Below are 273,530 nucleotides of genomic sequence, written 5' to 3' on the forward strand. Positions count from 1 at the left end.
AGAAAGAATCAAATACAAGTTCATTCGGAACTCCGCGGCCATTATCGATCGAAAACAATGTCGGATGTCATTTGGAACTCCTCGGTTATTTTCAATCAAAAATATCCTCGGATGTATGCTAGTACATGCGTAGAAGTAGTTCCTGATTTCTCAAATGAAAGTATTAAGTAATTGTAGTGTTTTACCGTGTGTTTTGTATTACTCAGTTTAAACTGACTGCCAAGTGAAGTGTATCACTACATAAATAATTTAAGATGCACTCTTACTCCCAAATAAGATTTACCACAATTTTAAATATTGTTTTAATATTACAAAAAGAATAAATAAATGTCGAAAACAATGGCTCTTATGAGGGATACTGAGATTAATTTGAAAGAAATAGGCATAAAACACGGTATTTCTACCTTATGAGACTATAGAAGACCTCAGTAAATCTTTTAGCATTCACCAACCATTTAATATTTTATATATATTGCGTCTTCTGCTATTAAATCTTGTTATCAGTAAATTATGTTTTCTAAACATGCATTATTTAGTAAGCAGTTAATGGTTTATCAGTCAATATTTCTGATTGTTAAACATGTGTATGTATTGATTTTGCATAAGAGTGTCACTTCAAGATTTCCAAGAGTAAAAAGCAAAACTGCTACGTAATCTCCTCTCAGATGTATACCGATGCATCAGTAGAAATAGTTAGTGGTTTGTGGTATTAGTAAAAATAAATAATAGTATTAAAGGGGCTGTACTCCGTATGATAAAACAGAGAAAAAAAAGAAAATTGTCGAAAACTGACATAAACTTGTGTACAATGCATTGGAACTTACTTACTGAAGTACCACATTCATTTATTTTTCGCAGTTTTTTCGTATTTTTCCATTAAAAATATTACTAGGTATGTCTACCTAATAGAAATCATTCCTTATGCGTGATTGGCTAGTCGATGTTACCACGTGATATGGCCATGAAATTATCGCGCGATGTACTTGCAGTGTAGTTAAATGTAAAGATTTCTGACATTTTAAACCGCCCACATACATCCGAAGTTGTAACCGATTAAAAATGGCCGAAGAGTTCCGAATAATACAATTTTGGTTCATTTGTAATGAAACAAAAACTGAAAGAGAAAAATGATTGGTTTGTCACTGTAAAAAGATCGTTGTGCCATATGTACATACATTATCCAGAATATATAATGATATATCATATAGAATCAATAAATCTACCAGAAATGATCTGCGGAGACTTCGCAAATATAAATATAACTGCAGGTAAGGTTTTCAATATGCAACTTGAGTTAATCTTATGGTCATACATCATAAACTTTATTTACTCTATAAGTCAGATATAAATTACAAGTTATCCGATTAGCTACATCGTTCTTAGATCAAACCAAGACCAATATTGAATACCAGACCTGGACAAGATATTCACAAGGCATGTAACCCTAACGTTGTCTTGGTATGTCAAACACATGTGGCAAGTTATCTTAAGATCTGTCCATAGTAAGTGTGATCTTGACCTTAGAGATAGGGAAATGGGTCTTGCATGCGACACCTCATCTTGTTATGTCGAAAACATTTGGCAAGTCATTTTAAAATCTGTCCATACAAAAGCAAGTAACAGTCCGGACATGACAACCTATACTCTATGTCCTTATATATGCATCATTCCATTTCCTCTAAAATAATAGACGTGTTATACGGGATTCTTCCAATCCCTAACGTCTAAACGGGTTTATGCAAAAACCGGGGGTGTTTGAAAAATATTGAAATTATGTTAAGTGAAGTATTTTATGGTTGAAATTGATAATAAAGGTTTATATTTATATTTTTACCATGTAAGTGAAAAGTTATTTTGCACAAAACAAGCATTTAATGCATTAAAATACATTATTTACCTTTCCAATAAAACGAAAGTTGACTGACACAGACAACAATTATGCAAAGCGGAACAACTCGACCCAATCGTAATAACTCGAAAATACAATCGTAACAACTCGGCCATGGCCGAAATGTTCCGGTTAACTGAAGACTTGCAGGTGCCTTTCATGTATATATCGTTATGTTTTGACAGAATGAAACGAAGAAAACCCGTCAAACTCATAAATATTAGTTGGATATTTATTTTTTGTGTACGGAACTTATATAAAATAACATTATCTGGTAATATTTCTTGTTTTTATGATATTTTATAGACGCAATATGCTTTAACACTGAATCCCGATCGGAATAACTACCCACTTTTCGTACAAAACAATTTGTACGTGAAGGATTTGCCATATCAAAAATCGTAAAAGAAATCCGTCAACGTACAATTATTTGGACTACATTCCATTGTGAATAAAGCTTTTAAGTGTGACCATAGAGGTAGGGACACAGGTCATGCACACGACACATCCTCTTGATATGTCGAACACATGTGGCAAGTTATTTTAAAATCTGTCCACACAAGAGAAAGTTACGGCCCGGACACGACAACCTATACTCTATGTCCTTATATGCAGCATTCCATTGTGAATAAACACTAAGTGTGACCTTGACCTTAGAGGTAATGACACTGGCCTTGCATGCGACACGTCGCCTTGGTATGTCGAACACATGTGGCAAGTTATTTTAAAATATGTCCATACAAGGGAAAGTTACAGCCTGGACACGACAACCTATACTCAATGTTCTTATATGCAGCATTCCATTGTGAATAAACCCTAAGTGTGACCTTGACCTTAGAGGTAGGGACACGGGTCTTGCACACGACACATCGTCTTGGTATGTTGAACACATGTGGCAAGTTATTTTAAAATCTGTCCATTAAAAAGAAAGTTACAGCCCGGACACGATTTATTGAGCCGGACACACGGACGGACGGACGGACAGACGGTGTGATTTTAATATGCCCACCTTCGGGGGCATTAAAATGGATACCCTTACCATAACTGTATATTTACCCCGAAAAACGTAAAAAGACATCTATCGTGATTTAACGATCAAAAATGGCGCCAAAGGACAATAATTGCCCGTTCCCGCTTTAAAAAATCCTCCAAAATGGATGCAACTTTGAACGATCAATTGGTTTAAAGTGACACTCGTATTCAAAATTAATGCATACACATGTAAAACAAACATCAATTTTGAATGGTATACCTTTAACTACTTACTAAATAATGTATTTATGGAAAATATTAATTACAGATAACAAGATTGTAACCGTGTTTTAATAGTTAAAAACGGACAAATATTAAATGACTGGTCAGTGCTAAAAGATTTACAGTGATCAACTATCGTCTCATAAGGTAGAAATACTGTGTTTCCTGCACCTTTCTTTAAAATTAAAACTCGGTATTCTCATAAGAACAATTGTTTTCGATAATTGTTCACCCTTTTCAGTCAAATGATACTATTGTATTAATTGTGGTGTATCTTATTTGGGAGTAAGAGTGCATCTTTAAATCATCCAAATGAAACTCAGCGAATACAGCTTGGAAAAGGATAACTGTTGCTAGCTGTTGTACTCAGTAGAACGGGGTCATTTGTAATTTCAATTCGTTATGCAAAAGAAAAATGTTTCCACTAATATTTTAGTGAGGGTAGGTAGGTAGATAATATAAATAAGTTTATAATATAGAAAAAGTCAAATTTAGATATGTTTACTCAAGTCAATACGTTTATTAAGGAAATAACTAAAAGAGTCCACATATCAATCAAAACGCAAACAGATGTAGAATCTAGGCCATCGCCTAAGAATGTGTTGATCTAATACGCGATACTCGATAGTACGATGATGAAAACGCGAAATCACGAAACTACGATGGTGAAAACGCGACGGAACAATGATGAAAACGCGACAGTACGGACAATACGATGATGAAAACACGACAGTACGGACAATACGATGATGAAAACGCGACAGTACGGACAGTACGATGATGAAAACACGACAGTACGATACTAGGATGTTGAACACGAGATATCACGAAAGTACGATAATGAAAACGCGACAGTACAATGGTGAAAACACGATAGTTTATCGCATTATCATCATCGTACTGTCGTATTATCGCGTTTTCGTAATCGTAATGTCGCGTTTTCACCATCGCAGTTTTGTGATTTCGCGTTTTCATCATCGTACTTTCGAGTATCGTGTTTCAGATCAACACATTCACAGGCGATGGCCCTAACGGCGCTCCGTAATAAATAGGGTCAGTCGGGTAAGTAGAAACAAAGATGTATGTAATTTTACTCTTAAGACTGAATGACAATAATCTGATAAAATGATGAATCAATTTGTCATCTTTTCGTTGATTTGCTCCGATATAAAAAAATGAATAATTATAAAACGAAATGAATGTATAGCTTACGTGGTGTTATTGTTGTTGTTGTGGTGGTGGTGGTTGTGGTTGTCATTTTCATGTTCGAGGGCGGAAGGAATGAGAGAAAACCTGAAAATAATAAATAATAAATAAAGGGACTCGCTCACAAATTTTATGTTCAATGACATAGGGAATATTTGTTTGTTTTAGTGTAAGATCGTCATATATTTCACCGAGTGAGCACCAAAAGCTATATTTCACGAGCGGCGCATCCAAGAGTGAAATATTCACTTTGGAGTTCACGAGGTAAAACATATTACGATTTGACACTAAAACAAATAATTGTTCTTTTTATTTTATGCCCAAAAAGGATATAAATGTCATTTAATTGTAGTGTGTGCTTTTTTAGAAAAGCGCCAACTTGTATGCGAACGTAATGTCATTTATTGTGTCCCAACACAGTGCGCGCTGACGTTTGATTTAGAATTACCAGGGAGCTAAAATTTCAAAACAGTTAAAAAATCAAAATGTTATTTCACTTTTGAAACAGTTAATTTCGTTTTTAATTTACTTATAAATCTCTATAAACCACGGGAAAGCTTATCATTTAAAGATCCATTATTTAAACTTTGTTGAAACTGTGTTATTCACCATAGTTTTGTAAACACACACCATACTCGCAGGTTTCCACAGAATATTGTAAATGCGATTTTGAATAAATGGCAAATACATACGTTTTTCGGCAAAATAGTACGACACAATGAGCTTGAATAAGTTCTTAAACTAATCAGTACTATAGAAATACATTAATCTAGAGAGCCTCAGAAATGTCTAATAATAATTATAGCAACGAAATAAAATTCAGTCACATCGGATGTTTTAAATATCTTATGATGAATATATGCAATTTTATCAAAACAAAGTCACGTGAGGTATAGTATAGTTATAAGTATTATAATTGCAGTAATAATACAAAAAACATTCCAGAATTTTAATCAGTGTTTTGTTCATTTTTTTATTATTGTAACGCACTGCAAATGTTTGTTTTTACTTCCAAATTGTTCTTTTTGAGGTCCGTCGAACGAACGTTATTTGGTCATCAGTGTAAATTGTTTTGCGATTTATTCATTTTTAAAATAAATGTTTCTATCTCCCCTTTTTAAATAATTGTACTGTAAAAACAGAAACTTACAAAGTAGAAACACAGCCGTCAAGGAAGGAAGCTCCGTCATCTTATACTCCAAAATTCCGCAAGATCGCAAAATAAACATGCTCACTCGGTTTGTTTCACAGACTAATTGCAATATTTAAAATTGCACAAGGTATTAAACATTTCATTGTTCTAATTCTCCAACTATCACCAACGGCTTGTCAAAGTCAAATGATGGGTCATATCGTTTTAACGGCCGCAAAGCTGATTGGTTATTCTTTGTAAATCACAAATGTTCATTAATTAATAATACGTTCAAGCTATGGTTTCAACTAGTGCATTATATTTATGTCCTGTACCAGGCTTCTTTGCAGACCATTATCACTATGTGGGAACGGACACCGGATATAGCTCAAAAAGTGATAAGTAAACAGACAATTATGCAGTTGTTTTTCTTTACCAGAGGTAAGATCTTGCTGTGTTAACGCATATCTACCGTTAGCTGAATGCTAAATTTGGCCTATGGTATACTTTAAAGTGCTTACGATTCAACAGACCTCGTAAAATGTTTCTTCAAATCTGAGATGATCACTTCAAAACTTACAGAATTTCGACAAGTATTGTTATTTTTAGGAAATATATCGAATAAATAAAAAAAATCTGAATCGAAGGGTTTCACAAGCATAAGCTCAACTATTATTATTGTAAGAAATGGCAATGTAACTTTTAAAACGTTAAAGATATGCTCTTAGAAATGTTCACAGTACTGTACTGGGGATAGCCGTATTATGTACTAGGGAAAGTTTCAAAGTTGAGATATTTGTGTCCTGGTGATAACATGTAAAATGGAACAAAAATTGATAGTAACACTGTTAATATACAATATACATGTATATTTCGACCTTTCAAATAATCTGCAAAAATGAGAGTACAATTTGATAAGAAATTATTTAGCAAGCTTGAGTTAACAATGAGTTTGATCCATGCTTTCCTAAATGAACGTATATATGCAAGCTGCGTAAATATCCGGGATGGTCACAATACCTTCGTTCACACTGAATAGAACGAGCAGAGACCATTATTCTGTTCTAAGTAATACCAACATCGACCAAAGCTTAGAAAAAAGCTTTACGTGTTCCAAATTTGATCACAATATCTCATTCCCTACTGGTGACTTTCCGTGTGCAAAAACGTACCTGATTTAAAAAGCAATACTATATATATTAATAGCAAACACCACGTAAATTCTACGGCCATATTTTTTATGTTACTCAATAAATCAGATTACCGGCGTATTTCAAATATTTAGATATTGATGCTTTTGAAAACAAATCATGGTTAACTAATATGTATGAATGAAACAGTTTTAAGTGCATACAGATACAAAAAAACATCAATATGTTTTTGCTCTCATCCCTCGATATGGACAACGTCGAACCATTTCCCTCGAGCTCGCGTATAGGTAAATGGCCGTAATCATTATCACAGTCTCGTTATTCTAAATACATCGTTACTATCCTCAGTCCACTTAATAGCTATCCCCTGTGCAGTTATTTATTTGCTTCATCTATCCCCAGTACACTGCCAGGGCATCAAATGGTATGAATATCTCCGTAATAACAAAAGATATCATATTGATATTTTACACATTACTAGATTATGTAATTACAATGAAATCGCTCGATTCAGTGTTTATTCTTATTTTCAATTTGTTGATTTATGTTTGAAATCGTACCACATAAATGAACATTTGTGAGCTACCATGCAACTTTCGGCGAGAATTGGGCTATTATACAAAAGAGGAGACACATTTCCATCATAGTCGTATATTGCACAATATCAAGTAATTCAATACTCTTCGATTTTGTTAAATATATGACCATAAAATACAAAAAATGATAGAAAACTGCCCATGTGTCAAAATCAAACGCTTATCGATTTGTCACTTTTTTAGCTATATCCGGTGTCCGTTCCCACACAGTGATTATATTCTTAAAGCTGCACTCTCACAGATTTACCGTTTTTACAACTTTTTTTTGTCTTGGGAAGAGCAAATTTTTGCGGAAATATCTGCAAACCAATGATAAAAGATTGCTGACAAAAGATCAGATCGCAGATTTGCGTTCGAAAAACATGTTTATGTTTTATGTCTTAAACCGTTACTAACGGTTTAAGAAAATTGCATAAAACATTATTTTTTGAACTTAAATATAAAAATCTGCGATCTAATTTTTGTAGCAGTCTTAAATCCCTGGTTTCCATGTTTTTTTCACAAAAATTGGCTCGTTCCAAGACAAAAAATAAAAAAAGTTGTCAAAACCATCAATCTTTGAGAGTGCATCTTTAACGACAGCAAGGATATTTGATAACTATCATATCCCAAGCTTGCAAGTTACCAACACAAGACCAACTTTGTTTTATGTAACTGTTTTTATTGAAAATGCCATAAAATATATTAGTACATCAGTTGTACGAATAATATGCACGGCCGCTAAACGTCAGCTCCACCACTTAACGGTTGTGCAAAGAAAATGAACTGTCGACACTTCTGTGATGCAGCTGTACACTGTGTTTACTTCTACAAACGTGAGTGTGATTCAAATTTTATTTGATGCTTTTATAAAACGGACATATTTCGAAAATCAGAGAATGTGATCTTTATCACCTTTATACTACAGAAATATCGAGTGCTATTCCTTACAGAAATGTCGATCGATATTCCTTACAGAAATGTCGTTTAACATCCCTTACAGAAATGTCGATTGATATCCCTTACAGAAATGTCGATTGCTATTCTTTACAGAAATGTCGATTGCTATTCTTTACAGAAATGTTGAGTGCTATTCGTTACAGAAATGTGGATGATATCCCTTACCGAAATGTCGATTGATATCCCTTACAGAAATGTCGAGTGTTATTCCTTACAGAAATGTCGATTGCTATTTTTAAAATGTCGAGTGCTATCCCTTACAGAAATGTCGATTGATATCCCTTACAGAAATGTCGAGTGTTATTCCATACAGAAATGTCGATTGCTAATTTGTACAGAAATGTCGATTGCTATTCTTTACAGAAATGTCAAGTGCTATTCCTTACAGAAATGTCGATTGCTATTCCTTACAGAAATGTGGATGATATCCCTTACAGAAATTTCGATTGCTATTCCTTACAGAAATGTCGAGTGCATTTCCTTATAGAAATGTCGAGTGCTATTCCTTACAGAAATGTCGATTGATATTCCTTACAGAAATGTCGATTGTTATTCCTTACAGAAATGTCGAGTGCTTTTCCTTACAGAAATGTCGATTGATATTCCTTACAGAAACGTCGATTGTTATTCCTTACAGAAATGGCGATTGATATCCCTTACAGAAATGTCGATTGATATCCCTTGCAGAAATGGCGATTGATATCCATTACAGAAATGACGATTGATATTCCTTGCATAAATGTCGGTTGGTATTCCTTACAGAAACGTCGATCGATATTCCTTACAGAAATGTCGATTGTATCCCTTATAGAAATGGCGATTGATATCCCTTACAGAAACGTTGATTGATATCCCTTACAGAAATGTCGATTGATATCTCTTACAGAAATGGCGATTGATATCCCTTATAGAAATGGCGATTGATATCCCTTACAGAAATGTCGATTGATATCCCTTACAGAAATGTCGATTGATATCCCTTACAGAAATGGCGATTGATATCCCTTACAGAAATGTCGATTGATATCCCTTACAGAAATGGCGTTTGATATCCCTTACAGAAATGTCGATTGATATTCCTTGCAGAAATGTCGATTGATATTCCTTACAGAAATGTCAAGTGCTATTCCTTACAGAAATGTCGATTGCTATTCTTTACAGAAATATCGATTGGTATCCCTTACAGAAATGTCAAGTGCTATTCCTTACAGAAATGTCGATTGCTATTCCTTACAGAAATGTCGAGTGCTATTCCTTACAGAAATGTCGAGTGCTTTTCCGTACAGAAATGTCGATTGATATGCCTTACAGGAATGTCGATTGATATTTTTACAGATATGTCGATTGCTATTCCTTACAGAAATGTCGATTGATATTTTTTACAGAAATGTTGAGTGCTATTCGTTACAGAAATGTCGATTGATATTCCTTACACAAACGTCGATTGATATCCCTTACAGATATGTCGATTGATATTCCTTACAGAAATGTCGAGTGTTACATCTTAGAGAAATGTAAAGTGTTATATCATTTCTTTATAAGCCGTGTTGGCCGTACAACGATATGCTATTTTGATAGTTAGAACTTTTAACTGGTGAATTCTGATGTACGTGAAGTTAGCGGCCTAGCGGCCTAGCGGCCTAGCGGCCTAGCGGCGTGAAGTTAGCGGCCTAGCGGCCTAGCGGCGTGAAGTTAGCGGCCTAGCGGCCTAGTGGCCTAGCGGCGTGAAGTTAGCGGCCTAGCGGCCTAGCGGCGTGAAGTTAGCGGCCTAGCGGCCTAGCGGCGTGAAGTTAGCGGCCTAGCGGCCTAGCGGCCTAATATAGTATCTTATTTCAATGTAGGAATATATGCTTTTTCTTATAAACAATGATAAATTAAATGTTTTTGTGCACGAAATATCAATTTCAAGCGATTTTCAACAATTTTTTCAAAAAAGTTTATCAAACATTTTTCTATTTAATAGCATGCAAACATGCCTGCTCTGCTAACAAACTGATATGTTTGCTGTTTATATGCACCAATCATCACTCTGAAACGATTTTCAACATTTTTTTCAAAGAAGTCGATCAAGCGATCTAGCGGCCTAGCGGCCTAGCGGCGTGAAGTTAGCGGCCTAGCGGCCTAATATGGTATCTTATTTCAAAGTAGGAATATATGCTTTTTCTTCTAAACAATGATAAATTAAATGTTTTTGTGCACGAAATATCAATTTCAAGCGATTTTCAACATTTTTTTCAAAAAAGTTTACCAAAATTTTCTATTTTATAGCATGCAAACATGTCTGCTCTGCTAACAAACTGATATATTTGCTGTTTATATGCACCAATCATCACTCTGAAACGATTTACAACATTTTTTTCAAAGAAGTCGATCTAGCGATCTAGCGGCCTAGCGGCGTGAAGTTAGCGGCCTAGCGGCCTAGCGGCCTAATATGGTATCTTATTTCATAGTAGGAATATATGCTTTTTCTTCTAAATAATAATAAATTAAATGTTTTTGTGCACGAAATATCAATTTCAAGCGATTTTCAACATTTTTTTTCAAAAAAGTCGATCAAACTTCACGCCGCTAGGCCGCTAGGCCGCTAGATCGCTTGATCGACTTTTTTGAAAAAAAATGTTGAAAATCGCTTGAAATTGATATTTCGTGCACAAAAACATTTAATTTATCATTATTTAGAAGAAAAAAGCATATATTCCTACTTTGAAATAAGATACCATATTAGGCCGCTAGGCCGCTAGGCCGATAGGCCGCTAACTTCACGCCGCTAGGCCGCTAGGCCGCTAGATCGCTTGATCGACTTCTTTGAAAAAAATGTTGAAAATCGTTTCAGAGTGATGATTGGTGCATATAAACAGCAAATATATCGGTTTGTTAGCAGAGCAGACATGTTTGCATGCTATAAAATAGAAAAATGTTTGATAAACTTTTTTGAAAAAAATGTTGAAAATCGCTTGAAATTGATATTTCGTGCACAAAAACATTTAATTTATCATTGTTTATAAGAAAGAGCATATATTCCTACTTTGAAATAAGATACAATATTAGGCCGCTAGGCCGCTAACTTCACGCCGCTAAGCCGCTAGGCCGCTAGATCGCTTGATCGACTTTTTTGGAAAAAAAATGTTGAAAATCGCTTGAAATTGATATTTCGTGCACAAAAACATTTAATTTATCATTATTTAGAAGAAAAAGCATATATTCCTACTATGAAATAAGATATCATATTAGGCCGCTAGGCCGCTAGGCCGCTAACTTCACGCCGCTAGGCCGCTAGATCGCTAGATCGATTTCTTTGAAAAAAATGTTGTAAATCGTTTCAGAGTGATGATTGGTGCATATAAACAGCAAATATATCAGTTTGTTAGCAGAGCAGACATGTTTGCATGCTATAAAATAGAAAAATGTTTGATAAACATTTTTGAAAAAAATTGTTGAAAATCGCTTGAAATTGATATTTCGTGCACAAAAACATTTAATTTATCATTGTTTAGAAGAAAAAGCATATATTCCTACTTTGAAATAAGATACCATATTAGGCCGCTAGGCCGCTAGGCCGCTAACTTCACGCCGCTAGGCCGCTAGGCCGCTAGATCGCTTGATTTACTTCTTTGAAATAAATGTTGAAAATCGTTTCAGAGTGATGAATGGTGCATATAAACAGCAAATATATCAGTTTGTTAGCAGAGCAGACATGTTTGCATGCTATAAAATAGAAAAATGTTTGATAAACTTTTTTGAAAAAAATGTTGAAAATCGCTTGAAATTGATATTTCGTGCACAAAAACATTTAATTTATCATTGTTTAGAAGAAAAAGCATATATTCCTACTTTGAAATAAGATACTATATTAGGCCGCTAGGCCGCTAACTTCACGCCGCTAGGCCGCTAGGCCGCTAACTTCACGCCGCTAGGCCGCTAACTTCACGCCGCTAGGCCGCTAGGCCGCTAACTTCACGCCGCTAGGCCGTTAGGCCGCTAGGCCGCTAACTTCACGTACATTAAATTCTGGTGTAATTAAAACAAACCTTTCTACTATTTCGACATGAAAAATTCACTTGGCGAAGGGGAGCGTGCGCCCCCACCCGCCCCCGCTCTTCACCTTCTCTAAGCACTAAAAATCGGTATTTTCGGGTAAGACAAATGGAGTCCTTTTCACGGAAAAACACACGTACCTAACAGATGTGGTCAGCAGTTGTACCATTTACTGTTATTTATGGTACGAAATCGCCCCGATTAGTATTGATCAAATGATACACTGTTGTTGTTTTTTGTTTGTCCGTTATTCCAGAAGCTTTAAATACAGGTTGAGGATAATATTAAAGTCAACTTATATACAATAGATGTACAGACGAACCCCGTTAGCTCGAGCCAATCGAGGAAATCGAACCAAGCGAGTTCGAGCCAACGGGATTCGACTGTACTTTGTATTGAAACAATACAATGATATAGATTATTGGTGAGAGATTTATTGTAAAGAACATTTTTCGGCCTCATAAACTGTGCATACAATAGAAAGTCGACGTTTCTGTTAAATTACTAATGCAAAACAGATGAAGCTAAATTGAACATTGTTTTTATAATCTTTGATTCAGCGATGGAACAGAAATAAATAGTTTCAGTTCATACAATATGGATGCCATTCCGGCAGCAAACAGACAGATGACTTTTAGGTCCTAGTTCTCTCTTCCCCTGGGGCCCGGCGCTATACATCCTCAGTGAAAGGCTTCCAAGTTCAATTGTTCCTATTACCCTCATTTAACGTATGACTTAGCAAAAAACATGACATAAAACCTAAACTACAACAACACATGGCATGGCATCGAACAATAAAACATTCTAACCTAAGATAAGTTATGATTATTATTCAAAACTGGTATTCAGCATTAACTGTTCGTTTTTAAAAGCGATAATGTTGGGTAACCTACCTTAAAAAGATTTATTACGGCTATAGAAAACCGCAGACAACAATAGCCGGGATCAAATTGTTCGAATTCAAAAGCCTTAAATTTTCTATAGTCTGAAATAGTTTTTGGCGCAATAGATAGAACGACGCCTTTGTTATCACAAAACCAATAAACGTCAAAGTGACAACTGGTCGTAACGCCAGTCTGACCCGCCATCATCACTACAACAAAAAACACAATTGCCATCACAATGGTAAATGTCACAAAGACATAGCATCGCAACCATAATCACCACCACCACCATAAACAACGCCACCAATAACAACACCACCACCATGAACAACGCCACCTCTAACAATACCACCACCATAAACAACACCATCACTAACAACACCACGGCCAAATATCACCATCGGCGCCGCTCCCACAACATTTCTCACCAAACTAACACCCCAACAATCGCCGCTAGCACCACCACCACCACATTCAATAGCACCACCAACATAATCGCCATTACAAAAGGAAATTCGTTACCACCACCGCATACAGCAGCGGCAGCAGTTCTTACATCACAATCACCACAACCACCACCACCACCACCACCACCACAACCACCATCACCATGCCAACGAAAACAACAACCAAACTTGATAGCCCATTAACATCATCAACAACAGAACTCCCACCATCGTATTCACTAAAACAAACATCGACGCCTCCGAAAACACAGCAACCATCGCGACGACTTCAGCCGCAAACTTCATCACTTCATTCAACCACCGCCACGGCCTCTGTCGCAAACACCTTCACTACATTCAACCACCGCCACGGCCTCTGTCGCAAACACCTTCACTACATTCAACCACCGCCACGGTCTCTGTCGCAAACACCATCACTACATTCAACCACCGCCACGGCCTCTGTTGCAAACACCATCACTACATTCAACCACCGCCACGGCCTCTGTTGCAAACACCATCACTACATTCAACCACCGCCACGGCCTCTGTTGCAAACACCATCACTACATTCAACCACCGCCACGGCCTCTGTTGCAAACACCATCACTACATTCAACCACCGCCACGGCCTCTGTTGCAAACACCATCACTACATTCAACCACCGCCACGGCCTCTGTTGCAAACACCATCACTACATTCAACCACCGCCACGGCCTCTGTTGCAAACACCATCACTACATTCAACCACCGCCACGGCCTCTGTTGCAAACACCATCACTACATTCAACCACCGCGACCGCTGTAGGGCATCCCGTCTGTCTGATGTAACGAATATGCTTACGAATAATTTCCAGAGCAGTTGATATATTATGGGGCGGAAATAAACATGGCTACCTGAATTTTATTTTAACCTCTTAGTGTGACCTTGACCTCTGCGTGTTTTGTATGCCGTCTTGGTGTGGTAAAAACTTTGACCACATACATTTGTAATCCTTTATTACAATCGTAACTACTCGGCAATTTCCGGCCAGCCTTTTTCTTTGAATGGTAGCTGAGTGTTGTAGATAGCCGAGATTGATATTTTACCCCCCTAATTATAGCACTGAGTCATTAGAGGTACATGTCCGGGACATCCGGGACATCCGCTCTCCACGTCGGCCTGACGTGGTGAACAAGTTAAATTGGGTCAAACGTTATGGAGCAGATACAGAAAATGGCTGTCTGACCTTGAACCCCAAAATGGTGTCTTTATTTTGAAGATACCTAGCCTAGACTATGGACAGATCCAGGATTTAACAGTAGAGGGGGGTACCTTAGGGGCGTAACCGTTGGACTTGCGCCCCTTCCTCTGAGCCAAAATTGATTTTGTTTAGAGTGTTGGCAGGGGGGTTTGGGGTATTCCTACAAGAATATTTAAACAATTGCTACTCCGAAATAATGTATTTTCTGCGTATTTTATTACATTTTTCTCCTTTATTGAAATAAGAAGTTAACTTTGACGATATGCACGTCGTTTGGTGTGGTGAACATTTCGAAATCCTTGTATAGGATAAACAGTAATTGTTGAGAGGATCATGACATTTGACTACTTTGTGGTGAAACATTTATGGCCGACTATTTTAAAATATTGCAAGCAGTTAAGGAGTGGGTCCTTCCGGAAACATATTACAAAATAAACAATTTCTTAGTTGTAATATGTTTTAACTGTTATACACCACTGTCATTACTATATTTATTTATCTATTGTTCAAGTTCAAAGGCACACAATGTATGTACATAATCCTCGTGATTCTCGTGCCAAAAAATCGGAAATCACACCTATCGTCTCGCATGGCTAACCTCGACCGTAATTGTGATTTTCTTTATAAAAATCGATATAGAACTAGGCATAACGATGTAGTTTCAATTTTCAAGTCGATACATTGAGCAGTTTTCATATTAATGAATTTCATAAAGTGGACGTTCAGAAATTTTGTTTAGTGTATATGCATTCAATTATAATGCATTATCGTGTTTAACCTGTTTGAGTTTAATGATTAAAAATATAAGCGATGTCCAATTGGGGAATTCGTGGCCACGTGGCTATCGAAATCCCATTTATAATGCACCAGGCAACTGTAACCACGCCCCCCCCCCCCCCCTGGTCCGGGGAATAACGGGGACTTTGACTTTTGTTCCAGCCAACCCCGGCTAAAACCCACGAACAAATGGTAAAATCCCTGCTAAATGCCCCCGCGCCCCAGGGACCCTAGGTAAGGCCCATTTCCCGCTGTATTTAAAGCGAAGACAAAACCACTGCATTCACCCGGCACTGCGGGGCCACCAGAAAGGTAAAAACACGGCCCATTTCCCCGGCTATCACCGGACCTGGGAGGGGGGCGTGGTTACAATTGACTGGTGCATAATAGATTATATCTATTTTGTTTATCTGTACCTAAATCATATGCCTTTCTTTGTTGCTATCATTAAGGTCAAATGAGTTAAACATGACAATGCATTTAAATTAATTAAAAAAAATTAAATCAACCTATATTTTTGCGTTTTTAAGGTTGCAAAGTCCAGGAAAAGAGACGAAAAAAACACATTTATTTAAAATGAAGTTATGACATAAGCCTGAGTGAAATAGCAAAATGTGTTTTTCATATGCTCGAAATAGCATAACTAGGTGGCGGACAAGACGCAATATGGTCTATCCCGATTACAAATAAACTTATTATCGGAATAACCCATACATTGATTTACGTTGCAAGTGCACTCTCGCTAAGTGTCAAAAACATCTAACTATTTACTACTTTTATCATTTTACATATCTTTTGGAGACCCTGACTTATATATAGAAATACAATATATATATAAATATATATATATATATATATATATATATATAGAGAGAGAGAGAGAGAGAGAGAGAGAGAGAGAGAAAAGACAGGCCACGTCTGATTTTAAATATACAAATGGGAAAGTATTTTGGAAAATCCTTTGTACTTTCGCAATTGCTGTTCTCTCCCTTTGCTATATTCTTCGGACCTTAAATTAACTAACTCAAATAATTGTCATCTTTCAATTAAGTTAATCTTAGTCTTAAACAACCCATCAGATGCCAACCAGCAAATGTGTTAAGTAAAACTAGTTCTCTATTTTAAATTAACAAAAAGCATTACGCAATTTATTTTATATCGTAGGAAAAACACATGAATAAGTGATATTTTATATGGAATTTCCAGCGTTTAATTTCTAATCAAGGTGATACAGCGAATAGGTCTTTTAAAGCTTCTGTGTATGAATTTAAAAACATACGGACATATTTTACAATTGCAAAAAAATGTTTGACAAAATTATATATTGGGCACGAGTGTTTTGCTGTTTTAGTAACTGTTTGTTTGCTGCGCATCGAATGTTTGTTTGCGTGATATGGCTAACTTTGGTTGAAATTATTCGTTGCCATGGTAACACTGAAGTGACGGAACGCTTCCAATGTGGCCGCCATAACTTTTGTGAACGGCGAGGATATGACACGTGCATCGGCCCACCACTTGTTACGTCGATTGACGACTCCTACTGTTACCCGTGCAGAAGGCTCAAACACACGTGCGGAAAAACGGATCAACAAGATGGATGTGATATATACTGCAATGGTATGTTGATGTTGTTGTTTTTGTGTTTGAGAGTGCGTGCGTGTGGGGGGGTGCATGCGCGCGGGTGTGCGTGCGTGTGGTTGTGTGCGTGAGCGCGCGCGCGGGTGTGTGCGCGCGCGTGGTTGTGTGTGCACACGTGTGTACGGGTGTGCGTGCGTGTGGGTGTGTCCGGTTTTGCGTGCGCCCGCGCGTGTGTTTTTTAATTGAACGAAATTTGTATCGTAAGAGCTTTTCATATTTGGAGTGGGCACTAATAGTTTGTCTTCTTTCAGAACTACTGCAGCAGAATAGTTCAATGATTCCGGTGCAAAATACTGAACAAGGTAATTATGAAAACTCAATTGTCATGTTCCATTTACTGTGTTCTTCAATAAATTATTGTATGCATTAACCACTTACCCGTCCCTCCAGCAAAAAACAACAAAACAAACAATTGTAGAAGTGGACTTTTTATATTAATATTGGAGAACAGACACATGGAATGCAATATTTCAGCTTATAATGGCCAACATTTTCATGGGGGGGGGGCACCCTATACCCCACCTTCACCACATTTAATCAATATAGTTGTCGGTTCGGGAGAGGGGTGCACGCCCAAAGTCGTTCCTCCTCATAACATCAGGTATTGTATTGCAGATGGATCTTCAACCATTGTGATAGTCGTTGCCATATTAGCATCGGTAGTTGTCACAACACTTCTAGTCATCTCCGTTTGCATGTTAGTGAGGGTGTCACGGCGTCGAGATCATAAGCGTAGAAATCCAGAACCGGTTGTGAAGTACAACCCCAACCGTAACCATGACATCGTCGAAAACGAAACCGAGTATGTTTATGCAAAAAGCCATTCCAACTATTTTTAAATACTCAGTATAGCTACCTCATCATACGAATGAGAAATGTCATTTGTATTTGAAACAAACATCAATAATATAACTACCTTGCTGCGAACGTAAACTGTTATGTCCATGTACATGCATATAGCTTATAGCGATACAATCATGTATTAAACAAGTACAATATTTCAGCGAGACTATGCCGCTAAAAGTAGGAGGGAGCACAAGCGACTGTTCGGGAAATACCGTGAACATTTCCCAAACAGCACCGGACGACACGAGCGAGCATTCGGCAAATTCCGTGAACATTCGCCTAACACCGGACGAGACGAGCGAATGTTCGGCAAATTCAATGAACATTGCCCAACCGATCCAAGACCCACAGCCACCGAGACGAAACGTCGTATACGCCCTGAATAACTCTAATAAAGATGAACATCATGTCAGGAAAGAAAACTAGTAACAGATGCCTATAGTGACAATCATAGCTGGGGATGCATGGAACTTGTGCCTATGCTTTAATAGCTCATACAGTTGAATGCTGCATAATTATGCTTAACTTTTGGTTGTGATCGACTTATGCTTAGCTTTGAGAAATATTTATCGTGTGCCAATGCTTTACCTACCGTTATCAACTTATGCTGAACATATGCTTACGCTGAACGTATGCTTACACTTAACTTAAGCTGCATGTATGCTTATGATTAACTTATGGTTTCGCTTACGTTATGCTTAACTTGTGGCTATGCTTTACTGCGTTTATACTCATTACTTAATTTATGGTTTACCTATCATTATGCTTAGGTATTTTGTATGCTATTTTAAGCATAATGATAAGTTAAGCAATTTGATTAACTTGTGTATATGACTTATCAGCCCATGCTTATGCAGCATGTTTAATTAATGATTAACTTCTACTTTTTTTTTTTATATGGTTCAAGAAACCAGAATTATTATGAATTTCATGTTAGATGTAATGATTATGTAATAAAAGGGTGTTGGGTAACATGTATGTGTATTGTTAATGTCAAGACTATAACATTGCTTAATACATACTTATGAACTAAAAACACAGGACAAGTAGGTATATGTGCATTAATATGAACACTATTACAAAATACCTAGTACAGGTCAGTCAACTCAATGAGCTATGTATAAAAAGCCTCATACAAATCAAAACAATTTATTATCTATAATTCATTAAAATTCTTAACACTTACAAGTAGGTCTTCAAAACAAAAAACAAAACAGACACAATCCTAGTACCCAATCGCGAAATAAGAAAAAAAATAATAAAATGCCCCAATAAGTTTGACAAAAGCACTTCTTGCACTAGTTTAAACAGCTTGTCACGTTGATAATTGTTAGAAATCAATGTGACGGTGTTGTACAGTACTATACAGAGCTCCAATATACAAGTAAATGGTTTTCTTTCCACAGGGCTTCCGTGAAAGGAAGTTTGGAAGTATATTACTCCCTAAAAGTGTGCCAAAACTTCCAAAATTGAATACTAAGAAGTACAAAAACTTCCATTATTTTGGGGAAAACTTCCAAATGTAAAGATTAGGTAGTTAGGAATATCAAAATCTGATGTCAAAGTTACTAACTGGCCACATTTTAATAAGTTTTGGAAGTAAAATGAACTCTTTGAATACAATTTTGGGAAATTTGCAAGTTATAATTACAAATTACTGAATTAATATTTAAAGTATTAAGTTGGACAATAGTGCCAATTCTTAGAGTTTGAGATGCATCAACTGTCTTAAATCAGAGGAAAACTTCTAATATACTTCCAGTTTCAAATTCTTAACGGAAGCCCTGTTATTCCATAATAAACATTATGACACATTCGGATATAAAACATTCCTCACAGCAATACTTAAACTCCAAAATCGATCAAGGCCACAGCATTTTGCATCAGGAACAACATATTTTTTTCAAGCATCGATATCACTCGCTGTTGGAAGCTTCAGTATTTATAATAAAATCAAGCTGACGGCAATAGAACACATATTCATACAGGGTTACCAATAAAAAGTATTTTTGCAATAATAAAAATTACAATTTTTGATGCAAGCATGAGCCACCACACAATACTACTGTATCAAATAATATCTAACATTTTCTAAAAAGCCAAGGAAAATTAATATTGACATAAATGAATTTATAGATATACTAGTTCATTTGAGAGTCAAAAATTCTGAAGGCCTAAACTCCAACCTGTAAAACAGAACTTAGCTCAAAAATCAGAATTCAGAAAACTGGTCCCTTCACAGTATTGAATTCTGCTTACAAATGTTTAAAAACTTGTAAAAAATCATACAAAAAAGGGTATACAAGAAAAGTATCAAGATGTCTGTACAAAAATACATTTCTTTATGCCATTTTGGTTAAAACAAAACAAATATGGACACTTATCATAATACTTAACAAGCTGAGCAAATAATTTCTTAATTTGTCTTTTAAATTAAGTGGAATATCATTCAAATAAATGAAAAATTAACCCACATGACCAAATTTAGTAACAGTATAAGAGTATAAATGATTCAAGAAGAAAAATTCATATCAAATATTAAAGAAAAGAACAAAAATAAAGTTTATTAATACCTAAAGCAACTCATCTAGATTATCAGGAAAGTCCATGCAACCTCATCTCTTAACAATTCCTCGTACACAAAATAAAAATGCAGAACAGAGATGTGCATATAAAATGATAGTACATTGTGTACAGTCATCTTTTAATTGATTTAATCACATAGCTACAAAGAAGGGTTGTTATGGGTGTAAAATACGCTTTAAAATTCACTTATTTCTCATTCACATCTGTCCACACATCAGCACGAATAAAACTGTGTTAAGTCGGCATTTAAATAAGCGTGGATTAAAATTGATGTACAAAGACCTCTAAAGTTGGTTTAGAAAATAATGGGCCGGTTGTTAAAAACTTTGTTAAAGTTAACAACATTGTTAACTGAATCAGTGTTAACTTTCAAAACTTTACTGCTCAGAGAGCCTCTGACAGTTTAATGGATAAACAACTAAAACTAGTGATCTGCAGTAATTCAAACAGAATTGTTTAGCTTAACTCGTTAATTTTTAAATCTTCAAGTACATCATCAAAAAGTTCATGTTTAAAAGTTTACAACGATGTCATTAATCAAGACGTTAGCTTCAGACAAAGTTCTGAACAATCAACCCAATGAGTACATGTGTATTACAATGATACCTGAGTTCCAATATTTATCTTTTTTTACCCGGTTATCATAACTTGAACAAACCTTTGAATATTCAGAAAACGCTTCAGTTTACAAAAATATTTTCATAAGAAGCCGAAAATGGTCTGAGATCGCCCACAAGCACATTTAATAAACCTGTATGGTTGCTTAAGGGACTAATTAATGGTACATAAAAATATATAGAAGACTGTGGATGACTGCAGATTTTTAGTTCTGTGAAATGGTTTTTAGCAGGTTCGTTTCCATTGTCTGAAACTCCAGTACTTTACGCTACAAGAGTACATTGGGAAAAATGACTGACAAAATCTCCTTTTCATGAATATAAGTGCCAATTTGGAGGGGAAGCTCCCCTTCCAATAAACCCATCTGTTACAATGAAATATTCAACTTCAATTGACAAAACCCTCTTACAGTTTTTTTTACTAAATATACAAAAGAGCGAACAACTTATTTCATTGAATAACATTCCCAAAGAGGTCTCCGTTCCCATCAATGAAACTGCCTGATTAGTAATTCATAATGACGAGATATTCCTTTCAAAATGTCCCATCATACTCAATAAACCGAGTTTCCAGAGTTACTGACAATGGGTAGTTTCTGACAAAATAAAATCCAAATTGATATCAACGGAATAACAGCCTCATCCGGGCTGAACTTAGCAAACCAGATAAGGAAAAGAAATGGTTTAAACCAATCGTTGAAAGTTACAGCCACCAGGCATTCACAATAGCTATTCTTAATGTTAGCACTTTGAGCTCTGAAAACTTATCCCGAGTAAAATATTGTGCGAGTATTATAAACTTCCAAATCTATGACTGCTTCAAACACATACTATATTTGACAAAGAAGTAAGAAATTTGATATTATAAACAAACAAAATGTCATATACAATACAAAGGGCGTTGTTGTTTAAATTATACAACTGGATTTGTAAGTTTTTGGATAAAGCATGATAAAAAACTAAATGTATCTAAACGAAAACCATTTTTTCATCTCTGACATTTTTTCTTCTGACTTCCAACTTCCTGCAGGAACAATGAAGGTATGAAATAGAACATACAAAAAAATCCTTCGTGTCTCAATCAACTCAACTCATTAATTGCATGATACTGATATCTTAACTGCCTTCAAAGATGGTTATCATACTATTTCTATCTGTCTTAAAGACTGTTCTATAAAAACAGGTACATAAAAAAGGATGCTTTAACCTGTTACCACTTGCAAGTTTGTTTTAAAGAATATATATGCATACAAAATAAAACATGCACACTTGTGTACATCACAAAAAATCTAAATGAACATTTTCAAACATTTGTAGAACAAATCAGCTGCAAGAATTTCTAGACACTAAATGCGACATTTTCGAACAAGTTGTAGATCACAGTCGTCACATCTATAGAGTTAATATAAAGCTGTTATTTGTAGATGAGAATAATGTAGGACTGTAAACGTATTAATCTCTCAGTGTGTTGCCATGGATACTGACTGTTGTCACCATGGAAGCAGTGAAAGGCATTCTGGGTAGCTAGATGTCCATCTCAAATTGTGGGTTCTCCTCTGGACCAGCTGAAAAGTTGCAATACACTGGTTTATCTAAAATCAAAGTACTACTGTAAACTAAAAATCAAACTTATAAATATTAATATTAAAAATGGCTGAACAATAATTTGAATAAAGAAGGCATTTCTCTTTTACAGAAATCAAAATGATCATACATGTAGATAGGTTTAATATTTCAAAGTTCAATAATGGCAACAATCTCAAGTAACTTTTGTCAATACTTACAACACTTATTCTACAAAAGCTGTAAACAGTACTTGAACTAAACAAACTGCACAAGTATTAAGTTTAAACAATAGTATATTGTCCCCCTCTACCCTTGAACATGTAAGTGAGACATCCAGTTAAGGTAATTTTTGTCCGTCATAGCTTATTCTTGTCCAGTTGTATATACTGTATTGTACTATGCATAGGACGCATATTTTTACCCAGATTATAGTAAAAAAAATTGCCTGCGTCCTTTCTATGCTATTAGGATTTTATCAGTTTTTCTCAAGTCCATTTCAGGCCAAAAATTTTGGTCCAGAGACGAACGGGATAATGGTAAGTACTGGTACTGTGTCCACCGAAGAGAACAACTGACATAGGTAAAATCACGCAAGTTAACACATGCATAAATATGTTAATGTTTACTTTAAAATGATTTATTGAGAAATGAATTGAAAACAAAAAAGAGTGTTTACTTTATTCTAAAAGGGACGCTTCTCACAAAAGCTCGATGTGAGTCAAGGGCTTTAACTGGATTGAGTTATAACGGCAACAGAAAATCGGGATATAAGGTAAATATCAATTAAATGTTGTTCATGACTTTAAGGTTTCGTTATTTTACAAAATATTTTGTTGCATGTTACTGTTTTAAAATAATTATAAAGGAATGTGCATACCGCAGAGTGCAATATTGTCAAAGGTGTGAAAAACACCCGCTGTCTGTCAGTAGAAAAACATCAATAGAACAAACTATTGCGATGGTATGGTTGATTGTTCGCACTTTACCATGTGTTTTAATACCTAGCTGATGGTGTTGACATTTTGAGAACATTCACGCATACTATAAAAACTTATATCATTGTTATTTACGATACACCATCAGATGATGATGAAGGCAAATTGGAGAAAAGCGTCATCAGGATGACAGAATAAAACTGTTGTTTTTTACCTGTGCTATTATTTGTGCAACTGTTTCTTTTTGTGAACATTGTGACAAATGTATAAATTTACATGAAATAAACAAAGAAACATATAGTTTGCTATAAAATTTAATATCGCATGGTTTATATTGACCCTTGCCATTTTCACGATCCCAAAAACTAAATCGTCAAAACAAATATGGTGGATACTGGACTTACCGAAATAGGTTATATCACCGAAATATGAAGATTATTACCGAATTACACAAGAAAATTTTCTGCTCCAATTTTTCCACTGCGTCCTATCTTTTGTATTAAGGGTTTTTACCCGTTTTCTCATTATTTTTTTGTCTGCGTCCTATCTATGCTAGCGTCATATACATAGTATAATTTGGTAGATGCCCCAAGAGTGGGAAAAAGTACATGATTGAAAGAAGAAAAGACCTTAATTGACTTTAGTTTAAACATTATAGAACAATTGTTAATTAAGTTATGGTTACTTTTACTAAGTCACTCTCGTTGGCCTAAGTCACTCTCGTTGGCACAATGACGCGCAGGAAGTGTTGAGGGGGAAAATGGGAAATATGAGTTAACCACTTGTCTGGCTTGGTGACCAAACTCACATGCGCCAATGCTGGAAATCGAACCCGGGTCGCCTCATTGAGAAGCGAGTGCTTTTGATAAACTTTCCAAGGTTTAATTCCCATCCTTGGCAGCATGTCCAGTTTGATTGGTATTCAAAAAGCTTAAACAGAACATACGATGTTCTTGTAGCTTTTTATAGACCCTTATAGGAATTATAATGACCTACTTTGCAAGGACCTCTTACTATACCTTTTTCTGGTTTTGATGGCTTCTTGGACGGTTCACCATTTTCTTTTGGTACGTCTACCTCACCAGGTGATGTCACTCCAGGGATGTTGGCCATGTTTGCCGGCGGAGTTTTAGCCAGGGGAGAGCTCCTGCATTGCATCAAGAAGTTCCGCTCATAGAAGATTCTTGAACCTTAAAAAATTATAACCTAAAATACTGTAAAAATGGAAATACATCTAGATTCTAATTCATAACAAGAAACCAAGTTGTTTAAGAAATTGTCTAATGTCATGGGTCTTATCCATGTTTTTTTTACAAAGGGTGCTGTCCTTATACAGATTAGTTCATAAACAATAAACAATGTCGCCATCTTGAAAAATATGAACTTTTAGTGCGAAAAGATCCAGGTCAATAATGTTTTACAAAGTTTATAATTGATGATTACAATGATAACATCTCGAGAAAATGGATAAATCTGGTTCCAAATGCATGGATTTGAGTGAGAAGAGGTTGAAATTTCATTCAATATGCTGATATCAGCATGCAATCACGCGTTTGTCACCTCCAGGAGTCGTGGAGAAGATGGATCCTCCAGGAGTTGTCGAGTAGTCCGTCGGCAAGTTCGAAATATCAGCTATTCTCCGGTTTGGAATCTCACGTCCCCTGGGCAGGTTCTGAGGGGAAAGTTTCTCAGACATGCTGCAATAGTGAGACGGAAAATAGCATGCACACGAAACGTTAATTTAGCAAAATTTGATGAGGTAATCAGCTGTCGTTCTTTCCTTATTTACCAACACTGTCACATGGCACAGATCGTGACCCTCCGTGTTCCGAATTTACCCGGAGACAAGCTCGGCATTATTCGTATATTTCCGTAAATAAAAAGATTAAGCACGTAAAATACACAAATAGGTAGCAGACTACATATACGTTATTTGCCGTCAAATAATAATCATATGGTATGATATTTATAATACACCTGGCGTCATATGGCAGGATGTTTTTAATTACTGCACCACTCCCTTTTGAATGCTTTTAATGCTTTTGAAATAAGAAAGACACACACCCTAATCCAGGACAATTAAGGGAGACCTAAATTGTTGTTGTTGTTTTTTGGTTGTTTTTTTGTTGTTGTTGTTTTTTCTTCTTTTTCTTAATGCTGCTCGACCAAGATATTTAACCAGTTTCATCAAAATCTTTATTCACTATTAAGGTTATAAACATTATATTATTATCATATTGGTATGCTGAATACAGTTGTTGTCTTATGATCTGTCCATTTGTTTAAGAATTTCATTGATTTTATTTATTTTTCTTAATTTCTATCATGGGCCATTTGCTCGTAATTAAATATGTATATACACGCGGAAGTATTCCCTATAATGGGTATACAACAGAGAAAATATTTCAAAGTTAATGTACTTAGAAAAGTATATTGAATCATACAGATACAGTTGTTAACATTGCGATATAGATAAACCTATTTATAAATAATTAAATATGCCTCGCCATACATGTATACATAAGCTATTGTATTATGATATGTAATAATTTGATCAAGGGTCATATTGGCCTATTTCAAATATGTAGTGTGTTGTATGTTGCTTTTGAATAAACTTTCTTCTTCTTCTATGGCAGGATGTTTTTAATTTATGCACCACTCCCTTTTTAAAGCTGCACTTACACAGATTTACCGTTTTCACACCTTTTTTCTATATTTTGTCTTTGAATGAGCAAATTTTTGCGTAAATATATATGCAACCCATTGATTAAAGACCGCTAACAAAAGATCAAACTAGAGAGTGCAGCTTTAAAGGGGAAAATATATGAGCCTTTAGGTCCAATGATTCCAAAAGAGTTGTCATTTTATGTTCGTTTTCCGAATATTACATTATAAAGTACGTATAACTCGACGCTCATAAAAAAAACTACATTTACACTTATGGCTTAGCCAATCATGAAAATATGTTTCTCTATGACACTCGTGAAATAAAATTCGACCTTACACTGAAATCAAGAGATATCCTCTATATTGATATAACATTGATAAAACACCATTTATTAAAATCACCATAAAATGGTGAGAAGACACCATAACAATTGTTGTTCATGAGCTTCGACTCTTAAAGGCCTAGTTTAAGCATTCTAAAAGTCCCCCCCCCCCAATCTGTGTACAGTACACAGCCTCTGAGTATTGATCTTAATCTACTTGCCTTGATCCCTCATATCAGAACTCCGATCTGAGTATCCTGCATGTAGTTTTGGAGGTTTTATTATAGAAATGGACCCTAAATGGCCCTAAGCCAATATACGAATACACAGGAAATTGGCCCCTACTGTGACATGTCTAATAAATGTTTAGAATGACAATCCCCTGCTGTGCATCTCCTGTTTATTGCACTGGTTTCACAGTAGGGGCCATTTCTAATATATTTGTTTATTGGCTCAGGGCCATTTAGGGTTGACACTTTTCGAGTAAATAATCTCATTGTCTCACTAATAGTACATATAAACGCAATGCTATAATGTATTTATCAATTAAGCTGATTGGAAATAAATAATTAACAAATAAAAGTGATAACTTTTTTAAAAAGTTGTATAACACATATACTTAAATACATATTAAACGCATGGTCACCATTGTTTTATCCAAATTGTGAAGCACTTTTAGGGCTTTTTCTGACCATTTTGGGAAAAAGACCCTAGACATTTTGGGAAATTTTGCGTCGTGAAAATGCGGAAATTGGGAAATTTTACAGTGAAAAGAAAAAGCTGTCTAGTCTCCTGTGAATTAGGAAATGATTTAATATTAGTTTATTTTCCCTTTAAAAGACCCACAATGGCTGAAATATCAATCCTTGGGGTGTAAATATCTATTGCAATAAATCATGACAGATAATATTTTATATCCCTGAATGTGATGAAAATCAACATTTTACAAGCTCAATTACCAAAAAAACTTCACATCTCATAAATTATTAAGATGTTGCAAATGAACCAGTACAGGTAAAAAGAAATTCTAAAAAAAAAAAATTCTGAAGATTGGGAAAAATATCTTATATTTTGCTTTGGGAATGGGTCCGATATTCGGACCCGTGGGTACTATAGAAAAAGTCCTGACTTTGGTCAAATCATATTCATAACTCTTATTCTTATTCAAAGGCATTATAATAATAATAGTAATACTAATAATGATAATAAACATAATAATAATAAATACAACAACAACAACTAAAAGACAAGATGTATTGTCCATTTCTATAATAAAACTTCTATGACTTCTCAGCTGGACACTCAGATCAGAGATCTGATTAGCAGCACCAGGCAATTGAGATACAGATCAAAACCAAGAAGTTGTGTACAATACACGATTTTTTTGATTTTTTATTAATTTTTTTTTTTTTTTTTTTTTATTTTTTTATTTTTTTTTTTTTAATTTTTTTTTTTAATTTTTATTTTTTTTATTTTTTTATTTTTTATTATTATTATTATTTTTTTTTATTTATTTTTTTTTGGGGGGGGGGGGGGTCACTTATAGAAGACCTTAAAGCATTTCCTTAAAAGGTGACACCAATTCACATGTATAAAGCTATATTTTCAAATACAACAAATACAATTTATATATGTATAGAATGTTACGTATCTAAACTGATACTTTTGATCATGCTTTTTGTAAGGTATGGGTAGGTAAGATTTTTTTCGTAGACTTTCGGAGAGAGTCAAGAAAGCTTTGGATAACAAGTTTTCGTGTAAATCTGTCGGGAAAATCCAAACAAAGCTGTTATTAACTTAACTATGCATTTCGTAAATATGTTTATGCCTCCCGGCTAAGGGCCGCACATAAAAGAAATCGGACATTCTGTCCGTCCATCCGTCCCACGGTTTCCGATCAATAACAGAATAACACTGGATCCAAGGGACCTCAAACTTAGTAGACAGGTTAGTAATGTCCAGTATATTAATCCATTGCTATTGGGGTCAGTTGGTCAAGATCATGGTAACGTAATGTTGAAAATCCATTTCCGATCAATAACTGAAAACTCTTGGGCCCTTAGAAGTACAGTTGGTCATGACCAGTAGATGAACCCTTTTGATTTGAGGTCAGTATGTCGAAGTTCAAGGTCGTGGTGACCTTGAGCTGAAATCCGTTTCCGATCAATAACAGAAGAATGTTGGGGCCCGGGGCCCTAATACTTGGTACAGGTTGGTCATGACCAGAAGATGAACCCTATTGATTTTGAGGTCAGTTGGTCAAAAGTCAAGGTCATGATGACTTTGAATTGATAAACCGTATTCGATCAATAGCAGAAGAACACTTATTAATTAGGCCGAGGGATCTCAAACTTAGTAGGAAGATTGGTCACCAGCAGTAGAATAACCTTATCGATCTTGAGGTCAGTGAGATAACGGGCATGGTGACCTCATCATGAAAATCAATTTCCGATCATAAACTGAAGATAGCTGCTACAAGGGACCTCAATAGTGTAAGACAGGTTGGTCACCGCCAGTAGATGAACCCTTATAGTCGATACTAGGATACATGGTGAACATGATCAAGGCATTTACCTACATTCGTTGTTCATGTAAAAATGAACAGGTACTTGTTATGTTTTTTTTTTATTCCTTTGGGCATAGAAGTTCATTTTTTTCATATCATTTTAGGTTTTCATTAAAAACACGAATCCTGGCAAAAAAACCCTCATATTATGTTAAATATTTACGAACATACATGCTCAATAATGCCCAGCAATCGCATTTTAAAGTCAGACACTTCTTCACATCCACTCAATCTTGAATGGTTGTCTACATGTACATAACTTGCTTATTAGTGTTAACATTTTTTTTTTCAAACTTCATGCAAAGGTTGGGAAGACGAAAATTTCCTCCACCTCAGATAAGTAGATCCAAAAATTTGGTGTCTTCCTGAAACCCCCACTTTTCAAATTTTGATAAAAAAAAAGTGGGTGTTTCAGGAATTTTGCTTTTTCCAATTAACACCTTCCTACGGCCTTAGGTCAAATTATAGCTATAGTCTGTTTCTTAGGATAATTTAATAAAACAAGACAAGTTTTTTTTATACATTTATATCATCTTTTTTTGGATAATTTAATGGATTTTATTTAATATTATAATGTTAACTTATAAAAATCTTCTTTTTTTACATTAAAACAGGCAATATAATTGAACATTAATAAATTAATTATAGTTTTCTTCTTTTTTTTCAACATTTAATGGGTTTTATTTAATATTTTAATGTTAACTTATAAAAATACATTTTTTACATTAAAACAGGCTTGAAAAAGTTTATTTATTGTTTTAATGCTAACTTAAACTTAACTATAAAAATATTAACATACTTTAATAATAATTATGATTTTTTAAATATTTTACATTTATATATATTTTCTATTGTCACAAATATATACACACGTATGAACGAATGTTCAAGTCATTAAACACAGATTCATCTGCAGTACTCATCAGTCAATCAATCACTAATGATGAATCAGTCAGTCATTCACTTGAGGTGAAGAAGTTGCGATGCTGCGTCAGAGTAGCGCTCGCAGGAAGATCCTCCTCCCCTATGGCCTCTAACGCTTGAAACCAAATGTCCTCTACCTCAGCTATTGGAACTAATGGCAACACCGATGCTCATCTAACCAGTCGATGGATTGTGTCATTTTCCTTGTAAGCTGTAGAGAGTCCTAAAGCTTGAACTTTTCGCCAAACGCACTGTGTGTAATGAAAAAAGCAAGCTTTCACATTGGTGTCTGGAAAAACTCTCTGTGCGCCGTTACGGGAAGCCACCTCGTGGTCTAGAAATACAGTTTCAGGTTAAAGTTAAAAACCGTACTCCTCACATTTCTGTTTTAGTTGGCTGAAAAAATTCACGTAGACGTCAGTTGATTTTCCTGGGAGAAACGCGAATACTAGCGGATACATTTCACCGTCAATAAATCCATGTAACGTAAACAACTGGTGAAATAAACTTGGGCACGTGTAAAATGTTCCGTCGGCATAAATAGTGTTGGCTGCACACAGATGTTGTAGTCCAGTTCTAGTTGCGAAGACGAGCATTTTGTTGGTTTCGTCGATGTTGACCATGCTAGAAATTCTTATATTGCCCAAAGGCAAAGATAAGACAAGTACCCGTATGGAACTTCTTTTTTATTATCACCTCCCTTGTTGAAGACCGTCGTCTGAAGCATCATGGAAACCTTGTATTGTAGCAATATTTAGGATCCTAATTAATTATTTCTCGCTTCAAATGGCACCATAAAAAGTTTTTATGCTCTATTCAAGAAATAATGCTGCACTCTCCTCAGAATTACTTAAAGAACGATTTAACTATTATCATAACCAAAATCACTGCGTGCATATCCATAACAACCACGAATTATCACATATCTATAGGTTACAATCCACCATTGTCATTTCCTCTATAATTCAATGTGAAATGATTATTTTTAGACAACATTTAAAGGCATTTCGAGCGAATGCAGACTAAGATAAACATGTATATATTCTTAAAGTACAAGCTTTAAATTAACTTTTAAGCCAATAAAAAGGGGGGTCAAATTATTCCTAAGAAAAATCTCTCCACTTGAAAAACAAAGTCTAAAAATTGCACAGTCCGCCATGACAATTCTTCCAAAACGACCTTTCAACTATAGGGCAGCAGTTTATGCTTAAATCTCTATTCTAAATGATAAATCAAGCAATAATAGATACTCAAGGTATAAAAGTTTCAGGAATAATGATATTTTTTATTTAAAGTGTATTGAGCATGTGAAAACATGTCTATCAGTCATAAAAACATTATTTTTTATTGAGAATTTTCCACACAACGGAAGTACATATGACGCAATGGTGTAGTCATACCTATTATACATTTATTTTCACTACGCACAAAAGAGTTCCTGCGAAAAAATACATTTTTACTTCACTTTGTTTAATTGAGGTGGGAGATAAAGCATCTACCACAGCCGCTCGTGTAAGATAGGCTCATCCCATTTGCGGAGACTCGGGTTGGGGTGAACCTATCTTACACTCTTGACCATGGAAGATACTTATAATGTTCGAAACTGAAGGCAATCTGTCCATTTAAGCCGTTATGGTTAATACTAACGGCTATCTGTCCAATGGGGCTTTTGAATTTCAGGGTAGTCTGCACGTTTCTGTGACAGCTCTTGTTCTTTAGTATATTTGCATTTGCAATCGTTATTAAGGCATTATGTTTCATTACACAGAATAAAATCATGCACATGCAGTGTTTTTATGGCCCTTTTTGTGCCGAAATAAGGCCTCATTCCCCTCTTGAAAAAATATACATTTTTCCCTGCCAAGGACGGGTTGCGGGGGGGGGGGGGGGGGGGCATTGACCTAGAAACATTTCGCAATTGTAGCAATATAGTGCCATTCATGAATATGCCCAAAGGTTTGTTGAAAAAAATGTTTGAAGACAAGTTGAACACTATTTAAACTAGAGATTGCTTTTTTGAAAAAGCGCATGTCTCCCCCATTGTGTGGTCGTAGGTGAGAAATAATCAATGATGGACATGAAATTTGTACTTTTGGACTGGAGACGAACAAACATAGGGGTCATCTACTGGTCATGACCAACCTGCATACAAAGTATGAAGTTCCTGGGTCCAAGTATGAAGTTCCTGGGTCCAAGCTTTCATAAGTTATTGAGCCAAAAGAAGTGTGACGTACGTACTGGTGACAAAGAAATTGACCTTGACCTACTGACCTCAAAATCAATAGTGGTCATCTTATAATCAAGACCAACTAGCAAACCAATTATGAAGTTCCTGGGCCGAAGTTGTGTTTAGTAAATCAGCGGAAACTGTTATTTTACCTCAAGGTCACCTTCACCTTTGACCTACTGACCTGAAAATCAATACGGGTCATCTACTAGTCATGATCAACTGGCATACCAGGTATTAAGTTCCTGGGTGGAAGCATTCTTTAGTTATTGAGCGGAAACCATTTTTTACCTCACAGTATTGTGACCTTCATCTTTGACCTTCTGATCCCAAAATCAATAGGGGCCATCAACTAGTCATGACTAACTGGCATACCAAGTATGAAGTTCCTGGGTGTAAACGTTCTTGAGTTATTGAGCAGAAACCGGTTCTTCACCTCAAGGTCAGTGACCTTGACCTTTGACCAACTGATCGCAAAATCAACTAGACATCATGACCAACCTCACTTCAAAGTTTGGTGAACCTAGATCAAAGCATTCTCCTGATATTGCACGGAAATATTTTTTTACATTAGAGGTCACAGCGACGTTGACCTTTGACCTTGTGACCCCCCAAAATATAGGAGTTTTCTAAACCTCATGATCAACCTCCCTACCAAGTTTGGTGAACCTAGGTCAAACCATTCTCAAGATATTGAGCGGAAATGTTTTTTACATTGGGGGTCGCCGCGACCTTGACCTTTGACCTAGTGACCCCAAAAACAATAGGGATCTTCTACACCTCATGACCAACCTCCCTACCAAGTTTGGTGAACCTAGGTCAAACCGTTCTCAAGATTTTGAGCAGAAATGTTTTTTATATTGGGGGTCGCCGCGACCTTGACCTTTGACCTAGTGACCCCAAAAACAATAGGGATCCTCTACACCTCACGACCAACCTCCCTACCAAGTTTGGTGAACCTAGGTCAAACCGTTCTCAAGATTTTGAGCAGAAATGTTTTTTATATTGGGGGCGCCGCGACCTTGACCTTTGACCTAGTGACCCCAAAAACAATAGGGATCCTCTACACCTCACGACCAACCTCCCTACCAAGTTTGGTGATCCTAGGTCATGCGGTTTTCCAGTTATCGATCGGAAACGAAGTGTGACGTACGGACGGACTGACGGACTACCGGACAGGGCAAAAACAATATGTCTCCCCCAGAGAGGGGGAGACATAATTAATCATGGTTGAATTATTCCCCTTTTGCCAAAAAGAAGCTCTATTTCCCCTATTAAAGTGCAAAAAAAACATTGATAGAAATAAAATAAGGGTATTCAGTGCGCCTTGGCCAGCAAATTTTGAAACAAATATCCAATTTTGAGGGCTTAGTGCAGAACAGACATAAATTCTTTCATGTTTCTGTGGAGTTTCATAGGTCTAGCGTAAGCCCTCAAATTGTTCTGGAATATGTGATTAAAAAAAAAAATCAACTAAAACAAGAAAGAATTTGTATCATTTAATAGTAAGATCATAACAAACAATGAATATATAAAACTAACTACACTTACGAATTCAGAAGGGTTTGCAAGGAACGCATTTGACAGTCAAGCAGTTGTGATTATGACAACATCACACACAGTTACATAGTACAGTACATTAATGTTTCACCCTTTTTAAAGTATCAAATTTACCTCTAAAAAGATCGTCAATGAAGAATGCGTTGAAACAAAAAATAAACTCATAAATCTAAAAAGCACAATGTTTTTTTTTTACAAAAAATTACATTTAAATCCAACAAGGTGACAACAAAGTTCATTACCTATATTATCAATAAAATAATGAAAACTATTGTTCGTCTCAGCAGCTGTTTTAATTTACTCTGACCTTCAATGTTATTAAAAACCTTCTAATCTCAATATGACATTGCAGCTGCATTTAGTACAGGCAATCAGCACCATGAACAATTAATAATTAAAGGGACTAGACACCAGATTTCGCAATTCCAAAATTCTTACTTACTGGTGTGGTGTATTTATCGACATATTTATTTTATTTCAAATGCTAAATATACACTCATAATGGCTTTCCAGGACAGACAGTGAAATGAAGTGGAAAACTGCTGCAATACAATGTAGACAAAGACCCCGACAGGGAATTTTAGCTGAAACAGCTTGTTAGACAACATGATAGTGCATACTAGCCCTTATTGATAATTTTAGGCTTGTTTTGAGGAATTACTGTATTTGCCAATTTTCCAACCATCTCGTGTCTAGTCCCTTTAACACTAAAAGAGTGATAAATACATTAACCAAATTTCTCTGTTAGAAGTAGATGGTATATAATCCGTCATCTTAGTGCAAGAACTCAATATCTGCTTCTATTTACATATGCAGTTATTGTGTTATTGCATTAGAATGATGATAATCTTGTATAATCAGAGTTCCCATTATCTTGAAATATACAATAGCATACAATAAAAACAAAAGCGCTCTGAGCCAATGTCAACAGTAATGTAACTTATGTTGTTGTTTTTCAGTTGAATACATTTGTCCACACTTACTAAAGCCAGAGTTATAAGCATTGCTAAACCTGTGGGTTTTATCTCTGGCAACATGTGTGCCAAGTTCCATTTGAATATCTTGAAATTTTTAGAGTTATGGCCAAGTATTTTTGTTCTTGTTAAGTAATGAGCTCTGCCGCCAACGACGACAATGACACCAAGGCTTTGACACAATACCACAACTGTTTTTTTTCTTTGAAAAACAGACTTATTAAAAATCATTTACCAATTGGTTTTAAAAGCATTAAAGGGACTCGCTCATGTTTTTGGACCATAAGTTATTTTTCCTGGTTATGCATAAAAACACTTATTTTATAACTATTTAAACTCTTTGATACCGGAATTCTAGTCTTACCCAGGGGAGCAAACCCAATCCAGTACAGTCAAGAAAAAATATTAAACTGAAGTTTTCACCACTCTGCCACAAGGACATATATATACAATAGAGTATATTTTAACGCTTATCAAATACATTGGAAACATCATGTGATAATATCCATCAACCAATCACATTACAATCCTTTGCTGAAGAGCATTATTTACGGTATCTAAAATTGTGGTCATCAAGGATATATTTAAGGGAATATCAACATTTGTTAAAGAGTTTCAGCTTTCAGTATCTTTGTTTCGATAATGATTTGCCACACTATATTTCATTATAAAATTATTATTTTTGTAAAAAGTGCATTTTTCAAACCATGAGCAGGTCGCTTTAATAAACACTACAAAATGATACAACACTGTACTATGGACACATGTACTACTAGACACATGTTTATACTGAATTTGAATGAGCTTTCCTGAGTAGTTATCTTACTTTATGGCAAATGTTAACATACAGAACCATGATGCACCTTGAACAGTACTTTAGAAAAAGTTGAACATTATTACAAAGATTTACCATTATAGTCAAAATAACCATACCTAGATTTCAACAAAGATAGAATCAAAGCAAGAGATGGTTTCATGAGCTGAGAATAACTGAAAATATAAATATATTATCGAATGGGGGTCCAGGGGGCTCAGATAGGCCCCTTTTGGAATGCAGGGTAGCACCTTGGTGTTTTTGTTTAAGATTCAAAAAAAATAATCCAGGAACCGGAGGAAGTTTGCACCACTGAATACATCAGGCTTACAGGCAAATAACTCAATAGCATACTTAATAGCTTGGGTACCAGCTGTTTTGAGTGAACCCCGAGTTTGATTTAATGCATGTATATAAATTTAATAATTTCAGCTTAAAATTTGTGTCAGAATGATTTAGTACTTTACTGGTACATACAAATAGAAGGCAAAAAATTAAAAATCTTGCCATGTCCTTAAACCAACATTAGCTTGCGATCGTTTCGAAACATTGCCAATTCACTGCCGCTATAAATCATATCGAGTCAGTATTACCGGTAATACAAATTTGTGCCTAACTCACATTGTTTTTGTTATACACTGACTCTGACAGAACAGAACACTGAATCTGACAGAACACTGACTCCCGACAGAATTCATAGAAAATTGACTCTGACAGAACAGAACACAGCTAGACTCTGACAGAACAAAACCTTGACTCTGATTCCCACAGAACAGAACAGTAAAATAAAATAACACAGACAGAACAGAACACTGACTCCTACAGAGCAGAACACTGACTCCAACAGAACAGAACACTGACTTCCACAGAACTGAACACTAACAGAACAAGTTACACCATGGTTCATAATGAATATTCATCAATTTCAGAAAATGACACCAATAAAAGCCTTAAGAGTCCACAAACCTTATTACATGTGTGTATACAAACATTTACATGTATGTATAATGTATTCTAAAACAAGTGCTGAAACTCACACATGAAAGCGCACAACAAGGTGATATATAACAGCTCAATAAAGAACCTTGGCACTATATCAAATTATTTAAAAAAAATGATGATTTTAGTACTATTTTACAAATAAGTAACATTTGCAAATTCAAATAAGCCACGTCTGAATTACCATGCCGTCAAACAATTCTGTTTCATTGAGTACTTATGTAGTGTGAAAAAAATAGTGTACCGTGGTTGCCTGGTAAGTGACTATGGCAGTTGATATTCTCATTCAAAGGATTGACTCACAGTGTCACAGAACAACAGGATCTTATGTTAACTAAAATCAATGAGAAGTAGTCACAGATAATAACTACAAAGACAACGGTGGTTAAATTATCACATGTGTACAAGCCATGCAATGGTAGATTGCTTTCCGGACTTGCTCAAATTTTGGATTTTAAATATAAAAGCATGTTAATTAATTGGTGCCAAGCAAAATTGTAAAAACTCATCAAAACTTCAATTACACTGGTATTGACAAAATATTCAGACATGGAGACAAATATTCAGACTTGGAGACAAAACATTCAGACTTGGAGACAAAATATTCAGACTTGGAGACAAAACATTCAGACTTGGAGACAAAACATTCAGACTTGGAGATGAAACATTCAGACTTGAAGACAAAACATTCAGACTTGGAGACAAAACATTCAGACTTGAAGACAAAACATTCAGACTTGGAGACAAAATATTCAGACTTGAAGACAAAACATTCAGACTTGAAGACAAAATATTCAGACTTGGAGACAAAATATTCAGACTTGAAGACAAAACATTCAGACTAAGAGACAAAATATTGAGACAAAATATTCAGACTTGGAGACAAAACAAGCCTACATGTATACAAAAATCAAGATTATTCAAGCACCATGCATACAGAAGTCAGAAATAAAACATGCAGAAGCTCAAACTCCTGCTAAATTATATTCTGTTATAGTCACATGTCAAACAATAAAACAAATATACAACGAGACAACCTTGAATATCAAACAATGTGAATTAAAGCTGCACTCTTACAGATTTACCATTTTGACAACTTTTTTATTTTTAGTCTTGGAATGAGCCAATTTTTGCACAAATATCTGCAAACCAGTAATATAAGACTGCTGACAAATGATCAGATCGCAGTTTTTCATATTCCTATTTGAAAATTAATGTTTTATGGCTTAAACCATTACTAACGGTTTAAAAAAAATGCATAAAATATCAATTTTTGAACTTGAATATAAAAATCTGCAATCTAATTTTTTGTCAGCAGTCTTTCACAAAAATTGGCCCTTTCCAAGACAAAATAATAAAAAAAATGTCAAAAGGTTCAATCTGTGAAAGTGCAGCTTTAATACCATTTACATATAATAAAGAAATATTTTTTGAATTCGAATACTTTCATTTATTTCAATTAATTCAATACATATATGTATGTCAAATGTTTTTCATTGAAGTACATTCTAGTTACTTAAAGAGTCAGCACTGGTAGACAGTAGAACATAAAAATATTGGATATTTGCTCCTATTAAAAAAGTAACTGAAATTTGATTACGTCGTTCAAGTCCACTTATCAAATTTAGATGTAAAATATGAATGATATCTATCTATCTTAATAAAACAAGTAAAGGATAGTTATCATTCATTTTAGGAAACTGTAATGCCATTTCAGGATATAAATACAATGATAGCAATCAACTATACTGACAAAATATGAAATGATTTGCAACCAAGACTTTGATTTACAGATGATCAGTTATTATGTGTGACATCACTTCTTACTTGTACTTTATTTTACGTTTTTTTAAACTTAAGTTCAGCATATTGAATAAACTCACTGAGTTTGCAAAATCACATATTTTTCAAACAGCAGAGACTTAACTTAACTTAACTTAACTGTGACTTAAGACTGATTGTAGACATGGCCCCTGGTATTGATATTTCAAACTTTCAACCTTTCACCATTGGAAGTTTTATCCAAAATGTTGCAAGTTTCTGTTCTTTAGGAAGCTATAACCAATTTCTATGGAGTAATATACTTACAACCCATAAGGTGTTAAAAGTTTTTGTTTGTTTGCACTAATTCGACCAGCTCTATTTTTTGCTTCCAACCCTTCATTTTTTCACGCCCTAGTGTGGACTTTTCCCCCGTAATTTCCTAAAAATTGTGCATTTATTGAGTGAACATGTTAAAATTTGATAATCTTTAATTAAAATTTTCTACAATAGTGATTTATACCATGGGATGGTATTCAATATTGGCCTTAATTGGATCTAAGAACGATGTAGCTAATCTGATTACTCAATAAATTACAGACCTATACAGTGAATGAAGTCAATGATGCATAACCATAAGATGGACTTAAGTCGCTTATTGAAAACCACCCCTGATATAGGTCGGTTTGGTACAGAATCACAATTCCAATAATAGAAAAAAAAGTTACGCCTACCACCTACCCTATTTTTTTTTAGAAGTTAATGGAAACAATGAATTTTTTTTTTGGCCTTAGCAAAATCCCTTAGTATAGGTGTTACTTTAAGTGATAAACAATGTGCATAAAATGCATCTCACAGACAATTTAAGTATAGTTTTTTGTTGTGTTTAATCAATGAAATATTTTTTGAGCTAACACAAACATTAACAAAGTATCTTAAATATCATTTAGGAATACAAAAAAAAACTACAAAAAAAACGAAGAAGGATAATATTGAACACAATATCTAGTTACTGGCAGTACTGGTGATTTTCACAAAATATACACCAGGAGAATTATCTTCCAAACATTTACTGATTCATCTTGGACTAACTATGTGAAGGAAGGAAAAATTCAAGTTAATGATGGGTCAATATTCATTAATCATAACTCACCATGATAACAGATTCCAATTATACATACAGGGGTTAATGGTTAGTTTCAGTCTAAGATTGCAATATTATTTCACCAAGTGACCTGCAGAAGTAACATTTCACAAGGATTTTTCCCACCAGTGAAATATTTACTTTTAGTGTTCATCAGGTGAAATATTTTGCAATCTTACACAGTGAAAGACATTTTTTTCTTTCCTTATTTCATGCTTATAATTCAGAAAAAATACTCAATATTTAATTTGAAATTGGCGAAAACTTTAAGCCAAATGATATATCAAATCAGAAATGACATCCTTGATTTCATTCCCAGCACTTACATTTAGCGTTTTTACAGTGAAAAGGGCTTATTTAATGAAAGAAGCAGTGAAATTATATTTCGTCATTCTCACTTTTTCATACAGTGAGAGTTCATCAGCAAGCATATAATCTACCATTTGTATTGGTAAACCAGCGGAAAGCATGAAATAAATGTAAATAATCATCTTTTTAAACCCAGACGCTTTAGAAACTGGGAAAATGGTGATGCACTGTGAGTTATCTTTCTTCCTTTCGCTGTGGACTTTCAAAACACTATTATAAGGGTACAGCTCTATTCATTTTGGGATTTGTTTCTATTTGCATTCAAAACAACAGAATACAATATACAAACAATATTAAACATAGGTAAGGCCTTAAATCTTCATCATCAACAGAAATTCAAATACGGCCGATTTTAAACCCCATGAAATAAACTGTGTTTAAATAAAACTCAAAAAGTCATGACCATTTTTTTTATATCCACTAAATTAAATTCATAACTTCATAATTATGACCGTTCGACATTTCAAAAGTCATACGAGAAAGTATTAGTGTAAAATAAGTCCCCCCCATTGTTAATTTCCTCACTAAAATTCTGAACAACAAAAAAGATTTCAAGATTTCACTGAAGATCCATGTTGTAGGGTTGTTCCCGGGCTATATTGGCACATATGTTTTCACCAGTATTCATTTCTCAACACTCTCATTCCCAGATTAAAGACTGAATGTTCAGGTCCGGCTCAGCCTTTAACCAACTGTTCCATGGCCTCAAACACAGACACTGTGAAGAAACTAGACAAGCAGCATGTACCCTCACATTCGGGACCCTTTCTGTTGTAACACCTGAAAAAAAACACACACATTTATATTTGTTATATTAAAACTAGAATTCTGCAAATCAGACATGTCGTCTGTTGGGAGCACCCATATTTTTTTGTAAGTCGTGCTGAAAGTTATTGATCTGAGAAACAAGATGCGCCCAAAATAGTTTTAGTAAAGGTCCCTATGACCTTGAACATTGACCTTTTATTAATAGGAAACATCTACTAACCATGGCCAATGTAAGTGCCAAGTTTGAAGACTCAACCTCAAGTTGTTCAAAAGTTATTGATTGGAAATGAAGGTGTGACACCGGCAATAATGATGCAGACTCCATCTAACAAATAATCCCTAATATTTTGTCTGCCATGCTTTGCTCACGACACAAAAAGTGACCTAAATAGCCAACCATTTTGCTATCAATTGCTTTATAAATTATTCATAAGATTTCTTTCTCTTTATATGTCAATCAATTCAAAAGAGCACTATCACTGAAGTACATGTACCAGTATGTGATCACTGTTGAGTCCGTTTTCCCTGGTAGACTAGAGTTCCACAGGCTTGTACACATGTACATACCAAGATTGAGAACTCGACCAAAGGGGTGGCCCATGATCTCTTGTGTGACAAACAGATACATATACCAGTGAAGACATTATGCTAGACTATTGAAACATTAAAACTAAATTCATGTAAAAAATAAACATATTTTTTTCTCTTTTGATAATCAATCATAAATCCTAATGACATTTTACCACAAAAAGTGTGTCCTATACACAGCATAATACGGTATATTTGGTCATATCAGTGGTGAAAAAAGTACGTAGTATAAAATAATGAAAATGAAACTCTTACACAATCATAATAAATCTGTTGCTTATCATTATATCAATACTACCGGTACATACATCTGCCCTGTCGGTAGGTTTGGTCTCTGGTCCATTACGGCTGGTGGGGCACTCCTTCGATACAACGCATAGGAACTCAACATGATCCTCCGAACCATAGTTATACTGAGACCCGATGTTCACTAGCTGTAATGGAAACCAACATGTTTTCACTAAGTCAAATAGAAACCAACATGTTTTCACTAGCTGTAATGGAAACCAACATGTTTTCACTAGCTGTAATGGAAATCATCAACATTTTTCACCAGTCAATATTTAAACCAGCTGTAATGGAAATCAACATTTTTCACCAGCTGTAAAATGGAAATCAACATTTTTCACCAGCTGTAATGGAAATCAACATTTTCACCACTTATGAAATGGAAATCAACATTTTTCACCAGCTGTAATGGAAATCAACATTTTTCACCAGCTGTAATGGAAATCAACATTTTTCACCAGCTGTAATGGAAATCAACATTTTTCACCAGCTGTAATGGAAATCAACATTTTCACCACTTATGAAATGGAAATCAACATTTTCACCAGCTGTAATGGAAATCAACATTTTTCACCATCTGTATTGTAATGGAAATCATCATTTTCACCAGCTGTTATGTGGAAATCAACATTTTTCACCACTTGTAATGGAGATCAACATTTTTCATCAACTGTAATGAAAATCAACAGTAAGGTTTTAACCAGGGTTTTAAATAAGACATGGTGATGCAGAGGCTGAGAGTGGAATAGGTGTAATCCTCTCACCCAGGAGGTTGAGGGTTCAATCCTGACAACGTGTACCTTTATATCATGGCCTCTCAAACTGAACATCAGTATTAACTGAACTGTTGTCTACCCTGGAAACGGACTCAGGCATGATTTTTTAAGTTGTCAGCTTTCATAACATGCAAGCTAAAAGGAACTTGTTTAAACTATTAACTTTCTAACAAGATACTAAGAAATGTACTTCTGGTGTATCTAAAACCTGTTAATATTCTCTTGAGGTCATCAAATATGACCTTTCTGCTGATTAACAAGCCAAATTTCGTACACTTAAGATTTAAAACAAGCACTATATAAAATCCAGAATTTGAAAAAGTCCGGAAAGCATTGTTTATTTTTGTTGTTTTGCCCTACAAGTGCCAAATTCAACCACTGCCATTGGGGATGGGGCAGACATCTATCACAACCAGGCCAACACAGCTAAATGACTGAGCAATCCTTGTTTAAGACATTCAATTAAATACCAGCCTTCTGAAATACCTATGATTTTTATAATGATGATTGGCAGTTTTATTGCTGGAAACAAGAAATTGCAGACATAATAGCAGACATAAAATGTTCTGAATGATAACATCTAATAAATTTGATAAACCATACATGTTTGGGGGAAATTTGATATTCTTCAAATAATAAATTTGCAGACTGATAATAGGACAGCACTTAATTGTCTCCATAAACAAGGCAATAAAAGATAAGCCATGCAATATATGACTGAGAATTCTGGGTAATCAATTTGCACATGAGGACGACATTACACTCTATTCTCTCCTATCATACAGGAAAGAAATATCATCAAATATTTATTTCTAATCTATAAACCATAAACAAGAATACATTCATGGGTGTTGAAAAAAACATGTGGAAAGGCTACAACGCAGGGGCTGTCCCAGGATTTGATGCTAGAGGGGCATATTCTTTTGACTTGCGATCCACCCTCAGAGCCGTAATAAATAAGGTGTTGGCAGGGGGGTATGCCCCATGGAAAATTTGAACAATTTCTAGTTCATAGTGGTGCATAATGGGCATATTTTTTTTCCTCCTATATTGAAATAAAATGTAAACTTAGACAATTTTTGGAGGGGAAGGAAGTAGCGTGCGCGTGTGCTCCACCCCTTGATCTGCTAGTGCAAAAGTTAATCTTTATTTGGTACAATTAATTTTTAGCTTTACTGTAAAATAGCTTTAAATATTTCATCACTAACTTAATTCTGTCTTTTCACACTAAAATCAACTTCGCAGCCAAAATTGCTATTAGAGCAAGTTTAATGTTCATTTAGCATGCCCAAATGAGCAATTGCTAGCAAAAAACAAGTTTGGAAGAAAGTTAATTAACATTTTCCAATTTTGTATACATCCAAATTAAACATTTTAAACATTTTTATAGCAATTACGAGTAATAATCCTGCCAACCTCATTGGATAATTGGATAACTTGTTCAAACGAAACAAAAATCCAAATTGCATATAACAGAGCAAAGTTAACCACAACCAAAAAATGCATATATATATAGGTAACAGACCTTGTTTAAATGAAAAAAATTATACCAATGATGACTCTTAAATAACTAGACAACTAGCATCAATTTGTATTTTTAAAATCTTAAATACATAAAATTAAAACTATGGAGCATTGATTTAAGCATATATTGTATGTTTACCTTTATCATGCAGAGTTCATAAATCACTGGACGTTAACAATATAGGTTCAGCAATAATATTCAGTGTTGTTTTTTTTACCAAAAAAGGGGCCAAATCCCAAAAATAAACTTCTTTCACAAGAATTGGACCAAATTTTAATTGGTACAGTTATGTTTAAATTGTTTCCATAATTTTTATTTCAAAACTAGGATCTTAAAGGGGGCTTTCCTTTGTTTAAAATATAGTTTGGTAATTAAAAGACACAATTTTAAGCATTTTGGCACCATAATTTCACTATTTTAAGGGCTCTGGTCGCTTTCACAAAAATGCATGCAAAAACACTGGTATTGATCCTTAAGATTTCATGATAGAATGTTACTAAGCTGAAGCATCCAAACGAAGACCACAGCCACATTGGCCAGAGCTCGCGGCAAGAGATATTAATGAAAAATGTCTTAAGTAAGTAAACCAACTGTCAGAATCCTCAGCCCTGGAGAAAAACTCTTTAACTCTGGATTGATTTGGTACGATTAATTATTCAGGCACTAGCATGTTGATTAGTAATGTAGCTAATGTTTTTCCTACACCCTTGGATCATAAATCAATCCACAAGCAATGGCCATTAGACAAGAAAGATATAGCCGATGTGACAAAGTAATACCACTGCTGCAGCTTTCATATACTGTGGTTCTTATAATTACATCAGCCATAATTGTCAACCATGAAAAATAGGCGAGGGGTCTCTTTGAGGACGAGGGATTGATGCCCAAAGCAGTGTGAAGGAGCTTAGACCACTTTAAAACTTGTATTAATTTAAACATATACATTTTACAATGATTTTGAAACAAGTTATAACATTATATTAATCACTCTTTTAAGCGATAGTGAGGTCTTGTGGGGGAAACCAGAAAATCCGGGGAAAACCCAAGTATCTGGCTTGGTGACCACAAACCAAACTCACATAAACCCAAGACGGGAAACGAAGCATAAAATAATTTTTACAATTGTTCAAAAGTCTGACATTAAAAGCTATGAATCCTGTATCAGGATTAACTCTAAACTTAAAAACCCTAAATATATAACAACAAGTTATACTCAACCAAGACAAGACGATATAATTCTAGTACCATGTTCTAATTTGAATTCTTTGTATTCGTCTATAAATTTTACTCACATACTGAATTGCTAACATGAAAAAGTTATTTTTCTTTGTAAAAATACTATGACCAGGGCAAAGATGGTAAAAAATGGTATATCTGGTACAAAAAATCTCCTCGACAATCACTGAGGCACACATCTTTAGTCAAAATTATATATATTTTGTAACATTTACGAATTCAGTTTCCTCAGTCTCAGATTCGCAAACTCACGTTAGTGCATATGTACCCTAGAGTGTCAAGTTGGCATATGTTACTTGCAAAGTTCTTTCTCAGTTTAAAAATACCTTAACTCGAATCCAATTAAAATGTAATATTTATGTATATATTCACCTAACTGCCATCTCCTCAAAATTGACCTTTACATGAGAATCCTATTTCATTTGAACAAATTGCCACTGTTAGGTCAAAAACAAATTATGGTTTGGTTAGGGTAACACCCTTTTCAAAAACAGGTAGGCCTTCTTTTTTGGAGAAATAAGATATTTTGTTCAAAGTTAACAAAAACCCAAAATGCATATATAAATAACAGACCAAAGCTAACAGCAACCCAAAATGCATGTATAGATAACATTTTTTTTATATAAATCTTTATTTATGAATGTTATTGTCGTCAATTGGAAATGGCGCTAAAGTAATTTTCTGTATAAAGCTTTAAAGGGTTGAAACTACATATTGAAATACACACACTTAATCTAAATAAAAAAAATATTTTAACCAACGGTCTATTTAAACAATATGGTCAGGTAACCGGAACCGTAAGTATTTTTTGAGGCCATATTAATGTTATCAATTCCAGCCACATTATCTCTATAAATGATTGCAGATTACATTATATTATAAATCTTAGGCAGACTTCTTGTGGTGTGTAAAAATAAATGGAATACGGTAATTTTTCTCTCAAGGTGAAAACAGAATCTTAATGAGATACAGTATTTTTTTTTCTTGTATTTATCGGTGTTTTTTCTTCCATCTTTCCCAACAAATATTTCTTTAATTGAAAGAGTTAAGCTCTCACCTCACTAGGTATAATCAGGCTTAGATAAATAAATGAAACTAATGGTAATCATAATTCAATATTCTGTAAGAACCTTGTCAAGGCTAAAACCTTTGCTTTCTTGAAACATAAGTTTATGGTCATAATAAACAACGGACTGATGTTTTATGTACAAAAATAGATACATACGACCTAAAGTGACACTCTTATTCAAAATCGATACAAACACATGTAAAACAAACATAAATTTGGAGTGGTAAACCTTTTTTTACTTTTATTTCCTGAATAATGCTTTCATGGAAAACAGTAACAGTGTATTTAATAGCTGAAAACGCAAAAATATTATATGATTGGTGAGTGCTAAAATATTTACTGTGATCTACTACGGTCTCATGAGGTTGAAATACTGTGTTTTCTGCCCCTTTCATTCAAATTAAACTCGGTATTCTTCATAAGAACCATTGTTTTCGACATTTATTCGTCCTTTTTTGGGTAATCAAACAATTGTATTAATTGTTGCAAACCATATTTTGGAGTAAGCTTTTAAGCAAAGTTTTAAAAATGAAAGAGCGCTGTAGCAAAAAAAGGGGCAGGTTGCTCTTTGGTGAAAAAGACTACATAATATTAGGCTGTAAAGATATTACAAATTTTGAATTTTACAAAAAATGTTAGAAATGTGTTAAGTAAGTAAGTTTAACTTTTAAGGTTTAAACGGCCAGATATAATATTAAACATGTGTGTAATAATAATCATTTAAAAAGCTTTTAAAAAATCAAGGATTTTTTGTTGTTGTTCCAAATATTTACTAAAGTAAGAAGATGCTAAACTGACTATTGGAAGTTTTCAATGTTCCTGCAAATTTTGCTCCGACATTTATTCCACACTGACCATATAAGAAAATGATTGGATGACATTGCTTTCAGTCTCTGCCTAAAAATAATAATATATAATAAAGACAAGTAAATACATATATATAACCAGTATCTTACTGTCAAAAATGACTTATGAATTGATAATGTAGATTTATTTGTCTGCCTTAGAGATAAGTTTATACATATATAACTTGTTCCTAACCATCAAAGACATCATTCCAACATTGAGCAGACTCACCAAGTTAAAGCTGCACTTTCACAGATTGGCCATTTTGACAACTTTTTTTTATTTTTTGTCTTGGAATAAGCTGATTTTTGCGTAATGATCTAAAACTTCGTAATAAAAGACTTCTGACAGAATATCAGATTGCAGTTTTTCATGTATACGTTCGAAAATTGATGTTTTATGGCTAAAAGCATTACTAACAGTTTAAGAAAAATGAAATTTTCATCATTTTTCCAATTGAGTACTATTCTTTTTAGAGTTATCTTGTATGACTGAATTCAGGGAACTGATGCCAAAATCAGCTGATTCTGAGAAAAAAATATAATTAATTGTCATAATGTCAATCTGTGACAGTGCAGCTTTAACAGTACAGAGGAGGTATTCATAAAGAATCTTTTGTCATTTCTTAACTTAACCCATTTCTTCATGGTTACACATTTTAACACATCGATCCATAGCTTCACAGACTCCGATATTTATTCATTATCTATAGGTTCATAGATACTTATTTTTACGCACTCCTTATGTAGTGTCATTTATATTCATACATGTGTACCTGTTGCTTGTCTACATTATTGGTAGCTATTTATAATTTACAACCTTGTAGAAATTTGTAATACCCGTGACTTTTAAGTCAGTATTTTCAAAAATTATTAAAATAATTTTTTTTTTAAAGTGCATTGTATTTTTAAGTTAAAACCTTTTTAAAAAAAGCTTTTATAGCAAATAGACAAGCAACAGGTACACATGTATGAATATAAATGACCCTACCTTAGGAGTGCATAACTATATTTTATTGATCATGCATGTGACATCATTTTCTAAGGACTGCCGAGCTGTCCACTGGTATTTCTGTCACTATTAAGCACTTCAGTTGTATATAAAAAAGTACATGTAATAAAGTGATTTCATGAGCAAAATGCATCGTCGGATGCCCCCGATACACACTACAATATGCTTCGTTGTGTACCGTGGGTAATTTCATTTTGGCTAGATAAACCTCGTAACCATGAATAATTAATGAGGCAGTTACATTGATTCCGCAAAGTACCAGATGCTTTACGGTTGAAAAATATTTTGGCGATTGCCGGAGTTGAACCGGGTCCGCCTTCTCAGTACAATACTATTTGGCAGCAGTCAAGACCACACGGCCATGGACGCTACTGCCACTGTAGATTTATTTAAGAATATTTGAGTGTAACATGTGAATTCATTGGAAGAGTTGTCTCTCCTGCTCATGCATATTCATAAAATGAGATTTTGTCAGTCAATTGTCCCACGGTATGTATGAAGTGTAACTGAAGAAAGTACCATGGTTGCCGACGATTGAGCAAAATGATGGATATCCAGGGTTTGCATTTGAATCTAAACTGCTTAAGTCCTAAAGGTAATTTTCAGTAAAAGTATATGATACGTTCATTGGTCTTTATTTAATTTAAAATATTCTCAAAGAGTGCCCCACAAAGCGTGAGTCCAGGAGCTTCCAAATGTTAGGAAGTGATAACCATAGACCTCATACATAATCAGCAGTCGAAATAAGCACAAGCACAAGAGCCCTACACTTGTACAAAAACCATTCAGGCCAACTAAAATTCTTGATTCTGATAATAATGCCAAGCAATTACGTAAGAATTAGGCTTGTGAATCAGTGGTCGAAACTAGCACAAGCCTGCAAGCCCTGCACTGGTAAAATGTCTTCCGGGCTTGCTCAAATTCGAAATTTTATATTGCAGGGCTTGTTAAAAAATTTGATGCCAAGCACTAGTATAAGAATTCGGGCTTGTTCAAAAAGTCTAATTTCCATGACTGTTGAATTATTCAAAAGTCTGATTGGGAGTAACGGTTTGAAACTAGCACTATCAACTATTACCTGTTCAAACTTCCATCCGTCAGACATGGTGGAGACCATCTGAGTGAGTTCCTCTTCCGAGCATTGTAGAACACGGTAAACATTCTTCATGTATGTCTGAAAAAAGAGACCTTAGTCTTCAACATATTGCAATAAACTGATTAAATATGATACTCTTTTTGGCCAATAACAAAGTGAAATAAATGAATTCCTTTTAACTTTGAAACATATGTATATCATACTATAAATTAAAATGTGCATATATGTTCAAGCTCATGTGATTTCAAGAATTCAAAATATTTTTTTAAGAGTCCTGATGAACAAAAACCATTTAGCAGATTACAGCTGCCACATTTCTATTTAGTAAGGAAACTTACCGCAAAATTTCTATTTAGTCATTTATTGGTCTTATTAAGTGAGTTGTTTAGAAAGAGATATTTGAGAGGCATGATGCCCTAAACACCAAGAAAGTCGAAAGAAAAAATATTAGAATCAGAGCCATATTCCATTTTGACCTGCTAATATTACATAATACAAGAATTTAATTACAACTTCTACCTGATTTTGCTTGGCATCCCTTTCACGAATTTTGTCTCGCACTAAAACTATCAAGTCTGTTATGTTGTAAAATTCTGCTTCTTCTAAAATACCTGAAATGATTAAAAAAATAATATGGCATATTCAAAGGAGTTGCTTTTTTGTTTAACCATTAATGAAAGTACAATTAAAAATAACATGTACAAAGAAACAAACATCATTAATATAATTTGTTTTTAACATTTATATATATATATGGTAAAAACCAATTACAATGTTCCATAGCTTTCAATAATTCTGCATGAATTTAATTTCCAATTAATAATGTTGGGTTGAATAAATGATCTCTACAACTCATATGTACTGCCGTACAACTATAATTTTGTGGTTCCTGTACATAACATGTGAAATTGTTGAAATGTCACAGGCTAAATAGGCAGGGAAAATATTTTATTGTGTAAAATATATGTTTATACGTTTGTATCGTTTACATACAAATATGTTCTGACATTAATGTTGCCAAAAATGAAAAAAATAAAAGCAAAATGTATAACCTTGTTCATTAAATAGTTATACAGGCTTTAAATTCAAAAACAACATAATTATAAAATAAAAGAGTCAAATCTTAAAAATATTGCTGGTGAAACCATAACCCCATCATGAATTGTATTTGGCCTAAACAATATTAAAGGTACACATATCAATCTATTACCTTCCTCAGCTAAGTCTTTGTTATATACAAGTTTGCCATGACGCAGGTAATTTAACACTGGACCAAAGTAGGCCGCATCACGGTCTATAAGATAGGCACCATTCTCATCCTGAAAATGTTTGATGAAAGCTGTTTGAACAAGAAACCAATACACAGTGTGTTTATTATCACTACTCTTACAATTTCTAAAATATTTACTGTCATCCCTCAACATCATTGATGTTCTGATTTGTTTTCAGAACACAGACCGGTTCTCTGGACGTCACATGGAGCTGTTGATCCAGGTCTGCTCCACATACTCGATGACTTGATACACAGGGCCACTTACCTCTGCTGCTATCAGCTTCAGTTATTCAAATGATGGGACAATATGGTCTGTGGATAGAAAGGGTAGGGACATCATCTTGCGAATGAACACAAACATGTCCAACTTCAGGCTGAAGGGAGTCGCCAAGGTGTGGGGTTCAAACCAATGCGCCACTACCGCATCACTAGAACAGCGCTAAAACCAACTGAGCTAACCGGGTGGCTGGTGCGTAGCCGCAAATATTAAATGCTCAGGATGATCCAGGCTCTCTTGCCTTTTACTTCTAACACCAGTAAAGTAAACTTGGGACGATAAAGGATGAGGCAGGGTTCAACGCCACCACATCACTAACACCGCGCTCTGAACAACTGAGCTTACCAGGCAGCAGTTTTACCACACACTCTACATTACTATATTAAATTAGTGTGACAAACTGGGGAGCGAACAAAAACGCTGTAATTCACCTCTACCATGTCTCGTTTTCCCAATGAACCAGCTATCTGTTATAGAGTATAGTTTGCTTGATGTAAGGTTTAGGTAAAAGATTATTGGGAAAAGGCCTTAGACACAGTCTGCAGAATGGGGCAGTAAACCTGAACTGTTTACTGAACTATGTCAAAACAACAGTAATTGATAACTTGCTTAAAAATCTTCACGAGCTGTCAAACGGGCAGTGTGGCCATGCACAAACAATAACACAATAGATTCAAAGGCACAGAAACTTACACGATCGGTATTCAATTCCCCTTCTTCTTGTATTAATCTGTATAAAAATGATTTGGAGTCCTTTGACAGTGTTGTTCTAGTTGTCATAAATGTTGTTCCGCCAACATTTAATTTGATCCATTCATTTTTGCGACTGTCAACTGAATTCTGAGACGAAATCGTATGGGTAGCATTATCGTTAGTGTTTGTGTCAGCCATATTTAAAATGATATAATTATTTATACAACATTGCATCAAAACCATAAAACAGTTACTTTCTTTATCAAAGAACACCAATGTTGCATTTCATTCATAGTATCTTTCCAACCCATTGACAATATTGTTCTCGCCACAAACGAGAGGAGAGTGAGTCTATCACATATACGTTCGATTTTTATAGGAAGTTAATCGAATAAAGGTTACTTTCAACCAATACTTAATTGTTCGAATTCCACTTATTCTTAAAATGTTCTACAACAGCACATAATTAAGCTTTCTGGTGAGAAACAAAAAGATACATTCTGAACAACTGAAATCTTCTGCCGACAAAGTGCTTGTCCGTTCTCAGCTTGAATATCGCTCAGCAGTTTGGTGTCCTTTTTACCCGTACATACTAACTTAAATCCGCCAAACGCACGTAGGGCTGCCAGATGTGCCAAACATGACTATGGGGAAACTTGAAGTGAAATGTCTACGGTTTCCAGTGTGGGGGGTTTGGGGGGTGACATTAATGGAATATAACTAGATAATTGCATGCAGAAACAGATAAAATAGAATAACCATATACTAGTATTATAGATTATGAATTGTCGATATATTTTTTTTTATTATTTTTGTGTGTGCAAAATTCAGCTATCATTATGATAATGTTATATATATATATATATATATATATATATATATTTCCAATTTTGACGATGACGGAATCTTCGTTGGTATAAAGAATATTATAACCTTTGTAAAATACCTTACTTACATATTTGAATTTGACTAAACTAAACGAATAGTCATTGGCAAAATTTTGCCGCTACGTGTGGTACTTTTGGCAAATTGGACGATTTTAACATCCTATATAACAGTTTTGATACGCAACGATGATTTTTAGCGAGGTCCTTAGCTGGGACAAATCCTACTCCAAGACCTAAGCGATAATTTATCAAATCATGATAAAACACTTCTAATAATCTACCTTATAACAAGAAATACTAAACTTATGGTTAAGTTTAATTTGCGTTATGTGCACCGTGATATAAATATTAAATACATTTATAACAACCAAACGTTGGAAACTTCCATTGTATTAAGTGTGAGGATCACGTATGTGAACCCTGAATGACATGCTCACCCTGAACACAATTAATCTCACACCTTTTGTATTCTGTCAACAATTGTTTTTGTGCTCAAACAATTTTTTTTATCCTACATTGAAATTAACCAAGAAGAAAATATATATGTATGACCTGACACAGTAAGCTTCAGTTGGACAGAGGTTCATATTATCACTATATGTCCTTGACCACAGAGTCACATGTGATAATTCCTTGGGTCCATTCCGGGTCACTCGTCGTAATGTCAACGCATACTAGGGGGTCCGGATTTATTTTAAATGGGGAACGTCTGTGGTGCATTCTAGAGCATATCTGGGGCTGTTTTGGTCGTTTTTAACGTCGGGAAAATGTACCTATTTTGACTGCCAAGACGTATTTTTTACTTGACATGTTGTTTTTTTTCTGCATTTTCTTGAAAAAATAAAACCACCAGATATTTTCCCAGGCTTTAAATGAAGTGCTAACCAGGAGGATATGCAGTCTACTTTCGGTTTCATCAAAACATGAAATAAACAACTATACGGGCACCTGTTTTCCCGCGCTTCTGAGAACATGCGTTACAAAGTATTTCTTTTTTCATCACATTTAAAACGTTTGCAATTTATGACACACAATATTTTCCAGACGATCAAGAAGATTTTCCAGTCGATGAGCTTTTATCCGTTTTGAGATGCATATTATTTTGATAGAGACGTGTCTGTCACGTCAGGAGAAAGACCCGCGGTTTCTCCAGGGCGTGATATTTGTGGGTTTGAACAAGAACATCAACTGAAGGATTTCAATTTTATTGCGTTTTATAATCATACCAGCATGAATTAATAAAAATGAATAAATAATACAATAGATTTTCTATGTGTAATATGTATTTCATTCGAAGAACATACACTAACAGGACAAACTACACACTTTACAAGCCTCCGCACACATGTCTCAATTTTATTTCGTTTTATAATCATACCAACGTAAATGTATTTATGTGACTAAATAATACAGTTATACAAAATCACGAACGTGTCTTATTTTATTACAAGAACATACACTAACAACACTAGTTACACACTTTACGGGCCTCAGCACACATGTCAGACGTAATTTCCGTCTTAAAGCACGGCGTTTTGGAGTTGTACTTCAAGGACAGTAGGGCGTTTATCGCTTGCTTGTTTAGGTTGCCTCTGTCGTCCCTCTGGATTTTCTTCAGACTGCTGAAGCAGCGCTCAGGATCGGCGTTGGAGTGCGGTAGCGACAGCGCGGCGAAAGCCAGCGCAACGAGGGTGGGGAACCGAACCTTCTGTAGGGGCGTAACTACCTTCGAGATAGCTGCCCAGTATGGATCGAGTGGCATACTATTCTTGTAGGCAGGGAGTGAACTGTGCGCCATCAACTGGTAGTCTACAAACTCATCCTGTATGGCATCAACCGTCCCGACTCCGAGGCGAACGGCCTGGTCGCAGACTGCAATACATAAACATAACAGTGAACAACTAGTTTCATTGATATAAGTATGCCTAGATTATATGCCTGTTGGCCCTTGACATTCAATCCGTCAATGATAACCGCCGTACGCAAAATATGTTATTAATCTATGTGAATTTGGCACTGCCAACGTCAAAATAAATCTACTCTTGTTTGTCTCGTTTCAGGTACATATTACTCACCGGATTTAGGAGGAGTGCTGTCTCTGAGCTCCGGTCGCAGAAAGCCAAGGCTCTTGATGATAGGGTTGTTCACGGGGAACTTGCTCAACATCTTCTCCGTCATTTCCATGTAGAAGGCGCGGACCTTACTGCAATAAAAAGCACATCATGCAAACATTTCGATAAATACAATTAAAAAAATTCTAAATTTTATTGAATACAATCTGGTTGTAAAATTCTTCTTTGTAATAACTTACATTAAATAAAGTTGACTAAACGTAACGTTTCAGATTGGGAAGTGACGGTATGTACTTCTAATTCGTAACCACGTTTTAAGGGTGAGTGAAGTGGAAGGTGTGCGGTAGAAGCGGATCCTGAAGGATTTCTGCAACCTGTGCTACGCGGCTACCACGCCTCTCTGATTCGTTGTGACTCTTGAAGTAAGCTTCAAGCGCTGGCCATTGTTGAAGATAGCGATCGACGCAAGTCTGGAGGGAGAGCCACCGGGCGCTGCAGTGCCGAACCAACTTGTACGTAACGTGTCCGTGAATTCCCGGAACTCTTGTAGAATCTGTCGTCGCTTGGAGCTGTGCTGGAAGTGGGTGTACGTGTCTTGAAGAACTTCCTCGATGGGCATGGCAAGCTTCTTCACTGCATAATGTGTACATGTGCTCATTATGTGGCACACACATCCAACGTCCACGATGTTAGGTTGCTGTTCGCGGATGCGGGACATCACAGAGTTGTTGGCACCGATCATGACGGGGGCGTTGTCGCTGCTATAACCAATCATGTTCTGCCAGGGAATGTCTCTCTCAGTTGAAGACACGTAAACAGGTTCACTCCAGTGCCGATGTTACACACTGGCATGGACAAGAAATATGTCATCACTTTCAGCACAGCACTGTCGTACACTCTAACTAGTATGGCAACATATTTACTATCACTCTGGTCGTTGCTCTCGCCCATCATGATACTAAATTTGTTGTTCCGGCACAGGCGGGTGACTTTCGTGTCGGCGACGGGAGCAAGCGCCTTCGTTACTATGTTTGTCGCTTTGGTCCGTCGGCAGCGGAACTTCTTGGCGATTTCGCTGTCAGGGAACATGACTTTCATCAAGTCTGTGAAGTGGTCTGCAATGAAGAACGACAGGTTGTGCTCGGCAATGAATGTCGCGAAGTAGACTTCGGCCCTGGCCACGGGATCGTGGGATGCCGGTTTGAAGAAAGCGTTCTGGATGCTTTGCGTCGATAAAATTGCTTCGGCCTTCGCAAGGTGCGTCTTGCTGGTGAGGTGGCGTGTCAGGTCGTTTCTACCACCGCTGCCGATGGAAACGTCTGTGTTACATACTGTGCATCGGGTGTAGTCGGTTCCCTTTTTGCTGACGGTGACGCACTTTAACTCCGTTGCCCAGCTGTCTTGGTAACGGCTTGACCGTTTCGCCTTCTTGGTGCTACCGACGCAAGTCGTAGAATCTGCCGAACGTTTGGACATTATCCACACTACAATAAACAAAAGCCAATGATAATCCAAGATATGAATAATATACACAACGATAGTTCGAAAAAAAGTTCAAAACACTAAAATTCCTTATGGACGCGTAAGTTGTTTAAAGTATAACGACGTATCGACTTTGAAATTTGAATGGAATATGGGATGTTTTCCGTGTTTTAATTTTGTTTTTTAACCTATTTTGTCACTTTCTTTGAACTTATCTTCATGCTCGTTTGTCGGTAAAATGTGTGAAAAATATCAATTCGTCAGTTAAAAGCTTTCATTCATAAAACCAAACAAATCCATATGAAAACAATGAATTTGTACACAAGAACCCTCCCCGACTCGTTAAGCACAACAATAGGCCAATAGATCAATTATCGGGTGATTGACGATGACCTCGACGACACACGTACCAATTAACGGATTAGTGTCAACATGTCCTGTGTTTACGACCAGTAAAATAGCTGACCTACATTGGTAAAATTAAGATAATCGATTCCGAGATTATTTTTTTTTCGTTTTTTTATGACTTTCCGGGACAAACATGCACCCTCCATGATAGAGATACGTTTTACGGGATAATCCCGGATGTCCGGGACGTTATCACATGTATGCCACGGACGCACTGAAGTCAGAACCCAAATAAAAAGGGGCGATACTATTTCCCGGTCCCGGTCTCATCTGGTCTCTGTTTTCATTTTTTTATGGTGGCTATCGGGCGTGATCGAGGAGTGAATGATTTTTTCCGGCATTTTCTCATGATTTTCGCAAGTAACTAAACTATCGACGAACTCTGGCATTTCACATGAACAGAGTGTTTTTATTTTGAAAGTCTAAGGGATACCAGAAAACGCTGCCGATCGCGAATTTTCATTTTCTTTTGGAAGCGGATTTTTCTTTCTAGACAGCTCACTAGGTTTTCCCTCATTTCACTTACAACGAAATTGACTTTTGCATTTGCATAGCCATTCTTAAACAAAATGGAATTTGAACTAAGGTTGGCTGTCACGGTCTGGAGAATTTTTATTTGTACTCCATGATTAAATTTGAATTGTTGAAATAAAAAAAACAACAACAAAAAAACAATAGGAAAATAGGTTCACAATTAAATAACTAGTTTCTGTATTAATTACATCATTGAAACCTTAAATTTATTTTTAGGTCATTCCATGTCGGAAAATAGCATATTGAGCTAATGTTTCTTGTTAAGATATACCCGACTTTAATTTTTTTTCTTGTATCTTGTAAGTCATATTTTGTTTGTTAAATAGCCTCCCGAATAGTTCAGAAGTTATTTAATTATTATTGTACTATTATATTTTGTCAAAAACTCTTCATAAGATGTTAATGACCATACACAACAATGTCAATCCATGAAAGGTGTCAATGCATTATACAGCGCGTGGCAGAGATTAGCGCATGGCCCTCAGTAATGAAATGATAAATCGATTAGCCAGTTTTGTTACCCACTACTCGCTACTGTTCGGTTCATAGATTTAGTATTGCCTATACCTTTATTTTCTCAAATTCATGTTCAGCATAAAAAATATTGCTGTATATACATAAAGGCAATGCTGTAGAATAAATGTAATGCAAAGGCTGTAATAAAGTTTAGAAAAAATACGTTAATAACAATATTTAAAAATAAATATTATATAAGGCATCAGATTTCACAAACAATCAAAGTTCATTGCAAAGTTTGAGCTGACAAATGCAATATATTCTGCTCAAGTTGTGGTATAATGACAATGGTATTCGAATTTATTCAATGTTAGCACAAAAAACGAACAAACGAAGAATTGAAACGTAAGTGTTCCTTACTTAACTCACTCAACTCATTTCTTTTATTATACATTTAAGTTAAAAGTGACATAACATCATTTTAAAGGTGCAACTTAAATTTACTTCATACTCTAGCCGTCCTCAATATGTTATTTAAAAGAAAAACATGAACTTTTTTACTGCCATCGCATCATCCTCTACACCTTAAACAAATTGCATAAAAAATACACATATAACAAATTAAGACATAATGTTTATATATATTATATCATTTTGTTACATATAAAGCAAGTAAGATTGCAAAATTAGTTTAACAAATATCGGTAATACAATGCGTTGCATGGGCCATAAGTTATGAATAAAAAGTCACGAGATAAACCAAACCGGTTTATCATATTTTAATAAAGCAATCAACGCAATCAGATCCGACCTTGCAAGCAAACCGGTCAAGATGGCAAGACGAGTAGCTAAGCATGCAATTGACTGGGTTGCCTTGTCGAACAGGATCCCAGAAACACAGAAAGAAGCATTCAGATTATTCCGAACAACATATGACAAATATGCGCAAAAGTATGAGTTGATATTTTCTTTAAATTGAAGCTAAGTTTTCAGAAGAACACCTCTGCTCTTTTTGACCTGTGTTTCAAACTTATATTAAAAGTGAAGATTTTATGCTAAACTACGAATATGATTGAATTTCAGTCTGATCTGTTTGATTATGCTCTATTAGGTGCACTTTGCGTTTAGGTCCGGCCTTCATCTTTAAAATCATGCAGGATTCTCAATTCTTAGGCGTTTCACTTGAATTTTCATGTCTAATTTGAAGATTTTAATGAAGTTTTCCTAAATTATTGTCAGGGGCGAATCCAGGATTCCATGTAAGAGGGGGCATAACCATTTGCCCCTTCCTTAGAACCGAAATTTATATGGTTTTAAGTGTATACAGGGTGGTTTCTGGGTACTCCCTCAAGAAAAAAATAACAATTTTTAGTCCGAAATGGTGCATTTTCGGCGTATTGTATTACTTTTTTCCACTGTATTGAAAAAGAAATTAACATGGACCATTTAATGGGGGGGCTTGTGCCGGGTGCTTCCCACCCTGGATCCGCTAGTGAATGTGCAAGAGCTTGCTTCTGTAGGTGCTGTTCCATAAAGCTGGTTGTTCCCACTATTACAACTTATGAAGAACCCAAGTTCAAGCAGCCACAAGAGCAATTTATCAATATGTTATGTAATAGAATTCCAAATCATATCTGCTGTCCCCTCACTCTAGCTGATTTAGAAATAAAAGCAGTTTTTCATAATCTTTTTACACATCCCTGCAGTGAAATCTATGCAACAATGCTATTATCATTGTTATGTCATTGTATCAATGAAATGAAGGGAAGTTGAAGTGAGCTGTTTGCAACAGGCGGATGATATGGCTCAGTTAAGTACAGCCGGGCGACATTTGGATATTGGTGGATATATAGTCAAGATTTTAAGACCCAACGGCCTGTTTTTGAAGATCATCATCCAAGGTTTATTCAAAGTCCATCATCACAGATTGGGCCACAGATCCTGGGTGTATTAAGATCCAAAGGTCTTTGACATATTAGGTCAGAAAATCTGGGCCTCGAGCTTGACTACTCCCTATGGTATGCTGTGCTGAACCTGGCAGTGTAGCCTTTCACAGACAACGCGAAAACTTTTTCTTCTTCACAGGACATTGCGACAGGTAAACACTGAAAGTTTACCTGTCGCACCAAATTTTTACCTGTCGCAATGTTACAAACAGTATTCAGTTACATCAGTCTAAACCTTGATTTAAAGCCTCTTTTTAAAATAAGTTTTGTAATTCCCCATTATAACAGGTTTAGATCTTTTGGTTAGATTTGTCCTACAGTACTATAATAAATTACAAAAAAAGCTAAACATATGTAAAAAAATCAATATTCGGATCTTATGTCATAATTTTTTTCTTCCCTTGCCTCCCAAAAAAAACTCATTCGTCTATCCATGGAACAGCTAGATCTTACTCTTTTAATTCATCTTTAAATTAAAGATACAGTACGGTTATAAAATGTAACGAATTGTACTACAAGTCAAACTCAGACACAACATTTATGCAAAAACGAAAGTAGAGTTCTTGTTATTGACAATGTTAAACAGAGCGGAAAGAAAGTCAGCTCGGTATTTAAATTAACACGATTGCCAGGAACCACTTCGCCGAAAATAAATACATACGGAATTTTGTAATTTCCGAACATTTCCGTAAAATAAAAGTAGAGTACGAGCTGAAATCGGAACCTTACGCGTTTTATCAGCTTTTACGGAAACATGTCGAAACGGGATTTAAAAATAGTGATACACGGATTAACACGCTGAATAATCATGATATAATAGTTAAAAATACCTCTGAACATTTATTTAGAAACTGAAAGTAAATTTTCCGAAAATTAAACGGTGCTGACTGTATTTTTTCACCGGACATTGTGACCGACCAAAACAAAAGTTTCGTCGGTCAAAATGAAAATATACCGGACATGTCCGACTGTCCGACGGACATTCGCATTGTCTGCTTTCAATTTGGACCGTATTGTCTTTTAATCTGGGATTGTGTGCAATGGGTCATATCATCCGTATACAGTCTATTCTCTTTGTGATGTGTAACAAATAATTTTGCCACCAATTAACAACATGTCGAGGTTTAATTATAATTGGCACCTCAAGTGTATTTTATTATGAAACCATTTTACAATTGTTCTGCCACTATTTGTATACCTTACCAACACTTACATCCAAGTAGAATTTAAGTCTCTCAGATAAATACTGAATTATGCAGGGTAAGAAAAGCAATGTACAAGGTGGACCAAATGTAAACTCTAGCCTTTATTTTTTAAGATTATTGGAAAATAAAATAGACCTTTATCAATGTTTAAACTCGATTCAAACAATTTAATATGCATGTGACATATTATATGCTTTTATCAATTATGCCCTCTATTCTTGATGATTACCAAACTTTTGTTTACTATTAAAATAATTTTGTCATTGTTATGGTTGAATGCTCACTGTTTTTTCAAATGTATCATGAAAAACCTTACTGAGAAAGTTTCACTTTTAGAAGCTTGAAGATAAAATGGCATTTATCAGACAATCTTTGACTAAACATGTATGAAAATGTTTTTCAGAGTGAATGACCTGCCAGCAGAACTGCCGCAGATCAACTTTGCTGAATATGCCTCGAAAATCTCCAACAAGGCCATGCTTGACCAGTTTGAACAGATGGTAAGTCTTTTGGCCCTTCAAAGGGAGAAATCTCAAGAGCAAAGCTTTAGGTTTGTTATGACAGATATCAAATTCAAGATACAGCTGAAAATGTCAACTATGTTTGATTTTGCACAACCCCCCCATGCTGCATATATATGATGCACTCATAACATATTTGCTGGGCTTGCTCAAAATCTGACTATATTTTTGAAATCAATTAAAGTTGAACTCCGCTATTCCGAACACTGTTTAACTGAAATAATTGCTATTTCATAATTATTTTTCTGTCCCGATTTTCCTCCTTTGTTTAACTGAATTTTTAATCTTTAATCCGAAATCGCTAGTCCGAAATAATCACTATTCCGAAGTAGAAATTACGGTCCCGATTTGGTATTTCACACCTACCTATCAATTCTTATTTCGAACTTGATCATGACATAGTTTTTCACACCATACTTCGAATGCACTAGGGCTTCGGCTTGATGTGACAATGGAGCACAATTGTTAAAGAATGACATTGAGCACATCGATGTCAGAAAATTAGCGATTCATTTGGGTGATGTAGTGTGTATAATTGCTGGTTAACACAATCTCAATATCATTCGAAAATGTCTCATCAGATTCTATTGCCGCATTGCTCACTCGACACGCTACCAAACTATTTTTGGGTCCCTACGAATTCGGATTTATGGTGTTCAACTGTAATCTTAAGCGTGGAATTCCAAAAATATCTCACAACAGTAGATAGAAGGTTTCTTGACACCAAACTGGACATGTGCGTTTTCTGAGAGCACACCATTTCCCCTTACAACACAAGACCACATGTTTGCATAATATTGCAATGTTGTAATGACTTGTTTCAAAATCTTTGTAAAATAAATAAGTTGAAGCTTAACCTGTGGTTCATTATAACTTTGTTATTATTTCATCCTTCTGTTTCAGTATGGTAAGGTACAGGTGCCGTTCCCAAAGGATGTTGATAATGTCATGGAGGCTGTGAAGAAGGAGGAGCAACAGACGGTACACTTCGTGACAGCATAGATTTACTAGCTGAAAAAGAAAACCGTGCATTATACGAAAATTTCCAAAAATAACATCAAGTGTTTCAGTTTGACTGAGAGTTCAGTTTTGTAAAACACTTCTACAAACCTTATCACAAAATCACAGCCTGATGGAGCACTTTCAAAACACATTTTTGGAACCAGGTTTGTCAAAGTGTTTGAGAAAACTGATGCTAATCAAACTCTGGTATTAAAACAAAGGCAGGGCTCTTTAAGCAGCAGAGACTGCCCTTTGTTTCATTTAAAACAGTGAAGAAAAATATACGTGATACAAAGAGGTACCTCCTCAAAGCTTGTTAGTTTTCCGAATTAAGCCATCTATAAAAAAATCTCAGTTCATAGAAGAACTGGTTTATTTTTAGCATGCACAGTTTCCTTTTTCTGCTTGTATATTTTTATATTAAGACTGTTTCGATGCAAAGAGTTAGAACTTATACCAAGTTTAAGCTGTCTGATCTGCTTACCTTTGTCACTTTTTAGTAGAATAACAAATATTCATACTCTAAAGTAACAGGTTTGACTTGTATCTATATTAAGAATCAGTCAATAACAAAAACTATCATGTTTAGCGTGAGCGTGTGATTCAGGGTTCACATTCGTGATTTACACAGAAAGTCTATGTTATAACTCACATTGAGGGAAAGTTAGGTTGATATATTTGTGATTAACCCATTGGTATTGTATTGTAATGAATACCTATATATATACTTACAGAAGAGCAGAGCAGAGACATATGTGGCTGGTCAGCAGATCAAGATGAAGGAAGTTCAGGAAATTGTAAGCAGTCACTTCTCAGTTTCTTCAGGAATGATACAGTTCAGGAGCAGTATCCATTATCATTTTTATTCTCAGACATGCCTCAGTGATTCCAATCAGTCTATTGGCCAGTTATTTTAACAGTCCAATAAAAAATCTCAGATTCTACTCTTCACTTAAGTTACATCTTAGTTAGTTATTGAATATGATGACCTATGGGATTATTTTTGAAATCATAATCTTTCAATTTTAACTGTTGTACATTTACTAGATATTCGCTTTAAAAAAGCAATAAAAACTTTGAAAAGGATAAAGATGGCTTTAAAAACTGTAATATTCTTCAGAGGGATCTAAAGCCCCCTTAAACCTGCTTTGGGCCTGAATACCCCATGCTCAAAACTACTTTTTGGAGAGGGGGGGTGATTTTTAGTTTGTTATTTATTTACTGAATGAGTGTGGTTGGCTGAAAAGGGTGTCAGGCTTCAGTTTCATCAATATATATCAAAAGATTGAGATCGAGTTTTGCTATGTACATAGACATTTCTAGTGCTTCACATGACTCCATCACCCTATATATGGGGTGAAAGTTCCATTTGTGTACTAAACATTGAAGAACTTTAGGAAAAAAAAGTTACATTTCTTATAAAAGAAATTAAATTGGTTGAACATAACCACTGTGTATTTGATAAGTGACCATCATATTTGGTGTACAAGTAAAAATAAGGCAGTGAAAATGAAAACATAAAAATCTTGTGAAATTTAAAGCAACACATTTTTTTCCCTTCTACTACTTGCCATCCCTGGTCTATATGGATATGGTTGTTATTCCATTGAGCATGACTTAGCATTTATGTTTCCTGCAGCTGGACATTATTGGCACAGTGCCGCCACCGGAGAAGATGTCAATACAGATGTTTAACCATTACTTCCCCAACATGGCGAACAACCCTAACTTCCAGAACCCAGGCTACATGCCCCAGCATATACCACAGTTACAGACAGACTCAACAGAGATCGGTCGCTGGAACACGCGGGACGATAGATAGTGAGAGAAATTTAATATGCCATTATATTTGATCTTTCAGTTTTAATGGTCTATTATTTTTTAAATCATTTTCAGTAATCCTACATCAAGTAAAGATGTGGAAATGGTTTCGATTTCATCTTTTCATTTTTAAATGATAACAATATTTTTAGTCTATAAGATCCCTTTGCCTTTAAAAAGGACTGGTGGCAGGAATTTGTTTTGTTTGTTAACAGTATGTTTCTATTCATATATTTTAGTTAGATCTTTCAAACCAGGATAGCCCATAAAGATACAATGTTCTCATTCTAATGGGATTGTTAGGTTGTTGCCAAAGAGACAGCAAAGCGGAAAAGATTGCACAGCTCTCCTATTTTTCTACTTTTTCCAACCTTTTGCAAAGACCTCTATTTTCTCTAATTAGAACCTAAATTTTTTCATTCTTTTTCATGAAAAATGCTGAGGGCTAATCCAGTCAAATGTAAAACAAGCGGGACTAAGGCAATTATTTATATAGTGTCTGGGTGTGGGTTTTTTTGCTAATTTGAACCCCTAAAGAGTAAATTTGCTTCTGTAGGGGCGTGGCATAATTTAAAAGTGCTTTCCCCCTGGGAGTTATATGTTTAAATGGAATAGCTTTGAAGTTTGTTTTTATTATAATATTTGAGGAGCATTGACATTTTGCAATAAAATGCGATTTATGAATCCAGTGCCATTCATGAATGAAGGTTTGTAGAATGAAAGATTTGAAAACAAGTTGAACATTATATGAATCTTGTTAGAAATATTCCCCTTTTTGCCAAAACGCTACTAATTTTCCCCTATCAAAGGGGCCGCCATCATTTCCTTAAAAAGTGAGAAAAAAACATGGTATTAACTTAAGCTAAGTCACTCTTGTTGGCATTATGTTGTGCAAGAGTTTGGTCTTGTGTTGTTGGAGAAAACAGAGAAAACCCTCTTGGTGACCACCAACCAAATCACATGCGCCCAGGCAGGGAATTGAACCTGGGTCGCCTAGGTGAGGAACAAGTGCACTAACTGCTGCGATAACTGGACAACCCCTTGGTTCTTGGATGTGCCTAGCATAATTCTTTTCTGCGATTCTATATGTTCTCATATGTCTTTCAGTATGATTCAACTTCCTCTGGAGAAAGAGGCTGATGATGCCAAGAAATACCAGCAAATGGAAGCAGAGAAGGCCCAGGAGCTTGAGGCCGGGCAGCAGCCACCTGCCAAGAAATGAGATGCTTATGCATCTTGAGTCTGCTGGAGAGGTGGTTGTGTTTGGGACCGGATAGAATGTTCCTAAATTTTGAGTGTTTAGCCAAGAAAAAAATAATTTCTTTGATAAAAATTGCGAGAAAAATATTTCAACAATATTCAATTTGCAACACTATAACTGTAAAATGGTAATATTTTATATAGACAATAAAAAAGTTTAGACAAAATATGACTTGATGTGTGCTCTTAATGAAAATTTGACTATTGTATATAATAGTGTTTGATTAAATGATTACAAAGTGTTTCATTTTGTCTTTTGTTCAAATTTGAAGACAGAATTAGAAAGTGACATTTTACAACTGATTTTCTGTTTAATCTCTGATTATAAATATTTAAGCGCTGTCTTATGTTAGTCCAGTATTTGAAGTACCAGTAAGTGGGTGCCAGTTGTCATCAAATTAAGACAGCTAAATTAAGATGGTGGCGCCCATTTCAATACAGATCCAGTGTCAGTTTAAGATACAGGCTGTATATATTGCCTGTTGGCATCCATTTAAAAAGTGAATTGAGTGATTTATCAGGGTTTGAACGCAGTTGTGGTAAACGAACGAACGAGGGTTTATTCAATAAAAGGCCTCCAGCCCATAATACAGGTCACAATGCAAATCAAATATAACAAAATACATATATATGTAACTATAAAATAAGAGTTGTGTCTCTTGGTTCACAAAGTTAAGCGTTATAGCTAAAATGAGTTTATGAACGTAATGAGCAATGGATTTAATATGGGTAACATTTTCCGATACCATCAGATTATAGAAATGAACAATGTCAGTATTTCCACAATACCAAGAAAACGAATAATTTTCCCGGATGTCATTAAATCATGTGGTGTCCAAAGAACTCCATGCATACTTGCGTTCATATCCAAGAATGCATATTTCAAGTGATCCGAACATACCTGAAGATGTTACATTTATCGGAAAATATTCGACATTGCCAAAAGGCCATTCATTTAAGGAATGGAAGCTATGGTGATTAATTGTTAAATTTAATTAGTATGACTGTGTTTGGAACATGAAGACATGTCACATGCAAGACCAAGTCCCTTTGGGTCACTAAAAGTCGAGGCTTATCAAAATGGAAACCTGCATATATGCATATATAGCATATCTGCATATATCACATGGAGATATTTCAAGATTACCCTGCACATGTGTTTGACACATAAAGACGACGTGTTGGATGCAAGAGCCACGTCCCTACCTCTACTCTCACTCCTTCACACTTCAACCGTCATGGGAGGCCGGAATATGCTTAGTTTATGATAGCTCTTCCTGAATGTAGACATATTATTAATTACATATTTTATTGAACTGTAAGGCACTTCTGGGGCATTTGTTTCTTGTTTATGTAAAATAATCTTACTGCAATTATTTTATTTGTACAGTATTTCTGGTCCTTTCTTTTACATATTAATTAGGAATCACTTTCAAACATATCAATAATTACATGGCCCCAATTTCTCGAAACTTCTTTAGTTTTAACAGGATTAAGCTAATCTCAGTATTTTTGGTTTTCAATAAATTGTGTAATATTAACTTCTCTAAGAAATTTTATACTTTAGATAAAAATTATCTTGATGATAATCACAATTAACCATTTTTCATTTATCAAAATTGAATTTGAGTTTGTATTTTGGCTAATTAAAATAAGCTACTTAAGCCAGATAAGCTTTAGAAGTTTCGAGATTTTGGGGCATGGAGTCCAAAGGCATGATCTCCAATGCCAATGGCCCAATAAAATTACCATCTTATTTATACATCAGGTACCTTTAATTGCTCTGTTTTAATTTTATGAGGGATTATTGAGCCCTTTATCTAAATCTAGATTTGAGCCTGTTTGTTATCATGGTCCCTGGTGAGAATAGCACTTACAATGTGTGTATACCTCGTGATAAAATGCGTCATAATGGCTACGTCAGATGGCAATATTTTGCTTCGAAGGAAGACTTAAAACAAAGGTAACTTTCCTTTTTCTTCACAATTTTAACTAAAACATTTCGCATTCTACGCCCCTTACGAAGCCCCCCCCCCCCATCGGGCTTTTACCAGTTTGATTGAGAGTGTAGTTTCTTAAAACACTTTGACCAACCTCTTTATAATAGAGCCGTCTGACAGAGCACTGTCAAAACATTATTTTGGAAACCAGTTTGTCGAAGTGTTTGATGAAACTAATCACATTATCAAACTAGAGATTGCTTTTTTTAAAAAGCGCTTGTCTCTCCTATTGTGTGGTCATAGCTGAGAAAAAAAGTGATGGATATAAAATGATTAATTTTGGACTGGAGACGAACCAACAGTGAAGTTCGGTTTATTCACCCATATTAAATAGTGAACATTTACTGCATCCTTGACCTTTGACCTACTGATCTCAAAATCAATAGGGTTCATCTACTAGTCATGACCAACTAGCAAACAAAGTATGAAGTTCCTGGGTGCAAGTGTTCTGTAGTTATTGAGCATTAACCCTTTCTTCACCTCGAGGTCACGGCGACCTTGACCTTTGACCTACTGATCTCAAAATCAATAGGGTTAATCTACTAGTCATGACCAAATAGCATTACAAGTATGAAGTTCCTGGGTGCAAGCGTTCTTAAGTTATTGAGTAAAAACCATTTATAAGCTTAAGGTCACTGCCATCATTTTACCTGAAGGTAACAGCGACCTTGACCTTTGACCTACTGATCTCAAAATCAATAGGGTTAATCTACTAGTCATAACCAAGCAGCATACCATGTATGAAGTTCCTGAGTACAAGCGTTCTTTAATTATGAAGTGGAAACCGTTTCTTCACCTCAAGGTCACTGTGACCTTGACCTTTGAATAACTGATCTCAAAATCAATAGAGTTCATGAACTAGCCATGACCAACTAGCATACTAAGTATGAAGTTCCTGGATGCAAGCATTCTTAAATTACTGAGCTGAAACCGTTTCTTCATCTCAAGGTCATGGTGACCTTGACCTTTGAATAACTGATCTCAAAATCAGTAAGGGACATCTACTAGTCATGACCAACTAGCACACCAAGTATAAAGTTCCTTGTTCTTTAGTTATTGAGCAGAAACCATTTTTAAGCTTAAGCTCACTGCCAAAATATTGTTTTTTTACCTAAAGGTAACCTTGACCTTTGACCTTTCGATCTCAAAATCAGTAGGGGAAATCTAATAGTGATGAACAACTTGCATACCAAATATAAAGTTCCTGGACCCAAAGGATCTTTAGTTATTAAGCGGAAATTGTTTCTTCACCTCAAGGTCACGGCGACCTTGACCTTTGACCTAGTGATCTCAAAATCAATAGGGTATTAGTCATGACCAACTAGCATACCAAGTATGAAGTTCCTGGGTCTAAGAGTTCTATAGTTATTGAGCGGAAAATGAAGTGTGAAGGACTGATGGGCAGAGCAAAAACAATATGTCTCCCCATGAATTGGGGAGACATAACTCCGGTAATAAAACGAAGGTGTGGCTGTTCAAGAGACTAAGACTGCCCTTTGTTTCATTTAAAATGGTGTAGTAAAAGAAAAGTTATCTTAGATTTAAGTCTTCATTTTAAGCAAAATATTGCCGTTCTACGTAGCATACATGACGTAGTGGTATACACACACTAACTTATGGCTATGGCAATACCTTGTCCATGATGAACAGGTAAGGTAACAGAAGCACAAGTGGTTAGTGATATAATGTGCAAGAAAGAAGGTTGCACGGAATTCTTTCGTGAGTCAGTCTCTGACGCTAATACTACAATATCATGCACATTGGTAACTTCTTAATGATGGAACCGTCTGGTAAAAAAAAATTCTCATCAGAAAATGCACTATTCAATTGGAACAATATTGCAAATTTTAAAAAGCTTTATGAACTTTTCGAAACATGGAGTTTAGGAAGTCTTCAACTCTTGCGCGGATATTTTTAAGTAAATTCGATTACTTTTATGCCATATCCGCAGTTGTCAAGAATAGACTGGAAATCTTAACTCGTGCATGGCATCAAATGTTTGTATAGCCATGCTATTTAAAATAAAAAATACCACCAAGCCCGGAAAGCCTTTTACCAGTGCAGGGCTTGACCCCTAGATTCAATTCTTTCAAACTCATTAGCTTGAGGATATACCCAAAACATAACACAAAAACCCAACTTTCATTCTTTATTTATGGCTTGAAAAACAATCATGAACACAAACTAATGGGTATCAATGCAAATCCAATCTGGTTTATAACCAATGACAGAGCCCAATGTTCGCTTAAATTGTTATAGGGTGACAACAAATCTGAAAATTGACATATGAATCTAAATAATATTTCTTTACAAAATATAAGTAAACAAATCAGATCTTGACAAAATTATATGTATTCAGAGAAGCATGAACACGATAACTGACTAGTATAAGTTGTGTAGGGTATTTTGATAATTTAAGAAATTATTAAATGTAAATTGTTTGTCTTGGTATTTATTCATAAGTTTTATGACTTTTTTCAAAAATCAGATTAGCTGCATGGGTATATTTTGCAGTCATTTTCAACAATAGAAACAACATACCGTCACTTGAGATACGGAAGTGTGCTTAGGTTGTTATAATAATCAACTCAGATTAGTTGGGTCTTGCTTTGCTATTTCTTGTTTATATTCAAACTATGTATTAATTCTCCCCCCCCCCCCAATTTTTTTCTTACTACAACATTATGAAGGCGTAGAAGATGAACTTTTTATCCTATGTGGAAAAACATATGCTATATACATATCCATCTGAGACAAATTGTTCTATGTGCTAAAAATGTTTTTGTGTACACTGCCTAGATAGGCGTAAAAAATAATAAGTTTGTTTCCTGTTCATGGCAAAAAAAAATAGGGTATGCCATCAAGTAGGTACCTAAGGTCAGATATTTTATGATTTTTTTTTCTATAAGGCAAATTGTTTCTAAAGATTTTTGTGTTACCAACATTAAGAACATTTATACCATATACAGTATTAGCATCATTGGTATTGTTATAAGCCAATTTAAACAATTAATTTTTAACTTTCTGAAGAAAAATATCAAACAAATATTTCAGAAGATAATAAAATTGTTTAGAGTCAGAGTAAAAATTAAAGATAAGTCAGGATACATGAAACTAACAAGAGATGTTAGTGAAACATTTATGCCCCCTTGGGAGCCAAATTGTTAGTAGGATTTGGACACTTAAATAAAATATGGACAATCAGAAAACCTTTTTTCAGCTTACAGTCACACTGACCTTGACCTTTGACCCACTGACCTCAAAATCAATAGGGTTCATCTGCTGGTCATGACCAATAAGCCTACCTAGTATGAGGTCCCTGGGTCAAAGCGTTCTCAAGTTATTGATCGGAAACCGTTTTTCATGTTAAGGTCACACTGACCTTGACCTTTGACCCACTGACCTCAAAATCAATAGGGTTCATCTGCTGGTCATGACCAATACACCTACCAAGTATGAGGTTCCTGGGTCAAAGCGTTCTCAAGTTATTGATCGGAAAACGTTTTTCATGTAAAGGTCACACTGACCTTGACCTTTGACCCACTGACCTCAAAATCAATAGGGTTCATCTGCTGGTGATGACCAATACACATACCAAGTATGAGGTCCCTCGGTCAAAGCGTTCTCAAGTTATTGATCGGAAACCATTTGGTATTCCGACCGACCGACAGACAGACAGACCGACCGACCGACCGACCGACATGTGCAAAACAAAAGGGGGCATAACAAAAATATTTTTTACGCGTTACACTTACATCTTTTTATCAATATACATATTTCAATACAACATTACAGTATAAACTAATAGTTGTCCATAACAAAACTCACTCTTTTTGTAATTAACATGCAAACGTGTATGCATCCTACATCATATACATGTAATCAACGTGTGAACAGTCAACAAAAGTGTATGCATCCTACATCATATACATGTAATCAACGTGTGAACAGTCAACAAAACTACGTGCATAGAAGCTGAACAAATGTGCACATAAAAACAGTAATATGAATAATTACAAAATATCTAAATAAAAAGTCATGTACAGGTAGTTTTACAAATAAAAACGAGTCATAAAAGGATGTTTAAAAACATTATCCTTAACAAAACAACAATACAAAACTGGTCCTGCTGGGTGTTCAAAGGCCACTTTGAAGTGGGCGATAACAAATTGTTCCAAGTGAAATGATATCTGAAAATGATATAATGCATAAATCTGATTATGAACACCCTCAATAATTATTACCAACTTGGTAGAACCAAACAATATAATGGATCCCAAGTCAATTTGTTTGTTCAGGCTTACCATGAGCCCAGAAAATCTCTGGAATGGTTTCAATGTCATGTCAATTAAGACAGCCTTGTGTAATGAAAAGATTATGACAGGGTTTCTAACACAAGTATTGTTTAGACATTATTATAGTTTAGACATATAGTTTAGACATTATTATAGTTTAGACATTATTATAGTTTAGACATTATTATTGTTTAGACATTATTATAGTTTAGACATTATTATAGTTTAGACATTATTATAAAGTGAATGCAAGATTTTTTTGTTTCGATCAACAAATGATACGCTTTTTTTTTTTTTTACCAAACATGTAACAGAGCCCAGTATTTCCTCCACAAACTGTTGAAGGGATGTCGCTGATAAACTGGTGTTAAAGTAAAATTTTACGCATGAAATCACAGAAGCTTCTTCGCTTCCCAATACCAGCTAGCTGCAATTCATTTAACCTTTTGAAAACAAACCACAAGCGACAGGTTTGATTTCAATTGTTGAGTGCCAGTATTTAGCATGTTGGTGCAATTACAGCATACTGGAACTGACACCCTAAATGGACCTGGTGGTAAATACTGATGGGGTCAATGTCTATGACTAAGCACACATGTAACATTCTTTTTAAATGCCATATTTGGAAAATGATGACAAAAAAGCTTTGAATATAAACTCAGGGAGAATTACATGTAATTGCGTCAACAACCAAAACACTATAGTTCTCAATAAGAATCAACATAAAATTCTTTTCAAATTACAGCTGCCACAAAAAGCAAAACAAAACAATAACAATCGACATAAATGTAGTATGAAAACTTATTATAAACCAAAACTTATGATTGATATCGACATGGTACGCATATGCATATTAAATGCATTTATAAACCTGTCATTCCCATTTGACAATATAAACCTACCATTCACATTTGACATTATATGTATTTATACACCTATTACCTGGTATTCACATTTGACATAATATGTATTTATAAACCTACCATTTGCATTTGACATTATATTTATTTATAAACCTGACATACGCATTTGACATTATATGTATTCATAAACCTGTCATACGCATTTGACATTATATGTATTTATAAACCTGTCATTCACATTTGACATTATATGTATTCATAAACCTGTCATTCACATTTGACATTATATGTATTTATAAACCTGTCATTCACATTTGACATTATATGTATTTATAAACCTGTCATTCACATTTGACATTATATGCCACAACAATAGACAACACCGGAAATAGTTTCATGTTACAAACTCAGGTTCAATTTGTCAATTGAATAGTACTGACATACACAAAATCAATACATACATGTACCTTTCTCTTCATTTGCCACTTATTTAACTGACAACAGTTTAACTTTCCCAATAAATTGTACAAAATATGGATTAAAATACAAACTGTATAGATCAATCAACAATTAGCAATAGTGCCACAATTGATAAAAGAAATACTTCGTTAGGTATTTTCAGACTGACTCTCAAACATACCTGCAACCAATAAGTTTTTAAGCATCTACAAGTATTGGATATTTTTTCATGACTGAACTAGGGGTTAGGATGTAAAAAACTTCCCTACCTACCCACAGCTCAAAATGTAGTGAAATGCCAATTAAACATTTTATCAATTGTGGCCTCAATGATAAATTACAAGTGTCTATCTGAATTATACAGGTATCTATTATTATATTTACAGTAAACTCATGTCATACATGACAAAATGAGCATTGCAGTGAACATATTATACACATAAGGAGGCATTGAGGCAATTGTACAGAACATTTTTGCAGTTAACAACATGGTTAACGTCATTATTGTTAACTTTCAAATCGTTACTGCTCTGGAAGTTTAATCGATACACTTATAATCTGCTGTACTTCAAGCAAGATTTAAGACATTTGTTTCAGCTGGACTAGTTTATAAGTTAATGTGTGAACACATATAATATTTCACATTCAAAAGTTAACAACCATGTCCTTAATAACGCTGTTAACTTTAACAAAGTTCTGAACGATCAGCCCATTGTCGAAAATAGATGAATATATACATGTAAGGTTCTTAAATGCTGACTGCCTCATGCAAATAATGCCACAGTAGAAATCAGCATGTTCTTTACTATTTATCTAGGCAGTGTCAATTCAAATGCAGTTACAATTGGTTCTCTTCCCGAAAAAGTTATACAAAAAGACCACAAGAGGAATGCAACCCTAGCTTTGTGACTTGGAACAATAAAACAAATATTGTTCTCAGCTCCTGACAAGTCTTCTCAATACTAAAGGAGAACAAATATAATCTTCACAAAGATAATTGCTACACATTTATACAAGTTATGAACAATTTTGTAAGCATGATTTTTACTTGCGGCCAACAATAATTTACAGCATTATTCATTCCAGGATTATGCTGCCTTCAACAATTATATACATAAATAAATTGTTCATATATATTCTCGCCATCACAATAGGTGAACACACGTAATACAAAAAAATGTACAGTCATACAAATAGTAACTATTTGTTACTTGTAAACATTAATAAATAAACAATTTCTACACCAAACAAGTAATTATGCTAAATAGCACTGTATTTTGACATTCAGAGACTCAACAGAACAAATCCCAACTACATTATTAACGCAGTCCAGATTAAAACATTTACAGAAAATTCCTGCATGGTGCAAGTCTTCAGTGTTGCCAATAATTTACAAACTTGCTTTTGGTCAATGAATTCAGTTCCCTCAAAGTTGCTATTTGCTTATTAATAAGAGAGCCCCTTTAGGAAAACTGGTCTACACACAGAGTAGCCACAAAACCCATTTTGCTTAAAGGATGAACTGTTTAGAACAGAAAAAAATGTTTATGGTGAAATTTAAGATGATCATGGATGTAAAATATGCAATTCAACTAACTTGAATGTCGCAGACATTTTGGCTTTCTTTTCCAAGTGAAATCCACATTGGTATGCCAACGAAAATTAATGGCATGTACGCTGTTATATAGGTAGAGGAAAAGTCATACTAACACTTTAGCAGTACCAGTACCAAGTTGCGCAAGATTTGGAGAAGTTTTTCCATCTATGTTCTATTGTTAAGATGCTATGTGTGGCCCTACATATGATGAGATAGAAGGGATGATATAAAAACAAAGGGGATGATATAAAAACAAAGTTGTTAAGTTTTACAATATATAAACCATTTTAACCCTTGGAAACTTTTCAGATTTTTCCCTTCTTTAGGGCTGTTTTTACATAACATTTTCTCAACTTTTTCAACGTTACTGTAGTCCAAATATATTATCCTTATTTTTACTTCATAACATATTCATGGCATAACTTCTCTAAATATGGTATGACTTGGTAGTGGTTGGTAGAACTTCTCTTGTAATCCACTGAAAACCAATATAGTGTGCCTTAAACATTAGAGGAACATATATTTTTAAATCAAACTAGAGAGCATTATCAGTGAAACTCAAACTAGAGAGCACCTCCAGTTTAACTAAAAGTAGAGAGCACCTCCAGTTTAACCCAATCTAGAGAGCACCTAAATTTGCACTCAAACCTGAGTCCACAAGTCCAACCCAAACTAGGGAGCAGCATCAGTTTAACTCAAACTAGAGAGCACCACAAGTTTAAATAAAACTAGAGGACAAGTTGAACCCAAACTAGATAGCTTCATCAGTTTAACTAAAACTAGAGAGCACCTCAATTTGAACTCAAACTAGAGAGCATCATCTGTTTTACTCAAACTAGAGAGCATTATCTGTTTTACTCAAACTAGAGAGCATCATCTGTTTTACTTAAACTAGAGAGCATTATCGGTTTTACTCAAACTAGAGAGCATTATCTGTTTTACTCAAACTAGAGAGCACCTCAATTTGAACTCAAACTAGAGAGCATCATCTGTTTTACTCAAATTAGAGAGCATTATCTGTTTTACTCAAACTAGAGAGCATCATCTGTTTTACTGAAACTGGGGAGCACCTCAATTTAAACTCAAACTAGAGCGCATCATCAGTTTAACTTAAATTAGAAAGCACCATCAAAGTTTGGTGATTCGTCCACATCCAGGTAAATGCTGTGTTCCCGAGTGAGTGTGTGGTTGGAGACCTTCTCATTTTTGTTGTGTTTAACCTTAGGCTGGCTGGGTCTACAGGTCACTGGGTAGGAAACTGGAGCTGTCATATTTCCTGTAAAGAAATGTACAAGAATTTATTAAAAATAAAGGAATTGCATGATTTAATAATACCATACACTGCTTAATAATAAAACAATATCATTTCACCACAGATATTTAAAGATTCTGAAGATTGTTAGGTATTTAATTTGTTTAAAACAATACTGTTATTGTTATTTGAATCTGCGTCAATCAATAACACATATAGTAGATTTCCCCCAAAATGATCAAGGACAATAATTAAACAAAAACTTTTATTCAAGGTCCATGGTTTATTGTTTAAATACTGGAATATGAGTTCTGATCAACAATATCAACAACAACACTGAATACCTTGTATGTCTACTATTTTCTTTAATTTAAAGCTGCACTCTCACAGATTAAACGTTTTGACAACTTTTTATTTTGTTGTCTTGGAACAAGCCAATTTTTGCGAAAATCCATGGAAACCAGTTAAATAAGCCTGCTGACAAAAATCAGATAGTAGATTTTTATATCTTAGTGTAAAAATGGATGTTTTATGCATTTTTCTTAAACCTTTAGTAATGGTTCAGGCCATAAAATATTTATTTTCGAACGTAATATAAAAATCTACAATCTGATTTTTTGTCAACAATCTTGTACCATTGATTTGCAGATATTTACGCAAAAATTTGCTCTTTCCAATACAAAAAATAAAAACGTTGTAAAAATGGTAAATCTGTGAGAGTGCAGCTTAAGGAGCTTAAAACCATTAGTCAATTAATCTCTAATAATAAAATAAAATGTTTCTGCACAAATTCAATATTTAAATCAAGACTTATTACAAACAGTGCCATGTTCAGCTATTACCAATACCAGTGAGTAAAATATCCTCAAACACGAACTGTGTTTTTATCTTGATGACAGTGAAACAATAACATATTTTAGTTAACACAATCCTTAGCGCGCACGCGGCAAGCATCAAGAAAGTGCGCTTATACACATAGAATGGGAGTTTCCAATCCATGGTTTATATGTCCCTGATATAATGCTGCCAATAACAAACCCAGTTAATGTTTATTTGAAGATGAATAGTGTCAGGTATATTTGGCGATTTTTGATAAGGAAATAATTATTTTACTCATTATCTTAAGTGATCACAGTAACAAAGTTTAGTTTTAAATAGTAAGTAAAAGGTGAATATAAGTAATCTGTCAGACAGAAACACAAATAAACAGTACCGTTGATTTTGTACACTAAGTAGGAGCTTAAAAGTTATGAAAGTGTGCTCCACCCTGTCCTTTTTTGGTAACACTCTTGGAGACCTGCTTTGGGACCCTTCTGCATTCATAGAACGAGATGCTTAAGACTCTCAAATATTTCTAATACTTCTATTTAAACTTATAATAAGATTATTAATACATGTATACAAATTTTAAATATAAACAGTTGAAACCTAATATTGCTTCAATTAAACACAATTTCTGACATTTTCTGTCCAATTCATATTAATGTTAAAGTTGTTCACAGCTCGATACAATGTGCCCTTTTTACACTAAGCACCCTTTTCTACATCACCCCGTCCTTTTAAAAACCTTGCTAAAACCCTGCAAAGGCAGTCATTAAATAGAGCCTACACATTAGGCCATGCCAAGCAGTGCTGTTATACTTCAGGGATCATGCTAGACTTACACCATCTGTCGTGATCCAACAACAACAATGGAGTTTTACAACAACTATTACTTTTATTTGTCTTAAATCTTCTCCAATGTTTAAAATAGGAACAAGATTGCTGCAGAGCGAATGACAAGTGAAATCTGTTTATTTTCCAACTGTAATCTACATCTTTTCCAACTGTAATCTGTTTATTTTCCAAGTGTAATCTGTTCACCGTTACTTTTTATTAAAAAAAAGGGGTAAAGCTCCAAATTTATTAAAGCTAGAGTTATTGGCCCTGCTGTTATTTTGTATATTGTCTCTGGCAACATGTGTACAAAGTTTCATTTGAATGTCTTCTATAAGTTTTTATGACCAAGGTTAAAGTTTTTGCACGCCAATGTCAATGATGAAAATGAGACCAAGGCTATGACAATATCTCATCTCAAATTCTTTCCTTAATGAAAAACAGACAACCTTGTAATTTTAAGAAGTTTCGGAAGACTTTTTCTTACAAGACTTTCTAGTATGATCCCAAAGCAAATGAGCATATATGTAAGGGGTTTTAGCTAAATAAAAAAGGAAGGGTCACGCCTTTTTTGGTATCATCCTTCTGCCATATTCCAGGAGACCAGTATTGGTGCCCTCCTGCCTTCACAGAATAAAATGCTAACTACTCGTATATAATGAAATATTTCCTTCTGTTTGATTAAAACTTACTATATATATGATTATTAATGCATACAAATTTTAATTTTTTGGCATTTAAAATCTTTAATTAAACAGAATTCCTCACATTTTCTGTCATTCTGTCAAATTCATTATGTTTAAGTTCGTCCGTACAATACAATGTGCCATTTTCTCCCTTAGCACCCTGTCCTTTTTCTGCAGCACCCAGCCCTTTTTACACCCTGGCTTAAACTCTTATGTAGCCCTGAGTTATAATGCAGTGCAATATTAGTGCTGGTAAAACAATAATGTTACTGGAAAACAAAAGGAAAGATACAATAAACAAGAGAACCACAAGTGGTAGCTAACGCTTGTCCATTTGATCTCAGTCGATCGCTCTTGGGCAAAAATCTTCACAAATATGAAAACCAGAGTTATGGGACTTGCTACTTGTGTTTTTTGCCAATGATAATACGGGTTCAACTTTCAGTTGTGAATATACATTGATTAGGTTTTGAGTTAGAGTGTAAGACCAAGGTTAAATCTTCTACACAACCAATAAGTTAACCCCGCTGGCAAAGGTTGTGAACAAATTTTTATCTAATTTTCTTGAAAAAAATTGTGTTTACTTTTCACCAAGGTTTCAGTTAACTTGAATGACAACATCACCAAGGCTATGACAATACTCCAGAATTTTTTTTGACAACACAGAGGAGCTAAAATCATACAAGAAGAAAAAGTTTCATCACAAAAAATCTGCCCTATTCACAGATACATGTAGCACATGTATACAAATAATGGCCACAACATCAGTTACCTTCTGCCCGTATTTATACTGAAAACATAAAAGTCATGAGTAGGTACAGAGTGTGGAATCACGTGACTTCAAAGGAGTTCTCACATGGGTCACCACGGGTCACAACCGATATTAACAAACAAGTAAGTGACGTTAATTTCAAATAGTTTTTTTGACAGAAAAGGCCTAAAAAAAAAAATACATTTGGTTCGGGTTACCCGACCCTACCTACGGAATAGGCGCCGACCCTAACATTTTTATAGTCAGTTTGAAAAAAAAAAATGAAAAAAAAATGAAAAAAAAAAAAAAATCTTTTTTTTTTTGCTTTTCAATATGTAGTTTAAAACCTTAATTGCTTATATAGAAGATAACTTTAACACCATTCTCCAATGATGAAAATGACATTCTTATATAAAGCCTAATAAAAAAAAAAAAAAAAAAAATAAAAAAAAGCCACCTACCCTACCTATTTTTGAAAAGGATGTAACCCTAACCAAACAATTTTTTTTTTTAGGCCAAAGATATGGAAACATTTCTTAGCTTATAAAAGACTATGCTATTTTCTACTTCTATACAATTACATGCTACATATTTTAGAATTGCTTGTATTTTAATGATGCTATCCTTGACCAAAATTTAAACTTAACAGATTTTAGTAGAATGATGCAATGCTGAAATTTTGGCCAAGGAATGCATCATATAAATACAAGCAAATCTGAAAATCTGAAATATTTCACAATTTTCACAAAATTATCAGGCCATCCTTAAAAAATTGTATGTTTGCTGTAACGCTACCCATCATTTTTACAGTGAGTAGGTAGGTAGGGATTTTTTTTTTCCCATTGTGTGCCTTAAATTACTCAGTAAATAAGTTTCTTATCATTTCAGATTGCTTGACACTTCATTTTGGACAGACCTCATCCATTAATCCATTATCATGTAGTACTGGTGCAGAAGCTGAACACTGTTCTTCCTGTTGTGGTGTAGTTTTAATTGTGATCGTGACATACTTCAGAGTCTTGTCAAAGTCATATAAGACACTTATTTTATCGTAAGTATCTGGACTGAATTGTGTAGGATTTTCCAGATTCGAGGACACCTGCACCGACGCAATTTTCTCAAAATGTTCATCTATTTCAGGGTCAATTGCGACATTTTCAGTTAAAGCGGAAAAGACATCAAACCAGGACTCGTTTGTGCTGAATTTTCTAATGGAGTTTCGAGCATGGAATATGGTTTCAGGCCCCTTTTTCTCGATAACTGTAACCGCAAAGGTTACACGCTCGCCTTCGTCGGCCATTTTGTCGATAAAAACAAAAGTCAACCGCATGACGTAATATAAATGAGCCGAAGGAAAATAATGAGCGGAAAGAAAATATAATGAGCGGAAAGATTATTTTCCGTACGCTCGGAGATGCGAAAAAAAAATTTTCATCCTGGAGGGCCTAAAAAAAAAGTTGAGTCGCGGTAATTTCGTGAGTCGGTTGCGTTACAGCAAACATTCAATTTTTTAAGGATGGCCTCAGCTGTTAAAAATTCTGTATTCACATTTCTGCAAGTTCACACAAAACAAAGAAAAGCAAACACGAAAGCCTTAGCAAAAAGTAAAAAAAAAATGACTATACCTGCAGAGATGGTGCTTTTATGGCATACAAGGCAAGAGATGGCCCTCTCCCTGGGATGGAAGGCAGTATACACATTCACAGAGTGTTGGCCAACCCTCCTGCAGCTCATGGGCAAGAAGTCCTCCAGGGTTCCTATATCATCAACCGGCAGAAGCTCCACCACACACACACACTCATAACCCGCGTTCTCTGTGAAGAAATTGTCAAGCAACACAGACAGATAAGCCTTGAAGTTTACCAGGTTACGGTTCACCTTTCGAACAATGAGGACCTTGACAACGGCATCACTCAGAAAACTCTGCGAGATGGTCTCGAGTTTGAATTCTATTTCTTTTGCAACTATATACAGTTTTTGTGGCTTAGGATCCCTAAATGTCGCCTCTGTTGGGTACACAGAAATTTCGCAGGATTTCTGGTACAGCTGTGGTAGTAGCCAATTGAGAAGGACTTTCTTTTCAAGGCTTGGATTCAAATGCTTTAATGGGCTCTTTGAGACAAATGTAGAATCTTTCCATTTATACACATTTACCGCACTCCATACATCGTGGCTTGAGAGGTACGACCTCGGCAGGGAGAGAAGCAGGAAGAATTTGTCACTTTTAAGACGAATAAGGCGGCACACTTCACACTTAAATATAAGATTAGCTTTGTCACAGAGGTTTATCAATTGATCAACAATGTTGCTGTTTGATTCACAGGTTTTGTACAAGTCAGCCATGTTCTCGTATATTGAAGGATTAACATCTAAAAACACGTCTTCAATGCCCTCTTCTTGTTTACTGAAATAAAGAAATATATATCTTAACAAGCATCAACATTTTTAAACCACAGATATATATATATATATATATATGTAAGATACGAATTTAAAGCTGCACTCTCACAGATTGAACGTATTGACAACTTTTTTATTTTTTGTCTTGGAATGAGCCAATTTTTGCGAAAATTTATGGAAACCAGTTATATTAGACTCTTGACAAAGAATTAGATCGCAGATTTTTATATTTAAGAACAAAAAATGATGTTTAATGCATATTTCTTAAACCATTAGTAACGGTTTAAGCCATAAAACATTAATTTTCCAACAGAAATATGAATATCTGCTATCTGATCTTTTGCCAGCAATCTGTTATCATTGGTTTGCAGATATTTACATAAAAATTTACTCTTTCCAAAACAAATAAATAACAAGTAGACAAATATTCTGAGCAAGTTTCATAAAGATTTGACAAAAATTAATTAATTTTTATGGCCGTAGAATTTTTTCTCCTAAGGCAGTTACTCTGTAGTTAGTTGAAATAGAATTGCAATTCCTGTACACTGCACTCCCTCTCATTATGATCTATCACTGTATGAAGTTTTATTAAATTTCATCAAATAGTTTTCAAGTTATGCTCCTGACAAGAAAAAGGTAACAAAGGGCAATAACTCTGTAATTGGCTGAACAAGAATTGCGGTTCCTGAACATTACACTTCCTCTCATTATTATCTATCACTGTATGAAGTTTTATTAAATTCCATCCAATAGTTTTCAAGTTATGCTCCGGACAAGAAAAAAGAAACAAAGGGCAGTAACTCTGTAATTAGCTGAAATAGAATTGCGGTTCCTGTACACTACAGTCCCTCTCATTATGATCTATCACTGTATGAAGTTTTATTAAATTCCATCGAATAGATTTCAAGTTATGCTCCGGACAAGAAAAAGTAACAAAGGGCACTAACTATGTAATAAGCTGAAATAGAATTGCGGTTCCTGTACACTGCACTCCCTCTCATTATGATCTATCACTGTATGAAGTTTTATTAAATCCCATCCAATAGTTTTTAAGTTATGCTCCGGACAAGAAAAAAAGTAACAAAGGGCAGTAACTCTATAATAAGCTCAAATAGAGTTATGGTTCTTGTGCACTTCACTTCCTCTCATTGTGCTTTACCATAGTATGAAGTTTTAATAAATTCCATCTAGAAGTTTGCAAGTTAATGTCTGGAAAAAAATCTGACAGCAAAAAAACAAATAAAGGGCAATAACTCAGTAATTAGTTTAGGTAGAGTTATGGTTCTTGAACACTGCACTTCCTGTCATTGTGCTTTACCATTGTATGAAGTTCCAATGAATTCCATCCAGTACTTTTCAAGTTATACTCCGGACAAAAAAAAGTAACAAGGGGCAATAACTCAGTAATAAGCAAGAATAGAGTTATGGTTATTGTACACTGCACTTCCTCTCACTGTGCTTTACCATTGTATGAAGTTCCAATGAATTCCATCCAGTACTTTTCAAGTTATACTCCTGACAAAAAAAGTAACAAGGGGCAATAACTCAGTAATAAGCAAGAATAGAGTTATGGTTATTGTACACTGCACTTCCTCTCATTATGCTCTATCATTGTATGAAGTTTGATAACCATTGGATAAAAACTCTTGATTTTATTACATAAAATGAAAACTTTAACGCAAAATTGTTAACGCCCGCCCGCCCGGTTTTCGCCAATCTATAACCCGTAATTTTTCGATGAAAAATCTGCCTAAAGAAGTAAAAACGGTATATCTGTGAGAGTGCAGCTTTAACCTCTATAACAGCAACAATTAATACTGTAAACAGAAACTTTATAGAATACAAAAAAGTCATGTTCACACATAAATGTTTAGGCTTAAAAAAAAAAGTCATTCGGTTCAGTCAGGTTACCCAACCTTAACTAAAAAAAGGTGCCGACCCTAATGTTTTTTTGCAGTCTGTTGGTAAAAAAATAATGAACAAATAAACAAAAAAATGGTGTGTGTTGTGTTTTTATGTGTAGTTTAATCCCTTAACAGCTTTATACAGAAGATTACTCTAACACCATTCTCCAATGGTGACAATAAAATTCTTATATAAAGCCATGGACCTATTAACCATGGATTGGCAACTGCCCCATATCGGTGAAACGATAAGAAATAATAATTTACCCACAATCCTTAGCGCGCGCTCGGCAAATATCAGAAAATTCCGCCGAATCTCCGATCGGTGATTAACGGTGATCTTCGGTTATTTCCGCCAACTCTGCTAATAATGCCTTGTTCATTATAGATTTAATTATAATTAATAAATGTGATTTTAATCAGATTCAATTGGACTATTATCAACTCCAAAGAAAGTACCGTGCATTTGAGTCAATTTTAATTAATGTTTTCCTACATGTATATATTCGGCCAATGTCGGACGTCTCGAAAATGACCACACGGTAAGATCTCGGAATGAAATCCCGCTGCACGCGCGAGTTTGAGATAATCGCATTTACACAGAGGAGAGTTGCCAATCCATGGTTTATAGGTCCATGATAAAGCCTCATACAAAAATTAAATAAAACAATTAACAAGGGCAGTAATCCTGAAGTGCTTTGGGGCATTTGGCTGATTATCATACTTGACCGATTTATTTTACCAACAAATATTTCCAGCAAGTTTGGTGAAGATCAGATGATAACTGTTCAAATTAGACAGTGGACAAAGCAAAAATGGCAAATTTTGACCAATTCAAGGGCCATAATCCTGAAGAGCCTGGCTGGTTATAGAACTTTGCCAAGAATATATACCAACAAACATTTATAGTAGCAAGTTTGGTGAAATTCGGATAAAAACTGTTCAAGTTTGAAAGTAGACAAAGCTAAAATGGCCAATTTTGATAAATTCAGGGGGCCATAACTCTGGAGTGCCTAAAGTGATTAGGCTGGTTATCGAACTTGACCTAGATATTTCACCAAAAACACTTTCATGAAGTTTGGTGGAAATTGGATGAGAAATGTTCAAGTTAGAGAGCGGACAAAGCTAAAATGGACAATTTTGACAAATTCAGGGGGCCATAACTCTGGAGTGCCTTAAGCGATTTGGCTGGTTATTGAACTTGACCGAGATATTTCACCAACAAACACTTTCATGACGTTTGGTGGAAATTGGATGAGAAATGATCAAGTTAGAGAGCGGACAAAGCTAAAATGGCCAATTTTGACAAATTCAGGGGGCCATAACTCTGGAGTGCCTAAAGCGATTTGGCTGGTTATCGAACTTGACCTAGAGTGCTATTTGTTACCTGTGACAATGCCCCGCTCATGCCTGAATATAAAAAATGATCTGTTTTGCCTTATTCCCAACCTACATTTTTAAAGGTGGATTTTTTACTTACCGGGTAACCCCTAAGTTAAGCCTATTTGCTCTAGGTTTGTGAGTCAAACATACTGTTTATTAATGGTGGCCTTACAAATTAATGAACCAAGCACAGATATACTTTCAATTCTTAAATCAATTCTTAAATCTAAGCTAAAAAGCTCGAGATAAAAAGGTTTTATAAAGAAATGAGGGTCAATTTATTTTCTCCTATTTTCCTTTGTTAAATATTGGACAAGCAAGCAAAGATGATACCCGCCCAGTCATTGACAGCAATAATCAATAGGGCAGGAGACAGGGATGTGATTGACCTGGCTGTTGAAGGGCTGAAACCATATTGGCGATGGGATTGGGGGTGCCCAATGGGTGTAAAGCACCCTACTGCAGATGCGAATGCTTGTCTTAAGTTATTCCAGTCAAACAAGGGGTGCAACTGGAAAAATTCACAGAGAGCTATGGGCCCTCAGCTTTACATGTAAGTTTTGGCCTTAGCATCATGTGAATAAAGTATTATTTGAATACCAGTCATCGAAATTAGAACATTGCATGAACAAGCCTGAATCCTTTTACTAGAACATGTCATTGTTTTTTTTCAACCCTGCTAATTAAAATCGAATATTTGAACAAGCGAGCATCGCATTTTACCAGTGCAGGGCCTGTGGGCTCGCCAATGAAATACGTTGAACACTTTTCCTCATGGCCAAGGTTGAAATTTTTCATAAATGACAAAAAGGCTATGACAATTCCTTGACTTTTTTTCTTTTTCTTTTAAAACAGACGAGCAAAAAAACTATCAGAACCGAATGCAAAGACAACCCACCTAAGAATACTGGCTATACTGAACATGACAAAAGGCATGTGCTTATCAGACAGCCCGGAATGGATATAGCTCATTGGCCAGATGAGACATGATGATACGCCAGCCTTTTCGTAGGCTGACTTTGTATCTGGGTCAGTCAGCGTGCTGGGAATCAGTATTTTATACCCTACAAAACAACAACAAAACATGGCAATGGTTACAATACAGTATTAGAAATGATAAAGATGATTAAAAAAAATAGATTTTAACTACTCACTATAAAAGTCTGAATATTTCAATAAATTTATATTTTAGCATTATAATACACACACATGCAGTGATTTTTTTTTACACAACCTCGCTGCCTTTTTTAATTGCAATAAAAAATAAGCACTGTTATGTAAGTCCCAATATTGGAAAAAAAGCGTTGTAAGTCCCATAATTAGAAAAAATAGTGACCTTTAGTCCTTTAAACGGATATGGTTATTTAACTTATCAAAGATTTTCTGTTTTTTTTCTATATGTATTATGCATCTTTTAATCCCCTGCCCTCCTCATCCCAGAAATACACTTATGGGGCTTATTTTTTAATAAAAAAACAAACAACAATTTCTAGGAAAAACTGGATAATTTTTTTGCGACGGAAATGAGCCGAAACTTTTGGCAGTAAAATTAACAACAAAAAAATCACTGACATGTATGTCATTGCTTTCAAAGAAACATATAAACAGACGAATATTTCAAGAACCTTATGGTCTTCAATCATAATTTATTATGCAATCAAATATTTTAGAAATGCAGGTTGTCACGGAACTATCAGTAGTAGCCAAGGTTGAGAATTTTTGCTGGCAGCATGACAGTGCCAATAACACCAAACCACCACAATACCCCATCTGTTTTTTCTTGGAAAAAAAACCCAGACAAGTTAATTAAGAACTTTAGTCTGCCAAGAAATGTTTACATAGATTTGAAATATTAAGACTTTCACAGACAGTTAAAAACTAAATCAAAGCAGATGCATACATTGGACAAGCTGCGGTTATGACTATAAATACATGTAAGCCTGAAGCAGCTACAGTGGTTCAGCTTTTAGTGGTCTGACATTATTGCATGCTGCTGACATGGTAATACAGAAAAGATTACCAAGATCAACAAAGACCCTGTTATAAACTACTTTTAATTGTTCTTTCTTAATGAGCAATCCGAATTATAATTTTAACAGCAAATTCCAAACAATGACAACATCACTGCAAATAGTCCATGTTATCAAAATGGCAATCTAAAAGCATGCATTGTTCTATTTTGTGAGAAACCCGATATTCAAAGAGTATATTATACCTGGAATATCACATTAATCTATTAAAACAAGAAAGAGCCTACAATGTAGCAAGCATATAAGTGATACAAAAGTGCCGCAAAGAGAAGGCCAATGCTCGTCTGGGGTTTTCAATTAAAAAAAGGTGTATTCTCAATAATCAGTGAAGCCAGAGTTATGAGCCTTGCTGAGAATGGGTGTTAGGACTCTGGAAATATGTGTATCAAGTTTCATTCGAATATCTTGAATGTATTTTTTGAGCCATGGCAAAGATTACTAAAATTACTTCGGCAATGACACCAGGGCGATCACAAGACCCAGACGAAAAAATGAAGAGATTATAAGCAACTACCACAGAGAAACAAGTCTGACAGCATCCATTCAACCATGAGATCATAATAATATGTTTAAGAAATGAATTGCAATCTGTGCAATGGTCTGTTACGAAGAATAAATTTGTTTTTTTGTTTTTTTGTTAAGCAGTCAATCATCTTATGACCTCTTGGTTCATCTAGTGTAAAGGAATGACATTAAAATGTCTTCAAGAAAAACACTCTCACCATCGCTTGAATAAGCAACTGGTTCCTCGACATCCGACGAGGAGGAGGCTTCTGGATCGGGACTTGTGCTGAAGTCTTCTGTCGGGTCATCTTCATCTATTGATGGGCGGCTAGTTGCGGCAGTTTGAAATGACTCATCACCTTTATTGCTACTAGGGGGCCTTCTCCTTAAATTGACATTTTATCTTTAAATAAAATCTTTTTTATTTTTTCTGTAAATTTAATGCTTTCTTAAATCTAATAGATTTTGAGTATATGACTACTTTAAGAATTTGCTGGTATGTCATTTCCATAGATCTAGCTGGCTCGATCGAGTCTAGCATGAAATGTTTGTGAATAAATAAGCATGATACTCTTAAATGTCAGGCCTAAAAAAATACCTATGTTTAGGGCAACCTGACCCTACCTAGCAAAACCCCTCAACCTTATTTTTCTTTCAACCCCAGTCTATACAAATAATTTGCGAATTTCGGATTTTTAGTTGGTGTCGACTATTTGCATTGATTACAAAAAAAATGTAACGTTTAAAAATAAAGTATTAATTATTTAATACACAATATATTGACTTAAAAACAACAAAAGACTTACCTACCGTACCAAGCATTAAGACTGTTGCCCTAAACTCATTAGAGAATTAAGGCCTCAATTTTAATCAAAATTACCTTGGTGATGCCTTGTGTTTGGTGAGAAGTTCACTGTATTGTTCCTTGGTTTCTGATATCACCTCCTCGCTGGTCATAGTTGGGCCGGCCATCCCCGTACCTCCCTGTTCCGCCTCCCCTCCCTTCAGGCCCCTCTGTCTAGTCCCGACCCGGGGTTTCTTGGCAACGGGTTCATCGTCATCATCAGAGTCTTCGCTCGGAGATTGATGGTTCTCATCCCCGACCCCCTCATCTTCATCACTGGACTGGTTTTTACCAACTATATCCTCAGCTGAAACCAAAAACCAGTCAGCATTTATAAATTCATTGTTTAATACTTAAGGACATAACATTAATGCATATGCGGCAAAATGCCTAAAATTGTGAAATAACAAAAGTATATTCCAAACAAAGAAACAATGCAAAGGCACTGAAATATACAGAATTTGAAGAATTTTACAAGATTAGGAATGCATTTTAATATAACTGTACAAATTGACTTGGTAAAAAAGGTGAGGAAAACAAATGGGTTGTGAATTTTAAGGGTCCTTTTTTTGTGTGAAAAAAGTATACTTTTTGGGATTATAAATGAGGCCAAATCTCGGCTCATTTTCAGTCAAAATGAAACACTGAAGCATCAACATCAAGTTTGCACTGCAACTGTTTCATTTGGTAATTACGATTCCATAATAAAGACTATACCACTTAGCTGATTTTTGTACATCTGTTCATGCTTTTGACTGCAGAAGACTCTGAAATTAAAGAAAATAAAGGTTTGCATGAAAAAATTATAAATGCTTGGACACTCTTTTTTTAAAACATGCTTGACAAGTTCTTGAGTAATAAGACCAAATTGCACTACTTGCAACCAGATGAAACAAAGACCTGCAGAAGCTGGTGTCAGAAACTGCTTTAAACCAGAAATTGTCTATGGTCTTCATAAATAAGGAATACTTTTCATTCATACACAGACACAGGTTCATATGATGAAACCAGCCCCAATATCAACTTGACCTGTATCTTCTGATGTTACACCTGTGTACCAAAAATTGTTCAAATCTGTCAAGCCTTTCATGAGTTATCGTCCGCAAGCCGTTTTTCTATTTTTAGTAACAGTGACCTTGACCTTGGCCCCACCAGCCCCAATATCGAACTTGACCTGTATCTTCTGATGTTACACCTGTGTACCAAAAAATTTTCAAATCTGTCTAGCCTTTAATGAGTTATCGTCCGGAAACCATGAAAATCAACAGACCGACCGACCGACCGACAGACAGACCGACCGACAGGCTCACTCCTATATACCCCCTCAAACTTCGTTTGTGGGGGACCGGGTATAATGACTTATAATTCCAATATAAACAGGTGTAACTCCATATAACACAGCCAATGAAATTAAGACTTTTGGATGAACAAGCCCGAATTCTTATACTTTTGAAGGACGTTAACTCCATGTAGAAATTAAAGGCTGTTACTTCTTATAGAAGGACATAACTCAATGTAGAAATTGAAGGACGTAATTCCATGTTAAAAAGAAGGATGGAACACCATGTAAAACAGAAGGAAGTAGCTCCATATAAAATAGAATGACGTAACTGGTTATAACAGTGGGTGAAATTAGCACAAGCCTGCAAGCTCTGCACTGGTAAAATTTCTTCCGGGCTTGCTCAAATTCTGAAGTTTATATAGCAGGGCTTGTTCAAAAACATGATTCCATGCAATAGTATAAGAATTCGGGCTTGTTTATCCGAAAGTCTAATTTCAATGACTGTTATAAAATAGAAGGACATAATTCTATATAAAATAGATGAGTGTAACTCCCTATAAAATTGAACGATGTAACTCCATATAAAATAGAAGTACATAACTCCATATAAAATAGATGGACATAACTCAATATAAACAGTCATTAAAACTAGAGATTGCTTTTTTGAAAAAGCGCTTGTCTCCCCTATTGTGTGGTCGTAGCTGAGAAAAAATAAATGATGGACATGAAATTTGTAACTTTGGACTGGAGACAAACCAACAGTGAAGTTTGGTTTATTCGATTATATTAAATAGTGAAGAGAAGAAAGTGTTGTTGATTAATCATGGAAAATGTAAACGAAGTTTGCATTGTATGAAGTTCCTGGGCGCAAGCGTTATTCAATTATTGATCGGAAACCATTTTTCAGCTCACAGTCATCGTGACCATGACCTTTTACCTACTGATCACAACATCAATAGGGATCATCTACATAACCAACTTGCATACCAAGTATTAAGTTCTTGGGTGCAAGTGTTCTTTAGTTACTGAGCGGTAACCATTTCTTCAACTCAAGGTCATGGCAACCTTGACCTTTGACCTACTGATCTCAAAATCAATAGGGGTCATCTACTAGTCATGACCGACTAGCGTACCAAGAATGAAGTTCCTGGGTACAAGCGTTCTTAAGTTATTGAGCAGAAACCATTTTTAAGCTTAAGGTCACCGCCAACGTATCATTTTTTACCTGAAGGTAACCTTGACCTTTGACCTTTTGATCTGAAAATCAATAGGGGTCATCTTCTAGTCATGAACAACTAGCTTACCAAGTATGAAGTTCCTGAAACCAAAGGATCTTTAGTTATTGAGCGGAAACTTTTTCTTCACTTCAAGGTCATGGCAACCTTGACCTTTGACCTAGTGATCTCAAAATCAATATGGGTCATGACCAACTAGCATACCAAGTATGAAATTCCTGGTTGCAAGCGTTCTCTAGTTATTGAGCGGAAACAGTTTCTTCACCTCAAGGTCACGGTGACCTTGACCATTGACCTACTGATCTCAAAATCAATAGGAGTCATCTACTAGTCATGAACAACTATGAAGTTCCTGGGTACAAGCTTTCTTTAGTTATTGAGCAGAAACCATTTTTAAGCTTAAGGTCACTGCCAACATAACATTTTTTACCTGAAGGTAACCTTGACCTTTGACCTTTTGATCTCAAAATCAATAGGAGTCATCTAATAGTCATGAACAACTAGCATACCAAGTATGAAGTTCCTGGACCCAAAGGATCTTTAGTTATTGAGTGGAAACCATTTCTTCACCTCAAGGTCACTTTAACCCTGATCTTTGACCTAGTGACCCCAAATTCAATAGGGGTCATCTACTAGTCATGACCAACTAGCATACCAAGTATGAAGTTCCTGGGTCTAAGAGTTCTATAGTGATTGGGCGGAAACGAAGTGTGACGTACTGACTGACTGACTGACAGACTGATGGACTGACTGACGGACAGGGCAAAAACAATATGTCTCCCCATGAATGGGGGAGACATAAAGATATTACACGCAAATGATTTTTACATGGAAGGTCACCACGACCTTGACTATTGACCTTGTTACCCCCAAAACAATTGGGATCATCTAGACATCATGACCAACCTCACTTCAAAGTTTGGTGAACCTAGATCAAAGCATTCTCCTGATATTGCACGGAAATATTTTTTTACATTAGAGGTCACAGCGACGTTGACCTTTGACCTTGTGACTCCCCAAATATAGGAGTTTTCTAAACCTCATGATCAACCTCCCTACCAAGTTTGGTGAACCTAGGTCAAACCATTCTCAAGATATTGAGCGGAAATGTTTTTTACATTGGGGGTCGCCGCGACCTTGACCTTTGACCTAGTGACCCCAAAAACAATAGGGATCTTCTACACCTCATGACCAACCTCCCTACCAAGTTTGGTGAACCTAGGTCAAACCGTCCACATAAATAAGAAGGATGTAGGTCCATACATAAAATAGAAGGATGTTACGGTCCATATAAAATAGAAGGATGTAGGTCCATATAAATTAGAAGGATGTAGGTCCATATAAAATAGAATGATGCAACCCCATATAAAATAGATGGAATTGCATCTGTCTTATGCAGAAACCATGATACGTCCATTAGGTTGCAAAATGAACATGTTCTTTGCATGACTCAAGCTCCATCTTTTTAGTCCTACCTGTAGAGAATGACAACCTTGTCTCCTGCAGCAACTCTGTATCGCTTAGCAACAGTATGTGGGCTCATTGACACACACAGATAGTGAAACGTCTTCTTGCATGAGGCCAGGGCACATCCAGATGTGGCTCCAGTCTTATGCAGCTTCTTGTTTTTGTCTGCTTTACAGATGTGGCATGCCTGAAAGTATAAATATCTATACGATTAACAGATGTGGCTCGCCTGAAAGTATAAGTTTATATAAATGTCTTTTAGCGATTTAAAGATGTAGCATGCCTTAGAGTGTACATGTCTTTATATGATTTACAGATATAGCTGGTGTGAGAGTTTATACCAGGTATATCTTCATAATATTTACACATGAAGCATGCCTAAGAGTATAAATGCCTATAGACGATTTACAGATATAGCATGTCTAAGCATATAAATGTCTATATGAAATTTAAAGATGTCATAGCACACATGAGAATATAAATGTCTACACACAATTTACAAATGTAGTTCCCCTGAAGTATACTAATTCCATTTCATTTCTTTTTGGGAATATTCTATTTATTGTGCAGCAGATGTATCCTCAAGAGATTGTTAAAGCAAAATTAAACACAAATTATTACTTGATTTGATTGTTAAATGGTGACATTACAGTGGTCGAAATTAGCACAAGCCAGCAAGCCCTGCACTGGTAAAATGCATTCCGGGCTTGCTAAAAAAATTGGGTTTTATACTTGTAACAGAGCTTGTTCAAAAATTTAATGCCAAGCAGTAGTATATGAATTCAGGCTTGTTCATCCAAAAGTCTAATTTCGATGACTGCTGACAAGACAAGGTCATGATTATTTGGAACAAATGGTATTAAATAGTTAAAAGAAGAATCAAATCTTTGTATAATCATTCAAGATAAACCGAATCATGGGATGTACAAGATGATTCAGAACACAATGAAAAAAAATGCAGCAGAATAAAGGTAACAACTTATCTTACCAATTTCTTTCCTCTTTTAATTTCTTTAACAACATCTGTTTTCTTGAACCCTCCAAACCCATCTGTCTTGTACTGTACAAGCAAAGCAGAATATTGCTGAAAGAAGAAATGTACATGTATGCTTAATCACTGTATTGCGTTATATTCAGCTATCAGTGCAGTTACCCAGGAGGGGTATTGCTTTGAAAGTAGCAAAACTGCTGGTACATATAATATTAAATTAATGATTATCATCATGATAATCTTAATTTACAAGTCAATCAAACAACATTGCCAAACAACTCAAACAGATACGGGACATTCTAAAAACTTGACGCCCACAGGCGACAAGTCACTCCCATTGAAAGAGCCTTTGACACAGACATATTTTAGCTTTTGACCTTGACCTTTGAGGTACAGACCTGATTATTGTGTGCACCACATCACCTTATCTTGATGAACCATCATGGCAAGTTTTTTGAAAATCCCATAATGCATGGTGAAGATAAAGCCTGCACAATTATCATTTCAACCATTAACCTCTTAGGGAGGAGACCTTGACCTTTCGAGGTACAGACCTGGGTGGTGAACCATCATGGCAAGTCCCTTGGGAAGTAAAATGTAAAACACCTTTTCTTTCATTTATTTTTCTATCAAAGCAATTTCGGCCAGAAAGGGACTTAAAAAAAGTGTCATAGCCTAATACATTTAGATTAAATGCAGGCGTTTTTATATTCGACTTCTGGAGAAAAAAGTGTGTCCTATAGACAGTGATTTACGGTTATTGAAAATCCCATAATGCATGGACAAGGTTCGGTCCAGACGGATGCAAAACACATACACAGAACCGTGATTATGACAATTGTCTTGACACTGCATGCAGTCTTGACAATAAATTATATCCTGATATAAAGAACACATGATTTAAAATACTAAGCATGTAATTCACCAAATATTTTCATTGTATTTAAAAGTAAAACCAGTAAATTTTGTAATTTTTTGATATCATATTACATTTCTAAATATTTAGCATACAAACTTGTACCACAAAAGTGAAATAGAATTTTAATGGACGTCATTTCACCCTAACCCACTTATTATGTAAAAAAATATCATATACTATATACCATGCACTTGTGGTGGGCGCAAACCGTATTTCCCTTAAGAGTATCCCGATGCAGGGTTCCACACAAGGTGTCATTCTCTTCTCCTGTGTGGCAGAAACCACACTTAAGTGTCGCATCAACCATAATCTGAAAGATTGTTACAAGAAAATGATAAGTGTGCAACTCAATACTGCTTCGATAAGAACTAGCGTTCTCCCTCATCCAGGATTGGCAGTAAGTTCAATGGGAGCTCTTGTCAGTCTGTGCTAAAGTTCCAGCGATACTGAATTCACACACCTGAAGGGATGTGATTGACCTGGCACCTGAAGGGCTAAAACAATTTCTGCGATGGGTTAAGGGAGCGCCTTAGGCCCACAATGGGAGTGAAACACCCTACTGCAAAAGCAAAACTGGCTTAAGAGGGCAGTCTGTACGAAAGTTCGTCGGACCTCGGCTCCCGCCGGTAATAAATGGCGAGGTCCGGCAATCGCATGTATATTATCGGCCCGCATGTCCGGCAATAATTTTAGGGAAAAATCTGTTGTTTATTAATTATGTGTCAAAAGTGTTTCTTGTTAATTTAATCAACTAACCTATGTTTAAAACATAAATTCAGGGCTTTCTATTGACCCGGGTTTTGACGCACAGAAATCGTAAATGACCCGAAATTGACGCATCATTAATTTGTGCAATGCGTCAGTTTTAACCCGGGATAATTTCAGTGCAAGAGTCAGTATCATTTGAAAGGAGCAGCAAGGCAAGCTCTAAATGTTTGTTTAATCAATAAAGTCAAAAGCAATTAACTGCCGAAGTGACAAGTGATTATCAATCTGGAATCTGGAATGACGTAATTATAAACTCCGCCCATTATGCAAATTAACGGATATATTCGGCTTTTTCGCTAAGAACGATGGTTTGAAAAACAACAATGCTAAATATAAAAATAAAATTATATCTTGTCTTACATGAAATTAATGAAATTTGTGTTTGTTCTTGATGTGTAACAGAAAGGAATAAAGATTTTTCGTAGCACATGGTCTAAAAAGCGCGAGAAACAGGTGCACGCTTACTTCCTGTCAATTTTAATGAAAGTGAAAGAAGAACTGCGTAAATCGTTGTCAGTGTAAAGTTTTATAACAAAAGAGTTTTATTGTTATGCGATTAATGAAAAATAAAAAAAACAATGTTGTAATTTTGACAATAGGAACGTTGAATGTTTTTGTTTACTTCAGGAAAAAATATGAAAAACTTGAAAGTGAAACTGAAAGTACAAATATGTTGTTGCAACTATAAAACAATCGATGGTGCATATAGGAGTCTGACAAGGATGCATAGGGTTACATAACGAGTAATACATGCATAATTCCTGTTGCACTGAACATGCATTAAATAAATAATACGTTCATAGGAGTCAAAACATATTTTTCCAAGGAATTTGTTTACCACCCAAGAGACTGAGAAGGAAATAAGACAACAAGGTATTCCATAAGATTATATTTCTTATTCCTTGATTTTTTTCTAGAATTGAAAGTGGATTAATACCGCTGATCTTTATAGAAAATAGAAATTGTATTTTTTATTTATGTTTCGGAAGCTATTAAACCAAGTATATATTATCATTATTTTGCAATGCCATCTTATGACAGATAATAACTATTATTTATGAAGAACGACCAAGAATTTAGAAATAAAACGGACAATGACTCTTAAAGATATGATTTTCACTCTTGAAAATCAGACCTCATTCATCAGAGGTTTGATAATGATAAATCTAATGGTATGGTGCGCATAGCATACTCTGGTTTTATATTACGAGAATGACTAAAATGTACATAAAATTTTCGGACCTGCAAAAACTGGTCCGGTCCTGCAATGCAGACAGTATTGCAGGACCTCGTGTCCTGCAATGTGATACTGACTTTCGTACAGACTGAGAGGGCCCTCCTTACTTTAAATCTCAAGCAATCTGGAGTGCCAATAATTAAGTACAGTAACAATAAAAAGCAAAGTGTTATTGATAAAGCAAAGTGTTATTGATGTAAACATTTTTTAATTATTTAATTCATGTAAACTTTTATTTAAGCAGTTAATCTGCCGAATTCCAGCAGTTAGCGGTCGAGTCTATTCTCAAACATCAATAAGGTGGCTTGGAAAAAGTGAATTGCACTTAATTTTGGAAAATAAAGATTTATAGACTGATCTATCTATGAAAAATCAACGAACTTGTTAGCCTGTTATTTAAATCTGGTTGAATGTAACCTTCGGTTGCTTTAATAAGTCATTGTTTTTTACGAAATTAATTAGATATGCAACTACAAAGACTCAATCATTACAACATGCATTGACATAACAAGGTATTCTACATACCTATGGTGACCTATACCTTTAGGTTGATGTTATAATAATATAATCCAAAATACTTTTTTTTTAAAACATAAGGAAGGTAGCCGGCGTCAAATTAATATTTTCTTGTAAAATTTGCAAACCAATATGGCTGCGCCCTGTGGAGAATTCGTTAGAATACGTTTGTACTTCGAAAATAAATCTTTTGAGAGGTCTTGGCTTCTTATTGTTTTCAAAAAGCTTCCTTTCGTATCGGACGTGATTAATGAAATAAGGAAAAGAAATGACATTTGCAGAGAAAGTAGAATTTCACTCCGGTTGAAAGATCACGTTTTGCCTGGGATAGAAGCCAGTTTTATCCTTAAAGAAGACGACATTGTCTGTGTCAGGTACTCAGCGCTTTTTTCCATTCTGAAGGGAATGGTGGGATGGGCCCTTTTATTGGGGAAAAATTATGTTGTTTCGGCAAAAATCCGAATAATACCAACATGATTCATGTATAATGTTCAACATGTTTTCAAATCTTTTAATCAACAAACCTATGGGCATATTCATGAATGGCACTATATTACTACAATCTCATCATGTTAAATGTAAGGTCAATGATCCTTGAGGAGAAATAACATTTTTGGAATTTGGTTTATTTTGCATTGCAAGTGGAATGTAAACATATTGTACCACAAAATGTATATATCACACGGCTAATTGTTTGAAAGAAATTTATCGTTCAACTCTGGTTGCAGAAAATGTGTATTTTGCCTTTGATTTTGACTTCACCTTTTATCATCAGAATAAAAAAAGGCATAAAAATGTACGGCTGTATACATCATGGGCAGATCCAGGAAGTGAGTAAGAGGGTGTGTAACATAGGGGTGCAACCTTTGGACATGCTCCCCTTCCTCAGAACTGAATTTATTTGGTTTAAAATGTTGGCAGAGGGGTTTGGGGGTACTCCCTCAAGAACTTTGTAACAATTCAAGCCCGAAATAGTGCATTTTGAGCATATTATATTACTTTTTTTCTCAGATATTGACATAAAAAATGAATTTGGGTGATTTTAAGGGACGAGGTGAGTGCTGGGTGATCTGCTAGGTGACATGTTCCTTTTACTAGTTATTATTAATTTCAGGGTTGAAAACTCAGATTCAGCTGACAATGACATCCCGATTGCATCAAACATTGAAGACACGAGAGAGAGAAAGAAGAAAAGAAAAAGAAAACATAATGAGAGCTTAGAATTTGTCCATGGTGGTAAATTTGATATTCATACATTAGGGTTCGAATTTAGACTCGCATACTCGCAAAATGCGAGCGACATTTGCAAATTACGAGTGACTTTTATTCAATCTTGCAAAATTCTGTGAGTGGCTTTTTTTAGACCATACTATTTAAAAAAAAAAAGTAGAATAAACATGAACTTAACTCCGCTACGTAGTCAAGTGTAAACAGCCTATAAGTGGCATGTTTACACTACCAGTATAAAGAAGACAGTAAGGAGTCACGCTCTAGTGAGTTTTCAAAAATAGAACAAATACGGAAAAGGCCGAGTTTTAACTCGAATCTTTCCGGGATGCTCCGAGGTGTGCATAATACAAAGTGAATAGAAATGATGTAATCACCTAGCTCAATCATTGGCTAAATTTAGCGCTTTTGTGCAATATATGTAAACCCCATCAACCTTTGAATATATCCGCCCAACTGTCAAAGTGAATAGACTTCGATATATTTTAAAGTCCAAAGTATCCACACTACATTTACTGTTGCTTTTATTTATTTTAAATTTATATTGTTATTGTTTTTAATACTTATAGTCAATAAAATCTGTAGCATGCTCGCCGAATGAGTATTACCTGATGGCGAGGGAAAATATACCCGCCCCCCCTCAAAGTGGAAAATGTCAAACACTCAAGATTGATACTTTTTAATATTCAAGTTTGTCTTATATCTACTTTAATTAGACAATATTATAAGCAAATAAAGCAAAAAATAAAATTGCAAGTTGATTTTTCATTTTGCGAGTTGCCTCAAAAAGCACTTGCAAAATTTTGCGAGTGCTCCTCAAAGTTAAATTCGAACCCTGTACATGTATATTAAAAAAAACATGTAATAAATTTAAACAACACTTGAACTTAGTCCTAATTAACCATCAGCAAACATTGCCCGTCCCTCTCAATGCACATGCTTGTTTATTTTGACAGTATAGCATGACTTTTGCTTGGTTTTTGATGTGTTTGACAAGATAGTAGATCATTCCTAAGAAATATCTTTGTCGGTGTTTCATGAATTTCATTCATCAGCAAACTATAAGACTTCTTTTATATAATAATCATCTTTAAATATAACTTAGTATGACTACTTTCTACCTTGAATATTCGAAGAATAAGGAGAACTATACTACTTACCCTAGCATAGGTCACGGAGTCACATCTTTCATAAGATTTTATATTTAAGCACCTTTTAGTCATTATCTCAGCAAATACATCATGTGTTGCATTGAAACTTAAAATATGAGTTTTGATAACACTATTTGGAATATAAAAAGGGGATATTGTTTTGGCGTTGTCCGTTATTCCGTCCGTCAGTCCGGAATTATATCTTGGTAGGCATTGATCAGAAAATGTTCAAACTTGGTCAGAATGTTCCCCTTGAGCAAATCTCGACCACTTGTAAAAGTGGGTCACATATGGGGTCAAAAACTAAGTCACTAGGTCAAATCTTAGAAAATCGTTGGAACAAACTAGAGGCATTATACACGGTCAAATATTCATGAAACTTAATCAAAATGTTTTCCTTGATGAAACCTTGGACTTATTTAAAACTGGGTCACATGGTCACATAAGATCGAAAATTAGGTCACTAGGTCAAATCTTAGAAAAATCTTTGGAACACATTAGTGGCATTATGTATGGTCTAATATTCATGAAACGTGATCAGAATGTTTTCCTTGATAAACTCTTTGACATGTTAAAAATCGGGTCACATGTGATATAAATTTAGAAAACTGGGTCACATGTGATAAAAAATTAGGTCACTAGGTCAAATCTTACAAAAATATTGTCCGAAACTATTTCATAGTAGTGATTGGTCAGATTATTTTCATACATGTATGACTGAACACATGAAAATAATTATATGTATTTTATGATGATTTACTTCCATCAACTTCCATTATAATCGATTATGATAGGTTATAATCAATAATCACCAGCATGAAGCTCCTATGAGCTTGAAAATAACACACAGTGAACATGATCAACAGGTACCTTAAAATGTCATTTTCCACTATTTACTGTTATCACTTCAGACATATCTGAACTTACACTTCGAAATGATTCAAATTCATAAAAACTATTACAAATGTGACTCTATACACAAAACTTTTATTTCAAATAATTACAAACAAATTCAAACTTATATCCAACGTTCATAACGATCCATTTCTCTGTAGCCAGATTACATGTTAATATAGGAATATTCCACCTACTTTTCATTTCCAATCCATGAACTTTGCCTAATCTGGCGGGGATATCAAATCAACGTATTTGCTTGTTTTTCTTAAAAATTCTGGTTAAGGTTTTGCATGTAAGCAATATCTCACCTACTACTGGATGTTTTGCATTGATACAACGGTACTCAACCATCCAACTTACTAAATAATCAAGTAAGATAACTCTATTTTGCATAGAATGCAAGTTGTTGCCCTTTCTTATTCGACTTAAATATTCTGGTTAAGGTTTTGCATGTAACTACAGTTAAGGCAATATCTCAGCAAATACATCATGCATTGCATTTTAACTTGAGACATGTGTTCCCAACTATATACATGTAACCTACTTGATTAAACAAGTCAGATTTCTCTATCTTGCAAATAATTCAAATTATTGCCCTTTACTATTCAACTTAGAAATTCTGGTTAAGGTTTTGCATGTAATCTTACATAGGTTAATATCTCAGCAACCACATGTTGTATTGCATTGAGACTTAATAAAACAGTAATCAACCTACTTGAAAACTTATTTAGATAACTCTATTTTGCATATAATGCTAATTATGGTCCACTTTTATTTGACTTAAAAATTCTAGTGATGATTTTGCAGGTAACCACATTTAAGTAAATATCTCAGCAAATACATCATGTATTGCATTTTAATTAAGACATGTGTTCCAAACCATCCAACCTCTTTAATTAAATATGGTAAGTTAGATTTATATAATTTGATCATGCATATTATGCAAATAATTGTCCTTTAATATTCAACATAGAAACTCTGGTTTTAAGGTTTTGCATGTAAGCACACATAGGTTAATATCTCACCAATGCATTGATGTATTGCATTGAGACTTAATACAATGAAACATCCAACTTACTTAAATTAAAGAAGTTAGATAACTGTTATTTTTTGCATGTAATGCAAATAATTGCCTTTTATTATTCAACTAAGAAATTCTGATTAAGGTTTTGAATGTAACCCCATTTAAGTCAATATATCAGCAAATACATCATTTGTATTGCATTGAAACTTTATACAAGGGCTCCCAACTATCCAACCTTCTTAATTAATCTAGTAAGATAACTTTATCTTGCATTTAATATAAATTGCTTGTATATTTATTTGTAGATGAAATATTAATATTTTGCTTTTTCTATTCTCTTAAGACATTATCCCTCCAAAAGAACTTAAGCAAGACAAAAGAGTTGATGAATCTTCTACAGCTGATAAATCTGATAAAACACCCAAAAAGAAACCCATGTTAGAAGATTTTCAGGAGCTTCACGATCAAAACTGTATTGATGTGGGTATAAAGGCAATGGGAGAAAAAGATATTCCAATGAAGAAGGAAACACCTAAAGCCAGTGATGATGAAGCTAATGAAAGTGAACATTCAGTCAAGAAAAGAAAACGAACAAGAAAACGAAAAAGGAAAAGCAAAAAGCCTGCATTAGATGAGTCTGGCAACTGCCATGATGGACCAGCTTTTGGAAAGGACATTTCACACTGTTATGTTGGTAATGAAGTGAAAAAAGAAGATTTGTTTTATGGCAAATTACCAGATAAGCTTGAAAATCCCAAGAACTATAGAAAAGGTTATCGTAATCTAAAGCAGTACAATGCTCTTCCAAATGTTCATAAAACATTTGACTCAGATTCTGAAGTTGAAGAAGAAAACATGGAGCAATACAACTTCCTTAGCAAAGCAAACTCCGGTGATGCGATAAAAACAGCTGATGAACAAGCAAACTGGGTTGAGAAAAATGTTATCTCAAGTTTTGTTACACCAAATAACAACTCAAACAACACACAAAATGATTCAGTGCATAATATCAGTGCTAACACAGAGCCATGGCATTATACAAATATGAATAGTCGTGCACTTTATGACAGTGTAAAGAAAACACCTGACCAACCTGAAAATGACAATTTTACGAGTCAACTTACATCACCCCCTGAAAGCAGCATCAGTCCAGCTGGTCCAACGATACTGACTAAGGTCACACTGACCAGTGGTGCCTCTGTGTTTAAAAGAGTACGGACACCAGTACGATCAAAGCCAGTCAGTAAGGTGTGGGAAATGTCCAAGGACGAGCAGATCAACACCATAGCAACCAATCATTCTACCATTTTCCAGGTACATTAAACTGTTATTTTATTGCTAATATATAGGTGTTAAAAATATGTATACCCTGAATATTTCCGTTACTTTATATATATATATGGAAGTATTATTGGCAGTACTTATTTAAGAAAAAAAAAAACTAGGAATATTCTATAAGAAAATAACAAGTTTTAAATTCAATAACTATGGACTCTTTAGGTATTGGTTCACATGGAAAAGTTTTAAGATTTATACTATATGTTAATAAATAAGTGATTTGATATTGGCCCTGTTATTTGTCAGAGGGCAGTCGTATTGGCACGAGGCTAAAGGGCGAGGGACAACAGGGCCCATGTCAAATCACCTTTTTATTGACAATTTTATTAAATAACTTAATGCACTTAAAGGATTCAAAGTATGAATTAGTTTTGTGCTGAAACTGTCGACAAACCTTTTAATACTGACTTTAAAATAAAATGGCTGCCTTTCTGAATTTCCAGCTGCGAATCTATATAATTTTTTGGCCCTTTTTAATAAGCCAATCAAATTCTTTAAAATGCGGGGTTTAAATCTATATCACTTTTCGACCTGGGGACGCTAACCGATATAGATATTGGCACTATTATAGAGGAGGCCTTTGTTTTATTGGACGAGCCAAATGTTGTGTTTAAGGGCTAATAACTAATAGTTATTTAATAATAGTTATTTAATAATGTCTTATTATTTTACTCTGAATATAGACATATTCTATCAACATTTTATGTTGAATAAGTAGTATTCACTGGTCTAGCTCTACATTGTATTATTTCCAGAATTCGCCTGCAACATTTTCTACAAGTTTGAAAGCTGAGACAATAACTCCTACTCGTAAGGAACCAGATGGCCCAGTGACCAATCCAGGTAAGGGAATGTCTATATCATGGCATTTTTGTATAATTAATCTGGATTGAGACATAATAGACTTTATGCCGATGTTCAGAACTTTGTTAAAGTTAGCAACATGACCAAAGACAACTTTCAAATTTAAAATATTTGATGTACACTGCAGATCACAAGTATATCAAACAACAAAGCTTTGAAAGCAAGCAACTATGATGTTTAAAATATTGTTAACTTTAACAATGTTCTAAACTATCGGCCCAATGTAGCTAAGTGTTTGTTCTGAACTCATAGACAATACAAAGTTTCATTTCTATGAAAGTTCCTCACAGAAGTTAAATACATTTTTTTTCACGCAATGATAGTATAGATTTATTTGAACACAATACATTTATATATAAATAATACTTGAATGGTTAGATACTCAATTAAAAAAAAGCTGGAAAAGCTGACAGTTTAAAGACCTTGAAAAATACATGTATATTGACACTGAATATCTTTGTTTCATTTTGTAATCACACATATACTACTTAATCGTTAATGGCATAAAACTATACTACATTGTAAGAAACACATCTACCAAATTCCAGCTCAGAGTGGATACAATGGCCAGTCTGTAGGTCCTGGTGGCATTGATTTACAAGGCATACCAAGTGGTCTTAGTGGAGTGCAAGATGGACTCTTGAATGATCTGAGTGACCAAGTTTTGTCAAAATTGCCCCCAGTAGTTGGAATGCCAGATGTTGGGGATAAAATTGCGTACAAGGTTAGTACAGCCGAAACCTGTTGGCTCAATATCCCTTGGATCGATTTCCTCATTGGCTCTTTTACTCTTTGTAAGGATTTCCTTTTGGCTCGATATTTACAAGGATATCTTTTAATCCTGAATACAATAGTTTTTCAAGAACCAAAAACTGCCTTTTGCAGGAGAACAAGTTAGACATATTTATGCCAGTTTTAAAAACGTTTATATATATATATATATATGCATTATCTTACACTTAAGATTCTAGAGATGTCCGCTAACTGTACACCAGAAGTATCAGAGTACAAGGTATGTTTAAATTTATGAAACACATGTGATGAGGCCGAAAAAATCAATATTTAAGGATGTGTCTGAATTACATTGTCACACTCGAAAACAGCTCCATTTATTCTGGATTAACCTTCATTAGAGAGTACAGTATCAAAAAATACATTTACGTTCCTTCACTTATCAAGAAACTATTAAAAGATGTGCCCAGTAGGGATAAAACGATAATGCTCAAGAGTCTTTTGTCAGATGGCAATAAAGTATTAGGGTGGGGTGGATAAAAATCAAGGTTTGTCGGAAAACTGGAAACAAACATTTTACTTTTGCTACGCCGAAGCATAATATGCATTGTCTAAAATAGTTCTATGTCTAAGCAAATGAGAAAAATATGGACAAGTGCTGACACCCCCTGTGATCTTGTTGGTTCTCTGTTACTGCTGCTGACAATTGGTCTGCCACTTTTAAGTTTCCCTAACCCAACCCTAATGTTCAAACTTTTGTATAACATGTGATCCATAATACTTTTTTAATATGTTTATATGTATCTATATCATATTTCTCTTTTTCTATCAACATCGTTACTTTTGCTGCTGAACGCCGCTTCCTTTCTATGATTGTTAATTTATCTACTGATGGAAACGAAACACCAAAACTTTTAGATATAAAGATTTTAAAAACATAACACGTTTCTGTGATTTTTCATATGTTATCAAAAGAAATATTCAAATATCTGAGATAAACAAATGTATAGCTATGTAGGTGGCAATTTTATTTTATGCTTTTATTTTGTATAAGAGTAAAGTTGGTCTTGGTCATCACAGGTTGGAGAGGTATCCAGAGTGGACGCAGGCCAGATGCTGGAGATACACAACATCACACAACAGACAGGTACTGCTTGTATTGTTTGTGACAATGCTGGATAATGGCAATACACTTTAAATCATTTTATTATGGATGTTATGCTGTATGTGATATTCATGTTTACTACATGCACATGTTCTAAGAGTTGTGTCTGATTCATGAATTAATATCTGGGACTGTGTTCAATGTCATTAAGTTTTTTCCACGCCTAAATGATTTCATTCAGTCAATTTCTGTTTTTTTTACAGTCCAATAAAAACGCTTGGATTCTTATCTTAAAATTCAAGTGTAATCTAAGGTGGATATCTCAAAAATGAAAGAGCACACTTTGAAAATCTTACAACAGTCCAAAATTCAAAATATTTCATTTGAATTGTTTACCATCTTCCAGTCCAAATATATTTTGATATGATTATGTTTCTTTCAAAAAATTGCTTAAACCAAAATATTTGACTGCCTTTTTAGTCCCCTACCAGTTTCACTGGAGGGGACTTAAGGTTTAGCCTCCGTCCGTTTGTCCCCAAAAATCTCAGGTCTGCGAAAATTTAAAAAGGATCAAAGCTAGGTTAATGAAACTTAGTATGTGGAAAGAGGGCAATATGGAGATTATGCAAGTTAGTTGTTTTTTTCGTCAGACAAAGTAATGCAGAGTTATGGCCATTGACTTATATAGCTGTTGACTGGAAAAAATCTTGGTCCTGGGATAACCCAAAAAGTGTTAAAGATAGGTTAATGAAACTTAGTATGTGGAAAGAGGGAAATGTGGAGATTATGCACATTAGTTGATGTTTTTTTCATCAGACAAAGTAATGCAGTTATAAAACGTTTACTGTAATTGTCATAAGTTCACTATCACATGGGCTGGGGTGACTTAAACAACTTTCATTTATTAGTAGGATTTGTTTTCATGGAGATTCTCTTGAGACAGGCTCATCCTTTTCACAAGGCTTTAAACCGGTAAGGGGCTCTTGGCGCCCACTGCGCGGCGCTCTTATTGAAAAAAGCATATTTATGAACTCTGATTACAGGAATTTAGCATACCAAATTCCTGGTCATCTATTTAGTATACGCATACCTTTTGAAAACACAAATTAATGCATGACTAACATAAAATTTATTCTGTACAACTTATGACCATGTTTCAGACGTTGTTCCGAACAAGTTCCATGTGGAGATGGAATATGAAGATGAGATTCTCACAAATTCTGCCCAACCCCCTGATGTGGTCAGTATACATCTTTATGTGGGAACTGTTTGATACAAAGATAAAACATATTAAGAGAATAATATAAAACATCATTGCTTACCTGTGAATTAAACCATTGTTTTGTGATCACTAATGTCCTTTGAGAAAGGTATTTGTGTTAATGTCCTTCAAAGACAGCCCTAGCATACAGAGTTCTGTTAAGCAACATTTGATCATCACCTATCATTTTTAACTATCAAATGTTCAAAAAAACAACACTGACCTTAAATAACTCTGGTCATCAACAATGTTCTCCAAAGAAGCTCTAAAGCCATCAGCGATTTTCTTACTAAAAACACTTTGTGTCCATTGAAACATTTTAAGCATAAAATTTGTTGTTGTTAAAGCATTTTGGCCATCTGCTATGTTCTTTCAAAGAAACATCTGCATCTGATGACATCATCAGCTAAGAATTTTCAATGAAGCATTTTGACCTTCAGCAATGTTATTAAATAATCACTTTGGCCATCAGTAATGAACATTCAAAGTAACACTTTGACCATCTGTAATTTGCTTCATATTTGAACAAATATATAATACTAAGGCCATCAGCATTTTTCCTTGAAAGAAATGCTTTCACAATAAAGTTAATCAATCCAACAGCAATGCTTTTTATATAAATGCTTTGGTTTATTCGTCAAATAAACAGTTTTACTATCAATGGAACACTAAGACCATTAGCAGTGTGCAATCATAAAAACAGATTGACCATCAGTAATGTGTGATCATAAAAACAGTTAGACCATCAGCAGTACTCTTCAAAGAAAGACTTTGGAATTTGCAATGCTTTTTCCATGAAACACTTATTCTTAAAATGATACAATTTACCCATCAGCTCTACTCGCAAGGAAACATTTTGACCATGACTGATGTACTTGAGCAATGTTTTTTCAAGTACTCACTTTGGGCTTTCAAATATAGTCTTTGACTATCAGCAATATGCTTCCAAAGAAACACTTTAAACAGTCAAAGAAACCCTTTGGCCATCATTTTAACACCAGCAAACACATTGACCATGAGAAAGGTGCTTTTAAAGAAAATCTTGCCATAAGCACTTTGCTATTGATCACATACTTTGACCATCATTAATGCTTTTTCAAAGAAACATGTTTGGCCATCAGCAATTTTCTTTCAAAGAAACACATTTTCCATTAGGAATATTCTTTCAAAGAATCACTTTGTTTTTAGCACTTCTTTCTAATTAAAACATTGACCTTCAAATTTTATTTTTTTTCAAAGGAATACTCATAGGCCATTAACATTTCTTCAAAGGAACACCTTGGCCATAAGCAATATTCTTAAAGAACAACAATTTAGCCATCACAACTTTTCTTTCAAGGAAAACATATGACCATCAGCAATATTCTTTCAAACCACTTGAACATCAGCAGTGTTCTCTTAATGTAAAATGTGGTCTTCAACTCTGAATTTTCAAAGAAACAATTTGGCAACCAGCAATGTTCTTTCAAAGAAACAATTTGGCCATCAGCAATGTTCTTTCAAAGAACCAATTTGGCTATCAAAATTGTTCTTTCAAATAAACATTTGGCTATCAAAACTGTTATTTAAAGATAAAAATTTGGCTATAAAAAACGTTCTTTCAAAGAAACAATTTGGCTGTCAAAACTACTCTTTCAAAGAAACAATTTGGCTACCAACAATGTTCATTCAAAGAAACAATTTGGCTACCAACAATGTTCATTCAAAGAAACAATTTGGCAACCAGCAATGCTCTTTCAAAGAAACAATTTGGCTACCAACAATGTTCATTCAAAGAAACAATTTGGCTATCAACAATGTTCATTCAAAGAAACAATTTGGCAACCAGCAATGCTCTTTCAAAGAAACAATTTGGCTACCAACAATGTTCTTTCAAAGAAACAATTTGGCTATCAACAATGTTCATTCAAAGAAACAATTTGGCAACCAGCAATGCTCTTTCAAAGAAACAATTTGGCTATCAACAATGTTCTTTCAAAGAAACAACTTGGCTATCAACAATATTCTCAAAGAAACAATTAAGCCATCAAAACTGTTCTTAAAAGAAACAATTTTTCTATCTGCAATGTTCTTTCAAAGAAACAGTTTGACCTCCAGCAATGTTCTTTCAACAAAACGATTTGGCTATCAGCAATGTTCTTTCAAACAAACAATTTGGCTATCAGGCTCAGCAATGTTCTTGCAAAGAAACAAGTTGGCTATCAGCAGTGGTCTTTTAATAAAGCACTTAAGTCACCAGCAATGTGCTTTCAGAGAAATGCTTTGACCATCAGTTTTTTTCAAAGAGGCACTTTATAATTGGCCATCAGTATTATGCTTTAAAAGAGATCCCTTTAGATCAATGCTCCTACTGGAGTCCTCAACAATGTCCATATACTCATGATAAATCATAGATTTTCCTGAGTGTATATAATGTAAAAACACATTATCTATATGAGTATCTTAAAAACAATATTAACAAAGAACAATTGTTTAAAAATCTAGAAAATATATAAGTGTAAACAGATATTATTGTATTTCTACTTTGTATGTTGTACATAACCACATAATAGTTATTTGCTGTTTTATAATGCAAGTGAACATAATAAAATGATAACAATATTTTGCAGGCCTACCTACACCTGAGTTCCCTGCTAGACCCTCGACTGGTTCACAAGGCGGAACAAGCATAATACATCACATACATCACATACATCACATACATGGGATTGGGAGATAAATGATCAATCACAATGAAAATTAGATGACATTTATTTTTGAATTAAATCACAGTTCAATGCTCTTTTGTGCTTTTGGATAATGAAACTGTGTGTGTATTGGTTGATGAATTGCTGTATAGGAAATAAACAATGTACAATGTAGTTGTTTTGTTGCTGATTTAACTACATCAACACAGTGAAGCACTTACATGTTTAAGGTATTGCCTCAACCCTCAATGTATGAATAATCACGAAATTATGTGTATATAAATATATGACACAACAACAGTATAATTGTTTCTCTGTATGAAGTACATCATGGCAAATGCACAGCTAAGCCATACATCGGCTTCAATATAACATAACTTTTACTTAAGTCTGTCAATTATATTACTGTCGACTTTAATATTGCTGCCTACATGGAACCAATATGATTTAAAAAAAATCCGGGTCATAGCGACGGTGTAGATTAAATGAACGAGCCTACATTGTAACCAATGCAACGAAAAGGCGTACATATTTCAACGTGGCATAGGAATGTGCAAGAGTCATGAAAAGTGAATGTTTGCACACATGGTCCAAAACTTTGTAATATAATTATCCTTAGTAGTGAAGTAGTTAATATGGCAGTGACACACTGGACATAGCCTTGAGAACTTGACAATGAGTCGGCCTGCTTCACAGGTGTGAAAAGCAGTGCCCAACCCCTTGGCCTAGAATTGTGAATTTGACATCAAACTGGCTTGGTTCTTCTTCTTCTTCTTCTTCTTCTTCTTCTTCTTCTTCTTCCATATTCTGAACCATGAATTTTAATACCTTAAGGTCATTTATGTAGGCAGAAAATAGCAATGGGCCAAGAACTGTCCCCTGTGGAACGCCGGAGTGAACATATGCACTCTGATTTTTCACCGTCCTAAACAAATTGCTGGGTTCAGATGGCGCGGAACGAGTGTATCCAAGAGTTGACATTTCCCTGTACCCCATAATAGTCCAATTTGTGAAGCAGGTTTGCATGAGGATCCTTGTCGAAAGCCTTGGCAAAGTTCAGGAGTGAACCATCATCTTGCTGGGTCTCACATGAGCACCTCTTCCAAAAACTATGCTGAGTGTCTCTAATAAGGTAGTGTTGCATAACGTTACTGTGGAATAAAATAAATTTTCATTTAGTTTGAGGTTCAATATTTAGCAAGCATTATACATATGTCCGTTGCTGTAACCGTGATGTGAAGCTCCAATTCGGAGTTGAGCCAATTTTACGAAAGAAGATTTTATCAGACTTCCAATCAAAAAGCATTTACAATTTTCCGGAAATGTCTTATACAAAATGAATACTGAGTATGTTTTTGTGTCAAAACTTTCAGAAATACCCAATCAACACTGTCTTAAGGCTTTGTGGTGATTGCATCGATTTTAAAAAGATATTTGCCTTTTTTAACCAGGAATTGAATTTCATCCATTATTTTGAATTATTTTATTGAATAAGTTTCTGAATTGAAAAGATATCATCATTAACTCTGAAGATATTGTTGATTATGTAGTCTGGGGTCTTTTGGCACAAAAAGGTTACAATATCAACAGACTTTGCCGAAAAAAAAAACGTGAATGCTTTTGATCCGATATCTGATAAAACTTTCTTTTGTAAAATTTGGCCAACTCCTTACTACCCCAAAACATGTCACAAAAAAGATCATTCCTCATAACTAAATCAGACATGAACTTTTGAAACGTTTTAATTTTTGACCTTCCGCACCCACTTTTGCACCGTGGAAAGCCCTTAACCTTAAACATATGCCCAACACTTTTCGGGTTACCTTTGAAGTCTGTACTAATACAGTGTGTGTATACCACGTGATAAATTGCGTCATAAATGCTACGTCGGAAGGCAATATTTTGATTTGATAAAATACTTTAAACAAAGATAACTTCACTATTTCTTCACCATTTTACATGAAACATATCGCAGTCTACGCCGCTTACGAAGCCCTACCTTCTGTCTCTCTGCGAGTTTAGTTTCTTAAAACACTTCGACAAACCTTTTCACATTATACGGCCGTCTGACGGAGCACTGTCAAAACATTATTTTGGAAACATGTTTGTCGAAGTGTTTGATGAGACAAATGACCTCATAAAATTTCGAAAATAAAACAAATGCCGGGCTCTTTAAGCGGCATAGACGGCCCTTTGTTTCATTTAAAATGCTTTTGTAAATGAAAAGTTATCTTTGATTTAAGTCTTCATCTTAAGCAAATTTTTGCCTTCCGACGTAGCATATATGACGTAATTTATCACCTGGTATACACACACACTGTAATAACATCCGACAAGTAATTCTTGTTTGCCTACTTTGTTCTAATATATGTTCTACATTTTGCCATTATGGTGGGTACGTTATTTCATTCAATTTTAGTCATTCTATTGATGAGTGGACACGCAACTAAAGCCTTAAGTAAACTCTTGTCCTAGTATATTATTGTAATTTGACTTAGTCCTTGAATCAGACATGGGTCATGATCAGGTCGATCAGGCCAATATTCCAACCCACAAATATGTGAATTTTAGATGCCTGGTGACATTAATTTTGTGATATTTGAAAGGGTGGTGTGGGCAGAAAAAATGTTTTACACTTATTGAGAATAGAATGGCAAATGAAATGTTTTGTTTTTGTTTTAAAAGATCGCAAAATAATTATGTCGTTTATGTTCGATTTCAGTTACAATAAAGAGTAAGCTGATAAGTTAATATGTTGAACTTTCGTTCAATTATTTTACATACATGCATATTAGTAATCAGCAAGTATATGCCTTTTAAATAGTACAAACATTTTATGAGGTCATCAGACATCAACATTTATCATTAAGGTTAATGGTGCTATTAAAGAACTAGCTTATTTTGGGTGGGGTTACCTAATAGAGGGGAAGAGAAAAATGTATACATGTACAAGTACATACAAAGCTATACAAATACCTTTTACCTCATGATGTGTCTATGATAGATTTGTCTGAGTCTCGCTTTGATGAGTACAAAGTTTGGTCAATATACTGAGATATAGATGGACCGGACACAACTAACAGGCAAAACATTTGACCTTGTAACCGGACCTTGCCATTGACCCGGCGTGGTTCCAGAGTTGGTTGAGCGCGTTGCCTTGATGCGTAGAAAAGGTGAAGTAAGTTTCATGGGCATCCTTCAAGGCATGTTGGAGATTTGGACCATGCGAGGAAATGTTGTGGGCTGAAGAACAAATAAAAAATGGTCGTTTTCGAATGTCAAGGTTGTTCATCAATATTTTAGAGGTTTTTCTGTGTCTCTTCTGTTACCTTCAAAACATGGTGTATATATATATAGTCATTTCATTTATAGATTAACAAGAAAAAGGAGGCACAAATAGGATAATATTTCCTCATACCGCCCATTCATTTTCTTATTTTCTAATATATTCTAAGGATATAAAACATTAAACTTAACGAATTATACCACCTGGCATGTGTGCACCAGCTTATTTTTTACATTCTTTTATTTTCTGACACATAATGTACAAAAGCGACAAAACTATATTTCAAATACCAAATTGGTATGTGGAATGGGTTACATTTCCCCCGAGTACAACAATTCAGTGGTCTTTCATAGAAAACAGCGGTATTGTCTCACCAATCCAGCCCCCACTCGTTTTCCTCTATCTTTACCATTGGCTCTCAGAAAATTAATTAGTCATCAATAGTTTTCAATAGTAAATGTGTCATAGTTTAATGATCGATAAAATTACAGAAACTAGCTTTGAATATTTAAACTTCCGATAATATTTTATAACAGTTACAAGCATAATGTGTTCAAATTTCACATGATTATTTTTTTCGATGTTTGACCCCGTAAACCTTGAACGAGTCCCTTGTTTTTAGTTCGACTATTCGAAGAATAAGGAGGGCTATACTACTCGCCACGGCGTCGGCGTCCGGTTCAAGTTTTAGGGCAAGTTGAGATTTTCACTTACAAGTCCAATACCCTTCATTCAATTGACTATATACTTCACACAGTTGTTCAGGGCCATCACATGATGAGGTTAGATAACTCCATATTATCCTTAATACAAGTTATGGCCCCTGATTGACTTAGGTTAAAGTTTAGGGCAAGTTAAAGTTAAGGGAAAGTTGCGATTTTAATTTAAAAAAACAAGAGGCCCAAAAGGGCCTATGCTCTACAGGCATCCATGGCTCTTGTGGTCATTTTCAATCCAGAGCATGTACGTTTGAGTAATAGGCAACAAATATATAGTTCACTTTGAGTGTTTGGGTTAGCTGCACGTTCAACATCTGAGGACAGATTAGTTGCATGAACTTTTTTAATATGTGCCAAGTAAAGGTAATCTGAGGGTAAAACCTATTTGCTTTTAAAACTGTACTCATCGTCAAAATTTCATTTCTGTAGCTTTAAAAATAAGAAGTCGGTCAAAGGTCAAAGTCAAGGACATCCGAGGACAACACTAATGCTTGTTTGCAAAACTGTTCACATGGTCAAAATTTCATTACTGTAGCTTTAAAAAATAATAAGTAAGTCAAAAGGGGTGGGGCCAGCTTTTGCCCAAGGGGCATTATTTCAAATGTTTTCAATTGCATCATATGATGCTCCACAACAAATATCAAAGGTATGGGCCTTGTGGTTTGAAACGAGAAGATTTTGAAAATATTTCTTAAATAAGTCTCTAGGAAAATTGTGACACCCAGGGCAGTGCCAGTTTTGACCCAAGGGGCATAATTTGAACAACCATGGTAGTGGACCACTAAATAAAGCCTTGTTCAAAAAAGCAAGGATTTGCATAGTGGTTTAAGACAAAAAGGTTTTTAACATTTCCCAATTTAAGGGGGGTGGGGAGTCCGTCCCTCCGCCAACGTCGCCGAGGTCGTTTGCATTTGCCGCACTGGTCCCTTGCGGGACAATATCCTTGGGGGCAGAAATGACCCCAGGGGCATAATTTGAACAAACCTTCACAAGCATTTGTGACTTTACATGTAAACTTGGCTAAAAATAGACTTCGCTTATGTAGTCTTGGCTAAAAATAAACTTAGCTTAAAATAGCATTTTTTATACTTTCAAGACCCATAATCCAGGCATACATGGGCGGATCTGGCTGGTTTTCAAAGGAACCGAGTTTTAATGGATATCTAAATACTGTACAAGTTTCATCGAGATACAATCAAAACTGAAGACTGTATCATGTTCACAAGCTAGTGTTTACAGACGAACTGTTTTTTTAATACTTTCAAGGCCCATAATCTAGGCATGCATGCACCGATCTGGCTGTTTTTCGAAAGGAACCGAACTCTAATGGAGATCTAGATACTGTACAAGTTTCATCGAGATACAATAAAAACTGAAGACTGTATCGTGTTCACAAGCAATTGTTTACAGACGCACGAACGCACGGATGCACATACTACGTACACATTACCATCGTATAAGCTCTTCTGGCCTTTGGCCAGTAGAGCTAACAACAACTTCTATACCTTTCATTCAATGCACTTAATAAAATGCAAAATTATTGACGACCATCCTACAACAAGAAACATAACTCCATTTTAACCCTAAATACAAATTATGGGTCTTGAATAGTTTTATTATTTTTTTATTTTATTTTAATTTCTTTTGAAAGGCACATTTTTATATTCTTAACGACATTTTCATAAAAGGGAAAACAAGTTATTTGAATGACTTGCGTCATTGTTCGGGCGGGCTGGTGGGAGGGCAGCATCAAAGTCACCTAATGTATCGAATAATTTTGGCTAGGCTTGACATAAAGAGACCAAAATTGGTAAATTCGAAGAGTTTATAGAGATCTTTAATGGGAATGCGTTTGAGACCCCTACGATCAAGGTCAATGTTACTATTAATAGAAAAAGGGTTGGTATTGAATAACTTAAGTAAGGGTCTACATATTGTGACCAAACTTGGTATATAGGAAGAATTTATAGAGACCTTTCCTGAGATTGTGTTTTGGGCCCCGAGAGCTATGGTCTAGGTCAAGGTCACTGTTGCTAAAAAAAGTATAATTAGTACTGAATAACTCAAGTAAGGGTTGACATAGTATGACCAAACTTGGTATATAGGACAAGTTTATGCAGAGCTTTTATGGATTGCCTTTTGGGTCAAGGTCACTGTTACTAAAATAGATTACTGTTTCAGTTATGGTCTAGGTTAAGGTCACTGTTGCTAAAAAGAGAAATATGGTTTGTACTGAATAACTCGAGTAAGAGTTGACATAGTGTGACCAAACTTGGTATATAGGACAAGTTTATGCAGAACATTCATGGATTGCCTTTTGGGTCAAGGGTCAAGGTCACTGTTACTAAAATAGATTACTGTTTCAGTTATGATTGACATACTGTGACCAAACTTGATATGTAGGAAGAGTTAATGGAGGATTTTCATGGGATTGTGTTTGGGGCCCGTTGGATCAAGGTCACTGTTACAAAAAAATAGATAAAAGAAAGCAGCTGAAACTGAATCTCTTCTGCCAATCATTAAAAACCTGGTTTTGTCACATCGCGATTCTTGTTCACTTTTTAATTTGATTTTGTTTTATTGCTTTTGACAGACACATATTACATCGTTATTGTATTCACTTCTAAGTCAAAGCGGCGTAGTCGAGCGCGCTGTCTTACGACAGCTCTTATTTTTTTCCGATCTATCATTTTCTTCTTTCTCCTATGACATTTCCTTCTCTGTCCTTTCTTTCTCTCAATGCTTATGGTTTCCTCACTGTCAAATTCAACTGTCCCTTTCGTCTCCCATATACCTTCCCCTCTTCCATGGTCTCTCTTTCGATCCTTTCACCCTCTTATCTCTTCCGCTCTTTCCTTCTTCATAGCTTTTACCCCCAGCCTTTTCCTTCTCCCAACTTTCTTCTCCTTCCCTATATCATTCCCATTTCCCTTGTCTTCGCTTTTCTCTATCCATTACAGGTATGCCATTAATCTGGAAGGCTTCCCAGGGAATTTGCTCAGAACACCAGGGGATTTTGACCTTGAATTTAATTGAAATAAATTAATCACTCTGGCTTGGGCAATTGTTTCGTTTGCATGTTCTTCTTTTTATTATTAGAAACACACACATTAATTATGTGAATAATTTTATTACTCGAAAACATAATGACTTTTTGTAACTTTGTGAATGAAATTATCTCTTTTTCTGTAGAACTGCGCTATTATACTACTTTGTGTGCAACTTGAACTTTGTGAACATCAGTACACTACAATTTAAACTATCCATATCACTCTGCTGTTTATTACTGGAATAAAAAGTGGGGACAATAGTCCTACATGTTCATTTTTGCCGGATTAACGTTGTGTGGCAGACATACATGTACGCAATTTCGTGTTGCGCCGTGGGTGCGGGGCTCCCAATGCCCTGTCCCAACCTGTCACATACAGCATTGTTCAAGCAATCTAATCTACATTTTCTCCCGAAAACAAAGAAAAACCGGCCCGGTGTATATTCTACTACTGCTGGGAGACACGTTGATGGAGCAAAAATTCCGAGGATTAAATATCATTCATCATATACTGACAGGGGCAGGTAATACACGTCGAGATGAACACAATATTATTAGTTACATTTAACCACGACCGGGCGTACATGACATTTATCACGTGACAATTTGACCTCGATCTAAACACACGTGTTGTGATATCAAGAGAAAGCAGATTGGAAAATGTAAGACTTTCATTTAATTTCGTCTGATTGTATCTGTAATTTAAAACAATTATCTTATATTGTACAAGATGTGTTTGTATATGTGTTTCATTCGTCTGCGACATTGATTCTATAGTAAGATCTTAACTTGCAATGACGGCAAATGTCAAAGGAATGTCAGGGTCACACGCCAATGTAAATAAGACATTTTACACGTGCTTTTCCTTACTTTAATACGTTTTTTGGGGAGAGGGAAGGGGATGGGGTGTAATGTTGTTGCATAAATATGTCTTAATTGCTGGTATGGTTACTGGTTGAAAAAAATTACATATTTTTAAATGTAAAAATTATCAACTAGTTACCATACCAGCAATATTTACATTTATACACACACATATATACAGATTAAACTTTAAAGTAAGGGAAAACACATGCAAAATTTATGTTATTTTAAACATAAAAATGAAATAATTAAAACTTTAGCCAACCAGAAATAAATTTTAAAGGAATAAAATACAAAAATGATGGTTTTATCAATTTTTTAAGGCTCAAATGTGTGAATGGGCCAACTTTCCTCATAATCAGCAATTAAGGAAATTTTTAGCTGTCCATGTCAAATGATTTTGTTTGTCAGTCTGCCACCATGAAAGTGAAAGTAGCTAGACTGGGGTAAAAGGTAGATCAGAAGTATATTAGTCCCTCTAGATATTGGCTAAAACTTTCAAAATTGATTTCTATGAAGTACAAAAACATCTACTGGCTAAGGTCACAAATCCGAACACTTTTTGAGGTTTTTCACAATTATCTTGTTGAGTTTTTGTTGAAGTAAGTTAAAAATACGTATGAAACTTCTTTGGGTAAAGTTACAACATCTGTCAAAGTACAGATTCACGATCTCATCAATTTTATGTCGAAAATCGTTCATTTTATGGACAGTAAATCACCTTTAAATTTATGCTATGGAGGGCACAAATACCGAACACTTGAAAAACGCAAATATATGGTCATACAATTACAATTAATAAGTATGCTATATGAAATGAACACTTAATTGCAAAGTTATTTATTGTTTCCGATGTTTTTCCAAACATGCAATTCAAATGTAAAGCATGATTTCTATTTATAAATACCTTGAATGTAGGTCAACATAACTGCAAAACCTAAAGATGCGAGTACACCCTCTGACGTCATTCCCACATGTACTACATTTTGATCTTTAAGGTATAAACATTAAATGGCATTTTTTTAGAAAAATACTTGACAAAACAAGATGAAAGTTCGCAAGTGTAGTCAAGCCAAGCCTCTATATTGATCTTAATCATTGAATAATCGATCACGGTAAACAAACGCATGTTTTAGCCGGTGTTCAGGATTTGTGCCCTGTTCAGAATTGTAACGTCAACCAGTATATATTTTTCTACCCACTTAAATCATAACTTAAAGAATGCAAGTAGCATTGCAATTGAAAAAAACCCATGTTATTTGATATTCAAATGTTACACATGCCTAAAACTGTATACTAAATTTCTAGCCATTCATGCATTTTATGCTATTTTCTGCCTAGCCTTGAGACCACAAGCCCCTAGATCATCCCATAAACATTCCATATGTCAGATTTAGCATTAACAATGAATCAGCTAATGAGGTTGTATTCTAAGTCAGTTAGATGAATAAGTAATTCTACTTCATCTTATTTCATGTCATCTAACTATTACTGATAGAAAAAGTTTTTGTATCCAAAACATGGGCTGCCAGGATGCATGGATATGCCACACCCCTAAAGCCACGACCAACTCCACCATATGTAAAAGCTACATTTTTTTTTATTTCAGTGCTTGAAGTTCACTTTTTTAAATTCTCAAACCTTCCTATATCTTTGCATGCGATGATTTTTTTTCAACTTGTGTATATATTCAATAATTATTATACTACAACCATTCACCTTCTACTAGCACCTCATAATACAATTTCTGCCTTTCCATAGAAAATGGGCGTATATTGATATATGGGGAGCATCCATCACTGTTGGTGATACTCTTGATAATATTATTATTCTAGCTTTTTACTGAAGGGGACTTATGGGGTCCTCAGTATTTACCAAAGGTAGCATGTTTCAGATAAAGTATATACATTTTAAATAATTTATTATAATTCTTTATCATGAACTCAGAACTTAATAAACCTCCGGCCAGTAGTTAGATAAGAACACAAGTTAATTAATCTTTAAAGCAAAAACAAACGAGGAACCAGCTGCCATGCTTTGCCCAAATTTAAAAAAAATAGGAAGTTTAATAATTGGATCAAAATAGTTATCGGAAATCCTTTCAATAACGATCTTTCTATCTTTTTTACAGGCTTTGTTATTGTTTGGAGCAGTAAAATATCTCTAGCTTTACTTGAAGTTTCTATGTTTTAAATATATTAAGGCGGTTTAGGCAGTGTACTTAAATGTCTTGAGTAGCATGTGTGGTATGCGTTTTGTTGTCAAACAAGAAATGTCATTTTGAAATACCACATATATAACCGTGATTAAAGAGAAGAACAGACGTGCATCCTGCTTGGAAGCTGTGCATGTTTCATGAATCAAGAACATTAACATTTCATGGATATATATGAAAGAAATAAATAATGGTAGAAGGCTGATTTTTGATGCAAGCAGCAATCAATTGTTTAAAAATCTGATAAGTTTGTCTGGTTATCATTTTGGTAAGTTTGATTATTTAAAGGATTCGATTGGTCAGTTATAAATATTGGATAACTATTAACCAATCAATAAACATTTTGGCTTGCTTTGACCGTACCAAAGAATAAATCAGCAGCAATTTGTACATGTACAAGACTTGGATAAGTGTCCACAGGTTATCTTTGGATTGGTTTGCATATTTGAAGATTTTCGTTGGTTAATTGTTATTATTGGATAGATATTGACCAATCAATACATGAATCAGTTTTATACCCACATTGAATAAATTTGAAGACCTTCTAAGTTACAAATCAAAAAAGATACTTTACAATCTAGCAAAATATTTATATTTGCTAACCAGATAAGAGAGGCTGATATGAATTGATTAAGACTGGTATTATATTGGATACTGGAAAATACAATTCTTGAAATAGTGCAGACTTTTTGATACATTTACTAGCACACGAATACTAATTATAAAAGGATGTTATAACATGTTAACCATAAGCTCCAGAAAATGTGTTTGTGTACTTTCACTCCATTCATTGATTTATTTGTTTTCATGCTAAAAATTGTATGATTGTATCAATTATGCAAAAAAACATTTCGTTTCATTTGCTACAGTGTTGTACAGTTGGCTGCTTTAGCCTTTAGGCTAATTTATGGTTTGTTTTATGTGGTATTAGATTTGTGATTCTCATATCTCTTTGATGTACAATGAATAAACTATTATTTAGATCTAATCTATTCTGTCTTTGCAATAAAAAGGAATACAGGTTAAGGTGACTTCTTAAAGCTGCACTCTCACAGATTGAATGTTTTGACATCTTATTTTCTTGTCTTGGAACAAGCCAATTTTTGCGAAAATCCATTGAACCAGTTATATAAGACTGCTGACAAAAATTAGATCACAGATTGATGATTTATGCATTTTTCTTAAACCGTTAGTAAATATGAAAATCTATGATCTTTTTTGTTGTAATACAGCAATCTTATACATACAGTACACTCCACGCTGAAATACCACTTTCCTCGGTGACTCGGAGGGTTTGCAGATGTTTATGCAAAAATTTGCTCTTTCCAAGACAAAAAATAAAAAAAGTTGTAAAATTTGTAAATCTGTGAGAGTGCAGCTTTAAGCCCAGTGTTTTTATCCCCTATTTAGGCAATGGGGCCGGGGTCTTTTTTCAATGGGAAAAAATGTGTCATCAATCTGTCTTAAAGAATGAACAAAAATGCTTCAAAATTAGACAAAACAGATAAAAGTATAAAAAATATTTTGTTTCTTTAAAAAAAAAAAAACATCTTCTTCATGCAATACCAGTTTGTGAGTTCTTTTTTTACTTTAAAAAAAAAAATTTTTGGTATTAAAACATTAAATTGGGATTTTTTTTAATTTTCAAATTTGAGAAAAAAAGTGTACATTAATTTTAAGCCTTGGGAATGTGGCCGATTTTCAGCACAAAATCATTCCGAAAAACACACACTGAAGCTGCTATATTATAATCTTAAAGCCAAATAGGTTAAACAAAACATTAATTATTTCCATCATAAGACTGAATTAAAACAGTTCTAGATATTTAGATTAGTTTCTTTGCTATTTAATACAATTTATGCGGATGGAGATAAAATGTTGCAGTTGCCTAGCATGTCACACGTAAAACATGATGGCCAGCTTAAACAAAAATTTGATAATGGATTTAATACAAGCTTTTGTAAGTACCGGTAATTCTTTGATCTTTTGAGTTGCTGGTAAAAAAGGCATACATGAATTAAATGTCAGTGAGGATCAGAGCACCGAAATACTACTTTTTGAATGAAATGCTACATTATACCTTTTATATAATTACAAAATGTACTTCAAACACATGATAATTGATTCATGCTCATTTATAACCATTCATTGTTTTACGGTGTATTTTATGGTGGTTTTGTACATAAAAAATATGGTTTATTTTACAGTAGGTAAAAAGACAGGCCATTTTCTGGATGAACTGCCTGTATACAGGAAAATGACCTCAGGGGCGTCACACTGTGATAATTCTGCAGCGGAATATGGCCACACAATTAGCATGCCTGCTAATCATCTGTAAGTCTGTTTTTATTTTTAAGTATTTGCTTTGATTAATATTTTGTTTGTGCTTCCAAAGGACATTGTTTTTTAAACATTAGGTCAGACTATCCAGGTTATAGATTCGCGAAATATAAGGTCAAATATTAAGACCTAAGTTTCTTATTTTTTTAATAAATTCAACATCAATTCAACAGTGTTTATCCAATCTTCAAAAAACTTGGTCAAAATATTTTTCAACATGATATTTAGGACTTTTGTTATTATGAGTCATCTTGGGCCGGACCAGTGTGATTATGGATCAGAAGTAGTTCCTTTTTCCTCTATAAACAATCGTCCTGCTGAAAAATTGCATATTTCAAAATGAAAAATCGGGATATTATGGGGTTTCAACTTAAACCTCTCGTTTTTGAATACAATACTGCGCTATAAAGCTTGTGCCAGAGGTGTTGGCAGTGTTTAATGTATCAATTGCTATTGTTTAACTCTTCTCATACTTTGAATGTATTTGTGCAGTAAGAATAAGACATTTTTTCCATTGCTTGCTGCACAAATACATCCAAAGTTTTAGAAGAGTAGCAGAAAATGACTATTGCAGAATGAAAATTGTTTACCCGGTATGCTATATTTACTTAAAATTTCTGCCAACACAAATATCTTAAAATTCTTCAGATTTTACTGTCATATTTTACATCAATGGCATAGTTTTAATTCCGGTAGACAAGAAAGTAGCTTAATAATAAACATTTTTATGTTGTTTATATCATTTTTGGAAAACAAAATTGTAAAATTATGTTACCGAAAAATTAATTAGATTACCAATGTACTCTGTTTTTCTTGCATAAAATATCAAGCATATAATTACATTTTTTTATCAAAACAGAGAAAAGAAGTGAAACTGATGGATCCAACAACAACAAATAAATGTAATAGTGTTGATTTACATATGTAAATCATTTGGACAGCAATGATAGAAATGCACAATTAATTGCTATTTCTATTTTAGGTCTAGGATTGACCATGTGTGTTGACATGTTAATGGTGGCTGACCATGGCGGCCAGATGGTGGTGGACAATGATGGACAGCTGACCAACCTTGACCAGCTCTACTGCAACAGTGCACACAAATTACAAGGCATAGAAGGTACATTTATTAATACACCTGGCAAATCAAACCTCTGTACAAGTGATAAATCCTTCACAAAATCCAAAGAAATTTGCAGTCATATAATAAGCCAAACAATCAGTTTTAATCAAAACAGAAATGAGAATTATTAGTATGACATTTCAAGACTGTTTGCCATGCAGTACCATTTTATTATAGGTGAGGCCACAATAAATTAAATGTTTGTTTGGTGTTTTTCTACCCACCACTTTTGGTTTTCGGTAGCCTAAGGGTTTTTAACCAGGTTTTCAATGAAAACTGGGTTATTACAATGGTTTAAGCTAGTTATAGTACCAGTGACCTTAACCCTAGGGGCCCAAAACACAATCCCATGAACAGTCTCCATAAACTCTTTCTAATTACCATGTTTGTCCTCAAAAACCATGTCGCAAGTTTTTTGTGCTTTGGTCAAGAAGTGCCAAACAAATTAATCGTGACCTAAATGACAAATCTTTATGGAAATAATTCATTCGGTTTTCAGGTTCCCCTGTTCCTGGGTTCAGCCTCAGAAAGGTTCATTTGTTGATGACACCAGGACAGAGTGACCTTTCTGCTACCATGGGAACAACTGACCTGCATCTACCACCATTGACCTGTGACCTTGACCCAATCCACACATCAGCTCATCTTCCATTGGCTAAAATGCAGATGGCTGTCTCTGAGCACGCAGATAAGGGACGAAGCCATCCAGAGTTCAAGTCTTTCTTTCCAACATTCCCAAAACAATGCACTTCCCACCACCTCACTCCGCATGGTTTTCATCAAGCTATCACCATTGGTAACCACCTCAGAGTGGCTTATATGAGCAACAGGAACCACAAGAAATTACAACCACTTTATTCAGCTATACATGTAGAAAGTGTTGCCAAACATGACGCATATCAAAGTGTTCTCGGAGTTTTACATGGAATGCTACCTCAAAAGCAGTTTTCAAAAATTAAGATTCACAAATCTCACAGAAACTTCTGTGATTCGCCAGCAGTCAGTCTTCCATCTTGTCAGTGTGCTAAAACACAAGAACTGTCTCCGTTTATTAGCCAAGCTTTAGGATCGGGAAGATACGCATTCAAGAATTCATTCCCAGACGTACATATACATTCAGATATCAAATTGCAGCTATCAAATTTACAGATATACCAATTGCTTATGCAATACAAATGTAACAATATGACTCTAGCTTGTGATCAATCCAAGCTTTGTTCAACACTGAAAAAGAGTTCAACTTCAGACTTCTACAGATCGGCTGTTGATCATCAGAAAAACATTTACTCTGATCCTATGTTTAAAAGCTATTCAAGGTTAAAATCATACCCATTCCTTCAGCGTCTATTGAGTCATTCAGTTGGTGCAGCCAGAAACCAGTCTATGTTTGTTTCCATGGGTGATAAGTTTTTCCTGCAGTATGTGGCATCCAGTCTCCATCTAACAGAAGATGCACTTCAGCCCCTTGCATCAAGGTACAGTGATACACAATTAGTTTCTATGTTTGATACACATGTCAGGGTTTGACACTAAAGAGTTTCTACGTCATATATGCTACGTCGGAAGGCAACATCTTACTTGAAATGAAGACTTAAATCGCAGATAATTTTTCATTAACTACACCTTTTTAAATAAAACAAAGGGCAGTCTACGCTGCTTACAGTATACAAATAAAGGCGGGGCTCTCTAAGCGGCATAGATTGCCCTTGTTTTATTAATAAGGTGTAGTAAAAGAAAAGTTATCTGTGATTTTAGTCTTTATTTTAAGAAAGATATTGCCTTCCGACGTAGCATATATGACGTAATTAAAAATATCACGTGGTATACACACACTGTCTAAAGCGGTCATGTTTTGTTTATAAAATATTGCCTAAGTTAGCAAACTGAATCTCAGTCACCATATTCACATGGAGTGTTAACTGAGTGATTGGTATTGTATTGTATGGTGATTATATTTTTTATGTACCGTATGCTTTCAGGTTGGTATTTGAAATATTCAGCAAGAACACTGGACCCAGCTCAGGCAGTGAGCTCCTGTTTAGAGTTCTCTACAATGGAAGAGACCTGACATCAAACATTCCTGGCTGTAAGGCAGCCATGAAAGGCCCCTTGTGTCCTATAGACATACTCGTTACCATAGTAATAGATCTTCGACATCACTTCCTCCAAGAGTGTTGAGGGTTGAACTCTCATCTCTTGTGTTTTGGTGCGTGAATTCCTTCCATTAGAAGGAGTGGTTATCCCTTCAAGAGTGTTGAGGGTAGAACTCTCATTTCTTGTGTTAGGTGCATGAATTCCTTCCATTAGAAGGAGTGGTTATCCCTTCAAGAGTGTTGAGGGTAGAACTCTTGGGTTTTTGGTGCATGAATTCCTTCCATTAGAAGGAGTGGTAATCCCTTCAAGAGTGTTGAGGGTAGAACTCTCATCTCTTGGGTTTTTTGGTGCATGAATTCCTTCCATTAGAAGGAGTGGTTATCCCTTCAAGAGTGATGAGGGAAGAAATCTCTTCTCTTGTGTTTTGGTGCACGAATTCATTCCATTAGAAGGAGTGATTGTCACTTCAAGAGTGGTGAGGGTAGACCTCTTATCTCATGAATATCTTCGATCTGATGGAGTAGTAATTGCTTCAAGAGAGTAGAACTCACATCTCCTGTGTTTTGTTGCTTGAATTACTTCCATCAGAAGTAGTGGAAATATTTTATCTCATTTATATTCCTGTTGTTATGTTTACTGCCACAACTCTAAGCCACCACTATGTTCATGGTAGAATTCCTATCACAGTGTCCATTATAAGGAACATGTCAAATATGCATTGAATTTTAATGGTTTTATTGCTTTTTGGAGAAAAGTATTTAAATTATTTAGGTTGATTTTTGTTTTGACCTTTGTTGATATTCAACTGCTTTTATTTGATCTGAGGTTTTTTTCTTCATATATTTTTATTGTTTTTAGAATTATATTAAGTGCTTACTTGTACTGGTAACTTTTTGTCTCTAGCTTAATTAATAAACTCTGCTTTAGACATAAGAAATCATTGTGTTGATTTATTGGTCGTTTGATTGACATTATTTTTTATGTAAATGTATTATGTTCTAGTAATGGATATAGGTTTCACAAATAATAATTAAAATAATTATGTTTACCATTCTTAATCATATCATGTATATTATACTGTTTGTTTTTTTCGGAATGGAGATTTTATGGATTCTTTTCAGGCAGCATTTGTATTTGTTTTGTCATAATATAATTTTTAAAAAGAAAGTAAAATTTATTATTTAAATACCAGGCCCCAATATATCAGAATATCTTAAGATACATGTACAGTTATGAATAAGTGTCATATTAATTTCATTCTGGCAAATTACTTGATTTAACTTGACATTATAAACAAAAACGTCTTTTTTTGTATTAATCTTAAAGATAATTTCCTCTCAATAAAGTCTCAAAACTCATTTAAATGAACAAAGCATAAATTTTGACCAAAACAATAAATTACAAGTAAGCTTGTCTTTTTATGTTATAAAGGACTAAAAACATGTACAGAGATATTGGGGTCATCAAGGTATGATTAGGAAATTTGAGTACACCAATGATCCTTAATTCAACTATTTTTCAAGGAGAGATTTGCGAAAGGCACATTCTTTTTAAAATTAGCATAATCATTCATGTATGAAAGTGATTGGTTATCATCATTCACTTTTTGTCATCAGTGGACTGAAATTAATGTATACAAGTAGTGAAATAGATCTCGGACAGCAGTGATAATCGGAAAGTCTGCTTCTTTTTGAAAAAAATATAAATAAAGTGCCTGTTAAAAATCAATAAGGTTAAAAAGAAGCCACATGTTTTGCTGGACATAATTTTTTATTTGGCAGTTGTGAGCTTTTGATTGTCTGTAATATTCAAAAATAGAATCGAAATAATATAAGAAGATGCCATTTTCATAAAACAGAGAACTACTTCTGTAAAACTAGTAATTTAACAAATTTACAAACCAAACAAAACAAAACTATGTAATTTAATATCCATTTCTTGTGTTTGTTTATCACCAACAAAGAGCTTTAGTTTACTGTTCTAATTTTGATATCAGATATCTAAACAGGAAGGTATCATTAAAAATAAATTCAGAAAGTGTCCAAGATCCAATCTCCTACTTGAAGGTACACGGACGTTGTGATTAAAATTGTTGTATTGTTATTTAAATAGTTAAACTTTGCTATATTGTTATCATATTAGCTTGATCACTGATCATTGCTCAAATCAAGAAGGTTTAGAATGACTGTGATATATTCTGTTGACCTCGATATTGTGCTGTTTAAACATGCTCTTTAGCAAAACATGTATTATTTTGTTTCTTTAATTTTCTCATCGATTTATTGATTTATTTAAGCATTTATCACATTTTTCCTTGTGTTTATGCTGTATGAATACAGTAGGGCACATGAGCGAAGGACAAATGGCACTTCATGAATTGCCCTTTGTCCTTTGCTCGCGTGCCCTACTGAGTTCATGCAACAAAAATGGAAGAAGAAATGCAATTAATACTTATATTTACATTTTATATAATTGTTCATTATGATTAAAATTGAGCAGTATTTGTTCTTAAAAAAATGTAACTGACATTGTGCGTTTGTATAGAAATAAAGCTGATATTTGTAATGTTGTACATCATTGGTTAAATGATGATGCGCTAGTCCAATCTGAGCGCACTATTGTAATAAACAATGAAGTCATAATCCCTTGTGGATTATACAATATTATCGTCAATTTGTATGTAAGCAAAGAACCAGGCGAATATAAATATAATAGGTTATTACATGTATTTTATTCAAAGAAATTGTAACTTGCCAGCCTGTCATATATATTTTTTATATCAAGACTCTTTGTAATATTATTACTTGGAATGAATTTTACGAACAAAATTACATGTGTTTGCATTACAAATGTTATTTAAGATTCATGTATGATTACTGGGTAGTTTCTCTGTTTCATTTCTGGGGAATCTCATTGTTATTATGTGTATCTCTTTGTTACAGCACATAGCTTGTTTATTGAAATTAATTATATCTTTGATTAATTATTAAGATTAAGTGATTCTTGAATCAAATCAGAATGTATTTTGATACATGTTTATTTCATGCATGATTCAGTGATCCAAGAAATTTTGAGATCTAACCCATATATACACTGAACACTGCTGATAACTGTTGTGCTATTTAAAAAAAATTTATAGCTTGAAATGAAATTCTCTGTACTTTTTTTTGATAACTATGATATAGCAGATACTTAACAAATGTCAGTTTTTATAAAGAGACATTTTTTTTCTCAAGTTTGAATAGTGTTTCAATATGCCATTAAGAAAAGAATATTCAGTATAGCAATAGAATAAACAGAAAAAAATGCAGAATGAAATGAAGGTAAATTTGGTATTCAATGATATTCAGCCAAAAAAATGAAGAATATTCTAACGTTTTTACTCGCAATATTTGAAAATGTTCTGCTCTTCATCATGCCTCATGCTGTTCCATAGGAGATTGTCAAAATCTTGTTTTCCCTTCTTTAAGGATTAATCAAAATCTTGTTTTCATTTCTTTAAGGATTAATCATTTAAAGAGACTGTACTCCAGATTGGCACCAAAACTTTTGTTTTTCTGTAACTAATCTAAGGACAATTATTTAATAAAATGTTTTATTCTTTGATATCATAATTGTAAAAAAAGACTAAAATGAAGAAAAAATAATGTCGGGAGACCGGGTTCGAACCGGGGCTTAAATTTCAGTCCAGTGTTGTATCCACTATGCTACGAAGGCTTACCCTAAATAGTAGGAATGTTTAAGCTATATACCTAACTTGGTAATATCACGTGATAACATTGACTAGCCAATCACACATAAGGAATGAATTCTACTAGGTAGACATACATAGAAATCTTTTTTAATGGAAAAATACGAAAAAAATAAATTAATTGTAAACTATGTGGTACTTCAGTTAGTAAGTTCCAATGCAATGAACACATTGATACCAAGTTTATGTCAGTTTTCGACAATTTTCTTTTTTTTTTTGCTACTTCATCATACGGAGTACAGCCCCTTTAAGCAAACTTTTCAAGATCAAAGCAGAGCTATTTATGCTCCAGCCCGTGAACTGTAAACAATGATGTGTCGTAGGTTCGAGTCTCACCAAAACCTCAAACATTTGTCAATACAATTATTTTAACTCAATTTTGTCAAATAAATATCCCAATGTTCCTGTGTTGCGTTAACAGTAAGTATACCTTGTGAGCCAATGATGTACATGTATTTAAACTCGTGTTGTTGTTTGTGATGGTTATTTGCATAGTATTGGTTCTGGTTCAGTTTGTTGTTTATATCAATATAAAAGTGTGTTAAAGAAGGGTATGTCTTCATCATAGTTAAAAACTGTATGAAGCATCCCGTCTCAGAACTCAGGCATTGACAATTTTGTTTATGAGCGTTTTATGTTTTTCACTATAAATCTGCTTATAAAGCTCAAAAATTATACAAAATAATAAATAGGAATACTTATATCTTATGTTATTCAATATTTTGAGTTTATTCAATATTTTGAGTTTCTTTTGTTTGTTTGGCATATTACCCTTGTCAACCATTAGTATTCTGCAGCTTATTGTATAAAAATGGTAAAGTATTTTGATTGGTCAAAGTTATTCAAAGTGTTTATTGATTGGACAATATTTATCCAATAATCACTAGCAAACCCAGGGGAGCCCCCCCCCCCACCCCCCCCCCCCCCCCACCCCTCCTTAAATTTTCCAAGTTAACTTTTTATTTCAATGTCAGAAAAATGTGATAAAATATGCCCAAAATGCAGCATTTTGCACTAGAAATTGTCAAATGTTTTGTTGGGGAGTACCCCCAAACACGCCTGCAAACACATTAATACAAATATACCTGTTTAAAGAAAGGGGGGCCAGTTAAAAGGTTATACCCCTCAAATCCTGAATGCACCTCTGATGATAACTTCTTGCCAAACAATTCCTTGTCAATGTTTTATACAATTGGCCGCTGATGTCTATTTGTGAGCAGATTTTTACCATTAACTTGTCTGAAAAGGAGACTTTGAATTCGTAGCTTTTTATATATATCGGATACGACGACGTGTATAGTTGGTATTTTATCAGTTATTACAGTAACTGGGTAACATCTTTTTGAAATGTGTTTTAATTTTAAAGAGATATTGTTTGCATGTTATTTTTTGGATGAATTTTCAGAAACAAATTATATATAAAGAAGAAATAAATAACTGCAAATACATGTGCAGTGTAAATGAACATACTTTAGAATATATTTTTTTCCAAGAAAAAAAAGACAATTTATGTATCTTTAATACTGCATATTTTGTATAAAACTGGTTAATTCCATGGTTTCGTTAAATTTATCCAAATGTTCATTTATTGATCAATATTTATCCAATAATAACTGTTGACCAATCAAATTGATTTTATGTGCAAACTAAGCAAAATATAACGTGTAGATAACTTTTCCATTATATATCTTATACAATTGGCTACTGCCGGCTAGGTCTGTATTATTTTGTGAGAACATAATTATGTCAATAATTTAGTATGTAAACAATTTATGTCACTTTTACGAAGATCTTGTTTGCCAAACTTATCACATATTTTTTGTGTGAATGTATGTCATGTAGATAATTTTAGAAGTTTGTTAGTGCCAGGTACATGGTACGCTTCCCCAGTGAGGGAACGACTCAATGTGCAATATTTTATACGTTAATCGGTACATGTTTATGCATGCACTTGTATACAGGTGATGCAAAGATTCTTAATAAAAATGATACAAGACTGATGTGTTAACTTTTATCACCGACTCAATGTATTTGCATGTAATTGTCTATAATTACACCTATGACATTCAAATATCTGGTTTTCCGATTGGTCAATGTTATACAAAGTGTTTATTAATTGGTCAGTATTTATACAATAATCAGGGGGGGGGGGTCCTGTTTTAGGTTTGTAAAGTTGCTAGGACAATTTTAATTTGACTATGCCGTCTATGTGTATTGCATTATGAAAAGGTCACTGTAAAGGAGATTGCCCATTATTGGTTGACTGTGGTTGACTGTGGTGATAGATCTTGTTCAACGATTATCTCGATCAAGTCTAAGAGAAGTTGTTTGCTAATTCAAATGGATTTGTATACTCAACTGAAATCTTCATATTTTAGGACATATTTCTAGACGATCACTTTCACCAACTTCCAGATTAAGACCATAGACTTAGCATGGTAATTGTTTTTTAGAAATGAGCTAGTGCCCACAAAAAATGCTCTATCCCTAAAAGTAACGTCCTGAACACTGAGACAATAATACACATATTGCTATTCATATACCTGCAATGTTACATGAACTGCTAAGTATGGTATGCTATAAATATACAGGTGCAGTACGTCATCTGCTCAGTAGAGACGGTGTCCATCTGTATATACGGAGTGACTCGAGAGGATGGCATCAAACACCGAGACTGACGTTCGTGCTTAATCTTCGGCGCCCTAATTTTCAACGGGTAGACTCACTTGCACCTCCTATTAGCCTTTAACATGCGACACCTGGACGCACGGATTCCTGGAGCCTACGTATGTTTTGAGCATTTCACCTGCACTCACGAAATCTCCTGAGCCTGTCGTGCGCCCTGAACCTGCGACGTCTAACCAGCCCGCGTTGCTATTGGATGGTCAATAGTGTCATGGGATCGGTCGTCGTATGGGGAAGCATCTGGGCGAACGTAATCTGGTCGGTCGTCGATTGGGCAAGCGTCGATGCGAGCGTCATCAGGTCGGTCGTCGATTGGGGTAGAGTCTAAGCGAGCATCATCTGGTCGATCGTCAATTGGGGAAGCGTCTAGGCGAGCGTCATCAGGTCGGTCGTCGATTGGGGGTAGAGTCTAAGCGAGCGTCATCAGGTCGGTCGTCGATTGGGGTAGAGTCTAAGCGAGCGTCATCAGGTCGGCCGTCGGTTGGGATAGAGTCTAGGCGATCGTCATCAGGTCGGTTATTGGTTGGGGTGGAGTCTATGCTAGCTTCATCTGGTCGGTCGTCGGTTGATGTAGAGTCTAGGAGAGCGTCATCTGGTTGGTCGTCGGTTGGAGTGGAGTCTATGCTAGTGTCATCAGGTCGATTGTCGGTTGGGGTAGAGTCTAGGCGAGCGTCATCAGGTCGGTCGTCGGTTGAGGTAGAGTCTAGGTTAGCGTCATCTTGTCGGTCGTCGGTTGGGGTAGAGTCTAGGCGAGCGTCATCTTGTCGGTCGTCGGTAGGGGTAGAGTCTAGGCGAGCGTCATCAGGTCGGTCGTCGGTTGGAGTGGAGTCTAGGCGAGCGTCATCTGGTCGGTCGTCGGTTGGGGTAGAGTCTAGGCGAGCGTCATCAGGTCGGTCGTGAGTTGGGATAGAGTCTAGGCGAGCGTCATCAGGTCGGTCGTCGATTGCGGTAGAGTCTAGGCGAGCGTCATTAGGTCGGTCGTCGGTAGGGGTAGAGTCTAGGCGAGCGTCATCAGGTCGGTTGTCGACAGGGGAAGCGTTCTTGTGTCTGCGATTGTTATCGTCAGCCTGAAACCTACCATCAGTACATAATTTCAATACATGAGTTCCAGTCCGTAAGCAGCAACGACGGTTTCAATCCAGATATTCAAAGTATCCATGGTTACCCATAGTCTGCGCTCATACAAAAATAGTATAACTCCAAAGACTTGCTACACAAGGGATCGTGTGGAAGAAGAAGTTTATATCAAAGGCAAATATTATTTAAGTATTGATGAATTGACCTTTGTATGTGGTGGTAGTGTGGAGGATTTTCCTTTATGGTCAACAACTGATAAAACGATAACACCAAGTGAAGCGGCTGTTATTCTCATGCAAAACATTCCTGAGAGCATAGTATAACCTTATTATGAAACACCGTACAAGCAACAGTCAAGTAGAATATACCTAATTGACAATAATGAAAATCCCAATAAGAGTGATGACAGGCGTGTCGATGGCTATACATGACGTAATTTTGTGGAAAATAATTACGAGGTAAACGGAAAATACTTTTTTTAGATAAACGATCAGGTTACCGAAAGTGACAAATTTCAAAAACATGCATTTAATTTTGTGCTTATTAAAATGGACGGTTCACGTTGGTAATAGTGCAGCCTATCAGCCGTTGCAACATAATAGTCGTGAACGAAATAACATGGCCCACAAAATAATAAAGCCATTGGTTAAAGCAGATATTAAAGAAAGGTGACTGGTAGAAAAATCCCATGGTAGTACTCGATAAAATGGTAAGTGAACAGTCACCGAATTGTAAGCTACATGGCATCAGTGTCCAAAAAAAGAACTGCCGACCAAAATCTATGAAAATCTTCGGCACGAAAAATTTACGAAATGGAGATAATGACATGATGCACCAGTCAATTGTAACCACGGACCCCCAGGTCCGGGGGTATACCGGGGATAGCCGGGGAAAAGGGCCGTGTTTTTACTTTTCAGGTGCCCCCGCAGGGCCGGGTGACCGCGGTGGTTTTGTCACAGCGCCAAATTTAGCGGAGATTGGGCCTTATATAGAGTCTCTGGGGTGCGGGGGCATTTGGCCGGGGTTTAACCATCAGTTCGTCCCCGCAGTGCGGGGATTTTACCCGGAGTTTGCTGGACCGAAAGTCACATTCGGAACTCCTCGGCCATTTTATTGAAAACAACCTCGGATGTATTTGGATGGTTTACACACTCAAAAAGTGGTACGTTTAAGTCCGCTGCAAGTAGATCGCGTAGTAATTTTATTTAGCAGTTAAACTTTGTGACTTAACTCTTGGGATTCTTCATTATGTTTGCTATAATACAATTCAATGACAATAAATTTAAACTTAGATCAATAAATACAACTCTAAAACACTACATTTAACTAATGATATAATTCAACATTTTACGAACTACTTCAACAGATGTACCGGCATACATCCGAGGTTGTTTTCGATAAAATGGCCGAGAAGTTCCGAATGCGAAAGTCAAAGTCCCGGCTATTTCCCGGACCTGGGGGGCCGTGGTTACAATTGACTGGTGCATAACTATTAATGCGGCCCCTGGCTTAGAATTCAAAAAAAAAGTTGACAATTTAAAAACATGTGTAAGCTGAAATCTAGAGACGATGATGGTAAAAACGCGAAACGCAAAATATTCTTTATTTAATTCGACATGAACACCAAAATCTATTCTTAAAATTGATGCAACTCCAAACTCGCAGAACAAAAACACAATACAATTTGAAAAGGATTTAATTAGCAAAATCTCAAAGTTGAACCATTATCAGTGATAGATGAATGCGAGAGTTTCGTAGAATTAGAATTGGGACGAGATGAAAATGAAATAAATGTAGCCTGAAACATATGATACTAAAATGTTGATACCAAATCTGAATTTAAAAAATGAATGGCTTGCATGACATATTCAATAATAAGAATATATCTAAAATACATATGGAAGCTGTGAATATACTCTTAAGAAACAAGTAGGGAATAAAATACCAGGTCTGCAACTTACTGAGTGTGTACCCATATTCAATAATGAAGACGCGAGATGGGAAAACCACCTAAAAACAGAAGCGACATTATCACCAGCTTGCAAAAGTCAGCACACACATACTGACCATTGCGTTTGTTCAATTATGCCCAACGACAAAATTTATTTATTAGACAGTCTTGGCACAGACAGAAAAAAATACTACTCCAGATGGTTGACTTTTTGCAATTGCATTTGTTACATCTTACTGTTTAAATCATGCACTTTGTCATACGGTAACTTTATTTTGTATTAAATTGTTTTTAATCACATTTAATGTGATGCTTTAACAATTTAAAATTGACGGATTTTCTTACGACAGGATAAACAATTGGCTCTTGAAAGAAGAAATAAACTATTTAAAATAGAAGTGACAGACAATTCCTGTATATGCAATATTCCACCCTTTTATGATGATATGGTTCAATGCGACAAATGCTCAATTTGGTATCATAGTTATTGTGTTAATGCATCTAGTGATATTTCAATGGCAGACAAATAATTTCTCAGTCATACGTGTGCTGTATGAACACACTAATCACTCGTGCTGTTAGTCGTGCAGTACTACTTTTTTGTAATATTTATTAATTCTTAAATGAGTAGCCCCATAGTGTATGTGTGCATTTCACATACAGCTATATACATTGTTAAGAGTAGTATTATTTTTTTTATTTATTATAATTATAATTATTATAATATGTGTTAACTCGATTTAATATTATATATGACACTAGTAAATATAATTACAAGTAACAATACAGTTGATAATTATAATTTTATATTCAGCAGTATGTATCAATGCAAATACAACATATTCTGTTTTGCATACTAACGTACTTACATTTGCTACATAAAAATAAAAACCTGATCATTTCATTTTTCCTGACATAAAAGACATGAGCACTGGACTTTGTAAAATTGTTCTCAATATCATTTGTATCCGAAATAACACCCTCATTACTATATACATGTATCATTACTCTTACTACCAGATGTAAAGGCGATGAACTTGACTGTTTGTGCTAATAAACTATTGAACATTACTAAAAATAAATATTATCTATATTTGATAACAGAATCTCAAAGTAATATAGCATAAATAAATATAATTCCTAAAGAATTGCTTAAGGAAAGAGATATCCAATCCACATTAGTTGTTATCTTCGTAAGACAATGGCCATTTTGCCACATAGATAACTTAATTATCACAATATAAATCAGAAGATAAATGATATTTCATTAAAGATCATTAAGTCACGTTCAATCTATGAAATGTGTATTTTTTTCTTTAAAGTATTAACCCGTTTTAAATGATACCCAAAATAGCCTTTTTGACAATTTTTAAAATGTGATAAACACTTTAATGTGGTAAATATCAAAGACTATTGTACAGTATTAAGTCTGATTTCGATTTACTTTTTAGTACAACATACACTTCCAACAATATGTTCAAAGTAATAATTTCTCTATGTTGTCTGCGTTCAATACCGGCACCAATAAGGGGGTGTCCCTGTGGTTGGGGATAGAGTTGAATTAATATTAATGGTTGAATGTAACCTATGTAAAGGCCAAAGCAGTTTGTACGAACGGATTATTTTACGTTAAAAAGAGGAAAACAAAACTAGAGACAACACGTCATTTCGGGGGACATTGCTTAGTGATCAAACATCAACTATGAATACCATATCATTTATAATATTTTCAGCTACGCTGTTAAGATGCAGATCTGCTCCTACTCCACTTGAAAAGGATATTATGCCAAATTTTAAATGTTTTGAATCCCCTACACTTGTGGATACACTAATCTATTCCGCAGCCTTAGAGCTGAGGCAAACTTGTTTAAGTTCTAACTCATCAGAGTTTGTGAATAAAGTTTGTTCAAATTTAAAATCTTGGAATGTTTGTGGTCTCAAAAATACAATGTCTGACTCAGATGATTTTTTAGAAGGATTTGAAGCGTCGTTTGAAAGCAATATAATGAATATTGATTCGAAGATAAATCCTGAAGAAATGAAGGTTTTCAACCTTGTGGATGTAGAGACCCATTGTAAAAATAACATTGAACATTGTCGGTTCTATCTGGCAATTGATAAAACACTGCGAATGGAATATCAAGGTTTGTAAAATTGAATACATTTAACTTAGTCACTGAATCTCTGTTAAAATGAATTTTGTTTTTAAAAAAAGGTCAATCGATTTTGATGGATACTGTACTGGTTGAGTTTGTAAATCCGAACAGTTTTTTAACAATATCTTTGTGAGTTTTGGTTCTAGTAACTTCAAACTTGGCATTAATAATGTTTGGTTCATTGAAATATCACTAGATGCATTAACACAATAACTATGATACCAAATTGAGCCTCTGCTTAAGTACACATTCACAAAATATTTTGATTCATAAACTCAAAACGTTCATTTCAAGCACAGTTAATCACCATGGCATTCACTCGGTGAAATTGAGTTTGTAAATCCCGATCGCTTTTAAAATTATATTTTATCTAAAAATAGATTGCTTTTCCGTCATAGTTTGTTTTCATTTCTAATCAAACACACAATGGGAATGGGAATCAACTCGAACAGAATCGAATCTTAGAAAAATTGAGTTGTGTCCCTTGCTTCAAAAATCTAAGAACATTCCTTGTATTGAATTGCAATTGGGCTCTCACTTATCATATTTAAGGTATACATATTGCAGACTAGGCAGGTCATGTGAGGCTCATTCAGAGTTGGACCAGTGATACCAGGGTTCATGATGGGTGAATTTATCATTTTGTACCCATGTGAAAGCCATTAGAAGGGATGATGCATTCCTTTGCCCCGCTTGTGGTGATAAGTAACTTTAAAGTGCAGACTGTATGGCAAATATATAAACATTAAATTACTTTATAAAAAAATAAAATACTTAAAACAGTAAAAAAAAGTTATACAAATTAAATGAAAAATATTGTGCACAAAATTTTGTTGTGAAATATAGTTAAAGCCTTTAACTATACATAACAACCAAATTTTGTGCACAATATTTTTCATTTAAGAAAAGTTATGAAAAAAATGGTGAAAATTCTTGAAAAACGAGTTCCGCGACTCGCGAATCGCTATATAGGATTGCATAGGGGCAAAAATTCATAAAAGCCGCCCGAAATTGTTGACTTTAAAATGCCATAACTTTTATTTATTAAGATATTTTAAAAAATCAAAATGTTCTGTAAAGGTCTTCATAAGCTGCTTCCAATGGTGTTGCTGAATAAGCTATATTTCACTTAATAAAAAAATGGTCTGGGGTTGCTATTAAAGGTCTTGGTCGAAAACAGGTTGTATCTAGGTCAAATACAACATGTGACAACCACCATTTTGAATTCAAAATGTAAACAAGAGACGATTGAAACATACTTTTTTTTTTTTTAAAGATGAATGATTGCTTTAAATGGTACACACAAACATTTATCTTTTATTATCACTTATTGATAATTAAAATGTAAATAATCCTTAGGCGGTCGAAAACATGTTGTTCCGGGATATTATATAATCCTAGCCTACATTGTATTGATAGAATGATGTCAGAGGTCATTGTTTAAAATGATTCGTAAAATGTAGGCTGTTTTATGATGAAATATTATACAAATGAAGGCAATATGTCAATAATTCAATGTTTATTATTAACAAGTCCAGACAACATTCAATTGGCTTAAACACACCAATATACAAATACAACGCTGGTAAGAAACTTATGCAACTTGCAATGTACATAGGGATAACAAATAAGTTATGAACAAGAACATATTGTTGTTTTTTTCATCAGATGCGAAGCAGTCATAAATAAAAAAATATTGGACACAGCATTTAACAAGGAACTCTTCAGGGTTTGAATTTGACTTTGAAGAGCACTCGCAAAATTTTGCGAGTGCTTTTTGAGGCAACTCGCAAAATGAAAAATCAACTTGCCATTTTATTATTTGCTTTATTCCCTTATAAAATTGTTTAATTAAAGTAGATATGTACACCTGAGATATATTATGATTATTAAAAATGATCAATCTTGAGTGACTCGACTACTAGAACTTGTTGATGGCTTATTATTTTGGGCAGCTACAGATAACAGATTGGATGCTGGCCAATAAACAACATCATAAATTAAAAAAATAAATTAAAGCAACAGAAAATAGAGCGTCGATGCTTTGGACTATAAAATATATCGAAGTCTATTCACTTTGACAGTTGGTCGGATATATTAAAAGTTGATGGGGATTACATCATTTGTATTCACTTTGTATTGGGCACGCTTTGGAGCATCCCGGAAAAGATTCAAGAAAATACTTGGCCTTTTCCGTTTTTGTTCTATTTTTGAAAACTTACTAGAGCGTGTCTCTGTAGACATGCCGCTTATAGGCTGTTTACACTCGACTACGTAGCAGAGTAAAGTTAATGTTGTTTTTTTTCCTTTTAACATTTTGTGTTCTAGAAAAAGCCACTCACAGAATTTTGCGAGCTTGAATAAAAGTCACTCACAGTTTGCAAATGTCGCTTGCATTTTGCGAGTATGCAAGTCTAAATTCGAACCCTGACTCTTGGTGGGAGGATTTCAGTGAGGGAAATAGTTTAATTCTCAGAGAAAACCCTGTGAACATCGGTTTTATCCCTCAGAGTCTTACTCGTTTGTCCTGATATTTACACTTCTACATATATAGCCTTGGTTTGGCTGGAATAGCACTTCAAATGGACTTGCTCTTGATCAACATGGTTGTTGTGTCTATTTGCTGAACAAGAGGTCCTAGATCCATTCCCAGTTTTTTCTTTTCCTTTCATTGCAATTTCAGTCTGACATTGATTTTTGAATTAACTACATGTAGCACAAATTCTTACATGGTGCACTAGTGTTTAAACACGCTATTACATGATTTTGCCAAGTATATTATGTCATACATGTATGTGTATTGAGCATGTATATAAATGTACTTTGTAAAACGCAATTCTCTTTTAATTTGGAGCTTTTATTTTTATGGCCCCCTTCGAAGAAGAGGGGTATACTGCTTTGCACATGTCGGTCGGTCGGTCTGTCGGTAGACCAAAGCTTGTCTGAGTGATAACTCAACAATTCCTTGACGTATGGTCATCAAACTTGACATGAAGATAGGGCCTGACCAGAAGATGACCCCTATTGATTAAAGGGGTCATCGGGTCAAAGGTCAAGGTCACAGTGACCATTAATGATAAAATGTTGTCCGATTGGTAATTTGACAATGCCTACACCCATGGCCCTCAATCTTGACTTGGAGGTTGGGTCTGACCAGTAGAAGACCCCTATTGATTTTGGGGTTCATTGGGCCAAAGGTCAAGGTCACATTGACCTTGAATGATGAAAAGTTGTCTGAGTGATAATTTGACAATGCCTTCACCCATGGCCCTCAAACTTGACTTGGAGGTTCGCCTGACCAGTAGATGACCCTTTTTGATTTTGGTGGTCATCAGCCAAAGGTCAAGGTCACATTGACCTTGAATTTGACCTTGAATGATAAAAGGTTGTCCGAGTGATAACTCAACAATGCCTGCACCCATGGCCCTCAAACTTGACTTGTGGGTTGGGCCTGACCAGTTGATGATCCCTATTTATTTTGGGGGTCAAAGGTCAAGGTCACAGTGACCTTAAAGGCAAACTCGACAATTCCTTGACCTATGGTCATCAAACTTGACATGAATGTTGGGCCTGACCAGTAGATGACCCTTCTTGATTTTGGGTCAAACGTCAAGGTCACAGTGACCTTTAAAACAAAAAAGTTAACAAAGCTTCTGTCAGTGATATCTCAACAAAGCCTGGACCTATGATCATCAACCTTGACTAAGGGGTTGGGCCGGACCTGTAGATGACCCCTTTTAATTTAAGGGGTCATCAGGTCAAGGTCACAGTGACCTTGAATGCAATAAGCTTGTCTGTGTGATAACTTGACATTGCCTGCACCCATTGCCCTAAAACTTGATGTGGAGGTCCATGCATATTTCATTCAATTGTCCAAATAATCCTGATAACATGGTATCGGGGGGGGGGGGCATAATGTTTGACAAACATCTCTTGTTTTTGTTTGCTTTGAAGTTGCCTTGACAAACATCAAAATGGCAAGTGCTGACACCTCACAGACCTAGCTACTTGTACATAAAATTATACTGAAAATATTTGGTATGACTTTAATTGTGTCTTAGTTGACTTCACTATTACTGGCATATGAATCTATGTGCTACATGTACATTTGTAGTAAATTCAAGCAAATGTGATATACATGTAAAAAAACAGTAATGTCATCATACACCTTTGTTTAGAAAACTTATGATATTTTTGTGTTTAGTCCTAACTACTCTTTTTTACAATTTTAGCGGCTGTAGAAAGTGAAGGGTATAGCCAGATGGACGCCTATTTTCACAATTTAAAACACTTCATTGCGTTTCCAACGGATGCTGAACTTCATATATTGGGTGAAGATACACGCCACTGCAAAGATGATAAATCAAGTAGTAACAAAGCTGTTGGGAATGCCTGCTCTGTCCTTGCTGCAGTCTCAGTCAAGAACCAGATGGATTACGCCTCTCCTGTAGAAACCAAGGATATCTTAAGTTATCTTCACAACACAAGCATTCAACAGCCGCAGGTTCCCTGTGAGGAGCTTAAGGAATACGAGGAAATAGTTACTGTGAATGAATGTAATGAAGTATGTAATAAGAACGAAGAAAAGACGACTGCTTATATCTGCAAACTTGCTGCATTTGGTCTTCAGTACACTAGAGCCAATGGTAAGTTAATCTCAAATGTTAAAAATGTTATTGAAATCTCTTTTCTTTTAATTTCAGTTATTTTTAACCGAGATTCATTTGTAAAGAATGAACTTTGATATATCTTATTTTTATTATTTGCAATATCTTAAGGTACTCAAATGACATTTATCTGAAATGTAAATGTTTAATTTTATTCAGATGGACAAGATAGACACAAAACAATTGAAGATGATGTCCCCAACCAGAAAACAGTTGTAAGCAGTAATGCCAATACAGACCATACTGATAAAGGCGATACAGCCAATGGAGACAAAACTGATAAAGACGATACAGCCAATGGAGACAAAACTGATAAAGACGATACAGCCAATGGAGAAAAAACTGATAAAGACGATACAGCCAATACAGACAAAACTGATAAAGACGATACAACCAATGGAGACAAAACTGATAAAAGCGATACAGCCAATGGAGACAAAACTGATAAAGACGATACAGCCAAAACTGATAAAGACGATACAACCAATGGAGACAAAACTGATAAAAACAATACAGTCAATGCAGACAAAACTGATAAAGACGATACAACCAATGGAGACAAAACTGATAAAAACAATACAGTCAATGCAGACAAAACTGATAAAGGCGATACAGCCAATGGAGACAAAACTGATAAAGACGATACAGCCAATGGAGACAAAACTGATAAAGACGATACAGCCAATGGAGACAAAACTGATAAAGACGATACAGCCAATGGAGACAAAACTGATAAAGGCAAAGGCAATACTACCATTACAGACAAAACTGATCAAGGCGATACTTCCATTATTTCAGACAAAACTGGTAAAGGTGATACTTCCATTACAGACAAAACCGATAAAGGCACTACTATTAAAACAGACGAGACTGATAAAGTTGATAAAAATCAAGGAAACTTTGCTACTAGTTCAACGTTCGGGCCAATCTCTTCCTCAACTACCCCAGTGACACAGGTTGAGGAGGCAGAAAATAAAATTTCTGTGGACACAGACGACACTAGTAAGACAGATGCTGAAGCCAGCAAAGATTCAGAAGGAAGTGGTTCAGGTAGGTAGTATAATTTCATTGTATACATTAGTACCCTGTGTTAACTCACCTAATTTAAACCCAGAAAAAATATATATGTACATTTGTACATGTACATGGACTTCAGGTCAGCTTGTTTGGTGAAGGGAATATAGAAATGGTAAGCGTGCACTCTGTCTGTGCATGCAATCAAGGCATTTTGGTCCGGAGTACTATGATAAAATTCTTTGAGTGATTGACTTCAAAGTTCATGTTCATTATAATGTACAGATACATGTAGATCATTTTAAAGAGAAGTATTATTGCCCTATGTTCATTTTTGTTCTTAAATTTTGTGCTAAACATTCAAAGAGTCTTTCAGGTATTGACTTCATACTTCATTTACAGATAGTTCAACTTTTTATACGCTTTAATAGAATGGGACGTATTATAGTTTCACTTAAGGCATGTAGGCGGGGGGTTGGTTTGGGGGCAACGTAGTTTTTTTCTGATCAATTACTCCTGAAGCCTTTGTCAAATCACCAATAAAGTTGGTCAGAAATTGTAAGGGCATTATATCTTTTATATGTTCGATAACCAGCCATATAGCTCTAGTCACTCTAGAGTTATAGCCCTTTAATTATAGAAAATGCTTGAAATCGGTATTGTTGGATCAGTAACTTAAGAAGCCTTTGTCCAATTATCACTAAATTTGGTCACACTGTGTATGAGCATAACATCTTGGACAAGTTTTATAACCAGCTATATGGCTTAAGTCACTTGAAAGTAACTGGCCTTTTATTATAGAAATTTCTTAAATCAATCGTGTGTAATCAATCACTTCAAAATCCTTTGTCCAATCATGACCATATTTGGTCAGAATGTGTATGGGCATGACATCTTGGACATATTCAATAACCAGCCATATTGTCTAGTCTCTCTAGACTAGTTGATCTTTATTTCTAGAAATTACCTAAAGCCTAAAAGCTATCACTTTTAAACAATGAATTCAGCTTTAGTCCAATCAGTACCAGAATGTGTATGGGGATAACATCTTTGACAAGTTCGTCAACCAATCATAATTGCTTGAGTTATTCCAGAGTAATCACCCTTTATTTAAAGAAATTACCTTAAATTGGTTTGTCTGATGAATAACTTTGAATCCTTTGTTCAGTCATCACCAAATTTGGTCAGAATGTGTATGGCCAGAATATCTGTCATATCACCATACTATAGACTCAACTATAGTCACTCAAGAGTCATGACCTTTCTTTGGCAAATCCTATATTACCACTATTGGCTAAATGTACAACCAATTATCACCAAAGTTAAAGGTGTCCTGAAAAGACGATGGGTATTTTTTGCAATATATTTCCCTATGTGCATTTTCAAACTTTATGTTGTGCGGAGTGTAACTCCAAGAGTCTTACAGGTAATTACTTCAAATCTCACATACAGATCCTATTGAGGAGAAGTGCACATGAACCATACGTTTGGATCTGCTTTTTAGCTCTGCTGGCCAAAAGCTTATGGCATGGTGACTGTTGTCTTTACTCGCACAGATGTGATTAAATTCTTCAATACAGATGTAATTAAAAAGAAAAATACAACATATCTAAGTTTTGAACCATTTCAAGTGAATTTTTGTTAGCTATACTAAAGGTGTTTTTTTAATGGTTAGGTATTGTTTTTATCAATCCCCGGTATATTTTATACAGGAACTGGAGGGCAGCAGATGGTCAAGAGTGATTATGACGACAGTGATGACGAAGGCACGCACTTCATGTCCTACTTCATTGTAATGACAGTGCTGTGCATTGCTGGATATCTTCTCTATCACAATAAACAAAAGGCAAGTGTTATTATGCCCCCTTCTTAGAAGTGGGGGTAAATTACTTTGCACATTTCAGTCTGTCAGTCAGTAGACCAGATAATCTAGTCCTATTGATATAAACTTGAGTACATTTCCGCTAAGGTCCTCAAACTCAGTAGGGAGATTGGTCATGACATAGATAGATAGATAGATAGATAGATAGATTTATTTCAGCATAAAATGTACATAGCATGGAATTAAACACATGATAAATAATATCAGGAATAAAATATATCCTTGTTAACTACATTATATATCTAAGGATAACACAAAAAAGGGATTGATAATCCCTTATTTCCATTGTGGTCCTTATATAACAAACTAGTTGACATAGGAAGACATGCTATTAAGAAATTATAATAAAAATAAATAAATAAAAAATATCACAGTAGAAGACTGATTATGTATTAATTGTATTGCATATTTAAATATAAATAATAATATGTTAGGTAAAATAAGAAGTATCACAGTGTATCACAATTGAAGTGCTGTTCAAATGACCAGCAGATGAACCCTGTTGATTTTGAGGTCAGAATGTCAAAGGTAATTGTTGCTGTGACCTTTGACACAAACAGTTTGTACGACTGATAACTAGAGTAAGCTTTGTCCTATGATCCTCAAACTTGGTAGGGAGATTGGCATGACCAGCAGATGATCCCTATTGATTTTGAGGTCAAAGGTCATGGTCATGGTGTGACAAAAAGCTTGTCCTATTGGTAACTAGAGTATGCTTGGTATGGAGAATAGTTATGACCAGTTGAAGGACCCCTATTAATTTTGAGGTCAGTAGGTTAAAGGTTGCAGTGACCTTGAACACAAAAAGCTTGTTCAATTAATTGTTAGCTACAGTGTGCTTTGTCCTACGGTTCTCAAACTTGGCAGGGATGTTTGTCATTACCAGCAGATTATTAAAGGTTACAGTCGCTGTGTCCTAGGACACAAAAAGCTTGTTCGATTGATAACTAGTGTATGCTTAGGCATACAGTCCTCAAACTTGGTAGGCAGGTTAGTCATGATCAGCAGATGACAGATGTTTCAAATAGTACTGTCCATGTTCACTTAATCTAATGATGGTAAAATCCTATTTTAACTTTTGACATAAGTCTTTTAAGTTACAAATGGTTAATAAATAATTGGTGTTTACATTCACACATTTGATAAACAAAGCATAAACCCTCTTAAAATTACAGTGCTAAATTTCCAAAATGGCTTCCATACTTTGAATATTGGCTCTCGTTTAATGATGCCTTTTGATTGGTCCTTACTATCTGTAGGCAAGTTTTGATTCGCTGGGTAATCATAAATATGCAGGAAGAGAAATTTGTTGCTTGCTTGAACAATAACATACAGATATAATAATATAATCAATATTTTGGCACTTTTTTACCTGGCCATGAAGCTATAAATTGAAAGAAAACATTTAGAATGGCTAAGATTTTTTTTAACACTTAAAGAAAAAGGGTTTTTCGGCATAAAAATTAAATCTTGAATGTAAATATGACAACCTGCGATTTTACCTTTTGGCAGCAGTCTTATATCACTGGTTTCCAGACATTTACGCAAAAATTGTCTGACTCTAAGAAAAAAATAAAAAAAGTTATCAAAACAGTTAATCTGTGAGAGTGAAGCTCAAAAGTCAAATGAGTTAAACATTAAGCATTAGAATGAAATTTTGCTTCAACCTATGTTGAACGTCTTTATAAAGTATACCTGACAATATTTTATTTTGATCCTATTTCAGATCCTCGCTCTCTTTCTGGAGGGTCGTGGAGGGGAGAAGGGTAGGAGACCCAACACAAAGCAGTACAAACGACTTAAAACTGAGGATGTGATGCCGTCACTGGAAAAATCGGCTTCAAAGAATACTTATGCCTTCTAGCATTTCAATTTTTGAAACAAATTATTTGTGTTTTGACTTGAAAAGTCCTTTTGTGATGTCTAGCTTTAGTGATTCTTACTTAAATTAGACTGTTTTATGTTTAAGCAAGTTTTTTATTATCGATTTAGTTTCCTTAATAGCAGTCAGCGAAAATGTTTTTAAATTCTAGAGTCATTCGGAACTGAATGAAATTTTAGCTGTCTGAAAATGATTTTTAATATTTACTAAATATGTGGGTAGAATTTCGATAAGGAAAGTCAGTATTTTTACAAATTTGATCTCTATGTAATTCACTATTTTCAAAGAGTCTGGGTCCAATTTGGTAGTTTCGGACTACTAATATTTTGCAAACTGTAAAAGAAAGCGTTCATTCTTGCAGTACAAAATATTATATTTTTGGGTTTATTTTGAACTACTGAAATAATAATACATACATGCAAATAATATTTTGCTACATTTTGGTGAGAATTAGATTGTCACAATACAAGCTTGTTAGTATGTTGTTTTTCGCTTACATGTAAAAACTGTTGACGTTACCAAGAACATTAGGTGGGAAGGAAATGAAAAGTTCCAAATGACTTTAAATCTACAAAAATGTAGCAGCATCATTTTGCTTTGTGCCCTCCATTTGGTTTGTTTGATTTGTTTATTACAAGCAGGGATGAGATTTGTCTGGGGATTCACGGATTATCGCAGATCCGATGGCTCCAAGAACAACCTCCCCCCCATCCCCCACCCCAAAAACAACAACAGTAAACTGTGTGCAAAGAAATCCCTAAAAGGTTTTAAATAAGCCAGTTTTGCTTCGAGGCAGAGTGCTTCACGCCATTAGAGGCTTAATGTGGAGGCCCCAAACGCCTCACTGAAATGGTGGCAGCCCATTGTTCCTGGTTAATCACATTTTTTGTTAATTACATGTTTAGTTATGAGGATGTGTTTTATAAAAACGCTTTCTTATTTACAAGTATATGGTGTACATAGGGAGTAACATGCTTAGTGTAGTTATGATAATTCACAGGGGGTTTAACTGAATGGTTTAAACATGTATAATGTCTATGATAATGCATACATGTATATACAATTTGTCAATTGCACAGTTTTTCTGTGGTTGTTTTTGAAGGAAAGTGTTTAGAATCAGTTCATTATCATGAATGGGTTATTTTTTTATCAATTTTGTTTTAAAAAAAATAAGTAAACAAACATTTCTCTGAATGTATGTGCAAGAAAATACATTTTTGCACGAGTTTAATAACAAATAACAACAATAAAAAGCACAAAGGAAGAGGATTGTGACAATATATGATTGTTGGCAAATTTCACAGAAATTTTGACATGATTTTTATGTGTCAGAGTATTATTCTGTGTTTTTTTATTCAGTTTGACTACCTTGCTACTATGATAATAAGGTGACAAATTATGCAATTGTTTCAATAAAAATAGCTCATTGATGTTTAAAGTTTTGTAAAAAAGTGTATACAATATTGCAAAAACCATTGAGGAGAAATTGTGTAACAATTTTGGTTTGTATTCCATTACAGTTCAGTAACTTTTTGACCACACACATATCATGAGTGATATGTCATGAACCGTTAATGTCTGTGTATAAGACACACCCATAGATAGGACGCAGTCAAAAAAATACATGAATTTGTTTATATTGATTTATCTGAAGAGCCAAATTTCGCCTGAAATTGACTTCCATTTTTTTTGGTCAGAAGCCTAATACCATACATAAGACACAGGCATTTTTTTCTTTGGAATTATAGGGGAAAGAGTGTGTCCTCTATACAAACATTTACGGTACATCATTAAAGGAAACTCCACCTATAGTTACATGTATTACTACTTGATTAGAAGTTATATCTTAACATAACTTTATTTTTGCATGACATGGTTTTTCTTGTATAAGCATTGAACAAGGAGTTCTGTTATGTATGTACTAGATATAAATTGAAGTTTTGCATTGCTTTTTGTTTAGAGTATTCACATATTTTTGTATGTTTTTGATTAATCAATTGTTATCGTTATTGTGTACATTTTGAATACAGGCCAACCCTGTTGGCTGAAACTCCCAGAGGCCGGCGAAAATACCTTGAGCCTCGGAAAATCCGATCCAAAGGGGAATGCAAGCAAATGAGAAATTACAATGAAACAAGTTTCAGCCAATGGGGTCGACTGTACTTTTATTAATAAGCAAACATAGGAATGTTCTTGCCGAGATATTTGCCAATTATTGTAATCATGCAACATTTCGGAAGTTATTCATTGAAATCCAATTGCATTTTCACGATTGTTTTTCACGGTAGCTTGTGCCCTTAAAGTCAATTTCAAACATTCTAGTCTGACTGCTTCAGTCTGGTTGTAACAGGGTCTCCTATTTAAATTAGGGATCTGGGGCCGTATTCAATAAGCATCTTAGTGAATATTTTCAACTTAGTGAGAATTTCGTAATGATTATTTTAAACACCAGCTACTTTTCACCAGATTTTTTCATATGCATTTATTGTTTAGACCATTTTCTTGCTTATTTTCATATTTTTGGTTTACAAACATTGTTCGTTTTCTTAAAATTCAAATTAGAAAAAAGGAATTTATTCACTAAGTTGAAAATTGTTACTAAGATGCTTATTGAATACGGCCCCTGTTTATATCGTTGACTAAGGTTGTCTTTATAAAACCTGAAATTAAGTATTCTCTTAACATTCTTCTCAGATCTTCAGTTAAGAGATTCTAAAACATATCTGTGTTCCTTGATAAAATGCATTTATAAGGGACTTTCCCAGGGTTATTAAAATGAAAAAAAAATCTAGTCTCTGAAAAGGTTTTGTATTTGTATGTATGTCCCCATTTGCATCCACACCTTTAGAATATACCGGGTATTTGAAAATGTTCAAGCCATATTGTTCAAATCTTTTATTGACGCCCTGGTAGGAAAGAAGGAATGTGCTGATATGTGCTGATTCATGGTAGATATACATATTTATATTGGTTGCTTGTCACATAATGAGTATAGGCTGAAATTGAATTCCATTCAATATTTCAGTTAAAAATGTTAAGTCTGTATACTAACTATGAACTGTATATTTTTTTGGAGAAAACAAAAACATGTTTCTCATTAGCTGTTGATACTTTTCATAAGCTGTTGATACATCTCATTAGCTGTTGAAACGTCTCATTAGCTGTTGATACTTTTCATAAGCTGTTGATACATCTCATTAGCTGTTGATACATCTCATTAGCTTTTGAAACGTCTCATTAGCTGTTGATACTTTCCATAAGCTGTTGATACATCCCATTAGCTGTTGATACATCTCATTAGCTTTTGAAACATCTCATTAGCTGTTGATACATCTCATTAGCTTTTGAAACATCTCATTAGCTGTTGATACATCTCATTAGCTTTTGAAACATCTCATTAGCTGTTGATACTATTTCATGAAAGTAAACAGACAAGGATTAGTTTTGAAGAATTGGTTATTGCAACATTTAATTCCATGGAAAGTCTTGTGTGGTTTTAACAATATTTATTTTAATGAAATATTTTCAAGGTATACACAGTTTAAGTATAATCCAATCTTTCAAGCTACTTGTGTTGGTGTGAAGGCCGTTTTGATTTTTGTATTCATATTCCATGTTATGTTGGTGTGATTGATGGAATGTGGCCTGGTCCCGTTGTCACAAAATTTAAGTCAATTTTCAATTTTAATCTTAAATTTTTTTTCCACAAAAAGCATAGCATGATTCAAAATCAGGCATGTTTTTTTTATACTTTTTGTGAACTTTTTAATTTTCTCAGAATGTGTTGATAAAAAGATTTTGTCAATATTTCAAAGAAAACTAATTATAGGGCAATAAATTCTTTAAAAAAATGATTGTACTCAAATACATTTTACATTTTTGGCGGTAGAATATTTTTCCCTTGAAATCTAAAAGATGAATTAATTATAAAAAAACATATGATATTTAATATTTTTTAATGCAATTTGATAAAATGAGTTGAGACTGAGATTAAAATTTGACTTAGTTATTAACTTGTATTGGGACCATCTCGTCATGAGTTTTGAGCATAATATTCCATATAAAATTATTATATGATATTATATGATAATAATGATTTTGCATGGTTAAGTATTGTAATGATTTTATCTCTTCTACTTGTATCATGTAAGTGACTGTTTCCATATTTGTTAATGAACAATTATGTGACATGTATTCTATATGTTTTCTAAGGGCACGTCTTATCAATGTGAATATTTTAAAACTGACAATACAGTGATTAAATACACAAATAAAAACGAAACATTTTCATGTAAAGATATTTAATAATTGATGTATATTTTTGTTCAATAAGCAACAAGCAGGAATAGAAATATTTAATAAAATCCAAATATTCCACATGTATTTTTCAGTAACTGTATTAATTTTGCAGTAGATAATCATTCCATAATTAGACAAGTGTGCCATTATAGATTGTAATTCTATGAACATTGCAGTTGAATTCCATTTTGTATAACATTTATCATCTTTAAATTTTTCAACCGTGACTAGAAGGAACCGGTTTTATAGTAAACATGGCGTCATCCGGAAATATGATGTCATAGTTTCATGTTACTAATAATAGATTGGAAACGTCCATGGGGTGACAGATTCTTATAATCCATGGTACATTGAAGGTCACTGACTCTATTTGGTTTATGAATAACGTATTAATTAAATGTATGCCAATAACTTATTATTGAGGAATTATAAAACTATGGGTCGTATTTCTGTTTTTGCAATCTGTATGCTTCCAGCATAACTAAGGAATAACATAAGGATGTGTTAGAAAACGTATAAAACAAAAATATAAGGTTATTTATCATTGATAATTATTATTGAATTATCTCGTCTTATACAAGATGTATATCCAAAGATGTAATAATACTGTGAATGTACACAATTCTCTCTTAGTTTGGTAAACAAAAACTCGTCAAATAATGTTGAATACTGATTTGTTTGTATATTTTTGAAGTTGAAGTTTTTCTGCTTGCATTGTTGCTTGTAATGTTTTAAACCACCGCTTAGATAATGCAATGGCCTTATTTTGATTTTATTGATTGATAGGCAAGATGTCCATTAGTGTTTAATATGATTCTTGGGCCAATATTCGAAACACTACCTAAGTGAAAATGTTCACTCAATTGATTCTTATTTCAGTGTTTTAAAACTAATTCTTCAGTAGTGAGAACGTTTGGAATGCAGCGTTGACATGCATCATCTTGAGAAGACTTTTAAACACATTTTAGGATAAGAAATCTAGAACAGCTTAGAATAAACAAACCTAAAAATGATTATTAAAAAGAAAAGACTTAAATATTTGAATATTGGCTCAATTGCGGGATTTCTTTGTGATAATTTACTAGTATTCACTAGTGTTTGATGTTTTGCTGTAAATTTTGTTATGCATTGGTATCACCATTATTTTTGGAGTTTACTGTTTAATAAATGCCTAGCATTATTCCTTTTTTGTTTAATCACTTGAACAATTGACTGTGTAAACTTACCTGCACACCAACTTCTAAAACACAGTTTGATAATACCCTGCAAACAATGTTTTCAGGGAGTCTATTCTAGTCACTATATAACAGATTGCTTGTCTCCTTCGGTAAGGAAGGCAATCTGTTGCAGGCAGTTTGTGGAGCATACAGCAGTTTTAAACCGATTTGTTACGAATCTTGGTATACATAATCGCCCTAAAGTGTATAAATGCCTTTACATTCTCTGTTTATTGTGGCAAATTTATTTAAGAGTTTTTTTCCCATTAACTGGGGTTTCGCTTTATATCTGCATGGGGATTTGTGGAGTTAACGACTACCAAGGTTTATGAGAGATTGGTCTGACATTTGGTGCAAGTGCTTAACCATAAATTGTATGAGGTCCTTATGTGTTTTTCTTCATGTCAAGAAATGGGGCATGATCTAAGCAGTGAAGTTACCTATGCTCTTGGTATAAAACGGAGCGGCCGCACGGTTTTTCGCGACTTTTATGTCACAAAACTCGTTGAGGTTGAAACAGTATTTACAGCTTAAAACACACAAGCCCCAATGGCTGATGGTTGGCGCTCTCTGTAGAAGTCCCTGATTGACTTAAGGGCCTTCCATAGTGCAAAAGCCGTTTAAAGGGCCAAAGCAAGACATGTTTTAAGAATTCATTTATTTTTTTATTTTTTTTAGGTATTTTTTTAGCAAGCATAATACATTTATTAGTTGCAACATGTGTAGCTGTGCAGTTGAGCAAATTCTGCGCAAGACGATTTTATCAGATTTTGGAACAAAAACTATTTGCATTTTTTTCTCGGAAGAATGAATGTTTTACTCCCGAAAAAATAGCTCCTCATACTTAATAAAACATGAATTTTTTAAACGCTTTACTATTTGGCCTTCCCCACTCAGTTTTGCACTGTGGAATGCTCTTTAAAGTGACACTCTTATTCAAAATAAATTCATACACATGCATAAAAAACAGAAATTTTGAGTGATAAACCTCTAACTTCTTACTTAATTATGCATGTATGGAAAATATGAATTACTGATAACAGGATTATTACCGTGTATTTAATAGTTGAAAACGCAAAAATATTAAATGATTGGTGAATGCTAAAATATTTACTGTGATCTACTATTTTGTCATAAGATAGAAATATCGTGTTTTCTGCACCTTTATTTCGATTTAAGCTCAGTATCCTTCATAAGAACCATTGTTTTTGATATTTATTCATCATATTGGTAAATTAAAACAATTGTTTTAATTGTTGTAAATCTTATTTGGGAGTAAGAGTGCATCTTTAATAGTTCTTAAACATGCTCATGGCGTTTTGGGGCAATTATGGATCATCTTCCAGTAGACGAAGCCTCGTCAAAACGGTGTGATTTTCCTTGCAGTTTAGTAATCACTGCAACCGTGCCAATACACACTTAAACTATCATATCGGTAAAGATTGTAAATTATATTGAATTTTGAATAGTTTGTTTGTATTTTAACCTAAATGCACCATGTGTACTTGAAATTTGATAAAAAATATCCAATAAAAGACGAACTATTAATTTAGCTGAAATCCAGCTGAAATCCAGCTATTCTCTCTCATGGTGGCAATACATGGTCTATTCTGCTTGTCAGGGGAGATCACTGCGTATGCGACAGCTCTCCTCTATGTTTGTAGCGACTCAACATCGATGGTTGGTGTACTACTATCTGTTCTTGGTCAGCACTGCTACAACGCAGATTGGAGTGCACTTTCCAAACAGAAAGAAATTGCGATTCAGGGCCTTGATTGCATTGATTTTCTTAAAATTGAAACTCTTATATTTGAGTCTTATGGTACGTTATAACTAAATGCAAAGTTCTCGTATGAGGTTCAGGCATTCGGAACTCCTCGGCCATTTTATTGAAAACAACCTCGGATGTATGCCGGTACATCAGTTGAAGTAGTTCGTAAATTTTTGAATAATATCATTAATTAAATGTAGTGTTTACGAGTTGTATTTATTGATCCAAGTTTAAATTGAGCCAGTTAAGTGTTTTATTGCAAACATAAGTAAGATTCCCAAGAGTTAAGTCATAAAGTTTAACAGCCAAATAAGATTACTACGCGATCTATTTGCAGCGGACTTAAACGTACCACTTTTTGAGTATGTGAACCGTCCAAATACATCCGAGGTTGTTTTGAAAAAATGGCCGAGGAGCTCCGAATGTGGTTCAGGATGAACTCTCTAAATTGAAGATTGATAATGCTTTTCCAGACTGATATTTTGTATTTGAGTAATGCATATACTTTATTGCAGTTTTCTTTTGAATTCAGTTAAAAAAACCCGCAATCAGAAAGAAAAATAATGAATATCCCAGGGATTCAATATTTTCTGCTGGACTTTAATTCTGCTTACTTCATGCCTGATGCAACATGGATTTTTAAAAAATCAACGGTAAATAACTTAAAAGTGCGTACATTTTCTTAGAAACCCCCCGCGACATAACTGTTTTTGATTGTTTAAATCAATTGGGTTTGAAATGAATTTTAAGGATTTGTATTCATGATTGTCATATTCGCGAAACGCTACAAATGGTGGTAATCCCAATCTGAACTGTTGAATGTTTACATTGAATTTTATAGGAAATGAGTTAGTAGTGTATAACCTTATTACATATTTCTAGAGACACTTTATCCATAGTTACAATTCATAACATTTTGGTTTTAGTAGGGTGGGAACCCACGCCAGTAAAGTCAAGAAATAAAGGAAACGGCCATAAGGACTGTTACTAAAGTGACGAATATTTTGACCTTTTAACAATTCAGTGATAACATCACGAGGTAATGTCAATAAACCAATCACGAATCGCCCAGAGCCATTTTTAAACTTAATGAAAATTGTGATTTTCAAAGAAGATATTTGTGCAAATATCAACATTTGCTGATGGGTTCAAGCTTTTGGTATTTTAGTTTTAAAACTCCTAATGATTTGTCACACTTTATTTTGTAATAAAAAAACAAGTGCATTTTACAAAACATGAGCGAGTCCCTTTAATGCAACCATCATGAAACTGTGTAAGAATGTTTATCCTTATCAAACCAAAATAAATAATATATGGGTCATACTTGACATAAAAGATGTATGAGTCATACAAAAAGAAGACTATTTTACACATTCTTGTGTAACACCGGTAAAAAAGTAGGTATGTAGGGGAAGTGTCTTAAAACACTTGTACTATGGTCACATTTTTGTACCATATTTTTCGTGGGAATTGGCCATGCAATTTAGCACAATTTCCGATTAAGTTTGTCTTTTTCTGGTAACAAAGATGGTCCTATGGTCAAATGTTCTCATTTTAGCTTTCATATTTCTGTAGTTCTTTGGAATAACTATTTTATTTCTTATCTATAACGTACAAATATTCTTTTCAAAAAAAAAAGAATGAACACTAGATAATGGCTAACAACTACATATACATAGAAATCCTAATATTTATATGTTGGGGTGGCAAAAATAACAACTGTGATCTGCCGTGACATGAATTTTATTCAACTTGTTTAACCAAAATAGTACAGAAATACACAGTTATAATTGCATAATACGGCAATGATTTGTAACATATAACATGAAAGAGTATATGGTTTCACAATTGAGTGCAACATTTGAGTATTTCCAGAGAATTATATCACCAATAATAAAGTCAGATAGCGAGAACAATGATCCCGCCTTTTCAACGAGCCTAACGAGCGGTTTCGCCTCCCGAATATAGAATCATAGGTATTGACATATATGGCTTGTCTTCAACTATTCGAAGCTCCTCGCCCATTTTTATCGAAAACAACCTCGGACTAAAACGTACCACTTTTTGAGTATGTAAACCGTCCAAATACATCCGAGATGTTTTTGATAAAAATGGCCGAGGAGTTCCGAATGGTCTTCGACATCGCCGTCGTGCTAAATCTTTAATTTGTGTTATTGCTCAATAGCTGTTCATGCCATTCACATGGAACTTTGTACATGCATAACCGATCATTACCATGATCAACAGAAGAAAATGTAGCACGGCACACAACTTTAAATTTAATAAAGGTCGAGTACGAGGCTCTTGAACGTTTGATATTTCCTGGTAGTATTGATAAATTATTTAAGATAAAATTGTTTGGCTTGAAATTCGTCGTTCGCTCGTTTATAAGACGGTGTCAGAATTCTTTACAAGAAAAAGTTTTATTATTACAATGTTGATACAGCGTCAGACTGTGGCAGAATTCGATTGAATATATATTATATAATATACACATGTCACATGATAATCGTCAACCCATGTGATAATACTTGGCAACCGGACTAACTAAAGCCTTTATTCGTTTTCATTTATTATATTTCAATACTTTGACTATGGAAATTGGAATTATTGATATATATAGTAGATTTAGTAGATATATGACCACATGGTGTAATAACAAAATCCAGACATTGTTGTAGATGAAGTCATAACAGGTTCCTGACCTCATTGCGAATGGTGACTTTTAAAAATCATGACTTCATTGCAAATGGTGTCATTACAAAATCCTGACCTCATATAACAAAATCCTGACCTCATTTCAAATGGTAACATTAGCAAATTCCTGACCATATTGTGAATGGCGTCATTAACAACATCCTGACTTCATCTGAAACGGTGTCATTAGCAAAATCCTGAACTCTTTGTGAATGGGAGCATAAATAAAATCCTGACTACAGTGCCAATGGTGACATTTACAAAATTCTGAATTATTGCAAATAGTGACATCTAGCAAAATCCTAACCACACTGTGTATGGTGACATTTACAAAATTCAAAGTTATTGCAAATAATGACATCAGCAAATCCTGACCTCTTTGTGAATGGTAACACTTACAAAATTATTAGTTCATTGGAAATGGTGACAATAGCTAAGTCCTGACCTCATTGTGAATGGTAACAATAACAAAATCCTGACTACAGTGCGAATGGTGACATTTGCAAAAATCCTGACCTTATATGAAATGTGACATTAACAAAATCCTTACCACATTGTGTATGGTGACATCTACCAAATTCTGACCTCATTGTTAATGGTGACGTTAAAAAAAATCTTGACCATATTTTGAATGGTAACATTACCTAAATCCTGACCTCATTCGAAATGGTTACATTAACAAAATCCTGATCTCATTGCGAATGGTGTCATAACTAAATCAGGATCTCATAGTGATGTAGTTGATAAAACCTAACCATGATTGTGGAAATCAGGGAAATATATTTATGTAAATTTCAGATGATAAACCAAAACTAAACGTTTGATATAAAAAAAATGCATTTAGTCAAAACGTCTCAGGGATATAGTTAGAAGAGTTGCCAAGTATATTAGTGAACTTGTTTTGTTTGCCGTTGTCAACGATAATACTGGCTGAAGCACGCCATTTAGAAAATAACAAGCACATGGATTTGTTGGTGATACTGCGTGTGAGAAGTTGAGCAAAAATGACATGAAAATTAATCATTTTAAGCATGTTTTACACAAAATTCAATATGCTTTTGAGAATATATGTGCTTCATTCACTGATTTCACTGCAAAGTTCAGTGTAAGCGGTCTTTGCTAAGCGGCGAGTGATGCGGTGCGATTTAATGTAGCCGCAACGCGCGATTTTGGGCCTTCGGACTTACATTTGCTTTGTATTGAATTATTGGGTATTTGTGTGACATGACCTTTCAGGAATCATTACTGGAAATGCCATGATGATTTTTATTTTAAATTGAGTAAAATATGTGTTTTACAAGTAATAAATGTAACACACATAACTTCCAGTATTGAAATGACACGCATAATAATAAATCTATCATAATTCTAACTAACTTAGAATTTTATTTTTATTTAAACATGAGTTCATTCATTGTAAAAAATAGTCAATAAAATTATGTGCCAATGACAATCATCTAAATTATTATTTTGGAAGAAATCAATGCGCATTAAAAAATCCCTTTTTGGCATTATTTTATCTTTGATTATATCATTTATAATACTAATGTCGGAAGGTCCAAAATCGCGCATTTAAGCTTATATATCAAAGGCGCATAATAAAAGTTGATGCATTTTTTTTATTTCAATGCATTTTCATGTGTTTTCCTAATACACGATGGATTGTTTAGTGAAACACAATAGTTTGATGAATACTACCACACTGCAAACATTGAAAGTATATATGTAACGCGCACAAAATGTTTCCAAACAGATAGGTTCATTATTTGCCCCGAACATTCTCAACATAAAAAAAAGCCATTGTATTGTTTGAAGCGTATATTGAAATAACCTTTGCGCCATTGATAATGAAATTTCTCTTCCACCAATTAATAAAGAATTATGTTTTAAAAATATATTCAGATTGTAAAAAAAGTGGCCTTTTTTGCTATTTTTGATGAATTTGATATATTTAGCCGCTGAATTCACCAGCATCTTATCTATATCTTTCCCACGTTTAGCTTTTCACATGCAAACACAAAAACATGTGGTTTAAACGTTTTTGATGGTAAGATATGCGGCCACAATCATTTTTATTTATTAAATTAACAAAAAAAGGACCAATAAATGTCATTTGTCACATTCTCAACCTATTTATTTTTTATCAAGCATTTCCAAATTGTCTGGTGAAATAGAACACATGTCTGGGCAGATTGTTCAGAACTTTGCTCACAACTTAATTAAGGACATCGTTGGTTAGTTTTAAAACGTGAAATATTTGATAATGTGCTCATATGTTAAACTACAAACAAGTCCACCTAAAACAGATGTCTCAATTATTGTTAGAAATACAGAATGTATTGGTGTATCCAACTTCTACAACAAGAACGATTTGAAAGTTTTCAATGATTGCGATAAAAACGTTGTTAACTCTATCAAAGTTCTGACCAATCGGCCCATAGTGTATATACTTGCTTTATATAAGACTTGTATATTATCAAACCAAAGATTTTAGGTACCAGCACTTATTTCTTACATTGGGCGGACTAATAGCTGAGTATGAGCTGCCGTGAACATACCCTAAATTTAGAATGCTTATGACTTTAATTGTAAAATATGGTTATTTTATCTTGCGAAAACAACAGCTTCTTAACTTTCACAAATAAAGCGCTTGTCTGTTTCGCTATTTGAAACTAAGCATTATGTAGCAACATATAACGATCTCATATGGATTGTTATTATTCATGACGACTTCTAAACAAACAAATATGATTAGTGTTTGAATACTATTTTTTTTTCTAATGAGATAATAGAAGTTAAAAAATCCTATTTAATCTACAAAAAATATTGTGCAAATATAGTCTACGGTTTTTATGTTGTTGTTTTTTAAAACTGAACCGAACGATGTGTGCTTGTAATAATTATATTAATCCAATTAAATGGTCCACCGCAAAGACCAGTTTCATTGATATTCTAAAGGGACTAGACATTAGATTGTTCACAAATCGGCAAATACATTATTTTCACAAAAGAAGCCTAACATTGTCAATACGAGCTAGTATGAGGCCGATATTTTACATGATAAAAAGTATATTTTGTCGCTGTCTCAGCTGAGTTTCCCCCTTTAAAAGTGTGCATATCTAGCATGTAAAAGTCACGTGACTAGTACAGCTACATTTATACCTCCGCTATTTTTAAATTAACTGGGATTTAAGTGGTAGACAAACCCAGTAAATTTCTAATTAGAACAATACGCAAAACCTTCAAAAGACAAATGTGTCGTTAACGATGTGATACACCGGTAAGTAAGATTCAATGCGTTGTACCCAACGTAAGTTTTTGACAATTTTTTGTTTTTCTTGCACTACCGTTTGGTGTCTAGTCGCTTTAACGCTTACAAACACTCTTGTATATTAATTATATTAACTTGAAAAGTTGTTCTTCAATTGATTTGGTGCTTTTTAAGATCCTCTGCCCCGGTTTCTCGAAAATACTTAGCTTATTTTACCACTTTACAGTCTTGCATGGCTCAAAATAATGAACTTTATTACACTGTAATTAGTTTGTAAAATTGATAAAAGTAATAATATTAATAATATTAATTTATTGTAGTGTTTTACGTGTAATATGCATTACTTAAGTTCAACTTGGTTTCCAGTGAAGTGATTCACTAATTAAATAGTTATGATTCATAATAGTAAAGTCCTTAGGTTTTACTGCTTAATGGAAATTACTACGCGTTCTACGTAGTTTAGAATTCTGACATTGAAAACCGTCCTTATACATTCGTGGTTGTTTTCGATGGAGAATAGCCTACTTGCTCCGGACGTTAGCACACACAATTTGGTTATGCTATTTATAAATAAATCAAAATATTTTAAAACAAGGATTGCTTTCATTTTCATTTACAATATACACTGGATTTAATTAGTGTTCGCAGTCAAGAATTTTCGAGAAACTGTGACCTGACCTTTAGGACGTTGGAATCAGCAGCCTGCTAAAGTACATCCCACACTACAAGTATATTAAGATGTTTTGTATTCACACAATTCAAGTTCAGTCAATTACACGTTCATGTATTTTTTGTGTGCATACCATACACGAATATACAGTGTTGATCTAGATCTAAATAACATAACGTGCACTTGTTTCTTGGATTGTTTTGGTCAAATGCCATTTTTGATTTTAAAGTGATTTTTTCTTTATTCGTAGACTACTATCAGATGATGTAGTATTAATCATGTATGGCCGTATTAACCTTGAATCATACTGCAATGGAATTGAATTCCTAAAATAAGACTTGACTGGCATCAATATTTCATGACTATCTATTGATTAGTCATCAACTTACTTTTCAGCAAACTGATATATGGAAAACACGTTCCTACCCTTCTAAATTCAAACTGCAATACACAATTACCTCACTTTTTAAAAAAATACACGAGCAAGTACACATGCATCTTCGTAAACAGAGGCTCTGGGCGTTTTTGTTGGTAATAAACAAGTTTTGGTTTTATATTGGTTTCACGCAATGTGTGTTTGTTATGACGATTTCAGATAAAATGAAAATTTGAAACTATAGTAACCCTCCCCGGAGGCAGTTGCGTCGGTTCGTTCCATCCGAAAACTATCTCACTTTGAAAAAACACACACCCGTGCGGACGACAGTGATCCAGCACGTATGTTGAAACACCAATTAGTTAAATCAGGTAAACGAGTATATGCGGTATCATTGTCATGAAGAAATTAAGAAATAATGCATACATACAAAAACTCCATAATGTTTTTGAAGCTGTACACAGAAAAATTGTTACTTCGAGCAAAACTTTCGAAACATGTTTCAAAACCGCCGATACTCTTGAAACCAAAACTGAATTTAGTTTGGTATTAACAAAAACGCCCTTATTTGACATATCCGTTATCTTTACAAATCAATATTAAGGTACTTCTACATTAATATGTGAAATTTAGATGCGTGTTAACCCCATATACTTTAGTATCATCGAACCGGGAAGGAATACGTAAAAGTGATACAAGAACGAACATTTGATTTGACCTTGACTGATTGCAGAATAGGTAACTTAAGGTCCGATTTTTGTTAAAATAAAAGCCTAATACAGTCAGCAATATATTCATGTTTACTGCATTTTCGGTTAATTATTTTACATAACACGCAAGTAATACCGGTTCGAATGATACCAACATTATATAGGGGTCAATTATTCTGGCCAAAGAAGATAACAACGATACCAATGATGTTGATACAGAGATAAGATATGAAGAAGAGTCTATCTGTCACACAGCAAATCACCTTCCACTCTCTCAAGCATTTCTCTCTCATTTCTGCTTTTGCCCTTTTCTCATTGATCTGTTCAAGAATAAGTCTTATTGTGTGAATGTCATCCGACAGCGACTGGCTAAGAGACATCTCATGGCTTGTGCCACAATGCACGTTGTTTTGCTCAGAGTCACTCGCAGACACACCGAATCCGACGGTGTGGTTCTTGCTTTCTCGCCCGTTGTCAAGAAGGCGTAGTTTCGCATATCTCATCTCATCGCTACACTGGTTCCCGGTCTTGTAACTGTAATTATTCTGATTTTCAGTTCGTGTTTCTGGCTCCACTAAATCTTTCTTGAGACATAACACGCTTGCTATTATGTCTATCATCAGCTGAAATGAAATTAAATATAAACAGCACATGCAAATCCAATTCAACACATTAAAGAAGAATACACGTTGTCTGAGTTTTGTTCGTTAAGAAAATATTATCGGAAAAATATATCGTGACATAATATTCAAATGCTGTAATAAGTATTATTCGAAGTTCTCAAGAGATCAGTATTATTGTTCGACACTGTCAAATCTGAGACGAGTCCGAATCTTACGAACGCTATGTGCCTGTACTTCTCCAATTTTGGAGTCATTAAAGAAAGCCTTCTTTACGATCCTGTGTGTTAAGATTTTCACACCAAATCTTCTAACGAAAAGCTTTTTTTAAATTAGAAAATTGGTAATGAGAGCATAAACATGTCAAAAAGGAGGATAGCATCCACCAGATTAATTAGTTTGTTGTCACACGTTTTAGACAGCAGGTCTGATTTTCTTGATAGAACAACTGCCACTCGGTTCAAACGAAGAACAACAAATTGCGCTTTTATAAGATAACATTGGCCTGGTATATGTCATTGGTCAATCAAATAAATAAGATGATAGGAGTCATCTCATCACATAAATAATACGGAAGTAAATTGGAACTGTCAGATATGAAACGTTTTTATATTAAACCATTAAGATACTCGTCAGCTACCGTATTAGCTTTGTCTTATTTTTGTCTGATGTCTTCGATTCAGTGCTCTTGGGGAATCATGCGTTACGTATGCTTTCGACAAAATCATGAAATGTTGCAACGCGTCTTTTTAGGATTGAAATGAACTATCGAAAACAATATATGCTACATTTCGGTCGTCTCAGTATATGTCACTTTCGTGAATGGAATTATTCATTTAATTGCTTTTTCTATAACGGACTCTGTGACTATTGCGTGTCATTTTACAAGAACATCTTTGATATGTTGCAACTTGTTTATTAAGGATTGAAATTGACTGTCCTAAAAACTAATAAGCTACATATAAGCTATGGCACCCCCAGCTCATAGCACTATCAAGAATGTATACATTTATTTATTTTCATTTAACGGAAACGTTGTGACTTTTGGGTGCCGTTTACAATAGCAACGGAAACTGCAAACCCAGGCTGAAAAATATGCAGATAATAATCAGAATAAAAAATGATATCTATGGTGGCATATTACTGCCGTAAGATAACCTGATAAGTTCGCGAATTGTTTCCATTGTGAACCACCTATTTTTCGCGATAATTGTCTAGCTATCTAGTTAATATTCGCGATACCTTTTCGGTAAGATAAATATCCTAAAACAAAAAACAGGCTTGAGAGTACCCAGAATTGCCACCTATGTGACAATACTACCTGTAGCGTCTTACTCATAAATACACCGTCTTCACCATGAAAACTGGATAATATTAGAGTCCAGTGAACCTCCAGCCTCAGTTTCTCGTACAATCTTATGTCTTATCTTCTCTTTTAAAAGGCTTTTTTAGTATAAATTTTGTAGATCTCTCTTGTTTAAAAGAGTTACTAGACTTTAAAGCGTTAATCAGTTTAAAGTTTATCCCATAAAAGTATATTTTGGTTAGTCAAGTTTCTTAAGCAAGTAATAGCTAAACGAAATTTGATTTAAAACTTGTGATGCTAAATATATTGCCAGAAATGAGGGCGTCTGAAATAAATTATGAAATAAATAATTCATTCGCTTATGCATTCCTATTATTGAAGAAATATTAACATAATACTTATCACACAATACTTGAAGTCCCACTGAATGTGTTATTGAAACCATCTTAAAACAAATCAGCATTTGAAACATTAGTCTGCTTACAAATCTGAGCCACCTGGGAGCCCGGTTGATTCGGACGCCCCGGAAGAACATGTTGGCTATAACCGTTGACAACACAGTTGACATGGTTATCATCACCATGGACAGGCAAAAGTACGCCCCTGAAACATATTAAGCCCATTATGAAATAACTTAGCTGGTTTCTAACTCGATTGTTCCGCCCCCTTTATTGTCATTTTAATGTTCATATTTGTTTTATTTTGATATATATATAAATACGGGTAACTTGTGATATAAAACCTGTATGCATTCATTTCTGTTTTTGCTGTTGTTTTTAAATACCGTTCTTGGGCTGTATTCATAAGGCATCTAGATAAAACATTCACTTAGAGAAGAAATGTTCTTTTTCTAAGTTGAATTTAAAGAAAACTAACAATGTTTTAACACCAAAAATATGAGGAAAATTAAAAAAAAAGAAGGTCAAAATCATTAAATTATTTAAATTGATTTGATAAAAAATAGAGGTTATTGAAAATATCCGTCATAAAATTCGAAAAATTCCATGTTGAAAATATTCACCAAGAAGCTTTATATACAGCCCCTATTTTCTTTACCGAAGCACTTATTGTGCTCTAACCCTAATGACTAAAAAAACATGCTTCCGATTTCCCTTGTACAGTATCTCAATTATTCTACACTCTTAAATTTGGAACATCTTAAAATATAATTAAAAACATTTTAATAACCAAAAATTATATTTCTCTCTGAATTTAAAATGAATGAGCAAAAATAAACAAAAAACATATGTTTAAACTGCATGATTTTTTTTTGTTTAAAGCTATTTACTTTCAATCAAAGTCATTATGTATGTTGTAATAAATCGGTATTCAGCACCGATACAATTTTAAAGAGTAGAGTTCACTTAAATACAAATTATATAGATACAGGCAGTTTTATGTATATGCAATCAGACTTGGGTCGTTTGGTAAGCATGGGGACCGAATTACGTCGGTGTTAAAATGAAAACAGGTTCTATCTCTTTTAAACTCATTCGTCTTAACTGGTAAAATGAAATCCCAGTTAAAATAGCGCAAACATATCGCCAATATGTTGTTTTATCTCTAAACAATTAGTATGCTTTTGTTTTCTTCGTTTGATCATTAAAATAAAAATAGTTAAACATGAAAATGAATTAAAGGGACTAGACACCAGCAAGAAAAAAAGCAAGTTGTCAAAAATTTACATAACATTGACATCGTTGTGTACAACGCAATGAGTCTTACTTACTGATGTACACTTCGCTAACGACACATGTATTTTTCGCAGCTTTTGCGTATTTCTTTAATTCGAAATTTACTAGGATTGTCTACCACGTAAATCCCTGTAAAATTGAAAATAGCGTCGGTATATCTATATGTGCTCACACACAGACATGATTTAAACTGGGAAAACATTATATTATGAGCTATTTTTAAACGGGGAAACTCAGATGAGAAAGCACTAGCTCGCGTTGACATTTCTAGACTTGTTTTCAAGAAATACTGTTTTGCCGGTTTTTGGACCATCTGGTGTCTAGTCCCTTAAAATTAAATTATTATTTTGTAACTTTTCGCATTTACCCCTTGATATGCAACTCGATGGGTGAAAAGCAAAACTTCTTTAAGCGACATAACATAATAAAGGAAAACATTTTTCTTCACCGCTCGTCTTGCTCTTACCGATAAGTGGAATGGACTCCGCAGCTTTTGGAGTGGACTCCGATAACAGTAGAAGCAGTACGAAAAATGCCACAAAAATGTTCATACCTGAAAACACAGTACGTGAGGCCGTTATGTAAATGCAGGATAACAACATGATAAATACAGTGATTCAATAAAATGTATTATAAACCATTTAATTAAGAGGTCTGTTACATTCTTGAATGTCATATAATTAAAGTGTCTGTTTCACAATCAAAGGAGCATGCTCTCGTTCATATACGAAAACAAACAGCCATATTATTTTGTGTACATTGATGTTTTGTAAGGCGGTTGATTCAATTCATAAACAGTACCTGGCAGATCAACGCACACTTTGCTCCGACTGACTATTCTGTTTACAAGATGTATAAGGACTAAGTTCATTCTTATGTATAAACATGTGTCAAACATTTTATGATTATATCATAAAACATGACTGATTTTAGATTAAAGATAATAAATTGTTAAAACATGCGTTGACTTCATTGTACTACATGCAATAAAAACAAAAGTTGAAATAAGTTTCTAATAAACTTTACCAAAGAAACCAGAATAAACATGTGTAATGTCTACACCATTGACACATGTGTCATCTCCGTTTAGTTGAACTTAATTAACTGAGTCAGAAGCGTTCGTCACACTAGAGGGTTGGGCCAAGAAACAGGCAAATGTAGACTGAAATTGACAAGATGCTTAAGGCTTATGGAAACGACAGATGCACCTAATTGAGTTCATTCTCCTCCTCAAAGTCAGGCCCATTTCCCCCTGTAGTATAACTGCAGGCAATTATTATATTATTTATTTGAGTAGATATAGTGTGCATCAACTACCGAAAAAAGACTTCCAAAAGGCAGAGACACTCGAAAGAAGGGAACGAAGGAAGGGCTTATTGCAGCACAGTTACAAGACCTTATAACAAATGTTTGCAACTAATTCTGTCACGCATGACCATCTTATTAATATGGAATTACTATCGTGAGATATATAAAAATGCACAAAAAATACGAAGAAGTGCATTTACATACAAATTTTCACATGCATAACCTATTCTTTAAGGTGCTTTAAAGATAGTTATAAATTAACATTTTATGTAAAAAATGTCGTCCGTATGGATTAAAAGTTATCTTGTTAGTGCCTTTCTACCTTTTATTGTGAAACAGACACTTACAAACGATACACAGCATAAACAAGGTTAAGTTGAGCCAAGCTGGTATGACATTTTGTTTAAATATACTAGTTTAATTAAATAAATCAGAAAAAGATTTTACATTTAATTAAATACCATACGTTATGAAATATTGCAAAATGGAATGAAAACGAGCAATATCGAAAACTCAAATAGATGTCATAACATAAATACAACCTGGGTCCGTATCCACAAATGTACTGAGTCTAAGATTGAGCGAATATTTATATTGAGTTCATAGTGTCTTTGATGAAAATATTTTTGACAAAAGATGTGTAAATTCTTGTAAAATATGTTAATTAAACATATGAAGCATTTTGTGAACATAGCTGCTTTTCAAATAGCAATTTTACAACGAAATTAAGATAAATATAGTTTTCAGTTTTAAGTCTCAAACTCGAACTCAAGATCTTCGTGAACATGGACCATTGACCCTTGAAAATGACTTAGCAAAATGTCCTAAATATGAGTATTATTGATACCATGCAATCGTTAGTGATCAGTTCAATCTATTTAAGTTTTTTTAATGAAAATGTTCACTGTTTCGTACATATGACTTCATTTGAATTCGTCTTCCTACAAACATTGGGATATAATTCTAAATAGCCGTTTGCAAGCAAAGGTCCATCTTTAAAGGATGTCTAAAATATCTAAGCAAACGATATTTCTACGGTGTACTACTTAAACTGCTGGAAGCTGTTGTTAATGTCATTTTTTCAATATTATGGTCGTACATAATTGACCTTATTCACTTTATTGGTCAGTTAAGTAATCCGATAAGCTACATCGTTCTTTAACTAATTAAGTCCAATATTGAATACCAGCCCTGTGACTCTTATCTTTAAAGCACGAGTGATGTCCTAAAATAGCGTATACATGTTTTTTTTTCAGAATCGCTTTGCAAAAACGACATCATTCTTAAGCTTAGGGGCTTCGATTTTAATAAGAATACAAAAAGGAGAAATCAGATGGCGTTGGTGCCCAAAGTGCTATTATAAATACTTTTTTGAAAAAAACCACTTGCCTTGTTTACTTTCTAAATTGTTCCAATTCACATTTTTATCGGCTCGATCAGCTTAATTGTCAATTACTTAAAGATCACGTGCATACTATGAGGAAGTAAAAATTATGGTAAAGCATGCTCAAGAAAACTCTGTATTTTTCAAAGGTCCAAATATATTTTAAACTTTTAAAAACAGTAAATTAAATGTCAAGAAAGGTGCATTTAGAGAGTGTCAACTGTTCAGAGAATATGTGATTGATAACATCGGTTAATGAGTGGTCAACATTATGAAAGCTATCATATCTTTCACATGCTTTTCAGACTTAATCGAGTTGGGATCATAAAAACTTATAAGTATTATTTTTCAATCACTATGTCTTTCAAAACATCAAGTATACGCTATTTTGGGACAACCCATGTATTATTGTTAAAGTAGCTATATTGGCTAAGATTAGTTTCTTCCTACCCGACGTTTACTTACCTAAGCTTAGTTTTGCAGGCGCCTCGGGAGGCACACAGAATATTACTAAAGTTAGGCAGGTTAACAATGCACATGGCATGATAAGAATGAATGTGTAGAAGGCAACTTTGCGACGGAGTGTGACATGAAATCTCAAATCTAAATAAGGCACGTCTTTACAGCATTCGTATACTTTAACATTCCTTTCACCGCGATTTTCCAACATGTCCCATTCGTTACTTTTGATATAGTCGTCAACCATGAACCTGGTTATATTATTAAAGAATTGGAGATCAAGGTAGTTGCCATCGTGCGTCCAAGAACCGAACTGCAGATAACAGCGCTGAGTGTCAAAGGGGAAGAACTTGATTTCAAAGCCGCAAGAGCTGCGTAGAATTGCCTGTGGCATCCAGATGATGTCGCCCGTGTATTCTATATTAACTAGAGCCGGTCGTTGTTCCTTCAGTCGGGCATCTGCGCTGCAGGCCGATAACAGAAAACCTTGTGTGAATTTCGCTAGCTACGTTAGTCTAGTAGATACTAGTATAGCCAGTTAAGATACTGACGCTGAAATTTTAAAGCGCATACTATTGTCTAGTTAGGCTTATTTAGTATCGAAAAGCTTCACATAAAGCAGATATATATTTTCTACGCTAAAAGCATAATTATTTATAAAACGTAATTCATTTGAAGACTGTTTTGACAACCTGTCTGCGAAAGCAACACGGACTAATTTAGAGAGAAGTGAGTGAGGTTACACATGACATAGACGAGTTAAACATTGAAGGGCACGTGAACGCAGTTGTTTGAGTACATTTAGAATGCTATAATATTTCGGCCGTTCCTTCATCAATGTTTCATCTGCAAACCATCAATTTCCATCGTCATCGATGTATATACCCTTTTTGTAGCCGGCGGCTTGTTTTTCGAATCCATGTCGATTTTCTTTCTTCTTTCGTCTTTTCAGTTGTCGTAGGACGTAATCTTGAACACGTATGAACATGACACTTCCCCAAACAATGAGTACGTAACAAAACCGATACGACAAACATACGAAAGATACCAAGATGTCCAAAGCTATGTACTTACCAAGCTGCAACTTAGCGGGTGATTCAGGCGGGACCCAAAATATTGTTAATGTTAAACATGAAAGCAAAGCGCAAGGCAGGAGTAAGATAAATCTATAAAATGCTGTTTTCCGCTTTAAGCGGACATAAAACTTTAAATCCAAATAAGGTACGTCTTTGCAACATTCGTATATTTTCACAGTTTTGTTTCCATAATTTCCAATCATGTCCCATTCATTCCCTTTCACGAAATCCATCACCATAAAATGTTCTTTTCCATCAAAGAAATTAATATCCATTTTGGTCCCATCGTGCGTCCATGAACCAAATTTCAAGTAGCAAACAGCTTCGTCAAACGGGAACCACGTGGAATTGAAGGCACATGTACTCCGTAATATGGCTTGAGGCATCCAGAGAATTTCGCCGTCACTGAATACGTTGACAAGTGCTGTGCGTTGCTCCTTCAGACGTGAGTCAGCGCTAAAATAATGTATAAAATACACGTGAGCATTGAAGACACATGATTGACACTGATGACAATGGAGGGTCGTTAAGCGAAGTATCAGATAAAGGAAGGTTTATGATTGCGTTTATAATTTATGTGGGATTTTTGAGGCAGAATGATAGTTTCTGTTCCGTCTTCTTTGTCAGGGATGGTCAGCTCCATTCATCAACGCTTCAGAACACAAGCCTAAGCCAGCCCATTATGTCTGGTATATAGAAAGAGTATAGAGGAAACATGTGAGATTCTACCGGTGAAAGCCTTCCACGGAAAAAGAGCATTGCAATTCTTCAAATGACAAAACAGAACATTAACAACAACAAAAAGTGATAACAAAACATTTGCAATAATATAGTTGGTGACCACAAGTATAGATAAAGTGTGAGACAAACAGGACAAAGTCATGCGTAAAGACGCTAGGAGGATCACAGCAATCGTGAACAGAGCTCTATATAGCGAGTGAGGACAAAGTGGCGACATTCGTGTAAAGAAAGTGCATTGTTCTCACCAAGCATAAGTTTGGCCGGTGACTCCGGAGGAACCCAGAAGATAACAAGGGTTAGACATGACAGGAGAGCGCACGGGAGTAACAGAATGAAACTGTAAAATGCCGTTTTTCTTTTTAACTTTATGAAGAATTTTAAGTCAAGATACGGCGTATCCTTGCAGCACTCGTATATCTTGACATTGCGAACTCCTCGATTTCCAACTAAGTCCCACTCATTTCCGGGAATGAAATCATCAACAAGGAATTTTTCCTGTCCTTGAAAAAACTTCAAATCCATCTTGCTTCCGTCATGTGTCCACGAGCCAAATTTGAGATGACATTCATTCTCGTCAAACGGAAAGTATTTCGTATCAAAAGCACATGTGCTTCTTAGGATGGCCTGCGGCATCCATAGAATAGATCCGTCATTAAAGATGTTGACAAGGGCCAGTCTCTGTTCTTCGAGGCGAGAATCGGCGCTGTATGTTTTAGGTGAGAGAAGGAGAGAGACGTTACAGTTCTCACAACATTGGCCAGAAGAAAGACGTTACGTAACACAACAAACAAGGAGCGAACATTTATGGCTCATTCGCATGTGAAAAACATAAATGTATTGGTGAGTTTGGACAAAACAGTTTTTTTTTTATAACAGACGGTTTTCAAAATATAATTTACACATACAGCTAAAAGAAAAAGCATTTTGCCAAATATATATCTATATAAAAAATATCGCAATATCTAAAAATATTTTATTAAATCTGTTTCGATAAATAACCCCGTAATACCGCCAATGGAATAAAACAACACTCACGTACATAAAGTTGTTGTATGGAAAATAGTATTTATTCTTTATCCGTAAAACTATAACTTTCAACTTATCTTCTGTTTTTGTTTTGTTTTTTAATCTACTATTTCAATAATCATTATTCCAAATATGGGTACTTGGGGTTCATTATATCTTTTTCAAATAAAAATATTCATTAGTTCAAAATGCCAACAACAATCAACACAGTCAACCGGTAAAGATACAATTTTAAACCAACAGTTATAACACTCGCAAAGAAAGAACAAAATCTCTTTGCAAACGAGTAAAAATCCAAACTAGCCCTCAGTTCAGTTATGGCTAACTGACGGTGTTTTGTGGTCAACGTTTCTAATAAGGTTCCCCGCAGTGATGTAGCAGGGACACAAAACAAAACAGAAGGCCTAAATGAGACATTTTTTGCCTTAACTGATCTCCGGGCAGAACGTAGATCTACAATGAAAGGCCGTTTCAACTATTTTTTAGGGGAAAGCAAAAAAATACCAAACAAAACTATCCAAAAGTTTGGTTTGATGAAAACTGTTTTTAGTGAGTAAATCATACATTATTTTGACTTGTTTTTGGGGTAATAAGGAGTTGACCAGATTTTACAAAAGAAGTTTTTATAAGCTTTTGGACCAAAAAGCATTTGCATTTTTTTCTGGAAAAGTCTTTTAACAATATCACTATGTTTTTGTGTCAAAATGCCCCAGACTACCTAATCAACAATGTTTTTTTTGGAGTTCACGATGATTTTTTTTTCAAATAAGAAATATGTTCAATAAAATAATAACAATAGTGGATTAAATTAATTTTCTGGTTACAAAAATAGAAATATCTTTCTCAAATAGCTGCTACCACCACAAAACTCAATACATTTGATAGTACTGATTATTTTGAAACAAAACATTTTCATTGTGTATATAAACATTTCCGAAAGAATGCAAATGCTTTTTTATTAGAAATCCTTCGTAAAAATTGCTCAACTCCTAATCAAAGCTACACATGTTGCTACGAAAATATGTATTATGCTTGCTTAATATCAAACCTAAAAACTAAATTAAAAAATGGATATTTTAAATTTTTATAATTTGGTCATTCAAACGATTTTTGCACTGTAGATCGCCCTTAATAAAAAAGCAAATTATGAAATCCTTATTTAAATAAGACTTTTTTCGAAACATTTTAAACGTACTTTTAACATTTGTTACGTATCTATCTGGCGAAATGCTTTTTTCGTGTTATATATATATATATATATATTGAAACATGTTTAAGAACATTGCATCATTCCATGTATGACAGAAATATTGCAATAGTTTTTACATTATCGTTGAGGTTAATCCAACTTTTAGTAACAACAATTGCCTTTCCACAAATCGATTGCTTGTTCTAGATTTTCTATTCAACATTCGTGTTCTGTTTATGCTTTTTTTGTTTAATGGCGTTTAAACTAAATATAGCCCTTGCTTAGTAATTTCATTATTACAGTTTTTTTATACAAATATTAAAATAGCAGCGCCATATTTCTACAGCGAGGGTGTATCGACTTTTTTACCACCCAATAAAATTGAAAATATTTTACCTTTAAACAGAGCAACAATTTTAATTTTATAGAATACTGAAGCAAATTGAAGAAAGTAATCCAACTTGTGAAGTAATCATACTTTTCTAAAGAGGGCGAAATATTTGTATGGTACAGTACTGATTTTACGATCAGGAATCTTACTTTTTCCAGTTTAACCATTTCAAACCTATAAAGCATTGCTAAAGTTATTCATTGTTTTCATTTCTGGGCAAAAAGGTTGTCTGGGGTTTGAACCAGGTTTTATAAAGGATAGGGTGCTGCAGAAGGGTAACAGTTGCTAAGTGAAAATGCACATTGTATTTGGCTGTTACGGACTTTAACACTCTTAATTTAACAGAACATCTTACACTTTGTGTTTAATTGAACTCATACAAGGTTTAAACTGCCAAATATGTAAAGTCTGTATTTATAATCATATTTTGAGTTTTAGGTAAAAAAACATATTTGAAAGTCTTAATCATTTAATTCGACGACGGCAAAGGTATCTAGTGGGACAGAAGGGTGCTACCAAAAAAGAACAGGCTGCAGCACCTCTTCAGCTAAATTTCTTGGTGTTCCTAACCAGTATTACTCGCCAGTCCAAAGTTCTGAAGACATTCAAAAAATATCAATAGGTTTGTTAAACTGTCTAGTGCGACAATAAGCCGAATTACAATCCTTGTATTATTTATTAATTAAGTCATCTACAAAGCAAAATTACGACAAACGCGAAAGTGGCTCACTTTGGTGACTGGAAGGCCGGTTAAATGTCAAGGACGGCACCACTTGAAGTTCAAAAGTATATGAAGAAGTAAATATAATTAAGGAGGAAGTGTTACCATAGCTTTTTGAAAACTAATTTGTACATTTAAGTTAATATACTTGCGATTGTCTGTGAATCAACTAAAGAACCTGTTCATTCGGATAAGAGATCCTTACATTATATGTGAGAAATTCTTCTATTCTCTGTGAGAGATCCATTCTAAGCGCACACTAATTCCTTAATACGAAAATGGCAGTCTGTATACGTTTGAGCCTGATCATTGATAGCGATGGTAGGTGCAAAAGTATCTACGCACCATAACAGTGTCTTAAGTGGTATTAATTCTTCTAGAACCAGTCTGAACATGATTAAGCCTTTTCATTGATAACAATGATAGGTGCAAAACTATCCACATCCCAGTGGCTTTTTCTATTTTCAAGATAAAATAAATTTATATTGACCCGAGTGATCACTTGAACCTTGTCATTTGAAGTTTGTATTTTGAAGAAAATGAAGTTTTTTTTTTAAGTTGTCGTCTTTAAACTGCGAGTTTGAATTTTTGAAGGCCGTGCATGCGTAGATGAAAAATTGTTCACCACCATAACGTGACAAAACTGCACTCACGTTTCGGTGAATATTGATATAGCCAAACGCAACATTATTCTGAGAGAAAAAAACCCCTTATAATATATTGATTTAAGCGTTAAAATGTTGATTTCATGGATATGTATAATTTTTTGTGCAAATCTATCAGAGAGGCATTTAATAAAATCCCGAATTAACAGAAATAGATAATTGTCTGTTTAGCGCATTGATTCGCACCCCCACCTTTCACCAGTGCGTCCCGGGTTCGATTCCTGGCCTGGATCATATGAGCTTGGTTTGTGGTCACCAAGCCGGACAAGTGGGTTTTCTCCGGTACTCCGGTTTTCCTAACAACACAAGACCACACTCTCTCGTTACATCGTTCTAATAAGAGTGATTAATATAAGGTGTTACAACTTGATTCTTAATCGTTGGTAAATAAACAAGTTTAAACTAAAATGAATGAAAACACTGTGGACAAAAGCCAAGTTTGAACTTAAAGAGACTTAATTCAATTATTAACCGTACGACTGCACAAAACGAAAGTCGCGAATAAGAACTACACATGACAGGAAATAAAGTCAGGGGTGGTATTCAATATTCAACTTAAGTCAATCTTATGGTCATACATCATTGACTTCATTCACTGTATAGGTCCGTTATTTATATCTAGTATTCCGATTAGCTACATCGTTCTTAGAGCAATTCAGACCAATATTGAATACCAACCAGACCAAACCGATGCAGTAATTTGTGTTCAAACTGTTCTGATAGACCAATGAATTCGCATGGGTATTACATTTCATCGAAAAATTCATAAAAAAGTAAAGGCTCAGACAACGAACTGTAATTTAAAGCTCTAAACAATCAGACAATGACATCAAACCAACAGCAAAGTAATCTGGCTTGATTAACCGATGTGAAAACTCTAAGGTCCCGATGAAATGACTTGCAAATATGTATTCTTAAACAACCACGCAACAAGGAGTATGAAACTCCGTAAAATAATGTATGAGGTGGTATGACTAAAACAAAAAAAACTTATATTAAAGCTGCACTTACACAGATTGACAGTTTTGACATTTGTTTTAGTCTTGTCTCAGAACCAGGTGATTTTGGTATCAATGCCTTCAGTTCAGTAATATAGGACAAATGAACAGATCTCGCCGGTCCCTGTGAGTTCGAGCCAACGGTGTTTGACTGTTTATATTGTTTGATGTTTTTTTTCCTTAACATCCAAGGACTACAGGTTTAGATTTGGGAAAGCTGAACCAAGAAAACCAAAGTTCCAAGGAAACATATATACTTCTTTAGTCAAGAAAGCATATTGAGCTACCTGGTAAAGATAAATCGACCGGGCGGTAAACCAAACATTGGGCCGCGTGTTCATAACTGTTTAACTTTTAAACCTTTAATTTGGGATTCCAATGACGAATTTTTACCTAAGAAAATGTCTGACTGCTGTTCAATATATCTCCTTGACATAAAATCGGCTCTAGGAATTTTAGTTTAAACTTTATCAATATTTTGACAACGATTTTGAAGAAAGTTACATAAATTTTACTGTGTAACTCTCGTTGGTACGATGTTGCTCGTGAGTGAGGTACTGTGTTTTGGGTGAAACCGGAGAACCCGGGAAAAGGACTTGTCCGGCTTGGTGACCACCAAACAAAACCCACATAGGATTCTTTATGAGACGGTCCTCTGGTGTCATGTAGTAAGATCAAGTATGAAAGGCAACCAATTTCATTTTAAAAAATCAAAAACGATACCTTTGCGACGGAAATGTATGTACTTCTAAAAACGTAAAAACACAAAACTCTTATGAAATTCGAAATCGAAGTTACACCCATACACCAAGTTAATAAATGGGGTTCTTCGATTCTTGACTAAAACCGAAAAGGAAATATGTTTGGTACTCAGGGTGAGGAATCACGTGACTTCAACGGGGGTTCTCACATTTGTCATCACAGATCAAAACCAACGTAAACAAACAAGTAAGTGACGTTAATTTCTAAAAAACCTTTTTGACAGAATTGTTTTGAAAATATTTCTCAGCCTATAAAAGACTATGCTATTTTCTGCATCCTCACGTGTGAAATATTTTAGATTTGCTTGTATTTTAATGATGCAGTCCTTGGCCAAAATATTAACTTGGCGGAATTTTGTAGAACGATGCGACACTGTGTGCGCTTTGAAATTTTGGCCAAGAATTTCATCGTTAAATTTTTCCTTTGAATTAAGCACCGATTATAGAAGTGTAAAACTAATTTATATTTCATAAAGAGTATATAATAATTTGCGCTTGGTTTCTTTTAAGTTATTGGTGCGGGGTGTAGTTCCCAGGATCAGACAATATGGTTTAAACACTTTGAAAACGGTTAACGACCACAGCGTCAACAATGCTCAAGTGCCGTCAATTGGTATTAATAATGTTTAACAGGAAACAAGGATGAATATGTCAACACTTTTACGAAGATATGCAACACTTCTGTGGAAAGGCTATTGTTTTTTTCAGGAGACAGCAATCCAAGTTTAAGTTCGGTTTTGAATTGATTCATAAGTGCACTATTGTTTGAAATTGATTAAAATTTAGAAGAGTTTGTTTTATGTATTTTTAGAAGGCAGCCATGGTATTTAAAATTTTAAACAACATTTTATATTTTAATCAATCGAAATGACGTCAATCTCTAAATAAAAAATTACCATGATTTTATTCGAACCCCGTAAGCTCAATTTCGCTTGGGTCTCGAATTCCTCGTTGGCTCGAATTGGCTGTAAAGTACCGATTTGTTTATACCTTCTTTCGAGCCAAGCTTCAGTAAGCTGTTCGACTGTACTAGATAAATTATGTTCAAATTTCTGAGACAATATGATTCCGATTCATACAAAGATTGTTTAAATCATTCTTTTTTCAAATTATAGTTATTCTTATGACTCTATGACATGGTAACTCTTAATAATAGAATAATCCCATCTTTTTGGTAATGTATTTTTCATGAATAAATCGTAATATATGTTTTGCACGTGCCAAAGATCATTTTGACATATTTCATTGTATGCTTTATGTTGAATGTTTAAACTGAAATAAATGTATGATCGTGTGATATTACACAATAAACGGACTGCCATCAGGTAAGGCAAAGCATGATAAAAAACATAAGTTTGATCTTAATCTTGTTAACATATTCAATTCAAAGCTGAATTAAAATTTGGTTTGCTGCTCACCAATTGATTATTTTTTTTCTTGCAAGTAAACATTAGACTTACAAGTTATAGAGGACTATATCCGGGATCCAGACGCTCTCTGGGGGAACCATTATCTTCTGGAGACCATCAAACTTTTCGGGGTCCCACTGTAGTAAGGCGTCTGTCCATTTCTTAAATAGAAAAACACACACACATACATATGAAACTACGCACTGTTTTTATAGAAACATGGTAACAAGTTTAAATTGTATATCAAACAAGGTGGGTTTCACTGTAATTAGGCGTACCCATGGCTTTGAAAGAAACGTGTACTTTAGAAGTATAGGGCGTATGTCACTCACAAACACACCACCACCAACGAGCCGCCTGTTGACAATAATGACATTCGGAACACCTCGGCCATTCTCCATCGAAAACAACCTTGGATCTATATGGACGGTTTACAATGTCAGAAATATTTACAGTTTTACTACGCTGCAAGAAGATCGCGTAGTAATTTCAGGCAGGCAAACTTAATGACTTTACTCTTAAGAATTTAAATTAATTATGCAATAAAACACTTCACTTGCAATCAATTTAAACTAAGTTTTAAAAAATTCCTGCATACATCCGAGGTTGTTGATGGAAAAAGGCCGATTGGTTCCGAATGCAATAATGATAGTTGAGTATTTTTATTAATGTTTTGAGGCCATCAAACTATGTTGGGTCTCCATTACTTCGACAGTAGTAAATCACATACACATACATAGATTGGTGTGTAGCGAATATTTTATATGGCACACGCAATGTTTAGTTTTATTAATGCTTTATTCGATGCCACTGGGTCAATCTCCATCACTTCATTGAAGCTATACACACATATATATATACCCTCAGTAAACGACGTGGCTCGCGGTATTTGATGGAACGTACACATTGGCGTTTTCTACGTCAATTTGTACACTGATTGAACATTTATGGCATGCAAAAAATAAATAAATAAAATGTGTGTCGGCCATAATCGAAATATACGACAATCTGACATGCCTAGGCAAGTCTCGCTACCATGCCCTCGGCCCGGACCGGAAAAAAAATCCATAATATATTATTTTGTATATTATTAGTCCGGCCTCGTCGCGCGCGCCGTAATTCGCGTCGTCGGCATCGTACTTTCATTAACGATCAAAACCTTTCGATCGACTAAGTCTTCAAACTTATTATGTTAATTGGTCCTTGTCAGTAAATAATTCCTATTTATTTTAGGGTAGGTCAGAGAAAAAACGGTTACCTTAACTAGAAATATTACGGGCGCTCGCGATTACAGGCAGAATATTCGGTGCGCAGAATTCAAGTTAATGCATTTGGCTATCGAACAGGGATAACGTGTACTGATGTAATCATAAATGATGTGAAGCGAAGCCGTGCTTTGGTGAACTGATTTTGTACTGGGCTGATCTTATAAGCTTAAGTGTAAAAACAAATGTTGCGATGGTATGTCAAAAATCAAGGTCATGTTGCCCTTTACTAGAAAAGTGATGGACACTCCCGACAGGCGACCGACTAGAAATGAGCAATAATAACACAAAGAAAAGAAATTTTATTAACAAAGATATTCATATTTTGCAATAAATGACAAGGTGGGGATGCGTGCGTTATTTGCTTGTACTTATGCGCACATTTAAACTACCCCGACTTCCGCACCATAGCTACTGCAATAATTTTTTACATCAAACGTGCCCTTTTCCCTATCGTTCATGTTTTCCCCCATAAATATGCTGTCTGTATGTAACCCCTACAGACATATAAGACATATACATCATCAACAGTAAACAACAATATAAAGTTAAGCCAACTCATATATCCACCATAAACGTTACTACCGAACATTATACACTACACTGTATGACTTTAAAAACGCAATTTATGTTCTTCGAAAATTATTTTTGATAATCGAAAAAGTATGTTCAGCCTAGTATATTTCATCGAAAATTAAGTTTCAAGGATTGCCAAGCAACTTAATTCATAAGAAATATTCTGGGCTGAACAGTTTTTCGTTTTTCAAAAAATAATTTCCCAAAAACATGCAATTCGTTTTTAAAGTATCTGAGTGTATTGTAACAAAAATGTGTACCAGGAATACAAGATGGCTATTGCAATATCTTTGAATGACATTTAATAGAGCCTAATAGCTTGGTTGTTCAGAGTACTTGGCAGTCTGTAATTACAGTCTGAGAACACATGCCAGAAAGCATGTCTGAACGACGTAACCAGCTTTTATTTCTATATCTCATTTTCTTTTGTTCTTGGCATTGATTCTAAGAAAGGGACAAACCGGTTTGTGAATAAAGCTGAATAGATTGTTTCTGTTTTTGCTGTTGCCGTATTTATATAATAAACTCAGAGGTATACGTAAGAATATTCAGATGCGTTAGTTTAATGTTAGAGTGGATACATGATAAAATGAGCATCACTATGGCAGTTTGCCATTCACGTTTAATTATGTAATACACATTGGGTTGTTATCATCATTCCGGACATATGACGAATTTGCTTCCTGTGAATAAAACAAGACTTAAAGGTACGGTTACACCAAAATAGCTCCAAAAATGTCCACCATGTCCTCAAATATTGTAAAACGGTTTGTTATCTGGCTCAATGTAAATTCGGCCTGATAATGTCTACAATGCGATTCTGGTTAGTTCATAAAGAGTTTTCCACACGTCAATCTCGTCTTAATTCCGTGTATGATCTATTTATATAAAGTTCAGATCGGGTAAAATTGCCCGTTAACCTTATGGGGACACAGTTTCCAAGCCACCAACGCCCATATATGATCAGCTTACACCTGATCGTTACTAGTTCTAATTCGTCCCTTAAATACTTCGAAATCCGTTCTAACTAGTTCACAGACAGTTAAACCCAGCACGATTCAGTCAGTCTGATTCACTATAGCTGCTTTTAACCAAATCCTCACCCAACAGGTCTACTTTTTCTCTGTTGTTCTACCATGTCATTGTGTTCTTTGCATCGAACAACAAATCATGAAATCAACAATCAACATGATAAGAGCTGCAAGGTAGGCAAGTAATACTATACTATTGAAGTCATCAACAGACTTTAATAATCTTGTGACCAAATGTTTAACCAGTGAGAAATACTGTTCCTTGTCTTGTTGTACCTCAGACGGGGTAGACGTTGTTTGAACTGCGTAAAAATGCAACTAACGTACTCAAAACGAGTAGAGAGTATTAAAAACCTACTGCGAACTGTAGAGAAACGTGTTGCAAACTTCTTTCAGATCTTCTTTCTCAAAGAAGATTGATCGCATTTAGACGGAACAAATACACAGAAAAACATGTAATGCGGTCGAGTTGGATCTGTCTGTGAACAGGTCGAATGATCTACGGAACGGACCGGTTGGTGAACATACGTACTGCCAATTGACGCCCGACCGCACCACGTCATAACACGTCCCTGTTACGATCGAAGTACGGCGATTTTATCCATCTTGTTTTAAGTACGTTGTAAATCCGTCTAATTACAGGACGGGATGGCCACTCGAGAATTTTGAGCAGGCTCAACCTTCTGGAGCAACATTACCGATCCCGTTAGGCCACTGTTTTAGAGAACGTAATGAGAACGAGTAATGGCGGTATAATAGAGACAAGTGCCAAATATATATTTCATATAATTACAATACCGTCTTTCTTTTTCATAATTTTATCACACCCCATCTATAAAAACTGACGCTAAATTATCCACTAGAGAATTCAGTGTGTGCGCGCGCGCGCGCGCGCGTGTGTGTGTGTGTGTGCGTGTTCGTTCGTGCGTGCATGCGTGTGTGTGGAGAGTAAATACAGTAAAAGAATATGTACAAAGTACTCCAAAATTCACCATTTTAGTTTAATATTCTTTTCTCGGGGTGGCCCCACCACATTTGAAACCATTAATTTATGTGGAGAGCGGGCGCACTAAGAATTGCACCCACAGTTTATGCCCCCTACCCCTCTAACGTCAAATACTGGACTGCTCCTGAATACCCGAGCAAATAACCCCTACAGAAACGTCTTATGTACTCATGTGATTTACCAGAAATAAAACAAACACATACACCACTAGTTTATATGAAAGGACAGCCGTTAATATTTCCGTCTTCTCCAATTACTATCGTTTCACAAAAAAACTGCCAACGGTAAACGTGTGACACTGGGTTTTCTCACATGGCAATTCACAATGTGCTTATTACGTCTATTGTCCTGGCATTTACTGGTCGCGGATATATTTTGTACAAATTTCCGTCCACGGATATTCACTTGGGTCAGACTGTTTATGAAGCGATTGAGAAATAAGAATTTCCCGCTAAATATTATGTGACATTAATTATATTACGGATGTGAGTTCGTGTAGAACTTTAACGATTCAACGAGTGAATTGATAATCATATTTCCTTTTTAAATATGTTTCTCGTGATGTATAAGAAGTCACATTCTTAAAAAAAGAAATCTAAATTAAACGTGTCCGAAATTATGTTTTAACATGCTTGGATCTTGTTACCGCGCAATCTAATGTTATACAATGTATGTTAATTAATATTTAGAATACCAATACATACAAATGCAATGTGGTTTCGCATATACATTGTTATTATACATTATACATTTATATGCAACGTGTTTATATATACATGTGCAATTTTCATATGTTTAAATATTATGCAAAATGCTTTTGTATAATCATTAACAGTGCGTTCGTATAAAGATGCAACATCATTGTGCATACGCATACAACGTGCTTCCTTGGCTGTATCCAAGTCAAATCAATTCAACACGTTTATTCTCTCAAATTCATGTACAACATGCACATATTGGGGTAAATAACAAAGACAATGCAATGTATTGGGTCAAATTAATTATAGAAAATATACGGTGTTAACATATTTCCTCATTTAAATAATAGAAATTAGGATTTAATATATAATCTGTATATGTTCTGTTCCTATGATATGTTTCTATTGCTAGTCTGTGGTTTCTTGTTCTTAACTTTTGTTGATACAGTAAAGAATTTGGAGGTACTTTTCTCAAATAATTGTACTCTAGGCCAGAGGCCTTCTACTACAATACATATTATGTTATGTGCTGTTTTAAAGCATTTTTATAATTGGTTATCAAAAACATCTTTTAACATTCGCTTAATTTTAAAGCTATTTAGCATTTCGATATGCACATATTTAAAAAGTTTAATGTGAAAACACGTGCACAATTAAACATGAACTTTACTTGTTATATGCACTGTCCATATACTGTGAGACCAACCTGTTTGTATGGATTTCACTGCTGCCCCTCCACCCTTTACATCGGGACTTTTTTGTTTAGATAAAGTTGGTTCATTTACACACTAACAACCGTCGCCATTTTGTCGCGATAAACGTTAATAAGAACGCTTGAAAAATATATTACTTTATGTGTCTTCTCAGTCCAAGAAGGAAAAGCAAATCTAAAGCTCAAACAAATAAGGAACGGTGACAATAAAACTATAGGGTAGGCCGAGAAGCAAACATTTTTTGGTAACGCATATTAGGCACCAGTCAATTGTAACCACGCCCCCCCCCCCAGGTCCGGGGGTATACCGGGGATAGCCGGGGAAATGGGCCGTGTTTTTATCTTTCAGGTGACCTAGGCTCCCTGGGGTGCGGGGGCATATGGCGAGGATTTTACCATCAGTTCGTCCCAGCTATTCCCCGGACCTGGGGGCCGTGGTTACAATTGACTGGTGCATTATACTTACATATGTATACCAAACGTTTGTCTCCAGGACCTGGTTTTTCTCGTCCACGTCCATTATCTGTATGAGACTGAGCCCGAACTCGACGGAGATCATGTCGGATGTGTTGGTAACCGGCCTGCCCACGGTGCTGTAATTCTTGTAGCGATCCAGGAGACATTTTATCAGCGCTTTTTCCTTCGAGACCGACTCATACATTTTCCAGTCGATCGGACAGTCTTCCAAACCTGAAGAAAATGAATAGATAGCAGGCGTTAAGTAATCGGTCGAGTTTATTATAGAAGATGTTAAATAGTCTGTCGGGCTGAAGAGATACTTTTTTAGACGTTTGGGACCTCTAATGGTGCAGGGAAAATATGTAAGTCTATGAAATGTCTGAAACATTTTTTTTCGAAAATATATCATTGCAGAGACACAGTAAGCATAAAGGTTAGAATAGAATTTTCCCATCCAGAAAAAGAGGTGTAAATACTATGTTATTATGATATGAGCGATCACGCAATGAAGATTAGGGCTTACTTATGATTTACTTCATATTTACGCAATATGTCTGTTTTTAAAGACACACTGACAGACAGACATACAGTTTATTTCCACTCGTACATTGTACATCGTCAGCGACGCACATGAGGATGAGCAATTTTTCTATTAAGTTTTAGCATTAGTAACAGTGTCTCTTAATCTAAGGGATCTTTATCAAACACACACAGTTTTATAATCTAAGCTCTATTATTTGATTGTAGCAAAATTATTTTTTTTAAATGCAGACGATCTGATTTGATAGCATTTTTTAACGTTTTTCTTTCTAATATCATTAAAGGATCGACACACACAGACAGAGTGAAATTCATTTCTTATATCATTAGAATAACAACAGAGACAATATCTTTGGTTTCAAACAATATTATTTCTGGCGCGTCGACCGGTTTGAATATGAAGTTGGTGTACAGACAGTCGTAGTCTACAACAATGAAGAGAGTTTCTACACAAAGATGACATTTTAATTGTTTTAGATCGGGAGCCTTTATGAGGCACCAATTATTCTCTCTTATCCTCATGGTGTATTTTAAACCATAAACTGCATTATGATATATTAAACAGCGATACAAATGTTCTCCAAATAAACTACAATGGCTTCAGGTCCCTGCAAAAAGGAAAGTGCCTTAAAGAATCATCATATTCGAAGCCATTTAATAGAGTTTGCTATTTACCATTTCATTGCTTCACAAGAGACAATAATGTAACGTTCAATATTTTTACATACCTTTTAATTACAGTTAAGATTTTATGCTATATTTCAATATGTACTTGTAAATGGCTCAAGGGAAATCAACATATGACAATACAATCTGAACTACAGAAAATACTAACTCAACAGATTAATGTAATGGACACTTAAACACCTGGCCCCAATTTCTCGAAACTTCTTAAGCTTAACAGGCTTAAGTCGCTTATTTCAATAAATCAAAATACATACTGAAAATGGATTTTGATAAATGAAAAATGGTTATTCTGATAATCATACAGATTATTCCTACATAATTTCTAAAAATTCTTGAAAAAAATAAATATAACACATTTTATAAAACAACAAAAATAGTGAGATTAACTTAATCCTTTTATAAGGGACTTAAGAAGTTTCGAGAAATTGGGGCCTGCACTATAACAATTTGTTAACTTAAGCTTTCAATTTTCTGCAACGGTACAGCGTTGTAACGCTTTTAGGATACAACGGATACTAACAGAACAAATTTAAGTCGTGGATATTACAACGCCTCCTCCATAACAACATGTTGACATTTCTTGCAATCCTCTGCAACAGTACAGTCTTGTACGGTTTCTCGGTTATAAAGAATTCTAACTTAACATTTAAAGTCGTGGATATTACAACACCTCCCACATAACAACTTGTAAACATTCTTGCAATCCACTGCAACGGTGCAGCTTTGTACGGCTTCTCGGTTTCAAAGAATACTAACTGAACAAATTAAAGTCGTGGATATAGCAACGCCGCCTCCATAATATCTTGTTGACATTTCTTGCAAACCTTTGCAACGGTACAGCTTTGAAAGGCTTCTCGGTTACAAAGCATTCTAACTTAACAAATGAAAGTCTTGGATACTGTTACACCTTCTCCATAACAGCTTGTTGACTTTTGCTTGCAATGCCCTGCAACAGTACAGCTTTGTACCGCCTCGCAGTTACCAGAAGACAAATTGGTGTTCCTCTCGATAGAGACAAAGACTGATGCTCCATCTAATCGCTCGATAAGACAAGGATCCTGTGCAAAATATGGACCGCATTCAAAATGAGAGAAAAGAAAACTATTGGTCTTGTCAGTTAACGTACACGTTGTTCATATGGGAATTCTTTGGAGTTTAAATAATTACAGACGTTTTCAGTAATTTTCCACCATCAGAAAACAATTCACGCAATGTGTTTTCCTGGATAGTTTTTGTCTCCCCCCTCTCTTTAATTATCTTTATAAAAAATAGATGCGCAAAACAGCTGACAGAACAAAATTGTTATTTTACCATTTATCGGTTGAAAACCTCTTTGTACTGTATTTATTTCACTTGTACCTTCATGACAACCGATGAGAGTTCCGTATTTTTCATTATCTGAATGGTGTTGAACTATGCATAATAATGAGACTTCTTAAAAGCCAATTACAAAAAGAGATGTATTAAGCGTCCAAGTTTGTAATTACATTTGCTAATCATGATATAGTTACTGTGAAAACTCCATATAACACGATCCTTGAAGGGGAATGCCATTTGCAACTTTACTATTGAAGTACTGGCGTATATTTAAGCAAAGGTTTAGCCAAATTAACTGACTGTAAATAGTTCAGGTAATATTTAGGGAACATAAAAAGAACTTGTGAGTGAGAGAGAGAGAGAGAGAGAGAGAGAGAGAGAGAGAGAGAGAGAGAGAGAGAGAGGGGAGAGGGAGGGAGAGAGAGAGAGAGAGAGAGAGAGGGGGGGGGGAGAACACGTGTATGAAGGTGATTAAACGATATTTTAGTTTTCGGTTTTAATTCCAACCAAACAATTACGGTAAGTTATAAAAACTTGCGCGGGACATCTTTTTGTATTATCTATTTGTTTTCGCCAAAAGGAGCAATAATGCGGATTCAAACAATCATGCAAATTGCAGCATTATTTTTACAATTATTTTGTTTTGATCAAATCTGATTGTAGATTTGCTGTTATCTGGCTTAAGGATTGGAATTGGTCGTAAAATGGTTTTAATAAGAGAAAACACAATTCTCAGATCCCTAGAAAACGAGAAGTGTCGTGCTAAAACGGGACGGATTGATAAAACAGGAGTCTGCATTGGTTTTAAAACGTCAAATTTAAACCTGAAAATTCGAACTCAAAATATCTTAATCTAAGATGTCTGACCTTGAATTAAATGAATTACCAAAGACAGTTATCATTCAGTATGTTAATACATCGGCCCAACTACAACTATACTATAACAACATTATGTAAACACGTACAGACATATTTTTTTCATAATAAATTATAAATATAAATAAAAATCTGAGTAAAAAATTAACTTAACCTGTATTTTAGGTACAGCGAATATTGTTAAATTTCTGAACCTCTTAAGGGGTACAAATGAAACGGTCAACATTTGTAATGCAGATTTTACCACATAGCAAGTAGCATTATTACCTGTTATTATGTAAACGTATACCACTCGTTTCTATGTTGTGCTATAGTGGGATAATTCTCCCTTGAAGTATTATTCTCTTCCGAAGATTTCATAACATCTTACAGAAATATGTTGATCAAGGTAACTTGGGACTAACTAAATAAAACAAAAAGGTGTTTCGCTACGAAGTCCAGTGTATTATTCAATCATATTTTATTGTACTTTTCTGTCAACTGTATTATGTATAAATTACATACAATTTACACATCCACATACAATCAACTCAAACAAAAAGAAACAAATGGGTCCAGTGAATGTGGGCACCAGGACCAAGTTATACACGTCATGCATGATTGATAGCTCACAATGTTGAACATTTGTACTGCGACGAACATCACATACATTTCAATATACCACTTCGGAAACACATATAATTCATTTTTTTTGTTGACCTACGAATTTTAATACCTTTTTATGAGATCGAACATGCGATGAAGCGCAACATAATGTGGTTTAGCATATTGTCCCCGCTCTCCCATCCAACACCCAATGAATGCGCTGCATAATCTTATTTAACAGTGGTAATTTTATTCATCTTATTACGTAGATATCATTCACCATGACAGTAATATCATACGCATTTATCATTTCGCGATCTGAACACGGAATGTTAAGCTCAATATAAGTTTTACTTTTGAGTTCTAAGCGTCAGGAGCTCTTTTTGTGGAAACATTTCAAAAACACTGCATATTTGGCAGCAGCAAGCCGATGCATTCGTGAATGTGAAAGACTATCAATATACAATTCGCAAAAAACACCTTTGTAAATGTTATGGATACTGACGTAGACCCATTTATCTATTTCAAAAAGTTTTCCCGTCTATTCTTCCATGCACGTCTATTCTTTTCGTGCGAAAACTAATTTTGGCCTGGGCCATAAAACGTGAATCCGTCTAGCTAATGCTTTTGCCAGACCTCGTGAACGAAGACTAGGATCATCATCAATTAAGTGTCATTTCATTTGTTGCCACACATAATGACAACATTATAAAATTTTAATGAAACCTACATACGTACATATTGCCATGTGCCATCAGCCAATTTATGGAAGTCTATGATGATTATGTTCATGGTGCTAATGCTGTTGATGATGCTTCTGCTGTTGCTGCGGCTGAAGCTGATGATGGTTATAATAATGATGATGACGACGATGACGACGACAATAACGTGATGATGATGTGATGATGATGATGATGATGATGATGATGATGATGATGATGATGATGATGATGATGATGATGATGATGATCTCAACCGTCTTCAAAAGATTGGCGATAAGTATCAAGTAAATAAAGTTCATGTCCTGTAAATTCTGCAAATCAATAACCCAACACTTTTTAAATGCATTACATTTTATGGCTTTGCTGCACTTGGCGAGATTATAGCGTATCAACGTTTTTTACTTCATTTCTCAGGGAACAAACGAGGAAGTCCTAATTTGTCAACCTTTATTGTCAAAATGTCTCTATTTCTAGCGGCCTGTAATCTTGCAGAAATGCTTTCCAACTTCCTACGTCAGTTTTGATGTGTCGCACGACATCAACAAGCTCCTTAACATGGCTTAAAGTATTATCAAGTCAGGGGTAACGCGTTTCATTCGAGGCACTGTGTAATCTATTTTGGCTAATTTCGGGCGTCCATTTGCCCGAACGTGGCTATTTTCTTCCAGAAAAGTGTTAATGGACGGTCTCCTGCCACAAAACAGACTATGAGTACATGCAATTATACACAAACTGTATGTTAACCTTTCGCAGTTATTTTCATGTCCTAAATACAGAGAAGCACATACTTAAAAAATGCAACTTTGTTCGAATTGTTGAAAAGTAAACTAAATGTTATTTTGGAAAATAAAATGCCTAAAAGATCTGTTTTTTGTCGAGTTTTTAATCTTTAACAATTCTGAACCCACAACCATATTAATATATTGAATGTTGTTAATGTATCACGTCCAATATTTAAAGGTACTCGCTCATGTTTTGAAAAAAAATAATACGAAAAAAACAAAGTGTGGCAAATCATAAGCAACATATGTTGATATAGGCTCAATTATCGTCTTTGAAGACAACACTTTTCATCAGCGTTTATAACTGCTATAAGCGATTCGTTCTTGCATGATTGGTTGATTGACATTATCACGTGTTGTTATCAATGTATTTTTTAAAATATATCCACCCCTTTAATATAAGTCCTATTGGCCCATTGGCGTCTGTTTTCTGTTGTTTTATTGACTTTACCGGTGTGGGTCCGCACCTCCTAAAACCAAAATATGTTTATATACTATATTTGTATTTTTTCTTCAATTTCGTTATGATAGAGTAAAATAAGTGTTGTCTGGTGCTTACCATGAAAACAAGTTTTGGTACAAAACTATGAGCGAGTCCCTATGAATAATACTACAAGGGAGAATGGACTATTAGTTCTGCACCATACATATTGCGCTTTTGTTTGTTTGAAAATGTTTGAAGGGGGGGGGGGGGGGGGTTGGGATTGTAACACACGACAATTTTAACAATTTCTAGTTCGAAGTGATGCATTTTGGGCGTATTTTATTACTTATTCCCCATTGACAAGATCAAGATTTAAAGCATGGCAAAATATTTGGATCTACTTTTCTCCCACCTCAGATAAGTAGATCCAAAAATTTGGCCATGCTTGAAATTCTTATCTTGCCCACGGGCAAAGATAAAACAAGCACACGTATGAAACTCCCTTTTTATTGTCTTCACATAATTACCCCCCTTGTTGAAGACCGTCGTCTGTAGCATCGTGGAAATCTTGTCTTGTGGCAATATTTAAAATCCAAATTAATTATTTTAATGATGCAAACCTTGGGCAAAATTAAAGCGTTGCATCGTTCAACAAAATTTCGTCAAGTCGAAATTTTGGCCAACGATTGCATCATTAAAATACAAGCAACTCTAAAATATTTCAATAGTGAAGAAGCAGAAAATAGCATTGTCTATTATTGGCTATGAAATATTTTCATATCTAATCTGTCTTCCTTTTTTGTTTGCATCGGTTTTGACCCGTGGAGATCCATTGGAGAACCCCTTTGAAGTCACGTGCTTCCTCACCCTGGTATATACGTTCAAATTTCATTACAATGCAATAACCAGGACAACGATTTCATGATTACAATAATTGCATTTTCTAATTTTCAAACGTTAACGTGCTGTATACTGAATTTATTTCAACCAAAGAAAGGTCTCCTAAAATATTGTTTCTGGCATAAATGTAAAACAGAGGAAATTTAAGGACCCTCTGGGGAAATCACACTTGAGGTGTGGAAAGCGGATGGAATTGATTATTGTTTTCAACTATTCAAATGCAATCTGTAAGAAGCAAGGAACTGCATTAGGCATCAATTGGTAAAATGTACGGGACAGCATTTAAATGTGATCAAAATTGGAGTTGGCTTTGATGTCTATTAAGTTACGAAGTTTTTTGGTTAACACATGCTTTTATTTTATGCTTTCCGGTTGTTTACAGAGATTCATCAGTGAAATAAAAACGATTTTTTATCCAATGTTCCACATTAACAAATTTGGTCAAACAGTAATGCTTTGTTAAAGAACGTGGTATAAACAAATTGTTTAACAACATTAGATATATTGTCTGTCATAGGCTGTCAAATAGACCAAAAAGAATATAATTGTCATATCAATATAATAATCAAAATAGTTTGAAGTGAAATTTGCTACTTTAGTTTAACACATACTTCATTAGTGATAGGAGATCAAAGCACAGTCATATTTTGAACACATTTTATTCCAATTTGCTTACCATACAAACTTATTTCAGAATATTTTTTTTTGTGAATTTCGGTTTTTTGAATGATTTTGTTAAGAACATTATTGGATTTGATAAAAGAATATCATTAAACGCGTATTCGGAGCTATGATATAACCATATAGTGTATTTGTATTTTTGAATCTGTACAAACTGTATGGAATAATTGTTTTTATAAAGAAATAAACGGATTGTCAGTTTTTGACAATTTCAAAAAGAAAAAAGACCCGTTTATAGGCGCTGAAGGAAATACACGCAAGGTACAAACAACACAGACAGATCGCACAAGGATCAAAATAACATAATCCATAAAAGTTGGGGTCACCGCCTCAGAATGGTCAGCGGAACAGGACCCGTATTCGCTAACGTCTTCAGTCTGAGATTTAGACTAAGACTCAGAAAAGCAAAATCTTAATTTTGTTGTGAAATGATAGTATAGACGCAAAGATGGTAAAGGGTGCTGTACCTGTTTCAAATAATCGGCTCTACAATTAAATAAACATCTTTTGTAAAAAAAATGTTTTATTATATCATTTTTGAAACAATTTATCAGTTTTCTGAGCCTGATTTTCAAACTCAGACTCAAGACTTTAGTGAATACGGACCCTGGAGTTTTCTGGGGGGTTATACTAGTGCAGGAGTACTTAACCTTAGAATTGTAAATGGCTCAGAGATCAAAAGTTGAACCAAAACCAACAACCAATGGAATAATACAACGCTCACATACAAATATAAATTTCCAAGGAACACTTATTTTTATTTAAGTAAAGAGTACGTATCAAAACTTGTTTCATATCTTGTACACTCTACTTGAAAACATTAGCATGTTCCATGATTACGAACAGTTTAAACTCTATAAATGAACTCAGACTCATAAAAGGATTTTATTAAATTACAAAGAATCCTCTTTATATCATTCGTTTTACAAACATAATTGTGTATAATTGAAAAATTTAGAAAAAAAACAAACGATCGAGCAAACGTCATCATCAAAACTTAACTAGGAGCAAAGTTACAATTAAACACAAGATTTGCATACTTGCCACTGGGGTCTGTTCTCAGACTGGAGACTGTTCGCATGAATCATAATCCAAGAAGTCTGTCATATTTAGATGGCTTTATTTTATCACGGAGCTGAGAATGTCATAAGCTTTACGAGCTGGTCATTTAACGAGCCCAGTGTCCAATCGATACATGGTATATAACTCGTGAGTTTCATGAATAACGAGTAGCTCAAGTCCGTTGGTACTACGAGCGCCAAAGGCAGGAGTTTTTAAAAACATAAAAACTTCAGTTAATTAGTTTATATATAACGACAATAATAGTTAAAAGTTGCAATAAGCGAGAGGGCCGTATCTGATGTCGGCAACAAACTCACTCATATCCCCTTATAATGTTGGTTTCAAATACCATGTTAGACTTTTGCATTTATATTCTCATTTTTTTTTACATGCCTTTATAGATTATTGAATAAAATAAAATAGCTACATTAGTAATAAAAATTGCATGGTGGCGGTTTCAATTTGTCTTATTTAGGACCTGGGGTGGTATTCAATATGAAACTTAAGTTAATCTTAGGGTCATACATCATTTTCTTCATTCACTGTATTGGTCAGCTATTCATAACAAGTGATCCGATTAGCTACATCGTTCTAAGATCCAATTAAGACCAATATTGAATACCAGCCCAGGGCTGGTATTCAATATTGGTCTTAATTGGATCTACGAACTATGTAGTAGTCGGTTTACTTGTTATTAGTAACGGACCTATACATTGGATGATGTAAATGGCCATACAATTAACTTAAACTGTATAATGAATAGCACCCCACAGTGTGGGTGGCCAATCCATGGTTTAGTGGTAACATGTTTGACTTTCAATCCAAGGGTCTTTCAGGAGGGGCGTTATATGGGGTCCCGTTTGACAGTGCTTGACACTGGTGCACGTTAAAGAACCAGTGTAGCTCTAACCAGGACTACATTCTGTCTGTGCACTATGCTCAAAACATTAGATGACCAACAATCTTATCGGAGCACTCGCTGAATAGGCCTTGCCCGTGTGCGAGTATAAATAAACTTACATGTCTTTGGCGTCGACTCTGTGCCATCAAACGGTGTATATGTTTAAACTTTCGACTACTGTGCTTTCTCCTGTAGTTTTTCATATAAATATTACATTCACACTTACATATACCCAAGAGTGTTGTTTTTCACGTTTTCAATGCAATGAGTGCAAAGGATCATGCAAAAACACAATCACTCACACATACATTGTTTTTTGTCTTTGATGTCAATGTATGATAGACATCGAGATCCCACTTGCTTGAATTATTTATGTCCTTTCGCGGATCAAGTTTAAACCGGTCGTTGATATTGGCTTTAATGTTAATAAAAATGATTCATCTCCCATAAAGAGTTTTGAACCGGCTACAGTTGTGGACGCCAACTTCTTTTACAGAAAAAATACTTTAATTAAATGTACTCTTAAAAGATCACGCCATCCCATTTATTAGTACTTTGCATGCAATCAAACGTTCACATTTGGTTCGTGTGCTTTACAAGGTTAAATTTGATCCAAGAAGTTAACGAGGGATGCTGTCAATTTAATGGCTAGTTTACACAGTGACAGTAGCAATGATGATCCCAGGGGGTACATTTCGACGCATATGGTCCTATTTCATTAACGAATTTCGTCTTTTACGTAATTACTGTAATCTCTGTTTCTATTTTTCACCATCCCAGGCATATAATATAGCCTCAAGTAGTCATAGTTTTCACATACATATTGGCTCGCATTTCTATGAAAACTTTAAGCCTAATGGAACAAATTAAATTGTTCAAACACACACACATACACACATATATCTTTCTCACAGATCAATATAAATTTAAAGCATGGCTAAACAAATAAAAGAGTTTGTAATATCTTCTCTTAAATATGTTTGTACGAACAAATGCACTTTTCTCCCATATCATATGTATATATATATATGCATATTTAAATAATGGCTGGACAAACGAATTTCTCTCATACATATATAAAGTTTTACATATAGACGAACATTCAAATGGACGTTGCTGAAATAAAAATGGTCTCACATATGTATGTCAAATTAAAATTGAACAAATGAAACTTTCACACATATAAAAAACTTACATAATTATATTAGTTCTAATACACAACATGAGTGCACTTTAAAGATATCCTGAATACATTCAGTTCCTTTAGAATTTAAATGTTCAAAATTGAAATATATAGCCAACAAAAGACCTTTTGTTAAGTGGCAACTAATTAAAAAGGCCATGCAGACAGACGAGGAAATGCGGGTACATAGGGGATTGTAGACAGTGAGTGGTTCCAGAAAGGCAGAACTTTGACAGGCCCGGGGAGACTGTTACCCCGGGAATACAATTGGTCGTCTTTTTCCAATTTGTTTTTGATGCCTGGAACACATCCGATGCAAAGGATTTTTACATACTCCGCTGCTGCAGAGGTGTAATTCGGACAAAAACATTCGCTGCTGCAGGGCTGGGATTTGGACAACAATATTCGCTGTTCCAGGGTGATTTTGAAAACAACAATCGCAGTTCTATGGGTTAGATTTGGACAAACACGCAGTTTGTCTAAATAAACTTCGTGTGAAAGCTCCCTTCCCAAAGCCCCGGTGGGACAAAAACATTGAAATGTACATTATTGTTCGTAATACTGAACGCGATAAAACTTCTGCCATATTGAAGTTGTCTAACTTGTCTTGACTATATCAAATATCAGCATCTTTCAATATTCAGCAAACATCTTCATCGGAATAGTCGTATTGCAGTTCTTATTCGGATTAAGGACTCTAATGAGACAGCGGTAACACCATAAGGCATGTTTACATAATATGAATGCCATTGACTGTCATAAAAAATCAGCATTACATCTTCAACAGCTCCAGCATGTTCATTATCAGTATCAATGGCCCCACGAGACAATGGTTAGAGTAAACCGCATTTTGAAATGCAAACACTAATGAAAGAGATTGTTACATTATCATTAGTTCGTGAAAAACACTCTTCCTGTGGTGAATTTACTTAATTAAAACAGTTTCTTATGGCGGCAAGAAACCTTAGCAGAGTCAGTGAAAGAATTGGAAATTCAATTCTACACTTCTGCCGTTTTTATGTCTTTGTTTTTTTTTGTCTTGGATGATTTAGACTGCTGACAAAACATCAGATCGTAGCTTTGCATATTAACGTTCAAACATTTGATGTTTTATGCCGAAAAATATCATTTTCTTAAAACGTTTGTAACGATTTTAGCCATATATCATTAATTTTTGAATGTAAATGTTAATTGTTTTTTCAAGTATCCTTCCAAATTATGACAACGAAATCAACTTAAAGACCCATTTTTGCATTCATATGACGATTTGCATAATCGCGTGTTAACGGTGTTAATTAATTATATTAGAATGGAAATGGTATTAGTGTTGCTTTGCGGAATTATTTCGCTGACATCTGACTTCAGAAATCTCTAATAATTACACTGCAACGATATATTTGCATTCCGAATAAGATAAAAAGAAGCATGCAGAATAAAGTTTCTTATAAAGAAAGGGTCTATTATCTGATGAATGAACGAAAATGCTATAATTATTTTGAAAACAATCAATCAATCAATCAATCAATCAATCACGCAACAGACTTTTGTTGAATCGCGTTAGAAACGCTTTTTAAAAGTGTGGAATTCAAAGACAAAATTTCAGCATATATTAACATTCATAATAACCTCGGCTACCTTTGAGTTAAATGCATCAGGAGTTCTGTTTGGGGTATTACTTCAAAAATATTGCAGTAAGCCAATGCAGACTGTGGAAGACTATCAATATACCATTTGCAAAATCCTAACTTTGTTAATGTTATGGATACTGACGTAGACTCATATCAAAAACATATCAAATAAAATATAGTTCAAAAACTGTGTAAGTCGACACTCAGCGTTTCACAGACGTAACCGGTATAAACAATATTCGTTCGGTATAATACAATAGTTATCAGTTCCAATGGAAGATTATAGCATAAAATGTTAACCCTCAAAACGTTCATAGCAACCTCGGTTGATATTAATTTTAACTTTAAAAGTTTGACAACCAAAAAAACAAACAACATTAAGCAGATTAACAAGCGCAAAAAATCCATTTAGTATTTAAAACAGCCACAAAATTTCCATATGAGTTTTAATGGTTTTATTATGTGAGTTACTTGGAAGCTCGTGCACGCCAGTGCGATGAGAAGAGAGGCGTCAGTGAGGTATTTCTTGTTGAACTTAACACCCGTTCACATTCGGCTTTGGCAGATTTGACTTTTTTGTATATACCCTTTTGTATTGTGCGTATGGTATGAGAGTACGAGGATGTTGGCACGCCATAAACCTGGTTTAAACCAAGTGTTCTTGTTCGACTATGGCAGATTTGCCTTCATTTGTTTAAACCCTTCTGTATTGTGCGTAAAGTCCGAGAGTAAGAGGATTTTGGCACACTATAAACCTGGTTTAAACCACGTGTCCTTGTTCGGCTTTGGAAAGTTTGCCTTATTTTGTATATACCCTTTTGTATTGTATAAGTGGTCGGAGAGTAACAGAGATGTTAGCACACCATAAACCTGGTTAAAACCGCACATCCTCATAAGGATGTGAGTGATAGTATCTTTTTAATTAATGCTTCTTCTTTATAGTGCTCTTCAAATCACGTATCGCCTTTCCTAATGGTTATCATGCACATATATATTTCATTCATTGGCCTCGTTAGCAAATTGAAATACTTCACCCTCTGGCCAAGTTAATGTCTTTTTTTCGAAGTTAATATGAACGATACCCAAAAGACGTATCAGGTTTACTTACACATACAATAAGAGAGGTCATTATTTGCAATGCGATCCTTGGAGTGGCTATCAGAGGAGAACTAATGATCGATTTATTCCTAGTTGTTAATAGCATGGTTTACCAACACTACAAACACGATAGGCAGTATATCTTGCATTGGAATTACGAGTTTTTCATGTTAAAACGTTAATTGTATGACTAAATATTTTTTTAAGTGAAAAGTGTAAATGAAGCCCGAAGAACAATACAAACAAATACACACAGCGAAAACTTACTTTGTTTAATAAACTGTATGACCAAAAACTAAAAAAAATATTAATTGAAAAACAAGACATAGCACATACATGCATGTATATGCGAATGCCGCTGGCGACATTTCACATTTTAAAATTAAAATCGTTATTTCTTGAAGTTAAAATTGTGAACTCGTGAAGTATAGTTAGTTTGTAAATCTTCTTTTCTTGGCAAATTATAAGAATATCTGTTTTCATTGATATACAATAATCAGCGTTTCTGTTTTATATTAGTCTTTCATATCATTTACAAAAAGCAATTCGATTTACAAAAAACACACATATTGTCTCAGAAAACAAACTTTAAAACTACTTTCGTATATTTCTAACGTTCGACACATCGTTTTGGTCTGAGTCTGCTGTCACACACGTACTCTTGGGAATATTCTACAATCTCTTTATGTAGAATATGCCTGGACTGAATTCAGGTTTTGGACGTCTGTGGGGTTTTGTTGCGTTCTGTGGTTTTGGTACAGAGATTTTAATATTGTTAGAACAAATCAATTGTTTACACTAGCCTGCGACGTGCTGATGCGCAATAATTCACCGTTGGGGATCCTGTCATTCATACAAAGAGTATTGTTTTATGAAGTCTCTCTAATGGTATTGAAATTTGCTGAACCTCGATGGTAAAAAGCAAGACGCTGTTTTCTTGCAGTAAGGACAATGAGTACAAATTAAACCCCAAGAGAAGCATCACGAAGGTGAAAGTGTATTTTTGTTACATTATATCATTTTTTGTAGGTGGGTTTTCCGCTATTAAGGCTATTTATTGCGTCATTAAGTTAAATTAAGTATAAATATTGTCCAGGACAGAAAGGTTGAAGCCTCCAATATACTCGATTTCCAGTGAACTCTTTTTTCCCTGACCGTTCGAAAGCTATAATCACATCACTTAATGGTAATGCAATTTGATTAGGGTATGGTTTGTTTGTGTAGGTGGTGTATGTTTGTTTTGGTGTTTGTGTTTGTGACGTTATAAAAAGGGTATTATTTTGGTCATTTCAATGTAAAAAAGGTTAATATTTTGAAAACTATAGATAATAATTCAACAAAGTCAATTTTAAAGTATTAGATAATGTATTATCATAATTTAGACAAATTAATAGGACTAAGAACATAATCAGTAACACAGATTTTGTATAGCAGGCCGGACACTTTTTTCTGGGAAACTGGTACCTGGGGCCCTGACTCCCATATTGGAACGTTACAAGAAGGTGGAGCTTAACCGTGCAATAATTAACGTGCTGATAAATAGCAACGCTATTTACTTATAACTCACGCTAGTAAGTGATGTACAAACAGTTACGTCAACCAATTTTTCTTTTGATTGAATTTATATACCCTCGTTGATGCGCTCGTGTATAATGCAAATAAATCTGGTTGTAGATGCAACCTCTAATACACATTCATTTTCTTCAAAGCTTGTACTACTCTTTATCACCCTGAACCGTCGGACACCCTCAATACACTTCGACGCTATGCTATATTTATGATGTACAGCGGAGTAAAATCCCGTGGTTGCCGACGATGACCTGGTACGATAGTTCCATTTAAATGAAATCAGCCTCGTTTGCTTACTTAGTAGGACGAGAGCAGAAACCATCCAAATCAACACAACAGAACGCAATGAGAAACGACATGATAATCACAATCACCTAAATGACACCGTTGATGTATAATTGTTAATTTTGGTTTAAAACAAACTTCTTATAACAAAAATGTAACATTGGCTTTAAAACAAATGTCCTACAAAACAGTAAGTTAGTCGTACGGAATATAATCTCGTTCCAACCAATCCTTAAAGTTTCAATCATTCATCGTTAAGCACCTGTCTGGAATTTTCAACGTGATTTAAACAAATGTCAAGGAAACGTTTATTTTTTACTATATTCTGTTCAAAAGCTATCCAGTCATAGGGGATTTTGTTTGACGTAATGATGTTAATATAAGCAAAAAATAGGACAATTTAGCTTCTTTTATGAAAGTTTGCTAAAAATTCCTCAAACGGTATATCACTTCCCAAAAGACATGTTAATGATTCCAAGCCAGTACATATAAAATGACACAAACAGTTATCGTTAAGACAATGGATCCTTCTTTATTCCCCAAATAATACTTCCCCACAATGTGTTTATTTTCTTGTTAACACAATTATATTGATTTCGTATTTCCGTGGGATTTCTGTGACTCGTAAGCTTTAATAAACGATATGAGAAACGAAACAGAACAAGTTCACGCGCCGTCAGTCTTCATAACAGTTGCCAAGATCGTCTGGGTTTTCTTGTGTTTTAAACGAGATCGATTAAACACCGTGGACAAAACGTATATTTTAACCATAAGCATTAAAGATACGGTTTGTATACTTAAAAAAATGCTTTGAAGCGACTCAAAACCATTTATTTTTTGTTAGTTTTTACTAACTACCTTTAGCCTTTTTAGTGGTCTGCATTTTTTGTGTGTAAACTACATTCCAAATGGGCCAGCCATTGTTTTGATATATCGTTTCACATGCTTTAAATCAATAACGATTGACTGTTGATTTATTGAAATTAATTTATCTTTCAATGTGTCTTCTCATTGGACAAATAATGCTGACCACTGGTAGTTGACAACTGTGCACATATAATTCTAAAGAAACATTGATGAAGGCATATCAAAACAGTTCATGATGATTGGTTGTCATATAAAGAGCCTGAGACGGGCATTCTTAAAGTTCGCCCAATAAAGCTTCCTAATAGTTCCTCCAATGTGTCAAATCCCCTTGCTTCCGTGCTCATGACACTAAGTTCATTGATTATCCATTTCCATATAAACGACCATATTAACACATCGTCTTTGTATATAAATGGCTAAATAAATTCTAATTCAAAGATTTGTTGGGCATCTATAACACAGTATAGGTAAAACGCGTCATTCGAAAAATAACTCGAGTTTATCAGTTAACGCTGAGGTTGGATTGAATTATTTTTCAGTATAAAAACGGAAACGGGTTCATGTTTGCTTACGTCTTGGGTCTGTGGCAATCTGAACACCTCGGCCATTATGCAACAGATATGACCTCAGAAATAATACGAGTGTTTAAAAAATAGTCCATCATGGCGGCGCCCATGACGTGTTGTATATGTATTCAACCGCCTGGGGACATATTTAATGTTTTCGGGTCCTGTATAATTCAATACGTATCATCCTGTTTGCGTCGAATTCAAGTTTTTCCAAAGCGTAATAAAGACAAGAATCTTAACCGTTCATTTCAGTATATTGTTAACGTTACCGAATGGGTCTACTTAGCGTAATGATAATTGAGTTAATCGCCTCATCACATTTTCGTATATACATGGGAGCCTATTCACGAGGTCTATCCCGAAGCTTGCCGAAGATGGCCGAGTTGTTACGACTTTCTGTAATATCATTGTTATCATTGCTTTTGAAGTCATTTGACAAGAAGATAAAGATTCGCGCGTTTGAGTCTTGAGTTTAAAACCCAGACTCAGAACGTACGCGAATATGGACCTTGGATCTCGTGACAACACATGTTTTCGTTGAATCCGCATATTCTATAGGATATGTACAGTATCAATATTGAATCCCGTAAATCGGTCACAACACCAGACATACGTATTAAATAGCCTCTTTATTAAATCCGTAGAACTTTTTTCTTTTCATAGAACACTATAGTGGGAGAATAAATGTGCAGTTAAGCAAATTTCTAAATTACAGCCTCTGAAGCAGTTGTTGTCCTGTTTCAGGGAATAGCCAACGATTATCGGAGGCCTGTTCTGTTTAAACGATGGTCGAGTGTAGAATGCATTACTTCGAAATCCTTAAACTTATGCTGTTATCTGTGATAAACCTAGTGACTTAGTTTATGGTCATAGTTGTATGTGTAGGTGCGTGTTTGCGTGCGTGTGTGTGTGCATTTGGTTTATACTTCAACCATTCTTCTAAAGTATATTAAGTACTAAATCCTCCACTTTCTGCATCAGGAGCCTATCTCAATAAAGATCATTTTCGTAAAAGTGAATTATCTTAGTAAAATATTTCATAATTTGGCTATCGTTTAACTTAACATGAGTGTATAAGATATTATTGTTTTCAGCAAAATTACTTACTCAAACATTTTTTAAAAAGAACAAGTTTTATTGAGATTACATTAATTTTTTTGCAAGGTCTAAAAGCACTCTCCAAAAAAACATTTGACGTTTTATACCAGAACATAAAAAAGTGTACCGAGCCTGGTACTGTTAATATACAGGACTTAAAATTGTTCGAGAAATTGTGGCCGGGTCTTTCAGCTAGGTTCAATGCAATATTCTATATCTCCTAAGACATGCCTCACTGATTCCATTCAGTCAATTGACCATTTAATTAACAGTCCAATCAAAACACTGGGCTCCAATACCAAAATATAGTGAAATATTTTAAGGTGATTGAATACAGCCCCTGGTTAATGTTTGCGAATTGAGGAGTGAAGAGGAAAAGAGTGTGAGTGGCATTATATAAATAAGCGGAGCGAAATCATTCGCTTTAACCCGTCGAAATATTTGTGTTCGCTAACAAGTCTTTTTTACCAAGAAACGATCGAAATGCCAACACTTTAATATCCCATTGATGCGAAACTCTTAAATTCTTGTTTAAGGTATACTCTAGTATTTTCCGAAGATGGGAAATATATAAATAATTCATACAGTAACACAATTTGGGTATTCTTGTTGAAAATTCCGGTGTAGAATCGGATAAGAGGTGTGAGATAGTCCCTTGGGCAACCTGATAACACAGACGCGTAATATGATGGCTAGAAAGAATGAAGGTGCTTGTCATTCAGAGTATTCAAAAACAGCGATGGTTTCATATGTCTGTGCATATAAGTCAAATTACGTCTTCTTCGCAGACACGTTAGAATATGACTAGAAAAAAGTTACTGCCTGTCATTCAGCGGATCAAAAAACAGCGATGGTTTCATTTGTCTGCACATATTAGTCATATTACGTCCTCTACGCAGACACCTTGAAATATGACTTGAAAAAAGCAACTGCCTGTCTTTCAGCGAATTCAGGAACGGCGAAGATGCACGTGTCTATGCATATTAGTCTTATTACATCTTATACGCAATCACGTTCAAATATGACAAGAAAGTTAGGAACTGTCCGTCATTAAACGTATTCAGAAACAGCAAGGGTGCGAAACTGCTTGTCGTTCGGAATATTCAGAATCAGCGAAGCTTTCACGTATCATTGCATTTTAGTTATATTTCGTCTCAATACAAGTGTAATAAACTAGTTTATAAACCCTGTGAATTCCCGTTTCGCTGCTTATTTCAAAGGGTTTCACACCAACACTGTGTGAATAAGGATATTTCCATGCGTGTCTGGTCTGTCGGTGTTCTTGGTACGTTATCCGTCTGTAATTCAGTGTCTATTATGCCTTCGCCTTTTCCCTTTCAGCAGTGTTATCTTAAATGTTTAGCTAGTGGCCATGACCATGACCGTTCATTTTATTTTCAGTACAACAGTTTTAAGGAATTTTATTTCCAGCATAATTTTCGTCTGGCCAACGTTGTTTAAAAGATATTTCGTCTATTTCCCCCCATATAATAATGACGTCACTGCACTTGTAAAATTGCAGGTACACACACCGGATTAAACCAAAGTGTGTATGGCTGACCTCGCTAGGGCGATGAACCAATTATTTGTGAACACACGAATGCTTGAAGTGATCGTATATGTCATTATGCTTTTTATGTCCGCGTGCTTCTTATGTATGCGTTGATATGGTCTCGGTGGTATTAGATAATACCTAACTTGTTATTTGTCTTCCGGGGATGCTCCCATTTTGTACCATGAAATACATATTTGCATATCCTTGTCGTTGTTAAGTTTAGATGCACTGAAAGCAAATAAAGTGTGTTTAGAAATTGTTTAAGGAAACAGATACAATGCGTGTGTGGTCGGTTGCTGGTGTCTGTACGTGAGGATTTGGTGTGTGAACGATTCTGTCACTCGTTCAGTGTCGTCTGGATCCTTACCTTGTGGCTCTCAATATAGCGTATATCTAAGTGTTGACTACTGACAATAAATGTCATTTCTTGCTTCTGTCCATTAGGTGACAGACAATTTCCTTAACTGCCATTAGAGGCGGTGAAGGATATCTCGTTTGTTTTGTTTGATTGACATCCCCAATTTAACATTACTTAATAAGCATGAGTATGTGGAGTTCAAATGTTTGTGTCTCTCGTTCAGTGCCGTCTGGGTCCTTACGAGGGGTTTCCCAGGGTGCATATTTGATTTTTTTTTACTATTTGGCTTGACGCTGTAATTTCCATTGTATTTATGCAATCGAGATACAATTTAAACAGTAGGAAAAGAATCCTGTCAATTTGAGTGTCATATTCTATAGTCTTGAAGACATCTTTTTCCCATTTGTTATAATAGGATACGTATAGATGGAAGGCGGAAATTGGAGAAATAAAGGTTTGACATCAATTATCGGCCTTAAACACGCTTGTTACCAAAAAGGAGTCCATGGAAAATTGGATTCACAGATATATATATATTAGCATGCTTCTTTCCATTAAGTGACAGACAATTTCCTTAACAGCCATTCGAGGCGGTGAAGGATATCTCTTTTTTTATTTTGACTGACAACCCCAATTTAAGATACATTATTTAATAAGTTTCTCATTTACGTGTTGACGTATGACTCTCAAAGAACCCATATTTGTCCAACTCAAAGTTTGTTGAACTGTAATAAATTTCCGCTTTATCAAAGAGTGAAATCAGTATACGGCCCTTGTTTTGTTGTTGGCGTGGTCGCGTTTATGGCAATACAAAAGAAAGCTTCCGAATCTGAATGCAGATGGTATCTTTTTTAAAAACGCACGGAATATGTCAATTCATTGGCATCCAAATCCTCTGGCAAAAACTTCAAGCTAGATTGATGATAGCGCACTGGGAGCTGGAAGATTTGGTTGCAATACGTCAGCAATTTATTTTATTAGGTGATAAATTACATTATAATTAGCAGCGACTGTTGTCCAAAAAGGATTGATTAAAAATAATGATATTCAACGCAAGTTTGTTCTCTTGTTCCGTTCAGTAACACATACACCAATACATAAATGATGCAGAGTACAGGAATGTTCTATATCTGTCTTTTAAATAAGAATTAATTTGGACAAGTAAGACAAACAAAGATGTTAAGAGGACATGCTATTCTTTCTTGCGCTTGATAATTATATAAAAGTCAATTAGGAGTGATATTTTAGATTGCCAGATCCTGTTGGTCCACCTAATGTCAGAATCACTTCCAACATAACTAGTCTAATACATCTCAACAACCTGACGTTATTTAATTAGGAAGATATTGCGCCTGCAATTAAATGCCATTTCTGTCAACCCCTTCAGTGTGAACCATAGAATAAGTCTTTAGAAAAAATGTAAATCCACACCAACGCTCCGAAAAGAACTGACGAGTAAAAAATATCATTCCCCAGAATCAATCTCATATTGGATCTAGTCATTTGCATCACAATTCCTTAAGCTCGGGATTTTTTTCCGACAGATGTGTTCTCAATAAGGGACAGTATTCACTCATGTCTTATGTGGGATTTTTATAGTTTCAAAAAAATTCTGCATCATTTCTTTGAAAAGTTTTTGCATTAGGTACTCTGAATTTTATTCCTTCGTCTGCAGATAGAGTTGGAATTCCTAACCATAGAAGTACTTGGGGTTTACCTTTTAGTTTATAATTATTTCTTTTATTATTAAGTTTCCTCAAGTTAATGCATACTTTGATATGATTTTTCCATTTTCGTATTTACTCTTTAAGGGATTATTGGGATAAGAGTGAGGCTGTGCACAAAAGCTAGTAATTTTAAATTTACTGACCGTTCCAAGGCGGTACCTAACAATCCTTGATAAACAACCCTAGTTTTTTATATATTATTTATGTTGTGTGTTGTTTGTGGAGTTTTTGCTGTTGTTCAATGTCTCTGGTTTGTGATTGTATGTTTCTGTGGCCTATGTCTTTGGCGACGACCCTGTGCTATTATGTTTAAACTCTCGACTACTGAACTTGTTTCTGTAGTTTTTCATATTGGGTCTAAGTTTTAGACTAAGGCTTAGAAATACAGAAGTAGTACATGTTTCCAAAAAATCTATAATTTTACTATTTTTGACAAAAGCTGTGTACCTGATTGTAGAACAAATTATTAGTTAAACATACTGCCATTTTACCATCTCTCCTTCTTTAATAGCATTTTTACAACAAAATTCAGACTTTACTGAGTTTGAGTCTCTAACTCAGACTAAAGTTATTAGTGAATACGGGCGAAATATGTTGGCTGTGGCAGACAAGGTCTTGTTTCTATGCAGCATTTTTGTTTTTATTTTAGCATGTTGTTATTCATGCACAAATAAAACATGAAATACCAAATCGTTTCTATGTTAAGTGTCCGCGGACGGGTAGGTTTAGGGTTTCCCGATACCAAAAAAAAAACACCAACATTTATATGAACAACAATCTTGCCGATCTTTTTAAATTTCCATTTACTATAATTCCGACTACAAAACACAAGTGTAAAAAACATGATTTATGCTTTGTACTGGTTGTCTTTGCTTTTGATATCAGAAAATGAGGCATTCTGTGTAATTCATCAACACACTTACATACAAATTTTATTTGAACTCTTTCTGCAGTATAACCATATCTTGGGAACAATTGGGAATGTTCCATAATGTAATAAGAAGGCTCTGGTGTCTATATTCTACATACTATTAGGATATCACCCATTGGGTATTCGTCTTTTCGGGGGTTCGTTTGTTTTATTAGGATAGCTAGATAGGTTTTCGAATTAAGGGTGGACGCTTAACATAAAAATCAATTTGGTATGCCCCTACGTTTGTCCGCTTCACTCACGGTTAGATATATGTTTCACAGTATGATTGGTTGTTGTTATGAGTGCGTAAAATGTAAAAGTGACAAAAATGTTTGTATTCTATCATTTATAATAAGGTAAAATATAACAGTTTTAAAAGTGGGTTTTGACAGGAGAAAAAAAGACGTCACAGATTCTCAAATTTCGATGAAGTGCCGCACATCCCTAAACTTTAAAACCACCAAGCCTTTTACTCTGTATGTATACATTTTCTTATCGTTGTGTTTACAAAAATGCATTATTTGACATTTATAATGTGAATCGGTACCAATTCAACCTGCTGTTTATATTTTGTGCTCTCCATATATGGAGGAAATAAAATATATATCTATCTAAACTTCAAACAATGTGAAAAACACTGTTCAAATATATGAATCATTACATACACAGCTCAGACGGTAGTAAGGAAAATAAGTGGGTCCAAATGTCGTTTTCGCCGGATTAACAATATCCTGGTAGTCTGACTAGAGATTACAAACCTCTTTAATATTCTCCATGGATCCTATTATGTCTAATTATTATACAATCCAATTTAGTTTAGACGTCTGTTTGTGGTTAGCAGCGAGTGAAATAATAGTTGAAATGATTTCCCATAGAACCATTGAATTATATGCAACTTGGGTATGCTTGACACGATCTTAATATCCGCTCTTTGTTTAACAAGAAAAAAAACATCTATCAAGAGGGGGTTGGGAACCGTTTCAAAAAGGATATTGGCACCATCCTATCAACGTACGTTTGATGTAATATCGTAAGATAAACAATGTTGTTGAGTTGCCAAGCGAGTTTTAAAAAATAAAACTTAGAAATTGAAATAAGCTACTATGGTAGCAGGGTGCAAGGTGCGAAATCGAAGGTAGCGGGACGAAATGGTAGTAGCGGGGCGAAATGGGAGGTATCGGGGCGAAATGGGAGATAGCAGGGTTAAATGGAAGGGATCGGGGCAAAATGGGCGGTAGCGAGGCGAAATGGGCGGAAGCGGGGCATAATGGCAGTTAGCTTAGCGAAATGCGAGAAAGCGGGGCGAAATGGGCGGAATCGGGGCGAAATGGGAGGAAGCAGGGTGAAATGGAAGGTACGGGGCGAAATGGGCGGTAGCGGGGCGAAATAGGCGGAAGCGCGGCATAATGGTAGGTAGCTGGGCGAAATGAGAGGTAGCGGGGCGATATGGGCGGAAGCGGTGCATTATGGCAAGTAGCTTGGCGAAATGGGCGGGGGCGGGGTATAATGGCAGGTATCGGGGCGAAATGGGCGGTAGCGGGGCGAAATGGGCGGTAGCGGGGCGAAATAGGCGAAAGCGGGGCATAATGGCAGGTTGCTGGGCGAAATGGGAGGTGGCGGGTTTTGGGTGCGATAGCATAATGTTAACTACTTAGATTTGATGGAAACAAACGTACTATTTAACAAAGTTTGATCAATAATCGGTGGAAATGTGACATGTGAAAATGTGGGTGGGGAAGGTGAAAAGTTGAAAGAAAAAAAAAACGAATCAAAATTTCCTTTTCATGTATTTTTTGATGTACAATCTTTTCCGAGGGCAAAACATACATCGTTTGCTACATGTTTTAGTGTATAAAGGGGTTAAGAAAATTTTACGAAGGAATGTTCAAACTCCGTTGGCATTCAAACGGCAGTTTTTTGACAATATGTATGAACATGTTTTAGGCTAAAATGTTGCAACTACTCAACCAACAATGTCTCGTGATTGTGCTCAATAAAACGGCGCAGATCCTTGTCAGATGATTTATATTTTGCTGTAAATGCGAATGTATCTTATGTGGAATAGTCTGTAAAACGGTAATGCAATACAGTCAGTATTTGTTATCTGTTTTATTCGAAAACGGTTTTTACGAATGCATTATATGGAAATGATGTGAAGAACGGAAGAAAATAATATGTTGTTCAGTCTTATCCACAAATATCTTGATGAGAAATAAACGGTATGGCATCTACATGCATGTTTTCACAAACGTATTCAATGAACATATGTGGCCGCCAAATATGTGCATTGCTCAAAGTACAACAAGCTAAGTAATGCAAACTAGATATATTCTAACTAGACTCTTAAGTCTGTCTGTTCATCGTCGGCTACGTTTTATTTGTTTTTCCTGGAGTTTTTATTCGCAGATGGCGACTTAAACTGCGATAAATTTCCTTCAAACATCACAACGAAATTGAATTACCGCGAATCATGTAGACAAAATTACCGCCATATATAAAGCCATGCAGCAAATGTGGATTTCTTTTTTTTCAGGAAATGTTAAGGAGATTGTCAGGAACTAGAAAACACACTTCGTAAATGAGTTTACATTTGTGTTTGTGGATAATCAAAAGTATCTTTATCTTAACAAACAGAGCATATGTACACACATGGGCAAGGGTTGTCCAATAGGCGTTGTTGTTAGCGCACTCTTTATGGCGTCCCCGGTTCCGCTCTCGAACTAAGCGTATGCGAGTTTGGTTGGTGGTTACCAAGCCGGGCAAGTTACAAATATCTGGCTCGCGCCTCAGCAGAAGACCACTCTCTCACGCAACATAATTAGAGATACTTAGCATAAGTTCATATAACTTTCTTCACATTCGCTGATTTTTTAAAACTATTTGCATTAGTTAAGTGACGCAGTGTTATTTAGTCTTACGCGGGCAATTACCATGTGCATTATCAAACTCTAATTGGAAGGTATATATGATTTAATTGGTAGCTATATATGATTGCTGTCCAGTGATCATACTGCGGTTTCAAGAGATTAAAAAATTGATCGGTTGCGGTTCAAACCCACTTACATTAAATATTATTTTCCTAACCAAGTTCATTTTTTTTTCAATACAAGTTTATTAATATATATAAGTGATCGATGACGTTTGATATTGTTTAAATGCTTTAAGAAGCCATATGTTTATTATTAATTTCATAAAAAACTACCTTCTATGTTTGTTGTTGCCTTATACTTATATAGCTATAATTGTATTCATATGTTGTTCTGGGCCGGTGGCCTATATCAATGAAATAAATAAATGAAAAATGAAAATGAAAATGAAAATTGTATGTTCTTTTTCCATAGAAAGCAAACAATCTATGTTATAAATGCGTTAAAAATAATGAATGTGGTTTTAAATAATACTATGAAAACAAAAAGATTATAAATCCTTTAAACCATTACCAGATCGCTTAAGTATTGTTGTGGTCAAGTGTCTTATTCACTGAACTGTGTCAGAATACATCTTTCTCCATTTGTAAAAAGATGAGTATGGTGTTAATACTATATTTTATCAGTCTGTTTTTGGCATTGTGTTTACACACTTAAAAATTGCCCGTATGCGGAGCACTGTACATCGTAAATCATGTACAAGACTGTGCCAATCTCCAACGCAGTGATCTCCACTGACAGGCAGAATAGATACATTTTTTCAGAATTTCAGCTATAAAATATATAAACATTTTTACTTTGTTTGATAGTTTTTATCGAATTTCAATTATTTAACGGTCAATAGGTTAAAATACACAAAATAAAGATAATTTTCAATCTTTACCGATATGATATATGGTCACGTGATTTGCATGGTGGCGGTTATTAATGAAACTGTAAGGGAAATCGCGGAATTTCATAGATAAACATGAAAGAAAAGCATGTTGCGAAATATACACAAAAAGTAAGTAAAGAAACATTTTGAACGGTGAGCCGACAGTGCAATCCTGTTATTTTAAAACCTTTATTATTTCAATACACATTTTATTTATAGACCCAAAATTTATAAAATCTATGTAGGACACTTTCCAAACAATATTCATTATATCAAAATGATTGATACGGAAAATATAGAAAATAGGTAATTATAAGTCACCTCTCAAACCGACATCTTTGACAAAAAGTGGATCGATAGTCAACCGGTAATCGTTTATAACGGATAAGTCTATTTTCATAATAATACATGGAAATACATGTATATCCAGTGTGTCGTCTACCCATTAACACAGTGCGTTTTAATTTTTCAATAAGAAACACTAAAACAATGAGCTTTTACGTATCTTGTAAATAACATAGATTAAAACAAATAATAAGCCGCATTATGGTTGGTTGTCATGTTATAAGCTACTTGTATCAACCTGAGGGTCAAATCCCTGTGAATTAATTCATCGCATTGGTCCAATATTCCCAAAAGCGACAAAATTCTTAGTTTCAATTAAGACCAATCTTGAGATTCACTATAAGCCCCGGGCTTTCTTCATAATGTCAGATACATACTTCAGCGTAGTTGTATACGAAAGCTTTTCTCATCGGCCGTTAATACAGTCGTTTCATAGTCGCTAAGGACGCGTAACTAACGAAGGTAATGAGTTTCTGGGCAAGCAGTATCACGCAAGCTTTGTTGTTCTAGTTTGATAACCCTAATTATGAGTGAATATCATGTATGATCATTTTCGCTCAGAACAGGATTAAGATCTGTCGATCAGTAAAGGACTTGGGGTGTTTAAATCGGACGAATATGTCGAAATAATTCGCTTATTTATAATGGAAGTCTGGGGTTTAAAGTAATATATATCCATGACCTCAAGACCTCAAACCAAGCTACAGTAACGAGCGATCAGGGAAACTTTTTTTATTGGTTTGACATTTCTTATGTATCCCTGTAACACGAGTATGCCATAGTAAAAAAAACATCAAAAGACTAGTTGATGGCCATTTGGTGGACTAAACTCAAACCCAACAGATCTGATATGAATCCCCAAAAATCATCACGGATCTGTTTGATCCGTTTCCCTGTTTAAGTGACGTCCTGAACATACGGTTGTAGCAATCTCCTACGCTGTGACCTCCCTTGTCGCGAATCCCGGAGATTACTGCCATTTTGTATTATTTGTTTCCAGCAAATACCAATAGTTTGCATTGTGTGTCATAAGTAATATGTCAAAACACATATAATAAAACTTAATACTATAATGTTATTAATTAGGTGATTTCATATTGGCCTAGTTATTTGTCCGAGGTAAGCTGTATTTGCCTGAGCCCGAAAGGGAGAAGGCAAATACAGCTGACAGAGGACAAATAACTGGGCAAATATGAAATCACCTAATCAATAAGTATTCTATTAATTAACTATTACCGTTTTGGTTGCAAACATTCTTATAACTTACATTTAGTTCACATTGAAGCCGTATTTATCCATTATTCATTCATGGTGTCTGTTTTTCTAGACTTGACTTTGCTGATTATGACATACATCCTTATAGTGACATTGCACATACTTATGAATAAAGCACTGTACATTGTAAGGAAGCATGTCTTTTCGTCTTAATTTTGTAAATCGTTTGGCAAAACGTCAATGTTTCACCTTCGTCGTCCATTTTGTCGGCGTACAAAATCATATTCCTCGTAAAATCCACCAACGGGTTAAATACAACTGTTATATCGAACCGTACAAAGTGGTGCAATCATTCAATAGGTTCAAGTATTCCAAATAAAGTTAAACGAAGCACAAAAAATTGAAAACAGTCGGAAAACGGAAAACAAAATGGCTACCTTTAAAAATAATTTCGAGCATATTTTTCATATTAGGCGAGTTTCGACAGCCAACAAAAATGGCCCATTTCTCAAATCCTATATTAGGCGAGTTTTGTAGCTAATCAAAACGGAGGAAATTCATATAAGGCGAGTTTTGTTGATATTGGCCGAGTTTGGTAGATATTGAGCGAATTCTGGCATATATTGTCTTCAATTGTCTGGTATTGGTACCGCAATTGTCTCTGTATCTCGCCAAATACGTAATAGTTGATTAATAATTCTTTTTTTTTCACTTGTATTTCATGTTTAAGAAGTACATGATGTTATACAATATACAAGTGAAACCACATAAACTGGCTACTACAAACACTATTTTCATAGCTGATTGCACATCTATTTCCAATTCGGGTTCATGACTTAAGCTTTAACTGCTTCTTGATAACGACACCCGTAACTGTCAATCATAGTTACTTCACGCATGCGCAGAATGCAAAGCAATCTATGAAAAATAGACGACTTGACCAAAATCATGTAGATCGACAAAATGCTCCCCACGAAATGTTTGTATTCACCTTCAAATCTGCTCCTATGATATTGAGCTACTTAATTAGATATGGTAAATCATCGATTGTAATTGTCCACAAGTATGTGCGAAAACCAAATCTTACTGTGCATCAGGTCTAGTTTGTATTTAGTTTAGTAAGCTGTTAAGAGCTTGGCTTAAATGGCTTAAAGTGTTTTGCATTTTTATAGCCCAATGACAATCGAAGATTTTTTTAAATTTTTCTGTTCATGAATATTACGTAGATCAACGAATGCACCAACACACACCAAATAAGCCTGTGGCCGAGGTATGCCCGCTCTATTTTGTGCAGTTTGCCGAACTCCAGAATATACTTAAAAACTTTATATTGTTTTTTATTTATTAATAATAATTAATAACACTAACAGCATTTCGCTTTTCAAACCTCATCTCAATTCTCCGTGTTATTTTTCACGGATTTAATCGCCGATATCTTACCATTAAACCACGCCAACCATATTCATTATTAGCAAATATTCCCTTAGAATGACAATGTCTAATTTAATATCAATAACACACAGAGACGAGCACAGCGTGCATGCTTTTAATCTTCGTTCGTATTTCATGTTCAAATAAACTCGGAATGCACATAATTCATTCTTAATTGAAAAAAAAAGACAATGGAACTATCGCTATGGGCTGAGGCAATGTTTTTTTTCTATTAAGCATTAACATATCGTTTTTAACACATTGTCCAGACGTGATACTGTGTGCACTTAGCAATAGTGCATGCAGTCAATTTAGGAGGTCGACGGCTGGACTTTGAATTTGGCATGGCCTGCTCGTGTACTGGGAGTATGACAATAAACATGGTAGTCACGGTGGCCTTTCATTTTATGATGATTAGAATGAAATGCAGTTTGTTAATTCTGCACTTGTAAAAAACAGACAAACAGCACCAGGGACAAGCCCAGTAGCTTGAAAATAACCAGGATACTTTTTCATAGAATGAGTTACAAGATTAACAAAAGTTTGTAAACATATATTTTCTTTAAATAAAGATATTTTAATATATAGTATGATATATAATAAAATTACAAGCGTGAATCAAATTCCAATTACAAACCAGAAATAAAACCCAATGATAAAAACAGTGAAACCACGGGTATGAGATCGAGTAGGCTGAAATTAACCAAGATCATATTTGAGGCTCAACGAACAAGTCCAAACAAACACAACGCCACAAGACATCTTACATTGAACAAGCCATTAAAACCAAAGGGACTTGAGACCGAGTGTGCTAAAATTGACTGAGATTTGCCTTCTACGGCTCAACGAGTATGGCTAAACAAACGCAGCGCTACAAGACATCAAACATTTAACAAACAATTGAAACCACAGGTATTAGACCGAGCAGGCTTAAATTCGCCGAGGTCATGTTTAAAGACTCAACGAACAAGTTGAAACAAACACAACGCATCAAGACATCAAACATTAAACAAACATTAAACAAACATGAAACTAGCAGCATTGGTAAATCTTTGGGTAACCGACTTGGTACGATCAATAAGACAGACCAAGGTCTCACTGACGGTCCGGTTAGCTTGCGCCAAACCATTCAATTGCAAAGTTTCAAACAGCGTTTATTTGTTATAATGCTTTCCAGGAGCCTTTTGGCGAAGGAGACTGTATTCCCGAGCAGACTTTACCTTAATGTGCCAAAAAGTAAAAATAAATAAACAACCCTGAGCGACCTGCCATATGAAGTAGTTGTACATGTTTTCGGAGCAGACGTTAATCATTTTAATGAGCTTCAGCAACCCATATTAAACATTTATTGTGGAGAAGTGTCATTGTGTTCCCATCAGAAAACTTTTCGTTGAATTGGTACTAAATATTTACGAAACCTTATAGGAACTAAACAAATTAAATGCCGTCGTTTTCACAGTTTGTTGGACACGCACAAGGCTAAAATAGAAATTCTTGATGTTTTACACCGACGTGCCCTGGCAGTGTTTGGCGAACTATTATGCATAGAAGCGTTGTGATACTCAATAAATGTCACCAAACAGCAGCAAATTAAATAAGGATGAAATGTTATGCTTGTTTAATTAATCTTACTGTGGAAGAGCGTTTTTACAGCGGCAAGTGAAGGGTCTGTGAATTTTTGCACCTGGCAAAATGCCAGAAAATTGCATAAATGCATGTCCTATGGTTTCCTTGCCACTTTTCTTCCTACATTACAGCATTCGGAACTCCGCGGCTATTTTTATTGAAAACAACCTCGGATGTTAGCTCTTAGGAATCTTAATTATGTTTGATTTAATAAACTGGCAATCAATTTAGACTTAGATCAATAAATATAACTCTAAAACACTACATTTAATTAATGATATAATTAAATAAAATACGAACTACTTCAACTGATGTACCGGTATACATCCGAGGTTGTTTTCGATGAAAATGGCGTCATTTGCGTCCAGGCTCATGCCTCCGCCAAGTGGATCGCCGGACAGATTCACTTCACACTTCATCATTAGTAGAGCTTTGAAAACCAAAAATCCATTAAGCAGATACCGCCCGCTAAATTTTTATTTAGTCATTAATTGGCTTTATGAAATTGGTTATTTCAGGGTGTGTATACCACGTGATAAATGGCGTCATAAATGCTACGTCGAAAGGCAATATCTTGATTTGAAAAAGTACTTTAAACAATGATAACTTCACTATTTATTTACCATTTTAAATGAAACATAGCGCAGTCTATGCCGCTTAAGGAGCCCTGCCTTCGGTCTTTTACCAGAATTTGATTGAGAGTTTAGTTTCTTAAAACACTTCTACAAACCTTTTCACAATACGGCCGTCTGAGGGAGCACTGTCAAAACATTATATGGAAAAACAGGTTTGTCCAAGTGTTTGATGAAACCTTATAACCTTATCAATTTTCGGTAATAAAACAAATGCGGGGCTCTTTAAGCGGCGTAGACTGCATTTTGTTTTATTTAAAATGGTGTTGTAAAAGAATAGTTATCTTTGATTTAAGTCTTCATTTTAAGCAAAATGTTGCCTTCCGACGTAGCATTTATGACGTAATTTATCACGTGGTATATACACACTGTATTTAGAAGGCCGAGAATGCTCGCAGGCTACAAAAGAGGCATTGCTAGCTCAACAATTAGAAAATTTAAAGCTGCGCCCGACCTGCTGACTTAAATGTTTATAAGACAAAAAAACTGACTATTAATTATAATTTATGGGTTTTGACAATTCAGAAACAAATGAAGTCACGTTCTTAGAAATAAAATCACACAATCTTAAGTTGCAGCCCATATGTTTTGACGTGACGTTTTGACGTCTATTATTCAGACGGAGTAGTATATATGAATTGTGAACAATTTTCAGCAAATGTCAATTTCAAAGTGCTCCGTAAAGCGCTAGATGGGTTGTCTTGACAACCATTTCCTTCCTTATTATGAGATTATATAATTTTATTTTTCAAAAGGAAACTCGTGAATAGTATATATACACAGGTGTTTATTGTTTGTTATTTTATATTTAAAACGTTTTGAAATATAGACACAGTCTCAAAACTTTCCGGACAACCCTCGTATACATTGATTGTACAACTTTCACGGTAAAATTATATTTCACCCCCGCCCCCCGTCTTTTATAATGATCAAGAGGAATGTTTGTTTGTTTGTTATAGGCATTGCAGTGTTAAAGTTATTCCCGATGCAAATGTCAAAGGGAATGACAAATGGGTTTTCAAATCAATTCTGTTTTAAAAATCGCCTGCGTAATGAAAAAGCTATTACAAAACCAGTGTGTTTGATGTCCTAAGGAAGCGCAAATCTTTTATTGCATTTCTACGACTTTACATCTAAAGGGATTCACAGATTTTATATTTTCATTTTTTTTTTACATTTATTGTTTTAAATTGTTGAATTTGATTATTTCTCATACGTTTTTATAAAGAAGTAGATGGTACTAGATTGATCCACTATATGATCGTATATAGAACATACTTCACCAGTGAGCACCAAAAGCTGTGTATCACAATTGGCGTTGTCATGAGTAAACTATTTACTTTCGGTGTTCACGAGGTGAAATATATAGCGATCTAACACTTAAATCAACCAATATCCCATTATCAAATTATCAAATTTTTGTCATATGCCTTAAAGGGTGTAAAATTACAAATTGCGCCAAATTGTTTACAAACGTAATTTACGTTAATTGGGAAAATACGTCTTTGAAATCATGTCCCAGCCACGCAGGCCTTTAAATTTTGGTGCGACAGCGGGATAACATTTCAAAACAGTGAAAAACATAAAAATGTTATTTCACTGTTTCGAACAGTAAAATATCCTTTTTATTTCACTGATAAATCTCAAATAACCACCGAAAGGCATAAAATAAACACCAAACAGCAAATGACAGAGTATTAAACGGAAGCCTGTTGGACAAAAAAGAACTATTTCTGTCACATTTATCGATTATTATTAAAAACAGAGCGGTATTTTGAATTTTTGATATTTCCTCACTGTAACAAGAATGTTTTTAATATTTATCACGATTTTTTCGATTATCGATGTCCGAACCTTCATACTTACAAACGAGTCCCTTTAAAGGGACTATACACCAAATTTTACCATTGCAAGAGAAAAATAAAACAACAACAACAACAAAAACTTACATCATAATTGATATCGTTGTGTACAACGCGTTGAATCTTACTTACTGATGTATCACATCGCTTACGACACATGTTTTGTTCGAGGTTTTTGCATATTTTTCCCATGCGACATTTACTAGGTTTGTCTACCACATAATTTCGAGTGAATTAAAAAATAGTGTCGGTATATCTATCTTTACTAGTCACAGAACCTTCACATGCTAAATAGATACACTATAGAATGTGAAACCGGAAATCTTATTTTTGAACGGGTAAACTCAGCCGATACAGCGATACAAGCATTTAAATCATGTAAAGTGATGTATTATCGGCCTAATACTAGCTATTGCCATCTGGTGTCTAGTCCCTTTAAAGCATGCGAATGATTGCCGTAATGATCGATCGTCTTGTATTAACATTTCATATATCGCGATGCATGCTGATTTAAGCAATTCATGAGCTTTAGAGTAGTTGAAAATGTGTTTAATACTTTAAATAATATTTCTGTTTATTCGACCACAATCTGTGTTTATTATTGAAGCTTCACTGTGTTTTTTCCAATAATAATTTCAACAGGTTTTCCGATAAAAAAAATATATAAATCTCGTCGAAAAAGTACATTTACATAATTTTCCTTTAATTCTCTGTCTGACTCTACATGACTTCTCTATGCAAAAATAAATGTTACAAGGAAATAATCACCCTAATAGTATGTTATTGTATCACGATGATTCTGTTTTTACAGAGACAAAGGCAAATATTTATTTTCAATAAAGACGAAAACTATTAGAAAATACGATTTGGAGCGCTAGACAGAATTAATCAAAGTTGGACGATTTACTAGGGGGATTTATACCACGTGATTTTCCTCGAGAAATGGTTCGCCTTGGGCCGTTATTTCCCAAACGCGGATTTTTTTCTTATCATTTTGGCAGCCAAGAAATATCTTATGTTGATTTGATAAGCATCGCATTGTTTGAAGATCTTCCAAGCTTTTCTGAGAAAGAATGTTTCAATGACCACAGTTATTTAATCCTTACAATTTTATTTATTCTTTAATGTACATTTCAACGCTATAAATGTGTTTTCTGTTATTACAACATTATAATGATGTGTAATGCCACGCATTTTAACGCTATATAGACGGGTTTTTTTTGCCATTGTTTAACGCTATATGGCCGTTGAATGCGATTGTTAACGCTGTACATATGTACTTTGCCACTGTAAATGCTATATAGATGGTGTTTGCTATTGTATAACGCTATATGACCATTGAATGTCATTGGTAACGCTGTATACATGTATTATGCCACTGTAAGTGCTATATAGATGTTGTTTGCTATTGTATAACGCTATATGACCATTGAATGTCATTGGTAACGCTGTATACATGTATTATGCCACTGTAAGTGCTATATAGATGTTGTTTGCTCTTGAATAACGCTATATGACCATTGAATGCCATTTGACACGCTGCATACATGTAGTATAACATTGTTAAGTGCTATATAGATGTTGTTTGCTATTGTTTAACGCTATATGACTGTTGAATGAAAGAAATACGTGTTCTGAAATTTGGCTTGTCCCCTCAGTTTCTTTTGAATTAAAATGACATGGCCAAAGAAACACTTTTTTAAATACCGAAATTGTATTTTTGATTTGATTTAAATTGAATTGACATTTAAAAAGAAACTCGTGTATTAAAAACTTATATCGTACCCGTGGTTTGATTTAAATATCATTGACATTTCAAAAGAAAGACGTATATTATAAACTTGAATTGTACCCGTGCTTTTCTTTAAATGGATTTGACATTTACAAAGAAACATGTGCATTAAAATCCTGAAATATACCCGTGTTTTGATATGTTTAAAATTGGCATTTAAAAAAGAACAAGTGTTTTAAAAACTTGAATTGTACCCGTGTTTTGATATGTTTAAAATTGGCATTAACAAAGAAACGCCCGTATAAAAAACTTAAATTGTACCCGTGGTTTGATTTGAATTAAATTGACATAAATAAAGAAACATGTGTTTTAAATACTGGAATTTAACTCGGGATTCGGTCTTAATTAAATTGACATTTACACAGAAACCCGTGTTTTTAATTATTTAGCTCGTCTCTGTAGTTTATTCGAATTAAATTGTTGTTGGCAACCAGCTTAACATTGGCTCCCTCCAACATTAGCGTAATGCGCCAAATGTTGAAATTATACATCCACTTTATTGGACCCTATGGCGACTAGAAAGGTTGCCAAATAGCCGGTTGTCACAGCATAGCGCAATTCACGATATTTTTCCAGTAACGGTAAACAGGTTTATCGAAATTAGGACCGTCTCTATCGGCGCATTATTGTTATATTCATTGATACATGTGGTGATTGATTTTTGCTTCAAGGAATCTGTTTTTAACAGTGCAGTGCGTTTTTTACTGTTGACGCAACAAAATATATGTTTTTGTCTTCAAGTCGTTGCTTGTTCCGATGAGGGATAAAGATTATTTTTATACATATTCATAATGGTGTGACATGCGTTAAGATTGGTTTAACCTATGCATGACGGTGAGGCTCCATGTGGAACGGTTTAAGCCCAAGCGAACCGGTTTAAAACCCAACCAAACCGGTTTAACCCCGAGTGGACCGTTTAAGCCCCAAGTGTGTCGGTAAAAACTCGAGCGGACTAGTTTAACACTGAGCGCACCGGTTTAACCCCAACAGGACCGGTAACCCCGAGCGGACCGGTTATACCTAGAGCGGAGCGGTTATGCATGGTGCGGAGCGGTGTGACTCCGAGCGAAATGTTGCAAGGCGGTAACCGCGTTGTTTATTTGTACTTGATATCTAAATTTTAACTCTTGTCTGCATTTGTTCTCGTTCGTGTTGTCTGAGGTCATTGTATCAATACTGTTTTTGTTTATGGAATCGTTATACCCTATGCAGACAAGATTACATATAGATAGTTGGCAACAATTCACTCGTAATATGAATACCAGCTATTCACAAGCTATACAATGTATCTGAACTTGTGTTAATAGAAGATTATCTTGTTGGCGTTATGGCATTTTATTTAATAAAGAACACGTTTGCATTTTATTCCCCAACATAATTTGGAAAGCGGTATGAATTCGATGTTCAATTAACAACTGAGTTCAAATTTCTTATTTAGTATATTAAAAATATATACATATTCCTGTAAGGTGAATTTCAAATTAGTATTATGTATCTTTCTAAAGGTTTAAAAGATTCTTTTGTCAAAAAGTTAGTATCTAATTAGAGGATGTCAGTAGGAAGTGACGTCAATATGTATTTTATTATACGTATTATGCGATGTCTAAAATTAAGCATCTGAATTTCAAAGACGTTATTTGGACTAATGATTACTAAGATTACTGTAAGTAAAATATACCCTTAAATTTCCTACCTTTTTAATTAATTTGGCATAATTGTGGCCGTTTGTGAATGATAAATGCACATGACATGGTTTTTCGTGAAGTTCAGTAATTTTGAATCCGATTTATTAAGCCGACACACTTGTGAAAACTAAAATTCCCATTAACGTTTCTGAGGCGGTAATCCCAACATCTATTAATGACTTATGCTTTAATCAATATCGTTATAAAATAAATGTTATGTTCGGGATCTGTGTTTGTTGTTTGTTTTTGGCGTTGATTATTTGGTATGTTTTAAGAGAATACAATTAAATCTACAGAGTCAAGTATAGTAGTCAAACATTTAAATATAAACCATGTTAAGAAGCACAAGGTAAGGGCCTAAATGACACTGAACTAGAGATACAAACACCCCAAACACAAAAACAACAAAGCTTTAGCGATATATGATAGGACTACCGCCTTAGAACAGTCAGTGAAACACGACCTCAATGGTCCACAAGTCTACTCGTGGCTTAAACATAGTTTATTGGCATGTCATTGAAGTTAACATATATATATATATTCAGTGTGGGTATACCACGTGATAAATTATGTCGTATATGCTACGTCGGAAGGCAATATTTGGCTTAAAATGAAGACTTCAAACAAAAATATTTTTTTCTTTTACTACACAGTCTTTGCCGCTTTAAGAGCCCCGCCTTCGTTTTATTACCGGAGTTTGATAAGGTGAATCGAATAGCATTTATGACGCAATTCGTCACATGGTATACACTGTATTTGGTTTACCATCTATCACAAATTGAGACATAACTGAGGACATTCATTGGAATTTGGTCACCAAGCCGGACAAGTGGATTGTTTCATGGGACTCCGGGGACTCTCCCAAATTACAAGGTCACACCTTTGTGCAACATGGTGCCAAAGCGATTGACTTAGCATACGATTTGTCCCCATGTTCTAAATTTTAATCCCGACTCATTTTACCACCAAACCGCATAGCATCATTCAAAATTGTATATGTTTTACTCTATTAAAGACACATTTACTCATTTATTATGTTGCCAAACCTTTTTGGTCAAAATAGTAAAGAGAACTAATTCCAGAGAACTAATTCCAGACCAAAAGCATGTACAAAAGACCAATTTATCATCGTTAAGTTATTACTCTAGTACATTTCTTGCTCTGTAAATATTTTTCTCTAGATGATTAAGCAATGATGTTTATCAACAGAATGCACACGAGATAGTGCTTTCTACTTGTCTGAGTAAAACGTTATTACTAATCATGCTTGCTCTGATATGGAAACATGAGTTAAGCTTGAGAGTGAGGTTGAGAATTTGGGTAATTAGGCAATGGGACCATGTTTACGAACAGTCGCAAATCCAAGTCTAGTCTCAAACGCAGAAAAAGCACTTATACAAAATTACAAAGAACCAAAATTGAATTCAAATAATTGTTCAACTTCAAAAAGTAATAAAATTCAGCCAAAAAATACCCGAGTGGAAGGAAAGATACAATATAATAAAATTGCATATTTAGCACTTTCAGTCTCAGACTCAGACTTCAGTCTGTGATACAGTACTAGTAACTTGCAAACTCATTAAATAAAGAAATAAAAACAAGCAATAAAAGAATGCATTAGAGAAATAAAGCATGTTCATAACGATAAAATTGGGGACATTGCCACATCTTTGAAACTCTTTCGGGTATCAGGCGAAAACAATGGTGGAACTCTCGTTGGTTTTGTTTGTGACCATAGAGAGATACCAGGGGTCGGTCGCATCCCAGTTTTATGCTGTGGTTGTCGCCATTCGCCGGTCACATCGCAATTTAAGGAATCTCTAGTTGCATCGCAATTCCATATAGCATTTTAGGCTTCTATCGTCACAAATCGACGAGCGCATCGCAATTCCATATAGCATTTTAGTCTTCTATCGTCACAAATCGACGAGCGCATCGCAATTTGTGTCTCATCAAGAAATCGCAAGAGTATACCTGCATTGCAAACTTCGTAGAAATATAGCGACCAACTTCATCGCAGATTAACTTTGAGAGCAAAAATGGCTGACCTGGTACTTATTAAATCGCATCGCAATATTTTAATAAAACAGAACTTTGGTGCGTTATAGTTTGGTGGGTCTTTCCATCACATTTATCTTTGATTCTACTAAAGTGCCGTTTTGTGTTACCTATGGTGCCAATGGGCCTGATCTATATTTTTTTAATAATTGAATGTCTTAAATATAAAAAGCATTGCTATGGCACGGCTGAGAATTAAAATGCAAACAATCTGATTTTTCCTAAAACATTTTGTACTAACTTAACTAAACATTAAATAATATGATGATTACCTATTATTTTAAAAGACAAACATGTGCATGAATGAAAGAAAAACACAATGCATAAATTACTGCGAAAAAAACCGGATTATGAATCTTATTTTCTAACGCATATTTTTGTTTCCATTTGTGAAGGGCATCTGTAAGAGATACGCAAATTCCAAGTGTTGCCAATTTGATAACATGCTTGACCTCCTAATTGTCAAATTAGGTGAATACCACCGATACTAAATTGGTTGGCTGAGGTGTAAACAGGGCAATATAAATCTGTATCGGAAGGAAGGGAAATCCGCTTGGAACGCTTTACTTATTCAGAAGCAATTCTCCGGAAATGCAGTCTTAGCAAAATTACGGAATCCTTTTAAGAGCATCCCAGTCTCGGCGATCGCTACTTGATGTAGCAAAGAAATCGTTCAATTTATACAGTTTTCTCTTCAAAATTCATGAAAAGATGAGATATTTCATAATCACTTGTGCGTTGTAGTTTTATACATTTATTTCGTTCAATTTAAACATTAAATCTCTCAGTTTTCTCCTCAAAAATCAATAAAAGTGACGCGAGAATGATAAACCGAATCTGACGGTTTTTTCATGAAAAGAAACATATCACTCAATAAAAACACACAAAAACAACAACAAAACAAGGGCATGGAAGTATCTTTTTCCTTTTGCAGTTTAATAAAGCGAGTGACGAGACCGCGATGTCCCTTATATTATTTCGTAATAGATTGATGCGCATCTAGCACGCAATTGCTTAAGAATGTGAGGTTAGGTTTCGGTTGTAAACATTGCTTTCAAAAACTACAAAAACGTTGGATTTAAATTCGGATAAAAATTTAAACAAATGGCTATATGAATGCAAGGCCATTGCTTGAGGGTTAATCTTTATTATTAAAATACAATGAATAAGATGCAAAATAGTAAAACATATTGGGTTGATATGTAAACAAATTTAAATGAAACGAGAAGTAGTGGATATTACATTTTTAAAGGTTTTATTTGAAAGATCAGGTTGTTTGAAATATCTTATAAGATATAAATTAATTGAACAGTTTTTCAGGCCAATTTTCAAACTGACTGGTCCAGTTTTTACATGTTTAAGTGGTTCTCAAATCAAATGATTTAATGTATGAATATGAATGATTAATGAACGCTCACTAGTGTGGTGTACTTGCCTTTTGTTATGTAACATTTCGAATGAAAGCCAAGTACCAATGTTCCACCCAGAATCGATTTGTAGCTTTCTCTACTCTATTGGATCAAAGTGTATTGAAAACAAGCCGAGAAATACATACAATAATCTCAAGTTCGGAGCAACACTGAATTATTTCTCTCTGGCTGTTAAATTAGTCAAATTACTATGCTGCTGTCTTAATTAACGTTCAGTATAATTTCCTACTTGATTAAAATCAATTGAATAAAAACCGACTTCATTAGGAATCAAGAATTAAAATATTCTGTTAAGACATTTCAATAAATACAATGCTTAAAGGTTTGCTGTATGATTAAATAAACCTAAGTTTTTGTACTCAATATTTAAGCAAATTAGTCAATGTTTTTTTTTAATGGTTTAACATAAGAATAACAGAAGAAAAACAAAAATGAAATCAATTTGCAATTTTTCTAGTTATATTTCAAGATGAAGATTACAGATCACCTCAAACGTATTAATTCACCAAAATGTCATGCAGTTATTTTTTCAATAACAAAATTGAATTATTTTGTCGCATTTCCAACTAACTTATCTGTACCAAATATGTTTTTGTCTTATTTCGTGCATTGCCTTTAAACAGTGTGTTGATTGATAGAAGCGTCCCAATATCTAAACAACAGTGGAGCAGTTTGAATTAAATACGGCGTCAATGTTTAATTAACTTACTTAATTGTTCAATGAACTTCCTCCGTTTCATTTGAAAATAGAAGCACAATTAACCCTTAAAAACAAACCTGTATTAGTGAATACCAGCTCCATGTATCATTGCCATAAATTGTTTTTAAAAGAGGATTGTTAAAATATATAGACCTTTTCGTTTTAAACGATTTTGGAACCAATGCATTTCATATTGTAATAACCTTGCGTAATAAGTGAATCTGTTTAAATCTCATCAGTCGAGCATTTCAACAAGCTATTATCAAAACAACTAATTAAAAGAACTTAAATACTTTGTCATTGGGTTTGAACATTTCTTAACCATGCTTATATTTATGCTTTTATGTGAAATGTTTTTCTTTCAAATTCTTCTCGACTTAGGCTAACGGGGTTATCTTCTCAAGTTTATTTAATACTTTTAACCAAGCCATTATATATGTCCACACTTTATTTCACAGACATCTATTATACATACACGACTGATTACTTGATTTATAATTGCTTTCGTCTTTTTTATTTCAGCAAAAAATGCCAGATGACCAAATAGAATAATTGTTCAGAGTACATTTTTAAGAGGGAAATATAGCAGACACAATTACCAGTTCTGAGAAAAAACATCATCATTTACATATTTATAACAAGATGAATGTCAGTTAATTATCAAAGGCAATAAATAAATGGTACTTACCATAGCAGATCGTCGTCATCAGTCCTAAAGCAAAGAAACCAAATAGATCAATTGATTTCGGCATTTTCGTTCTATGTTGATTACACACTTATCAGTTGACACACAAATTAATCCGCCTCCTCTTCCCGCTTGACAACTAAATAAGACCCATTGGGTAGTGCGTCTGAGAGTTGTTATGGTGGACCACAGACAGCAAGCAACATTTTCAGCGTCATCATTCCACTTTGAGAAGAACGGTTGTTTTGAACGAGATCGCGTGCTTTCACAGTACCATAGCAGACGAGAAGCGCGCGCCCTTACAATCACGTGACTTAATGCCAAAAATACGACTGCTTTCGATGGAGGGAGCAATATATATATACAGATGTGCTTATCGCTTTCATCCAAGAGACTTCCACGCGTCAAAATATCGAACCAAGCAGGAAACCAATTTGGTTTTAACAAGCTGTCGATGCTTGCATGTTTTCTTTAAGAGAAGGTGTTTCCAGAACCATAATTCCATTTCAATTTTCCTCCATTGTATAAACAACTTTATCAGGATCTGAATCCAAATTTATGATTATAAAACCATTAGCCTAAAAGGGCGACCAGAATATTGGTGATCAAAATTAAAGAAAACGTTTTAGTGTATTAATTCAGCTGTCTAAACGAACTCGGCGTAATCTACTCGTAGTTCTATTACAAATATCTCAATATAAAGTCTTCATGCAGAGGTTGCTAATTCTGAACAGTTCGATATCTAAGAATAAGATTCCAGCAGTTATCAAGTATAGAAGAATACGGGATATATTCTCCTGCGGAACTAATGCATTATACTGTAGTCACAACCCTTCAATAGCTGTATGATATGGGGCACGAAACAGCTTGATTGGATTTCTTGTCGTTTCTACTTTAACCAGCAGAAACAAAACAAAAGTTGATGTTTGTCATTCGGGTTGTTGAAAATATTCGTACTCTCTGGTGAGTGTTTACAGAATGGTTTTCGACTGCAAACATCCATGAGATATAACCGTTTCTATGTGCATTAAACTCGGATCGTTTATAAATATTGTGAAAAATAAATAGTGACTTTCTAAATCATCTGATTTCAGTAATCAATTATTCAACGCGTCTTTATTTATTTTAAACATGTTTTGTCTTCCTGTTTTATTCGTGCTAAAGCTATCGTCATAATCGTGAGACATAGCTAGTTTAAATCTGTACTGAGTCGACTTGTGTCAGACGTGGGTGTATGTATGATTTTTCGTAACGAAGAGTCGGCTTGAATGTTATGATACACGCTCATTAGTATTTGAAGTTTGACATCCAATGTTCTGCAATGATTTGGTGGGTTTGGTGTGCGATTTTTGGGGCCAATGACAATTGAGGTTTTTCAAAAATTATGTTCATTAATTTTACGTAGATTGATTAAGACGAATGCAACAAATACAGTTTCATGGAGCTTATTTCAGTCAATCTTTTTTTCACTAAGGCTTACTTGATGAGCTAGTTACAGAAGTAAAAGTTGACATACACTTGATGTTTCCTTATAAGTGTGGGCCAATGAAAATCGGGGATTTGCACATTTTCTGCTCATTAATTTTACGTCGATCGAATGGGTAGTTAGAATCCATTTTTCACAAACTATAGAAAATAGACCGCACTAGGTGACCCCGGCCGAAATTGAATACTGGCATATACTTAATATTCAAAATCTTTCTTCAAGATATACTGAAATTTGATATTTCTAACTGATGGGTTTAATACCGGTACTCAAAAATCCGTTCAACCCCCAAATCAAAATTTACTTTCGGTGACCGCTGCCCCCTCCGCAACTGCCGAAGTGATCATGCGTCTTTTGTGTAGCGCTTTGACAATTATGCATTTCAACAAAGAAACATTCAAACTTATTTTTAACTTTTAATTTATAAACGCTAAGTCCTGCATTATTCAGGAAACAAAAGCAAACCCAATATACAAAGTCAATGTTCACATCACGCAATGCTGTGCAAAACGGCTATAAAGAAATATAATAAATCAGAAAGAAAATAAGGGAAGAACGAAATAAAAACGTAAAATCGAGACGGACATATTATTTACATATGCGTATGAAGCAGAAGCTGTATTTGTATCGTTGTAAATATACTACTTATACTTTCTATGGATCGCCTGTTATAAGGCCTAAAGAACGACCCTACTTACGAAATTGGCGCCGACATTAACATTTCTTTATTAAGTGCGTGTTTTAACACAAGGTTTAGAAATATTTAAAGATTTATACTAAAGATCACCTAAACGCCATTCCCAATAATGACAATGACGTTCGTACGTAAAGCCTTATATAAAAATAAATAAAAAAGGTTGCCTAACCCACCGATTAACGGTCAAGATGTTACCCTAAATACCATTTTTTAAACTCATCGCAATTTCGAATAAATGACGTTTAACGGAAACACAAAACAAATAATCCATTCGTTGTCAACTGTACTTATACAGTCATTGTTAGACAAAATGTGTGTTTGTCAAAAATGTCATTACCATGTGAAAATGAGGTCAAGAATGACATCACCATTTCCTGGGAAGACATATAAAACAGAAACCATTAAAAAATAACCTTAAGCACTATATAAACGTGGCTGAAAATAAAGCAAAGTATTGCAGTTTACTTCTTACATTATGTCGCTGTATGTGACCATCGGTTGTTATAAATAGATTATGCAAATCATATCTAAATGTTAAAAAATGGTGTCTCTTTAATTGGCATTCAAAACACTCAATACTTTTATAGAAACAAGAATCTTTATTTGAAGTCGGGTATAAACAGAACAAGAAACATTAGCTCAAAGTGCTATTTTCCGAAATGAATAACACACATGCATAACATAACAAAACACAACATTAAACTGGCGACCTGGACATAAAAGCATATAATATTAAATAGGATACATATTGGTCAAACGTATTTACCAAAGCCGTCTTTAATTATAGTTATGCAGACAATTTCAAAAAGTAATAAGGATTAGAGCACTATACAATGATCATATCATCTAGATTTCCTGGCTGTACGGCCAGTCCACACCAGCACGGTTCCGCTTGTTGATATATCACTGTAAACGGGTTAGTTCTGTTAAATGTACAAATTAAGTATAATAATAGTATACATTTTAAACAGCAAACTTGTGAGTTGTATCATTTATTTGAGAATTACAACACGATAAAATGATGTGTTGTAGGTAAAGTTTTTATTATTTTTTTAGTTTTAATGGCTTGTTTGAAAAAAATAGTGGAAGGATTTTTACCCCTTTGGCTATTGCATAAGTTAAAAACAATTAGTTATATGATACTAACACATAGTTGTAACAGTTAATATTGTGAATACATGATGTCTTCTATTGAGACTTCCTTCGTTGGTACATAAATTGGGAGAGATATGTTTGTTTACATTTGTATTTGCAAGTTATTTATTCATTGTCACTAATCTGTCAATAAATGCATTCTGTATGTAAGTTAAGTTTAATTAAATTTTAAAACATGTTTGATTACCTGAGATCCGATTTTTTAAAATTTTGTTTAACAACGAAATCTTTGTTTAACAATATTGAAGTTTGACACATGTTTTCTGTAATATTCAAATTGACCGGCACTAGGTGGCGCTCATGATTATGTTACAAACTGGTTTGTCTGATGTAAACAATTACAATTCATGAACTTTGTTTTGATGCTGCGATAAATTTGTAAATGATTTGATATATACACATGTAGTTTTCATAATACTTCGGGAAAGGGTAATGAAGTATATTTTGTACAATTTGATAAAACGTTCATTCAAATATCGTTAGAAATACCTATTTGTTTATGTGAGTAATCCGGCAGAAGTCTGCCAAATTATGAGATCCTGCTTGATTCTGCTGTTTCCACCGCTCGAAGAATTCTATTTTGGGTATATAAGGCAAGGGTTTCCAGAATCAGGGAGACAGTGAAAATTATTTCTATGATGGCACTTGATTTTATAGATATTAGTTTAATAAAGACCTTATTAGATTTATACCTCAGATGTTGACTCATGGTAAATGGATATATTTAACTTGGATGTTTTTCAGTAAAATCAGTTAAGTATATGTATGTGTAGTGACTGAGTTATAGTTGATGTAGATATTTAAAACATTCAAAATACACTAAAAGAAAAACTTAAGGCAAACGACATGAGGTACATGCAATCAATGGTGGTGATATAGAACCAAAAATGACATACCTTAATAGAGATGATATTGTAATGAGTCAGAATGAGAAAAGACAAAAAATGCTACTCATAGGATTAGCAATTTTTAGGCTAGAAATACTAGTCTAGAGTGTTAACTGGTGAATGTTACACAATCATTAACAAATGCACTCAGAAGTATACATGGATATACACAGGGTCACACAGGACAGAGCAACAAATCAGTCACTCGCAATAGAAACAAACACAGACATGGTCTAGTGACACAGATTCTGATTAAAATTATTTCATGTCATTTTCATCAGTTTCTCTAAACAGGAGAAACAATCGCAGTCAACTGCCCACCGTTTACAGAAAAAAGAATCATGGACTGTATGGTTTATTTGATTTAAGGATGTGGCAAGTATACAAAAATGAGGTATTGAGAAAGATTAGACGAGATATTAACAAGGTTTCAAGGTCCGGGAGCAGATGGTGTGTTTGATCAATTATTACAAGATATAAGGGCTAATTATTGTAAACTTTGCAAAGAACAATCAAACGTATTCTGTAGTAGAACTTTCAGAAACAATCGATTACATGATAAAAGTGTTAACAGAGGTCAAGGTCTAGATTACCTGAATATTCAATGCGGTCAAGGTTGTAACAATTTTGAAAGGGGTCAAGTTCAAAGAAATGCGTTTTTGTAATGGCAACATCGCACAAAACTTATTATGTTAGGGAGTAGTATCGACGGTTGCGACACAGTTCATGTTTCAAACATTAACGTAAATGATACAGTTTACAAGAACCACCCATGCGAGGGTTTGCATTTGATAGTATACATTTTTCTGGGTCAATACAAAGCAAATCAGTAAATTTTGTAGATGATACTGGAAGTGGGCAAACCATTGTATAAGAAAATATAGTTAATCAATCAGGTATATAGAAAATGTAGGTGGTGAGCCACTGAAAAACGCAGGGAAATGTGAACTAGACCTAAACATTGATAGCTTTAAAGTCAGAAAAAGAGGTGTTAGTTGCAGATATTAAAGATGATAAACTTTTAGGAATTGTAAACCTGCTGATATCAATTTCTTTCAAGACAAAATCATACTGGATGGATTTACTGCCAGATGCCAAACTCTTTTGTTATCAAATTAAGGAAGGTCACATCAGCAGATTACTATGATTTTTTAAGGTCAAGGGATGATCAGAGGGAAAATACTGATATGATTGTTGAGCCTACAAAGGCATTTCAAGAAAAATATTATTTGGTAGTTTCTTCTAGTGAAGTAGATATTAACAGTGCACCCATAGTCAGAGTAAGGTTTTTAAATTCTTTTATTAAAATATATAAATACAACTTGATAAACAAATAGACCATTCATAATGAAGACAGGTTCTTGCTGAAAAGACCAACTCAGATCAAGTACAAATACATCAAGTACACCTAGCATATCTGAGCATCTGACACACTTATATAATGACTCGATTGCGGGTGAAATATAAGAAACAATACAGGACGGTAATAGGAAAAACATAAATTAATTACCAAGATGTACCATACATGACAATGGTTTAGGACTCACACATTTAGCTGAGTACTCTACAGATACTTGGAATACAAGGCCTATTAAATAACCAATTAGAAGGTTATCTATGGTTTTTCAAAAAAGAAGGCAGAAAAGAGGAAATATGTAAGTTAAATGATCAGGGCATTTTAAGTCCTTTACATAGTTTCAGGGCTTGTCTCTCACTTGTATTTGCTAAAAAGGAAGATGTATCGGTTCGTCTCTGTGCTGATTATAGGTTAATTAACAAAGTCACAAAAGAAGATGCTTTCCTAATTCCAAAGGTTGATGACTGTATGGATTCAATAGTGGAGCCGGAAAGTGAAAAGTTATTTTCAACACCTGACCTCAATTAAGGGTATGTTCAAATTCCACTCAATAAACAGGTTATACTTTAATCAGCATTCACTTGTAATTACGAATTGTTTGAATTTACATCTTAACAAATTGGTATAAGCAATAATGGCGCAAGCGTCGAGAGGGTTATCAAACTTGATCTAAAAGGTATGCAATGGCAAACATGCACACTATACATGGTTGTATGGTATGTGGTCAAACATGTGATGAGCACATGACGAGATTGTTTGAGGTCTTAGATAGATTTAGACAGGCAAATTTGGAACTAAAGCAAAAAGAAATGTAAGTCAGCAAAAACTAAAGTCGTTTTCTTGTGCATAGGGTAACTGAAAATGGTTCTCAGCCTGGCCCATCCAACAATACCAAAGTACGAGCTTGGAAAATCCCTGAAGATGTAACTGAGGTTAAACAGTTCTTTGAGTTATGCTCGTATTGTAGAAAATATGTGAAAAAAATATGTTCGATTACTCACCGTATGTTTGTAATCTCCAATGGACAAATAAATGTCGAGTTGCATTTAACACACTGTGAAAGGTGCACTTACAAACCCATATTTCATAGCACATCCAATATATATTGGAGATTTCATACTAGATACTGATGCCTGCAATACCAGAATAGAGGCAGTGTGAGGCCAAGTACAAACTGGTCAAGAAAGAGCGATTGCATTTGGCAGCAGGTCACAAAGCAAATCAGAAAAAAACATCTACTTTTGTGTTACTGACAAAAATTGTTGGCAATTCGATACTTTGTTGAATATTTCCCACAATTCCTACTAGGTCTCCAATTTACACTAAGGTTAGATCATAGAGCATCGCATGGTTATTTAGTATGAACACTCCAAATGGCCACATTGCTATATGGCTTGATATTTTCAGCACGTATACATTTAACAACAAATATAGAAAATGTCAAAACACGGCAATGCCAACGCTTTATCTAGATGTCCAAACTCTTAAGGTTGTGAATGTACATAATTATAGTCTGAATATGTATAAAAGTGTTGGCCGTGCAAGAAATGTAAAAAGAGGGCGCTTGACATGGAATCTGAATATGGAGAATTATGTTCCATGGTCAAGTTGGTATTAGGATGTATTGGTTTTAAAGGATGGCCTGTTTATAAAGAAGTTCATACAGAAAGATGGTCAATGGTCTTTTTTGTTAATGATAGTACCCAGGCAATTACAGCGAGATGTCTGTATCGAAAGCATATAGTCTTATGTCTGGTCACTTAGGGTGTAAAAAGACAAGGGAGAAATTTCTCCATAGAGATATTGCTTGTAATGGGTTAGGGAATATATAACTTTATGGATTGAAAAGCACAATTATGTTATAAAGATGCCGAAAGATTAAAATAATGTAAAGGTGGTGCATTATGGTAAGCTTAAGACTTACAGGGAAGTCAAGTCCAATACGGATAAACTGCAATTAGTTGGGATAATAAAATAATTTTAATGTTGTTTTTTTCTAAAATAACAATGTACACTGATATTCTTTAGAAATATATACGGAATATATTGGTTTTATAATATAAAACTATTAGTATGAAATGAGGATAAAACAATTATCCTGTAATTATATTGACGTATGGCCGAGGCCCTATTCACCACACAAGACCAATAATAAAAATGGACACAAATAATCGTGGGCACGTATCTAGATGTTAAAAAAGCCAAACAAAAATATATGGGTGAACTTTTCAAATGTTTTGTAACATTATTATAGAATGCACAACGCATTGGAATATTGTCGTATTTTCAAATTTGTCACAACATAACAACAATAACTTGACAATCATATTAATCCGAAATGTAACCAAACACGCAGCAGTTAATGCAATGATATCTATCGGCGAAATCGTCAACGAAAAATGCAGTTTACTACAAAACCTTCCTGATTATAATTCAGAAAAATCGGACATTTCCCGTCTGTCAAAGGAAGACAGATTTATTAAATTCGTAAATAGGCAAAAACGCAACCGCATATTGTATGTAAAATTCATATCCTGGCTGAAGCCGCAAAGGAACTCGACGCGTGTAGCTTGAAGCCTGACAAGACGGGGACATACTAGAACAAATGCTAGGGGCAGAACAAGTATCCCCCTTTACATAACATAACGGAGTTTTAGCTCCCTTAAAGAGTGCATTAATAGTTAAGTTTCACCTTATGCCTGGGACACCCTTTATTTCATCGCCAAGTCAGTCTAGTGTCTCTACAAAAACACTAGCACTGGATCATCGTAATCTTTCAACATTGAATGGTGGAATTGGAAATGGAGCTCCTTAGGGGATAAATAAAAAACATTGGGAGTTGCAATGTGCCAGTTTATAAATGAGATGGATACTTTAAATGAAAATTGGAATGTACATACAGGTAAATCAACAAAATAAAAGCCAAAGGGCACACAAACACATGTATTACAATATGATACAACATAAATGTCCAACTATAGTGGTTCGGCCTCCACATTTATATCAAAGATCATTTCGACCGGTACCAACACGAACATTCAGGGCAAGTAGATACAGACAGCCCCATTTCAAGGATCAAGATTACAGAGTGGCCAAGCCAAATATTTATTTGATTCGAATACTGATTGATTGTTAATTTTTCTCTCGTTTGTTTTTCGCGTCTTGCAAACTCAAGTCTTTTGTCAAAAAGATATGTTGATGGACTTTAAGATAATTTTCAAATTTCCCTTTAGTGCTACGTAGCTTCGCTACTTATCCATAATGATAATATTTAAAATTGACATTGTTTCTTAGGTACAATAGTCAGCATGATATATTATCTCATGACACAAACATTTGCATACTGATATTTTAATTAGAATTATTTCATTGGTGCATACAATGAATTATTAAATGGAGTATATTATTGATGTGTTTAATAAAAATAGGATTTGAGAAATAATGAAATTTGGATAAGCTATATGTGATTAAGTAAAAAGGATACAGATGAAACTATGTGAACACATTTTTGATAATATTGATACAGGTGTTTTTATATTGACATGTAAATACATGAACACATAAACAAAGTGAAGTTAGATTGTGAAATGGAAATATGTGTATATTCAAATGGAATAACACAAAAGTGATACACGAAGAGAAGTAAAATCATGCGATATCAGGCTATTTAAAGAAGTTATAATATGTATCATGATTTAATCTTATATGTTATGCATATATTGTATATGTATTGCTGTGTGGCTATGTTGTAAATGTTACCAGTTGCCTACTGCTGTTTAATACTAAATGTTAAGTTTGTCCATATTTTCGTTGAAACTTTATACTTAAGGGAATGCTAACACTTAAGGATACGCTTATGGGTACATGATTTATTTTAACTCATATCTTTCAGACAATGATGATCAGTATTTAGATGGTTCAAATACTTCTAAGAAGGATTATCTTTGATTAATTTTGAAAGATTTTTTAACGTATTTGATAGATGATTGTCGGACTCTTGCATTAATAAATATAGTTAGTTATATCATACTAACACTTAGTTATTACAGATAATATTGTGTATGCATGTGGCCATGTATTGATACCTTTTTCGTTGGTAAATAACGTAGGAGGGGTGTTATATACATTTGTTATTTATTTATTCATTGTCGCTTATTTGTCAATAACTGTATGAAGTTAAGATAATTAATGATGAAACATGTTTGATAACCTGATCGGATAATTCCTTTTGGTTTACATAGAAATGTGTGTTAAACATCATTGACGTTTGACACATGTTTTCTGTAATATTCAAAATGACCGCCACCCACTTGTATTGCTCCTGTTTATGTCACAAACTAGGTCTTCAGTAGTAAACAATAACAATTCATGTACTTTGTCCAGTCGATAAATAAGTATGTTTTTAATATATACAATTGTAGTTTTCATTATACTTCAGGTAACGGTTTATTAAGTATTGATTGGAGATAAACTTTGATTAAAATAGTTATTTGTCCATGTGAATAATCCTGCAGAAATCTACCATGTAATACAATTCTGCTAGATTCTGTTTTTTACCCAGCTCGCTGAATTCTGGCCAGGATTGTAAGAAACAGAAAGACCGAAAATATATTTCTTTGGGGAATTTGAATTTATAAATATTAGTTTTCATCAAATTTGCATATTGAATACTTTATGGTAAAAACTAACTATAAATATAGAACTTTTTTTGTTTAACCGTAGATGTTCAATCATGGTAAATAGACATATCTAACTCATATAATTTCCATTATATTAAATGAAGTATATTTTGTAGTTATTGTATTCTAGTTGATGTAGATATTTAAATATAGAAAAGACAATGAAATCGAAAATCTTTCAATTGGATTTTATTATGATGTCCACTAATTAATAAATAAAAACGCTTCCAGCAGGCGTTATGCCAACGGAATAATTATAACATAATTTTAATAGTAAGATACAAGGTCGCCAAACATTTTGCTTAGAGGAGGTAATAAGTTTTTCATGTAATTTAAAGTACTAGATTTTGCTAATATTATCAGAAACAGTCATATTCAAAGACATGGTTGATCCTATAATTGGGTCAATCCCTACCTACAGGTAACCATCCAAATCTCTGCTCGACCACTGTTCTGAAAACCTACCACTACCACTGTGTAAGAATGTCAGTTGAATATACCAAATAGCAACATTGGAATAAAAAACTTGTTCCAAAGAAACCCATAAAGTCGTTGTTATTTTGAAGATTATAGGCTGATTGTTCAGAAGTTTGGTAAGGCTTACAAACTTGTTAACCTCATAGTTGTTAACTTTTAAATGATAACTATTCTAGGAGTTATATTGATATACCTTTAATTTACAGTCTGTTTAACACGATTAAAGCAACTGTTTCATCAGTTTTCGTTTAATTTACATCATTTATAACATTATCAAGTATTCCAACTTTAAAAGTTAAAAAAAGATGTCTCTAAAGATAATGATAAATATAACCACGTTATTAACTTTAAGAAGTGCCTAAAGTTTTGAACATTAGGCAGACAAAAGAAACGTCGACAGGTCAATCCCACCAGATAATATTTAATAACTGTTTGTGATTCATGTATAGAATCCGAAATAACTGTTTACACTTTTAAAACATTTTGGTTTCTATATATATTGCCTAGGAGTCTTCATCGGATTAGTTTAATATGAAAAACTACTGTTTTATTGAAACGTCTACAGTGTAGCTATTTATTTGTTCAATCCTTCGGGACCATTTAAGATGACCTAAGTGTATATTTAAATGGAATTTCACTTAGGCCGGTACTGGAGGCGTTGATAGGATTTCACTTTACTTGACTGTTTTGTAATCGAAACTTTTAAAGGCAATACGTCTTGATAAACATACCTAGTTTGTATATATGCAATGAGTTGTTTGTGGAGTTTTCTGCTGCTCTTCCATGTTTCTTGTTTGTGATTTTTTGTTTTTGTGTTCTATGTTTTTGGCGTTTACCCTGTGCCATTAAACGGGGTTTATGTTTAAACTTTTGGCTACTGAGCTTGTTTCTGTAGTTGTTCATATACATATTGCATCGTAAATGCTAATTATCTTTTCACTTTTACTGAAGTCACATTTTTCATGTTTCTTAAAGCTGCACTCTCACAGATTGACTTCTTAAACAACTTTTTGTTTTATTTTTTATCTTGTAATGAGCCAATGTTTGCGTAAATGTCTGGAAACCAGTGATATAAATCAACAGATCAGATCGCTGTTGTTCATATTTATGTTCGAAAACTGATGTTTTATGGCTGAAATCGTTATTTATGCTTTAAAAATGTGTTTTTCGGCAGTTTTACAAACAATTGAGATCTATTCTGTTGCGAATTGAAGGCATTAATGACAAAATAATCTGTATCTTGGACAAAAATAAATAAATAATAGACAAAACTGTCTATCCTTGAGAGTGCGGCTTCTGATCGGAACAAAAGTACCCAACTAAATATTATATGGGAACTAAGTTTAACTATAAGTTTATATCCATATTCAAGTTAATTCTGCTTCATTGAAATTACCGCGTATTTTCCATGCACACATTTTTTTGGAAAAGCACAGTAACTGTCTACTCGGGATAATGATGAAACTTCAAATGGAAAAAAAAACGTTGATAGCACTTTCCAGATGCATAAAGACCACATACGAGCTGTAATTCGATGCACGCGTAATGTAAAAATACTGTTTTATTTTAAAACAGACCGAAGTTGGTGATAACTTATTCATGAAATAAGTCCGTCGTGCATTTTCCCATAATGCAGTATTATTGTCTTCAGCATAACAAATTATATCGTCTGGTAAAGCTTATATTTTCATCTGTGTTAACGGAAGGCTTTTTAAAACGTACTTATTTTTATAGAAAACTTACATTTTCTAAATTTCACAAAAGTAAAAGTGCATATGTTTAAAAAACACCAAGACATGGTCACTTTTTAAGAATTGTCGAAAACAAGTGACAAATAACGGCTTATTATATTTATCCTTCAAAATTCTCAAAGAAGGAACACCAATTTAAATACCCAATGAACTAAAATAATCGCCGTAATACAACCTATGGATCGGAAAGCCCGGGGAACGAACACCGACCACGTCATACCAAAGGACATGGAAATATTTGATACTAGTAGCTACCTTACCTGACGCTCGTCATTTAGCGCGTAGTATTAGGACATATGATGGGACAAGTTTGAGGTTATGCACATATAAACAATCCCCAATGAACTTGTGTTGCAGAAGGTATTGTTTTCCACTGACCTTTTCAAGGCGGTAATCCCATCATTTATTGATACAGGTTTATGCGTTTGTGGACTGTTTGTGGTCTGTTTATACGTATGGGTCCCTCGTTCAGTGTCGTTTTGGTCCTTGCCTTATGCTTCTTAACAGCGTTTATATCTGCGTTAATGGCTGGTTTTTTGTTAAACTATCCACATGCATTTTGACACAAACATTGACATATTCTGGTTCGAATGATTTGAAATCGACTCGCATAACTTTACAGATGGATACACACAAATGTGTGATTTAACTCCGATAAAATATTACTTTGTCAAAGTTTCTGAAATACTAAACACGTCGAAGCGCATCTAGGATATAAGAAAGTTATTGTTCATAGCCATGACTAAAATATTTACTTTGTTAATACGAGGTGAAATATATTGCAATCGTACACTTTAACAAGCATAGTTGCAGTTAATGCCTGTAATGGTTATAAAACTACAGTAAAATACGAAATTAACTCATAGTGAAGTCGTTGAAATTGTGTCCCAGTTCTTTGCGCGCTCACGTTTGATGCAGCGACGTACCTAGCGTTACACAAATACTCGAGCGCGTACTTCTAAAAACAAAAACGTTTTAATTGCGAAAATTGATGTAAAACCCCAACCCTTTCCTTGGTATGGTACCCATAATGGTAACATGTAAAGCAAATGTTACAGTTCAGTACAAGACGTAATGGTTGAAAAAAGGCCGGATTTTTTTTATCTTTGTTTGAATTTTACATGTGATTTGTGTAAAATATAAGCGTTTTTAAAGCACGAAAACCCATTAAATATACGCCAAATTGCACCGTCATGACACAATTTCACGGCGGAGGATGCCACCGGACACCCTTCAAACTGGTTGGGAGTATATGTTAGATATCTCTATGTACGCGCCCGATCAGCAGACGACGACGGAACATATCATCGTGTCGTCCAGCTTTCGCAAGTACAGCACATGCCCTGATTCAGAATCCCTTCAATACGTAACACGTAGAACAAGACAATACATTTCACAATTACAAGTATCCTCAAGACGCGAGATTTGTCTTCAAAGATGGTGAATTGCTCTGTCAGTCTGTCACAGAGAGTGACAAACGTAATCAGCGACACAAATCAAATAATCGAATGCGGTATAATGAAAACAAAACAAAACATTAAGCTAATGAATTAGAGTGCGAAACCAATAAGCTTATTTAGTCAACATAAGACCTCAAAGGACAATGGACAGCATTGTCTGAAAATCGAATTACGCGGATTGGGTGCATCTCCTTAGGCTTGCGTATGGATTTTCTCCCATAGTTTGATCGGCGTATGCATTTCTTTCAATGCTTTGATCAAAAGAGCCTTAATACTGGTAGATGTGATGATGCCAAATGCATGTTCTTCATTAACATAAATGTAAGACAAGATTTATACACAAGGCAAAAGAAACCGTTTTTAGCTTGTATTAGTAGAACGTGTTTACATAAATTCAGAAATGACAGTAAAGCATCAGATATAATTGAATATCAAGATCTTTCAATTACAAAAATTAGGGTTTATTTAATTTCAATAAACAGATTATCCAAATAAGAGAAATATTTGCTTAATATCAAGCACATTTTTAATTTAGAAAATATAACAGTTTTTGCATACGAAGATAGATAGGATAAAATGATAATTTACAAGTTGTTTCAACAATCTCAAAAGTGTGTTTGACATTATAAATGTTTCATGTATTGAAGGTTAGTTTCCCACCCCTACTTGTACTGTGAGCGACAATAAGGCCGCGCATTGACCGAACATGCCGTGAAACGACGTGATTATATACATATGTCTACTTATTTTCTGTGAAATATGCTATTATATGGCACCAAAAAAATAGACCAAAGCATAATCCGAGGTCAATAATGATTTCGCAGTCCATATTACCTTTTTTTTCTTTAAATAGATTGGTTCTGTAAATTCCAAATTTCGTGTAATAGGCCAGTATGGCTTTTTATTTGGTCTTAGATGCTTTCTGTCCATTCAATAATGGGTTATTTTTAGTAAATTTAAACGTTGAATGTTATTTCATTCCTGGATGAGAGCATATTGAAGTTTTTTTATACACATATTGTCTTAACCTCGATACCAAGTTCGTTTGAGAATAAAAGCACTTCCCAATCCAAGTGCATATGACGTCTTGCCCACTGTAAAAAAACGGTCCGATAAAACACGGTAACAACAGTGACCCAGACACATTCCCCTTTGCCGAACAGTCATGTTATACGACACCAATTGGTAAACAAAGTTTATTTGAATATACGAGAAAATTGAATCAATTTTAAGAGATTCAAGACCAAAAAATCAGGTTGCGAAACGTTTTTTGATTGTAGACCTTGTGTATTCCGTTATATTTTGATATACAATTATGATTATTTTATAATGTTCTTATTGTTCAGTTTTACTTTAACACTTTTAGAATACGCATTTTATCCTAATTATTAAAATATCATAAACCGTAACATTTCCAAAATGAATGTTGTCTATACAAATATTTAACCAGCAGTATAAATGCAAGCAGAAATTGCCATTGTTTACGTAAATTTTCGAATGTTTTTCTACAACGATAAGTTCATGGTTCCTAGCTTACAAAGAATCTTTTTTTTCTGTGATAACATAAACATGCATACAGGAAAACTCTGTATGCTATTCAAAGGCGGGGCAAATTTCTAGAAGACACTTCACAAGAACTTAAAACTGCGTTCTCAGCGAAATTTTCTAACTATGTCATGTACATCGGGTTACTTTAGGGTAAAACAGTGACAGTAATTAACGAAACACCTAACAAATCCTTTTGAATGGTAAAAGGAACAGTTATTTAATCAATCAACAACATGCGTGGGTTTTAATTTCCCGTGAATTATGCCGTTTTGTAAGACCATGTCTTGTCAATAATTGAAGAGCGGAAATTGACTTTCGGTCTTAATTTTTTTAACTTAGTTCTACATGAAAATGGAAAATATGTTGGCAACCCGCTTTTCATCTAACTAGGCCTCGCGTTAAATTGAATCTCCAGTCTATAAATCTGTGGAGTTGAAATAAACAAAGACGTTAAGAGTATAATGAACAACTTAGAATGCAACCACATCGTTGAACGCCCAAACAATATTGCCTCGAAAGCGTGCAAGTCTACGAATATCTCGAAGTTTCCTTTAAGTTCTAACGGTGCAGTTCTATCATCGACATTCAGCTTTTGGAACAAAACCGAGTGGTATGTTTTCATATCGCTGTTACCCTTTTATAAACAGGCCCGAATAAAGAAAATTCAACAGAAACCATACCTTGTACGAGCCTTGGGTTAATTATGGCTTTGTGAGTTTTTGCTATATTCGATAACTGAGTACTCAGTTGATGGTTAATTCCGCCATATTTTAGATGCAGATTTTTATGTATTCTCCATTCAGGAGTAGAACGTTGATGTTTCCAAATTCGAGTGCAGGATATTTTACGGATCCGAAGTTAATCGAACTTTCCTATGAGTTACGCGTATCTTATCTTTCACGAAGGCCCATGACACCGTTTACAGATAAATGAAATTTAAATTTATGTTGGAACTCTTTGGCACAATTGCATCCAAAGTGCGTAGTAATTAGTTGTTATATATTCAACCATTGGTAGACATGAAGTACTTCGGAGGTTTTTAACAGTAACATCAACTTTTTAAAAAAGGTCACGGAAACATTATGATTTGACGTACATGTAATTTGACGTCGTGACAAAATAGCCTTTTAATCGCCATACAGTTTTAGTAATGGGTACGGACTGACAGACACCAAACCTATTTTTCGGGGAGATAACAAGAGGTTTAACAAGATACTTAATTAGTGCAATGATATATACATACCCGAAAGCAGTCAACTTTTTAGCTTGTTGTAGAAGTAACTGATAAACAAGTGCAACGTAGATTGATAGTTTTCTTTTCATTTTATTGCATTGTCTTTAACTGATTTTAATAATAAGATAGAAAGAAAAAAATGTACAAATAAAAAATATAGGCCATTATAATTGTGTTTGTTTTTAATGTAAAGCTATGTGGCCACATTTTAAAATGCTTCTTTGCTCTGATAATTAAAGTCAAATAAGTTTAACATAATAATAAGTTAGTAAAGATAATAATAAGTTTAACATAATAATGAGTTAGTAAAGATAATAATAAGTTTAACATAATAATGAGTTAGTAAAGATAATAATAAGTTTAACATAATAATGAGTTAGTAAAGATAATAATAAGTTTAACATAATAATGAGTTAATAAAGATAATAATAAGTTCATAATAATGAGTAAGTAAAGATAATAATGCTTTTGCATCAACCTATATTGCGATATTGTGCCCCTTTTACATACAAATTCAAGATAACACACCTAGCGTTCATTCCATGAGGATTATCAACGCGCGTTCTACCAAATAACGCAGGATAAAGATATTTAGCTGAACTAATACTTAGATGGTGTCAGAAATCGTTTTTACTCGTTTATTTAAATAAAAGTTGGTTAATATTTTTATTTTTTCGAAATATATCACATCACGACTCCAACGAGTAAGATGCGTTTGTTGACAAGATGACCCGAATCGTAACAACTCGACCAACTCCGGTGAGCTTCGTGGTATACCGCGAATATAGGCTTTGAGATATCATACGATAATCTGATAAAGCCTCCAGCGATTATTTGAATTGTCATCACACTAAGTACATATATCCGATAACCAAACCAATGTACTTCATACTACTCGGCATGTTTTCAATTGAATTAATCCCTTGATGGTTGAAACACATGCAGTACGTTTTCAAAATGGGTGCCGCCATGATGGACTATCTTTACAGAACCGCATTATTTCTGATGTAATATCTGTTGGAGAAAGAGAGGTGTTTTGATTGATGATGGCCCCTAAATGTGTGCTTAAGCTTTATACGCGTATATAAGAAGTAACGATACAAATTACATAATTGTCGTTTTTAAGCACGGATATTCCATTATTTTAACATTAATTTTAACCAAACAGCTTTCTTAAGCTAATTATGAAAAGCTCGGACGCAAACATATTGCACACTAAGCTTCACAATTGTTCTTCCATTAACCGTTTTAACAAGCACTTGGCTGGGTTTAAGACGTGTGAATTAAACCAGAAATATCTCATTTTATTTATTCAAATGAACTTGAATTCAATAAAACAAATCTAGACGATTTTTGTAAAGGGAGACATCTTAATGATGGTATTTGCAGTCACGATCTGACGGAAACAAAGTGAACAAGATTGGCTAAAACTGGAGATGGTTCTTGTTGGGATGAAAGCTTAAGATGGACTCTTACTCCCAGAAAAGATTGACCACAATTAATAGTATTGTTTTTATATTCCAAAAAAGATGAAGAAATGTCGAAAACATTAGTTCTTAGGTGTTTAATTTGAAAGAAATGAGCACAAAACACGGTATTTCTACCTTATGAGACTTTAGTTACATAGACCACAGTAAATCTTTGAGCATTCACCAATCATTTAATAAATTTGCGCTTTCTGCTATTAAATACATGGTTACAACCTTATTATCAGTAATTAATATTTTCCATAATTGCATTATTTGATAAGTAGTGAACGGTTTATCAGTCAAATATCATTTTTGTTTTAGATGTGTATGTATTGATTTTGAATAAGAGTGTCACTTTATAATATCGGGATATTTCTTGAACAAAATTCATATGAAAAACTAGAGAAAAAAGTTCAGTAGCCAAAAGTTTAAACTACACCACATAACCAGTTAAAGTTATAACCTCAGATGCAATAAAAAGTGTGTACTATTGTACTTAAATATAATCATTTTGACAAAACAATATTAATCAAACCCATATACACCATTTGCTATCGCTCGAGCATAAAATATCCGATTCGAATGGGATTCATTTCAGTTGAAAGAAATCATGTAATTTTAAACAATCACTACGTGAAGCTCGAGAAATAAACAAGTCAACGCAATTATCAAATACCCTTTTTTTATACAGTGACAATCATGTCCGATTTCAAATTATTGTTTTACCAAAATGCCAAGACTTGATGAGACCCTGCGATTTCAAGCATTAATAACTCTTGCCCGGTATGACAACGTTACACACATCAAATAAACGTTAAGATGCCATGGATTGTTTATTCACCTACGTGAACGTTTTCAACAAACTGATGATGTCGCAGATCGACGTAGAACTGGCGGAATAAAAATGGAAGAACGGACCACCTATTAACGTCAACGATACGCGTCCCGTTCAGAAAGACAACTAGATATAAGAATATACAAATATCAAGGTGTTGCAATTAAAAAAAAATGATACGTACTATTTCACTAATACTTTTGTTGGAGAGGAAAAGCTAATAAGTCCTAGTTTTAATTTCCAATTTACAGAATATTTCAATTGATGGAATGGAATGAAATTACTGAAATGGAAATTAAGTTTTTATTCAGAAGAATCTAATTCGAACAGATGCCAATTTGAACGTTTAATAGCTTATTTAAAAGATTGAAAATGACAAATGGGTTTAAGCTAAGCCAATTCCGGAGGGAGGAGCGTTGGCTCTATATCAAACATTATTTCTGTGAAATCGAGGTTACTACTGTCCAATTTATAGATAATTGTGCTTTGGTTTAAAGGGGCTGTACTCCGTATGATGAAATAGCGAAAAATAAAATTGTCGAAAACTGACATAAACTTGGTATCGATGTGTACAATGCATTGAAACTTACTTACTGAAGTACCACATAGTTTACAATTAATTTATTTTTTTCGCATTTGTTTCGTATTTGTCCATTAAAAATTATTACTAGGTATGTCTACGTGGTAGACTTCATTCCTTATGCGTCGATGTTATCACGTGATATTACCAAGTTAGGTATACAGATTAAATATTCCAACCATTGAAAGTAAGCCTTCGTAGCACAGTGGATACAACACTGGACTGCAATTTTGGCGACACCGGTTCGAACCCGGTCTCTGACTCGATTTTTTTTTCACATTTTGGATTTTTTTTTACAATTATGATATCAAAGAGAAAAACATTTTATTAAATAATTGTCCTGAGATTCGTTACAGAAAAAACACTTTTTTTCGTGCCAATCTGCTGTACATTCCCTTTAACCAGTATTATTTGATAATGTTATAAGTTCAAACACAAATGTAACACATTTCCGAAGACGTATAATTTATGGCTCCCTTATTTAAATATACATGAAAAACAAGCATATAAATTAACGGGTTCATAGTGGCGTAACGCAGTGTCTCTTTGGAAGCAAAACAATAATTAGTATCATGTCTGCGTAATTATAATCAGCGTTTTATCTTCTTAGTAAATAAATAATTATAGCTTTTAAATACCAATGTAACTGTAGAATATATTTAGTTTGTGTTTAAATAGTGCCTACCAGTTTTGGAATTATATATGGCGTTGCCATTTTAGGATTTCTAAAATCTTGTCGTGTAAGAATGTAAATGGTTGAGTGATCAAAAATATAAGATATCCTCTGCCAGATTGCGCCGCCTTATATACACGACAGTCGGTATGGATTTTAGGAATAAGGAATTCTGACCAATTAAAAAGTCTTTAGGAAATTACCAGCCAATGGCATCGGTGCTTGGAATTCCTAATCCTAGAAGGCAGTACTTCGGTCGAGCAAACAACAACAATATTATGCATAAATATCGAGTTCAACATACAAATATTAACAATGGACAGTAACTGTCGTCATGGAAATATCAATTTAATGCTTTGTGACCTTGGTTCATTTGCAAAAGTCACAATCAAAATAATTTTCATAACCTTAGACTTTCGAGTTAGGAACGCGCGGATGTTACAAAATAGTTCAAATACATATCAGTTCAGAGTAATGCATCATGTGATTATCTGTTGAATTACGATTTGCTATTAACAAATAATATTGTAAGATAGTTTAAAATTATATTAAAAGTTGTAAATAACATTCGTGTTCTGAAAATGAACCGATGTATCATGCCGCACTTGCAAGTTCCCAGATCTCAAAATGGCGGAAATGACAGTTCCATGACAACTTTAGAAATTCCTAAAATCGGTAAATACTTCTAATAAACGTTATTTCACAAGATAAACTATGAATGATTATTTGCATACACTAGCATTGTATTATATTATTTGTGGATTAACATGTATACATAGTATTTATGAGAATGAAACAGCAATTAAAGATGCACTTTTGCAGAGTCAAAGTAGAAAATCAGACAAGCCATCATGATAACCGATATGTGTTAGTTTGAGATGCAAGTCCTACTAGCAATTAAAGTACACTAACAGAAATGAGAAGTAAGGATTCATGCATTTTCTTAGTTTCTCTAATTAACATGTTGTGTGAATACCAGAATTGACATGTTGACATATTTGATTTTTATTCGCAAAAGAACGCTCAACAAGAATAAATAAATATTGATCGTTTTAACAATTCTTTACCAACATTACCGCGAGGAAATTTCTTTTTCTATAAACATTCATTTCTATAGACATAAAATTATTCAATTCTTTTCTAAATCAACGAAATGAAATCGTTGTTAAAGCCGCATATCATCTTAGGGGAATTATATATGTAGATGCAAAACATACATTTTTTATACTTTGTTGCATATGTATGTAAAACACATTTGCCTGCTATGATAACCCATATGAGTTGTGTATTGAAATAAAAGCGATAAGTTTTAATTGTACGCAAACAATATGATGTTCGTCTTGTTTTGATCATTGAAGACAAATGAGTTTAACACAAATATGCATTAAAATTTAAAAAAAATACGTGTATCTACATTTATTGTGAGACAAACATAATAAATGCATTAGCATGACACCTTTTGGCATCATCTGATATTGTGCTCCTTTCAACCCATCCTAGCGATTGTTTATATGATATATAGACACGATATCGTAGGACTGTGTGTGCTTTTCAATATGTGTGAGTATGAAAACTTTGTAATTGATAAGTTTGTGCAAGAATTGAAAATATAGTGTAAGGATTAAGAGTTAAAACAAGGTTACAATTGTCTTTTTATCTATAGAAAGCTTTTGTATGATTATAATCCACATAAGTTGCATGTGTAATTAAACTCTACGAAGCTCATCCCGTATTTTCGTCAACCCCTCAGAATCTTGAATGCTGCTTATTCTTGGACATAAATCCGGTATATAGCATTTAGTAAAGAAATAAAATAAAACTGTCTAATATTGCTTTATTTTCGTCTATCTTATTTACCTCTTGGATTCTGTTTTCATCCTTATAATAATCAGATATAACCCAAGCAAAGCGAAACGTACGTGGATTTATAATACCGTTTTAAGTTAGGTAAGTAAGTTTATGACAAATAGAAACATACTTTCTGGTGTTGCATGTCTATTTTTAACTATTATCCAGTGCTTGCTAGAATGAATATTTCTTACGTAATAAAACCTTCAAAACTTAGTAATGTTGATGTCATTTGTACGTTATATAAATGACAAGTGAGCGAGAAAACTTGGAAATATGTCCAAAAGTTTGTGAATCTCACGCCATTACATAAAGTGCATCACAATTTTATGGTTTTATTTATGCATTTCGTGCTCAGTCTAGTCGTTTCTCATAAACTCGGGGGCCTACATATAATGTGAAACAAGGCAATACCAGTTATAGGCCACATAGAATTTCGCGTGTATTCACCATTGGCATCAGGAATAAGTCCCGAATTGATAAGAATCCTGCGCACGGGAATTGTGGGGAGTTGGCGGGGCTTGGTGGAGACGATGACAAACCAGTTGAAAATCTTGGATCAATATATGGTGTCCCATATGCTAGGAATGTATTTGTCATAGGTATTTTGGTATTTGACAATTTGGCATTCCTTTACACTTTGATAAAAAATAAATTATTTTCTAGATTTATTTGATTTGTTTAAGCTCATTTTAATAAAACAAATGCACTCCTTTGTGAATTCCATAAGCCTTTTATCCACCCAAGTAAATGCCAAACCGGTTGATAGACGCACAACTGTTTTGCACGAAAAAGTCATCATTAATTCATATTGTAACCCTTTCAATCTCCAAAAAATAACTGTTGGTATACAATCGTTCAAATAGAAATGTATCCATATGCAGGAATTGCGATTAGTTTCTCCTCTTTATTTTCTTCAACGATATGGTTCTGATTCTAAGCAGGTAAAGGGGCAATTAAATGTTGTTTTTGTGAAAGCGTAAAAATGATGACTGGACGGGATTTTGAAAGGTAACCACATATGACGTCGATTTTTATGTGCAACCACGTTCCAGCTATACGATCCCCGCGTGATATCTTGTGATGGCAGTGGTCAGAATAAATGAGGGGAAGTAACGCTTTCTATAGTTAAAACAAGTGAGTTGGAGTTCTGAGTTATAGTTTATATTCTATTAAAAAGGGCAGAGCATTCTTTTAAACAAGAACGAACATCCCCAGAATTAAAACTGTGTAATCGGCGAAGTTTGTTATATTGTTACTTGCATCTGGTAACTTAGAGTAAAAACAGTGAAGCGGTGGTTCGTTAAATATAATTACGACACGTAACACATCTTTGAATGGCAGAAGGAACAGTTATTTAATCAATTTACAACATTCGTGGGTTTCATTTGCCGTGAATTGTATCAGTTTGTTAGACCGTGTCGTGTCATTATAAATTGAAGAGCGGAAATTACTTCTTGGTTTGAACAAATTGAACGTAGTTCTACTTGATAGTGAAGACGCCTAGGGAATAGATATCAATTAAATACGTTCGCAACGCCATTTTCAACTAATTAAGCCACACGTTTAATATTATTTCAGGTCTATGATTTTGTCCCAAATGACCATAGAAAACGTCCTACACATAATACTAGTACTGGGCAAATACTTTATTCCGGACAGTGCCCGGACACCTTGAATAACAAAACTACTTTTCATCTAACTAGCCCCCCCCCCCATCCCGTTTAATTGAATCTCCAGTCTATGAATCCGTGAAGTTTCAAATGTAAAACGACGTTAACGGTATAATGAACGATTTAGAAAGGCAACCAAATCGTTGAATGCCAACAAAATACATTGCCTAGGAACTGTGTAACTCGTTCTCGAACTTTCTTAAATCAATTCTAGTGCAGCTTTATCGTCGCCATTCAGCTTCTTAAACACATCCAAAAATTATGTTTTCATATCACTGTTAACCTTTCATAAACAAGCCCAACAACAGCACAAACAGACCTTTTACGAGCCTAGCGTTGATTATGGCTTTGTGGGTTTGTGCTATAATCGGTCACTAAGCACTGCGCGAATGCTTACTTCCACCATATTTAAGATGATGAAAATATTATCTTTTATCCATATGAGTGGAAATAGATGTTTCCAAACCCGGGCGCAAAATATTTTACGGAAGCGAAGTTAATCGATTTTCCGTAATTTATTCGAAAACGGAATACGTCAATAGTATCTTCCACCCCGGCCCATGCCAGCGTTTCCTGAAATATGACATATTTCTGTTGGAACTATTTTGACACATTTGCACCAAACGTGGATGGTAATTAATGGTTGGATATGCATCTATTCGTAGCCAAAAAGTACTTCCACGACTCTAATAAATGCATCAACCTTTAATATAATGTCACGGAAAGTTATGATTTGACGTACATGTAATTTAAGTCTTGACAAAAATTGTCTTTTAATCAGAAAACATTTTAAGTAATGGGTACTGCCAGACAGACTCAAAATCGAAATGCATTCACTGACTTTTTTGCGGGGAGTGTGTGTGTGTGTGTGTGTGTGTGGGGGGGGGGTAACTAGATGTTTAAAGTGACACAATTATTCAAAATCAATAAAATACATGCATGTATAACAAACATATATTTTTAGTGATAAACCCTTAACTTTTTACTAAGTAATGAATTGATGAAAAATATTAATTAGTGATAACAAAATTGTAACCGTGTATTAATAGCTGAAAACGCAAATATATTAAATGATTGGTGAGTGATAAAAGATTTACTGTGATCTACTATCGTCCAATAAGGTAAAACTACCGTGTTTTCTGCACCTTTCTTTCAAATTAAACTCGGTATTCTTCAGAAGAACTATTGTTTTCGATATTTATTCATCCTTTTTGGTATATTAATACACTAGTATTAATTGAGGTAAATCTTATTTGGGTGTTAGAGTGCATCTTCAACAAGATACGTATTTAGTTCAATGATATATGCATATCTGAAAGCAACCACAATTTTAACTTGATTTAGAAGTAACTGATAAACTAGCACAATGTAGGGTGATGGTCATCTTTTTATGCCCCCGAAGGTGGGCATATTAAAATCGCACCGTCCGTCCGTCCGTCTGTCCGTCCGTCCGTCCGGCTCTGTAACTTTCCCTTGTATGGACAGATTTTGAAATAACTTGCCACATGTGTTCCACATACCAAGACGACGTGTGGCGTGCAAGACCTCAAAGGTCAAGGTCACACTTAGTGTTTATTCACAATGGAGTGCTGCATATAAGGATATAGAGTATAGGTTGTCGTGTCCGAGCTATAACTTTCTCTTGTATGGACAGATTTTAAAATAACTTGCCACATGTGTACCACCTACCAAGACGACGTGTCGCGTGCAAGACCCGTGTCCCTACCTCAAAGGTCAAGGTCACATTTAGTGTTTATTCACAATGGAGTGCTGCATATAAGGACATAGAGTATAGGTTGTCGTGTCCGGGCTGTAACTTTCTCTTGTATGGACAGATTTTAAAATAACTTGCCACATGTGTTTGGCATACCAAGACGACGTGTCGCGTGCAAGACCCGTGTCCCTACCTCAAAGGTCAAGGTCACACTTAGTGTTTATTCACAATGGAGTGCTGCATATAAGGACATAGAGTATAGGTTGTCGTGTCCGGGCTGTAACTTTCTCTTGTATGGACAGATTTTAAAATAACTTGCCACATGTGTTTCACATACCAAGACGACGTGTCGCGTGCAAGACCCGTGTCCCTACCTCAAAGGTCAAGGTCACACTTAGTGTTTATTCACAATGGAGTCCTGCATATAAGGACATAGAGTATAGGTTGTCGTGTCCGGGCTGTAACTTTCCCTTGTATGGACAGATTTTAAAATTTTAAAATAACTTGCCACATGTGTTTGGCATACCAAGACGACGTGTGGTGTGCAAGACCCGTGTCCCTACCTCAAAGATCAAGGTCACACTTAGTGTTTATTTACAATGGAGTGCTGCATATAAGGACATAGAGTATAGGTTGTCGTGTCCGGGCTGTAACTTTCTCTTGTATGGACAGATTTTAAAATAACTTGCTACATGTGTTCCACATACGAAGACGACGTGTCGTGTGCAAGACCCATGTCCCTACCTCACGTAATTGACACGTAAAGGCAAGATCAACTTTTCATGTACTGACCTTGTTCGTAGGTCAATGTCACATTCGGGGGCATTCGTCACATACTGTGACAGCTCTTGTTATTTTATTTTATTGTGTTTAAGTCATTGGATCTTCATAATATAAAAGAAAGAAAAATAGTGTACAGATAACAAATATTTGCCATCATAAATGTATAATATTTTTAATTGAAAGCTATGTGACCACATTTTCCTCATTTTTTAAAAAAGCAAAAATAATCCGATGTTTCCTTTCTGTTCACACATCATATGCTTTTTTGTTTTGATCATTAAAGTCAAAGGAGTTCATTCAGTCATAATTCATTAAATTAAGATAGTTATGCTTTTGCATCAACCTCTATTGCAATATTGTGCCCCTTTAACATACAAATTCAAGATAACACACCTAGCGTTCATTCCACGAGGATTATCAACGCGCTTTACACCAAATAACACAGGATCAAGAGATTTAGCTGAACGTGTACTAAGCTGGTATCAGAAATCTAATTAAGATTTTTACTCACGTCATTTCGAAATATGTCACATCACGACATTAAAGAGTAAGATGCGTTTGTTGATAAGATGGGCCAAATCGTAACAACTCGGCAAACCCCGGTACTACTCGGCAAACTCCGGTGACCTTCGGGATATACCTCGTAAATAGGCTTTAAGATATCATACGAAAATGTGATGAAGCCTCCGGCGATTATTTTAATTGTCATTACACTAAGTAGATCTATCCGATAAAGAAACAAATGTACTTGATACGCCTTGCCATGTTTTCAATTGAATGTGTCCTTTGACGGTTGAAACACATGCAGTACGTTTTTAATTGGGGCGCCGCCATGGTTGACTATTTTTAAAGACCCGTATTATTTTTGATGTAATGTCTGTTGGCCTGATGCCTAGGTGTTTCGATTAATAATGGCCTCTTAATGTATGCTTAAGCTTTATACGCGTATATAAGAAGTAACGATACAAAAGACATAATTGTGGGTTTTATTCTAGCACGGATGTTTCATTATTTAAATATTATTTTTAACCACACAGCTTTCTTAAACTAATTATGAAAAGCTCGGACTCAAACATATTGATAGACATACCGAGTTCCACAATTGTTCTTCCATTACCGTTTTAACAAGCAGTTGGCTGGGTTTTAGACGTGTGAATTAAACCAGAAATATCTCATCTGATTTATTCAAATGAGCTTGAATTCAATAAATCAAATCTAGACGTTATTTTTGTACAAGGGAGATCTCTCAAAACACAAATTTATCCAAATGATGATATTACCAGTCATGATCTGACGGAAACAAAGTGCAAAACATTGGCTAAAACTAGAGATGGTTATTGTTTGGATAAAAGCTTATCGAGTTATTGCTTGAACAAAACAACAACACAGAATGTATTAAAAATATAAGCTCAGTTGCCTAATAAATTGTGTACTATTGAATAGTACCATTTTGATAAAACGTAATAGGTCAAACCTTTATACATCATTGGCTATCGCTAGGGCTTCAAATATCCGATTTGAATTGGATTTGTTTTAGTTGAAAAAAAAACATGTAATTTTGAACAATCACTACGTGAAGCTCAAGAGAAATGTACAAGTCAACGGAATCATAAAATACATTTTGCTCTTTATACAGGGACGATCTTGTCCAATGTCAAATTATTGTTTTACCAAAATGCCAAGACTATATGAAACTTCGCGATTTAAAGCATTAACAACTCTTAACTCTTGTAACGCTACACAAATCAACTAAGGGTTAAGATGAAAAAAAAAAATATTCGCTTACGTGAACATTTTCATCAGACCGATGGTGTCGCAGATCGACGTAGATTTGGCAGATCTAAGGTAAAATTGCAAGAACGGACCGCCTTATAACGTTATAACATACCTGCGACATCGCTTTTAACCAGCCTCACGTTTAGAAAGACTGTTCAGTATAATTAGACACCAATTACAAGGTGTTGCAATTCAAGAGAAAATAATACAATCTATTTCAATAAAAAAATCGGAATTGAGTTGCTTATTATTTCTAATTTGAATTTAAAATTTACAGAGCATTTCCATTAATGGAATGAGACTGAATTAAAGCAATGAAACTTGGGGGTTTATCTTCAGAAGAAGCTAATTTGAACAGATGCCAATTTAAACGTTTAATGGCAAATTAAAAAGATTGAAAATGACAAATGGGTTGAAGCCAATGCCAGAGGGAGGAGAGTTAGCTCTGTATCACTCATTATTTATGTGAAATCACGATTATTACTATTTGAATTATGATAAAAATTTAGGTTTAGCATGTTTTATTTTAATAATATAAAAGGTTCAAAACACATATAATAGCAAGTAGACTGTACAACATAAAGTAATCATGATAGTCGATATTAGTAAGTATGAGTTGCAGGTCCTATTAGCAAATAAAGTACACATTTACAGAAATTAGAAGTAAGCATAAATGCTTTCTCTAAGTCTCTTTTCTGTATAGCATAAGAAAGTCAACAAGTAGTGTGAATTACGAGAAAAACACGTTGATATATCTGACTCATCATTATTCACAAAAATATACTAAGAAGAAAGAAAACTAATATTAATAATTTTAAGATTGGATGTTGTCATTGAGAGATGAAAAAGAAATTAATATACATGGATTTCATGGACACGAATTTTAAAAAAAGTGCTTTAAGGGACTGTCCTCTAGTTAATGGATACACAATTGTAGAGCTTTGTGTGAAAATCAATATTTTCGGTACCTATTCTGTGTGACTCAAAAGAATGTTAAAATATTGGAAATGTAGGGTTAGATTTAAGAGTAAAAACATTTTTACAATTGTCTTTTAAATTATTTAAAGTTAATGTATATTTACAATAATCCACATAATTTGCATTGGTAATTAAACTCTACGAAGCTCATCCCCGTTAGCAACTGATGTGATTGTCACTACCCAACCCTTAGAATCTTGAATAACGCTTATTCTTGTACAGAAATACAATATATAACATATAGTAAAGACAAGCAAATTGTCCGATCTTTGTTTATTTTCATTTATTTAATTTACACTTTGGCTTCTTCTTTAATAATCAGATAAAACGCGTTAATCGAAACGTACTTGGATTTATATGACCTTTATCAGGTAGGAAAGTGAGTTTATTACAAATAGAAACATACCTTCTTGTACTGCATGTCTAGTTTTAAGTAATATACAGTGGTTGCTAGAATGAATATTTGTTACATACTAAAACCTTCAAAACTTGGTAATGTTAATGTCATTTATGCGTAATATAAATGACAAGCGAGCGAGAAAATTTGAGAATGTGTCCGAAAGTTTGTGAATCTCACGCCATTACATATAGTTCATCGCAATTTTATGATTTTATCTATACATGTTAAGTCTAATCGTTTTTCATAATTTCGAGGGCCTACATAAAATGTAAAACAAGGCAATATCAGTTATAGGCCACATAGAATTTCGCGTGAATTTGTTCTTTTGTTCAGGAGAATATATGGACTAGGTAAAATTGTTTTCTTCAAAAATTGATTGGAGCTTGGTGGAGACGGTGTCACACTCATTGAAAAACTTGATCAGTTTGAGAAGATTCAACAACTAGGATTGTTGTTGTTATAGGTATTTTGATATTAAACATTCGGCATTCTTTAACATTTTGATAAACAATTAAATCATTTGGTAGATTTGTTAAATAAATGTAAGCTTATTTTAATTAAACAAATGCATTCCTTTGTAAAATCCATCCGTCTTTTATCCAGCCCAGTAAAATATTAAAACGGTTAATAGACGCACACTTCGTTTGTTTAAAAATTTATATCATAAACCTAATAATCTCTAGAAAATAAGCCTTTGTATGTAACTATTTAGATAGCAATGTATGTGTAGGCAATAGTTTCTCCTCTTTATTTTCTTCAACTATATGTTTCTGATTCTTACCAGGTAAAGGGGCATTTGAATGTTGTTGTATTTGTGAAAGCGTTAAAATGATGACTTGACAATATATCTATAGGTAACACATATGACGCCGATTTTGATGTGTAACCACGTTCCAGCTTTATCAACCGCGCATGCTATCTTGTGATGGCAGTGGTCATAAAAGAGGAGGGGAAGTAACGCTGTATAGAGTTAAAACAAGTGAGTTGGAGTTTTAAGAGACCTTACTGATTTAAAAATTTAATTGTGTATTCCTTTACAATGGGCAAGCAGCCTTTCAAGAAGAACGAACATACCAAGACATAAATTGATACTCGGCGAAGTTTCCTAATTATGTCATTTGTATGGGGTAACTAAGTGTAAAAACAGTGAAGCAGTGCTTCGTTTAATATAATTACGACACGTAACACATCTTTTGAATGGCAAAAGGAACAGTTATTTAATCAATCTACAACATTCGTTGGTTTAATTTCCCGTGAATTGTATCACTTTGTAAGACCATGTCTTGTCATTATAAATTGAAGAGCGGACATTAATTCTCGGTTTTAACAAAATTAAATTTGTTCTACATAAAACTGAATACGGTTAAGCTATATGTATAACTAATACATGTTGGCAACCCGCTTTTCAACTAATTAAAACCCGCGTTTAATTTATTGCAGGACTATGGATTTGTAAAGTTCCAAATGACCAAAACTTCCTAGATTTTTTACTATTACTGCGCACGAATCAAACAAGGCTACCTTTGTAAATTGTAAGAGATATATAATGGTGCAGCTGTGTGTGTCATAACAATACTGATATCATAAAGAATGTATAAATCTAAACTACGACCATTTGAAACATTTTTTAAACTTTTAACATTATCAGTTATTTTGCTTATGACTGTTATATTATTCTTTGTTCTCTTCTCTCTATTTTTTTTTAAAATGTCATTTATTTATTTTAATGGTATCACTAAATGTTACACGTCATGTATAAAGAACATATGATCATACTGTATCTTCATTATGTATGATGTACCTTTGGTCATGTATTCGACACATCAGTAATCTGCAAACAACAACCTTTTAAATGATACCAAACGTTATATGGGATCACCAGGCGACAATACTTAACACTACGGCTAGAAAAGCTTTCAGAGAACTTGCTTATTTGTGAGTGGGATTTAGTTCAGCAACCAACTTAACAGAACATGGCAAATTTGTTCCGCGGTGATCATCACCAACTTCATATACTGTTTCCAAAAGCTTTGGCACTACCTTACCATGTGTAAGAAGTTGTGTTCAAGCTTGTCTGAACACGTAATGAAAAGTAATTCGCTCCTATGCCTGAATATTGTGGATGGGTCAACATAGTGACACCCCAGTGCACTGCCTTTAACTCATGATTTTGCCACTCTAACTATTCTGATGTAAGACAATATTAATACTTCAGGTGATTCTAAAAACAACGCTTAAACGAAAAGATACGTAATGAGTTGCAATGTATTTTCATTGCAATTTCAAAATCATGATCCAAGTAGCTTTCCTTGTCCACGATTTGGAAAGCCGTTGTGTGACTTCGACGTCAGTGTGATCTAGAGCTGCAATACACCTGGATGTACAAAATACATTTCGGTCCATCAGAAAGAAGGTCACACATAGCATTGTGAGAGTTGATAGATTTCTTTTAATAAAATCTATCGTTTGCTCACTTTGACATACCTCCTGATTTATATCCATTACTTCATACTGCCTCAGGATCTAAAGGTTTTCCTGATTCATATCCATTACTTCATAGTGCCTCAGGATCTAAAAGTTTTCCTGATTTATATCCATTACTTCATAGTGCCTCAGAATCTAAAGGTTTCAATGTAGGTAAATGCAGCCGAAAGCGATATCGCAATCTCATATGCTTGTTGCAGAATTGAAACATACCCTTGGGTTATTCCGCAAGAACTTGACTAGTTAACGTTTTTTTACACGGTATACTGGTACAAGATGATTGTCTATCTTCGTAAGATTTTTTCAAAGAAGACTCTAGACAAAGTTAATTTCTTTCTGGAACCTTTTTACGTATATTTTAGTGGTCAATGTTTTCTAAGTAAATTTCGCTAATTAACTTCTTTCGAAGTATTCAAGCAATCGTCTATCCCCTTAAAAGCCAATGAAATAACCGTCCAGTGAATTGCAAGTATTTACAGGATAACTTATATTAATCATTGGCCAACCAATATATCATACATCTGTTCAAGTCATCTCAACTTATTTCAACCTAAGATACATAAACTAAAGTTGACATTTTACCAAACGTCTAAGAAAAGTGGTCTGGGGATGTCGATTTCTAAAACAAATGATATAAAACTCTCTTAGTCTTACGTGCAACATGATGCTCATTTGTTTTATACTACGGATACATTACTTATTCTGCATAAAGAACTAATGCCATCTAGATGTAACATATAAACACAGATTGCGATTTAACGTCGAATCAACACGTGTATTGCTGGTGTCAATCTGTTGAATGTAGCTTTTAGGCTAAATAAGTGTAAGTTACTTAACAAGACAACGCCAGCTCCGAAAGTTCTTTTAAGGCATTATTTATTGTCCAAACAAATTAATATGTTGTGACTAGACCCCTCAAAAACAGAACAATAACAATGTGGAATACGAGCATAATGTATAATCGGCGCTACGACCTTGCAGGGTCTCCTACGTTAACGGATTTAGAAATTTAAATTCAAGTATAAATGCATCTGACTCACTGAAAGATTGCAGACATCCAAACTGTATCTGACTCATAGCATAAATCCAATATGTTGTTTGGGCAACGTCGACACGAGATGCGCATTTTAGACTTCCATATTATTTCCATCTACTTCCATGTGTCAATTAATTTAATGCATGCAGAAGATGGATGTATAAAAGATATACAGCTGCACTAAGTCTATATATCACGTTCAATATTCATACCTTCACTCGAAATATATTGTAGAATGTACTGGGAGAATACAGTATTTAATATCGTTCAATAAATCAGTAGTATTTCCAGTCTTTAAACATACAACAAATAAGACTATATTTATCGATATCAAGGACAATTATTTTAATTAAGAACTAAAACTAACTCTCTGTATTGACCCCTTATCCATCTGAAAGGCTTTGGGAACAATATGCACAAAATACATTATCAAAATTTGTCCAAAATATTTGGTTGCACGAAAACTGCTTGCCTTTTTACTGCTTTTGGTCGGCTTTATTCACTCCAAACGTAAGTTTGCATTTTTCGTTTGAAATTGAACATGAAATAATTATTTTCGTAATAAATCGACTTGACAACGGAGATTATCTCACTAAGCTTTTTATGCATCTCATTTGTTCGTACCTTAACGTTAATTTAGATTAATGCCTAGATAGTTAAATAAATAGATATGTGAATGCAATACGTCGTAAATTTTTTATGGTTATTATACATCATTAATTCAAAGACATTTCTTTTTAAATGGTACAAATTGTTCTGTTTGAATAAAGTTTTCAGCGAGAGCTATTTTATATAGACATTATATATTTAAGAACAAATATAATAGCTATATAATCATAGTAAATATTGTTTTAATTTCGTTCTTAATAAATGATATCATTATGGTAGCGACATTATGGTACTCTTCAAACATATCATCCTTGCAAAAAATAATCGACATCAATGCATCACATATTGGATGAATCTTTCTGGGCATGAATATGAAGACATATAAGGGGCGATGAAAAATTTGATAATTGTTTGATTTAACACAAAACGAAGATTACAATGAAAAAAAATCTTCATCGTTTTGCATATACAATGTTGTTAATATTGCTTTTAGATAATTGAAAACCCAGTTTCTATGGTACCCCCCCCCCCCTAATCTTTTGAAATGCAAATGCATTGAAATACATAGCTTTATCATTGATGCTGTAATAAGTACTATTAGGTAGCGTAGTTTTCGCTACTTTTTCGATGTATGAAAAAGTGAGTAAGAGTAACCACGCTTTTAGTAGTTTTCGATTGTTTTTGGTGTAAAGTTGGTATTGAAATGCCACATATGTCAAACTATGTTCCAATATCCTTCTTCCAACTCATCACATATGTCTTACTATAAGATAATAATTTAATTTGCAAAAAGGTTTTACTGTTTGTTAACAAGAGTTAACTATAAAGAAAAGTAATAGTAAAAATGCATTTGCACTATCCGTTGAAGAAACACAAGCAAACACATTTAAAGCCAAATCAATGTATTTAAATGAAGTTTAATCAGTTTTACACTCGGAGAAGACAGGCTATAAAAACAAATTTTTAAAACAACATGGTTTATGGTAAAGGAATATTAAGGTTTAAATAAATATAACAACAAATACGTTGAAAAAATAAACACATTGCTTTAACAATTGAAAACGTCAACGAAATAGTTCTATGTTACAGTGTTCAGCGGTAAATAATTAGAAATGAGATTTTCAATTACATTTCGCATTATAAGATTAAATTCGAACGTTACACAAATGATGTATTGCATGTTATTTAATATTTACTATGTATTCAATATCAGGGTCGTTTTATACGACATGTAAATGTATTACAATCACATGGTTGGCCATACAAAGTCCTGTAATGCCGACTGTTAAGTTGTTTAGAGTTGAACAGGAGTTGTTTCCCTGATTCTTACGCGATGTGTTGTCTATAGTGTAATTCACATGATTTTCTTATAAATCATCATTTTAATTTTAATTTTATCTTGAATGTTCTTCTTTAATGAAAAAGGTTTACATATTAGAATATCTGCAACACCTGTTCATTATAATGTACCAAAGATATGGGTATTTGTCATCTGTAACAGTGTGAAATTTTCGAATTGGTGAGGGTGAATGTCTGTCTAGAAGACACTAGGGCCTTTTTGCATTGTATGACTCTAAATAAATTATTAGTTTACAGTTAAAATGCAATTATATGCCAAAATTGACAATGTGAGCTAGTTTAATTTGAAACTATGTTGGACATCACCAATTTGACTTCACGGCTCTGTTGAAAACCCGAAGCTTGCTGGAATTATTACATGTACACTTCATATTTCTATCGGGTGCAACTCTTCAAGCGCAGAAACAATGTTGATCACGCAGCAATTTATATAAAACTGGATTTTGATATGTTGTCTTTCACCTTGAATTTCTAGTAATATACCGTAAGGACATCATTGCAGGAAAGTAATGCATTTATTTCAAGCATTGGTTTGTAAATTCGCGGCCTTATATAAGATGGAAAATGTGACTTTATTTTTTCTTCGGTTGAATGCATATTAATCCGGCGATTTTTGTTTTAAGAAATTGAATCGCCTGAAACTGCTCATTGTGTCAGCAAAAAAACACACAAAACAACAGCCTCGGCACTGCTTGCATCGGACTGTCCTTTCTCTGACAAAATAGACAGTTTTCAGCGTTTCACCCTCACAAAAATCATATCTTTTATACTACAACTGAAATAAATACAATTATTCAATTTAAGGTAAGATGTATACATCTCGCTGCATGTTTATTACACAGTTTTTTTTCTCCATATGTTTGTAAGTCTCTCGCATTATGAGCACCTCAGCCTTTTTCCTTCAAAAGCATCTGGGATTTAAATGGAAGGTTAACAATTGTCTGAATTCTTTACATTTACCATTGTTAACATATACCTTTACCTATCGCGTTTTATTTCAATTCAGAAGTCTTTAAAGCCAAAGGACTTTTCAGGGATCTTCATAATTTATGCCATTACACATTTCACTGGGAATCAATTTGAACTTAATTATAAAAAATACACGATTAAATGCTACAATTAATTATTTTTATTATGATTGATTGTACGAACTGCTTTGTACTGGCTTATATCACCTCGTATGGCGGAGATAGCCGAGGAGTTCCGATTGAGTCTGTCTTTGCTGTTTTACGACGTGGTGTGTCCCTTGTTAAAAGTATCTCAAGCCTAATTTAACAATTTGAACATCCTGGATCGTTTTTGTTTAACTCCAATTTTCATTTTCGCCACAATGGGCATATACCTACGCCAGTTATTAGGTACTTCGAATATATAGTGGTAACGATAGTTCAACGATTTTATCTTATAATAAACGTTTTTATTTTGAGACGTTGTGTGTCTCTCATTAAGTGTATTCTTATAATTTACCTTTTACCCTTAACAGGATTTCCTTTAAAGGTTTGACTACTAGGATTTTCTCCCACATCAGGTAAGTAGATCCAATAATTTAACCATGCTAGATATTCTTATCTTGCCCACGGGCGAAGATAAAATGCCCGTATGGAACTCCTTTTTAATGGTCACCACATTGTAATTACCTCCCTTGTTGAAGACTGTCGTCTGTAGCATCATGGAAACCTTGTCTTGTGGCAATATTTAGAACGCTAGTAAATTATTTCTCGCTTCGAATGTCACTATAAAACAGTTTTCACGCACCATTCAAGAAATAATGCCTCACTCTCCTTAGGACTATTTAAAGACCGATTTGACTATTTATATAATCGGAATCATTGTGCGCATATCCATGACAACCACGAATTATCGCATTTCCATACGCAATTATTTTCACTAAGCACATAAGAGTTCCAGCAAAAAACACATTTTTACTTAATTATTTTTAACTGAGTAGGGAGAAAAAGCATCTACTATAGCCGCTCGTGTAAGATAGGTTCATCCCGATCCTCGCGCAGGGTGTTTTGCGGAAACTCGGTAAACCTCGTTTCCGCAAAACACCCTACGCTCGGGTCGGAATGAACCTATCTTACACTCTCGGACATGGAAAATACTTATAATCCCTTAAGTTGACATTGTTAATGAATAATGTTAGAACAAGTACGTACCTGGTTACCGTATGAAACGCTTTGTCCTGTGCTTCATCCGAAATATTGTTGTTATTTTTGTTATTTGAAGAAATTTCTCACTAAATGAATTATTTGATTATGTAAGGCGAAAAAGAAGTTAATTACTTACATTTCAATCAAATAATTTATGTTCACCAAAAAAATAATAACACATGCCCCAGGGGAGTCAGTTTTCTTCCACAAACGCCCAAGGGGTCTAGTTTCTTTAACAAATGCCCCAGGGATCAGGCTTCTTAAACACATGCTCTAGGGTTCAGGTTTCTTTTACAAATGCTCCAACGGTTCAGTTTGGCCCAATTTTTTTATGTCTTTAAGTAAAAACGATATTTTTTTTTAATAAATGGCAAAATGAGCATTTAAAAAAATGATCGTTTGAAGTTGACCTACATTTATAATACTTTCTTGGCTACAATTAAAAAACCTACGCCATAGAATATATATAACGTGGCGCAATATAATCTGATGCAAAAATCAGATGTTTTTTTGTTTGTTTTATCATTAAAGTTAAATGATTAAACATAATAATGTATTAAAATTAAACAAATGGCAGTATCCTATATTTTACCCCATAAAGGTTTTCGACCAAGTCTGTTCAGTGCTTGCCTAATCCCGTTTTTCGTTTGATCTTAAACCACGCTGATTTACTTGTATATCTCTGCGGTCAGTAATAAAAAATAGGCATGCAATATGGGTCATTTCTCGACATTTCCTTCGATTCAATCAGCGTAAACTGTATTTTTGTATAAGATTAATTTATGATATGAACGTACCGTATGATCCATTTTCTGTAACAGGGAGAAAATTACGGTTAGGTCTACCTCTCTGCTGGCAGTTTGACATCATATTTTCATATCCATCGGATGGCATACTTATCAATTATGCTTGTTATCTGTCATTGCTGCAGGATAAAAACCATTATTTTAAATGGATCAAATCTAGATGATGCGTTTCAACAAAATATCACAAATAATGCACACCTTTGTCGATCATCATGCTAATATATTTGTTTTCTAATGTTTATTAAGGTTGAGTTGAAATGATATATCAATTTTATTGAAGAGCGCCGAATATGCAGCGAAATTTGGTCCGAAAGCCCACTTTTTCACAACATAAAAAACAAACTCAAGGCCGGGGAGAATAGCAAATATCATATTATCAATCAGATATATGCTTGTCATTAGTTATGCCACCATATTGAGTACACAGAACTCTCTGATCTTTGTTTGTCAAACATCCATTATATGAGCTAAGCACTCTACATTGCACTTAGCCAAATCAAGTTCATTTATCATTTGACAGCGTGAAGAAGGCCAGAAAAAATGTTGTTGTTTTTCACTCTAGTTTGGTTTTGTAGACTCTATATATTTCAGCTATATTTCTATATATTCGGCCATTAGTAATTAGTCGCACAAAGAAACTACATCTTCCAAATTATAAACGCATTATTGTCAGTTTTCTCATACGTCCTAATGTATCAAGTAAACGCAGGATGTAATGGAAGTTATAAATGTTTAGGTCAAGGACTGGAAGAAATTGCCTTCTCTTTCTTCTTATTGGTGTTTATGGTGGTAGGCGCACGTAGGTATAGCTGTATTATGGTTTCAGTACACCATACCCCAACCGTATCTGGAATAAAATTCCGATCCCAAAAAGAAAGATTTATCCACACCATCTGTTAGGATATACGCAAAAGAGGCCCTTTTACGTCGAATGTTGTGAGAGCAGCGATTAATAAAATCTGAAAGGTCCCATAGCACCGACATTTTCTGAAAGTTAAGCTTTACAGCCACATCGCTGGACTGAGTCGGGGACTCAACAGTTCGGTCATCTTCCAAGACAATGGTGTGACCCCTTTGCGGTGTCCACGCGTCAGTTGATCTAATCATTGAAAAAATCTCGCGGATAAGACAGCAAGTGATATACAAACCTTATGAAGGCTTATCATAATTGTATTTATTGCTCACTGCACTGATTGCTCCGATTCACTGATTAGACATGGATTGATTGGCTTACAAAAATCATTTTATTATGCCCAGACGCCATTTATAAAAATAAATAACATGCAAAGACATTGATCATGAACATTTATCAGTACCATTCCTTCTTTGATATTTCCTAACAAATGAAAATGTCCATAAAGTACAAGACACTGATAGCAGTTTAATTAGCAATATTATATATATTGACAACCATTTATATAGAAATGTTCTTGTGCACATTACTGTATACCACTGCAGATACATTGAAATAATTAGCTATTCCAAAAAAATCAGGTGTAAGAAACAAAACTGATTGTTCAATATATATATATATGCAAAAAGCTACAAAAACATGCTCCGTAGCAAACAGTTTAAACATAAACCCGGTTAAGTGGCAATGGGCAAACGCCAAAGACATAGAACACAAAATCACAATCAAGAAACAGTCAAGTTGTGCTTAAATTCAAAAACTTGCTTTAGTAATGTGATGCACTGATGAATTAATACAAACATAAACATGAATAATGTAAATCTGAAGCTTGTTTGAATATGAAGATGATTAATAATACGACCATGCCTTAATTTTTTTAATTTGACAACTCCACAAGTGTTAAAGCTGCACTCTCACAGATTGAACGTTTTGAAAACTTTTTATTTTTTGTCTTGGAACGAGCCAATCTTTGCGAAAATCCATGGAAACCAGTTATATAAGACGGCTGAAAAAAGTAGATCGAGGAATTATATATTTAAGTTGAAAAATTAATGTGTTAAACCTTTTTTAAAGCGTTAGTAACGGTTTAAGCCATAAAACATTAATTTTCGAACGGAAATATGCATATCTGCGATCTGATCTTTTGTCAGCAATCTTTTATCATTTGTTTGCAGCTATTAACGCAAAAATCTGCTCTTTCCAAGACAAAAAATAAAAAGTTGTAAAAATGGTATATCTGTTAAAACACCATTAGTCTGAAAGTAGAAAGTATGGAACAGTGCTATTCTTAAATTTAAAGTAAGCCCTTCAAATTTTTGCCCCTTTCGGAAGACATATTGATTTTCCCTGTATGTCAGTCCGTTCGTTTGTCCGCCAGTCTGTTCGTTTCCGTTAAATAACTATAGAACGCTTGGACACAGAATCTTCATGCTTGGTATGCAGGTTTGTCATGACACATATTGACTATGAAGGCCTGTAGTTCAAGTGTCAATGTGACCTTGAAGTGAAAAAATGGTTTCTTCTCAATAACTTAATAACCCAGATACTTCATTCTTGGTATGTTAGTGAGTCATAGGTAGTTTTGATGGTCACCAGTCCATTTGTCACTCTTCATTTCTGCTCAATTAACTAAAAAATGCTTGGTCCCAGGAATATAGAACTTGGACCAAAGAACTCCATACTTGGTTTGCAGATATGTCATGACTAGTAGATGCCCCCCCCCCCCCCATTAGAGTTCTTATCCAGTCCAAAAACATATATGTCCATTATTGATTATACCTCATCTACGATCGCACAATGGGCGAGACAAGCGCTTTTTAAAAATCTTTAGTTTGTTTTATGTTTCGCGTCATCGTGCGTGTAGGTTTAAAGCGAATCAAAAGAGATAAAAAATAACATGTTTAGGAAAATCTATATTCAGGAAAGGAATGGAAATTAAGTTCGATAAATAATATTTTATCAGTCTTAAGACATATATCAAAAACACAGTAGGAGTTAACTGTGTTGCATAGACTTGAAAATAAATATCATGCTCTCTGTATCATTTTCAGTCGTGAAATCCGTTATCAGGGGCATCGCTTGTAGAAATTATAATTTTTCTATTGCACTTTGTTTGCGTGTATCTGGTAGGTAGGTTTTGCAACTGGATCCAAACGATTGTCTTACAATCAAATTGGTATGGCGTAAATAACATTCTGCCTATCGCCTTCAGTGTCTATTGTTCATGACAGTTAATCCAGCGGGTATACATGGGCTTCGATTTTGATGATACATATATATGTTTTTCGTGCGGAACTCTTTTATGTTAATAGTCAGATTTATTTGATTTGATCTGATAGGGAAAATTTCAACATCCCTTTAGAAAAATGATTTGAGATAAATATTGTTTTCAAATCAGTGTCCCAAACATAGTTGGATCGACCAGCGTATTTATGCAGAGTTGACAGGCACAACTATTTAAACTCATTAAAAACCTGACATCAGTTGATTGAAAAAGACGTACTCGTAATTGAAAAGATATCAACTTTCAATAAACATAGATTTTCATTTCGTGGCTTTTCCATAAACAAATTGGAAATTCTTCAAAATAGTCTGCAACCTTTCGAAACGGATAATAACTTAAAATACACACATAGCGGAGCAATAATTGAATTTTAAATCCGCATGATTTCTTTCGAGAATCGCTTAACTCAATTTTATGATATTATTATACTGGCGAAATAAAGGTTAAATTACTTATACACTGAATTCTCTTTTGAGGGGGCGATATATTTGCAAATGAGAATTCGCTTTCGCAAAATGATTTCTTTGAGTGTTTATGGACATATCATTGATCAGTAATGGTTAACATTTTAAGACGCGAAGGCTCGTGTTTTATATTTTCTAAACGTCGCATGCTAAACGTCATATATATTCTTCAAAAACTTCTCTAGTTATCTCTAAATACAACAATATATCGACCTTATGACCATGGGTCGTGGGATTTTCTACGAATGGCCTTTACCTTACACTTTGTGGACCCTGCTGTTCCTTCCTGACATGCACAGTGGTAAGAGAAGGGGGTGATGACCCGGCGCAAATCTCATATAGGTATATAATATTTCTCATATATACAGTCTGAAAAAAGGTTCAGAAATACAGTTGTTAATTTGAACAGAACTAAATCCCGTCGTTTTATTTAAATGCCGTTGCTTTGTTTACAGTTTCAAACTAATTTATTACTATATCATAAACTATGTCATATACGTTTAAACTCGACTATTCGAAGATTAAGAAGGCTTTACTACTCGCCCCAGCGTCGGCGTCGGCGTCTGGTTAAATTTTAGGACAGGTTGACATTTTTACTTATAACTCCAATACCCTTAATTAAATTCAATTAATACCTCACACAGTTGTTCAGGATCTTACATAAAGAATTACATAACTCCATATTATTCTTGATACAAATCATGGGAAATTAAAGAACTTAGTTGAACATTTTGGTGCTGGTTAAAGTTTTAGGGAAGGTTGGCATTTTCACCAATTATTCCAATACCCTTCATTCCAATCATTTACTTCTTCACACAGTTGCTCAGGACCATCACAGAATGAAATTATCTAACTCCATTTTATCCTAAATACAAATCAGGGGCCCTAGTTGATTTAGTAACTTAGCTTAAAGTTTTGGAGCTGGTTGAAGTTTCAGGGCAGGTTGCATTTTCACCAATAATTCCAATACCCTTCATTCTATTCACTTAATACTTCACTCAGTTCTTCAGAACCATTACACAATGAGTTTACATAACTCCATAGTATCCTTAATACAAATTATGACCGCTGATGGACTTAGGAACTAAGGTTTAAGTTTAATGGCATGTTAAAGTTTTAGGGCAAGTTGGGATTCTTTATTGAAAACGTCTATACCCTTCATTTAATCGCACACTACTGACTTGTAAGATTAGGTTACACAACTCAATGTTAACCCTAAATACAAATAAAGGATCCTTGATTGATTTCTTTTGACTGGCACATTTTTATCTTCTTAACCAGGTTTTCAACAGGGAAAATAGTTATAACAAGAATTGCATCGTTGTTCGGGTTGGCCGGTGGTAGGACGGTGTCAAACTCACCTATGGTATCGAATATTTTTAGTTTGTTTGACATATAGTGACCAAGTATATATGAATATTAATTTTATAGGGACCTTTCATGGGTTGCTAGAATCAACGTCAAGGTTACTGTTACTATAAATTGAAAGTGGTTAGTATTGAATAACTTTAGTCAGGGTCGACATATTGTGACCAAACTTGGTATATAGGAATAATTTATATATCTCAAGTAAGGGTTGACATATTGTGACAATGCTAGGGGCCCCAAGGGTCAAGGTCACTCCTACTAAAAATAGATAACTGTTTGGTAATGAAATAACTTTAGCTAGGACCACACTTGACATTAAAGAAAAAGTTATTGATAACTTCTATGTGATCGTGTTTAGGGCATCTAGGGTCGAGGTAACGGTCACATCTTTTTAAAATAGAAAATAAAAAGTTAAAACTGAATCTCACAACCTGAAGTTCTGTTAATCATTGAAATCCAGGTTGGTCACTTTGTGGCTTTTCTTGCTCACATTTTAGTTTTACTTTGTATTGCTTTTGACAGAAACATAACATCATTATTGTTTACATTTCTAAGACAAAGCGGCGAAGTCGGACGTGCTGTTCTATGACAGCTCTTATTAAGTTCTGTAGTTCTAAGCATGCCCTAAAAGATTAGAATCCGTTTAAAAATGGTATAATATTAACCAAAATATAAAATAAAACAAGTTTATGCTACTTCTAGCGCGTTCTGTGTGTTTGTCTAGTTTGAGTCTCCCAATGGGGAATTGACGGCAAACAAAAGAGTTTGTCAAGCAGCTGCATGCATGAAGAAAACAGGGAAAACCTTGAAATAAAAAGGTATGTGTTCTTTTTACAAAGAAATACTATTTATATCATTCCTGGACATAAAAATATTCGTTCCCAACCACATGTTATGGACTCAAATGAATAGCACGACTTAACTTGCCAACCGCTAAATAACCGAACTGAAAATGAACGAAGAAAACTTAAGGTCTTTTTGTTTGTTGAGTATAGTTGTTTTTCTATGGTTATACATTTTTTTTAAACGAGGTCTTTTTCCTTTATGCCAACTCCTATGCAAGGACGAGGTCATTAAGGGAGTTACTGATCAATCAAATGCACGATTTACACTCTCTCTATACAAACATATCACAAAAAGATCCAAGCGCGGAAACTATTGAAAGGTAGCGATCACATCCGGAGGAATTTTGCCGTAAATTACAGAAAATGAGACATACAATGCGGTACATGTCCCAACATTTCCTTCGAATCAAACTTTAGTTATCCCTACGCTTTTACTTTTATCTGAAGTTTGAAAACATATACGTTATTCTACATGTACGAAGAATGTTGAAACAGAGATTAGATATATATATATATATATATATATATATATATATATATATATATATATATATATATATATATATATTTAGACCAATCCAACCTTTGGGTAACTTTGATGCAACCTTTGGGAGACTCGTGTCGCCCATAGGATATATGTTGTGTCGCCCAAAAGTAATTGTGTTTTTTTCTATCAATTTATTTTTTAAAATAATAAAACATTTTTGCAAACGATTTTGAACGCTTTAAAAAAGGTTCAGTCATTAAGCACTAATCAGCAGGAATACCATTTAAGGAAAAATCATGAATTTCAAAAAGTGTGTATATTTTGAAAACAACCTTTGGGATACATTTAATTTTTTATCAATAATTTTCTTGTCATAGGTATATGTTTTAGATAAGAATTCATAAATGTAAAGAACATAATATTTTTTAACAGAAACGTTAATTGTGTTCAACTTTAAAGATTCCGAAATTCCCTCAAAAAATATTTTCGCAATAAGCGTACGTTCCGTGTTTTCGTGTTGCCCAAAGGTTGATGTATATTCAATGCTTTAAAGACTATAAGAACGACATGTTCTTTTCGATGTATTAGTTATTTTATTAAAAATTTAATAAACACAAATGACAAAAGTGCTTATTATAATTTATAACAGTTGTATTTTAAAATGTTTAATTGGACATTCGAACCAAACGTCGAGGAAGTTTCAATTTGGCCTACAGTCACTACCAAGGTTGACGGACCTGACGCAACTATTTGCGAATAACGAATGGCAATTATGGTCGCATGTGCTTCGTCTCTATAATACAGAAAACCGTGTTCTATATTTTTATACTGATATAAATGGGAACAGTTCATTTCAAAACCATTTAAGGTACATATACTTACAAATACGTTCGGATATGTTACTTCAGATAAAACGAATATGCTCGGAGTTGCAAGCTAAATAAAGCACATATTATATCTTAGTTAGTAATTGAACAATTGTGACTCACAACAGTTATCTGATATCTTTTTATAATGTGCCATAATAAATGATTTTCACTGCAGTTTTATAGTTTATTCATGTATCATATGTACACAACATGACAAAACATAAAATACAAATATTTAAGAGTTCAGTGCACATCCATTCATAAAATTGAATAACAGGAGACTAAAAATACAACAACATATCTTGACATTGTTAATAAAGGATAAAAAACAATTAAGTCTATTCTAAAAAAGATAATTAATCTTATTTACATGACTCATTTAAGCTAAGAAACTATGATACATCTAAAAGGATTATCACTTAACTACTTGTACAAAGCATTGACTCGGAATTCAAGTATATTAAAACAGGTGTTGGTGGTTAATTTAACAATATCTGTATTGGAGAGTAAAAATATACACTTATGTACCTGCACGTATTATTTTTTCATGCAAACTGATATGTTTGTCTTGAAGCCTACGAAATCTGTGATTTTATATATAGAAAAGCTGTCATCTTTTAATGCTACTTAACTGGTCTGGATCTACACAAACATTAATCAAAGGTAAAATATTTTCTTTATTGAATGCGTAAGGAGTGCATGCTGCTGATAATCATTCCATAAATTGTGTTCAAATCGTACAGGCCATTAATAGCCTTTTCTATTTCCGTTGTCAACAAATGTTGCCGAAATCATTAGAAATAAAACAAGTGTAATAGGTTATTTATTTTCAATTTATACTTCTTGTTTATTGGTTTACAGGTTCAGTTCATATATGCATATTACTTTAGAAAAAGAACGGTTTAAAAAAGTAAAACACAAGTTTAATTCTGTTACTTTACTGTTTAACGCGTAATGATGCGTTAATAGTGAATGATTAGATGACTGGCTGTTTCCGTGTAATTATATGTGTTAACTATTATTGGCGAAACGAACTGCGAAATTATGCATTTATTGAAAATATTTCTTACTTATAACAAGATTATAAACGTGTATTCAGTAGCTAAAACCGTACAAAACATAAATGACTGGTGGGTCCTAAGATTATAACAGTCATCAAGTATTGTCTCATAAAAGAAAAAAAAACCCGTTTTATGCTCCTTTGTTTCATATTAAAGACGGTGTCCTTCATTATATAGTCATCAAGTATTGTCTCCTAAAAGAAATACCGTCTAAATAGTCTGTAAATGCCAGACCCTTTACTCATATCATGTATGTTTTAGTCGCTGTAAATAACTCATGGATACGTAATTGCCTTTATATAAGCGTAAGTAAGAGTTAACATTTTCAAGAATAGCATAATACTTGTGTCTTAGAGATACTTATTTTTAAATGTTGACAATTAAATGTGTTATAGCATGACTTTAAAACCGAGTATATAAGGATATATGTTCATGCAAGTCGTGTTTTATTACTTTGGAATACACAGTAGTTAACTTTTAAATTGAAATGTGAAAAACACCATAAATATCTTGAAATGTCGATAGAATCTCTGAAAATAAAGCAGTGGGCGTGATTGTAGGTCAAGGGGGGTTTGTGCATTGTACAAGTATGTGCTTCTAGCTTCTATACCGACATAATGATATTTTTTTCATAACCTTGATATATGCATTTTCTGAACATTTATGTTCTCAACTATGTGAAATCTTTATAAGAAAAATAATTTGGGTTTTCTTAATTATTACAGTATAGAATATCGGTCACTTAGTGTGAGGGCCTAGACGCGAACCCAAGCAATGACCTTTTTAAGCTTTATTTAACAGCTGAAAGTGATAAGATTAACTTAGTTGCAACCTTCAGACAATATAAGTCAGAAACCGAAAACTGTTAACTCAAAATGTCCCCTAAACGGTGCCAATATTAAGTATCCAGTATACTATGTTTCCTAGATAAGCAATAGTTCCACTCGGGATTAGGATTCGAAGCAGGGTCTCTTGCGAAACAACTATGCCGCACAACCGCATGGTGAGAATGACTCATTTTTATATTTTTATGGTAATTGCCCCATTTGCATTATCGTCACTTTCAAGTGTCGTGGCACCAACCTCGCACTCACATCTATGAGTCAATGTCAAAGTTTGTGAACAGATACATTTTCAATACTTATCCTTCCGGCCAGATCTTCAGTGTAAAGCTTGTTTTAAACCTTTGTGGTACTTCTGTGGGACTGATCAAACCATTTCTTAAGAGCAGAAGGTGATGCGCCAAATCTCATTCGTTATGATTACATGTAATTTTGAGCAGACTGCAGACGCCGCACAATTCATCTCAGGATTTCTCATTTCGACGCAAATAGGTCTAAAACCCATGAGGCAGTGGACATAAATTATGGTTGATCTTCCTACTTTTATCGGTAATGTTTTCGATGAAAACTTTTTGAATGAACCTTTTTCATTTTATTTTTTACAATTTCAATGCAATAGTTATGATGTTCAAATTGAAATGAATATTTCAAACCACGTTTTTATGAAAGATGAATCCGCCCGAAAAAGAATTTCAAAAGTATACACTGTCGAAGAATTCACTTTCAAACGTTATTTATGATATGATTTTCGAATTTAAAACAATACGACGAATAAACAGTTATTGTTGCTAAGACTAAAATGCACATGGGCGATATATAAGTTTCAAAAATAATCAGATCGCGTTGTCAGCCGATTAAATCTTCGATAAAAAAATCAAGGTCCAAGATTACTGTGACGTCAGCTTTATTATGTACCATTTTCAGACCTCCGGCCCCAATTGCTCGATACATCTTAAGTCCCTTAAAACAGTATTAAGTTCAGCCGATTTTTTTGTTTGGTTTAATTTGTGCCATTTTACCCTTTTAAGCGTTTTGGGAATTCGAAAGTGAATTATCTGTATGCTTATCACAATGAGCTGTTTTTCGTTTAGATAATTGTATAAAAGTTTGCTAAAATAATATCTTCAAAGACCAAAATAATAGTAAAAAAATCCAAATGTTGCGCTTCTTCAAAAGTTGTATTTAAATCCATATATTTCAGTTCCAATGTGACACGCCTTTACTGTTTACTTATTGTACAATTAGCGCGAAATATCTTAATTAACTAATCAGTAAATTTCACTTTCTTCACTATGGTCATTTTAACACTGGTTCAGCCACACGTCAGAGACTTTCTGAATACATGCAATTGCGTTAATATATCAATGCACAACTTTCGTCAATTTGAATTGAACTTATCAGATGTATTTAACAGGGTATTTATTTTTATTAAATCCATGGCGCGATCATGACTCTAAAAAGCGGTCGTATAAATAACTTTCATGTTTTTTTTAGTTTAGGGTTAAGGTCATCATTGTTCATGTCACTCAAAAAACACCGGCCCGTTTTAGTAGGGCATGCACATTAGATATAACATATAAAGTATGAACAAATTATGATTTTTAATGCAACAGTACACACATCCTCATAAACTTCTGATGAATAAGTGTCCAAAGTGCAATAACGGGGTTATAGCAGGTACAACCCATTATAGTTGTGACCTGCAGAATGTCTTTGTCTCACGAGCTAATTCAAATTTCTCGCATGTTTCAACTTTATTTAGTAGTGGCGGGTTTGAATCAATGCTGAAACAGACCCAGACTACTACGTTCAGGAATGTGCTGTGAAAATGTGGTGACAAAATTCGCCGTCTGTGATATTGTGCAAACAATGCATTTTGCACTTCTTGTTTTAACAATCAACCCAATAACAACCATTCTTTGCAAAAGTGTATATCGAAACATTGAAGATGACACTTATTATCTGCTTGAATTGGATTCTTACAACCCCGGACCAAGCAATTGGTGTGCATCATAATATTACCTTGTACATACGTTCAAATCCCCATTACACTGCAATGTTCACAGCAGTACTGCAGGTCTATTTTGGCCGTTATACACATATATTTGTCTTCCAGCACCTTGTTCTCGGATACAAGTGTCGGTCGATATCCGTCACAGGTTAGTAATATTCAGAGTTAAATGGACTATCAGGCGCGTAAATATAGATATACGAGTACTCGGCTGAATCCATATATGATATTGACACAAAACAGACAACGTTGCAATACGCATACTTGACTACCTGATGTTTATTTCAAAATACTTAATAAAGCACCTCAGAACGACCAGAATGAACCAGATTGCACCGTGGTTTACAAATGTTCCGAGAGGGGTGCAAGCACATTCACCAATAGAGGGCTAGCTACGCGCCTGACTATGGCTGTAAACCAAACACTAAGATATTCGTATTGGCATGCTTTTGAACGTTTGTTTGGTTTTACCTAAGATCAAGGCCTTCCCCTAGAAGACACGTGCAATTATTGGTGGATGAGTGCGGGAGGCGGTGTTCACTCTTCCGTGCGTCAATTTTTTTTTCAATGCCAATTTAACAACAACATAAAATGATTACTTTGTTGCCAAAAATTGGCCTGCCCAAGATGTCTCTCAATTACAAGGGCAAGAATTTTGAAAAGTTGTATGTAGCCTCATATTTTTGCTGTTAACTAACAAAAATCAAATAATATTCCTTTGGCCAAAGCATGCCTTGGCCTTAGTAAATAGCGTCTGAAGTAAAAAAAAATAAAGAAAATTTCCTGAAACCGCAAGTCGCAGACCCTTGAAATAAAGTTTTTTGAGCATGGTGTAATGGTGCTTTACACAGTTTGTTCAAATTAAGGTTTTTTGCTCTCTAGACTGGCCCTGTGTGGTACAAGGATTTCCATGTTCTTTATCTAGTCTTATTTTAAAAATCTTCTTTAAAATTAGGGCCGAATGAACATGCAATCTCACTCACACTCCAACCACAATCCCGTTAGGGACACTCAAGTGATCACTTGAGTTGAATGAATGGAGTGACACTCAAAAGATCTTTCTGTTTTCAAACGCCTCGCTTACACTCCATCTCATCAAATGACCAATTCAGTACGAATACATGTATGTTTTCATGATCATATCGGATTATCTGTTTCACTATGGTGGTGTTTACAGTATTTAATGTTGACATATGTT

General features: G+C 34.5%; 10 protein-coding genes across 15 annotated transcripts; 5 read left to right on the forward strand and 5 right to left on the reverse strand.

Annotated features, from left to right (window-relative positions):
• Nucleotides 1–16,595: 16,595 nt before the first annotated feature.
• On the forward strand, nucleotides 16,596–19,013 carry LOC128211501 (uncharacterized). The gene is made up of 4 exons (XM_052916367.1): nucleotides 16,596–17,170; nucleotides 17,443–17,493; nucleotides 17,807–17,993; nucleotides 18,196–19,013. The coding sequence occupies exons 1-4, from the start codon at nucleotides 16,858–16,860 to the stop codon at nucleotides 18,461–18,463; spliced, it is 819 nt and encodes a 272-aa protein (XP_052772327.1). The 5' UTR covers nucleotides 16,596–16,857; the 3' UTR covers nucleotides 18,464–19,013.
• A 159-nt stretch (nucleotides 19,014–19,172) lies between these two features.
• Nucleotides 19,173–25,550, reverse strand: LOC128211509 (eukaryotic translation initiation factor 4E-binding protein 1-like). Its single transcript, XM_052916379.1, has 3 exons — nucleotides 25,302–25,550; nucleotides 24,761–24,931; nucleotides 19,173–22,805 (listed from the first exon to the last, which is right to left on the reverse strand). Exons 1-3 carry the CDS (start codon nucleotides 25,435–25,437, stop codon nucleotides 22,765–22,767), a joined length of 348 nt encoding a protein of 115 aa, XP_052772339.1. The 5' UTR covers nucleotides 25,438–25,550; the 3' UTR covers nucleotides 19,173–22,764.
• An 8,382-nt stretch (nucleotides 25,551–33,932) lies between these two features.
• Nucleotides 33,933–51,853, reverse strand: LOC128209897 (BTB/POZ domain-containing protein KCTD5-like). Its single transcript, XM_052914158.1, has 6 exons — nucleotides 51,516–51,853; nucleotides 50,483–50,591; nucleotides 49,792–49,883; nucleotides 49,255–49,350; nucleotides 41,734–41,859; nucleotides 33,933–40,849 (listed from the first exon to the last, which is right to left on the reverse strand). Exons 1-6 carry the CDS (start codon nucleotides 51,756–51,758, stop codon nucleotides 40,820–40,822), a joined length of 696 nt encoding a protein of 231 aa, XP_052770118.1. The 5' UTR covers nucleotides 51,759–51,853; the 3' UTR covers nucleotides 33,933–40,819.
• Nucleotides 51,854–53,870: 2,017 nt separating this feature from the next.
• LOC128214337 (uncharacterized) lies at nucleotides 53,871–54,598 on the reverse strand. The gene is made up of 2 exons (XM_052920762.1): nucleotides 54,478–54,598; nucleotides 53,871–54,274 (listed from the first exon to the last, which is right to left on the reverse strand). The coding sequence occupies exons 1-2, from the start codon at nucleotides 54,584–54,586 to the stop codon at nucleotides 53,871–53,873; spliced, it is 513 nt and encodes a 170-aa protein (XP_052776722.1). The 5' UTR covers nucleotides 54,587–54,598.
• A 3,551-nt stretch (nucleotides 54,599–58,149) lies between these two features.
• LOC128217916 (ATP synthase subunit d, mitochondrial-like) lies at nucleotides 58,150–65,351 on the forward strand. Its single transcript, XM_052925376.1, has 6 exons — nucleotides 58,150–58,305; nucleotides 60,909–61,005; nucleotides 61,930–62,007; nucleotides 62,763–62,825; nucleotides 63,668–63,849; nucleotides 64,957–65,351. The coding sequence occupies exons 1-6, from the start codon at nucleotides 58,187–58,189 to the stop codon at nucleotides 65,069–65,071; spliced, it is 654 nt and encodes a 217-aa protein (XP_052781336.1). The 5' UTR covers nucleotides 58,150–58,186; the 3' UTR covers nucleotides 65,072–65,351.
• Nucleotides 65,352–69,245: 3,894 nt separating this feature from the next.
• LOC128210607 (uncharacterized) lies at nucleotides 69,246–96,244 on the reverse strand. Of its 3 annotated transcripts, XM_052914977.1 has the most exons (11): nucleotides 96,174–96,217; nucleotides 93,812–93,937; nucleotides 92,706–92,801; nucleotides 91,726–91,904; nucleotides 88,451–88,500; nucleotides 87,770–88,040; nucleotides 87,108–87,274; nucleotides 85,254–85,419; nucleotides 80,294–81,072; nucleotides 78,690–78,707; nucleotides 75,462–75,599 (listed from the first exon to the last, which is right to left on the reverse strand). In XM_052914977.1, the coding sequence occupies exons 2-10, from the start codon at nucleotides 93,932–93,934 to the stop codon at nucleotides 78,703–78,705; spliced, it is 1,836 nt and encodes a 611-aa protein (XP_052770937.1). In that variant the 5' UTR covers nucleotides 93,935–93,937; nucleotides 96,174–96,217; the 3' UTR covers nucleotides 75,462–75,599; nucleotides 78,690–78,702. The 3 variants fall into 3 exon arrangements, with proteins under 3 accessions (XP_052770929.1, XP_052770921.1, XP_052770937.1); XM_052914969.1 differs by lacking the exon at nucleotides 78,690–78,707 and having other exon boundaries at nucleotides 69,246–75,599; nucleotides 96,158–96,244; XM_052914961.1 differs by lacking the exon at nucleotides 78,690–78,707 and having other exon boundaries at nucleotides 69,246–75,599.
• Nucleotides 96,245–96,280: 36 nt separating this feature from the next.
• LOC128225205 (uncharacterized) lies at nucleotides 96,281–108,620 on the forward strand. Of its 2 annotated transcripts, none has more exons than XM_052935276.1 (9): nucleotides 96,281–96,522; nucleotides 97,263–97,381; nucleotides 100,791–101,761; nucleotides 102,541–102,628; nucleotides 103,198–103,373; nucleotides 103,614–103,661; nucleotides 104,462–104,528; nucleotides 105,647–105,726; nucleotides 108,357–108,620. In XM_052935276.1, the coding sequence occupies exons 1-9, from the start codon at nucleotides 96,281–96,283 to the stop codon at nucleotides 108,417–108,419; spliced, it is 1,854 nt and encodes a 617-aa protein (XP_052791236.1). In that variant the 3' UTR covers nucleotides 108,420–108,620. The 2 variants fall into 2 exon arrangements, with proteins under 2 accessions (XP_052791236.1, XP_052791235.1); XM_052935275.1 differs by having other exon boundaries at nucleotides 97,263–97,384; nucleotides 108,357–108,619.
• A 7,456-nt stretch (nucleotides 108,621–116,076) lies between these two features.
• Nucleotides 116,077–128,775, forward strand: LOC128223525 (uncharacterized). 2 transcript variants are annotated; one of them, XM_052932806.1, is made up of 5 exons: nucleotides 116,077–116,150; nucleotides 120,775–120,901; nucleotides 121,890–122,027; nucleotides 122,530–123,505; nucleotides 124,010–128,775. In XM_052932806.1, the coding sequence occupies exons 2-5, from the start codon at nucleotides 120,868–120,870 to the stop codon at nucleotides 124,206–124,208; spliced, it is 1,347 nt and encodes a 448-aa protein (XP_052788766.1). In that variant the 5' UTR covers nucleotides 116,077–116,150; nucleotides 120,775–120,867; the 3' UTR covers nucleotides 124,209–128,775. The 2 variants fall into 2 exon arrangements, with proteins under 2 accessions (XP_052788766.1, XP_052788771.1); XM_052932811.1 differs by lacking the exon at nucleotides 116,077–116,150 and adding an exon at nucleotides 118,662–118,835.
• Nucleotides 128,776–135,216: 6,441 nt separating this feature from the next.
• Nucleotides 135,217–150,668, forward strand: LOC128206355 (erythrocyte-binding antigen 175-like). 2 transcript variants are annotated; one of them, XM_052908756.1, is made up of 6 exons: nucleotides 135,217–135,732; nucleotides 139,977–140,390; nucleotides 140,571–140,894; nucleotides 141,126–141,461; nucleotides 143,138–143,271; nucleotides 145,034–150,668. In XM_052908756.1, the coding sequence occupies exons 1-6, from the start codon at nucleotides 135,291–135,293 to the stop codon at nucleotides 145,169–145,171; spliced, it is 1,788 nt and encodes a 595-aa protein (XP_052764716.1). In that variant the 5' UTR covers nucleotides 135,217–135,290; the 3' UTR covers nucleotides 145,172–150,668. The 2 variants fall into 2 exon arrangements, with proteins under 2 accessions (XP_052764716.1, XP_052764708.1); XM_052908748.1 differs by having other exon boundaries at nucleotides 140,571–141,461.
• Nucleotides 150,669–154,218: 3,550 nt separating this feature from the next.
• On the reverse strand, nucleotides 154,219–223,418 carry LOC128245578 (neuronal acetylcholine receptor subunit alpha-2-like). The gene is made up of 7 exons (XM_052963781.1): nucleotides 223,288–223,418; nucleotides 181,703–181,926; nucleotides 176,000–176,109; nucleotides 168,046–168,503; nucleotides 164,287–164,373; nucleotides 162,611–162,729; nucleotides 154,219–160,823 (listed from the first exon to the last, which is right to left on the reverse strand). The coding sequence occupies exons 1-7, from the start codon at nucleotides 223,349–223,351 to the stop codon at nucleotides 160,368–160,370; spliced, it is 1,518 nt and encodes a 505-aa protein (XP_052819741.1). The 5' UTR covers nucleotides 223,352–223,418; the 3' UTR covers nucleotides 154,219–160,367.
• Between the last annotated feature and the right edge of the window lie 50,112 nt (nucleotides 223,419–273,530).

Source organism: Mya arenaria, chromosome 2, assembly GCF_026914265.1.
Source record: "Mya arenaria isolate MELC-2E11 chromosome 2, ASM2691426v1".
Lineage (NCBI taxonomy): Eukaryota > Metazoa > Mollusca > Bivalvia > Myida > Myidae > Mya > Mya arenaria.

Excerpts from the sequence above, each read along its gene's own strand:
- LOC128211501 (XM_052916367.1), top strand. The coding sequence starts at position 16,858 with ATGTTTGACAAAATTATATATTGGGCACGAGTGTTTTGCTGTTTTAGT. Across the intron at positions 17,171-17,442 it reads ATGTGATATATACTGCAATG|AACTACTGCAGCAGAATAGT; the intron begins GTATGTTGATGT and ends GTCTTCTTTCAG. Across the intron at positions 17,494-17,806 it reads GGTGCAAAATACTGAACAAG|ATGGATCTTCAACCATTGTG; the intron begins GTAATTATGAAA and ends ATTGTATTGCAG.
- LOC128245578 (XM_052963781.1), bottom strand. The coding sequence starts at position 223,351 with ATGCCGAAATCAATTGATCTATTTGGTTTCTTTGCTTTAGGACTGATG. Across the intron at positions 176,110-181,702 it reads CAAACGTTTGGTATACATAT|AAATGGACAGACGCCTTACT; the intron begins GTAAGTATAATG and ends TTTCTATTTAAG. Across the intron at positions 160,824-162,610 it reads CTCCCAGGTGGCTCAGATTT|CTGATGATAGACATAATAGC; the intron begins GTAAGCAGACTA and ends ATTTCATTTCAG.
- LOC128209897 (XM_052914158.1), bottom strand. The coding sequence starts at position 51,758 with ATGGTTTTGATGCAATGTTGTATAAATAATTATATCATTTTAAATATG. Across the intron at positions 49,351-49,791 it reads GGGATGCCAAGCAAAATCAG|ACATACATGAAGAATGTTTA; the intron begins GTAGAAGTTGTA and ends CTCTTTTTTCAG. Across the intron at positions 40,850-41,733 it reads AACCTACCGACAGGGCAGAT|GTGTTACAACAGAAAGGGTC; the intron begins GTATGTACCGGT and ends GTTTTTTTTCAG.
- LOC128211509 (XM_052916379.1), bottom strand. The coding sequence starts at position 25,437 with ATGTCTGAGAAACTTTCCCCTCAGAACCTGCCCAGGGGACGTGAGATT. Across the intron at positions 24,932-25,301 it reads CTTCTCCACGACTCCTGGAG|GTTCAAGAATCTTCTATGAG; the intron begins GTGACAAACGCG and ends TAATTTTTTAAG. Across the intron at positions 22,806-24,760 it reads GCCATCAAAACCAGAAAAAG|CTGGTCCAGAGGAGAACCCA; the intron begins GTATAGTAAGAG and ends GCAACTTTTCAG.
- LOC128214337 (XM_052920762.1), bottom strand. The coding sequence starts at position 54,586 with ATGGAAATGACGGAGAAGATGTTGAGCAAGTTCCCCGTGAACAACCCT. Across the intron at positions 54,275-54,477 it reads CAGCACTCCTCCTAAATCCG|TCTGCGACCAGGCCGTTCGC; the intron begins GTGAGTAATATG and ends TATGTATTGCAG.
- LOC128223525 (XM_052932806.1), top strand. The coding sequence starts at position 120,868 with ATGGCCACACAATTAGCATGCCTGCTAATCATCT. Across the intron at positions 122,028-122,529 it reads CAAATTACAAGGCATAGAAG|GTTCCCCTGTTCCTGGGTTC; the intron begins GTACATTTATTA and ends TTCGGTTTTCAG. Across the intron at positions 123,506-124,009 it reads CTTCAGCCCCTTGCATCAAG|GTTGGTATTTGAAATATTCA; the intron begins GTACAGTGATAC and ends GTATGCTTTCAG.
- LOC128210607 (XM_052914969.1), bottom strand. The coding sequence starts at position 93,934 with ATGGTTGATGCGACACTTAAGTGTGGTTTCTGCCACACAGGAGAAGAG. Across the intron at positions 87,275-87,769 it reads AAACACAAGGCATCACCAAG|GAGAAGGCCCCCTAGTAGCA; the intron begins GTAATTTTGATT and ends TGTCAATTTAAG. Across the intron at positions 85,420-87,107 it reads AGTTGCTTATTCAAGCGATG|GGTATAAAATACTGATTCCC; the intron begins GTGAGAGTGTTT and ends GTTGTTTTGTAG.
- LOC128206355 (XM_052908748.1), top strand. The coding sequence starts at position 135,291 with ATGAATACCATATCATTTATAATATTTTCAGCTACGCTGTTAAGATGC. Across the intron at positions 135,733-139,976 it reads ACTGCGAATGGAATATCAAG|CGGCTGTAGAAAGTGAAGGG; the intron begins GTTTGTAAAATT and ends TTACAATTTTAG. Across the intron at positions 140,391-140,570 it reads TCAGTACACTAGAGCCAATG|ATGGACAAGATAGACACAAA; the intron begins GTAAGTTAATCT and ends AATTTTATTCAG.
- LOC128217916 (XM_052925376.1), top strand. The coding sequence starts at position 58,187 with ATGGCAAGACGAGTAGCTAAGCATGCAATTGACTGGGTTGCCTTGTCG. Across the intron at positions 61,006-61,929 it reads TTGACCAGTTTGAACAGATG|TATGGTAAGGTACAGGTGCC; the intron begins GTAAGTCTTTTG and ends CTTCTGTTTCAG. Across the intron at positions 62,826-63,667 it reads TGAAGGAAGTTCAGGAAATT|CTGGACATTATTGGCACAGT; the intron begins GTAAGCAGTCAC and ends TGTTTCCTGCAG.
- LOC128225205 (XM_052935275.1), top strand. The coding sequence starts at position 96,281 with ATGGCTGCGCCCTGTGGAGAATTCGTTAGAATACGTTTGTACTTCGAA. Across the intron at positions 97,385-100,790 it reads CTTAGAATTTGTCCATGGTG|ACATTATCCCTCCAAAAGAA; the intron begins GTAAATTTGATA and ends TATTCTCTTAAG. Across the intron at positions 104,529-105,646 it reads CAACATCACACAACAGACAG|ACGTTGTTCCGAACAAGTTC; the intron begins GTACTGCTTGTA and ends ACCATGTTTCAG.